This window comes from Syngnathoides biaculeatus, chromosome 15 (assembly GCF_019802595.1).
Source record: "Syngnathoides biaculeatus isolate LvHL_M chromosome 15, ASM1980259v1, whole genome shotgun sequence".
NCBI classification, from domain to species: domain Eukaryota; kingdom Metazoa; phylum Chordata; class Actinopteri; order Syngnathiformes; family Syngnathidae; genus Syngnathoides; species Syngnathoides biaculeatus.
In genome coordinates this window covers 22143347-22419897 of record NC_084654.1, presented here as the reverse complement: position 1 = coordinate 22419897, position 276551 = coordinate 22143347, and the positions used below count along the sequence as shown (strand labels likewise).

At 44.5% G+C, this 276551-nt stretch overlaps 22 protein-coding genes and 1 long non-coding RNA gene across 82 annotated transcripts in view; 15 read left to right on the top strand and 8 right to left on the bottom strand.

The window, feature by feature from the left end:
* Positions 1-21578, top strand: part of zgc:110158 (uncharacterized protein LOC553590 homolog) — a 44668-nt gene extending 23090 nt beyond the window's left edge. Inside the window, exons 5-18 of one of the 6 annotated variants that reach the window (XM_061843378.1) lie at positions 9101-9190; positions 11802-11885; positions 12652-12711; positions 12837-12903; positions 14267-14331; positions 15120-15181; positions 15267-15312; positions 15524-15559; positions 15690-15744; positions 15923-15993; positions 16227-16305; positions 16386-16414; positions 17242-17343; positions 19123-21578. In XM_061843378.1, coding sequence (XP_061699362.1) covers positions 9101-9190; positions 11802-11885; positions 12652-12711; positions 12837-12903; positions 14267-14331; positions 15120-15181; positions 15267-15312; positions 15524-15559; positions 15690-15744; positions 15923-15993; positions 16227-16305; positions 16386-16414; positions 17242-17343; positions 19123-19281 — 1005 coding nt within the window. In that variant the 3' untranslated portion in view covers positions 19282-21578. Of the gene's footprint in view, positions 1-9100; positions 9191-11801; positions 11886-12651; positions 12712-12836; positions 12904-14266; positions 14360-15114; positions 15182-15266; positions 15313-15523; positions 15560-15689; positions 15745-15922; positions 15994-16226; positions 16306-16385; positions 16415-17241; positions 18603-18895; positions 19012-19122 lie in introns of those variants that run through there. The other 5 variants (XM_061843381.1, XM_061843382.1, XM_061843383.1 and 2 more) reach the window with 5 other exon arrangements.
* An 866-nt stretch (positions 21579-22444) lies between these two features.
* Positions 22445-32526, top strand: LOC133513060 (RNA polymerase II elongation factor ELL-like). The gene is made up of 12 exons (XM_061843376.1): positions 22445-22734; positions 25508-25552; positions 25635-25756; positions 25964-26127; positions 26234-26535; positions 27217-27341; positions 27520-27865; positions 28335-28422; positions 28837-28903; positions 29944-30115; positions 31119-31163; positions 31269-32526. Exons 1-12 carry the CDS (start codon positions 22606-22608, stop codon positions 31392-31394), a joined length of 1731 nt encoding a protein of 576 aa, XP_061699360.1. The 5' UTR covers positions 22445-22605; the 3' UTR covers positions 31395-32526.
* Positions 32527-33626: 1100 nt separating this feature from the next.
* On the top strand, positions 33627-44521 carry d2hgdh (D-2-hydroxyglutarate dehydrogenase). 7 transcript variants are annotated; one of them, XM_061844970.1, is made up of 12 exons: positions 33811-34062; positions 34137-34202; positions 34845-35093; positions 35343-35400; positions 35472-35611; positions 36637-36830; positions 36942-37110; positions 37197-37340; positions 38308-38450; positions 38769-38934; positions 41364-41658; positions 44384-44521. In XM_061844970.1, the coding sequence occupies exons 2-11, from the start codon at positions 34139-34141 to the stop codon at positions 41624-41626; spliced, it is 1590 nt and encodes a 529-aa protein (XP_061700954.1). In that variant the 5' UTR covers positions 33811-34062; positions 34137-34138; the 3' UTR covers positions 41627-41658; positions 44384-44521. The 7 variants fall into 7 exon arrangements, with proteins under 7 accessions (XP_061700958.1, XP_061700954.1, XP_061700957.1 ...); XM_061844973.1 differs by having other exon boundaries at positions 44368-44459; XM_061844972.1 differs by lacking the exon at positions 44384-44521 and adding an exon at positions 41822-41972.
* acvr1l (activin A receptor, type 1 like) lies at positions 43076-50124 on the bottom strand. Of its 2 annotated transcripts, none has more exons than XM_061844966.1 (10): positions 50080-50124; positions 48067-48167; positions 47519-47770; positions 46867-47078; positions 46690-46789; positions 46390-46562; positions 45882-46257; positions 44611-44808; positions 44406-44536; positions 43076-43372 (listed from the first exon to the last, which is right to left on the bottom strand). In XM_061844966.1, the coding sequence occupies exons 2-10, from the start codon at positions 48149-48151 to the stop codon at positions 43241-43243; spliced, it is 1659 nt and encodes a 552-aa protein (XP_061700950.1). In that variant the 5' UTR covers positions 48152-48167; positions 50080-50124; the 3' UTR covers positions 43076-43240. The 2 variants fall into 2 exon arrangements, with proteins under 2 accessions (XP_061700950.1, XP_061700951.1); XM_061844967.1 differs by having other exon boundaries at positions 45882-46157; positions 46416-46562.
* LOC133513837 (uncharacterized) lies at positions 47696-50073 on the top strand. The gene is made up of 3 exons (XR_009798630.1): positions 47696-47822; positions 48017-48192; positions 49892-50073. It is a non-coding gene; the product is annotated as an uncharacterized LOC133513837 (long non-coding RNA).
* An 11-nt stretch (positions 50125-50135) lies between the features above and the next one.
* On the top strand, positions 50136-57419 carry otomp (otolith matrix protein). Of its 4 annotated transcripts, none has more exons than XM_061844977.1 (10): positions 50136-50274; positions 51821-52217; positions 52517-52653; positions 53333-53435; positions 54231-54416; positions 54493-54667; positions 54736-54803; positions 55586-55770; positions 56919-57090; positions 57174-57419. In XM_061844977.1, exons 2-10 carry the CDS (start codon positions 52136-52138, stop codon positions 57182-57184), a joined length of 1119 nt encoding a protein of 372 aa, XP_061700961.1. In that variant the 5' UTR covers positions 50136-50274; positions 51821-52135; the 3' UTR covers positions 57185-57419. The 4 variants fall into 4 exon arrangements, with proteins under 4 accessions (XP_061700961.1, XP_061700960.1, XP_061700963.1 ...); XM_061844976.1 differs by having other exon boundaries at positions 50205-50274; positions 52095-52217; XM_061844979.1 differs by lacking the exon at positions 50136-50274 and having other exon boundaries at positions 50715-51967; positions 52095-52217.
* si:dkeyp-110a12.4 (pancreatic secretory granule membrane major glycoprotein GP2) lies at positions 52506-67824 on the bottom strand. 6 transcript variants are annotated; one of them, XM_061844982.1, is made up of 10 exons: positions 67635-67824; positions 65639-65727; positions 65457-65561; positions 64412-64572; positions 63132-63267; positions 61759-61853; positions 59812-59980; positions 58406-58528; positions 58100-58294; positions 52506-52634 (listed from the first exon to the last, which is right to left on the bottom strand). In XM_061844982.1, the coding sequence occupies exons 1-9, from the start codon at positions 67693-67695 to the stop codon at positions 58106-58108; spliced, it is 1128 nt and encodes a 375-aa protein (XP_061700966.1). In that variant the 5' UTR covers positions 67696-67824; the 3' UTR covers positions 52506-52634; positions 58100-58105. The 6 variants fall into 6 exon arrangements, 4 of the variants coding, with proteins under 4 accessions (XP_061700966.1, XP_061700968.1, XP_061700964.1 ...); XM_061844984.1 differs by having other exon boundaries at positions 58406-58520; XR_009798629.1 differs by lacking the exon at positions 52506-52634 and adding an exon at positions 59338-59467 and having other exon boundaries at positions 58276-58294; positions 58406-58520.
* Positions 67825-67943: 119 nt separating this feature from the next.
* Positions 67944-90335, bottom strand: shprh (SNF2 histone linker PHD RING helicase). Of its 4 annotated transcripts, none has more exons than XM_061844960.1 (30): positions 90073-90335; positions 88916-89008; positions 88244-88778; positions 87161-87290; positions 86747-86968; positions 86139-86217; positions 84663-84813; positions 84469-84571; positions 83397-83656; positions 82179-82673; positions 80868-81198; positions 79853-80016; positions 79310-79566; positions 78187-78308; positions 77943-78031; positions 77191-77283; positions 77009-77116; positions 76099-76241; positions 75845-76018; positions 74952-75014; positions 74649-74874; positions 74444-74581; positions 73399-73500; positions 73266-73337; positions 73009-73197; positions 71981-72073; positions 71797-71883; positions 71336-71514; positions 71165-71245; positions 67944-69878 (listed from the first exon to the last, which is right to left on the bottom strand). In XM_061844960.1, exons 3-30 carry the CDS (start codon positions 88766-88768, stop codon positions 69779-69781), a joined length of 4776 nt encoding a protein of 1591 aa, XP_061700944.1. In that variant the 5' UTR covers positions 88769-88778; positions 88916-89008; positions 90073-90335; the 3' UTR covers positions 67944-69778. The 4 variants fall into 4 exon arrangements, with proteins under 4 accessions (XP_061700944.1, XP_061700945.1, XP_061700946.1 ...); XM_061844961.1 differs by having other exon boundaries at positions 86747-86965; XM_061844962.1 differs by lacking the exons at positions 87161-87290; positions 88916-89008; positions 90073-90335 and having other exon boundaries at positions 88244-88489.
* A 2228-nt stretch (positions 90336-92563) lies between these two features.
* On the top strand, positions 92564-106929 carry grm1b (glutamate receptor, metabotropic 1b). The gene is made up of 9 exons (XM_061844382.1): positions 92564-93260; positions 94225-94474; positions 98970-99230; positions 100223-100471; positions 101335-101503; positions 101632-101758; positions 103752-104235; positions 104628-105065; positions 106419-106929. Exons 1-9 carry the CDS (start codon positions 92564-92566, stop codon positions 106927-106929), a joined length of 3186 nt encoding a protein of 1061 aa, XP_061700366.1.
* A 5377-nt stretch (positions 106930-112306) lies between these two features.
* On the top strand, positions 112307-145577 carry stxbp5b (syntaxin binding protein 5b (tomosyn)). Of its 10 annotated transcripts, XM_061843143.1 has the most exons (28): positions 112307-112815; positions 114676-114773; positions 120563-120644; positions 121780-121880; positions 123101-123235; positions 125381-125444; positions 126758-126841; positions 128306-128429; positions 128523-128601; positions 129572-129726; positions 129816-130036; positions 130106-130173; positions 130245-130285; positions 131507-131727; positions 132887-133092; positions 133426-133551; positions 134021-134172; positions 136852-136914; positions 137032-137088; positions 137290-137337; positions 139705-139755; positions 139937-140053; positions 141310-141552; positions 141749-142112; positions 142936-143101; positions 144640-144751; positions 144841-145061; positions 145277-145577. In XM_061843143.1, exons 1-28 carry the CDS (start codon positions 112669-112671, stop codon positions 145316-145318), a joined length of 3588 nt encoding a protein of 1195 aa, XP_061699127.1. In that variant the 5' UTR covers positions 112307-112668; the 3' UTR covers positions 145319-145577. The 10 variants fall into 10 exon arrangements, with proteins under 10 accessions (XP_061699127.1, XP_061699129.1, XP_061699128.1 ...); XM_061843145.1 differs by lacking the exon at positions 137032-137088 and having other exon boundaries at positions 112308-112815; XM_061843144.1 differs by lacking the exon at positions 137290-137337 and having other exon boundaries at positions 112308-112815.
* Positions 145578-150559: 4982 nt separating this feature from the next.
* sash1b (SAM and SH3 domain containing 1b) lies at positions 150560-178295 on the top strand. Its single transcript, XM_061844487.1, has 17 exons — positions 150560-150653; positions 151451-152427; positions 166367-166498; positions 166672-166722; positions 167597-167646; positions 169349-169485; positions 170285-170397; positions 171378-171470; positions 172340-172469; positions 173380-173642; positions 174527-174589; positions 174678-174806; positions 175039-175150; positions 175225-175394; positions 176081-176290; positions 176375-176528; positions 177620-178295. Exons 2-17 carry the CDS (start codon positions 151966-151968, stop codon positions 177772-177774), a joined length of 2424 nt encoding a protein of 807 aa, XP_061700471.1. The 5' UTR covers positions 150560-150653; positions 151451-151965; the 3' UTR covers positions 177775-178295.
* A 267-nt stretch (positions 178296-178562) lies between these two features.
* ddo (D-aspartate oxidase) lies at positions 178563-181294 on the bottom strand. The gene is made up of 5 exons (XM_061844503.1): positions 181176-181294; positions 180781-180941; positions 180584-180692; positions 180313-180489; positions 178563-179319 (listed from the first exon to the last, which is right to left on the bottom strand). The coding sequence occupies exons 1-5, from the start codon at positions 181202-181204 to the stop codon at positions 178758-178760; spliced, it is 1038 nt and encodes a 345-aa protein (XP_061700487.1). The 5' UTR covers positions 181205-181294; the 3' UTR covers positions 178563-178757.
* On the top strand, positions 180372-192048 carry zbtb24 (zinc finger and BTB domain containing 24). Of its 10 annotated transcripts, XR_009798519.1 has the most exons (10): positions 181223-181353; positions 182774-183483; positions 183886-184053; positions 184138-184221; positions 185272-185355; positions 185581-185662; positions 186423-186660; positions 187599-188026; positions 191579-191803; positions 191911-192028. XR_009798519.1 is itself a non-coding variant. In XM_061844493.1 (9 exons), the coding sequence occupies exons 2-8, from the start codon at positions 182793-182795 to the stop codon at positions 187995-187997; spliced, it is 1746 nt and encodes a 581-aa protein (XP_061700477.1). In that variant the 5' UTR covers positions 181223-181353; positions 182774-182792; the 3' UTR covers positions 187998-188026; positions 191911-192048. The 10 variants fall into 10 exon arrangements, 9 of the variants coding, with proteins under 9 accessions (XP_061700481.1, XP_061700475.1, XP_061700477.1 ...); XM_061844493.1 differs by lacking the exon at positions 191579-191803 and having other exon boundaries at positions 191911-192048; XM_061844494.1 differs by lacking the exon at positions 191911-192028 and having other exon boundaries at positions 191579-191892.
* On the bottom strand, positions 191943-196076 carry foxo3a (forkhead box O3A). The gene is made up of 2 exons (XM_061844498.1): positions 194843-196076; positions 191943-193118 (listed from the first exon to the last, which is right to left on the bottom strand). Exons 1-2 carry the CDS (start codon positions 195347-195349, stop codon positions 191943-191945), a joined length of 1683 nt encoding a protein of 560 aa, XP_061700482.1. The 5' UTR covers positions 195350-196076.
* Positions 196077-196411: 335 nt separating this feature from the next.
* afg1la (AFG1 like ATPase a) lies at positions 196412-205666 on the bottom strand. Its single transcript, XM_061844499.1, has 13 exons — positions 204897-205666; positions 203117-203316; positions 202640-202691; positions 202464-202565; positions 200753-200883; positions 200592-200691; positions 199991-200049; positions 199830-199912; positions 199662-199732; positions 199489-199589; positions 198584-198724; positions 198253-198363; positions 196412-197414 (listed from the first exon to the last, which is right to left on the bottom strand). Exons 1-13 carry the CDS (start codon positions 205021-205023, stop codon positions 197277-197279), a joined length of 1416 nt encoding a protein of 471 aa, XP_061700483.1. The 5' UTR covers positions 205024-205666; the 3' UTR covers positions 196412-197276.
* LOC133513584 (sex comb on midleg-like protein 4) lies at positions 198602-212236 on the top strand. 3 transcript variants are annotated; one of them, XM_061844500.1, is made up of 9 exons: positions 198602-198740; positions 206471-206719; positions 207404-207533; positions 207636-207836; positions 209160-209315; positions 209504-209740; positions 210250-210389; positions 210789-210903; positions 211437-212236. In XM_061844500.1, exons 2-9 carry the CDS (start codon positions 206477-206479, stop codon positions 211475-211477), a joined length of 1263 nt encoding a protein of 420 aa, XP_061700484.1. In that variant the 5' UTR covers positions 198602-198740; positions 206471-206476; the 3' UTR covers positions 211478-212236. The 3 variants fall into 3 exon arrangements, with proteins under 3 accessions (XP_061700484.1, XP_061700486.1, XP_061700485.1); XM_061844501.1 differs by lacking the exon at positions 198602-198740 and adding an exon at positions 200638-200776; XM_061844502.1 differs by having other exon boundaries at positions 210789-212236.
* vsnl1b (visinin-like 1b) lies at positions 211382-222059 on the top strand. 2 transcript variants are annotated; one of them, XM_061844506.1, is made up of 5 exons: positions 211382-211521; positions 213898-214310; positions 217328-217494; positions 217622-217837; positions 221245-222059. In XM_061844506.1, exons 2-5 carry the CDS (start codon positions 213995-213997, stop codon positions 221440-221442), a joined length of 897 nt encoding a protein of 298 aa, XP_061700490.1. In that variant the 5' UTR covers positions 211382-211521; positions 213898-213994; the 3' UTR covers positions 221443-222059. The 2 variants fall into 2 exon arrangements, with proteins under 2 accessions (XP_061700490.1, XP_061700488.1); XM_061844504.1 differs by having other exon boundaries at positions 217325-217494.
* A 4054-nt stretch (positions 222060-226113) lies between these two features.
* LOC133513425 (tudor domain-containing 6-like) lies at positions 226114-236586 on the top strand. 10 transcript variants are annotated; one of them, XM_061844224.1, is made up of 10 exons: positions 226114-226250; positions 227658-227735; positions 231633-232120; positions 232213-232406; positions 232802-232880; positions 233474-233619; positions 233785-233929; positions 234122-234393; positions 234515-234674; positions 235708-236586. In XM_061844224.1, the coding sequence occupies exons 5-10, from the start codon at positions 232841-232843 to the stop codon at positions 235818-235820; spliced, it is 876 nt and encodes a 291-aa protein (XP_061700208.1). In that variant the 5' UTR covers positions 226114-226250; positions 227658-227735; positions 231633-232120; positions 232213-232406; positions 232802-232840; the 3' UTR covers positions 235821-236586. The 10 variants fall into 10 exon arrangements, 7 of the variants coding, with proteins under 7 accessions (XP_061700208.1, XP_061700211.1, XP_061700207.1 ...); XM_061844227.1 differs by having other exon boundaries at positions 232213-232880; XM_061844226.1 differs by lacking the exon at positions 227658-227735 and having other exon boundaries at positions 226148-226255.
* Positions 236587-237217: 631 nt separating this feature from the next.
* Positions 237218-245485, top strand: dnajc5gb (DnaJ (Hsp40) homolog, subfamily C, member 5 gamma b). Of its 2 annotated transcripts, XM_061842962.1 has the most exons (6): positions 237218-237429; positions 238745-238867; positions 239112-239325; positions 240908-241061; positions 242155-242226; positions 243641-245482. In XM_061842962.1, the coding sequence occupies exons 2-6, from the start codon at positions 238755-238757 to the stop codon at positions 243745-243747; spliced, it is 660 nt and encodes a 219-aa protein (XP_061698946.1). In that variant the 5' UTR covers positions 237218-237429; positions 238745-238754; the 3' UTR covers positions 243748-245482. The 2 variants fall into 2 exon arrangements, with proteins under 2 accessions (XP_061698946.1, XP_061698947.1); XM_061842963.1 differs by lacking the exon at positions 242155-242226 and having other exon boundaries at positions 243641-245485.
* Positions 245486-245524: 39 nt separating this feature from the next.
* LOC133512895 (probable proton-coupled zinc antiporter SLC30A3) lies at positions 245525-250050 on the top strand. The gene is made up of 8 exons (XM_061842957.1): positions 245525-246057; positions 246144-246298; positions 247639-247785; positions 247906-248059; positions 248135-248324; positions 248736-248841; positions 248941-249075; positions 249674-250050. Exons 1-8 carry the CDS (start codon positions 246011-246013, stop codon positions 249793-249795), a joined length of 1056 nt encoding a protein of 351 aa, XP_061698941.1. The 5' UTR covers positions 245525-246010; the 3' UTR covers positions 249796-250050.
* Positions 250051-250175: 125 nt separating this feature from the next.
* On the bottom strand, positions 250176-259604 carry coq8ab (coenzyme Q8A, genome duplicate b). Its single transcript, XM_061842952.1, has 15 exons — positions 259267-259604; positions 259023-259158; positions 257448-257663; positions 257283-257349; positions 256957-257031; positions 255726-255851; positions 255128-255213; positions 254895-255035; positions 254208-254289; positions 253607-253700; positions 252674-252815; positions 252320-252427; positions 252181-252246; positions 250701-250787; positions 250176-250632 (listed from the first exon to the last, which is right to left on the bottom strand). The coding sequence occupies exons 2-15, from the start codon at positions 259134-259136 to the stop codon at positions 250345-250347; spliced, it is 1692 nt and encodes a 563-aa protein (XP_061698936.1). The 5' UTR covers positions 259137-259158; positions 259267-259604; the 3' UTR covers positions 250176-250344.
* A 1283-nt stretch (positions 259605-260887) lies between these two features.
* LOC133512896 (putative deoxyribonuclease TATDN3) lies at positions 260888-266478 on the bottom strand. Of its 3 annotated transcripts, none has more exons than XM_061842959.1 (11): positions 266356-266478; positions 265698-265857; positions 265595-265627; positions 265438-265511; positions 265287-265371; positions 265131-265193; positions 263959-264068; positions 263834-263889; positions 262643-262755; positions 262063-262143; positions 260888-261087 (listed from the first exon to the last, which is right to left on the bottom strand). In XM_061842959.1, the coding sequence occupies exons 2-11, from the start codon at positions 265749-265751 to the stop codon at positions 260944-260946; spliced, it is 813 nt and encodes a 270-aa protein (XP_061698943.1). In that variant the 5' UTR covers positions 265752-265857; positions 266356-266478; the 3' UTR covers positions 260888-260943. The 3 variants fall into 3 exon arrangements, with proteins under 3 accessions (XP_061698943.1, XP_061698944.1, XP_061698945.1); XM_061842960.1 differs by having other exon boundaries at positions 262063-262140; XM_061842961.1 differs by having other exon boundaries at positions 262063-262137.
* Positions 265965-271787, top strand: fuca2 (alpha-L-fucosidase 2). 4 transcript variants are annotated; one of them, XM_061842954.1, is made up of 6 exons: positions 265965-266473; positions 266612-266799; positions 267052-267391; positions 268197-268441; positions 269297-269596; positions 270051-271321. In XM_061842954.1, exons 1-6 carry the CDS (start codon positions 266253-266255, stop codon positions 270266-270268), a joined length of 1512 nt encoding a protein of 503 aa, XP_061698938.1. In that variant the 5' UTR covers positions 265965-266252; the 3' UTR covers positions 270269-271321. The 4 variants fall into 4 exon arrangements, with proteins under 4 accessions (XP_061698938.1, XP_061698937.1, XP_061698940.1 ...); XM_061842953.1 differs by lacking the exon at positions 270051-271321 and adding an exon at positions 271338-271787 and having other exon boundaries at positions 265977-266473; XM_061842956.1 differs by having other exon boundaries at positions 266140-266473; positions 268197-268407; positions 270051-270196.
* Positions 271788-276551: the final 4764 nt, after the last annotated feature.

Genomic DNA, 276551 nt, shown 5'->3' with positions numbered 1-276551 from the left:
GCGTTAAACTTTTTCTGTGTACCATGTTTCTATGTAAATATCTCCTGCTTCAATGTGGGCACTTGCGGCTTTTACACAGCTGCGGCGCATTTATGTACCAAATGGTATTTCCTTTACAAATGTACTCTGTGAGGCTTATAACCAGGTGTGCTCTGTAGGCCGGAATTATGGTCATTTTTGCGTCCATTTTGCCTTAACGGGTCCACTGCATTTCACGAAGATTCCTACTTTTAGACAAATAACGTGTTCTCATCAGCACATCAACTTTAACTTGTTGAAATCTGATATTTCAAAATCTTTGTGAATTTGAATTTTGACTTTTTGCAATACGATTTAGAAATCAAAGCGTTGGCCTCACAGTTCTGAGGTCCCGTGTTCGATACCGGCCCTTGCCTGCGTGGAATTTGCATGTTCTCCCCGTGCCTGCGTGGGTGTTCTCCGGGTGGGCACTCCGGTTTCCTCCCACATCCCAAAAACATGCAACATTAATTGGACACTCTAAATTGCCCCAAGGTGTAATTGTGGGTGCGGCTGTTTGTCTCGATGTGGCCCGCGATTGGCTGGCGACCAGTTCAGGGTGTGCCCTGCCTCCTCCCCGTTCACACCTGGGATAGGCTCCAGCACTCCCGCGACCCTCGTGAGGATAAGCGGCGAAGAAAATGGATGAATGGATGGATTTAGAAATCAGGTGATGTGAAGTTTGATGTTTCAACATCTGACCTTTGGAACTTTGAATTCACAAGTCATTTTTGAAATTGTGAGTTTTGAATTAGCAACTTCAGAAAGTTAATGTTTTGAAATTCACCGTCTCCACGGTTACCGCAATGTCAGAGATTTTAGAGCCCACAACGGCCCGAAACATGAATGGGAATCGGTTTATTGCCATTGTCAGTGAACGTTACGTTCACGACTAGGAGGTTTTTCTTGGGCTGATGCTGCAATCCCGTACATAACTGGTACAAAACAAAAATCAAAAGATTGTATTTTGCTTCTTGCTTGGCAAAAACTGCAAAGGTGGGAGCTTCCTAATTTGATATCCAGGGAAATCCCTGATATGTAATATTTCAGCGTCACCAATTGGTGTTTTTCTGTGTTTACGCCGCAATCGCATCGGCGCATACGGTTTGTGAAAGATGTCGTATTTTTATCCACATTTGGAAATCGGCCCGAGCTGCCTTTCTCATGACGCCGTTGTGGCTCGTATCCAGCTGCAGAGCAAAAACCATGAAGTGTAAATCCAGCCCGAGCCCACACGGCGTCTCGACAGACATCGGTGTGTTAAAAAAAAAAAAAAGTTTTGAAGATGCTCTGGAAACAGTCCGGGTCACCCGCCCGCGGATGCTTCAAGCCCCGCTCGCAATGTTTACGGTCAACTTAAAAGGTTGTCCGCTTGACGTCACGTGTCTGCGGCTATTTGCCAGGGGCCGGATGATCAAAACCTGCTTCCCGCACAGATAAAAAAAAAAAAAAAAAAAAAAAGTGGGAGGGGGGGGAATCACCTCCTCCTAACCCAGCAGGCAGAACACATCCGAAAGTCACATTCACGGCCTTTATTCTGAGGCTCAATTCAATTGATTTTTTTTCCACCTATTAAATTAATGGTTGTTTTATTTCATTTTATTTTATTTTTACATCAATACCAATTACAAGCAATTACCTCATTTGAGCCCCCCCCCCCAAAAAAAAAAAAAAAAACCTTGCAGCTGTAATAAACCCAGAACCATTCTCCAGGGTTGGGGTGGGGTGGGGTGGGGGGGCATCAAGCAATTTCTCTGGATATTAAAAGTCATGTTTCACTTTGAGATAATGGAAATTGAAATAATTTTTTCCCAACCATTAGCAAGGTTTAAAGTCCATGTAAAGTTAATAATGTCTTTCAAATTCGACACAGCAGAGTCATTATCGAGCTCGAAGTTTTATCCGTCACACCTTTTATAGTTACCGTAATTCCCGGCCTACAGAGGGCACCTGGTCATAAGCCTCGGTACACAGAAAGAGTTTAACGCTAGCGTTAGCGCGACACTAGCGTTGGCGCGGCACCAGCTAGCGGTGCTAGCGCTAAACTCTTTCTGTGTACCGAGGCTTATAACCAGGTGCGCTAACGCTAGCGCCGCAGTAACGCTGGCGCCGCGCTAACGCTGGTGCCGCGCTAATGCTGGCGCCGCATCACTGCAAAAACCGCAGGGTTGAAAGCGTGTGAAAAAAGTTGCAGGTTGTAGGCCGGAAATTACAGTACCTTATTACTACTACTTTTTTCAGGCACTGTGAACCCTGCAGCATAGTAACGATGAGGGGAAAATATTGGTGTTTTTTTTTTTTTTTTTTTTTTTTTGGCACCAGCGGGAATGAGTTTAACAGTACAACAAAAACTTGTTTGAATTAAATGGTTCAAACGCGGCTGTTCCCTACAATGCACTCGGATTTTTGCATGCACAAATGCTTCCGACGTGTTGAAGAAGAAGACTACACTTTCAGCGTGTGTAGAAGAAGAAGAATTGCATGAAGAAGTAGAATAATCTACCTCAATTGCGCATAGAAGAAGATGAAGCTAATTCTAGCGTGTGTAGGAGAAGATGACGCCAATTTTTGGTGCTCTCAAAACAGGGCGTAACATGACACGCACGATCGGAAAATATATATTTTTAATTTAATTCAAAATCTTTCACGAAAATTGGCCGGTCTTCCTTTTACGAGGTCTGCCAGTGGATTTTCAATGAGCGCCAAAGAATCTACTTTTAGTCTACTATCACCAACGGACTAAAAGCCTGGACTACGACGTGAGGAGAACAGAACAACTTTAGGGGTAACTCGAGATCGAGTTTTTCAGAGTTTTCTTCAACTCGGATACTGAAGACGATGACTTTAGCGGTATCAGCGAACAGGTGGAGGATGAATAAAAACTCAGTTTTGTCTTATGTTTGAGCCGTTTTACTCCCGTGTTACTGTCACAGGTTGGAAACAAGTTATGGAAAATAAACATTTACAAAGTCTTTCTGCGTGAATCGGTCATTTCATAAACGTACCAGTATGCACGGTGTATATTTGCTGCTTATGGTCTGGCGTGGCCTCTGTATGAAGGGAAAAAACAAGCTACACAGAGCACACAGCTAATTACGTCGTTCGGAAAATCCGGTAGTTTGTTTTTATTTTATATTTTTTATAATTGAGCTGTTTGGATGTTAATCTATTGCTCGTGTGCAGCGATCACGTGGACCAGTTCTGACACGGCTTTATCAATTTTTAAGACGGCGGCAGGAATCGTCGTACGACGTGAAACCCTCTTTCATTTGCCCACTTTGTCAGCGGTCGCTGGTCCAGATATGAAATATACTCAATCATTTTACAGTGTAGCTCGACGGAAGCAGGCCATCAAAATATAGTTTACACTCGCAGTTGCGCAAATATTCCCAGGCGTTTTGTGTGTGTGTGTGTGTGTGTGTGTGTGTGTGTGTGTCCCTTGGGTTTTTGGTGAATTTTTCCACATGCTTCAACGAAAGAATTGCATCATCATCAAGCTTTTAAAAAGCTGCTTTCAAGTCAACGTTGCCATTTGCACTTTTTCTCTCAGTGTGGTAATTCCCTGCTACTGCAAATATGTAGTACCTTAGATCTGCTTATTAGCGTGCCCAGTGCTATTTTGTGATGTATGACACAAGTGCTGGTTTGACTTCCAAGTTGTTCTAATTTGAAACGAATTTTCCCCAAATTGGAAATACGGTGATACATTTAAGAGTTGTTTGTTGCTTTTTTTTGCGTTTTTGTTTTGTGTCGCAAGGCAAAATTTGAGGTACAAGCAAGTTCGGCTACACCGCGGCTTGAGTGAAGCGAAAAGGAAGTACTTTAATGCTAGCGCGTTCGCAAACGGATTAACTGGCCAACCAGACTCCGGCTCCGGGTGTCGCACGCTAGGCCACGCCCCTTTAAGGCACACATCCAACACACGGGAACAATTGGTTGGACATTTCCGACCTGTCACGATAATAGCCAATCAGATAGCCGCATTGTCTTGACACGCCCCTCCCGCCGTATCGTCCCACGAGCAATGCCGGTTGCCAGTAGCGTGCGCTCGGAAAAGTTAACGTTACGAAGGAAACGGTCCTCGGATGCGCTTGGGAAACGGGCAATTCTGATGAAAGATATGCCTCGTTGATTCATTTTCCAAATCCCGAAACACAGTTGACGCAGCGTCTACGATTGATTAAGGCTAGCGGAGGCGCGCGCGAACAACTAAATCTGGAGGATATCAACAAACACAAGCTTGTATGTTCGAAATTATTATCAGGGCTTTATACATTGCTGGAGAACGACTTTCACTTTGTTAGCGTATCACTGCAACTGCAATATTATCTGGAATACGCGATAGAGAATCGACTTCAAACATGTTCTGTTGCTTGTGGGACGTGGCTGAGGGGGCGGAGCTTAAGCTCGCCGTCGGAAAGGTCCGTTATAAAGTGGATATAGGGGACGCTGTGGATCTCGCTTGTGGGGATAGTTGCTTTTATTAAAGACTCTCGCGAAATCCACTTTGGAACAAGAACTACTTGATGTTATTTATAGTCTGTACTAGTATCGTGCATCGAGATTGATGGTGGCCAAATGTACCGCTCCTATTCCTCTTCTTCTCTTCTTCTTCTCCTTGCGTGTTTATCTGAACTCTCTCTCTCTCTCTCTCTCTCTCCTCTCTCTCTCTCTCTCGCTCTCTTCTTCTGCATCTTCTTGTTATTTCTCCTTCCTGGAGCGGGGGATGCCAGGGGGACAGAGTGCAGATAGGACCTGTCTCCATGGCAACAGCTTCTGCAAGCTTGTGATGCCCCTTACTCGGTGGTGGGTGTGTGTGTGTGTGTGTGTGTGTGGGGGGGGGGGATTGTGCGATAGGGACGTCAGGTTTTAGGGGCACACGCACACTTGGAAGAATATGCGCCGGACTGAGGGATGTGGGGGTGGGGGGGGGTGTTGGAGGGAAAGAGGCAGTCGACCCCTCCGCCTCCCCAGGGACTCTGTGGCCTGCTCAGAGAATTAGCATAAAGATGGGGGGAGGTGTGTTTTGGTGTGCGATTTTCATATTCCTTCCTTTTCTTTTTCCTTCCTCGTGGACGTCCGTCGGTGCGCCGGCAAATGATTGGAAGCGCGTCCGTCGTGGTGGATGATCAGCGTTTGTGTGTGCGTGTGTTAATACGTCACTGACCGGCCCGCTGTCCCCTCCCCAGGGTCTTGAACACACAACCCCCCCCCCCTTCCCCAGCCCCCCACTACTGAAAGGCAGCACTTTAGAAGCTTGTGATTCAACTCTTTTGTGTGCGTGTTTGCGCGCGTTTGTTCCGGCAAGCTTATGTAAGCGTTTCTCAACACGAGCGTACGCGCGGACAAGAATACGGTTATATCATATTTAACTCCCGGGCTGAATCGTTTGGCTCCCCCCCCCCCCCCCCCCCCCGCCCGCTTACCGCTCCACCCCCACCCCCGAGATCTCCACTTTATTTGGGGTCTGTATGGTTCACCCCGACGTAAAGGAAATGGAAAACAAGTTTGTCTGCGCGAATGTGATGAGCAAAAAAAAAAAAAAAAAAAAAAGTTGCGGCTGTGCCACGTTTTTGTATTTTTTTAAAAAGCGTTTGTCAAAAATCAAGTGGCAGGAAAAAGTGTTTGACGCGGAAATCCTGTAAAAGAGTCCAGATGATTTTTTTTCTTTGATCATATTTTTCATGATCGTGAGAAGCCAAAAATGAAAATCACATTTACAGTAATTCCCGGCCTACAGAGCGCAGCGCACCTGGTTATTAGCCTCATCCAGTACATTTGTAAAGGAAATACCATTTGGTACAGCGGATCAGCTGGTAAACCGTTGGTCTCACAGTTCTGAGGTCGCTGGTTCAATCCCGGACCCGCCTGTGTGGAGTTTGCATGTTCTCCCCATGCCTGTGTGGGTTTTCTCCGGGTGGGCACTCCGGTTTCCTCCCACATCCCAAAAACATGCAACATTAATTGGACACTCTAAATTGCCCGTAGGTGTGAATGTAAGTGCGGCTGTTTTTTGTCTCGATGTGCCCTGCGATTGGCTGGCAACCATTTCAGGCTGCCCATTGACAGCTTGGATAGGCTCCAGCACTCCCCGCAACCCTCGTGAGTATAAGCGGCAAAGAAAATGGATGGATGGACATACGTAGGCCGCAGTCGCGTAAAAGCCGCAATCCCCACATCGAAAATGACATTGAAACACAAGATATTAATTATATTATAGAAAGAGACAGAGAGTTTAATGGTAGCGCTGCCGTGCTAACGCTCATGCTAATGCTAGCGCTGCTGCGCTAACACTAATGCCGGCGCGGCCGCGCTAACAGGGCCAGTTAAAAAAGTCGAATGCCCCCTTCCGGCCATCAGAAAAAATGCACAAATTAGCCGGAAATTACGGTAGTTTCAATTCATGGTTGTACACCATTTGAACAATGTAAAACAATGTAAATGTAAAATATAATGTAAAAAAAAAAAAAAAAAGGGCCATGCTAATGCTAACAAGACCGTTAAAAAAAAAAACATACCGGTAAAATCACTGAAACACGGCAGTAACACGGTAGCGCAGGGCTAACAGGGCCGGACCGGTAAAAGTCACTTCCTCGGCATAGATATTCCACCGGTCTTACTTTTACCTTTTCCCTCGAGTGCCCCCTTGCGGCTGCTAGAAAAAAATGCACAAATTAGCCGCATCACCGCATAAACCGCAGAGTTGAAAGCGTGTGAAAAAAGTCACTGCTTATAGGCCGCAGATGCGTAAAAGCCGCAAGTGCCCACATTGAATCACGAGATATTTACAAAGAAAGACGGTACACAGAGAGTTTAACGCTAGCGCTAACAGGGGCGGTTAAAAAAAAAAATCAAAAAAACTTACCGATAAAAATCACTGAGACATGGCAGTGACACGCTAGCGCAGCGCTAACGTGGCCGGACCGGTAAAAGCCACTTCCTCGGCGCATATATTCCACCGTAATGGAAATTACAGTACATTTCAATTCATCCCTTAGCCCGATGCTAAAAGTTAAAAATACACTAAATAACAGACTGCATGAATGTTTTTTTGAATACATTTTTTCACCCCTCCCAACACACTTTAACCACATTACAACTTCATAAAACACTTACAAACGAGTAATAGCAAATATGCTTGCAATAGTAAAATTGCGAGTATGAACTGTAGAGAAAATAGTGTCGATATTGCGGCGTCTGCGTGACCCGGTCGGGCGGCATGTGACATTGGCGAGTGCGTGCGAGCGTCCGGAGCGCGAGTCGTAGCCAACAGCGGCGCCTTTGTGAGCATGTTGGGTTGTTGCCACTGCGGCTTCCCTTGCACGCATACAAGGACGTTAATATCGTATATAGATATATCGGCTTTAAAAAAAAAAAAAAAAAAAGCAATAGCTATAAAATGCATATTTCTGCAATATGGACGGGTGTCGCCCTTCAACGCATGTCCGACGTGTTTGCTTCGGGTGCTGCCGGCTGCAACTGAGATCATATTACTGTGTAACTAATGTAACGCGCGTAAACGGTTCGACTTGTTTAAATCCCGGTCGGCGCGTTTGCTTGCTTCAACGAGGCCAAAATAAACCGAACGCGTAATGAATAGACTGCGATTAAAACGAGTCGACGAGGGGTCGCGGCTGGGAAAATTGAGCTTTGCGATACGGTCGTGATATGATAAGTTGAGTTATGAGCGTTGTGTGCCGGCAGGTGACTCAACGCCACGACGAGCAGCCGTTTGGAAAGCGATTAATAAATATCATTCAAAAATAAAAAAAAATTGTGAGTAATAAGGGCTATGGCGGCTGGAGAGCGTTGGCCTCGCAGTTCTGAGGTCCTGGGTTCAATCCCGGACCCGTCTGTGTGGAGTTTGCGTGTTCTCCCCGTGCCTGTGTGGGTTTTCTCCGGGTGGGCACTCCAGTTTCCTCCCACATCCCAAAAACATGCAACATTAATTGCAGCCTCTCAATTGCCCATAGGTGTGATTGTGAGTGCAGCTGTTTGTCTCGATGTGCCCTGCGATTGGCTGGCGACCAGTTGAGGGTGTGCCCCGCCTCCTGCCCGTTGACAGCTGGGATAGGCTCAAGCGCTCCACGCGACCCTTGTGAGGATAAGCGGCTAAGAAAATGGATGGATGGATGGATAAGGGCTACACAAATGAAGTTTACTAGACTTGGCATAGACTCCCAATATACCACATAAAATACCACATTTTTTAAAGTATTCCTGATGCTCAGGTACACAATCACGCTTGCAATATCTCAACATGATCATTTATGATATGACAATGTGATATTTTGGTACAGATCTGAACAAAAATCATGGAAGTTAATACTCATAATTTGCCTCTGCGGGCCACATAAAATCATGCGGCGAGCCGAATCTGGCCCCCAAGACTTCGGTTTGACACCATTGCTGTATTGTGAATATCCATCCATCCATTTTCTTTACTGCTTATCCTCACGAGGTTCACGGGGAGTGCTGGCGATTATCCTAGCTGTCGACGGGCAGGAGGCGTGGCACCCTGTTTTTTTAAAGTATTGCTGATGCTCAGGTACACAATCATGCTTGCAATATCTCAACATGATCATTTATGATATGACAATGTGATATTTTGGTACAGATCTGAACAAAAATCATGGAAGTCAATACTCAGAATTTGCCTCTGCGGGCCACATAAAATCATGCGGCGGGCCGATTCTGGCCCCCAAGACTTCAGTTTGACACCGTTGCTGTATTGTGAATATCCCTCCATCCATTTTCTTTACTGCTTATCCTCACGAGGGTCGCGGGGAGTGCTGGAGCCTATCCCAGCTGTCAACGGGCAGGAGGCGGGGCACACCCTGAGCTGGTCGCCAGCCAATCGCAGGGCACATAGAGGCAATCACACCTTGGGGCAATTTAGAGTGTCTTCAGGTGAGGATTGTAGAGACACTTTGAATGAAGCATTAAACTTAATATGGCAGAAGAAGCTGGGACAGGGAGGGAGACGCTGCCCCCCACAGTCAATCGGCAGCCATCGCACCCTTGCCGTTTCTGATATTTAAAAAAAAAAATGTTTTGGCTGAGTTTTTGTTTGTTTTTCCAGAGCGCGGCAGCAGCGCCCAGCCCGGTGATGGGCAACATGCCCCCCAACGACGCCATGCCAGGCGGACCCATGCCTCCGGGCTTTTTCCAGGTACGACAACCCGCCACCAATTTATTGATCGGATCTCTCAATCAATCAATCACGTCTTTGTCATGTCCCGCCACTCATACCTCGAACGTAATCTCTATAATCTTAAAAATGATTTTAGCACTACACTGATGAGAAAGAATCACGTCAATGTGTTGCAAGAGAAAAGTTGTCAGTTTTGTTTATCGTTGTAATGTCATGACTGTTCTTTAAAAATATATATTTTTCCCATACAATGTCATTCTCAAAATATTGAAATATTTTATTCATAATATTCAGATTTCTCATAGCATTACAGCATTTTTATCATAAGAGTGCAATGGTTGTCGTACCTTTACAGATATTCTCGGAACATTGTGACTTTGTTCCCATCATACTAAAAGGTTGTCATAATGTTAAAAATGTATTTTTATTACACATTTTTCACCTGTAACGTTTACGCTGGTAAAATATGTTCTTATATTCATCCTTATTACAAGCTGGTTTTCAAACTTCTTTTCATTGTCAAACTTTTTTCCTTGCAACATTATGATGCGAGACATTTGTTTTCCCAAGAGGAAGAGACATTATCTGTAAAAAATAAAATAAAATAATAATAATAAAAAAATATTTTTCCTGTCGTGTAAGCAAGCTGTCACAGAAAATTACGTAATAGTTATGCAGGATATATAAAATACATACTAGATGGAGGGGAACGAAAAAAGTTATTTACTTCACGTTATTTTTCCTTAAACAAATTAAAATAAAACATTTCTTAAAATGTGTATTTTTTTTTAAAGGCCATATTACCCTCACATAGCATTCTGCACGAGGAAGCAAATAATATTCATTTTTGTGTCTGAACATTCTGACTTTATTTCTGAAACGATACAAACGTTTTCTCCAAACAGTTGAACTTTATTTTGAAAGGATTACAAAGTCATAATAACGCTTTTTTTGATGCAAGTAAAAAAAAAAAAAAGAAAAGAAAAACTTAAAAAAAAAATTCTTCAAAGGTATTTTTTGGTGTCATGAATCCCAAAAACGCAAAAAAAAACCAAAACAATGAGCATGTTCCATCTACAAAAGGGGGAATATTAAAATTAATATTTTAAATATTTTTTTTCGAGCTATGTAAAACTATCCGTGTTGGGCAACACATTCCGCCGTTCATTCCTTCCTTCACGCGCGTGTGTGTCCTCTCCCACTGCTCCATCCCCGCATCTCCGCCTCCGCTCGCATCGCCACGCCGCCGCCGCCGCCGCTACACGGCCGTAATCAGCTCGAACACCGCGCGCGGCGCCGTGATGGACGGCGTTGGCATTTGGCCGACGCGCGATAAGGTAGCGGGCGGGGGGGTCCGGTTGGGGACGGGGGGGCGGAGAGATGAGAAATGTGAAAGATCACCTCCACCTGGACTCGCGCTCGCCCGCCCCGCCCGCCGTTGTTTAGGGTGCTCGTAAGCAAGGCGGCGGGGGGGGGGGGGGGGGGTAACGGGAGTGCATAAGCAAAGAGTGAGAGAGTGAGGCATGACAGAGCTATTTATAACATCATTGGGGGTGTACGGAGGGTCCGCATGTGTGTGTATATATGTGTGTGTACTGTGTTGAAGGGACTTATTGTGACAGGGAGCTTTGCTTGTTTGCCGCAAACGCGTTTCCCGGTCACGGTCGGGAGGGGACTCGGTCCCGACGTCGCAGCCATTTTCCCCGCGATGAAGCCACGCGCCCGGCGAATAGCCCCCTCCGTCTACAACCCAACCCCCAACCCCGTATCTCGCGCGACGCCATTTTGGACTCGAGAAAGCAAAAAAAAAATTGGGCCGCGTTCGCCATAGCTACCATGCTTTCACATTGTGGTGGTGTGGGGGCTCCCTCTAGTGGTATGCAAGGAATGACCAAATTAAAACGCTGCAGAATTTGATATTAACATTTCAAGTTCAATTGTATTTAACTGAAATGCAATAGTTAGTTGAGTCATTAAGTATGTTTTTTTTTTTTCAAACATTGTCCAAATGGTGTATTACCATCCATTGAAACTACCGTAATTTCCCAGGAAGTGGTTTTTACCAGTCCGGTCCTGTTAGCGCTGCGCTAGCGTGTTACTGCCGCGTCGGCGTGATTTTTACAATGTTTTTTTTTTTTTTTTTTTTTTTAGCCGGCCCTGTTCGCGCTAGCATAGTCGCGGCTCATTTTTTTTTTTGACATTGTTGCCCTCTGCTAGCGTGTTACAGTCGCATCTCTGTGTTTTTTTTTTTTTAGCGATGCGGCTAATTTGTGCATTTTTTTCTGACGGCCACAAGGGGGCGCTCGAGTGGAAAAGGTACAAGTGAGACCGGTGGAATATATGTGCCGAGGAAGTGACTTTTAGCGGTCGGGCCCTGTTAGCGCCGCGTCTCAGTAATTTTTACCGGTATGTTGTTTTTTTTTTTTTTTTTCTTTTTAAACTTAACTTTTCTGTTAGCGTTAGCGCGGCGCTAGCATCAAACTCTCTGTGTACCTACCGCCCTTGATCAAGCCCATGCATCTCGAGAAGTAGCCGCGAATTTCACAAACTCTTCATCCTCCTCCCGTGATGACGAAGGAGCGCTTCCTTCAGGTGTAACCCCCGACTCCCACCCTCTTCTTTCTTAAAGGGACCGCCTGGCTCTCAGCAGTCCCCCCACGCACAGCCCCCCACACACAACCCAAGCAACCCCATGATGGGACCCCACGGCCAGGTAAGAGGCAAAATACTCACTCTCCAGCCACCCCTTCCTTCCTTTCATCTCCCTCTCAAAGCCCACCCAAACGCGAGCCCCCACCTCCCCCCGGTCAGGCTTCCTTTTAAAACCCGTTCTTCCTCAGCGCCCCTCCAGGCCAGTCAGTCCCGTTCCGGTTTGAGAACCGTAATCCCGGCCCGCTCCGGTCGGCGTCAGAACATCCGGGAAGCGGCCGGCCGTGCCCCTCGTCGTAGCCCGGCATCGGGTGTCCCTATGCGGGATGAATTATTCACTCCCTGCCCCTCCCCCGGAGCTGCTCGCGGGGGGGTTGTGCACTTCTCCGCCCCGCTGCTCTTACCGCATACACACACACACACACACATATGCGCCCCCCACCCCTCTGCTTGCTTTTTCTAGCAGCTTATGAATAAAACAAGGGCCCGAGCATGTGCTCACATCCTCACTTCAGTCGTGCTCCTAAATGGAACAATCAGAGTTCGGGTTTCGCCGGCGAGGTTGCCATCTCTTAGCGCGAATCCGGATCCTCGTTCTCGCGGTTTCTGGATTCCCCCGAGTGGAAACACGCCCGAACCCCCCAACCCCCGAAGTTCGCTCGTGTTGTTGTCGGCCCCGACCGTAGCGCGCGTCTAACCAGCGTGACCGCAGGCCGAGTCGGCTCCCGGGGGAAACGTGTGTCCCTGCGCGTCATCCGCCTCATGTGTGTGTCCTCGGCGCTGACGTTTAACCCGAGTCTGACGCTTTTTCTATTTATTTATTTTTTCAGCCTTTCATGTCGCCCCGGTACCCCGGTGGACCGCGTCCCACCCTCCGAATGCCAAATCAGGTACAAAGCAACCCCCCCCACCTCTTCTGATTCAACTGGTAGTTGATCGCACTTATCAATCATATTTTGTCTGTCTGTGTGTGTGTGTGTGTTTTTGTGGACGTGCGTATGCATGTTCCGCTCAGCCCCCAGGTGGAATCCCAGGATCGCAGCCTCTTTTGCCAAACAGTTTGGACCCAACACGGCCGCAAGGTATGGCGGTTTCCAAAAATATGATTGTCATGACATGTGAAAAAAAATATTATTGGATGATGATGGTGGATCAGCTGGTAAAGCGCCGGCCTCACAGTTTTGAGGACCCCGGGTTCGATCCCGGCCCCGCCTGTGTGGAGTTTGCACGTACTCCCCGTGCCTGGGTGGTTTTTTTCCGGGTAGTCCGGTTTCCTCCCACATCCCAAAAACATGCAACATGAACTGGACACTCTAAATTGCACTTAGGTGGGAATGTCTATGTCTGCTGCGATTGGCTGGAAACCAGTTCAGGGTGTGCCCCGCCTACTGCCCGTTGACAGCTCCAGCACGCCCCGCAACCCTCGTGAGGATAAGCAGCAAAGGAAAATGGATGGATCGGTTATTGGATCCCCATTGTTTTGTACTACATGTGCAAATTCTATGTTATAAAATATAGGAGGAAGCCTAATATAGGATATATTGGTGTCATCTACAACTTTGGAGTTCTATGTTACTTTTTATTTATTTTTTGAGCCAATTGTTAACTTTTCCTTATTGGAAAAATAAGATGTATGGAAAAAGCTGTTATATAAAGAATAGATTGGGTGAAAATATAACGAATAAACCATATTTGCATGCATACAAGAAATACAATTAGACAAAAATACTAATGTGAAAAATGAAACAAATAATAAAAAATATATAAAAATAAATATTTCTAATAAATAAATAAATACAAAAAATTAAACTGAAATGTATGAAGAATAAAATAAATTTCAAAAATGCCATCACATAAAATTATATGTTTAAAAAGTCAAATAATAAAGTGAAAGGAAAGAAAATACTATTATATATATAATTTAATATATGGGTTTTTAATGGAAATTTACCGTAAATATGAGAGGGAGCACAGTGAAGGGAATTACGACACACATTTTTGAAACTGTTTTGAAAAAGGACAAAATTATGAAAAGGCCTCATTAAAAAAAATCATGAACCCGTTCACATACAAGGAGAAGATTTTGTAAATCTTTTTTCCTCTAAAATGGGAGAAAAGACTAATGTTAATTGTAAAATCGAATTTTTTTAAACAGTAAAGTAGGAAAAAATAGATATAAAAAATATAGATCTTTATAATGAATAACAAATATTCAGTCATATGGACTAGTACACAACGTTGTGACTTTTGGCACCCGGTGCGGACTTGACGTGAGTCCGGCCCAGGACAGCAGAGCGCCGAGGAGATTCTATCTGGAGATTACGGCCACGGGGTTTGAACTAATGGGATTACGACGCGGCCTAGCTAGTCTGTCGCGTGCGTCGATAAGACTTTGGGACGAGCCATATGCGGAATTAACGCGAGCGTTTGCGTTTTTTGTTCCAGGGCATCCCAACATGGGCGGTCCGATGCGGATGAATCCTCCTCGAGGAATGGCCATGGGCCCACAGGTACCGATGACAAGCGCGCACGCCTCACCACACCCACGTAATATGACAAATAGCGAACAATTATAAATGCCATCGTCATACTAACAGTTTGCATTGCTGGTAGCGGTTCTCCAACTAATTAAGCACATGGTGGAAAAACATGTGCAGATTGATAATATAACAATATTCACAAGTACATATACTTCATCCTCGACATAAAATGATGACTATTACTGAGTCACTTAAAGTATTAGAAGTACAGTTCTTCTCTGTTTGTGTCTTCTTAACTGTGTTGCACTGCCTCCCAGTGGCCAAGGCAGGTACAGCAGAAGCAGAGTCCAATGCAATTTGTTCATAAAACACTTTTAAAAAACAATAGAATTGACCAAAGTGCTATCCATCAGTGGATAAAAAGTATTGAACATCATGAAAATGTAGCACGACATACAAATACTTTTTTTTTAAATAAAAATGCAATGAAATCACAAAATAAAACCACAAGATCCAGAGAGAATCGTTTTTTAAAGGGAATTTACCGTAAATATAAGGAGAGTGAAGCACAGTGAAGAGAATCACGACATTAATTTCAGATTGTATTTAATTTTATAAAAATTTGTTATAAACTAATAAAATAAAATAAAAATAGTTACAAACTATTTTGAAAAAGGACACAGTAATAAAAAGGCATTTTCCTCATTAATAAACACGAACTTGGTCACAAAAGGAATTCAATTCACATCTCAAGGAAGGTACCATTGTTAATAGTATCGTAACTGTGTCTTTTTTTTATTTCTTTTCCCATCTTTCAGAATTACGGCGGCATGAGACCACCACCCAACTCCATGGGCGGACCCATGCCAGGAATGAACATGTACGCTCGTCCGGCCCCCTTTGCACTCGTATCGATTGTAGCATTTTTTTTTTTTTTTTTTTGAAGTTCCGCTGTGTCACTGCAGGGGTCCGGGAGGCAGAGGGCCGTGGCCGGGACCCAACGCTAACTCAGTGAGTCACCCCCCACCTTCCCGCCCCCTTTTTTTGTTTTTTTTTTTTTTTTTTGCACATCACAACACTACCGACGTTAGCCCGGCCGCGTAGCAGCCGTTGGCAACCTGCGGCGCCGCCGTATTTCCCGTTCGGCGGCGTTCCGTGGCTCGGGATCGGCTTTTTCATGTTCGCCCGTGCTGAGTCGTAACGGTCCGGTTTCCCTCCGCAGATAGCCTACTCCTCCTCGTCTCCGGGCAACTACGTGGTGAGTGAGTCGAACGTTTGGATTTGAAAGAACTCTGAAGACGAAAAGCTTCATGCGGTTGATTTTGTTTCACTTTGAAAGTTGTTTTTTTATTTCTGTCCTCTGACGGGTGTGAACTTTGACCTCTCAGGGACCCCCAGGTGGCGGAGGTCCACCCGGAACTCCCATCATGCCCAGCCCAGGTGGTGCGTCACCTACCTACCCCCCACCCAGCCACAATCCTCCTCACCCCACTCTCCTCACCGTGCATGCCCCCCCCCCACTCCCCCCTCCCCCCACGCCTAACTTTTGCTGTTCGTCATCATTTGTTCAAAAGACATAAACGCAATCCGTTAACCGAGCCGATGTGTCTGCTTTGCTCAGATTCGACCAACTCGAGTGAAAACATTTACACGATGATGAATCCCATCGGACCTGGAGGCAACAGGCCCAACGTGAGTGCTGCGCACACGTGAAGAAAAATAAATAAAAATAATCGTGAAATATTTGCATAGGTTGAAGTTAGAACAGTGGGAAACGAGCCCGTAGCGTGTTTGTTTGGTTTCCATTTTTGGATGTTCAACCAGAATTCTGCTGGGTTCTATCAGTGGGAACCCAGATGACATTGACTCAATCGACGTTTCACTGCGATCTGACCTTGTTTGGGTTGTTCTGCCGTTTGCACCAGTTCCCAATGGGACCCGGGCCCGACGGGCCGATGGGTGCGATGGGAGCCATGGAGCCGCACCACATGAACGGATCGCTCGGTGCGTCTTCTGTCCTTATCCTTGTCGCGTACCAGTGAAATGTGCTTTCTGACTCAAGTGTGGTTGGTGTGATTCCGCAGGTTCTGGAGACATGGACGGCTTGCCAAAGGTGAGTAATCCAAACGCGATAATTCTAATGCACGTATCTTATCGTTCAGTAAATGAAATGGATGATAGTTTTTGCAGAATTGCTAAATTGTCATTGTTGTGGTGAGCGGAGAGGCTCATGGAACGCCAATGTTCCCTCGAAGCTGCGCAACTGCGCATTTGCGCACTTGTCGCGCACTCTCAGCGCAGAGCAAAACGGATCCAGCGCAGTGAACAAAAAGCTAATTCTGTATTTTAAAAATAGGAGACCTCATAACGTTAACCCTAAAACTGTTTGGGAGCATCATTCAGCGTTCAACATGCATTGCTCAAGATATTCTGCAAGCAATCATTCAGTTTTACACCAAGAAAAACAGACGGGGATATCATTATGGGTTAAAAATAGATAAAGGAAACAAAGTCAGAAGCGGCATTTCAAATTTATAGTTAATAGTTGGCTTAAAATATTTGTTTGTTTGTTGACATTTTCAGAGTAAGTTTGCAAAAACACAAAATTGTTCTTCAAAATGTTCTGATGAGCCATGTAACTCCAACGGATGACATTGATTTGACCGCAGTGCGTACGTCTGATGTTGCTCACGGTGGTCAAAGGGGGCGCTCACGGGCTGTTTGCTTAGACACGTCAAAAATTCGAGGGAACATTGCCGGCGGTGGCGGAGCAGAAATGCACGCAGCAGAGACGCTTTGGGGAATGTTAATTGTTTGTTGTGTTAGCCAGCCCGTGAGCTAACAAGCTAGCCTGCGAGCTAACAATATCCTCTTGCCACCACCACCACCCCCTCCCCCACTGACTCACTCCAAATCTCTTTTTTTTTTTTAATTATCCAGAGTTCCCCTAATAACATGGGGGGCATGAACAACCCCCCCGGAACGCCGCGGGACGACGGCGAAATGGGCGGCAACTTCTTGAACCCATTCCAAAGCGAAAGTGTAAGTCCCAGCCTCGCCGTGTCACCCCGAACGCTTCACCTTGACACCCCCGCCGACATAAAGGTCGGACCAATGCCAGCAGACGGGACCGTCCAGTCGAGTGAACACAAACTTTTGGGAGGATTCAGATTTGGACGACGTTTGACTTCACCACAGTGAAATTGCCTTATTGAAGGGTTGCTCGCTAGTTAAGCGTGACCACAGCGCGGTTAAACGGATCCAGTCAAAAAAGCCCTGCTTGTATACGTGAATTTGTTTTTTTTTTTTCAAATCACCGCAATTCACTGCCGACAGACCTCACCCAGGAAATTTGTAAAGGAAATACCATTTGGTACATATTTATAAGCCCCAGCTGTGTAAAAGCTGCAAGTTCCCACATTGAAACAAGAGAGATTTACAAAGAATGATTGTACACAGAGAGTTTAACGCTAGTGCCGCCGCGCTAACACTAGCGCCCCACGTGCGCTAACTCTAGCGGCGCCGTGCTAATGCTAAGACTAGCGCCGCCAGGCTAACAGAGCCGGTTAAAAAAAAAAAACATGCTGGTAAAAATCACTGAGACACAGCAGTAACACGCTAGCTCGGCGCTAACAGGGCCGTGCCGGTAAAAGTCACTTCGTCGGCACATATATTCCACCGGTCTCATTCTTACCTTTTTCGCTCGAGTGCCCCCTTGGGGCCGTTAGGAAAAATGCACCGCATAAACCGCATGGTTGAAAGAGTGTTGAAAAAAAGCTGCGGCTTGTCGGGCGGAAATGACGATAGATTTTTAACGGAGAGTGTCATCTGCTTGCATTGCGTCGGCTTACTAATCACCAGTAAATTCATGTTGTGCCCTTGTATCAGTGTTGTATTATGATCAACACCTCATCTCCATAAATCAATAAAAACTATTGGATGGTTCGTCACCTGAAAAGGGGAATCGCAAGTGTTCAGGCCTGGTCTTACTTTACCTAACTTACCTTTGTCTAAACAACTTCCTTACTTGATTTAAGCTTAGGCGGCACAGTGGAGAAGCTGGAAAGCGTTGGCCTCACAGTTCCGAGGTCCCGGGGTTCGATCCCTGCGTGGAGTTTGCATGGTCTCCCCGTGGCTGCGTGGGTTTTCCCCGGGCAGTCCGGTTTCCTCCCACGTCCCAGAAACATGCAACATTAATTGAACACTCTGAATTGACCGTAGGTGTGATTGTGAGTGTGGCTGTTTGTCTCGATGTCCCCTGCGATTGGCTGGCGACTAGTTCAGGGTGTGACCAGCCTTGTGCCCGTTGACAGCTGGGATAGGCTGCACCACTCCCTGCGAACCTTGTGAGGATAAGTGGTGACATAAAAATGACTTATTACACCCTTAGCATGCCTATACCTCCCTCCCTACTTAACTTAACTTAACTAAGGTACCTGAACTTATCTTAAGCGCAAAAGACCGTGTTGAGCTTTCAGGGTCATCTTGCAAATCTCAGTGCTGAGTGTGAGCGCCCCCTGGTGTTTAAATGTTGCATATCCACTCATCTGTGCCCTCCGCCCCCCTCCCCTTGCCCCCCTCTCTCTCTTTTCAGTATTCTCCCAACATGACGATGAGTGTGTGATTTTATTTTTTCCTTTTTTTTAATTTTGGTTATACCCCCCCCCTCCTGTTTTGTACCCCTACGCCCTGTTTTTGTTTTTTTTTTTTTTTTTTTTTTTTTTTTTTGTCCCCCGCCTCAAACCTTACCTCACCCTCGGACCGGGCCCGCTCCTCGCCCTCCACGCTCGACCGCGACCCTTCCCCGCGGGTGAACCGCAGCACTCCTCGTCGTCGTCGTCCTCCGGCGCGGTTCTGGAGCTCGCCAGGACGCTGGCGAAAAAGACGGGCCCTCCGGGAGCGTGCAAGATGGCCGCCGGGCCGGGCAGGAAGTTGCAGCAGGGCGGCAGGAAGGGCCTCTTCTCGGACTTTAGACAATGAGTGCGGGGGAGTGAGGACAAACGGAGAAAAAGGAGAGCGACACGTGCTCAAGGACGCTGGCTCTCTGGAATCTTCATCTGCATTCGGACTTGTTATTATTATTATTATTATTATGATTATTTTATTTTTTTAAGTAGTTTGTAATGTATTGTTCCTGACCTCTGCTTGTACATTTTTAACAGAGGTTTTGTGAGGATCCGTTTTTTTCTTTTTTTTTTTCCTACTGTGTGTATGTATTATATCATTGCTATTTTTATTATCGTATTGTTATTATTGATTATATTGCTGTGCTTATTTTCTTGTTCATTTATTATTTTGCGGGACAAGGCCCAATTACGTGTGCACAAACGATGTGACCACACTGCTGGTAAGATTTTATCCCTGGACTATTGACCTTTAAAAAAAAAAAAAAAAAAAAAGACACATTTATTCATTTGTCATTTTCTCTTTTTTAGCCACATTTTTTTTTTTACTGAAATGATTTGATTTTGAACCAATATTTTGTTTTTTGGAGTTTTCCCCCCAACGTTTTATTTTCAAACTTTTCAACCCAGTTATTTTTTTTGTCCATCTTAATTGTCTTGTAAATCTCACCTGATGTACCCAAAATATGTTTTTTTGTACCCAAAACGTTTTATATAGAAATGTTGAATGCCCCGCCCCCAAATTTGTCCAAGGCGTTTTTTGTTTTGCTGATAATTTGTCACCAATGAGTACAGTGGAGTTTGAATGCTGCCCCCCCCCACCCCGCCCCCCGCCCCTGAAGTTCGCTTAGGATGGGGCCCAGGCAGGGGTGTCATCCATTCTCATTTTTCCTTTCTTAATAATTTTGATGTGTCCCATAACTTTAGCAGAGGTGACATTCCCCTTGTTGTTGTTGTTTTTCAGTTGCCCCCCCACCCCCACCCCCCAAGAGCTTTGCCCCTCGTGGGGTGCTGCGCCCTTGTTACCTTTTTATTTATGTAAACCTCTCCCATCTTGTTTTTTTGTTTTTGTAAATACTGTACAATGCATTTTTTGATATCATTGACATGTTTTGATATTTCAAAATCACAGAAAACATGCGCGCTCGTGTGCGTGTGCACGCGCGCGTGTGTGTGTTTGCGAGTTGCGAGGCGAGATGTGCACAGTCTCTGACTTTTAAATGAAAACTCTGTAAATGTTTATTATAAAAATACAGAATGGAGGCTCTAAAGTTGAAACGCCACGCACAATTCTAACTGTGAATCGGACAGAAGGAGGCCATATATGTTGACGCGTATCCCTTCTTCGGAACTATGAAGGATTTTATTTTATTTTATTTTTTTTAGGAGGATTTTTCAATTACTCTTGTCCAAAAAAAAAAAAAAAAAAAGAAAATGCAGTTGTTCTATTTTTGTTGTTTCTGTCTACAGCAATGATCATTTCTGTATTTTTATTGTGCTGTTGTAAAATACTGTAACATTTAAAGAAATGGGCTTAATTTGAGGACTGTTTCTGTTCAATTTCCTCAATTTGTTTTATTTTATTTTAGCAGTATTGAATATGAGGCATTGTGTCGGGGAGGGGTGGGGGCTTTGCTTTGTATCATGTTAGGGTAGTTTTCCCCATCCTAAATGTCTTGTGTAGTTTAAAGAAAAAGAAGAAGAAAAAAAAACAAGAGGTTCCTTCTTATTTGTATGTTTCTTTATATTGTAAAGTTTCTTTAGATAAAAAAAAATGTTATTGAAAAGGGGGAAGGTGGGAAGACTGCATTGTGTATTTTTTTTTATTTTCAAGTTGTCAGTCGTTTTTACCTGTGTCCCCCCCTCTCCCCCCTTGTTGTAGATACATATTAAAAACAAATAAAATGACTTCACTCCTTTTGCCATGAGCAGCAGCTGCTTTCAATCCCAGCGTTTATATTTTACTCCCGACATAATTCTTTAAATTTTTTTTACCGTTTTCTTTATGGTATAAAGAATATTGTAGTTGTTTTATTGGTATCCCTTTGACATGAACTTTGAATTGAGTGGTCTACTAATGGATTGTTTTTATTATTTTAAATTATTTTTTTTTAATGAAAATGTTAAAAATTGGGTTTGGTATGCAGGCTTCCTCTCGTGGTCCGTGAAAAAAAAATCACTGCAGTCTTCCGTTCAGAATTTTGTGATTTAAACCTTTTTTTTTTTATCCAGTATAGTACAATTGTTGAGTACAGTTCAGTTTTTAACTTTAAAGTACAGTGTACTTAGTTCTTTCTTTCCCAATATTTATCTCTCCGTATTGTTATATTTAAATAAACTAATAATAGTTACACATTTTATTTTAAGCACCCTTCATCCGCGACCATAATAAGGAAAATGAATGGATGAACATCCATAACGTACATAAACAAACAATAAATGACTGCAATGTACACAACAATAAAATTGCAACTTCAGATACAGGATTAGGGAATCTTGAATAAGCGAGTTTTGAGTCTGGTTTCGAAGAGTCGATGTTAAGGATGGAAGGTGGCAGAGTTAGTAAATGAAATTATGTTTATTTTTTATTATTATTTATGACTTCGAAAATATTCAACTGACTGGCGTAGGGGGAAAAATTACCCCAGAACGAGTAACAACAACAAAAAACAATTAATCCCTAAAATAAGTTTAAAAAAATGCCAGTACAACAAGTATGAATTGACTTGATGACATTTTTTTTTGGTGGAAGTTTAAAAAAAAAAAAAAAGGCAAAACGGTCTTAAAACAAGTACAAGTAAATAATTTTTAAGTTTTTCCATTGAAAATTTGAGTCACATCTTTTTCTTTTTTTGTAAAGATCATTTTTGAGTTTTTCAATTGGAAATTTTAGTCACATTGTTTTCTTTTTTTTTTCTTTTAAATACAAGAATTTCAAAAACAAAACACTATTACGGCGTTGGTGCTCTATTTTGATTGTGTTTTTGCATTAAATGTTTAACACCCAAAAAAATGTGACATTTACTTTCAACTTGTAGTAATTTTGTGTGATTAAAAACACGTTAAAAACTAACAACTAACTGTGAACACGAATATCGTATATGAAATATTGCACAGTCGTGAGGAAATTTTGATTTGCGTAAGCGAGGAGCCACACAGGAAGTGAGGATGCTGACGTCACCTCGACGTCACCGTTTATTTACGCCTTTAGGCCAATCAAGCCCGCCCGAGTCCTCTGACGTCACACGGCGGACTCCAGAAGAGAGCGCGAGAAAAAGCGGAGGACAACAAGCGGCCTCGTTTTCTTCTTCCCCTTTTTCGGCCTCTTCCTCCGGCACCGGCCAATGTTCATTTGTCCGGACTCCCAGCTCGGAAGTCGCAGCCGGCCGAGCCAGCGGCCATGCTGGAGGAGAACCGCGGCTACGGGCTGTCCGCCGGCGGCTCGCTGGCGAACGTCTCCGTGTTTCACCTCAAACTAACTGACAGCGCGGCGTCAGCCATTAGCAGCCTCCGCCGCCAATACGACAAGGTAAGCTAGCTCCCTTAGCCGCCTTTAGCCTCCTAATGCTAGCTCTTCTTCAAAACAAACACAAAAAATGTGTTTTGTTTTAAGAAAAAATTCCGTGTTACATAAGAAAATGCGGAAAGCACGAGACGAAGAGAGAGAGAGACGCAGTAGTGGGAAGCACCTAAGTACTAATACTAACACTAGTACTAGTATTTCACTACTGAACTCAGAAACCTTTTATTTTTCCAGCTAGTTGTAATTTACTTGAGTCCAGTGTTCATATTTTGGGACTACTTTTATTACCTGCATTGAATACATACTTCCTTCCATGTTATTTACCTTCTTACTTCCAGTGGTTCTCAAACTTTAACATGGTACAACCTAAAAAAAAATCTCTATATATATATGTATTGTATGTAAGAGTACAACTGTCAAGACAGATATTAAAATACATTAGTGTAGTAGTGCTAAATGTTAATCCCCCAAAACATTTTATCCCCCCCACACACACACACACCCACTCATAAGAAATAAGTATTTGTAATAGTATTAGTCACTGCAACATTATATGCAATTTTTACATCAACACTTGGGGGAAATAACCGCTTGAAAAGTAGAATTCCTCTGTATTGCCGCTCACTTTTTATAGCATTTTAATTGAAATGCCAGTGAACCTCACATCACCGTGTTCTGCGGCAATATGGCCACAGAACCTGGCAAAAGAAAGATTGGACCCTCTTTACATTTTTTTTGGAACCAGCTGCAGAACATGGGTTGAGTTTGCCCCCAAAAAGTTTCTGACTAAAAAAAAAAACACAGGAAAAAAGTTTTTTCCAAATAAATAATATCCATTTTCTTAGCCGCTTATCCTCACGAGGGTGGCGGGGAGTGCTGGATCCCATCCCAGCTGTCAACGGGGAGGAGGCAGGGTACACCCTGAATATATAAATATTTAATGTATTCTTTATTTCATTTTTCACATGAGTATTTTTGTCTGATTGTATTTTTTGTACAGGCAAATACGGTTTATTCGTTATATTTTCACCCAATCTATTCTTTGTATAGCAACTTTTTCGACACATCTTATTTTTCCAATAAAGAAACGTTAACAATTGGGTTAAAAAAAGAAATAAAAAGTTACGTAGAACTCCAAAGTTGTAGATGACGCCAATATATCCCATATTAGGCATCCTCCTATAATTTATAACATAGAATTTGCACGTGTAGTACTAAACAATGAGGATCCAATATCCAGCCATCCATTTTCTTAGCCGCTTATCCTCACAAGGGTCGCGGGGAGTGCTGGAGCCTATCCCAGGTGTCAACGGGCAGGAGGCGCAGTAGACTCTGGACTGGTCGCCGGCCAATGACAGGGCACATCGAGACAAGCAGTCGCACTTACAATCACACCTCGGGACAATTTAGAGTGTCCAATTAATGTTGCGGGTTTTTGGAAAGTGGGAGGAAACCGGAGTGCCCGGAGAAAATCCACGCAGGCACGGGGAGAACATGCAAAGTCCACGCAGTGGGGCCAGAATTGAACCCGGGTCCTCAGAGCTGTGAGGTCAACGCTTTACCAGCTGAGCCACTGTGCCGCCCAATGAATAATATAAATACATAAATTGATTTAAAAACAAAAAAAAAAAGACAAAAGGAACAATTACTATTTTTCTAATATGTTTCAAATGAAACAAAAACAAGACTATTTTAATAGCAAAATGATATTTTTAGCCTGCTGGAACATTTTTTTAAGGACCCGCCAGTCTTTATGTGTCCTGTTCGGGAAGCCCTAAAGTGACAGAATAAAGGCCCAAGAAAGAAAACTTACAGCATTGGTTTATTACTTGCAGGAAGTCAACACACTTCCTCTATTGACGCACTTCTCCTCTTCTCATGCTTCCGCCTTCCAAAACATGGAAAGCACAGTTCTTCTCCTGCTGGAGTTTCCTGTGATGATAACGTTACCTCGGTTGACGGGAAGGGGGTTGAGGTATGACGGCCTTTTGCGCGCTTATCAACGCTTCGGTTCATCAATGGCGTTTTCCCAAAGCGACTGTAGGGAATGTCATGTCATGCGCCGGCTCAAAGCGCACCGCCAGAACGACAGAGGGGATCTTTGGGGCCAGAAGTGGAAAGTGCGACACTTGTCAAGTCATTCTCCAGACTTAAACCCTGCAGAGAATGTATTTTACCTGATAAACCTCACAAAACAATCCATCCATCCGTAGTCTTAAAAACTCATATCCTCATCAGGTCGGGAGGGGAGGTGGAATTTACATTTCTAAAAATAAGTTCATTCAAAAACGTCGTGGTAGAAATTCAGGAATAGTCGTCTGTTGTGAAATGGTGGTTCGCTTTTTGCGGATTTACTGCAAAGCAGATTTATTTCAATATTTTTAAATTGTACTTGTACTGTGCAGCACGGTGGATCAGTTTTGGGTCCTCACAGTTCCGCGGTCCCGGGTTCGATCCCGCCCCTGCCTGTGTGGAGTTTACATGTTCTCCCCGTGCCTGCGTGGCTTTTCTCCGGGTGGGCACTCCGGTTTCCTCCCACATTCCAAAAAACACGCAACATTAATTGGACACTCTAAATTGCCCCTAGGTGTGATTGTGAGTGCTGCTGTCTGTCACGATGTCCCCTGCGATTGGCTGGCGACCAGTGTGCCCCGCCTCCTGCCCGTCGACAGCTGGGATAGGCTCCAGCGCTCCACGCGACCCTTGTGAGGATAAGCGGCTAAGAAAATGGATAGATGGGTTTAATTGGACTTTTCTCATCCAGTGTTTTCTCTTTCAGACTTCATTGGCTCCTCCCACCATCTGTTTCAATGGAAACCAAGGGGTAAGCAGAATCTCTCAGCACAATTTCATAAGAAAAATGATATGGAGTCAACTTTCTGATCGTGTTTCCTCTCCCGACGCAGAAAATCACAATTCCCTGCTCCGAGAGCGGCGGCGACGCCAGGGTCTTCACGTTCGGCGTCACCAATGTCGCCCGCGACAATCCGCAGGGCAGCTTCGACTGCATCCAGCAACTCGGCTGCGGGTGAGACAAACGTGGCGTTATAATCATCCGTCTTATTTTTATACCGCCGCAGACCAGTTCTTGGAAGTACAACCATTCCAGTAAGGGCTTTTTTTTTTTTTTTTTAATTGATTTAAACTGCGTGGCCCAAAAACACAGCGGTTGGGGACCGGAGTCTGTTGGGCCGGATGCTCTGCTAACAAAATGCTATCGTATGCCGCGTTGCAGCTCGGCGCAAGAGTTGTCGTGTCTGGGCGTGATCCAGAAGAAGATGACGGTGAGGGCCACGGACGACTCGTACGACAAAGCCCTGCAGAGCATGGCGCAGGCCGAGGAGGAGAACCGCAGCCGCGGGGCCATCGTCATCAAGCAGGGCGGACGCTTCAAGCAAGGTACGACGCCGTCGCGGCCGCCCCTCTTGTCGGAGGATGTCGCGAGGCGTGAAGGTTTTTTTTTTTTTTGTCCAGTGACGAGATGTTTGCCGCCGCCCCCGTTTAGGAAAAAAGGTGACGGTGCGAGCCCCGGCCCCAGCGCTGGCCAGCCTGGGCAAACCCCGTCGGGCGGCCAAGACCACCACCCTTCCAGGCGGCTGCGGGAAAGCGCCCGCCGTCGCGTCCAAGGGCAGGAAAGGCGTCGGCGCGTCCAACGGGAGGTGCGACGTGCACCAGCGGTCCATCAGGGAGAGGGTGACGCACCTGCTGGCCCTCAGGCCCTACCGGAAGCCGGAACTCATGTTGAGGCTGCAGAAGGACGGACTGACACCGCCTGATAAAAACATGCTGGACTCCGTGCTCAGTGATGTAAGTACATCTGTTTGCCATAATCCTCACTCAGAATGTCACATCAGATCCGCGCACGTAAGTCAGGGGTGCTAAATGTGTCCATGTACCCATCGGCGCCGAGCACGACTACGGACGAGGTACGGCTCTGGCCGGGCCGGCTCATACATACTGTCTGGGAGTCTGTTGTTAGTTAGAAGTTATCGGCATATCATCTAAACATTGCTCGAAACGATCGGGTAATATTGCCCCGGTCGCTTCACTCGTTTGTGAGATGTTCTCTTCTTTGAAAAGAGCTTCCGTGTCCCAGAGTAGGCGGCACGGCGTGTTTTCAACGGCGAACGTCGCGGTGCAGGCAACATGGCCACCGCTTGGATGTCGAATGAGACTTCCGCAACTTTGCTCACAGATGACGCGCTCTTTGCTCATATTTATTTTTTCGTATAGACAGTAAAGTGAATAATGTTATGTATTTTTCATCACAGTATCTATTTTCGAATGTTTATAGGCATGATAGTGGAGCTTTAAAGCGCTATAAAAGTGCACTGTGAATGCTTTTAATGCTAAAAGCTGGATACAGGTTTTTAACAAATATGCTGCCATCCAAGGAACTTATTTAAACCCGAGCCATTAATACAACATGCTAATTAATGTTGTTGTTGTTGTTGTTTTTTTTTTTTCTGTCTCATTCTGTGCCAACAGGTGGGACATCTTAACAGCAGGGACAACACGTTGGTGTTGAAGGACGGCCTGTACAAGGACCTGCAGAAGGACTGGCCCGGATACACGTCGGGAGACCAGCAGCTCCTCAAAAGAATCCTCGTCAGGTAGCCCTCAAACTCTGCTGGATGTGTTTTAGCACGTCTGCGGTGTGTGCACGTCGTCCGTGCGCTCGAATGTGTTTTCTCCAGGCACTCTGGTTTCCTTCCACGTTCCGCAAGAAAAACAAAGCATAGTTAGTTTCAAAACGGACGGACGGGTAAATGTGTCGCTGTTCCCGTGCAGGAGATTGTTCCAGCCTCAACAAAACCTCCTCGCCGTTCCCGAGGCCCAGGTCAGCCCGCTGCGGGACACGCCCAACTCGTCGCCGGCGCACCGCCCCAAACCCGCCCTGGCCGAGGAGTATACGGACCCCCTGGTCAGCAAGAAGACCAGGATATCGCACTTGACCCGCAAAGCCGCGTCGACGCCGGGCAAAGACGGCCGTTCCGCGGGCTCGCTGGACCCGCGGAGGCTTCTGGACTCCTTGTCGACGGCCTGCGGACAGAAAGACGCTCAGGAGACGACCGCGCCGGCGGCTGACGGGGACAGAAACACCGTCAAAAGGAAAAAGACCAAACACAGAGAGCAGGTGAGCGACGGCAGACATTATCAATATTTCATTGGAGCATTGTTGTGTGAATATTAGCGATATGGCACAGTTCTTTTTGATCACGGTGTGATAGTTATTTGCAATATTGTGGGAAAACTCACAGTATTGGTGAGGCAAAGAAGTTTTAGCAGGAGGACTGGAAAAACCTTCACGTTAGCCAGTTACACAATCGGTGAGTTTTTATTTTTATGTATTTATTGACGTCCCCACATGGTCACATGGGTTATGCGTCCAATCGGGGGTGTTTATACTCATAATGAGGAAGTGGCGCGCTGGAATTTGGTTGTAATTTGCGGTGTGACTGCGTATAGCCAGCCAAAAACGACATTTTAACCACGACGACTCATTATTACATACCGTGACATCGAGGTACTTTTGAGTTCGTGATATCGTGCACATTACTTTGAATAATACTTTTATTCGTTCTTTTTAAATGTTGTACTTTCAGAAGGAGGAGAAGAAGAGAGGTGGCAAAGAAAGGAAAACGGAGACCAGTACTGCCGATCCAACCGCTCAAGTCGCTGCGGACCCGACAGGTGAGACAGAAATTAATTGATTTTTCTTCATCAATTCCAGTTTATGTGTCAGGACAAAAATTATTATTTTTGTTTTCTTTTTCTTTTCTTTTTGTTTTTTCAATGAGGGCAGAGCCGGCCCAGGAATCTGGATGTTGGACAGCGGAATAAAAAAATCTGTACATAAATGAACATTAAAAAAATATATAGAATTTTTTTTTTTTTTTTTTTTTTTTTTTTTTTTAAAAAACCAAAGAAATCTTGAATATGCAGTCACGATTTATGGCATTGGTTCTCTCCAAAAAAGTGAAAAAAATGTTGAAAACATTGGAAAAAATGCAAATAGGTGAAGCTGCAGGTGCCAAACTATATACGGGGGTCCACTGTATGAAAGTATTTCATGTAGTTTTTAATCTACGGAACTTTGTTTGACAGAAGCCGCTTTTGTGACGTTAGACGCCGATGAGCGACAAGCAGCCGAGCGGAGCTCTGATTATTTAACGTAAGTACAAGTTGAACTCCAAATGTTCTGCTTTACAACTAAAGATGATCTTGTTTAAGTTCACACTTAATTGGTGGGCCGGTGCTGCGGGCACCAAACAATTTATTTTTAAGCCATTCATATTTCAATTATATGTCGCCTTTAACCTTCATGAAAAAGTTTAGTACCCTTTTAACTTGTTTATAGCCACTTTTCTCCACACACAAAGATTTAAGTTTTGCTACTTTTATGACTTAGTGTTTATCTTTCATGAGCAAATCACTGTTTGCTTTCATTTTTTTCATCTAGTTAGTCATTATTGTTTGGTTAAAATTATTCTGCACTTTTGATAATAAAAAAAAAGGCGCTACAGATGCGGCAATGTACTCCCAGCCTACCCTGCTCTACGTCTAAAGCATACATTTTAAGCAAAAAATAAATATATTTCTTAAATGATTTTATAGTATGAAGTATTTGAACTATACACGTTTTTCTACTCCGTAATTTACTATCAGGAAATGCTAAAAAAAAAAAAAAAAAGTGATTTAGAAAGCATAATTTTTTAGGTTTGGAACGCATTATTTCTTTTTCCATTCATTGTAATAGGAAACATCGATTTGGTTTTCGAACAAATCACTTCTCGAACCGTTTTCTGGAACGGATCGTTGGTCGAGAACCGAGGCTTGACTGTATTCTCAGTACCCCCTTCTAATCCATTGGTGCCTCGAGTTAAGAGTTTAACTAATTCCATGACCACAGATTAACTGCTTCTGATTCAATTCCTGGTTTGGTCACTTTTAAGTTAAACAAGATCTCTATAAACGATTACTGTGAATTAATTACCAAAAAAAAAATAGTGATTGATTCAATTGATATCAATTAATTGTTGCGCCATTGGGAAGTTCCAATAAATTTGCACAAACACACCAAAGCTAGTTTAAAAAAATAAAAAAGGCTAGAGGTGGTTGTAGTGGCCAGAAACGGCCAGCCGACCTTCGAGCCCAGAGGGCTTACATATTTTTTTTGTTTTGTTTTTCTGATTGCTGCGGTTCTGCGCTCAGGGCGTACACGGAGATCAGCACTCCCGCCCAGCGCCAGCGCTACAAGGAGGAGTTCAACAAGGAGTACAGCGAGTACCGAGACCTCCACGCCCGCATCGATCGCGTCACGCAACAGTTCGTGGAGCTCGACACGCAGCTTAAGCAGCTACACCACGACTCGCCCAAGTACAAGGTGAGGCGGTTGGAGGGGGAGCGGCACAAATGGGAAACGCCCCCCCCCCCAAAAAAAAAAAAAAAAAACACATGAGTCACAAAAAGACGCTAACGTCAACAAGCACAGCTGGGGCAAAGTGCTGCACATAAACCGTAAAAAACATTGACGGGTAGGAGTCGGAGGCCTTCCAGAAACTAAGCGATTTCACTGGAGGTTCTTTACTGATGTCAACGCACCAACCTGCCCCGGAAAAATATAACTTGCAAAATATAAGACATGACAATAATTTGGTTTTTCTTTTCTCAAATTTTTCTGTGCGGCCCCGGACCAAATGGCCCGGTCTGGGCGCTCCCGGTGCTGAAAAGTCTTCTTGCATCTATCTATCTATCTATCTATCTATCTATCTATCTCTCTCTGTCTCTCTCTCTCTCTCTCTCTCTCTCTGTCTCTCTCTCTCTCTCTCTATCTCTCTCTCTCTCTCTGTCTCTCTCTCTCTCTCTCTCTGTCTCTCTCTCTCTCTATCTCTCTCTCTCTCTCCCCCTCCCTCTCCCTCTCCCTTTATGTAGAAAAACGGGAACTTTTAGACCAGGGGATTTCCCAGTATGGGTCAACAACGTACCCAGAGTTCCCCTGTGAGTAACGCATGCGCATTCATCACAAGGGGACTTTTCAGCACGGCGGAGCACTCAGACCGGCACCAGACCATGGCCCGGTGGTAGGGGACCACTGCATCACGGGACAGGACAGAAAATGCAGAAACCTTTATTGATTTATACCTCAGTTATTGTAATTTTGGGAAACCGGAGTAAAGCCACGCAGGCACTGGGGTAACATGCAAACTCCACACAAGTGGGGCCGGGATTGAACCCGGGTCCTCAGAACTGTGACGCCAACGCTTTACCAGCTGGGTTAGGGTTAGTGACACTAACCTGTGAGGCCTCGTGATTTGAATTCAGCGTTGATATTTATTATTTACATGATTTGACTCTCAGTAATTGTGTCGTCTTCGTCTTTCTTCCAGACTATTCACAATAAGATCGTCCAGGATTATCGGCAAATAAAAAAGGTTTGGCCACTTTGAAATTGTCACATGATTTTCTTACTTGCCTGCATTTTCATGTGGCATCCTAGTCATATTTTTTTTTATTATTATTATTATTTCTCCCTCCAGTCCAACCCGAACTGCAGCCAGGACCGCATCCGCTGTCAGTACCTGCACAATAAGCTGGCTCACATCAAGAAACTCATATCCACGTTCGACCAGCGGCAACTGGAGCAGCTTTCCGCCCCCAACTGAGGAGGGGGAAAATCTCAACACTCCAACCGTCGCGCTAACAAGAGCGCCGGAAAACTCTGGTCTTGCCGTCGGATCGGTCACGGGTCGGCGGCGACGGTGAAGCGCACCGACCGGTTTGCCGTGCGTCGATCGGTACCGTCGAGGTCGTACGGAGCAGCCGTCACAAGCTTTGAAGCGCGTTGAGTGACGGCACTACGATGACCAAAAAAAAAAAAAAGAAATCTAGATATCATTTTTGCGGCAGTATTTTTCTTGCCCATCTTCACACTGAGAAGAATCTTCTGCAGATTTTTTTTTTTTTTTTTTCCCGCTCCTTGGTGGGGAAAAAAAAGCCTATCAGTGTCCTTCGTATTTAAGGTACAGCCGTCCAGTTATGTTCATTTAAGTGTCGGAATCTGTATTCAGGGATTTTTTTTTTTTTTTTTTTTTAATTTTTCCAATGTGTTGCCGGAAGTTAAAAGACTATAGTGTTGAAAACATGTTGCATGCTACGTTTTACTCCAGGGGTCCCCAACCCCAGCCCCGCGGACCGGTACAAGTCCCTGCAGCATTTGATAGCGGTCTGCAAACCAAATATTTCATGGTTTATTTAATTTTTTTTTTTAATTCAAGCTTTTGATCTTATTTTGAAAAATATTCAACCCTCGCCTCACTGCTGCACTATTACATCTATTGACATATTAGCTAACTGCAATTACTGTATCGTCTTAAGCTAACTACAAGCTAGCACTTGAAAAAAAAAAAAAAACGAGTCAAAAACAAAACGCACTGGAGAGATTTTTCGGGGGGAATCGAGCAAATGAGGCCAAAAATGTGTCGCGGACTACTAGCAAAACAAAACTTTTGTTTAAAAGAAAATATCGAGATTCCTAAATAAATTACGGGTTCATCGCAACAGGTGAACACGAGCCACACCCACTATGTATTTGCGGTGCGGTCCGCGGAAACACTTTCATACTTTGGGGACCCCTGTTTTGCATAACTCGTGCTCGCCAATGAGTTTTATTTTTGTACATTTGTCATTTTCGTTCACTTTCATTGCATCAGTTATAATACAATGGTTGGATAGCAAACGAAAACAAAACAAAGACATACAAAATCAGTCTCGTGAATAAATTGCTATTTGACTGTACCTGAAATTGAAGCCCTGTTATTGCTACTTAGTTAGAAGATAAATATTTCACGCCCTTTTTTGCATTGCTTGTCAAGCTAGTGGGGGCAAAGTGGACGGCAAGAAAATTGGAAGAATAGAGCTCGTGCACCTGCGTCATAAAATCACGTGACTTTTGTTTACGTCGCCATATTGCCGGTCAAGCTACGCATTGCTCAATGCTAAGTCGGGTGGAGACGACACGGAAATATTTCTTGTAGCACGACGCCCAGAGTGTTGTCTGATACCGTCAGACATTTAGAAGGTGAAAATAAACGGTACGTGGAAAAATTAGATGAACTCGGCATAGAGGACCCGCATTTAATGGCGAAGTCGATGTTTTCATCGATAAAAAGCTGGACTTGTTAATTTGCTTCCGCCTGTCTTGGACAACTGCATCTACACATGGATCTGGTAGTAAGTTGTTGAGCTCTACACAGAAAAGTTTGAAAGCGTATAAAAGTCTGGACGCATACGAATACTTTGTTGCTGGATCTGTTCTCAGGAATAAATCCACCATCCATCGCATTTAATTGCTGAAACCCATCGCTATTTCCTGATCTTTTTAGACGGTTTTCCATAGAGTTATCTCTTTGAATATCTTTCTCATCTGTTGTGACAACCAATAGCGCAACAGGTCTGGGGTATTGTCAATATTTTCCTACGGTTCAATGTTTCCCCACAATGTCAAGCGGGTCTGTTTGACCGGCAATATGGCGCCGCGAAAATGTTGACGTCACGTGCACGAGCTCTATTAGGATGCCTGCATTTTGGGTTGCACACAACACGGTACAGGCACAACAACGGACAGGGAAGTTGTTTTTCTCTTCTGTTTTGGCAGCACACTGTTTGACGTTGATTTTAAAAAAACGTAAGCCTTAATTTTTTTTTTAAGAAAATCACTTGACAATTAGCGAGTTGCGACTTGTTTTCATTCTTTTGTTTCTGCGACTGCCATTGGCCGTACGCGAGCACGTAGGCAGCGCCCCTTTCTAAAGCGAACGCTGATTGGTCTATCGTCTCGTCACGAGGTCTGTCAACCTTCCAATCCCGGTTCCCCTCCAACCGTTTGGGAGGTAGTGAACTTCCCTTATCATTCTAAAATGTGCACATTTTGCCACATTTTTGTGGAGCTGCGGATCATAACACGAACCAAGTCGTGAGGTTAGTAGAATCAATTCCTTTGTATTATTTGCAAAATGTGTTTAACTTTATTTGTTGTTGTTCATCTAGCCCCGCCTCTTTCATATCGACACGACAGCTGATTGGTCCGTTGTCAACTTATCACTTTTTTAACTCCTCACGAACACTTGCTCGTCGCCCCTTAGCAACAAAACGACCTCATTTTTAACCTTTTTAATTGTTAATTTTCACTCGAATAATGTCCGCCGCTCGGTAATAGTTGGACGTGTGGTGTGACGTGGCTAATTGGCGAGCTTTTGCCGTAAGGTTAATCGTTGCCAGCTGAGGACTTTTGAAACAATGTGTCAAACTAGCTAGCAGGTTGTTGAGCTAAAGGTAGCAGAATTCATAACGACAATATTTGTATTGACTGGTCGTCATATTGTCATTCGTTCGGCTTGTCGTTGCAGTCATGCTCCGACTGAGGACGGCTCTCAAACGGCCTTTGAGCATCTTGGGCTTGTCCTCTCCCACAGGTGAGATTTTTGATTTAAGTTTTTTTTTTTTTAATGAATTGAAATCATGTACAATACAAATCAGTCATTCCTGTTCTTTCAGACAGTCGCGAGGATTATTAACTGCAGTAATATTTGATTTCAGCTCAAATCAATGGATAGGTTTCCAATTACACCATCTTGTGTGTCATAGAGTTCAGAGAACAGAGGTGATAGGTGAAGCTTTTCAATCGTTAATTTATCCGATTGGTCTAAGCACTGTGATGACGTCACGGGAAACCTATCCATTCAAAATGGCGGAGTTGGTTTTTGACATTTTCAGTAGTAAAATTTTCATATTTTCTTGTTTCTCAAACGGAATGTTCTTCAGTGTTACTTCTATTTTTTCCCCCCACACCTTTTGTGATTTTCGAGTTCTCTTTGAAAATTTATCCCAAAAATGACTATTAAATGACTTTTACTGATGTTCCGTAACATCCCGTTAGCATAAATAAGGTTAGCATTCCCCCAATAGATACCGCGCAGTGACATATTGTTTGTATTCTAGAAAACAATTATTAGTGTATGTATTTGATAGGATTTGAATGACATTAATTTAAAATTTGCAATCAGTTGTCTGTTGTAAATCTTCATCTCCCCCCCCCCCCTTGAATTCTTTAATAGCCACAGGGGGGCTTTTACTCCCCCCGGCCCCCGCCGGCTTGCATCATGGTGTGGCCCGTACCCGGGGGCTCCACGACGCCGCCGATGTCACCAAGAAGCCCCCGCCGACGGCAGTTCCGGACCGCCTGCCTTTTTCCACAGTGACCCGGGAGGACTTGGACTTCTTTCGGAGGATTCTGCCGGGCAGGACCATCACCGACCCTGACCTGTTGGAGTCGTGTAATGTGGACTGGCTCAAATCCGTCAGAGGTGATTTTTTTTTTTTTTGATTAACTGTAATTTCACACACCCGCAACTTTATATCTGCGGGCATGACTGACCACACCCGTACATTTTTCGAATGTGAGTGATTGGCTATGATGTTAGAAACTCCTCCCGACAAAGTTGAAATGAATCCATTAAAATTGCTGATTTTCCTCGATACCGATTTATCGTCCGGCCAGACCGCCGGCAAATATTCCGATATTTATATGAGCGATGTCGGCGCGTGTCCTGCAGGTTCCAGTGAGGTGTTGCTGAGACCTCGGACAACACAGGAAGTCTCTCAGATTCTCGGGTACGGAACCGATGGAGTGCACCGGTGAACGGCCGTTTTCCAATGACGTCATTTCCTCCCCTTTGGCGTAGCTACTGCAGCGGGCGCAACCTGGCGGTGAACACGCAAGGGGGCAACACGGGGCTGGTGGGCGGCAGCGTTCCCGTCTACGACGAGATCGTCCTCTCCACCGCGCTCATGAACCGGGTCCTGAGCTTTGACGCCGTTTCCGGTGAGTTTCCGTGCAGTCGAGAAATCCTGGCGCGCCCCCTTAAACTCCTCAAGTCACCGCCTTTGCTCGGCCGACAGAAAAATCAATATTTATTATTAATTTACTTAATAATATACTGTAACAGTGTGACCTGTAGATGTCATTGTAGAGCAGATGTGTGGCATCTGTATAGCTGCAAGTGATGAAATGCTGCTGTGCTGTACTTTTGTGTCTAATAATTATTTGATATACATATTTGTCTCATATCAATGTTTTTTTGCGTACATTTTTTTTTCTCAATACTGTACAGTAATTGTTGGTTCACTGGGGACTGCGCCTACCTTCAACGACCTGCAGGGGGCGTTACCATCCCTTATTAATTAGAATATTACGACTCCTGAGTTAAGTCCATCCATCCATTGTCTTTGCCGCTTATCCTCACGAGGGTCGCGGGGAGTGCTGGAGCCTATCCCTGCTGTCAACTGGCAGGAGGGGGGACGCACCCCGAACTGGTTGCCAGCCAATCGCAGGTCACATGGAGACAAACAGCCACACCCACAATCACACCTAGGGGCAATTTAGAGTGTCCAATTAAACCCATTCATTTTCTTTGCCGCTTGTCCTCATGAGGGTCTCGGAGAGCGCTGGAGCCTATCCTAGCTGTCAACTGGCAGGGGGCAGGACACACCCTGAACTGGTCACCAGCCAATCGCAGGGCACATGGAGACAAACGGCCACACCCACAATCACACCTACGGGCAATTTGGAGTGTCCAATTAAACCACAGCTGTCAACGGGCAGGCACCCTGAACTGGTCGCTAGCCAATCGATCAATCCAAGTTCGAGACAAACAGCCACCCCCACAATCACACCTAGGGGCAATTAATGTTGCATGTTTTGGGGATGTGGGAGGAAACCCACGCAGGCACGGGGAGAACGTGCAAAGTGCGCAGAGGCGGGGCCGGGATCGAACCCGGGTCCTCAGAACTGTGAGGCCAACACTTTCCAGCTTCTCCACCGCGCCGCCTGATTTCTTGACTTTGCAGGGGTCCTGACATGCCAGGCGGGTTGCGTCCTGGAGGACTTGTCCGCCTACCTGGAGCAGCAGGACCACATCATGCCCCTGGACCTGGGCGCCAAGGGGAGCTGCCACATCGGGGGCAACGTGGCCACCAACGCGGGGGGCCTGCGGCTGCTGCGGTACGGCTCCCTGCACGGCAACGTCCTGGGCGTGGAAGCGGTGAGTTGTTGTTTTTTTTTTTTTTTTTATATTCTTCCGTCGGGGAAAGGACGTGCGCCTGACTTTTGCCCGCTTTTATCAGCGATAAAAATGGTTTTGTCGTCGACGCAGGTGTTGGCCGACGGTCAAGTGCTGGACTGCTTGTCCGCCCTGCGGAAGGACAACACGGGCTACGACCTCAAGCAGCTCTTCATCGGCTCCGAAGGCACGCTGGGCGTCATCACCGCCGTGTCCGTCCTTTGCCCCCGCAGGCCAAAATCTATCCACGTCCTGTTCCTGGGTAGGCCCCGTCGCATTTGTGTTGAAATTAAAAAAAATATATAATAATAATAATAATAAAACAGCAATTATTGTTTGTCCTCGCAGGTTGCGAAACGTTTGAACACCTTCTGAAGACCTTTCAGCTGTGCCGAGGCATGCTGGGAGAAATCCTGTCAGCCTTTGAGTTCCTGGACAGCGAATGCATGCGGCTGCTCAACACCCACCTCAAGCTGGACAACCCCATCCGCGGTAGGCCCAGCAGCAGTCCGAAAATGAAAACCACGCCCTGATAGGCGTCGGCGGCGCGGCGTTGAGATAAGAGTGCGTTTTGCTCCGCGATCGCGCTCGTAACTCAAAACGGCCGCGTTTCAATTCGGCCGTCGTGTCTGAAATGAATACAAAGGCAATTAATCTGCAACCCCCCCCCCCAGAAAAAAAAGGAAGAAATAGTACTTTGTAATTTTGTTCTTAATATAAAAAAATATAGAGAGAGTAATAATTCAATAAAATGTAAAGAATTAAAGAGTTTGCTTCTGGGTGCCTGCCTTGGCCACCAGGGGGCAGCGTATTACAATCACGCAAACAAAAGGTACTTTTTTGTAGTTCTGCGAGTCAGTCATTTAGTCAGACGCATCCATCCATTTTCTTTGCCGCTTATCCTCACAAGGGTCACGGGAGCGCCAGAGCCTATCCCAGCTGTCGACGGGCAGGAGGCGGGGCACACCCTGAACCGGTCGCAGGGCACATCGAGACAAACAGTAGAACTCAGATGCTGGAGTGCATGGGTGTCGAACCCGTGGCCCGGGGGCCAGATCCGGCCCGCCGCATGATTTTTATGTGGCCTGTGTAGGCAAATCATGTGCATCAACTTCCGTGATTTTTTTTTTTTTTTTTTTTTAAATCTGTACCAAAATTTCCAATTGTCATATCATAAATGAAGCAACAGTTGAAAAACCCATTAGCCTTGATTTCTGCTTCTAAAACGAGTTCTTTAATATCATGTGTAAATATGATAAGCCAACTAAAGATTTTTACATAATTTTAATAATATCTTTTGCGGCAAAAATGAGTTTCACACCCCTGCTGTAATATTTTTTTCATGGAAAAGAACGAATATTTGTGTTATATTGTTTTAATGATTGTTTTTTTTAAACAACAGATTAATCCGTTGATTATATTTTTAAATCAGATTTTTTATTCCCCCCCCCCCCCCAAGCTTGTCCTTTCTACGTGGTGATCGAAACGTCGGGTTCGGACGAGCGGCACGACGAGGAGAAGCTGCACAACTTTTTGGAGGAGGCCACGACGTCGTCGCTGGTCACCGACGGGACGCTGGCGACGGGAGAGTCCAAAACCAAGGTACGGGGGGGGGGGGGGGGGCACTCGATGGCGCCGGCCAACTTCATAACATCCGGCTACCCTCAGTTCAAATATTTGTTTTGTTTGCATTTTCATCTTTTTTTTTTTTTTTTTTGTGTGCAGATAGTTTTTAATGTTTCTTTGGAGAAGCAGAAAATATTCATTCAAATGAAAACTTGAATTCAGAGAAAAATATGAGCAAAGTATGTCTGTAGTTCACTTGATAATACTTTTGCAATATGTACCGTACGGCATAGTGCAATCTAGTGTCATTTATTGGTATCGGTAAAATCATTTTTTTTTTTTTTTCTGGCGCAGGCCCTGTGGTCGCTGCGCGAGCGCGTCACCGAGGCGCTGACGTACGACGGCTTCACCTACAAGTACGACGTGTCGCTGCCCGTGGAGAGCATCTACCAGCTGGTGACCGACACGAGGGCCCACCTGGGGGGCCGCGCCAAGAGCGTGGTGGGATACGGACACGTGGGTGAGACTTTCAAATCGGGTCAAGTGGATGATTGCCAGCGAGAGGGAGAGGGAAAGTTTGAGAAGTGATTTGTTTGAAAACCAAATCAAAGTTTCCCATTACAATGAATCAAACAAGAAATAATCCGTTCCAAAGCTAATTTTTTTTTTTTTTTTTTTTGGTCGAAAACCGAATCAATGTTTCCCATTACAATGAATGGAACAAGAAGTAATCCGTTCCAAGCCCAAAAAATTTTTTTTTTTCCGAGAAGTAATTTTTTCGAAAACCGAATCAATGTATCCCATTACATTGAATGGAAAAAGAAATAATCCGTTCCAAGCCTAAAAAAAATTTCTAGAAGTAATTTGTTTGAAAACCGAATCAATGTTTCCCATTACAATGAATGGAACAAGAAATAATCCATTCCAAGACTAAATTTTTTTTTTTTTTGAGAATTTGTTCAAAAACCGAATCAATGTACCCCATTACAATGAATTGAACAAGAAATAATCCATTCCAAGCTTAATTTTTTTTTTCGAGAAGTAATTTGTTTGAAAACCGAATAAATGTTTCCCATTACAATTAATGGAAAAAGAAATAATCCGTTCCAAACCTTAAAAATTTTTTTCGAGAAGGGATTTGTTCGAAAACCAAATCAATGTTTCCCATTACAATGATTGGAACAAGAAATAATCGGTTCCAAGCCTAATTTTTTTTTTTTTTTTTGAGAACTTGTTCTAAAACTGAATCAATGTTTCCCATTACAATGAATGGAACAAGAAATAATCCGTTTCGAACCTAAAAAATGGTTTTTTTTTCGAGAAGTGATTTGGTCGAAAACCGAATCAATGTTTCCCATTACAATGCATGGAAGAAGAAATAATCCGTTCCAAGCCTAAAAAAATTGTGTTTTCAAGAGGTAATTTGTTCTAAAACCAATCAATGTTTCCCATTACAATGATTGGAACAAGAAATAATCCATTCCAAGCCTAATTTTTTTTTTTTTTTGAGAACTTGTTTGAAAACCAAATTAATGTTTCCCATTAGAATGAATGGAAAAAAAAATCTGTTCCAAGCCTAAAAAAATTTTTGCGAGAAGGGATTTGTTCAAAAATCAAATCCATGTTTCCCATTACAATGATTGGAACAAGAAATAATCTGTTCCAAGCCTTAAAAAAATGTTTTTTTTTCGAGAAGTAACTTGTTTGAAAACCGAATCAATGTTTCCCATTACAATGCATGGAAGAAGAAATAATCCGTTCCAAGCCTAAAAAAATTGTGTTTTCAAGAGGTAATTTGTTCTAAAACCAATCAATGTTTCCCATTACAATGATTGGAACAAGAAATAATCCATTCCAAGCCTATTTTTTTTTTTTTTTCGAGAACTTGTTTGAAAACCAAATTAATGTTTCCCATTAGAATGAATGGAAAAAAAAATCTGTTCCAAGCCTAAAAAAATTTTTGCGAGAAGGGATTTGTTCAAAAATCAAATCCATGTTTCCCATTACAATGATTGGAACAAGAAATAATCTGTTCCAAGCCTTAAAAAAGTTTTTTTTTTCGAGAAGTAACTTGTTTGAAAACCGAATCAATGTTTCCCATTACAATGCATGGAAGAAGAAATAATCCGTTCCAAGCCTAAAAAAATTGTGTTTTCAAGAGGTAATTTGTTCTAAAACCAATCAATGTTTCCATTACAATGATTGGAACAAGAAATAATCCATTCCAAGCCTATTTTTTTTTTTTTTCGAGAACTTGTTTGAAAACCAAATTAATGTTTCCCATTAGAATGAATGGAAAAAAAAATCTGTTCCAAGCCTAAAAAAATTTTTGCGAGAAGGGATTTGTTCAAAAATCAAATCCATGTTTCCCATTACAATGATTGGAACAAGAAATAATCTGTTCCAAGCCTTAAAAAAGTTTTTTTTTTCGAGAAGTAACTTGTTTGAAAACCGAATCAATGTTTCCCATTACAATGAATGGAAAAAGAAATAATCCGTTCCAAGCCTAAAAATAATTACTAAAAAGTTTTTTTTAAGTATTTGCTTTAGCTTTTCCTGATAATAAACTGCATAGTAGAAATACATGTATAGTTTAAATACTTTATATAATAAAACGATTTGAGAAATATATTTATTTTTTGCTTAAAATGTATGCTTTAGTAGTAGAGTAAGCTAGGCTGGGAGCGCATTGTCTTATTTTTTGCGACTTGGCCCCCAGTCATGTCAACTTTTTTTTTTTTTTTAAATTAAAAGTGTAGAATACCATTAAACAATAATGGGGGGGTGGGGAGCAAAAAAAAGTTTTTATTCTTACAAAAAGTAACATACAAAAACATTTGTAACTCGAGTTAAAAAACAAAACAAAAATACATCAACGCTTCAGCAACTGTATCAAATGTCTTCGGATCAGAGACGTCCGCAAACCTTCTCTCCTCCGCCGTCCCGCAGGAGACGGGAACCTCCACCTGAACGTGACCTCCCCCCGCAGAGACGCCGCCCTGCTGGCCGCCATCGAGCCCTTCGTGTACGAGTGGACGAGCGCCCGGCGGGGCAGCGTCAGCGCCGAACACGGGCTGGGACTCAAGAAGAGGAACTACATCTACTACAGCAAGCCCGCCCGCGCGGTGGCGGTCATGGCGGCCGTCAAGGCCATGCTGGACCCCCGCGGCATCCTCAACCCGTACAAGACTTTACCGGACAGGTCGCGGTGAAAGTCGCGCTTGAGCTTTGAGGAAACGCCAAGGTAACGTCAATCATTTTTTTTCCCCCACAAATATTTAAGATTACAATATCTATTAAAGACATTGAAACTAACAACGTATCAGATTGGTACTGTAACTTTAAAATCAAGATTTTCATCAGATATCACGTAAGGTTGTTTTTACCTGCAATTTTGAACGTTCCAGGTCGCTGACATTTTGGCCAGTCACGTGACCTACGTTTCGCGGATCTGACGTGTCATGTGATCAACCCGAGGGCTGGTTACGTTCCTTCACGGAGGAGAAATACGGCCATACAAACTCTGAATATCATATTTGTTTGTCACTTTTTTTTTTTTTTTTTAAATAAACGCCAGCTGCCCTTCCTGCCCCCAACCGGAGGCACCAGTGGGATGCGAACTCACAACCCCTGGTTTACCAAACCAATGCCCTAACCACCGAGCTACGGGGCCTCAACATCGACAGCCGCAGGTTCAAATCTGTCTGGACGTATTCCTCCGTCTTCCCGATCCGCCGACACTTAAATAAATCCGAGAAATCGTAGGAACGTAACAGAGCGCACGGCACGTCGCGTCCGCCCACGTGGGTCACGTGACTCGCCAAAACGTCGGCGACCGGGAACGTTCAAAATCGCCGATCATAAACAACCTTAAATGATATCTGAGGAAAATCTTTACTTTTAAAGTGACAGTACCTTCGTTATTTTCAATGAGTGCACTTCCCCTTTAAAATAACAAAATAGTCTCTCCCAGCTCTTTGCTAAATTTTTTAGCCCCCCCCCCCAGTTTCAAATGTGCCGCATCGGCGTGTAAAACAGACGTAAACCGCGTCATATTATGAAAAGGACGTGAAGAAGAAGAAAAAAAAAAAAAGGGCATTTACTTCAAGGCGAGTAGTTTATTGTACTCGAAAAGATGACTCACTCGGTGATTGCGGCACGGCGTCCCGTCGAGTCAAAAGGCGCCACGTGACCGTTTTTCCGCACGGGCCAAACAAACGAGTCAAATGTCACAAGTGCAGTAAATGTTTTATTACATATATATATATAAAAAAAAAAAAAAGACAGCTGCTTTTATTATTTCCAAAAGAAAACCGACTTGTGTGAACACAGCGAGGCAACTTGGCGGCACCAATAAAAAGATTACGATCGGTGACGTCGTGGTTTTGGTTTTTTTTTTTTTTTTGTTCTTCATAACATGCAGATGTGGCTCGCGGGACACAAACATGCCCCCCCCCCCCCCATTGGTGATATAATCCAAATATTAATTTCTAGTTTGCGAGCGGCAGGGATTAAGATGTGGATTTTCTCCTGAGTTCGGCGGCTATAATTGCGTCGGGTCCAATTTAAAGTAGTGACCTCGTACATTGATGACAGCAGAACATTTTTTAGGTCCATTTAGCCGCGTTCCTTTTGGGACTTTGTTTGTTTTTGTGCGGGTGGTAGCATTTAAGCGTTTCGCATCCGCTGCTATTTGCTCGTCGATCACCTCTCGCCACGATTGTCCACGGTCCTCCGTGCGGGTCAGAACCAAAAAGTCTCCAGAAGGCCACCAACGGGATTGAAAAGGAAGACAGACGACGTCACCAAGCCCCCCCCCCCACTTTTCAAGAGTCCTTCACCTTGTCCAGCGAGCTGTGAATCTTATCCAGCGTCTTCTTGATGCGCAGCGCCGTCAGCCGGGCCGACGGGTTCTGGTACCAGCACTCTTTCATCAGCTTCACCAAAGCGGACAGGGTCTAAATCCAAGAAGAAGAAAAGTTGAACTCCACCGGAAAGCGGTGGCCTCGCAGTTCTAAAGGACCCGGCGGGTTCGATCCCGGCCTTCCCTGTGTGGAGTTTGCATGTTCTCGCCGTTCCTGTGTGGGTTTTCTCCAGGCACATCCCAAAAACATGCAACATTAATTGGACACCCTAAATTGCCCCAAGGTGTGATTCTCTCTATGTGCCCCGCGATTGGCTGGCGACCAGTTCACAGGGTGTGCCCCGCCTCCTGCCCGTTGACGGCTGAGATAGGCTTCGGCCCTCCCCGTGACCCTTGTGAGGATAAGCGGCAAAGGAAATGGATGGATGGATGTACTTACTGTTTGTACGTTTTGAAAAAAATGGGGGAAACATGGCTGATCCGTTTGATTTTTTTTTTTTTGCAAACTGATTTACAAGATGTGTGGGATTCGTAATAACACATTGACGAAAAGTGTATCAGTCTGTTTATGCGATACTGCCATAATGTATTTTAAGATGAACATTGCCACCATTTTTGTTGTATTATGAGGAAGCCTGGAACAGATGAATGGAATTTCCATGCATTTCAATGGGATAAGATGATTTGAGATCCAAATCTGTAGCCGCCACTCTATTTTTAATGATTCTATACTTATTACTTATATAGATTTTATACCTACATACAATTGTAATTTGTGACCATAAATAGTTACATGTCCACGAATTAAAGAAAAAGATGTTGACCTCACAAATTATTATTTTCTGCGCGTAATACCGATTCCGTGTCCCGGTGTTCTCACTTTGTGCGCACGCAATACTACAATATTAACAAAAAGATTACGAATATTGGGATTTTTGTGACGAAATTTCATGATGAAGCCAAAGAAATGAAGAACTGCAAAACGAGTTGTGAGCCCTCATGGTTTTTTTTTTTTTTTTTATAAATAATCGGTTTTCGGACGTTTTGAGGCGCCAAAAATACTCTTGCGTAGTATTTTTTTTTTTTGAGCTGCCGTGTCACGCAGGAGGGGAAGGTCGGGAACGTACCGGATCGGAGAACCAGCGATTGGGAACGAAGGGCCGCTGCTGCTCGGCGCAGACCACCTTCCTCATGTCCTCGAAGCTCGGGTCGTTCGGCACCTGGTCGTAGAACGGAGGCTTGTACTCTTCTACGATACCTGCGGGGGAGACCCGAGCGCGAAGGTTATCCACGGCGGGGAAAACCGTTCCGGATCCGGTCCGGTTCTTTCACCGTTGCTGAACGTTCGTCTGGCGATCTCCCACAGGACCAGCCCGAAGGCCCAGATGTCCACCCGCTTGAAGGCGTCGAAGCAGCCCGCCTGGATGCTCTCGTCCAGCACCTCGGGGGCCATGTAGCGCTTGGTGCCCACTTTGGGGTTGTTGCCCACGTCCAGCAGGTTATCGGCCTGGGAGTGCGTCACCGCCAGACCTGAAACGTGCGCGGAAACTACAGAATCCGGACTGGACCGCTTGACGGACACCAGGGGAAAGGCTGACGGTCGTGACGCAAACGACCGTAATTCCGGGCCTGCAAAGCGGACCTGAGAGAGTTTAACGCTAGCGCAGCGCTAACGCCGCACTACCGCTAACAGGGCCGGTTAAATATCAAACGTCAAGGTAAATATCACTGAGACATGTCAATAACACAGCAGCAACACGCTAGCGAGGCGCTAACGCCGCACTAGTGCTAACAGGACCAGTTAAATATACAACTTACCGGTAAAAATCACTGAGACGCCCTAGTAACACAGCAGCGACACGCTAACGCTAGCGCTAACGCCATTGCGGCGTTAGAGCCGACCGGCTAAATATAAAACTTACGAGTAAAAATCACTGAGACGCACCAGTAACACAGCAGCAACACGCTAGCGAGGTGCTAACGCCGCACTAGTGCTAACAGGACCAGTTAAATATACAACTTACCGGTAAAAATCACTGAGACGCCCTAGTAACACAGCAGCGACACGCTAACGCTAGCGCTAACGCCAGTGCGGCGTTAGAGCCGACCGGCTAATTATAAAACTTACGAGTAAAAATCACTGAGACGCACCAGTAACACAGCAGCAACACGCTAGCACAGCGCTGACAGGGCCGGCACATAAATTCCGCGGGTCTCACTCTTGGCTTTTCCGCTCGAGTGCCCCGTTTGGGAAGAAACGCACAAATTAGCCGCATCGCCGCAGGATTGAAAGCACGTGGACAAAAAGCCGCTGCTTGTAGGCCGGAAATTAGGGTAGTTTTCCTTGCTCTGCGTTTCTGTAACTCGTAGATCAAAAGGTCTGATGGTATTTTCGACACGCAAAGGCAACCTTTGGAAATGTTCCCACCGAGCAGTACGCTTTGGTCCGGTTTTGTCCACGTACTTTTTGCGTTTCTCCTGAAATGTTTTTATTTTTGTCCCCCCCGCCCCCGGCCCAAAATAGCGGTTAGGGCAACGGCAATCCAGCGAACCGCATCACGCCAGCCCTGGATGGAAAAGCGACCCCGCCTGCGCTCGCTCACCCAGGTCGGCGATGCAGCAGCGCAGCTCTTTGGTCACCAGGATGTTCTTGCTCTTCAGGTCGCGGTGGGCGATGGCCGGCTTGCCCTCGGTGCCCAGGATCTCGGTGTGGAGGTGGACCAGGCCGCTGGCCGCCGACGCCGCCATGGCCAGCCCCTCGCACGTCTCCACCGCCACGCGCTGGAGGTAGTCGTAGAGCGAGCCGTTCTCGTGGTAGTGCGTGATCAGCCACAGCTGCGTGCTGGAGTTGCGCGACGTCATGTCGGACGCCGTGAAGCCTGCCCGCGGGGAAAGCGTCGGCGTCCTTTGGTCGAGCGGGTGACGACTTTCCACGTAACGGTTCGCGGTGCGGCCCCGGTTCTCGAACGTCCCCGTTCTCTTCAACGAAAATTTCCAGATTCGAACGCCCCCCAACAAAACCCGGAAACAACAGAAACGGCCGCGGCAAATCACTTCTCGGACCCCCCCCTCCCTCCCAGAACGGATCGCGGTCGAGAACCGAGGCTGTACCGTGTTTGATTTGCTGTCGCGCCTACCCAGGATATTTTCATGCCTCAGGAGAACCGTGTTGTAGATCTCGGTCTCTCGGAACCAGGACTTTTCGTCCCTGGAGGAGAAGATCTTGACGGCCACGTTCTCGCCCTGCCACTGGCCTCGCCACACCTCGCCGTAGCGTCCTTTGCCTTTGAGACGGACGCACGTCCGAGAAGAAGGTTTTAGCGGTCGGGAACGTGGTCAAGAGAGCGTAAAACCAAGTGGGCTCCGTCGGTTCTTGGCGTTTTGAGTCCACGTGGCGCTGTCCCGACTCACCGACGCACTCCATCAGACTAATCTGCCTGGCAACAGTCCTCTGAACCAGGAAAGGAAGGCCCGACCCACTTCCTGATGTGCAAGAATGGTCCAGCAGGTCCTTAAAAAAAACCAAGACGGACCCGTTCAGTCAGAGTTACGGCGCTCGAGTTTGCGGCAACGTCCGTTTGTCCTTACGGCTAAAGTGCTGTCCCCCGCGTTGGGGGTGATGAGCCCGTCCACGGCGCCCTGCTCGGTGTCGAACTCCTGCAGCCGGCGCAGGCGTCCGCGGTGGAGCCTCCTGTAGGCCAGCGCCGCCGCCGCCGACAGCAACGCCAGCGCCGCCACCGGGCCCAGCGCCAGGAGAGCCAGCGTGCCCACGCCGTAGCCCACCGGCTCGCCCTGCGGGGCTGCGCCGTCGGCGGGGCGAGAAACCACAGGAGACGGAATTAGCGCTGGCTTTGTGGCCCACTTACTTAAAATTGCCCACAGCGTTTACAAATGGTTTCAAACCTAAATATATGACCCCAAAACACTTCAATATGATTTTAACTCATCTTACATCACAGTTAATAACACGCGGCTACGAGAAGACGGAATTTAAGGAGCGAGTACCAAAAAAGTGTGGATTGCATTGGTTTTCATCAGTGTTTTCTTACACCCATGTATAATACACAAACCTATTTTTGTCAATGAAAGTTTCAGCAACAAGTGCGCATTATACACGAGACATTATGGCATTTTTATGATTTAATGCATGAATGCACTGTATGATTATGATTATTATTTTTTTTTTTTTTTTAAATCATTCATACAGTTAAATACAGAGAAAGTTGTTCGGCTTTGGTACCTGAAGGCAGCAGGGCCATGACGGCGCTCCTGGTGGTGTTGCCGTTGCACAGGTGGCCCGAGCAGCAGCGGATGGCCTGGTGGGAGGACGGCGCCGTGGCGCAGTGCAGCCGCGTCTTCTTGGGACCCTCCAGGCAGCCGCGCTCGAACACCACGCCGCCGGAGCCCACCCGCACCGACGAGAAGCAGCGCGTGCCGCGGCACTGCTCCTGCAGGCACTTGGGACTGTCGCAAAGGCACAGCTGCTGGCCCTCTGGCGGGGAAAAACACCGGGAAATTTTAATCATGATCTTTTCAGCGTGACGGTAAGAAAGTAGACTCCTTATTATACACGGGCTGCCTTGAGAGTTTATTGTAATGAATAACGTGCCTGTAATATTAGCTGTCTAGATGTGTTGCTCCACCATTTGTGTTCCAATATCTGTGGTTTGAAGTCGTGATTCTCAACCGGTGGGTCGCAGATAGCTTGTACGAATGTATGGATTGTTTTTTTTCCCAGGACATAGAATATTTTAGGTCGGCTATTAAATTCAAGGTGCCGGCCAGTACCTGAGCTCTCGGCGGATGTGGACCGGGCCCACAGGGAGAGCAGCACCAGCAGCAGCAGCGGGATGCCGACGCTCCTCGCGGCCATGCTTCGTCCAGTGCGGCTGGAGCAGGGAGGAAATAGAACCGGTAAAAACCCGAGGCAGATACTTCCAAAGAGGATAATTGCATTTGCGCCTCCTGACGTTTGCCGACGTCTCCTAATTGCGTTTAAAAAGTGGGCAGAACACGACGTGTAACACAGCGAGCGAGTGCGCGCTTTGTCCAACAGGCTGAGTTCTTTTGGACTCTGGTTACCGTAGCTAAATGGCTTACTACTTGTCACATTTTTTCTAGTATTTTGTAGTTTCTAACATGGCATAGTAGTGTTTTTTTTTTATTTTTTAATCTTTTCAAATGTACTCTTCACCTAATAGTCTTATTTTGTCAGTCACTCACATTTGACGAGCACGACTGTACTCGCAAGTCTGCAGTCGAACACGAAAAATCACGCGCATAAAATTTGTTACGGCTACAAAGAAATAGATATTGAAAGACGTCGGTTATTTTGCGCAGTCTCGACATTTAATTTAGGCGTTTATTTCATAAACGCTGTTAACAAAACAATCGGTATTCAACCGGAAACGGAAAATCCAAGCTAACCGTTCCGAGGACGTTCGGAAGTTAGGGCGAAATGTTCGGAGCTGCTTCACGTACTGCGAGCGCATTTACGTCGTGAGGAAATTCAGTTACACTGAAAGCATTTCTGGGATATAACGCAGGTAACGTTTCAGGATCTAACGAAAATATGTATGAGATTGTGATTTACTTTGACTTGACCTATGTTCTAACGTTCGACTCGTCGGTACATATATTTCATTTTCTCCCGCGGTATCGCGTTATCTTGAAGTTGGAAACTTTTCCCCTCGACATGCTTCAGGAAGATATAGATCATCGACTGCTAGCTTTCATCAATGGATTGACAATAGATAAATTACGCTAGATCATAACAGTACATCTTCTCGTTGCAATGCGTCGCTAGCTTGTTGCCACTAACGCCGATTATGTTGAAGTAAACGTTCAGCATTTTCAAAACGTTGCGTTTGTGTTTATTCCTTGACAGGCCAGCGCATTAAACTTTTCTCCGGATGAAGTTTGTGCGATCAAGAACTTTTATTGATGTAAAATTTGAAATACCGTTATACATCACATTCTACTAATATTAGCTGAAATTGGAAATGATCATTTCTGAGTTTGAACTTTTTGTTTTCTTTTTTAGTGACGTAATTGTTTTTTATTTTATTTTTAAGTGGCAGTTATGTTGAGTTATTTTAAGGTCTTGAGATTCCACCCCTAATCACACCCGTACATTTTTCAAACCCGAGCGACTGTTTTGTGTCACATTTTTGGCCTCGTTCATACCGACGGCAATGCCGACTTTACTAGTACACATTAGCGTAGAACTTTGCCGCCGCGATATGAACGGGACTCTGTTGTAAACAGACGAGTGGTCCCCTTCTTGTAACTTAGAATGCTGGAGGTCATTAGGAGCCAATCAATGAAATGTTTTATATTGTTCAAGTCCAGTCCCAGACTTAAACCCAATAGAGCGTGCATTTTTTTTTTTTTTAGCCGTGAGACCCAAACAATTTTGAACACTACTAATAACAATATCAAAAAAGGGGGACCCTCAAGTTCCGCTGATACTGAAATTTTTCCATTTATTTATGACCCTAATTAGCTTCACATGGAGTTGTTTTAGATGTGTTGGGTTTAATTTGTTTTCATTCAAATATTTATTAACGTTAATGTAACGTTAATGTGGTTTCTGCTTTTGTTGCGAGTAAAGGAGAGCGCGGCGCGGCGCGGCGCGGCTCGGCTCGCCTCCGAGGCGGCGGATCAGCCCGCCGCCCCTCGCCGCCAGAAAGGCGCCACACAAGGCGGAGAGATGCCCGAACGACGCCGCCGTTAGCCTAGCTAAGCTTTTCCTTCGGTGCGGAACAAAAGACCACAAAACTGGAGAGAGGTTTCACCCACCTAGCACACGCAAATGACGGCTTCTACCTCATCAGGTCCCGTCTCGGTGTCCTTCGAAAAGGTTGAAATCCTGTTGTTGTTCTTTTTATTCATTAGCTAATTTGGCTCCACCGCTTGTGCTCGTGCCAGCATCGAGTGACGTCACCACAACATTAGCAGCAAGGTGCATTATGGGCCTGGGGTTGCCAGTTTGCCGTGAGTAAAGATCCGCATTGTCATCTTCATTTTCCTTTATAAGTTTAAAAAAAAAAATACATTTAGCTATCAGAATCTTCTGGTATTTTCATACAAACTCCTCTAAATGCCCAATGGTGACGATTCCTCATTCATAATACATCATGTCTCGAATATTCGACTGAATTTGACCCAAACGGAACCAAGCGATCGAGTAAAGCGGCAAGAGCGTAACCTGGCAACACAGAGGAAGACGGGGCTTTCCGACTTTTGGATTATTTATCATAAATCAAATGTGAATAAATATGATTTAACCACAACTGAAAATTGTCTGTAATATACGATCATTTGTAAAATTAAACTCTCATCATTTTTTTTAATTTATAATTAGTCATTAGAATCATTCCGCCACTTCCTTAAAATTAATATTACGTGGTAAATGTGCAATCATCGAAACAAAAAAATAACACATTCTCCTTTTCCTCTTTTTAATTTTTAAATAATTCAATTACCACTAATTAAACTTAATACGATTGATTCCGTGTTGAATGCAAGAGTTAAATTTTCACAAAAGACAATGGTTTATTGAAACAAGAAAATAACTCATCCTCGTTTTCCTATTTTTTATTTTCATCATTAATTAATTCCAACATGTTGAATGTATACGTTAAATTTCAATAAGGTAATAATTGATTTATATTTTCAAACGTGGATGATAAATGTAATTCTATTGAATTAAACGTATTCATAAAATGGTGTCTGTGCATACTCTATGTAATTTGTAACATTTTACTGTATTTGTTTTATTAATTAATTAACCAATCACCTAAAATAAATTCAAAATGTTCTTTTGCTATTTTATTTAGAATAAATAAATTATTTGGCACATTTTATTGAATAAATAATCAAATTGAAAATGCATTGTGATATTTTATTGAACAGATTTTAATGGTGAGAAAAATTGTAAAATTGTAGATCATCGGGGCAGCACGGTGGATCAATTGGTAAAGCGTTGGCCTCACAATTCTGAGTACCGGGTTCGATCCCGGCCCCACCTGCGTGGAGTTTGCACTTTCTCCTCATGCAACATTAATTGGACACCCTAAATTGCCCCAAGGTGTGATTCTCTCCATGTGCCCCGCGATTGGCTGGCGACCAGTTCAGGGCGTGCCCCGCCTCCTGCCCGTTGACAGCGGAGGTCGGCTCCGGCTCTCCCCGCGACCCTCGTGAGGATAAGCGGCAAAGAAATTGGATGGATGGATTTCAGGGGTAAGAAAAAGTGCAAAATTGGCAGATCCTCGGTGGTCCCGCTGGAAGGTCCTGCATCTCGTCGTCAGGGTAACGTAACTCATCTCGTTGAAAAAGTACCTTTAGCGCTTCCTTGCTCACTCGTGCGCGTTGAGGATCAGGTCGCAAACCTCCCCAAAGTTGCACCGGAACAATGTTTTCCTTTCATCGCCCAAACAGGCTTCCATAGCTCAAATGACATTCATATATAAATTAAAAAATATATATATACACTGCGTGCGTGTGTGTATATGTGAACAAAAGGCAGCTCTGTCATCAGGGTTACTGTTGAGCGCGCAGCACAGCACAGCGGTACCTGTTCCTGTTCCCGTCAATGAGCCCCATTGTGCGCAGTGACCTTTTCTTCACGAACGACTCGGCCCACTCTCGGCCTCGCTGACCCGAAGGACTCCACGGCGCATGTGAAGTGAGGGGAAGGGGAAACGCGATCGTGCCTCGCTACGCCCGGAGACGGAGGAAGGGTTATTACACAGGAATAATGCGGCCTAAGATTCCCGCTTGAGTGACCCCCCTCCCTCCTCACTTGCATGCAGTCCAGACAGCGTTCACCCCGAGTGGGCTGAGCACAGCCGAGATGGAACTTTTGGGGACGTCAACATTGTTGCTGTTGCTGCACCTGCTTTGCGTCGCCGGCGTTGCCGATCCCAAAACGACAGGTAGGGACAAATCTCTTTAGTGTTGGGATTGGGGAAAAAAAACAAAACAAAACAACAACTCGGAATTCCACATTCTCCATTTCTCGATCGGATCAAAACATTCCATAATTCGACGCTGGAATTCCCACATTTTCCATCATCAGATAATTTCGAAGCGTCTCGGGAAGTGTTTAGCGACATTCCCGGAATTCCCAGAATAAAATTCCGAGAGACTTTTGACATTGACGTGCTTCCTTCCACATTTCTTCAGCGATTGAAAATCTGATATTAAATATTTTGTGTGTGTGTGTGTTCCCAAGTGTCCTGGTGCGTGGTGTCGGATGCGGAGGAACGCAAGTGCTCGGACCTGGCCGGCGACGCCGCGGCTCGGAACGTCCGGGGGGCTCTGGCCTGCGTGCGGGGCTCGAACGCCGGAGACTGCATGGAGAAAATTCGAGTACGTCTGTGAGCGCACGCGGAAAAGTGGACATTTCTTATTGGGGGAGAAAAAAAAAAAAAAAAGATTTGATTTGACACCATTATGGTTGGGATATTGCGATGTATTTTTGTACAGTATTTCATTCTATATCTATCTATCTATCTATCTATCTATCTATCTATATATCTATCTATCTATCTATCTATCTATCCATGCATCCATCCCTCCCTCCCTCCCTCCCTCCCTCCCTCCCTCTCTATCATTTTTTTTAAAGATGGACCCTAATACTTTTGCTAGTAAAAAAAAAATCTTTCCTCCATGATTAACGTTGCCATGTTACATTTTTCTCGTACAAGTAGTGCCTTGCCGCCATCATGAAGTATCGGTACATATGATAAATGTTCCGAGTGAATCGAGGGGTTTGGGGCTTTGCAGTCATCGTCTTGCATCAATAAGTCATTAATAAACATTTTACATAATTCATTTCTTAAAATGACATATATGTCAATCTTTTTTGAGGGTCCTCAATCACAGGCGTTCATATCGGTTATCACTTGATTACGTTTTGATAGGTTTCACGTTCGGTTGCCAAACTTGAACCTAAACAAGCAATGTGTGTGTGTGTGTTTTTTTTTAATGTTCTTCTTATTTTTTTTTTTTAAATGTTATTTATTGATTTATTTTTCACCCCCGTTAGAACGGGAGCGCAGACGCGGCTTCCATGTTTGCGGATGACATTTACGCCGCGGGCCTTTGTCACGGCTTGGACGTGGCGGCGGGGGAGTCCCTCAACGGAGTGGGTGAGTACATCACACGCTGCATCATGTATGACACAAATTATTACTATTATCATTTTTGCTCAACATTTTGTTAAAAATCGAGGCCGCGTATTATGAATAAATAGAAGGAAAGTGCCAAATTTTATCCAACAAAGTGTACTTTCATTGCAATGTGAAAAGTAATATTGTAATTTTATATCCATACATTTTGGCTGGCATATTAATATCGGTTATCATATCTGTTGCTGCCGGATCTCACTGAGGTCATCATATTTAGTGTCATTGCACCAGAATTTGCAATCCAGTAATCCCTCGTAAATCGTTGGGGTTAGGTTACGGACGACTTCCGCAATAGGTGAAATCGCCGAAGTAGCTAAAACACAAATCGGAATCATTCCTTTGAGGAGAAACGGTGGAGAAGCTGGTAAAGCATTGGCCTCACAGTTCTGAGGTCCCGGGTTCAATCCTAGCCCCGCCTGTGTGGAGTTTCCACGTTCTCCCCGTGACTGCGTGGCTTTTCTGCGGGCACTCCGGCTTCCCCCCACATCCCAAAAACAGGCGACGTTAATTGGCCACTCTCAAATTGCCCGTAGGTGTGTGTGTTTGTGAGTGGGACCGTTTGTCTCAAAGTGCCCTGCCATTGTTTGGCGACCAGTTCGGGGTGTACCCCGCCTCCTCTGCGTGACCCCGGTGAGGATAAGAAAATGGATGGCTATTCCCCCAGGCTCCCCAAAACTGAAAAGTCTTATGAGATAGTCGCGAGTTAGGCGTCCCCCCCGGGCCTGACCTCCCGCCCCGTCGCGTTTTCCCGGGCAGACGGCGTGAGCTACTACGTGGTGGCGCTGGCTCGCCGCTCGTCGTCCGACCTGTCCCTGCTGGAGATGCACGAACGCAGCTCGTGCCACCCGGGCATGCGCACCACGGTGGGCTGGACCGTGCCGGTCGGCTACCTGCTCAACACCTCGCAGATCAGCGCGGGCGACCACTGCAACTTCCCCCGCGGTGAGAATCTGCACGCCCGTGTGTCTTTAAAATATTAATACGTGAAATATGAACACGTCCCACCCCGCGACCCCAGCCGTGGGGAACTTGTTCGGCTACAGCTGCGTCCCCGGTGTCAAGGACCCCCAGCACGACCCCCGAGGCAGCAACCCCAAGAACCTGTGCGAGGCCTGCATCGGCGACGACAACGACCGCCACATCTGCGCCGGCAACCCCCGGGAGAGGCACTACGGCGAGGCGGGGGCCCTCAGGTGGGCCGCGACGCCGCCGCCGCTCGCACGCCATCGTGGGTAACTAACGCCCGCCTCTGGTTTCCAAGGTGCGTTGCGGAGAACCTCGGCGACGTGGCTTTTGTCAAGCACACCACCGTTTTTGACAATTTGGACGGTGAGTATTTGAAAGCTCCCTCCCATTAAAAATTCATATGTTTTATTACTACTACTGTTAGTGATGAATAACAAAGGTCAAAGTGCGCATGTGATATGTTGTTGGACGGTGAGTATTTGAAAGCTCCCTCCCATTAAAAATTCATATATTTTATTACTACTACTGTTAGTGATGAATAACAAAGGTCAAAGTGCGCATGTGATATGTTGTTGACATCCACGCGGTTTCTTGTTCATTTTCCTCATCATATGACATATTGTCCTCTACAGTGTGGCTCTAATACTCCTTTGCTATGAAATCATTTTTTTTCCGTGACATTTTTCTTTCTTTACACCTTATTGAATTTTTTTTTTCATAATTCCTAATAATCCCCCTCATTTTTTTTCTAAAAAACTGCAAACATAGCAAAACATGGCCTTGAACTACATCTAATATTTAGCAAGCTACAGTATTCAGTCTTCTAAAATTAATTTGCATGCATCTTAATACTCCATTACAAGAGTAATATTGTTTTTTTTAAGTGTAATATTTAAGAACTAAAAAAAAAAACATTTTTCTTGTGAACTATAATTTTTTGTTTTAAAAAAATCACCATACAATAATGATTTTATTTTCATAATTCTAGGACTTATATTTTTTTCTCTACTTTTTAATGAGTCATTTTGAATCGAAAAGTCGTCCTAATACATTTTTCTTGTTTAAATTATTATTATTATTTTTTTTTTTTTTAAACCCCAAATTGAACTTCTTTTCGGGCCAAATTCGAACCGGTCCACGTCCAGGCAGGAACCAGGAGTCGTGGGCTCTGGACTTGGAGGCGGAGGACCTGAAGCTGCTCTGCCCCGACGGCGGCGAGGCCGACCTGGACGACTTCCGGCTGTGCCACTTGGCGGCCGTGCCCGCCAACGGCGTGGTGGTGCGCCCGCAAGACAAGTGCCGCGTCTGGAAGTTCTTGGATCGACTTCAGGTCAACTTCCACTCATTACTTGGTTGTATCGCCGCTGGCACAGCTGTCTTGTGTGCGTCCGTCCGTCCGTCCGTCCATCCATCCATCCATCATTCCATCTATCCACCCGTGTGTCATCCATCCATCTGTCATTCATCCATCCACCCATCTGTCATCCATCTAACCATTCATCCATCCCCCCACCCATCATCCATCCACCCACCCATCCATCCATCTGTGATCCCTCCATCCACCCATTTGTCATCCATCTAACCATCCATCCACCCAACTGTCATCCATCCATCTGTCATTCATCTGTCATCCATCTGTCATCCATCCATACACTCACCCACCCGCCATCCATCCATCCATCCATCCATCCATCCATCCATCCATCCATCCAACTGTCATCCATCCATCCACTCAACTGTCATCCAGCCACCCACCCACCCGTCATCCATCCATCCATCCATCCAACTGTCATCCATCCATCCACCCACCCGTCATCCATCCATCCATCCATCCATCCATCCATCCATCCACCCAACTGTCATCCATCCACCCAACTGTCATCCATCCACGCACCCACCCGTCATCCATCCATCCATCCATCCATCCATCCATCCATCCATCCACCCAACTGTCATCCATCCACCCACCCATCTATCATCCATCCATCCACCCAACTGTCATCCATCCACCCACCCACCCGCCATCCATCCATCCAACTGTCATCCATCCACCCACCCAACTGTCATCCATCCATCCACCCAACTGTCATCCATCCATCCACCCACCCGTCATCCATCCATCCATCCACCCAACTGTCATCCATCCGTCATTCATCTGTCATCCATCCATACACCCACCCACCCGCCATCCATCCATCCATCCATCCATCCATCCATCCATCCATCCATCCACCCAACTGTCATCCATCCACCCACCCACCCGTCATCCATCCATCCATCTATCCATCCACCCACCCACCCGTCATCCATCCATCCATCCATCCACACAACTGTCATCCATCCACCCACCCATCTGTCATCCATCCATCCATCCATCCATCCATCTATCCATCCACCCACCCACCCGTCATCCATCCACCCACCCATCTGTCATCCATCCATCCATCCACCCGTCCTTCTCCCGCTTCCCTCCCCCAGAACGCGTTCGGCAACTCCACGGCCGGTTTTAGCCTGTTCAGCTCTTCGGGCTACTCCGACTCGGACGTTCTGTTCACCGACTCCACCCGCCGCCTGCTGAGGGTCGTGGGGGGCTTCGCGTCCTGGCTGGGCCCCTCCTACACCAGCGCCCTGCGAGCCTTCGAGTGTGAAGGTCGGCCTGAGACTCATTGATGCCGTGCTATTAATAATAATAATCGTCATAATGAGCTGAGTCGTTGCGTTTGTGTCCAACAGGATTCTGCTGATGAAAGGAGGCAGACATCTTCCCTCGTCTTCCTTCTCCTGACATCCATTTCGGCCTTCTGCTTCCTTGCGTTGTGTTATTTTCAAAGTTGTCCAAAAATGACAACTTCATGCATTTGATAAATCTGTCTTTTCTTAATAAGGAAAAAAAAAAAAGTATCTCCTGTGTAACTTTCTTTTGGTGTGTGTTTTCTTAAGATTTATTTTTCACTTGTAGAATTATTATTTTTTTCTATCACTGCTTATCCTTAATTGAAACGTATGATTTTCCAACATTTTGTCCGGTTCCGTGGCTGGTTCCAAAATTGCTCATCTAAAAAAATAATTTTGGGGGTTTGCCACACCCGCACAAATACACATGGCAACGCAAAACTTTAGTAAAGATTTGAGAAATGCTTCAGAAAACAATATTTTATCAAATAAAATTTTGAGATTTAAAAAAATATATATTTTGAATGGACAAAAAAATACATATATAATATTTCTATATTGGGATCAAAATTTGACAAAATATTTAGATGACTTTTCCACAATAAGACTCTGAATATAACTATAACTCTGAATGGAAAATGTTACCTTTTTTCATCAAATTGAACATTTTAAATGTTAAAAAAAATAATATAAATTAATAGTAATTAAAAAATACATTTTGCAAAGTTTAGGGACTTTTTTTTTAAACAAAATGTACAAAATATTTTACCTTATTTTCTGGGGGACATAAAAATAAAACCTTTTTCCTCAATGTTTAATCCGACATTTCACATACGCAAAACCAAAAACAATTTGGAATTTTTTTTTTTTTAATTCTATGTGAGGTACATTAGATGTCATTTCTAACACTCGATTCATAAAAAAAATGGCACAAAGTGCTCCAATGAGGTATTTCAGCGCTTCACAGAGGACATTTCATTGAATACCTTGAATTAAAAGCGGGCCGACTCACGAGGCAACTTCGGAGATGTGCTGCACGTTGGACAAAGTGAGCTGAGCCTCCCGCGCCGCCGGGTAGAAGCGTCGGGAACGAATCCACAGTCTCCCCAAGACCCCCGTGAGCAGCAGCAGGACCACCAGGAGCCCCCCGAGGATAAAAGTCTCCACCGGAGGGAGTCCACCTGTGCCCGCGAGGTGGGGGGGGGGGAATATTAATAATAATAATGATTGTTTGTTTGTTTGAGTACTGTACGTGGCCAAATGGAGCGAACGGGGACGCTTTAAGGGCGCACCGAAAGGGGGGCTCTCGCCGTCGTCGGGTCGTCGTCTGATCGGACCGTACGACACCGTGTGGGAAAGCGGGACGTCACGCCGCGTCCTCGTCGAGACGTCTTCGGCCGAGCAGTTCTGGAACGCTCAAAGGGAAGCGCAAAGTTGGGAAAAACGCTTTGGATGAAGATGCATTTGCAAAAGGTTATGTGTTGGAAAAATTACAATGTGAGCTTCAATGAGGAAATATTTATCGCACTCTACAAAAAGCATCTCGTGACGACATGAACAGAACGAAAATAGCAAACATTTCCATTTTTATTCGTTTCTGAAAAGAGGAATTTAAAAAATATTTGTACCGGCCTACAGCGCGCATCGGGTTATGTGCCTCGCCGAGTACATTGGTCAAGGAAATATCATTTGATACAAGCTGCAAGTGCCCACATTGAAATTTGCATTCAAACACGAGATTAACGTTAGCGCAGCCCGCGCTAATGCTAATTAGTGGTTAAAATAGAACTTACTGGTAAATATCACTGAGACACGCCAATAACACAGCAGCAACATGCTAGTACAGCGCTAACACTAGCGCAGGCCTAACGCTTGCGCCTCGCTAATGCTAGTGCCATGCGTTAGTGCTGCGCTAGCGTTAACGCTAAGAGGGCCAGTTAAAATAAAACTTACAGTAAATATCACTGAGACACGCCAGTAACACGCTAGCACAGCGCTAACGCTAGGGCAGCACTAATGCTAGCACCGCTCTAATGCTAGTGCCATGCTAAAGCTACCGCTAACATTAGTGCTGCGCTAGCGTAAACACTAAGAGGGCCAGTTAAAATAAAAGTTACAGTAAATATCACTGAGACACACCAGTAACACAGCAGCAAGACGCTCGGACACCGCTAACACTAGCGCTAACGTTATCACTAAAAGGGCCAGTGAAAATAAAACTTACAATAAATATCACTGACACGCCAGTAACACAGCAGCAACACGCTAGCACAGTGCTAACGCTAGTGCAGCGCTAACAGGGCCGGTAAAAGTCACTTCCTCTGCACATATATTCCACCGGTCTTGAGTGCCCCCTTGTGGCAGTTGGAAAAAAAATGCACAAATTAGCTACATCATCGCATGAACCGCAGGGCTGAAAGCGTGTGGAAAAAGTCGCAGCTTGTAGGCCGGAAATTATGGTATTTAACTTGGGGCTTAAAAAAATTAAAAAAGTAAAAAAAATGAAATAAATAACGGCTGAAATTATTTTATATTTTGAAAACATCTGAATAGAACTGAAAATTAAGAATGTTCAATATTATTATAGGGGGTGGAAATTAAAAGAAAAGCATGCACTAATTGGCTAGATCATAAAAAAAAACAAGATTGTGAATTTGGGGGTTGAAAATGTACATTTTGTACGAAAATATGAACTCACGGGCTGGCAGAGGCCGAGGGCGCCGTGGCAGATGCGGACGTTGCAGTGCAGAAAGACGTTCGTGTAGGAGCTGCCCACGAACTTGAACATTTGGATCCCGAACGCGGCCTCGGCGCCTCGGCCGTTCTTCAGCACGCTGAGGGTCCGCCGGTCCGTCAGCACGGGGCAGCTGAGCCACGGACAGAACAAAAAAAAACCTCCTTGATGGATCGCCCGCCACGTTAAAGACACGCGTGTGTTTTCTTTGCCAACAGTTGTCCGGGACGTGCACAGCTGGTCAAATGTCCGGGTCGGGCGACCGACGGGGGCTCTCGGGGCTCGGGCGGGCGAGCGCAGCAACCGACGCTCCCCGCTTGGCATTTACAGTCTGAGAGCCTCGCGGAGTCGGATTCTCACCTGCACAACTTTTATGGGATTTACAGTAGCTGAGGCGGCCCGACTCGTACGGGACTTTAATGGTGGCCATAATTTAAATCCGATGGGACCGATGGCTGCGTGAAACTTCTTTGGGATTCTTATTTCATCCTTCAAAGCTCCTTAGGGAAGTTACAGCAATATTAAATTCATCAGCGCAACTATTACGTGATTTATGGTAGTGCTTACTTTATCGGTGACGCTTCTGTAGGATTTCTATGATAGTCTGATTTGATCCCGCGCAATTAATCTGCGCAACTCTTATGAGATTCATGCTACTCTTATTTTAGCCGGCACAAGTCTCACAAGATTTTTGGATTTCGTTTTATTTATATTATTTTAGCAGATGTTATTCTTATGGGGTTTATGGCGGGCCCCGTTACAGCCAGTCCACCTCTTATGGCGCAGGTGTCAAACACGAGGGCCGGGGGCCCAGATGCGGCCCGCCACATGATTTTATGTGGCCCGCAGAGGCAAATCATGAGTATCAACTTCTATGATTTAAAAAGGAAAATCTGTACTAAAGTTTAAAATTGTCATAAAAATGATAAAATTGGGATCCATCCATCCATTTTCTTTGCTGCTTATCCTCACGAGGGTCGCGAGGAGTGCTGGAGCCTGTCCCAGCTGTCAACGGGCAGGAGGCGGGGCACACTCTGAACTGGTCGCCAGCCAATCGCAGGGCACATAGAGACAAACAGCTGCACTCACAATCACACCTAGGAGCGATTTTTCGAATGTCCAATTAATGTTGCATGTTTTGAATGATGTGGGAGGAAACCGGAGTGCCCGAGAAAACCCTTGGACTGGCCCGTTTTAGCCAGTCCACCTCTTATGGCGCAGGTGTCAAATGTAAGGCCCGGGGGCTTAGATGCAGCCCGCCGCATGACTTTATGCGGCCCGCGACGGCAAATCATGTGTATCGACTTCCACCATTTTTGTTCAAATTTCAAATTGTCATATCATAAATGATGACGCCGAGATACGGCAAGCATTTTTGTGTTACCAAACATCAACAATAGTCGAAAAATTTGATTTCTGATTTCAAAACGAGTTGATAAATTTAATGTGTAAATATGATGGGTCAATTAAAGGTTTTTATGGTTTCAAAGTCATAACACCGAAATAAAAATGAGTTTGACACCTCCGTCTTATGTGATATTTTTTTCAAGTCTCATTTTATTCCTGCACATTTTTGGGTAATTTTAGCAATTGTTACAGGATTTCCAGTACTCTTATTTTAGCTAGCGCAACTCTTAAGAATATTTATATGGTCGTCATATCTTAACGGATGACTTATGATTGTCTTATTTTAGCTAGCTCCACTCTTATAGAATTTGCAGTAGCCATACATTAGCATTTGCAACACTAGCATAAGTTTTACAGTAACCTTTGCCCCCAGACTCAACTCCATATGGATCCAGATCATTTTGAAAAGCGCCCAAAACCTGTGCGCACGATTTACAGTACAGTACTTGTTCAAATTGGAGCCCTAACATTATCATAATCCATATAATAAAACGTCGTACCCACCTGTCCCGAATGAAGGTGTACTGAATGTGGCTGTAGGGATCCCGGGTGGGTGTGGCCCAGCATCGCTCCATGCGCAACATCAGGTGGGTCGGAATCTGGCGGGAACGTCAAAACAAGCAAAAAAAAAAAAAGATTTACTGGGCGTGGATGCGGGCAAAAAGAAAACGTGAAAAGTTAAGTCGTGATTTGTTTGAACGGAAATTAAGCAAAAGAAAAATGTTTTTTTTTCCCTTTTCAAATGAAAATTTTAAAAATAATTCTATTTAATGTGGAATGAATATATAAATACTGAACTTTTTTTTTCTTCAAATGAAAATTTAAAAAAATTATTCAATTTAAAGTGGAATGAGAATAGAAATATTGAACATTTTATTTAATGAAAGTGAAATAGAAGAAAAACATTTCAGATTTTGCAACGACGAGAATTAGAATTAGTTTGAATGAAAACCAAAGCAAAACTATTTTTGCAATGTTTTGGATAAAAATATTTGAAAACAGGCGGCACGTTGGCTCAGCTGGAAAGCGTTGGCCTCACAGTTCTGAGGTCCCGGGTTGGATCCCGGCCCTGCCTGTGTGGAGTTTGCATGTTCTCCCCGTGCCTACGCGGGTTTTCTCCGGGTGCGCACTCTGGTTTCCTCCCACATCCCGAGAACATGCGACATTAATTGGACACTCCAAATTGCCACTAGGTGTGATTCCGAGTGCGGCTCTTTGTCTCGATGTGCCTAGCAATTGGCTGGCGACCAGTTCGGGGTGTACCCCGCCTCCTGCCCGTTGACAGCTGGGATCGACTCCATCACGCCTCGCAAACCTCGTGAGGATAAGCGGCAAAGAAAATGGATAGATGCATCTCAATGTTATCATTTATGATATGACAATTTGAAACTTAGTACAGAATTTTTGAAATAAATCATCGAAGTTGATACTCATAATTTGCTTGCGCGGGCCACAGAACTCATGTGGCGGGCCGCATCTGGGCCCCCGGGCCTCGAGATTGACACCTGCGCCATAAGAGGTGGACTGGTTAAAACGGGGCCCGCCATAAACCCCATAAGAATAACATCTGCCTCCTGCCCGTTGACAGCTGGGATCGGCTCCAGCACGCCTCGCAGCCCTCGTGAGGATAAGCGGCAAAGATAATGGACGGATGGATATTTAAAAATATATTAATTTGATTTTTTGGGGGGAAGGAAATAAAAATATAAATGTAAATTTTGAAAATGTTGCATTCCTGAAAATATATCTGAATTTTTTTTTTTTGAGGGGGCGGAAATAATCTTGCAAACTTTTGAAATATTAAATGCTGAAAATCTTCCCCCCCCCGGTTGAGCCACCCGTGCGCTCGTCTGCTAACAGTCCGGCGAGGGCGTCACCATGAAGACTTTGACGAAGACGTGATCGTCCAGGGTGAGCGAGGGCACGGCGGTCCACTGGTCCGCAAAGGCCTCGTCCTTGTACAGCAGCATGGACACGGAGAAGTTTCCGTCCTCCGTGTTGAGCATGATGGTCCTGGTCCCAAAAAAGTTGTGTTATTTTAACCTGGACACTACAGCACTAACATGAACCTTGTGAGGATAAGCAGCTTAGTAAATAGGTGGAGTGGGGGGAGGGGGGGGGGGCGACACAATACTCTTGTCTTATTTTACTCAGTGCAACTTTTGGGGAATTTACACCATGATCACAGTAGTCTGAGTGTGGTAATTTGTTTCTTAAAATCTATTTATTGATGTATTTTATGGTATTCTTTTATGGGATTTGTAGTCAAAAACTTGCTGTATTTGGATCTCAGCCCCCATATATACCCCCAAAAAGATTGATATTTTTCTCACGAATAAATAAAATAATCCATCTGAACCTGAGGTTGGGGAGTATTTTCTCAAGGGCTTAGCGTCATTTACCGTAATTTCCGGCCTGTGAGCCGCAACGTTTTCCACACGTTTTCAACCCTGCGGTTTATGCGGTGATGCGCATAATTTGTGCATTTTTTCTGACAGCCGCAAGGGGGCACTTGAGTGGAAAAGGAAAGTGTGAGACCGGTGGAAAATATGTGCCGAGGAAGTGACCTTTAGCGGTATGTTTATTTTTATTTTTTTTACCGGCCCTGTTAGTGCCGCGCTAGCACAACGCAAGTGTTAGCATCGCGCTGGCGTGTTGTTGCTGTGTTACTGCCATGTCTCAGTGATTTAGGTATGTTTTTTTTTTTTTTAACCAGCCCTGTTCGTGCTATAATATTGTTGCTATGTTAAGCTAAGCTAACGTGTTAAAATTTTGAGCGTTAGCGCTGCGGTAGTGTTAAACTCTTTCCGCGTACCGTCTTTCTTTGTAAATATCTCGTGTTTCAATGTGGGCACTTGCGGCTTTTACTGTGGCATATGCATGTACCAAATGGTATTTCCTTTACAAATGCACTGGGCGAGGCTTATAATCAGGTGCGCTCTGTAGGACGGAAATTACGGTACCTGCCGGCGTAAAAATTCCGCCCGGGTTCTGTCTCCCTCGGAAGCATTTTTTTGACCGATACTTCACATATTGCGGCTCCAGCACTAAAAAGAAGGCTAAAATCATCGGCGCCACTTCCCCTGTTTTCTAAACGGCTCGGTCTTGGTGCCGTCTGAGCTTCAACTACCTGAAGCGTCACGCGGCGGCGACTGACCTGACGTCCACGCGTATCATGTTTTCCCCGTTGGGCTGCTGCACCATGTAGCTGACGGGGTAGCGGCACACGAAGGTGATGTTGATGTAATTCCTGGTGATGACGTCGCTGTGGTTGCTGTGGATGGTGTTGATGAACAGGATGTGGGTGGCGTCCGACGTCTGCACGGGTCAACGGCAAACATACGTCAATGCACGGCGACGGGGATCAGTTGTACACATTCTGTAGCAGTATATCACAAGTGCCTTGCTCTGAACCGCAACCCTGGCCCAAAACCCTTGTTTAAAATTCACTTATTTTGCCACTAATCTAAACCCAATCGAGGTTTGAATCCCGAACTCTTGCTTGAAAGCTTAGCTGAACACCCTAACGCCCACGTCCCCTCCTCTGAGGGCAACCCCTCCAAAACCTGACAAATTCTGCTCTGCGGTGATCCAAAAGCGAGGTTTGGCCGCCACAGATTGCGAGAAAGCCATAAAAATGCCAAGGACCAATCAGCAAGAAGCTACATTGAGAAGATTAGTGATTCAATTAGAGTAAATAGTAGTCCTGGTTCAAATCCACACGATCTACGAGCGCAAATGTTCCATCATTTCCATGTAAATCCCGATCACTTAGAAGCACGGGGGGCCCGCCAAGGGGGGCTTCCGGGGAGCCTCAAAGTTGTTTTCGACGTCCGTCACCCTTGACATAAATACAACCTACGCCACTTTCCCGCTGCCGCTCTTCTTTTCTTTCCGTCTGGCTTTTTTTCCTAGCGTGTGAGATTTACGCCAGTACTTGTAAATCTCGCTCAGTAATTTTGTTGTTCCTCAAGTGGGGGGAAAAAAAGCCGCAGCCTCTTGATTTATTGACATCGCAAAAAATATAGATTTTATCCGTTAATAATGAGGAAAGAAAGCACGCTTCGTCTTCATCTCAAAACGTCAAGCGTTTGTTTGAAACCTGAACACTTTACACCCTAACCCTAATTTGAAACCTGAATTTCAAACCATCATTTAAAAATCTGGACTTTAGATGAGAGGTGATTGGATTGACACGTTACCATGACGCTCCCGCAGCGGGACAGATTGCTCTTAATGCTGAAGACGTAGTCGTCGCCCACTTCCACGCCCCGACAGTCGGGATCGTTTAGATGCAAGTCCCAGACCTGTACGCGTGCACATTAGTAATAATCATAAACTGCGTAACATGGAGGTGGAATTTGTAGGGGTGGGGTTGTCTTACGTAGACGGGGGGGACTTTGTGCAGGAAGAAGGCGCTGGGGATGACCACTTCCATGTGGTCGGTGGTGCAAATGACAGTTTCGTTCATCTCTGATGAAAAGAAAAAGAAAGAATGCAAACACGTGCTTGTTACGTACATATTTGCAGCCGTAAAATGATTTCAAATGTCTGTCTTCGTCAATCATACTCGGCTCATTTTTCCAAAAAGACGTTTAGTGGTGGTAGTGGGGGGGGGGGGGGGGGGGGGGGACGACTTCAGAACAAGTACAGTGGCACTTTGAAATACAAATTTGTGTTCTAAAATCAAGCTCATAAAATATTTTTCCCCTTTCGAAGGAATGTAAATGCTTTTTTTGAATTGGGAAAAATACTACTCTTCATACAAAAAGAAAAACAAAAAATTGCAGTGAGGCCCTGCATAATTGCAGATAAAAGCCCCCCGGCATGTGTCAATTATTCATATTTTTTCCACAATCCCTTGCTTATTTTTGTTGTTTTTTTCTCCGGGAAAATAAAATCTATTTTCATAACTATGAGCATCTATTATTCACCGATATGTCCATTTCCCTATCCACTGTTACATGTTTTAAAAAAATAAATTTAAAAAAAGCAGGGCGGCACGGTGGAACAGCTGATAACGCGCTGGCCTCACAGTTCCGAGGACCCGGGTTCGATCACGTCCCCGCCTGTGTGGAGTTTGCGTGTTCTCCCCGTGCCTGCGTGGCTTTTTTCCGGGTGGGCACTCCGGTTTCCTCCCACATCCCCAAAACATGCAACATTAATTGGACACTCTAAATTGCCCCAAGGTGTGAGTGCGGCCGTTTGTCTCCATGTGCCCTGCGATTGGCCGGCGACCAGTTCAGGGTGTATCCCGCCTCCTGCTCGTTGACAGCTTGGATAGGCTTCAGCACTCCCTGCGACCCTCGTGAGGATAAGCGGCAAAGAAAATGAATGAACTCAAGTATTTAGAAAGGGTTAAAAAAAGGTCCTATTTTGTAATTTTTTCCAGAAACAACAAGAAAATTGTAATAGCAAGAAAATATTATTTCCATTTTTCTGACTTTAAATACAATTCAGTCATGCTTTTTTTTTTTCCAGAAAAGGCTGCCCTGTTTTAATAATGAATTTCTATTTTTTTTTCAAAAGTAAAGTTATAATTTTATGAAGTCATTTTTTGGAGAATGTGTGTGTGTGTATATTATATTTTATATATAAGTACAGTATAAAGCATGTAAATATACACACACATAATTGCCCCTAGGTGTGATTGTGAGCACGGCTGTTTGTCTCTATGTGCCCTGCGATCGGCCGGCGACCAGTTCAGGGTGTACCCTGCCTCCTCCCAGTGACAGCTGGGATAGGTTCCAGCACTCCCTGCGACCTTCGTGAGGATAAGCGGCAAAGAAAATGGATGGATGGAAATTGTAAAAAAAAGCAGTATGTGTACTGTGATTTAATGCTGCAATCCAATTCAGTGTGCTGCCCATTCAGACGTTCCCGCCTTGGCTAAGTCATGCAGAAACAAAGAAGAAGAATAGTATGGGGACTAGAATGGAACTCTGGACGATGCCGTCGTATTTATTACTTTTGGTTAAATCGTGAATGAATAAAAATATGCACATATTATATGTCTGGTGCAAAGTGCATTCAGTATTAGTTATTGCATTACATCAACAAAATCAGAAATACTCGTTTTTATTCACTTTACGTTTTTCATCTGGCAATAAAAGCTTTCCTGCGATGTATTTTGTAAGATTTTGAGGTCTACGGAGTGATTTTAAGCCCTTAAGGAGGAAGAGGACTTGAAAACAAGTCTCGAGTTTTGGATGGGAAGCGGCTGTCAAAAACAGAGCTGATACAGCTCAACTTGAGTTAGGAAAAAAGAAACATGTTCAAGCGTGTCGAGTTGTCGCGGCACATGGGAATTATCCAGAACCGTATTCAATCTGCGTGATATGAGGTTTTAAAAAACAGATACATAATTTGCGTGGTCTCACCTTCCTGGAAGGAGACGACAGTCAAGGTGAGCAGCAACCAGGCGTGAAGCAAACTGGCCATCTTGTCTCCTCTGGGAACGATTCGCCGCCGCCGTTTGCCCAATGGCGCTGTCACGGCCACAAGACGTAGAACCCCCCCCCCCGGCGCCCTCGCTCGCAGCCCCAGGGACGGCTCTAATGAAGTGGGAGCCTCCCTCCGGCCCTAAAACACCAAGCTTTGAATGATGTCCTCGGGGAGGGGGGGGGGGGGGCCAACAATGAGATTCCGCGCGTGAATAGGGGGAGCCCGGGGGAGTCCGAGGTAACTCCTCTTTTTGTAAACGTGCGACTGCAACAACAAGTGCGGCGGTAACCATGTACGCCACCGCTCTTTGTCGTTCGCAGACACCCAAAAAAAAAAAAAAAATCTTTGGGAGTTTGCGGGAACCCCCCCCGCGTGGCCAGTCGGGGGGGGGGGGGGGGGGGCAAAGAAACGCGCGACGAGTGCGTGTGCGCAAGAGGTCCAAATCATAAAACACGCTCATCGCTTCCAGGTAGAAGCGTCACATGTGGAAATGGAGGACAATGACGTAGAAAATAGCACAAAAACAACGATGAAATTAAGCATACAAAATGGCGCTAAATCACTTCTTTTCCTTTCGGCTTGTCCTGTATGGGGTCGCCACAGCGTGTCATCTTTTTTCCATCTAAGCCCATCTCGTGCATCTTCCTCACTGTTCTCCCTGACAACATCCATCAACCTTTTCTTTGGTCTTCCTCTCGCTCTCTCTTCCTTGACAGCTCCATCCTCAGCACCCTTCTACCAATTTCCTCACTCTCTCGCCTCTGGACATGTCCAAACCATCGAAGTCTGCTCTCTCGAATCTTGTCTCCAAAACATTCAACTTTGGCTGCCCCCTCTAATGAGCTCATTTCTAATCCTATACAACCCGTTCACACCAAGCGAGAACCTCAACATTTTCATTCCTGCCACCTTCAGTTCTGCTTCCTGTTGTCTCCTCAGTGCCGCCGTCTCTAATCCGTCTAATCCGTACGTCATGGCCGGCCTCACCGCTGTTTTATCAACTTTACCCTTCATCCTGTCAGAGACACTTCTGTGCTAAAAATGGAAAAAAAAAATGGTGCTAAATAACTAGAGGACGCAAAACACTATGAAAAGAAGCGTAGAAAAAAGGCAAAAAATAACTAATTCTGAAGTATACTAAAACGGCAGGATAAATAGTGAAAAAACTATAAGGGCATAAAATGGCAGAAGGGTGCAAAATTGAGCTAAAAAAAAAAATAAAAATCAGGACCAAAAGCTTGCAAGATGTCGCCGAACGACTACAAGAAGCAAAAAGGACGTATGTGAAATGCTGCAAAATGGCACAAATCAACTAAAGGATGCAAAAAAAATTAAATGTGCAAAATCAGGGAATGCCACTGGAACAAAGCATGCAAAATGGCGCATGAGAATAGTACAAAAAAATAAAAAATAAAAAAAGCATACAAAAGGGGCACAATGCATGCACAAAACAGGGAAAATAAATTACTGGAAGCGTAAAAATGAGCAAAACAACAATGAGAAGCATGTGAAATGTCAAAAACATACAAAATGGAACAGAAGCGCATGCAAAATTGTGCAGAACGACAATAGAAAGCATTCAAAGTGACGCACGCAAAATGACACAAAACGAATACAGGAAACATGCTGAATCTTTTTTTTTTTTTTACGAGTCGGAATTTACAAGATTGGTCTCCAAGAGACGGAATCTTGACATTGCACTCTCCCGCCTGCGCACACAACAACATGCCAACTTCAACAGAGAAAAATCCCAGAAGAAGAAGACAAAACCTTGTAAAGGATGTCATTTTTTTGTAACGACACAAGTGCCCCCTTCCTGTCTGTGACGTGACGAGTCCGCCCAAGTAACTGCCTTTTATTTCCTGAAACTTGTGACAACGGCACAGTGACAAATAACTGTAAATCAACAAAAGCATACTGTACAACAATAATAATAATGTAATAAACAGTCCAAATGTTCCCCTTTGATTTAAAGTCAATGCATTTGTAGAAAAAAATGGAAATGTGCAAAAATCAAGGAGTGTCCATCACCGCCGCGCGTCATTATAGGATAGAGAGAGCAGTGCATCGTGGGTAGTCTTCACTGCAGATGTTGGGCGTCGTCTTGGGTGAACAAGTCCGCCAGGTCGGCCACGGTGAGCACGGCCGCCTCCGAGTGCTTCATGGCCGCCCTGCCGTGACTGCCAGACCACACAACAATTCTCCGTTATACGGCGCTACCTCGAAAACTGAGCACCGTGCGATAAAAGAGAATGTAAAGAAATTAAAAAAAAGTCACCAATGTCAACAGCGGGTGTGTTACACGATTCTTACGTATTGAGGCTGTCTACCGTAATTTCCGACCAATAAACCGCGGCTTTTTTCACACGCTTATAATCCTGCGGTTTATGCGATGAGTCGGATAATTTGTACAATTGTGCCGCATGGGAGCACTTGAGGGGAAAAGGTAAGAGTGAGACCAGTGGAATATATGTGCCAAGGAAGTGACTTTTACCGGTATGTTTTTTTTTTTTACCGGCCCTTTCAGCACTGTGCTAGCGTTTGCGCTGCGCTAGCGTGTTGCTGCTGTGTTACTGCCGCATCTCAGTGATTTTTTTTTTCTTCCTGTGCTACTGTGTTGCCGTAGGTGTTTTTTTTTTTTTTTTTAACCGCTATGGTTTTTTTTTTTTTTTTTTACCAGCCCTGTTCGTGCTGTTGCTATGTTAAGATAAGCTAAGGTATTAAAAACTTTGAAAACTCTTTCTGTGTACCACCTTTCTTTGTAAATATCTCACGTTTCAATTTGGGTATCAATGTGGGCACTTGCGGCTTTTACACAGGTGCGAGTTATGCAAGTACCAAATAGTATTTCCTTTAAAAAATGTACTGGGTGAGACTTGTAATCAGATGCCCTCTGTAGGCCGGAAATTACGGTACTTCTGGTCATTTATGAATTACTTTCCACCGTAACACACCCCCATCCTCATGTCTCACACAAAGTCACAGATACAACCGCGTAGAACAGGGAAACGTAGAAAACTCATTTTTTGCCGCGGGCCACATTGTAGTTACGATTGTGAAACAATAAAAAAAACTAATTAATTGCCTCATTATATTTACACTGATGTGGAATAATAAATCAAAGTAAATACGGTTTTTTGTTTTAGTTCATGTTTGGTAACACGAAAATGTTTGCAATATCTCCAAGTTGTCATTAATGGCATGGAAATTTGCAATTTTAACAAAAATCCTGGAAGATGACACACACGATTTGCCTTCCCGGGCACATAAAACCATATGGCGGGCCAGATCTGGCCCGCGGGCCTTGGTTTGACACCTGTGACGCAGAACGTGAGTAGGCAAAATGAATACCTGCACTTTGTCATTGTATCGTGTGTGGGTATTTTTTTTTTTTTTAAATAATGCAAAATAAATGTGAATTGCTCGATTAAGTGACGGGATGGCAACAAACCATTCTCTCACCCACCTCTTCTCTGCCGTTTTGAGCATGGCCTGCATCCTCTCCTCAATGGTGGACTTGATGAGGAAGCGGTGCACGAACGTCGGCCTAGTGGGAGGGAGACAGAAGGTTCTGTTGAGCGATGCGCACTATTTTTGAAGACACCTCATTGTTGTACAGAACTTCGGGACGGCTAACTTGGTTTGTCCGATTCGGTGCACTCGTCCGATGGCCTGCAGCTCATGGGCGGGGTTTAGGATGGGCTCCACCAGTAGCACGTGCGTGGCCTCGATGATGTTCAGCCCGTTGGAGCCCGTGTGCAGGGGAAGCAGCAGGATATTGATCTGCTTCTCGTATTTGAAGGAGCTCAGGTTCTCCTGGGCCGGCGCGGAAATCAACACAACCGTGAGAAATCCTCAATGGAGTTAAAATAAAATAAAAAAAAAAGGTTCACAGCAAGTTCAGTCATGTTGAGGTAGAGATTATATTAATGCCAAACAATATTTAAAAATAAATCTGAAACAGAAGAGGTTTGTTCTGATTTGACATCAGAGAGTGAGAAGGAAAATATGAAACGTGTTTTTTGCACAGTGCACGTAAACTGTAAACAGAGGGACTGAAAAGAATCCAAGGTCGACCCGCGTGACAAAAAGACGCACCTGGAATTTTTGGATTCCGTTGATCTGCGAAAACTCCATGTTGTTGTTCAACAGAGCTTTGGCGATGATATCGAGGACGCTTTGCCACTGTGATGGAGAAGGCGGGACGGCGCAGACGCTCGTGTCACACGTGGCAACTCGGCAGAAACGTGACGATCCAAAGCGTACGCGGGTGTGGCGTTACCGTAGAGAAGACCAGACACTTGGCACCCGGGTCGCTCACTTGGATCTTTTTCAGGGTTCTCACCACCGCCTCCACCTTGGTCGAGTGGCTCCCCTGGGAGAGGGGAGACGCAGGAGTTACGTTCAGTCTACGTCTGAACAAAAGTGCCTTTGACTGAGATATGTCCGGCTACTCGCTGCATGTGTCCGTCCGAGGGAAGCCTTCATTTTTATTTGGCACCCCGGCAACTAACTGGGGCATTAAAGGATTTGTTGGACAGAGAATAAAATGATTTAGGTTTTATTACGACCAAAAGGAATATCGTGATACATTGAAATGTAGTATTTTATAAACATCTGTTTTTTTGTGTATTTTTAGTCAATTCTTTTAAGCATTTTATTGTAATTTTTATTTTTGTGGTTTTCTATAATGATTTCCTGCCATTGTAACCGTATCTAACTCAAAACCACTTTATTTGTATTTATTTTTCCATCCATCTGATTTCTCTGCCGCTTATCCTCATGATGGTCACGGGGAGTGCTGGAACCTATCCCAGCTGTCAGCGGGCAGGAGGCGGGGTACACACCTAAACTGGTCGCCAGCCAATCGCAGGGCACATCGAGATAAACCCAGGTCCTCAGAACTGTGAGGCCAGCGCTTCACCAGCTGATCCACCATACCGCCTGTATTTATTATTTAATGATTTAAATTTACTTTCTTGAACCATAAATTTTTCTTGCATTAGACTTTTTTTTTTACATTTTATCTGTAATGAAAATATTTTTGTCTTTCATATTTTTTTAAACATTATTTTCTTTTTTTAAACAAAAGGACATTTTGTCAGACAACAAAATATGTTTTAAAACTTGATGTTTTTTTAAGATCATTTTTAATTCTATTTAGAAAATATATACTTTAAGTGCAATATTTTTCAAATTTTTATATTGCATTTACCACATGCGGTAAGGCTCCGAGGCTTGTTTAAGCGGCTCGGCAGGTGCTGCTGTTTTGGATAGCAACAAGGCCATCGCAAACGAGCTAAGCCCGACCTTAACTGGAATGTCCTGGTCCTGGCTGGACGCCTGCGCGGTGAACACGTAGGAGATTTCGGCGTGAGACGTAGTCTGCCTGCAAATGGCGCAGTTGATGGCGCGGCGCCGCGAGCCCACGCTGTACTGCTCGAGGATGATGGCGATGCACTGGTTGCAGAAGCAGTGGCCGCACGTCAGCACCGCCCACTGTCAAATAAAAGGAAAAACATCTCCATGAAAGTAAAACAAAGCGGCATCGCAACAAGGACGCTCACCTCCTTTCCGAGGAGCCGACCGCAAATGGGACACGGTTCCGGGTTCAGACCACCAGTGGACTTGTCCTGGGACTAAAATAGAGAACGTTGATATGGTACGCGAGGGAGGAGGCAGGTACTAAAATTGAAGTACCTTTTCCAGGTTTGTCAGGTATAAAAACTGTCCGAGCTTCTTTTGCAGCTGAGACTTGGCCACCGCTTGGTCGTTGAGAAGCTTCACCCGGTTTTGCTCCACCTGCGAGGAGACGGTCAGGAATGCAATAAAAATACTTTACGTTATGACACTCCTGGAAACAAAATGGGGCGAGACACTGGGTCAAAGTTGAGGCGCTATTGCAATCTGGACTGGCTGTGGATGAAACTGGGTTCCCTGTTACAAATCGTGATTGTACACATCATAAAGGATTTTTTTTCCCCTAATCAAACAAACGTTTTTCGTTTTTTTTTTTTCAGATTTGAAGTCATTTAACAATGCAAAACTTTTTGGGACATTTGACTTTTCGTGACATTTCTGTAAACAAGTATTCGTGTTTTTGTAATATGAATATTTTGTTTAATTTTGTCCAAATAATTTGTTTTATTTAATTTCCATCGCCTACTACATTTTTTAAACATTACGTTTCGTGTAGTTTTGAAAACATGTTACAAATGATCACATTTAATTTATATTTTTTAAAATATTTTAAAAAAATTTTCATTCAACTTCATTTTTTATACACTATCAAATAATGTATTCTACTGTATCTTTTTTAACATTATGAATGAATTTTTGGAACAATTGAAAAAAAAAATTGCTTTTAATGTAATTTTTTTCTATCTGTTATGAAATATTTACCGCAATTCCCGGCCTACAGAGCGCACCTGGTGATAAGCCTCGGTACACAGAAAGAGTTGCGCAAAGGCTAATGCTGGGCGGTTAACGCGAACTTGGCAGTGCTAATGCTATCACGGTGGCGCTAACGCGGTGGTGCTAACGCTGACGCGGCGGCTGTGAAAAATGTCGCAGCTTGTAGGCCGGGAATTACGGTATGTACTTTTTTTAAAATTCTTTATTTTTTAATTGCAATATAATAAATATTTTTAAATGTATTTTTTCCAATTTTTCTTTTCAATCCAATTTTGGAAACATTTCTAAAAGTGTTCTACATGAATTTGATCACGAAAAATAACACTCGTACCTCGTGGGGCTCAATTATGTGGCGCAGTTTGGGCTTCGGTTCGTCGGGGAGACGCAAGCGGAGCCTCTCGGTAGCCATTCCCAGCTCATCAATGGCGGACACGTGATTCCGCAGAACCATCCAGTACTCGTGCAGCACCTGATTGAGGAAGAGCGGGGAGTCGTCTTAACCCATAATTTGAAAGGAACCGCCTCGGGGTTCAAACCTTGTACTCCTTCTTCCAGGTCTCAAAGAGTTCCATGAAGGCGTTGCCCTCCTCCACCAGCTCGGGGTCCACACGTTTGGCCTTGGCGAAGGCCAGGATGGCCTTGAGCGTGCGCTCCATCTCGCTGGCCGCCCACAAGCCTCGGCTGGTGGTGGGCAGGCGGTCGTCAACCAGGCCCTCTTCGTCCTCGATCATCTCCTCAAAGATGGCCGTCTGGCCTTTCACGCTGTCGGACACGGGGGGGCCGTTTCGCCGTGAATAGTTCCAAGTGCGCAACGGGCGTACGAAAGTGTGTCGACTTACGTGTGCGAGAAGAGTTTGGATTCGTAGTTGGTGAAAAGCTCGTCGGCTTTGCAAAAGACACAACTGGGACATAAAAAGAAAATATGTTACAGTAGTAGAAACTGAAAAAAAGCAATGGAACATGTCAAATGGGATTTTACAACTTTGATTGAAATTTCTTTCATTGGTGCACAATCTGGACTCTAAGCCACAAGAAATGATGACATTTGTTGATTATGTAAACAAACCAGATTAAAGAAGGATTTTCAAGTCTAATTTAATTTCAAATAACATTTACTTACACTTACTTACATTGATTATTTTTTTCCAAACTTGACACTAAATTAACCTGTAACTAAATTTTACATTTAATAAAAATATAGATTTAACAGTGTGTAATTACAATTAGCCTAACTTAATTTTAAATGTTTATAATTGTTCGTTTGGCTTGTAAAACTATAACTATTCATTTTCAATTTCATTGTAAATTGTTTCATAAAAAAATGGTACAATTTACTTATGAGATTTGATTGTGGAAATTCTAATAAATGATTTACATTTTGATACTATTTGATCTTAAAACTAATCTAATAACGGACAAAATTTTACATGCATTAAAAATGGAAAATTTTAAAAATACATGAACTATAGAACTGAATTCAGCAATTTGAATTTTTTTTTATTTCAAATGTATTTAAAATGCTATATTTGAACTCTGACTGAATTTAATAAAATCCAACACTTCAAATGCATTTTAAAAAGAAGACTACTTCTATATTTTATATGAAATTATGTTAAATTAATGACTCCAACTATAATTCTCTACATAATAGCAGTACGAAGATTCTATCGAAAAATAAATAAAATCCAGCTAGAATATAAAAACAAAATGTGTTCAAGTAGCAAAGTCGCACTTATTGAGCGGGAGTCGCGTGGGCCTGAGGTGACAGATGGTGGCCTCATCAATCACTTTCTTAGACGCCGGACCTTCCAGGCTCTTCACCGCCTCCCGGACGATCTTCTGGGATTCCATCAGGTCTTCCATCTGCGTGGTGAGCAGGAAAAGCAGACCGTGGCCGTCACGGAACCTGCGAGTGGGGTGGAGGAGTCACGTTTAGTAAAAATGCGCTCCCCACGGTACGGGTTGCACCCATTCGAAGAGTTCTACTTGTCGGCCATGGAGAGCTTGTGAGTTTGCTGTTTGTAGCTGGACGTCAGCTCGTTCTTTACACGGCCCACCAGGTCGTCGTCGGTGGAGCAACGGACCGCTCGCTGGATTACCTCCAGCCACCAGGGGGCGCTCAGGTTGATCTTGGGAAACACAGCAGAGAAGCAAAAAGTGACAGTTCAGTTTCTTCGCTCCATCTTGTCCCGCTCATTTGGAGTCAGTGGCTTATTAAAGGACGCGTGGCCTCTTCCTTGCCCATATTTCACGAGCATGTTGAGTTTGTACGTTTTGCTCGAGAAAAATGAAATGCAAATGGTAAATAACTAATTGCCTTGGAAACGCCTCTTCTTTTTAATCGCAAACATGACAGGAGCAGAGGTGGCAACATTTACTAGTTGTTTGAGTTAGAAATAAAAATAATAGCTTTCAAAACAAATTTTTGCATTATTCAATATTTTATTTGAAATTCCACACATTCATTTTTTTAAATTCAAAATTATTTTTGTTTCGCAAAAAAACTCTTTATTTCAAGGGAATATTTTTTAATTTTAATTTTTTAAATTTGATGTCAAAGGCATTATTTTGTAATAAATACATTTTACATTTTGGTTAGCCTGTCTACTGGCTTTGGCATTTTATGTTAGCACTAATCTATTGGACTTTTGACAAAATCATGAGATTTGTTTGAACATTTTGGGTTTTTAAGTGTGCAGCAACTTATGTCAGTTTTATAGTAAACCTCATCTGGGAGTGAATAATAAACAGCTTGACACAAGCATGAATTGCCTCTTATTTGGAGAACTGCGCAAGCGAGAGAGTATAAAATGTGCGTCGGAGGGGTAAAAATTAATAATCTAAAGTAATATTCGGGATCTGTAACATATCCCTCAAAATAATTGTAGCAGTTCACTTTGCGTTTGAGCTCTCTGATGTTCTGCAAGACCGGCTGCAGGGCTTGGTGGGCGTCGGCCACCTCTGAGTCGTACTTGGTCATGTAGTGCTGACGCAGCTGCTCAGCCTAAGGGCGAAAAATGAAAAAAAATTAACAAAATATTTGCAAAATGTGGTTTCAAGGGAAGAGCTGAGCGTTACCTCCTCGCTGAGGTGGTCGTCTCGCAACGTGGGAGGAATCCCAGGATGCTTTGCGTTCAGCAGCTCCATCAGATTGTGAGTGGCGTGAAGTCTCTGTTTGAACAAAATAACCAATTAAGTATTCGCCATATTAGACATGACACTAAATTTTCTGGGTTTACGATGATGGATTCCGTAGAGTTTGCAACAGCCAATTGTTCTTTGCTAAATCCCTCCACAAAGTAAAAAAAAAAATATATATATATATATATATATATATATAAGGAAAAATTTTAACGGTAGAATTCAAACAAAACAATTTTTATAGCGAATTTTATCATTAATTTTTTTTAAATTATCTGCATTGACTGAATTTTTAAATGTTATTTGATATTAAAATTCTAAATTTTTTTACAAAAATTCAAATTATAATTTAATACAAAATGTCATTTTAAATATTTTTTTAAAATTCGAAATTATACTTGTATTTTTGTTTAACTTAATACATTATGAATAATGTAATTACATGTAAAAAAAAAAGGTGTGTAATCAACACCAACATTTTAACTAAAATAAGAGAAATCCAATTATAATTTAAATATACATTTGATTTAAAAAAGTCAAAATTAAAATGATAATGTATTACATTTTTTTAACAAATTTTCAGACATCTATTTTGGGCTTGCATTGTGTACGGTTGTTTTGCAACGTGACGCTTCATATGTAAATTGAAGATGCACATAAGAAGACCCAGCTGGCGTTTGGCTCTCTACCTGCAAAGAATCCGTCTTCAATCTGCTTTTGTGCTCCTCAGACGAGCGCAGCACTTCTCTATACATCTCGGCCGCCTGCTCAAACTCATCTGCAATTTGGAGGGGGGAGGGGGGGGGCCTTAGTGATGCTCAATGCACGGGTAATGAGATGTTGCCGTACAAAGGCGGTCGCACGACGCCGCGGAGCAATCGGGCTCCAAAAGGCGAGCTCTTAAGTGCTTCCCATGGGCGTTTCGTGTCCTACCTCGGATGATGTGGATCCCAGCCAGGCCGTTGAGCGCGCACACCAATTGTCTGTGGGCCTCCTCGCACTCCACTCGACATTTCTTCTGCAAGGACTTAAGGAGCTCCTCCATCGTCATGGTGCTGTCGAGAAGCGATAATGTGACACTCCTGGTCAATTTACAACACGATACAAAAGAATACAATAATCCCCACGAGACCGAACCCCAAGAATAGCGAGAAAAAAAATGTGAGGGACTAACTGACACCCCTAAAAATGTTTCTCATTGCCTACATTAATAATATAAAATATAAACATACTACAAACTGTGATCCTCAAACATCACAATATAATTTCAAAAGCATCTTACATTACAATTTAAAATAAAACACTTTAATTGGGGTGGCACGGTGTATCAGCTGCAGCTGGTACAGCATTGGCCTCACGGTTCTGAGGACCCGGGTTCGATCTCGGCCCCGCCTGTGTGGAGTTTGCATGTTCTCCCCGTGCCTGCGTGGGTTTTCTCCGGGCACTCCAGTTTCCTCCCACATCCCAAAAACATGCGACATTCATTGGACGCTCTAAATTGTTGCCCCTAGGTGTGATTGTGAGTCCGGCTGTTTGTGCCCTGCGATTGGCTGGCGACCAGTTCAGGGTGTACCCCGCCTCCTGCCCGTTCACAGCTGGGATAGGCTCCAGCACTCTCCGCGACCCTCGTGAGGATAAGGGGCTAAGAAAATGGATGGAGGGGTTTCAAACGATTGATGTGGGCTTTAAAAAAATGAACCCCAAGTACTTGTGGGAAAGAAAATTCCTAGTTTCGCAGTCGAGTGTACTGCATGGCTTCCACATACTTCCTTGACACCAATTGAAGTGAAACGAATGAATGAATTTTTCACTATTATACTGCGTATACAGGAAGTCCCCAAAACACACATACTCTATCTTTGACTGGTCATTCCTCATATTTGCATCCTAATTAATTTGCATGGTGTTTACTAACTAAGAAACAATGTCTAATGACTTTTAATTGAAGAAAGCATAACATTCTGAGTACATTTTTTGGCGGGCTCCATACATAATAGCCAGGGTTCACTGTAAATGGGAGGGATTGAAACTAAATTGGATTTAGTTTCCGACGTACCTCTTCTGCAGGGGCAGGAACTCGCCACGCACCGCCTGTGGGTGGCAACAGGCCTGGCGCAGCCGCAGCAGCGGGCAGAGGATGGTGGACACCGTGCGGCGGTCCAGGCTGCTCAGTTTCAAACTCCAGTCGGACAGCTTGCGCAGCTTGAGCAGGGCGTCCTGGGAGCACTCCTCGTGCTGCCGGTGGTAGAAGTGGCCCTCCACCGGGGAGAAGCGCAGCCAGTGCACTTCTTCCGTCTGAGCTGGGATCTGGATCTGGAATAACACAAAGGCGCACCATGGGGGGGGGGGGGGGGGGGCACACTCTTTCGACTTGGTGAAGCAGCATGTGGCTGGCAAACAAAGAAGTTTTTCTCGCATGCCCTGTAAAAAGCTAGTGCAAATATTTATTTGCCTGCGTAATACACAAAATATTACAGCGCCAACTGCGCAGTATACTGCGTGGAAGCTCCTAAAGTTAGAGCAAGGTAACTTGCAGACTGCGACAAAATTGGCACACCTTGGAGTGTAACTATAATATTATTATATAATATAATACTACCTGATCGATGACATCCTTCTTTGCTGAGCGCCACAGCAGCTGAGCCACGACGCTATAGAGCGGCTCCGGGTTGCCGCGGCGATACGGCCGATAGAGCAACTGGTCCCACCAATGCTTCACCCAGTACGGGTCCACGCCCAGGAAGAGCACCAGGCCGTAAAGGTCTACAGAGACAGTCTTTCGGTTGAGATCAATCACTTCAACATATGCAACAGCGGTACAAATCGGTTTTCCAACGAAAAGTTTGAGATTTTTTTTTTTTTTTTTGCTGTGGTTTTCGAACGAAAATCGCTATTCGAACGCCCGGACCAGCTAACCCACGACGATTTGTTATTGTGCTCGTGCGAAGACATTTGAAACAGTTGTTTTGCATTGCTTTTTTCTTTTGTTCCATTAATCCTCCCTCTTGTTGCAAGTTAAATTTTTTGTACGTTACGTACTTTCTGTGCAAATAAAAAACAATTTATCTGCTTTTATCCCCCCCTCATTATTGCTTGTTTAAAGTTATTCTGCACTTTTGTTAATAAAAAAAAAAAAAAAAAAAGGTTTACAAGGCTGGAGGCCGAGTCGCTACAGATACGGCAATGCACTCGCAGCCTTGCATACTCTACTACTAAAGCATAGATTTTAAGCAAAAAATAAATATATTTCTTAAATGATTTAATTATATGAAGCATTTAAACTATACATGTATTTCTACTATGCAGTTTATTATCAGGCAAAGTTTAAAAACAATGCTTTAAAAAATATATAATTTTTAGGCTTGGAACGCATTATTTTATTTTCCATTCATTGTAATGGGAAAACATGCTTCAGTTTCCGAACGTTTCACTTTTCAACCGGCCTTCTGGAACGGATTGTGGTCGAGAACCGAGGCACCACTGTACTATTTTCCTGTGAACCAGGGCTTCGGCACCATAGCGTGACATAGAAAGAGGCTAAAAATGGCAAACGGGAGTTTTTCTGCAAAACAAAAAGCAAAAAAAAAAAAAAAACTTCAACCCAATTTTCTTACCTTCTAAGCCTCTTTGCACCGGCGTACCGCTGACGCACCATCGGTTAACCGAGGCGAGGCGCAGCGCCATCTCGGCCGCTTTGGCGGTGGGACACTCCACCATCTGCGCCTCGTCCAGACACACGCGCCACCACTCGACGGCCACCAGTGGGCTGGGCACGGCCATGTAGCGCTTCTGGTTGCGGAAGCGACGCCCATCGCGGCTGTTGCTGTGCGGGATGTCCACGTAGTTGAGCTCCGAGCGCAACACGTCGTAGGTGGTGATGACCACGTCGTGCTCGGCGAGCACGCGCGGCTGGATGAAGCCGTGCTTCTTCACGCCCTGGTATACCTGCGGCAAAGAAAATGAACTGGCACTCGTTCTCTCATTTTTCGACGCCATCCTCTGCTCACATTACATGGCCTTGCAATTTAGCGTGTCTCGGATACCAGCGTCAGATTGGGGCTCATTTGGTGAAGATTTGTGATTTGTGCCACAGCAAATCATCCAATTTCATTCAATTAGTTAAAAAATTATATATGTACAGCTAAAAATTAATCTATTTATGCCGGTGACATATAGTGTCAGGCAGTACAACAGTCACTCACATTCGAAAAATGTACGGGTGTGGTCAGTCATGCCCGCAGATATAAAGTTATGACTGTGGTCCACCAGTCATGCTCGCAGATATAAATTTGCTGGTGTGTGTTCTGTTTGTAATGATGAGTCTTCCCCTTTAAGAGCGGAGAGGGACGGTGTCAGGTAAACTAAGAAATAGCTGGAGGCTGAGCAGCAGCTCGTTGTTGGAGAACGAGTGCTTCCGTATTTAAAAAAAAAAAAAAGATGTCAGGCTGTGGTTCACTGCGCTGGATCGGTTTTCGTGTTTGACAAGTGCGCAATTGCGCAGTGGCGCAGCTTAGAGGGAACATTGGTCAAGACTACACAAAATCTTTCAACATCTATGTATTTCTACTCATAACAATTTTTACGCGTGTGATTTTTCGTGCTCGACTGTGCAGATTTGGGAGTGCGATGGGACGCGGGTGCGTACAGAAAGCAAAGAGCTAACCTGTATGGCCACCTGTTACCATTCATATAACAGAATTGCGGCATAATTCATAGCATGCAAAGGTACATTTCTGAGTAAATTGTCATCATTCATCCCTCCATTTTCCGAACCACTTATCCTCACCAGGGTCACTGGCACACTGGAGCCTATGTGTATTGTATTTAGAAAAAAAGTCCCTGAATTCACATTACAAGGGCACTTTAAAGGAAAATATTAAAACTAGTGGGTCAGTTTTTCAAATGCGACAATAAAACTCTCTCACCAGGACGCGCAATGAGGCGGATCTGATGTGGCGGTTGATCTCATCCACCCACTGATGGCAGATGGAGCTGGGCGAAATAATGAGGGTTGCTCCGGTGGAGACGGGCGTCATGGCCACCAGGCAGTGCGGGCAGTAGAACGGCGTGGTATCCAAACTCTCCTCCTTGTAGTTGACGCAGCAGGCGTGCTGCCACAGCTGGCACTTCATGCACTGCACGCGGGCCTTGTAGTCCACCACGCCCAGCTCGCCGCAGATGCACTCGAAGCGGTAGTCGGCCGCGTTGAAGGGCACCACCGACGCCCGGACGGGGGGTTCCGGCTCCTCCTGGGAGATCGACGGTTGATCCGATAGTCCGGGCGCGGCGTCACGTTGAGCATTCGCGTCCCGGGACGCCGTCGGGAAATTGACGTCACAGACATCTTCACTGATGGCGTTTTGCAGCGCCACCTCTGCTTTGTCTTTCGCCCGTCTCTGGAACGTCTTCCTGGGCGAGCTCTCGGAGTATTTCACAAAAGATGAGCGGACAGTGTTAAATTTAGCAAACGAAAAGTTTTTCACATCATTAAAAAAAAAAATTCATTTTTTGGTCTCAATTATGTCTGTGCATATTCTCAATCATCCACGTCACGGTGATCCACAAACGTTGAATTTATGTAACTCATCTTTCTTGTTTACAAAAACATTTAAAAATGACTTAACACTAGGGTATTACACCCGATTACACACGGCTAATGCATAAAATCTCACAAAAAGTAACAAGAATTTCTCAAACCTGTCAGCTTTTTGGAGTGCTAACCTGTATAAACCACCCCAAAAAATTCTTATAACATAACCAAGCGAATTATATGTTAAAATAACAGAGGAAAAAAAAAACTAAATTTTTCAAAGATTTTTTATTGTAGATCACCATCATGATATTATCTGAAGTTAATGTCTAATTATCAAAGTCTATTTTAGTGGTATTACTGTGTTCAGAATTGTATTCATGTGTAACTTTCTTCACCAGCTCTAAATGCTGAATTTTCAGAATCCGTATGATTTGTGATATACGGCCGTATACGTAATATTCGCCACAAAATCCATATGAACTATGGCTAAACGAGTTGATGTTTCAAACTACCTACTAATACTAAAAAACGTGTTTCGTAAGATGTAAAAATTAAATTAATAAATGACCCCCACAAAACAGAATGATAATACTAAAAACATTTTTCTTACGGATTTGGGCGCCGCTGCAAGAGTCTTCTTGACCTCCTTGTATTTCTTGCCCAGCCGGAAGGACCCGGCCAGGCCACGGCCCTTGACCCGCTCCACCAGGCCCTCGTCCGACAGCTTGGCCAACGTCTTCTTAATGTGGCCGCGGTTCTTCAGCAGGTCGTAGCCGTAGGTGGCGCGGATGTACGTGAACACGGCGTTGACCGAGGCCCCTTTGCCCGAGCGCATCTCCCGGATGGCGGTGAGCAGCATCACGCGGATGGCTGCAAGAGAAAAAAATAAATAAAATAGAAATATAAAATACATATCAATAATTAATACAATTTCAAACCTAATTTATATCTGATTGTTGAGCTTTTTTTTTTTAAATCCTCATCTCAGCTGTTTTTTTATGCAATCCTGCAGACAAAACAACATTGTAAAAATGAATAAATAATATCAAATAGAAAGCATTCTGTTAGATAACTTTGCATTGCGCAATCCTCTTCACAACTGACAATTACAAAACAAATTGAAATTAAAAAAAAAAATCATGCAGTGAAATGATTTTTTAAAGCAACCCTACAGAAATGAAAATGAGTTACATCAAGCAAAATGAAATAAAAAATAACTCATTCTGGAAAGAATCTTTGCCGCAATGCAGCACACTTTGAAATCAGGATCAGTCAGGATCACCAAAATGATTTAATTTTGTTTGGGAAGATCTCAAAAGGCGCCTGCGAGCAACGCAGCCGACAAACCTGATTCAATGGTCCAGGAATCCACCAGAGTACCGTCAGAACCTTGTGGAATGTTATCCAAAATTTTGAAGTTTTCAAGTCATGCTGTTCAAAGGACATGCATGTCAACTTTTAACCTTGAAGAAAATAATATAACATTTTCTTAGAAATCATTTTCCTCGTTATTGTGGCATTTAGCAAAATCCTGACGGACTTGAAACAGGTTTTGTCTCATTTAACGTCAGACAGTGAAATAAAAAAAAAAAATGCAAACTTCTTATTTAATAAATAAAGAAGCTGGAAAACATTAGTTGAAGCACTTTATGGTTCTGACGTCCTGACAACAAATTATATACCTGGGTGTGATGTTTTCATTTTTGGCTGCACAGCAGGCTTGCCGTGGCTAACTTTCTCGCTCTCCAGCGGAGGTGGCGGAACGAAATAATTCACAGACGTTCCCTGAAAAAAAAAAAAAAAAAGAACAACAAGATTTCAGCGTACGATATTCCCATCGAATCCATAATATTCATCTGTAAGGGGCGGTCCTCACCACAGGCATGGTGAGGGCCTCCTGCTCCAGGTCCTGTCGACCGTGAGACAGAATCAGAGCGAGAACCTCCACCGTCTTGCCGAGGCCCATCTCGTCGGCCAAGATGCCGCCGGGACGTTCCACCCCGGCGAGTGGAAACTCACGGATTAAACTGTCAAACATAAATAATGCAGTGATCAAAATGAACAGTTGCAACTTTATGAGTTTTTATTGACATTGCATATCATCATCATGCTTTATGATAAAAAAAAAAAAAAAAATGGTGATTTGTTTCCCACAAAAATCACATTTCTGATTTTAATCAATCTTATTTCTTCTTACTTTCTATCTGGAGACAATCACATTATTCAAAATTCTGGTATTTGCATGAGTTCACTTAATAAAATCCCATATTTATTTTTCTGTCACATAACATGCAAGAAATTTGGTCTCCGATTTTAAGTGATTTTCATCCCTTTTTTTGACAGAAAAAGCTCAGGACAAATCAAGAACAAAGTCTAAAAAATTCCAGACAAATAATAGAAAATAATTATTTCCTCTTGAAAAATAAAACTTTTTTTAATGCATTCAAGTAAAAAATGAGTAGATTTACTATCGAATTTTCACTGCCAAATTAAGTACGAGGTGATATGGCCTTAAAATAACATTTGTGAGCTTTTTCCCACAAAAATTCAAGTTTATATCTTAGTTGTTTTGTCTCCATTGCTTATAGAAAAAGAAAATGAGAATGACTTAAAACAAAATGTCATTATTGTTTTCTGCTTATTTTTTAATGTAAAAATAATGTGAAAATAAGTACTTTGTTTTGGTCAACACGTTATCACCAGTCACTGTGATTTGACGGGCGCGCAGACGCCCGCGCGCCACGGCACTCGCAAATCAGTCAAGCACGAAAAATCATGCGTGTAAAATTTGTTGCGAGTAGAAAAACATGGATATTGAAAGATGTCGCTTATTTTGTCTCGTCTTGACCAATCTTCCCTCTAAGCTGTGCCACTGCCCAATTTTTTTTTTTTTTTTTATACGGAAGTACAAGGTATTCGAGCTGCTGCTCAGCCTACTTCTACTTCCTAGTTCACCTGACACCGCCCCCCTCCGCTCTTAAAGGGGTACACTCATAATTACAAACAGAACACACACCCGCAACTTTATATCTGCGGGCATGACTGACCACACCCGTACATTTTTCCAAATGTGAGTGACTGTTATCATGATCCTTAAGATGTTTTGAAAAAGGCCAAAAATGTTCTCGTTGGAACATTTTAGTTGAACGGCCCAAAAATGGTGGTACAACTGAGAGTTCAACCAAAAAAATGTTTGCTGTGTTTAGGCAAATACTTATTTAAAGACCAGTTCTCTTACTTGGCTAACAGTTTCGGGTGAAGCTTTAGCTGTCACCGCTTTTTGGTGTAACTAAAACCGTTATGTTGCGGTCCTATCACGAGAACAACAAGTGCGCGCGGTCGAGTTCCTCACCAGCCGGTAAAAGGGTTGTAGAACAATTTCTTGCCACACAACGTCACCAACTCCCGCCACAGGAAATGCAGTGATTGTTCTGCAAAGATGGGACACACACACACACACTCATTAGTAACCACACACCCCAAATATTTGCACACAAAAGCACCAATATGGCGCCTTCAGAGAAAAAAAATTATAAAAGCAAAAACAGTAGCTATAAAAAGTCTGTGTTCAAGTACCAGGTGTCTGATAAATCATTTCAACAAATATTTCACCCATGAATGTGACCTATAACCTGTACGACTCAATGGTTTTAATCTTTTTGAGAGACGATTAAATACCTCAACGTGGTTGCGTAAGTGTGCACACCCACTTGTAACTGGGATGAGGCTGTTTTCAGAATGAATCACAAACGAATGAAGACTTTTCCTGACATTTCTTTTTCAGACAATTCGTACATAAGCAAACACAACTAAATAATAATTATACTTTAATTTATATTTCTCTTCCTTTGCTTGGCATCGGTAGATGAGTTGTTTTCCCATTCATTCTAAATTGTTTTGTCTGTAATTCATGTTTGAGATGTATTTAACATTCTTTCGAATACCTAATTTTCGAGCTACCTTTGAGGGACGGATTCCTGAATTTCTCACGCATCAGCATCCAGTTGACGGCCTGGCTCTGATAGGGCCGAAGCACCGGCAGCAGCGCCGGATGCTGGACATCGGCGATCCCTTCCCGTCGGCCGTCGGTCTGATGCACGCACCTGACGTAGTCGTAGAGCTCCTCCACGTTCTGCCTCTCCAGGTCTGTGTCGCATTCCTCATCCTCGTTGTCCACCACTTCTGGAAGAAAAACACGGAAGAAAACGTCAAGACGGGAGATGACGGCATTGTTGCAGAAAGCTGGGCCATGGATAGATTTTATCCATTAATTGAAAAAATGTTTTCAAGACGATTATCCATTTTACGTTAAAACCTGGGAAAAGATCTCGTTTGGTATGACAACTAATAGATTAATTTTATGAATTCACAAACCTGGAATGATGAAGTCGTAATAATACTCCATCATCTTCTGCATGAGCTGATTGGCTTTCTTCATCCGAGCGTTTCCCTCGCTGAGGAACTCTGGCTTGCCGAGGCCACTTTCCAGCAGGTAAATTCCCACCTGATTTTTTTTATTAAAATTTAAAAAGTAACCCGCACTGGTTGTGGACGGAATTATTACTAAAATGTATTTAAGTAATACTTTGGCGCCATCTTTTGGTATCAAGGTTCCAACCAGGGAAATATCCAACCATCCATCCAACCATCCGTCCATCTTCTTAGTCGCTTATCCTCACGAGGGTCGCGGGAGTGCTGGAGCCTATCCCAGCTGTCAAGGGGCAGGAGGCGGGGTACACCCTGAACTGGTCGCCAGCCAATCGCAGGGCACATGGAGACAAACAGTCGCACTCACAATCACACCTAGGGGCAATTTAGAGTGGCCAATTAATGTTGCATGTTTTTGGGATGTGGGAGGAAACCGGAGTGCCCACCCGGAGAAAACCCACGCAGGCACGGGGGGAACATGCAAACAGCACACAGGCGCGTGCAGGATTGAACCTAGGATTCAGAACTGTGAGGCCAACACTTTCCAGCTGATCCACCATGCTGCCTCTTATCCTAACAAGGGTCACGGGAGACGGGGAGCCTAACCCACTTAGCTTCAGGTAAAAGGCGGACTACACGCTGAACTGGTCGCCAGCCTGTCGCAGGGCAGATATCGAAACTGAGCGGGAATCAACCCCACGCTGCCTGCACCAAAGCAGTCGTGTGTACCACTACACCATCAGTGGCTCTCCAGGGAAATATGTTAAAATGAAATGAGAAGTTTCATTTTGACAAGTTGTGCTTTAGTGCCATTTAGTGGCATCTTGGTGCCGATGAACTATGTTGAAGTGGATTGAGGGGTTTCGTTTTGACAACATTAGATCTCATCTATATCCAATTAAAAATTAAACTAAAAAAGTCGAAAAAAGTGGACTGGTAGCACGTGCTCGAGGAACTGAAAAAATGTTCTTGCGCTGGTACAGATTTTAGGGGCAATACATAATTTTTTCATCAGAACACCGCTCATACCTTGAAGGAGTCGTCTTCTTCCTCGTGGCAGAGCTGTACCACCTGTCTCTTCTGGAGCCAGTCCAGGTCCTCCAGCTGGATGCGAGCGAGGCTGCATTCGGCGGCAGAGGCGTCCCCGTCCGCGTCGGGCTCCTCGGGGCTCCCGAAACGGACGCAGAGCCGGTCAGCCATCTTGCAAATCGAGAACGCCCCGCGCCGACGCTCCGACGGCAACCGGCCCGGCCGGACGCGGAACTCCCCGATCAGGGCCTTCCAGGCGTGGCCGAGCTGGGAGGCGGGCACCGTGCTGAGCGCCTGGAAGGCGGGTGCCGAGTCCGACGACGTGCCGGGGGTTTCCTGAGGGGTGGCCGGCGGTGGCGCGACATCCGAGGAGATGCCCGAAGGCGCGGGGGCAGGAAGGGAAGAGCAAGAAGGCATTCCCTGGATATCCTCATTCCTCCGATCCTCCAGCATGTTCCAGTTCAACCTCTGTTTCGCCACCTCGTCCACCCTCACAGGGGGGGCCTTCTTCCTGCGACTACTCATGGTTACAACTCTAAAAAGAAATGCAAAATATACTTTATTTCTCATAAAGACCTAAAAAATAACTACTCATTTCCAAAGTGGTTATTGTGGCTTCCGTAGCTCATCACATATGCAAATTTATTTTAATTTAATCAGCATAATGTTTACCTTCACGTCCTGCGATTGGTTGGCGACCAGTTCAGGGTGTATGATGCCTCTCACCCAGAGTTAGCCGAGATAGGCACAACTGTGCCCATGACACTAGTGAGGATAAGTGGTATGGAAAATGGATGGATGGTTTATTAACATGTTGTACAAAAAGGCATTTTTTAGAAAATCTGTAGAGGAAAAAATATGGAATCTTAATATTTTTTTGTGGAAGTTGATCCAAGTTAATGCACAGAAAAATTTATACAGGAATTTAAAAAAAAAAAAAAAGTACTACTCTTGAATTTTGTCAGTTTTTTTGTTTTTTCTTGCTTTTTCTACATAGGGGGAAAAATGTATTAAAATTGGAAAATATTTTGTGTTTACATCGCCCAGCCTGAGGTACCATCTGGTAGCCAATGTTGTCAGTCAGACAACATAAAACAACGAGGCACCTGAAATTGGAACGTTTGCGAAACTTCAACGTGACATAATTCTGTGAATTATGAAACCTCGTTTTCATGGCTTTTTTCCTGTAGTAGGCAAGTTTGGGCCTGCTAATGTCAAGCAAAGCTTCTGTATAACCGCAGCAAACACAATTTGCCTTAAATATGAAGTTTAGCACAAATGTGTCTCAAATCCGTCCACCTGGCCTGACCAAGGGGATAAATTTGGTTGACAATTTTAATTTTGCCTACACGAAAGATTTAATTAAAGTCTACACGTCTCTTGACACAAAAAAGCCTGTACGAGGCATATATTTCCATATTACAAGACTCATATCTGTTTATTTATTCGTATAGCATACTAGACCAACATATATGAAATCCCAACAAAAGTAAGGGAAGGATCGAGTATTTAGGAGTGAGACGCAAATTACCTAAGGTGACACTTGTGCCAAATATTATTCCATATGAACAGCATGTGTAACATTCGAATATTATACTGCAAAACAAGTTATGAGAAAGTTAAGTCTCGGATATAAAGTGCCGAAAGCAAACATGGTCCGTCAGTGTTGATCCACTTGTGTAAAGTGGCTGCGCGTTTTATGTGTCGATGGGTTTTATGTGTCTGGGATGTTGTAAAAGCTTGAAGAATTCTTCGCCGTGTAACTCCATGTACTGTACAGCCAGGACGACACAACCATTTATTAATTAACACAAATAATCTTGACTAACCCGATAATTCCTGGTCGGCTAGTGACGTCCACGGGCTTTCTGCCAACCGAAACACCACGGGACCATCTGGAGACGACACGGCGAACTCTCCCATGGACACTTGCTTAGTCTAATTACGCATTGGCGTGTTCTTGATGGGGAAAAAAATAAGTATATTAACAGTTTTAGAAGAGGCTACGGGCTCTGTTATTTATCGCCGCACGGAAAATAACATTAAGGCCCATATTAGGTCGCCATTTTTACCCCGGATGTGACGACAATCAAACGCGCCACCTTCGACGTCTTTAAATAATTACGACTTTATATATATTTTCGTTATGATTACGATATAATATTATTGTATTTTATCATTCAAATGTAATGTTTAATTACGCGTCAAATGATTTTTTAAATATAAGCGTGAAAGATGTTTTTTTGTGTCTGTTTTCGTTTTAGCTGTCGCATGTTTTTTGCATCGCCTGTGCGTTCGGTTCTAAAAAGAATCAAAAGTAAATGCGATTTCTCTTTGATAACTTTCAATATATAACAAAAAAAAAAACACGCTAATGCAAAATCAAGCGTCACTTAACTTTGTCTTTCACTTCGCACAATGTCTCACGTTATTACTTATTAATATCAATATGCTGTATGCCACCGAATGTGCAAATCCAATGTTTTTTTAACAAAATAAAAGCAAGGTGAAGTGATTTATTGTCTAATAAGCTAGGCTTAAATTTAAAACAGCTCCGGTGTCAGCTTGTGTGTGCCATGCTTCCGTCAAAATATCCATCCATCCTCCATTCTCTTTGCCGCTTATCCTCACGAGGGTCGCGGTGAGTGCTGGAGCCTTCCATCAAAATATCCCAAAGTAAAAATAATCGTGGACATATTCCCACAGGACGTCTGAAGTAATTGTGCCCTGCGATTGGCTCGCAACCAATTCAGGGTGTACCCCGCCTCCTGTCCAACGATACACCCCAGCACTCCCATTACCCTTGTGAGGATAAGCCACTCAGAAAATGGATGAACGCATGCCTTGTAAAATTGGCTCGTTGTTGGAACATATTACACTATTATTATCAGAAGCTAAGACAGCTTTGTCTTCACAAACATTTTCAGACACATTGACTTGGTGGTTTAATTTCATAACTGATGAGTGGGCAGACACACCATAGATGTTTAATGTATACATACATTTTAAAAAAAAATCAATTTTCCATTTTGTGTGTCCTTTAATATCGTAAATGTACAATTGCAGTAGCAAAAACCGACCACACAATGGCAGTGAAACCCATCATGTCTATTTTAGGGTGACATTATTTTATGCAATATGCAAATCACATCAAGTTTGACCATTTCATCTTCAGAGAAGCTCACCCAAGATGAATATAAATGTGCTTTTTTTTTTTAATTTAACCATTTCCCAGTTTGCAATCTCCATTTAAACTTTTTAAACGTGACTTCATATGAGGGGTACAGCAGCGAAATGTTGACCTGCTTTCAAGATGTGGCGATGAGGAGGCGCAGAAGAAGAAGAAGAAGAAGAGGAAGAGAGAGAGCGGGGGGGGGGGGTGAAAGCCAGTCCCCGCCGTCTCGTGTTAGACTTTCCAGTCTGGTTTTGAGCTGCCGTACATCCTCGGCTGCAGGTAGGTTTTGGAAATGTTTGTATTGTGCAGGTGTACTTAACAAAGTGTCCAATAAGGCAGTCACAAGGTAACTCGCTGTACAATGTTGCATTTTGTCGATGATATGGAAACTGATCGGATCTTTGGACTAGCTAAACCCTCAAGTAGCTCGCATCCCGAGGTTCCGACGATTGTATATTTTGCGATATCTGCATTGTTGCGCTGTTTTTTTCTCTTCCTCCTTGCTGAAGCAGCATGTGGCTCGCTGGGCGCCAGCATGACGGACCTCCCCCAGGGCGCGGCGGTCATCGTTCTGCGTTCTGCACCTCTGATCTTGCATCCTGCACCTGTGATTCTGCACCTCAGACTATGGTTCTTGATTCTGTAACTATAACTGCCTTATGCACCTGCGATGCTTCACCTATAACCCTGCATCCTGCACCATTGATTCTGCGCCCCTGATTCTGCATCCTGCGCCTGTGATTCTTCACCCCTGATTCTGCATCCTGCGCCTGTGATTCTTCACCTTTAACACTGCATCCTGCATCTATAACCCTGCATCCTGCACCATTGATTCTGCACCCCTGATTCTGCATCCTGCGCCTGTGATTCTTCCCCCCTGATTCTGCATCCTGCACCTGTGATTCTTCACCTTTAACACTGCCTCCTCCACAATGACTACATCCTACAGCTATGATTCTACACCATTGATTCTGCATCCTGCACCGGTTAAATCTTCACCTATAACACTGCATCCTGCCCTGATGAATCTGCAGCCCGCACCTATGATTCCGCACCACTGATTCCGCATCCTGCACCTGTTATTCCGCACCGCTGATTCTGCATCCTGCACCTACAACTCTGCATTCCGCACCGCGGCATCCAGTATGAGTCTCTTGACATCCCTGCGTGTGTTGTGCCTGCCCGTCTTCTTTTTGGAGGCCTTGGTCCTGTCCAACCAAGAGAGATCCGCTGTGCCAAACTCGGCCTCCCGCCTGGTGGCGCGGACAGATGGCGACGTGATCATCGGCGCCCTTTTCTCGGTGCACCACCAGCCGTCGGCCGACAAGGTGGCGGACAGGCAATGCGGTGAGGTGCGAGAGCAGTACGGCGTACAGCGGGTGGAGGCTATGTTTCACACCCTAGACCGGATAAACGCAGACCCGAACCTGCTGCCCAACATCACGCTGGGCTGCGAAATCCGAGACTCGTGCTGGCACTCGTCGGTGGCGCTGGAGCAGAGCATCGAGTTCATCCGCGATTCGCTCATCTCCATCCGGGAGGATGACGGCGGCCGGTGGTGCGCGGAGGAGGCGACCGCGGCTGAACCGCCGCCGGTCAAGAAGCCCATCGCGGGCGTGGTTGGGCCCGGCTCCAGCTCGGTGGCCATCCAAGTGCAGAACCTGTTGCAGCTCTTCAACATCCCTCAAATCGCATACTCGGCCACCAGCATTGACCTGAGTGACAAGAACTTATTCCAGTACTTCCTCAGGGTGGTGCCCTCCGATACCCTCCAGGCCAGGGCGCTCCTGGACATTGTCAAGCGGTACAATTGGACCTACGTGTCTGCCATCCACACCGAGGGTAAGGCGCCATTAACTGTGTGTTATATATTCCACACTCACTTTGTTGTCCCAGAAATAAAACTGGCAACAGACACATGCTGAGGATTAGCTCCTGGAGTAGCTCCAGGAGGGCTCTCCAGCACTTCCTCTGAGGACTTGAAAACTGGGGGGAGGTGGGGTGCTCTGAACTCCAGCCAGGACCCGTCCCCCCACCTGAAGGCGGAGGGTGGCTACCCTCTCATCCAATGGCGTGAACCCCAATGTTCAGGCGCTAAACTTCGACCACCATCTCCAGGCCTGGTTCCAGAGGGGGTCCTCGTTGACCAAGGTCTGGGCAAGGGAAACCGCGACTTCATTTGTGTATACCGCCATAAGGAAGGTCCCTCACCTAGAACTTGTTTGCCATAGAAAACCCTACCAGGGGCGTTAAGCCCCAGGCAATTTAGCTCCTAAGATCGTAGTAGTCCTAGGACGCATCATTAGGGCACACAAACCCCCCCCCAAAGAAACCCCTCCACCATGATAATGTGACGGTTTTCGGGAGGAGAAATTGAATTGGAATTTTAGCTAGCTAGTAGGCTCACGACATGGATCAAAGAGAATTGCTCAGAATCGGTTTCTTGGTCCTTATTGGCAGACTGAAGAAAAATGTTTTAATTCTGTTTCTCGGTTCTTGTTGTTAGGCAGAAACCTGAAGATTAAATACATTAAAATGTTGGCTAGCTAGACTGCACATCGCCGCGGCTCGATAATTGCTTAAATTCTGTTGACAGGTTCTTGTTACTTGGCAGGAAGATGAAGATGAAGTGATTTTTTTTTTGTTAGATAGCGGGCACAGTAGCGTAGAACAACAGAATTTCTGACATTTTCATTGATGGTACTTGACGCTAAGCAGAAACGTCAAAATGTAACGAAACTGTTTTAGCTAGCTAGCAGGCTAGAGGCTCAACTTCCCAAGAGTTGACATTTTTGTTGCGGCGTAGGTAATTACGGCGAAAGTGGCATGGAGGTGTTCAAGGAGCTGGCCTCGCAGGAAGGACTGTGCCTGTCGCTCTCGGACAAAATCTACAGCAACGCCGGCGAGAAACACTTTGACAGGCTGCTGCGCAAGCTACGCCAACGGCTGCCCAAAGCCCGAGTGGTGGTCTGCTTCTGCGAGGGCATGACGGTGCGAGGCCTGCTCATGGCCATGAGGCGCAGAGGAGTCGCCCGAGAGTTCCTTCTCATCGGCAGGTTAGTTCTCCCCTCGAAGATGTGCTTCAATATGGCAGCAATGTAGTCTATAGCCAATGATTCGTACTTCTGGTCCTCGTTGCGGGGCAAAAATTGGAAAATTATATTAAAAAAAAAAAAAATGAGGCAGCACGGTGGCTCAGCTGGTAAAGCTTTGGCCTCACAGCTCTGAGGTCCCGGGTTCAATCCCGGACCCGCCTGTGTGGAGTTTGCATGTTCTCCCCGTGCCTGTGTGGGTTTTCTCCGGACACTCTTCCCACATCCCAAAAACATGCAAGATTAATTGGACACTCTAAATTGCCCCTCGGTGTGATTGTGAGTGCGGCTGTTTGTCTGTCTCTATGTGCCCTGCGATTGGCTGGCGACCAGTTCAGGGTGTACCCCACCTCCTGCCCCTTGACAGCTGGGATAGGCTCCAGCACTCCTTGCGACCCTTGTGAGGATAAGTGGTGAAGAAAATGGATGGATGGATTAAAAAATGACTATAACAGCCATTGCAGACAGAAATGAATAAAAGACAAGTAAACAAAATGTTTTGGTCGAAGAATGTATGCTAAAATGTAAGAAAAAAAAGACAACATAATAATTATCTGGGATAACCTACAGCACTCGCCCAAACCTTATAAGGATAAGCAGCTTGGAAAATGGATGGATGGATATTGTGGATATTGCGACAACTATTATTATAATAGATTCATCATTTACACCGATTGTTTAAGCTAAAATTGACAAAATGTCCGATTTCAGCCTCTCAACAGTAAATACTCCGATTTCTGGAGTCCTTCGTGAGTCTGTAAGTATCTTTTGTCCATCCAGCCATTTTCTGAGCCGCTTATCCTCACAAGGGTCGCAGGGAGTGCTGGAGCCAATCGCAGCTGCCAACGGGCAGGAGGCGGGGTACACCCTGAACTGGTTGCCAGCCAATCACAGGGAACACGGAGACAAACAATCGCACTCACAATCACACCTTGGGGCAATTTAGGGTGTCCAATTAATGTTGCGTGTTTTTGGGGATGTGTCAGGAAACCGGTTAGAAAACCCACCCAGGCACGGGGTGAACATGCCAACTCCACACAGGCGGGTCCGGGACCGAACACGGCACCTCAGAAGTGTGAGGCCAACATTTTTCCAGCGGATCCACCGCGCCGCCTGATTATCTTTTGTATTACATCAAACTAAGAAATTTGCAAAAATTAGCTCTACCTTCGGAAAAGCATGATCAGCATTTTTGCCTCGTTTCTGACATATTCCAAATCAGTAACTGAATAACTGATATCACCCTTCGTTTCCTGGTTTGAGACTGTGCGTGTGTGTAAAATGGAAAAAAAAAAAAAATCAAACAAACAGTTAATATTTTGCATAAAACATTTATCTCTTAACACACGATCCTCCTTCCTGCATAAGATTTTGATCCGTGAGTCTGGCTCGGTGTTAAATAATGCACCGCTCGCCTCCTCCTCCTTCTTGCGCACATCGCAGGGACGACGGCCTAATGTGGGGCAGCACCCCGCAGCACGAGCCGCTTAATTCCGAGCCCACGAATGCCGTCGACGCCACGCACGCGCGCGCGCACATTTAGGAGTCAAGAAAAACACGATACGCGCCATCCATTAACTCGTAAGCGCTGTTGCGGCTTTTAAATGCCCCCGTTATTAACAATGCCAACATGCAGATGAATTGCAAAAACGCGTTACAGTAGTTCTTAGTTTTGTTCGGAGTTTTTTTTTGAGTTACGAGCATGGCCACGGTGCGGATTCAACTCGTAAGTCAAGTCGCCGTCGCGCACAAGAAATATACTGTACTGTATCGCAAAGCCACCTCCGAACTCACCTCCAGTACTTCCTTCACTTTTTGACTAATTTCTCAAACCTCTACGGAGGTGAGTTTGTTCGGCATAGCGGGTGCGTTTGTGGGTCAAGGTGACGTCGTGCGGAAAATGTTTTGTAGAGCAACAAAACCGAGAAAGTAAGAAATAGAAAAATAAAAAATAAAAACCCGCACGAGGTGCGCCGGTGCCGATTGTCGCACACGGCCAACTCATTATTCGAGACTACGTCCGCAACGGGAGACCTGGTCTTGGTCCAACGAAAACTGCAAGAATGACAGCGTCTACAAGCGTGGAGCAAGTGTGAAAAAAAGGGTAATGGCAAAACATTACCTTGAGTACTGTAATATTTCTTGCATTATGCTCTTTTTAAATTGATGAATTTAAATGCCGTTATCCATTTATGGTTAAATAATAGCTTTATTTATCATAAATAAAAAAATATGAGTAAAATAACATTTAGAAGTACTGTATGTTTAACAGAATTTTTTCAAATCAGTGTTTCGTTAATCATAACTAAATTAATCATCCATCCATCCATTTTCTGAACTGCTTATCATCACTCGGGTCGCGGGTTAAATGCCTTAGAAATATGATCAAACATGAAAATTACCCACCATATTATTCATTTAAAATCTAAAATAATGTAAATATTCTGTAAAATATTTACAGAAACTCTTCACTTTTAAAGTGTATTTGATCAAAATTAATAGTTAATCCCTTCTAATTGAATAAAAAAATACATTAATTAAATTGTTATAAATTACAAATAAAAACATGTGAGGCATTTGATAAGATAATTTAGATATTCATTTGAAGTATTTTCAAAAATAATATGATAATATAACAGTAAAAAAAATAACCCAATTGAAACATGAGGAGCCATTATTTTGTACGGTTAAAATAACTTCACACGCATTTGAAGTTTTAAATATTTCCTTAAATATGTAAGATAATTTAGATATTCATTTGAACTCTTTAAAAAATATATGATAATATAACAGTAGAAAAATAACCCAATTGAAACATGAGGACCCACTATTTTGTACGGTTAAAATAACTTCACATGCATTTGAACTTTTAAATATTTTTATTAAATATGTGGTCAATTAATGAGAAACTGTTTGTGTTCAAAGCACAACATACAATTCATGCTATTTAATGTTAGCATTAAGCTAGTGCACTGAAAGGCTAATCAATTTGGTTGCTTTAAACACCGAAGGTGCTATTTCCTTTTTGATTATTTTGACAATAAATGTGTGTTAATAAATAGCATAAAGCTTGTTTTTGAAGATTTTTTCAAGTTTTTTTTTTGTACTGTTTGTCAAAGTGCCGCTAATTGTGAAGCTAGTTGAGTTCAATGCAACCACGAATAACTCGTATGTCAAGTCTGTGCTCACGAGTCAAAGCAAAACATGAAAAAAAAAATTGGTATTATCCTAAAAACTCTTAAGTCGAGGCACTCGTCTATCGAGGCGCTAAAATGAATATAAATGATTTCATTATTTCAATCATGTGCCATATTCAACGTTCACAGAGATGCTGCGAAATTGGCACATCGGATATCAACATTTAGCTTCCTTTGCATTTCACGCGGATCCCGGCGAAGCGAGATAAGTCATTGAAGCGTTTTATTTTATTATTATTTTTTTTTAATAGCAGGCTGCTGGCTCGCAGCTTTTTTGGCACACCGCGCGCGCGACAAGCAGATGGTCAGCTCCGCTGGATCCAGTCGCTTTGTAGCTTTGCCCGGCCAACGCAACAAAACAAAGTGTTGGCTTTGTTTTCAAGCCAGTAAAAGGCGCCCGCTTATCCTTTTTATTATTAGTTTTTCGTGTTGCCTTGCGAATGAACTCGGCACTTTTGCGCAGAACTGAACTTTTTTCGATCCCGCTTTTTCCATTCCGCACTGTTATATAATTATGCCTTTTATATTTACTTTACGCTTACTTTCGAGAGCAAAATAGTTACTCAATACTCCCTTTAAAAAAACAAAACAAAAAAACAATATCATGAGATGTCATTTTATTATGGTATGATGTTATCTTTACATCATACTCCCGCAATTAATGGCATCATGGTACAGATGTCCATCTTGCCGCACGTCTGTCATCCATCCATCCATCCATTTCCTTAGCCGCTTATCCTCACGAGGGTCGCGGGGTGTACTGGAGCCTATCCTGGCTGTCAACGGGCAGGAGGCGGGGTACGCCCTGAACTGGTTGCCAGCCAATCCCAAGGCACATAGTCAGACTCACAATCACACCTACGGGCAATTTAGAGTGTTCAATTATCCAGTACACATCGTTAGCTGTAATTTTCTAGCCTAGCACCGCTAGTTACAATTTTAACCCATCCGCCCATGAGAGAGACTCATCCACCGGTGCACTTTCAGTCGCTTTATTGAGCAAAGGTCAAATTGATTCACAGACTCCCACTTCACACAACAGCCCAAGGCCCCATTTTTCACTCACACGCATTCAGTCACAGATACGTAACGGCGTGCTATTGTGTATCATTCATTCATCGTGATATGTTGGCTACTCGCACATTGAATGATTGAATCAATTGGGCATATTTCTCCTTCTTTATCATCCCTATTGAGCATTTGTAACGTATTTCCGTATTTCACACGATCAGTATTACGACCACACGGGATGTCGCCAACAGCGACGGCTGGGCGGACCGCGTGGAGGTGGTGGAGGGCTACGAGGAGGAGGCGCTCGGCGGCATCACGGTCAAGCTGCAGTCGGAGGAGGTGGCCTCCTTCGACGACTACTTCCTCGGGCTCAAGTTGAGCACCAACGTGCGCGACCCCTGGTTCCCGGAGTTTTGGCAGCACCGCTTCCAGTGCCGTCTGCCCGGCCACCCGCACGAGAACCGGAACTACGTCAAGAACTGCTCAGGTAACCGCACGGTTGCTCTGTGTTCATTGTACTGTAAATATTAAAACTTGAAAAAAAACATTAAAAAATCCCCAAAACATGCATGTTAGGTTGATTGAAGACTCTATATTGCCCATAGGTGTGAATGCTTATTTTTGTCCGAAGGACTGGCTTCATCACTCCGCAACCCTTGTGAGGATAAGCGGGTCAGAAAAGGGATGGTTACTTAATATAATCTACCCATCCCTTTTCTGAGCCGCTTATCCTCACGTGGGTCGCTGGGAGTGCTGGAGCCTATCCCAGCTGTCAACGAGCACCCTGAACTGGTCGCCAGCCAATCGCAGGGCACATAGAGACAAACAGCTGCAGTCACAATCACACCGAGGGGCAATTTAGAGTGTCCAATTTATCTTGGGTGTTTTTGGGGTGTGGGAGGAAATCGGAGTGCCCACCCGGAGAAAACCCACTCAGGCACGGGGAGAACATGCAAACTCCACACATGCGAAAGCCGGGATCGAACCCTGGACCCCAGAACTGTGAGCCCAACGCTTTCTATCGGATCCACTTTTCCGCTAGATGATATTAATTAATCATTTAAAAATATTACATGAGAAATACACAAATATCACCGCATCTCCACAATTTTGAATAGTGTCAAAAGCTAAATTTACTAGTTAGGTAGTTCAAAAAATGAAACTCATATTAAAAAAAAAGAATTACACTCATCAAAAGTATTTTAAAAATGCATAAACAGGTTGTGGAACATAGAAACGTACTGCTGAGAATGAATGAATGAATGAAATAATGATTTTCCCCCAAAAAGTGTGACATACATGAAAAATCTAAATTAATAGGTAAAAACTTACATTTTAAAAAATGCAAAAGAGTCCAATATAGAACTAGTATTATATTTGAAATATAGAAATACTGTGTAAGAAAAAAAAATTGAAAAATATTAAACCTTAAAAGAATTCAGATGAAAACTATCAACAAATTAGACAAAATTACAATAAAAAAAAATACATATTTTTGTAAAACAGGCTCGGAACGGCTGGAGGAAAACTACGTGCAGGACAGCAAGATGGGCTTCGTGGTGAACGCCATCTACGCCATGGCGCACGGCCTCCATGACATGCACGCCAGCTTGTGCCCGGGAGTCGCGGGGCTGTGCGACGCCATGAGGCCCGTGGACGGAAGCCGCCTGCTGGACTTCCTGCTCAGGACCTCCTTCGCCGGCGTCTCGGGCGAAGACGTCCGATTTGACCAGAACGGGGACTCGCCTGGCAGGTGAAACGCCGCTCAGCAGTATTTTGCTTTATAAAAACATACAATGGAAAGAATTAAAGTGTTTGTACATCATGATTTCATGCATTATATCAATGGTCAATGCATGTCTTGGCCGCCACGGACTAATATAACACGTACTGACATAAATTATTAATTATATACTTATATTATCCATATATAAAATTATAAATTGACTTATAATATCTCAACATCATCATTTATGATATGAAGATTTGAAATTTTGGTACAGATGAAAAAAAAAATCATGAAAGTTGATACGTATGGTCTGCCTTCGCGGGCCACGTAAAATCATGCGGCAGGCCGGATCTGGCCCCCGGGCCCTGAGTTTGACACCTGTGATATACACGGTAACTCACTGCGAGTTACGTGATTAAAAGGATTCAAATACATACGTAAAAACATTTTAAATAAAAACAATTAAAGCAGCTTTTAGTCCAAGAAATATCACCGAAAAATAGAAGTAAAAAAATAAATATAAGTAGATAGTAATAAATAGAAGTAAAAATAGAAGTACACCAAGCAGCAGACAGATTTTAAAAATAAAATCATGAAAGTTGATTCATATGATCTGCCTTCGCGGGTCACATAAAATCATGCGGTTTCCCCCGGGCCTTGAGTTTGACACCAGTGATATACGGGGTAACTCTGCAAGTTACGTGATTAAAAGCATTCAAATGCATACATGAAAACATTTTAAAAAGTAAAATTAAAACAGCTTTTAGTGCAAGAAATATCAGCGAAAAATGGAAGTACTCCAAGCGGCAGACAGATTTTATTTCTGAATGAGTGAGTGGGTATATATATATATATATATTTTTTTTTTTTTTAATTCTACCGTCCAGGTACGAGATCATGAACTTCCAGAGCGTGGGCCCCGGCGCGTACGACTACATCAACATCGGCTTGTGGCACGAAGGCGTCCTCACCATCGACGACGACGTCGTGGCGACCAACCGCAGTGGGGCGGTGCGCTCGGTGTGCAGCGAGCCCTGCTCCAAGGGCGAGATCAAGGTGAGGTTGATTTCCACCGGCTTATTTTGGATCATCGATGATCCCCCCCCAAAAAAAAAAAAAAAAAACAGAAAGAAAAATTAAAAAAGGAACTTTCTGCAACTTTTATTGTTGTTTTTGTGCTGCAGGTGATCAGGAAGGGCGAGGTGAGCTGCTGCTGGATCTGCACCGCCTGCAAGGACAACGAGTTCGTCCAGGATGAGTTCACCTGCAGGGCTTGCGAGCTGGGATGGTGGCCCGACCAAGAACTGGAAGGTCGTTTTAAAAAGGGCGACATTTTACAAATGGATCACATGCAGGCTGTTTAATTAACCAAGTTCTGATCTTGAGTAGTCAATTCATAAAAATGTTCACAATTGCGACACGTCCAATGATGCCTTGAGGTGAATAATGAACAATTAATTTAAAAAAAAGCAACTTCAATCTATTTATTGCCGCATCTAGTTAATGTTTTCTGTCAAACTATACATAAACCAAAGAAAATTATGCTAAGCATATTTAACCTTTCAGTCAACTAGTTTTATGCTAATGCAAAAAAAAAAAATGTGGTGCTGCTCTGCTGTAGTGCTGCGATCATCTGCTGTGTTGAAAGCAACCAACCAATATTTAAAGCTCCACTGTCACGAAATGCATGATTTTTAGTATGTTATTAATGAGAAAAAAAATGGAAGCCGTAATGGACCCATCGGTTTTTTTCACCACACAACATGATTTTGGACGTATATGGCTTTTTGTCACTCTCGAGGGATTTGTTTTCGAGAAGAAACAGGAAGTGACGTCAGTACCAGACGCCCACTCAGGAGGTCTCGTCTGTTTCTACTAGTTTTACCTGCTGGAAGGTAGCTCGTTGTTCCTTCGTGATAGCCAAAATGCCGGCTCGGCGTATTGCTGGATATTGTTTGAACACTCGGGAGGATGGATTAAATTGTTCATACTTTTCAGAGAGACCCGGTTCGTTGTGAAAAATGGATTGCACGGGTGCAAAGGACGAGAGCTTTGTGGGTTCCAAATGACAGGTAGGCGTGTTTACAGCTACTAAAAAAAAAAACAATAGTTTGGGGGCGGAGGGACGTAATCCTCTCAGAATGTAGCAACAGATTTTAGTATGTAAGTCAGAAGTGCTAAATGTGTCGATGATCATCGTGGCGCCACCCGTGTGCCTCATGCATACTGTCTGGGAGTCTGTTGTTAGTTACAAGTGATCCGCATATCATCGAAATATGGCTCAAAACGAAACGATAGGATAATATTGCCCCGGTCACTTCACTCGATTCTGTCCGCGGCGGACGGCTTCGGCCGGGCTGGCTCATACATACTGTCCGGTAGTCTGTCCTTAGTTAGAAGTGATCCCCATATCATCTAAATATGGCTCGAAACGATAGGGTCCGATGCTCTTTTGTCGGACACGGGGCAAGGGGACTAAAATTCGGGTCTGGTGGGAAACTAAAACGTGTCCTCTTCCAGCTCTATTTATTCTTTTTTTTTTTTTTTTTTAAACGTCCTCTTTGTGCCTGCTATTTCCAAAGCTTTCCCACGACGCCAGAGGGGCCATTCATCATGTTGAGCCCTACTTTTACACGCCCCCTCCCTGTTCCTCTGGCCCAATTTCGAGGCTCCTCTGCGCGCACTTGAAAGACAACACACTGATTCTCCATATGGATCGTCCCGAGTCCTGACCTGGACGCCATTGTTTGTCCTATTCTTGGAAAATGTCAAGTGTACACATTTGTTATCATCCGTCTATCCGTTTTTCCAACTGAGCACAACACACGTATGGACACAAACAGTGGAGCAACACAGACAGACAGACAATTCTCACAGGCAGATATTATTTATCTTTTATGACAAATGACTAATATTAGAGCATCTTACTGAATTATTTGCACTAGTAGTAGAAGAAGAAGTAATATTCTTTGTGTGTCTACTGCTTTCCGGTAATCAAGGCAGGCACACCGGAAAGAGCAGCACATGAATTGGATTGTGGCATTTCATTCTATTCTTTTAGATTATTTTATTATTCTCTCTACTCTTTTTATAAAGTGCAATATTGAGTGATCCATCCATCCATTTTCTTTGCCGCTTATCCTCACGAGAGTCGCGGGGAATGCCGGAGCCTATCCCTGCTGTCAACGGGCAGCAGACGGGGTACACCCTGAACTGATTGCCAGACAATCGCAGGGCACAAAGACACAAATGAATTACATTTTTGTCATAAAGCAACACCGAATAAGCAATTCTCTTCCTCCAGGCTGTCAGGCGGTCCCCTTGCGTTACCTGGAGTGGAGCAGTCCCGAATCCGTCATCCAGGTGGTCTTCTCCTGCTTGGGCATCCTGGCGACGTCCTTCGTGGCCTTCACCTTCGTGCTGTACCGCGACACGCCCGTGGTCAAGTCCTCCAGCCGGGAGCTGTGCTACATAATCCTAGCGGGCATCTTCCTGGGCTACCTGTGCCCGTTCACGCTCATGGCCCGGCCCACCGTGGTCTCCTGCTACCTGCAGAGGCTCCTGGTCGGGCTCTCGCCGGCCATTTGCTACTCGGCGCTGGTCACGAAGACCAATCGCATCGCCCGCATCTTGGCGGGGAGCAAGAAGAAGATCTGCACCCGGAAGCCACGCTTCATGGGCGCGTGGGCGCAAGTAGCCATTGCCTCGGCGCTGGTCGGGGTGCAGCTGGCTGTGGAAGTGGCGCTGGTGGTGGCAGAGCCGCCCGAGCCTGTACGGTCCTACCCGAGGTTGGAATTCTTTGGTTTGGTTTTTACCGTCAAAGTATACAAAAAACGAGAACTTCACTTTGTGCATTAAAAACAACAGCATACAGTAGGATTTTGATTTGCTCGCTTAGTTTCTCCAATATTTTGAACATTAGCACTTATTCCATAGTTGTAGACTTAAAATTATGTCTTTGGGGGAATAAAAATCCCCCTCAAAATAGAGTCACTAGTCATTTTGGACTTGTTTTCTGGTGAAAAATTTGATTTCCTGTGAAGTGGGAGCCTGCTGACGTCGGTTGACTTTAACCTGACGAATAGCAAATAGATACGCTCATAATATCGACAGGAACAAATGCAAGTAAAGAGCAACGCTTAGCTTGATTTTCTATTACTTTTTTTTTGTGCCACCCCAGCTCCCGCGAGGTCTTACTGATCTGCAATACCAGCAACCTCGGCGTGGTGGCGCCGCTGGGCTACAACAGCCTGCTCATCCTCAGCTGCACCTACTACGCCTTCAAGACGCGCAACGTGCCCGCCAACTTCAACGAGGCCAAGTACGTGGCCTTCACCATGTACACCACTTGCATCATCTGGCTGGCCTTCGTGCCCATCTACTTCGGCTCCGACTACAAGACCATCACCACGTCCTTCTCCGTCAGCCTGAGCGTCACCGTGGCGCTGGGCTGCATGTTCGCGCCCAAGATGTACGTCATCATCGCCAAGCCCGAGCGCAACGTGCGCAGCGCCTTCACCACCTCCGACACCGTGCGCATGCACGTCGGCGACGGCAAAGCGGCGCGCCGTGCCGGCGGGAGCCTGCTGGACGTCTTCAAGCGGAAGAAGAGCGGCAGGTGAGTAGTGAGGTTTTGAACATTTCAAAAACAAAAATTGGAATGAGAACGATGACTCAAGTTAAAAATAAATGTAGCGATTCAGGTACATGATAGCTTCTTATTAAATGCCGTGAGAACAATACAACACGAACGCCAGGAGCGCTCTTATGCGTTAGCTAAAGTCAGCCGGCGCTAAAGCTCAGACGCTTCCTGCTCTTGCAGGTTGGGTGTCGAAATTGCGTCTCTTGAGATGACATCTGACAGACTGTAGTCACACTACAGTCGCCTTACCTGTGACCTCCACGCTCAATTAACAACGAGCGTGCTGAGGGAGCCGCTAGCTAACGTGAGAATTGGCAGACTACTCGAGTTCTGTTAAACATCACACATAGCGCTACACTTGCTTCCATATTTAGTTGTTGTTTCCCACTCGGAAAAAAATGTCGTCCAGTTTAACCACTTTTTCTAAGTAAACATGAGCAGCGTGTCTAGCTCGTCTTTGCTCTACGTTGCCCGGACTGTGTTGCTAACTAAAGCGGCGGTGGTGGATGCTGTCATGCATTGATGTGCTGCGGAAGTACTGTAACATTTGTAATTATGAGTGTACGTCTTTAAGAGTGGGGGATGGGGGGGGGAGGTAAAGTAGGAAAAAGAGAGTTCCGTGTGCTGCCTAAAAGAAACCAGTGGCTTCTTCTTTTCATTTTTTTACAGTACGTATGTGAATTGTGAATCAGGATGTAACAACCAGTCATCCATCACTCGTTGAATAACATTGCAAAATGCCAAAAACTGAATAGCTGTATGTTATACTGTCAATTCACATTGGATTTTTTTTGCGTGCAACGCAGAGTTACTGCGAACAGACTGCGCCAGCGGTGCGCAATTGCGCAGGCGCGCAGTTTAAAGGGAACATTGGCTGACATTTTTTTTTATTTGGCATGCCATCCCGCGATCGACCAAGACCGTATCGCGATCGACGCATTAAGCACCCCTGCGCTAATGATAGTGTCGTGCTTATGCTAACGCTAGCACTAGCGTCACGCTAACAGGGTTGGTTAAAAAAAACCATACTGGTAAAAATCACTGAGACACAGTAGTAACACGCTAACGCAGCGCTAACAGGGCCGGACCGGTAAAAGTCACTTCCTCGGCTCATATATTCCACTGGTCTCACTCTTACCTTTTCCGGTCGAGTGCCCCCCTTGCGGCCGTTAGAAACAACCCACAAATTAGCCGCATCACTGCATAAACCGCAGGGTTGAAAGCGTGTGAAAAAAGTCGAAAATATTTTTTGTTTCATTGCGTCATTTTGTGGTGATGCGTGTAGTACGTCAACCCTGGCATAAATCCGCCGTTTCTTTTCTGTTCCAGTTCTGACAGCAAGTCTGTGTCCTGGTCTGGATCAGGTGTGCCGCAACCCCCCAAGGGCGAGCACATTTGGCACCGACTGTCGGTGCACGTCCGGACGCAGGAGGCGCCGACCAGCCAGACGGCGGCGTCCAATCAGACGGCCGTCATCAAGCCGCTAGCTAGCAGCTACCGCGCCTCGCCCCTGTACAACGTGGCCGAGGAGGACGAGGGCGACCAGCTCGGCGGCGTCGTTGCAGCGCGGGAGGTGACGGCTAAATTCCCCGATGACCTCATTGACATGATCGTGGAGGAGGAACCTGGAATCCTTCAGGGGTACCTGTACAACAACGGCCCCCTTCCAGATGACGACGACGAAGAAGTCAAAGTGGCAGCGGAGGACTGCCTGGCGCTCATGCCGCCCTCGCCCTTTCGGGATTTCTCAGCCCCTTTCCCCAATTCGCCCGCCTCTGAGTCCATTTTGTGCGCGCCGCTCATCCTCAAAGACTTCAAGCAAAGCTCGTCCACTCTGTGACGGGAGAATCGTTACGGGTCACGGGCGTGACGAGGTCATTTTTCGTGACGTAACTTGAAGGTTTTGAGTGATAAGAGTGGACCAAAATGTCAATAATCATGCAAACTTTTGCGTACCACTGGTGGTACCAGTACCACATTTTGAGAACCACTGCGTCGAAGGATTAGCTCCGCAGACTTTGACAAATTCCACCAGACTTCGGTCTAAAGGATTAACTCCTCAAGCGTGTTAGCATTATTATTTGCCTTTTATTTTGGATTTTATGAGGACCACAGAACCGGAAATGGAACTTCCTGGAGGTCAACCAAAACTGACAAACTATCACAGTAGATGTTAGCAAATCTTGCTTCCAAACATTAAAGAGTCACCTTTTAATCATAAAAGTCACATTTAAATATTATGGAGGACGTGTTTTATCTTTGTCGATCTAGCTTCTCACTACTTTTCTCGAAGCTACGCTAGGTTAGCTAGCTAGCAGCTAATTTTGTTGTACTTGACAGGAGTCTTGCCTCCATTTTTTGCTAACATAATCACAAGAAGCCAAATTTATGCATACATCAAGGACATATTTAGCTCATAGCGTTAGCATTTTGCCAACGATCATCACGTATGAGCTTCCAAGGCAAAACTATATTGGATTATTAGATGTCGTTTCATAGCGGTTGTATTTGTAATATGTGCTTGTTATCAACTAGATATTTCCATTGTGGGAATATGGTACTTGTGTCTGCTATTTTGCAATTTTGTTTTACTATGAATAATAATATATAATGTGTATCTGGAAAATATTCACAGGCAGCATTTCACTTTTTCCACATTTAGTTATGTTACAGCCTCATTCCAAAAATGAAATAAAATCTTAATCCCCCCCTTCAAAATTAAAAAAGATGACATTTTGGGGAAATTGATCAAAAATGAAGTAAAAATGAAGTAAAACAACTGAAATAATGTAGTTGTAGAAGTGTGCACACCCTCGAAGACTCAGGCTGAACCAAACACCTATTGTGAAAACCCGATGAGGCTCAGTAAGGTTAACTGCATCTTTTGAAGAAGTAATTTACACAAAATTTCATTTTATTAGTACTTTTGTGGGTGGCATGGTGGTCAGCTGGTAAAGCATTGGCCTCACAGTTCTGAGGTCACGGGTTCGATCCCGGCCCCGCCTGTGTGAAGTTTGCATCGTTCTCCCCGTGGCTGTGTGGGTTTTCTCCAGGAACTCCGGTTTCCTCCCACATCCCAAAAACATGCAAGATGAATTGGACACTCTAAATTGCCCCTAGGTGTGATTGCGAGTGCGATTGGTTGTTTGTCTCTATGTGCCCTGCGATTGGCTGGCGACCAGTTCAGGGTCTCCCCCGCCTCCTGCCCGTTGACAGCTGGGATAGGCTGCAGCACTCCCCGCGACCGTCGTGAGGATAAGAGGCTCAGAAAATGGATGGATGGATGGATGGAGGAAAATAGCAAAGCACTGTAAGTGCAAACGGAAAGTATTTACAACGCTCCTCCTCACAAGACAGGGGCCTCTATAAACAAAATATTTTTTTCATTTTTTTAAATTAGATGTCATCGTGGAATCCATACGTGTTAAGAAAAAGAAAATGAGAGTGACTTCAAACATATTTTCTTATTGTTTTCTGCTTATTTTTTAAGGTAAAAATAATGCGAAAAGGCGGCAACGTGGATCAGCTGGTAAAGCGTTGGCCTCACAGTTCTGAGGTCCCGGGTTCAATCCCAGCCCTCTCTGTGTGGAGTTTGCATGTTCTCCGAGCACTCCCGTTTCCTCCCACATCCCAAAAAAATGGAACATGAATTTGACATTCTAAATTGCCCCTAGGTGTGATTGTGAGTGCGGCTGTTTGTCTCCATGTGCCCTGCCATTGGCTGGCAACCAGTTCAGGGTGCGCCCCGCCTGCTGCCCGATGACAGCTGGGATAGGCTCCAGCACTCCCTGTGACCCTTGTGAGGATAAGCAGCTAATAAAAATGGATGAATGGATGGATTTATCAGTACGACAGTGCGTTTTCAGAGAGCGCAGTGAAGTTTTGGCCGCACCAGCTACTTGGCACCCAGATCCCAAAGATAAAATTACTCGCCAGTTAAAGGCACAGGCAGCTAAATGCTGTACTCTATTTTACAACATTGATTTGGCGACCTCTTGACGGGACAAGCCGAAAGGAAAAGAAGATGGAGCAATTTTGCAGGACCTGCGTGTGAAAGACTTTTACGCCCACTTTCATGCCCAACCGCAAAAACGCCAGCTTCGTCGTTACGCTGGCAATTTTTGCAGTATCTCTGCGTGAAATTTCTGTCCGACCAACTCACAGAGGATTATTGTTCCCGTCACGTCCGAGCTCTGCCGAAGCCAGTGAAGAATAATGTCTAAATATGTCCCGATGTCCCAGATAGACGAGACCTCAATTTCAACGCTCCCGCCGTCACGCTAGCGCAGATCCGCGACGCTTGTGGATTATGAATGTGGGCCCTCATTTCAACTTGCGCCTTCCTTGCCTTTCCCCGCATCTATCGTCCAAAGACACTCACATTCTATCAAATGGACTAAAATGAACAGGTAAAGGTGAAAGAAATGAGCCCTTCAGGAATAGAACTCATTCTGCTGTCCATGGTGCTCGATAGTCCTGGATAGAACCTTGCCAGTCTCTGGATGCATGGACTGCGACTCGATTGCGACATCTAGCGGACAAAGCGTGTACTTACAGCCTAATAAATTACATTCGACCTCTCCAGTGAGGACCAACAACACTCACTGAAATGATGTGAAATTTACAAAAGTACTATCCATCCATCTATTTTCTTCGCCGCTTATCCTCATGAGGGTCGCGGGGAGTGCTGGAGCGTATCCCAGCTGTCAACAGGCAGGAGGCGGGGTACACCCTGAACCGGTCGCCAGACAATCGCAGGGCACATCGACACAAATTAATCACATTTTTATCATAAAGCAACAGCGAATACCCAATTCTCGCTGAAATCGGACATTTTGTCAATTTTATCTTAAACAATCGGTGTAAATGATGACTCTATTATAATAATAGTTGTCAGAATAGTCCCAATATCCACAATATCCATCCATCCATTTTCCAAGCTGCTTATCCTCACAAGGTTTGTGCGAGTGCTGGAGGTTATCCCAGATAATTATTATGTTATCTTTTTTTTTCTTACATTTTAGCATACATTCTTCAACCAAAACATTTTGTTCACTTGTGTTTTACTCATTTATGTCTGCAATGGCTGGTATAGTCATTTTTTAATCCATCCATCCATCCATTTTCTTCACCACTTATCCTCACAAAGGTCTCAGGGAGTGCTGGAGCCTATCCCAGCTGTCAAGGGGCAGGAGGTGGGGTACACCCTGAACTGGTTGCCAGCCAATCGCAGGGCACATGGAGACAAACAGCCGCACTCACAATCACACCTAGGGGCAATTTAGATTGTCCAATTAATCTTGCATGTTTTTGGGATGTGGGAGGAAACCGGAGTCCCCGGAGGAAACCCACGCAGGCACGGGGCGAACAATGCAAACCCCACACAGGCGGGGCCGGGATCGAACCCGGGACCTCGGAACTGCGAGGCGAACGCTTTACCAGCGCAGCCACCGTGCCGCCCACCAAAGTACTAATAAAATGAAATTTTGTGTAAATTAGTTCTTCGAAAAGATGCAGTTCACTTTTCTGAGCCTCATCGGGTGTTCACAGTGGGTGTTTGCTTCAGCCTGAACACAACCACATCCCCGGTCTTCGAGGGTGTGCATACTTGTGCAACTACATTATTTCAGTTGTTTTACTTCCCCTCCTGCCCTCATTTTTTGGTTTAATCGCAAAAACCGGCATTTGAGGAGGGGTGTGTACTTTTTATATACACTGTAGCTAATTAGAAAGCAAGCTAGATATGGCGATAGGTAAATAAATATACTGTAAGGCTAGATATGAAAACATATTTAGCCTTAGATATGTAGATAAGTAACTGTAGTTAGATAGGGTGTTGCCATCTAATTATGGCAGGAAGTGACGATGTCGGTTATCAAAAAAAAAAAAAAAAAAAGTATTTAACAGACATTCATCTGACCAGATTTTCCTGTTTTGGAAGTAAATCATCTCGCTTTGGGTTCAACGAGGAAATGCGGGCAATTTTCACACGGCGCGTTTTGAAAGACGGGCCCCACGCGTCACATTTCAACCTGAAAAGCGCTTGTGCAATGATCCGCTCGAGCTGAAGTAACATTACGCGTATCTTCGTCATGTGAGGGAGGAAGTGGCTGTCTATACAAAGTCATTGTTATGATCCTTACAGGAAGTTCTACAATTGCCACCAAATTCCAACTTCCTCCTCTCATGCCGCTGAGCTTTTCCTCATAACTTGTTCTTTAGAGACACATATGAGTTGCAAAAAAAAAAAAAAAAAAAAATATTCAGGGTGTCCCCCGCCTCCTGCCCGTGGACAGCTGGGATAGGCGCCAGCGCTCCCCGTGACCCTATTGAGGATAAGCGGCAAAGAAAATATGAATGGATGGAAGGATGGATTAGTTGCAGTTTCACTACTGTTATCAATGTTTGTATTATTACTACTGTAATAATAATAATACAAATAATCACGAAACTGTTATTATTATTACTATGAATATCACCACTATCAATATTTTTTTTAATTATTATACAGATAGAGGTATTATATTATTGGTACATTAGCAGTAACTACTAGAAGTGCAAAACAATATAAGAAGTTGAGAAACTATATTTCACAAAACCAAAAACATCATTACTATCGCTACAATTTTTTTATCATTATTGCCACAATTAATATTCCATCATTTATATTAGTTTTAAAATCATCACACATTATTATTACAATTTTCATTATTTTAGTACTATTTATTATTATGACTATTATTACAATTGTGACTGTTAGTAGTAGTGTCAACACTATTATTATGGTTTTTTTAAAGGACTTATTAGCAATATTATTCTTATCACTATTAGTAGTATCAACACATTAATCCTTTCTGGATCAAATAAAATTTTGCAGAGAGAAAAATCTGATACTTTCAGAAAATGATACTCTGGACTTAAAATTTTCGATTATATACATATATATTTATATATTACCTGTTGCAAATTTGCAACCCCTGCCCGGAAATGATACATTATTATAACTACTTTTTTCATTATGCCCACAGTTATTATTCTATTATTATTATTATGTGCTTTAAAAATACTAAGACCACTATTATTACTGTTTCAATATTATTTTTTATTGTTATTATTATTATTATTGAATTGGTTCGCAAGACGGCTCTTCCACATCCGGGCCCTCGGCGTAGTCCGCCGCGGTTCCGTAGCCCGTTAGCATCTATCGGCTAGCAGCTAGCTTCCTTCTTCGGCGCGAGAGGGAGGGTGAGAGGTGGAGGGGGGGGGGGGGGGAGAGAAACGGGCTGACGGAAGGGGGAACGGCAGCTCGGCCAGTCGACTCTCGCTCGAAAGCCGCGTAAATGCCGGATTGACGCTGGGCAACTTCTATTCGATGACGTTGCGCGACACCCTCTGCGGCCCGCGAGATGGACGCGGAACGCCGTTAAAAAGTGTGCGTTCGTCGAGCTAACCAGCGAGCGGCTAAGCACCAACCTTCTTGTCGAGGTTAACCCTTCGCGCCCACGGCTAGCCCCAGTTGACGGAAGCTCGGTTCGCCGCGGGGTGGCTGACCCATCACCTCATCCTCCGCCCAAAGAAAATGAAGAAATTCAACATTCGCAAGGTGCTGGACGGCTTGACGGCGGTCTCCTCCTCCTCGTCGTCGTCGGCCGCGCAGACGGGGGCCGCCAAGGAGAACGACGCCGTCCCGGAGAGCCTGCAGTCGGAGCATTTCCAGCTTTGCAAGGTGCCGTATTTCTCGCTCCTTCTTCTGGACTGACAGTAGCCTCCGAGTCTTTTAAAAGAACTTATTTCTCGCTCGTTTGCGGTTTTTGTGTCGTGGCTGGCTGCCAAAAGAGTGTGTTTGCGCCGCACTGACTTGTCCGCCCCCGGGTCACTTTTTTCAGCTCCGGCTAGCCCGCTGGGCTGGCGCGTCGGCCGGATAAGCCCAGTTGCGGTGCTTCATTTTTCCCTGGGTGAAAGTCGACACGACGCGGACGTGGTTGGTCATGTGAGGTCTTGGGACAGGAAGAATAGTGGAGGTTCTTTGCACTTTGGCTCATGACAGCACATGCCTTTCTATTTATTAATGGTGGTAATATTATTATTTTGCAGTCAATGTTATTATGAAACGGTTTTTCCAGTTGTGCAGTGGACTTGTGTTTACCACCTCTGCCTCATAGTTCCAAATCTCAGGAGTTAATCGCTTGTTCTCCTCGTGTTTGCATGAAGTTTTCTCCAAGTACGCCATCTCTAAATTGTTCATAGTCTTGAATTTAAGTGAGAACGAGTGTTCAAGTTCATTTTCTGTCGGGTTTAAGTCTGGATCATGACTTGGCAAGTCTAAAACCTTCCGCTTCTTGCCCCCTTCCTCTCAGTTCACAACAGTTCCTACAGCGGCTAACAGTGCTCCACTCTCACAGTTTTGAGGTTCCGGTTTGGAGTTTTGCATGTTCTCCCCGTGCTTTAATGGGGTTTCACCAAGTACTCTGGGTTCCTCCCAAATTTCAAAGACATGTGTGACATTTACAGCCGAAGCCAGAGGTTTTTCCATTTCATTTTTTGTCTTGCTGTCTGATCTCAAATGAGACTAAACCTCTCTTTTTTCAGGTCAGTCAAGATCACCAAAAATATTTAAGCTAAACAGCCCCACAACACGATGCTGCCACCTTCATGCTACGTGTTCTCAGGTCTACAAGGTGTCCCCTTTTCCCTCCAGTTGTAATGTTGGACATTATGGCCTAACAGCTCCACTTTAGTTTCATCGGATCACAGGACATGTCTGGAGAAGTTAAGGTCTTTGTCTTGGTGTCTTTTTGCTCGCTGTCATCGACCTTTTCTGTGTTCTATGCTTCAGTCTCGGTGAGTGGTCGTCCAGCCCTTGTCGGTGCAGGACTCGTTTCTCTGTGAATAATGACAGTTTCTTACCAGCTTCATCCAGCATCTTCACAAGGTCTTAGCTTTTGTTCCGGGGTTGAGTCGCAGATTTCAGCCCAAAACACGTTCATCTCTGGGATACAGAGCCAGTCTCCTTCCCGAGTGGTGTGTTGCTCGGACATTCCCATGATTTTTATACCCGGGTATAATTGTTTGAACAGATGAAGGTATGGCACCTTCAAGCATCTGGAAATTTGACCCAAGGATGAGCCAGGCTTGTGGAGCTTCACCATTCTTTCTCTGTTTTCCTGGCTGATTTCTTTTGATTTTTCCAATGATTTCAAACAACGAAATAGTCTGAGGTGTGCCCTCAATTAACCCACATGTTGTCAGTTAATGCATCAGGAGGTTCCAAAGCCATTAAGTACTTTTTGTGCTTACCTTTGACCTCGAAGGAAATAATATCAATATTTTCTCTCTCGTTATTGTGGCATTTAACAAGCTTAACTAATTTTGGTGATCCTGACTGACCTGAACCAGGAGAGGTTTAGTCTGATTTGACTTCAAGACCCCCCAAAAAAAAAAATAATAATAATTTTGTGCACACAGTATGTAAACATCTGGCTTCACTTGTATACGTGTTATGTCATCCTTAGAAATGAATGTGAGCGTGCATGATCGTTTGTCTGCTGACTCTGATTAGACTCGTGCTTTGTCTGTCCTCTCCCAGACTGTGCGTCATGGTTTCCCACATCAGCCGTCCTCCATGGCCTTCGACCCCGTGCAGAAGATATTGGCTGTCGGCACGCTGAACGGAGCTTTGAGGCTGTATCCTTTTTTTTTTTTTTGGGGGGTGGGGGGTGGGAGGGTGCTCCTGCATGGTGACGACAGGACTCAATCAAGGAAAGTGTTTTTTTTTTTTTTGTGTGTTCTTGGATACTGTCATCATCCTAAAACTATTATCCGAAAAGACAGCATTTTAGGTTTTAACCTCTGTCTAATAGCATTAAACTAAATTAAAACTACTCACCCTTTGACTGAAGCCTTTCACAAAGTGAGGGATCCTGACAGTTTTGTGGTACAAGTAGCATAAAAAAGGGCTCAATCCTCAGATGTAGAACTTTTATGCAGGAAAGCCACAAAATGGCCAGAACAGAAAACACTGATTTGCCTTTGACCTTTGCATCCTCAAATTGCTCGTGGAACCGCGTGAGACTTCAGGCTATGTCCCAGTAGAATTTTCTAGCGAATAAAGCACATTTGTATTAATCAGCATGCTTTTAGTCGACAAAATATTTCAGTATGTCAAGAGGGGGTTGCGTCAGGAAGGGCATCCGGCGTAAAAACTGTGCCAAAGAAAGATGAGCGTTCATCTGAGATGTTACACTGTGATGACCCCTAACGGGACGAGCAGAAAGGAACGTACTATATCAATAAATTGGCGGCACGGTGCTGTCGATATCTGCCCTGCGACTGACTGGCGACCAGTTTAGGGTGTAGTCCGCCTTTCACCTGAAGCTAGGTGGGATAGGCTCTGGCTCTCCCGTGACCCTTGTGAGGATAAGCGGGTTGATGAGGCGGCACGGTGGATCAGCGAGAAAGCGTTGGCCTCACAGTTCTGAGGTCCCGGGTTCGATCCCAGACCCGCCTGTGTGGAGTTTGCATTGTTCTCCCTGTGCCTGCGTGGGTTTTCTTCGGGTGGGCACTCCGCTTTCCTCCCACATCCCCAAAACATGCAACATTTAATTGGACACTCTAAATTGCCCTTAGGTGTGACCCCGCCTCCTGCCCGTTGACAGCTGGGATAGGCTCCAGCACTCCCGCGACCCTCGTGAGGATAAGCGGCTAAGAAAATGGATGTAATTAAATTACAATGCCGATCGTAATTGAGACCTGTGTGCATGTTTTTGCAATGCGTGAGGAAGCTGGAATACCCGGAGAAAACCCACGTAAACACAGGGATAACGTAAAAAATAAACACAGGAAGGCTGGATCTGGGATTCGAACCCTGAGCATCAGAACTTTGTACTGGATGTGCTGACCACTCGTGTCTGACGTACCGCACAGGATAAGTTGCGATCCTTTTGGGTATTTTGCTAAAGACGTGAGAACTCGTGTTAAATCCTCTTTGGAAACCGACTGGGTCCTCCAGGAAAGGTCGGAAAGGCGAAGGAACTGATTCTTTTGGTTTGGAGGTGCTGTGTTGGTGTCATTTAGATGAATTGTGAAGAGATGAAGAGACCGTTGTCTTCATAACCAGGACTCAAGCTTCTCTGTGGGCCTCTTGTGCGAGGTGGAGCCGACGGGCTTACTGTCACTCAGGCGTTCGGCGCATTTATCAAAAGATAAGCCTCATCGATTGCTCCCCCCAGGGGCGCCCGTCGCCTTCGGAGTTCGGAAAGGCCGTCGCAGCTCAGCGGGCGTCGAGCTCAATGAGGTGTCGACAAGCGGTAAATGTCGACTTTTACGAGACGTCCTCTGTGACGCCGTTTTAATTTGCCTGTTAGCGCGGAAGCGCCGCTGACTGCTCAGGTGGACGCTGCCTTAAATGTTGACATTTTACGACATGTGGGAAACGGTTTCAATATGATTTGAGCAACGGGAGAGCTCGGTGAACTCCAATATATCCTCCCGCAGTAGGTAAAATAGGAGCGTTGCCCGTTGACAGCTGGGATAGACTACAGCACTCCCCGCGACCCTTGTGAGGATAAGCGGCAAAGAAAATGGATGGATGTATTTGAAGACATAAAAATGCTAACAAATGGTATAGAAATTACTGTACTTATTAGTGTCTGTGAACACACGTCTTTAAGCTTCTAGCTTTTTGTCACTGCCAGCTGAATTTTACAGCAAAACCGGCGTAAAAGCCTAAAGGCAATTAAATAATGTATAGTGTGTGTGTGTATATGTATATATATATATATATATATATATATATTAAGTGAGAGAATGTTGACCCAAACTTTTGAAATTAACATAGGTGCTGGGCTGATTTTAAACCTTCAAACAACTGCTTCTTAAACACACACCACATCCTCACATAAATGCAAAAGAGTGCCGAACGTTGTATAGTAAAATGTTGAATGAAAAACATAGTCCAACATTAATCACAGGCTTACGCTGTTTTCATTTTGCTTTTGTCCTTCTTTTCTTTCTTTTTTCTTCTCTTAATTGTGCCGTATTTACTGTACAGTCAGTAGACCTCAGTGCTGGCGGACAAGTTAGCAACACTAACACTGTGGACAGTAAAATCTAAATTCAGACTTACCGGTACTGTATGTAAATGTAAAAAAAAATGTAATGTAATCGCTTAAAATGGTGAACCGGGGTCTAGTCTGGTTTCATTTTATGCGTGGCTTGTTCTTATTACAAAACTCTGTTAATGTTAGCGGCTCTAAAAGGAGAGCATTCTTTTAGCATGCTTGAGCTTCATATTCCATCTTTCTCCCTCATAAAAAAAAAAAAGAAAAAAAAAATAGCCAGTTATTGACATTTGCGTCGCAGAGGCTTCCCCGTCTGCAAATGTAACGTCGCATCGGCACGGAAACGGATTCCCAAAGCGTTTCCCTCTTCGCAAATCACAGCAATGAGTCAAACTGTACACACACACACAGACTATCAAACATTTCCTCCCCCTCGAGAGTTTCGCCAAAGAATTTCAACGTCAGCAGCTTTGCTCGTGACAAACATCTCTGCAGGAAGTCAACGACGCTAACCAGAAAAAAAAAAAAAAAACTTGTTGAAGCAACAAAAGATAAAAGAAGACCAACCACACAGGCTCATCCTGTAGTGTTTAGCGAACTGCAGTGTGTCTTTTAGGGACGTTTGCCTGAATCTTGGGAGTAATCGTACGTACACAAAATATACAAACACATCATTTTGTTTACAGTCAATTACAATTTAGGTTGAGTCAAACTGAAGTTCAAAAATTTCCAAAATAAACCTCGTTCATGTTTTCAAAATGTAATACATAATTTTAAAAGTAATAAATGCGTAAAGTTTGTTTCACAAAAATTCAATGTGGAAATGCAGGCTCAGCGGGCCAAAAGCGTAATGCCGACTAATTGGGGGCATGGCGTTTATTTTTAGGTACGTTTGAAGAAAGCAAATCAATGGAAGCCGTTGCAAACAATTATTCATTATTATATGCGCAAGCAGGAGCAGAGTTCATGGCATTTAATATGAAACGTAAACTGTCAGCATGGCTCTATAATAAATGAAACAGTATCAGTTAATCAATGTGTAAGAAAATCTCAAGATTTTAATATGCTTATCTGGATTTTTGGGGTATGTTGAGACATCAGAGCCAATAATAATAATAATAATAAAAAATCAGGAAGTAGCGCTGCACATGCTTGTAGCCATTTTTACACCCTTCCTTCGGTTTGCTGTCCTGTATAAATTGCATATTTGTGTGAAATAAGCTCCCGCCGAGTCCTCCGACTACCCCTCCTCAGTTTGTTTAACCTGTCTTCGTCGGGGAGCTCGTCGCTATGGGGAGGTGCGCACAATTGCAGAAAATGTCTGTGAAAAAGGTAGCTAAATGCCGCCGCCTCTTCTGTTAGGGCAGTTTTGTGGCGTCGCAGTCGAGTCCTTTGGGAGCCCCGCCTCAGTTTGTTTTAGTCTTTGATTGCAGGTTGTCTTGTCACTTTGTGGAAGTGTCCACAGTTAAGGTAATATCCCGCCTTTGGTTTGCACAAATGGACACAAATGTGGCAATATGCCACCTTGACTGTATTTTTGTGTAAAAGTCAGGTACGTAAATGCCTCTTCTGGCAGTTTGTCATTATCTCTGCTAGACAGGCCACTGTGGAGTCCTTAATGGGCTACGCCTCAATTTGTTTAAACGTGTTTGATCGTGGCTCACCAAGTCCCATCGAGACTTTTCAAAGGCAGGATGGCGTCGCGGATGTGTTGTCAGGGTCCTTCAGGAGAGGCAGCTTGTTTGTCTGGAGCATCTCCTCCTGTGCTGTTTGCAGAAGGAGTTTTTTTTTTTTTTTTTTCCATTTTTTCTTCTTTGCCAGGATCGAATTAGTCCAGGTGTCCAAGGTCCCTCCCCTTCTTTCTGCTTCTTCTTTTCCTCATCCAAAGTAGTCAGACAGCACATTAACGGTTGCAGGAACGAACGGTACAAGCAGATTGGCATCGTCGAGACCGAGCTGAGCAAGAGTTTTAGTGTAAATCACGGCGGTAAACAAGGCCCGTCGCCCCCTTTCCCCGCTTGTTTTATTTATAGAGCAATCGGTCAATTTGTTTGCACAGCGGACAATTCTCTGGCTACCACTCCTTTAGTGATTAAAGTGAGATGATATTCCGCAGTAAAACAGAAATTCTGCCGTTGCACATAAAAATTCAGACGTTTTGATTGAAATTGTGTATATTTTGCCAGATTGATATGAAAAAAATGCCAAATTTACATAACACAGCCCCAACAGATGGCATGGTAGCGAAAGCTGTAATCGGGATTGGCTCCAAGCGGTAGAGGGGAGGCGCGGTGGGCAGTGGCTCATTAGCATGAGACCGGACCACCCCCTCGCAGTCACTCTGATTTGACGGGCGCGTCATCGCATTCGCAAATCTGCACAGTTGAGCATGAAAAATCCCGCGTGTAAAATTTGTTACGAGGAGAAATACATAGATATTGAAAGACATTTTTTTTGTGTAGTCTTCACCAATGTTCCCTCTAAGCTGCGCCACTGCGCAATTGCGCATTTGTCGCACACTCTCAGCGCAGATGAAAACCGATCCAGCGCAGTAAACCACAGCCTGACGTCTTTTTGTTTTGTTTTAACGCGGTCTTTAAAAATGAGCTGCTGCTCAGCCTACTTCTACTTCCTAGTTTACCTGACACCACCCCCTCCGATCATAAAGGGGTACACTCATAATTACAAACAGAAGACACACCCGCAACTTTATATTTGCGGGCATGACTGACCACACCTGTACATTTTTCAAATGCGAGTGACTAGTAACTTACTAACCGTGGGTATCCAAAGTGGGCTTTTGTCAAATAGGGCAAGAGGAGAGCCACTCCACCCGAGCCTGACGACAGAAAACGGGAGGTGGAATGTGGTGGTGCTCTATGTGGTTGGAAACACTGGATTTCACACTCCACAGATACATTTCCAATACATTTGAAAACCGACTAACGACACCTCAGACAAGAGATGCTTCACCATATTTTATGCTCCTTCCTGGCGGTGGCATCACCCAAGGACAAAATCCCGAAAAGCAAAATCAGTTCTGTATGTTGTGCAGTGAGGGTAATTCATTCTTTTGAGGACAAGAATGTCCACATTCTGGATAGTGAGGACCGGTTCTATTGGGTTGAAAGAAATGTAAGAGAAGCCATTTTTGTAAAACAAGAAAAGCAGTTGTACCACAGAGGAGGTGGTTTGAGGCGTCACTCATTGTCTGCCTCTAACAAGGGTTTGCCATGTCTCCCCTCAATGCCGCCATCACCTCTTTAGACAAGAACAGTGGCTCTAAGGAGCTCTTTAAATTTACGACTGAATAAACCTTTCGGATTCAAGATGAAATTTCAGCAAAGTCAGTGCTCGTGTGTGTTCATGCTGTCTGTCCGTGGTTGTTTTTCGCTTAACTGAGTCGACCCGCAGCTTCGGCCGTGCAGGTGTGGAGTGCTACTGTCAACACGAGAGTGGCGCCGCCGTCATCCAGCTCCAGTTCCTCATCAACGAGGTTTGAATGTTTCTCCCCCCCCCCCCCCCAGAGTGCCACCGCAGAGGCATGGGATCAGCGGTTTGGCAGATACGATTGATCCAAAAAGAGGGTTCAGGCTATTTGCCATGTCTCCGAGTTAAAGCTTACTCTCACACTAAAAAATAAAACAAACAAAATTACAACTTGTGGATTAAAAAAAAAACCCCACATAGTTTTACTTCAGGAATGTTCAATTATCCCCATTGATATGCTAACAGTTAGCATCGACGGCGGAGGTTTTAGAAGCAACTGATATTTGAACAGAACCGGTGCAGCAACACGGACAAACTTGCAAATTGTAAAACAATAATCGCAAGCATATATTCTCTATCCACTTGCAAATAGTGGCTAATATACGTAAACGAAGAGAATGACACCTGTGTATTCAAAACAACTACCGTAATTCCCGGCCAACAAAGTGCACCTGGTTACTCAAAGTACATTTGTAAAGGAGATACCATTTGGTACATACATATGCCGCAGCTGTGTAAAAGCCTCAAGTGCCTACATTGAAAGACAAGATATTTACAAAGACAGTACAAAAGAGTTTACGCTAGCGCTAATGCTAGCGTGGCGCTGACAGGGACGGTTAAAAAAAAAAAAAAAATCTTACCGGTAAAAATCACTGAGACGCCAGTAACACGCTAGCAGAGTGCTAACGCTAGCGCAGCACTAAGATGTCCGGTAAAAATCACTTCCTCGGCACACATATTCCGGTCTCACTCTTACCTTTTCCGCTCGAGTTCCCCGTGGCGGCCGTTAGAAAAAAAAATGCACAAATTAGCCGCATCACCGCATAAACCGCAGGGTTGAAAGCGTGTGGGGGAAAAAATCGCGGCTTGTCGGCTGGAAATTACGGTAGATAGCTTAGAATTTGGGTCCGCTAGCTTGATGCTACTACAAAATATATGTGTTGTGGCGCTTTAATATTTTAACACACAAGCAGCGTAGCATTGATTGTCAATTCTTAGAATGACATACAGGCCTTCCAAGCCTAACAATGAAGAAGTCGCATTTATTATTCTAAAAATTTGTGAAGCAATCACATTGTTTTTGCTAACCTCTTACAGTAGCACCGTCGTGAGATTGCAATGACGCGCGCTCTCTTTTTCAGGGCGCGGTAGTGAGTGCCTTAGCTGATGACAGCATCCACCTGTGGAACTTGAGGCAAAAGATCCCCGCCGTCCTGCATTCGCTCAAGTTCAACAGGGAGAGGTACCGTCACACTTGGATGTCAAGACAAAAGTATTGACGGCCGTGCATCCTGTCCATCACTAGCCTATTTATCAGGCCTCAGCAACCTTTTTGAGGCTGGGGGCTACTTTGTGAGCACCGATCGTTCGAAGGGCTACGTGACCCGTTTGCGGCAAATTTCAGACGCCGTTCATTACACCTACATAAAATATTTTCGTTTTAATTTATTGTAGTAAGTGGCATTACAGGTATTTTAAAATTTTAATTCACCTAAGCAAGTCAGATTCTGAATTTAAAGCACAAATAATAGTAACAATTTGTGGGCTGTTGTATTTTTAGAACATACCTCGCGAGCTCCTTATATGGTCCTCGCGAGTTACCGTTCGCCCGCGGGCACCGCGTTGGTGACCCCTGCTGTATATAGTCCACTTCATTAGTGCGAACTGGAGCGAGGCCTTTGTAATTAAATCTTAGCCGGTCGCTCTTCCTAATAATCCGATATCGGGCAACAATATTGTCCCTTTTGTCCGTGCTTTGGTAACAATGGGAAAACCCTTAATTACCTATACCTGATGCCAAGAAATTCTTACTCTTATGACAAGATTTGCCAAAGATGACAGTCTGTCAAAAGCCACATCTGGTTGGAACGACCATTTCAACCTATCCATCCATCCATTTTCATTGCCGCTTATCCTCATAAGGATCCCAGCTGTCAACGCGCAGGAGGCGGGGTACACCCTGAACCGGTCGCCAGCCAATCGCAGGGCACATCGAGACAAACGGCCGCCCTCGCAATCACACCTAGGGGCAATTTAGAGCGTCCAATTAATGTTGCATGTTTTTGGGACGTGGGAGGAAACCCACGCAGGCACGGGTAGAACATGCAAACTCCAGACAGGCGGGGGCCGGGATGGAATGATCCACCGCGCCGCCCATTTCAACCTACATACATGGTGGAAATTTCAGTAGAATTGTTGTTTCACTTTGTTTGAATGTAAAACAAAAGATGAAGCGGCTTCGTGCAGTACAGCTTATAAAGTTAACTGCAAATTACCCATTTTAGAATTAACAGTAAATAAGGGGAGAGGCTCATCTCTCGTCAGCACGTCTTTTTTTTTCTGACAGGTTCACGGTTTTCGGTTTCCCGCGGTATTTCTCGGAACTGAAGAGCCGACTGCTACTGTGCAGCGGCAAGTCACTAGTGAGATTTCCTGCAACGTCTTCATTTTGCCGTCCTGCAGAATCACATACTGCCACCTGCCCTTCCAAAGCAAATGGCTTTACATCGGCACGGAAAGGGGCAACATCCACATCGTCAACGTGGAGTCCTTCACCCTCTCAGGCTACGTCATCATGTGGAACAAAGCCATCGAACTGTGAGTCCCCCCCGCCCTTCTCCCATTTTGCTCCACCTCCAGTCGGTGACATTTGAGCGTAAATTGTGACTGAAAAATGGAGTTACATCAGTGACCGCAAAAATGTGACATATTCGAGCTGCCACAGATGAGTACCGCTCTGAACTTCCTCCTCCTTTTCATTACGATTTCCGCTTAAGCGCCTCACCGCTTGTTCTGCGTTATGCGCTCAATGACCCCGTTCGACTTCCAAGTTGTTCTAATTTCAAAATAGCAAATAAAGTGCATGCATTGGTGCCAGGATCAAACTGTCGCCGTTGTAAAACCTTTAACATAACTTTACAGACCGTGTTTTCAGTACAAGTATGAAATTAGGTGAGCCACTGTATTATCAAACTAAAATAGGGTAAAACTACTCACCCTCTTGAGGACATGCCACAGGTTGTAAAGGATAGAGGGAAATCATATGCTGCTCATTTCTATAACAGCCATAATAGTTTTGGCTAAATGCCGCTTATGTTAGCATCTGCATGATGGGATTAATTTATGTGTTCAATTGCAATTTTGTGAGATTTATTACAGTTCTTTACTGACTGGCTCTTAGCTATGGTGAGATACGACTTGAGGCCTGTCTTAAACTTGGGGGGAACCCCCCCCCAGCTCTGTATGTTGTGATGTACTGCAGCGAACCCCTGGTTTGCATCCCTTGCACCTGTACTATATCGAAGATGATGATTTATAAAAGATTCCTTTTTTTTTTTTAAATCTTAGATCAGGGGTGTCAAACTCATTTTTCTTGCGGCCCACATTGTAGTTCCAGTTTCCCTCCAAGGGCTGTTATAACTGTTTAATTGTCTCATCATAGATACATCATCAATTTATGAGCTAGTTTTGGAATCTGAAATCAAGCGTAATGTGTTTTTCAACTATTCATGTTCGGGAACAAAATCGCTTGTAATATCTCAACTTAGTCATTTATGATATGTGACAATTTGAAATTTTTGGTGCAGATTTTTACAAGAATCGTGGAAATTGACACTCAGGATTTGGCTTCGCGGGCCACATAAAATCATGTAGCGGGCCGGCTCTGGCCCCCGGGCCTCGAGTATGACACCTGTGTCTTAGATGATTACAATACTGTCTACGTTACGGGCAAATCTTAATTTATAGTTGCGCACTTTGGTGTAGTTGCACGTTGTGGAGCAACATGTAGAGGACGACTGAGATGCGGTGGTAGACATTCAGCAGTGTAGAAGAAGAAAAGGCAGAGAAGGTCGCCAAATAACTCCAGTAATACTTGTCATTTCCGCAGAGCTGGGAAAATATATGCCTGTTGGTAATATTGTGACTAAATGTCCCTAAATATTTTGCATTTAATCATTTTGTCTTTTGTGTGAGTTGTATGTACACTCCAGTTGAACTTGGAGTGACAAACGGGTTGAAGCAAGCATGCTTTGCTTCTTATTTGGAGAATTGTGAGCGACAGTGAGAACAAAAGAATATTGTCCTTAAAAAAAAGTACAACCAAAGTTATTAGTGATACTACTAATGAATTTGGATTTCTTAAAAACAAAACAAAAAGGCTATGTGCACATCTGGAATTTATCCCTGCGGCCAACGTGGGTTTGCTGTATTTCTATTTCCTCCAAATGTATGGTGTGCCACATTGTGACGATAAATGACTCCAATTACTGTTGGACAACCTCCCCCCTCTCCTCCCCTCCTCACTGCTGCTGTCGCTGCTGTATCGACTCATCAGCAACAATGAGATCACGAGCCGACCAAGCCAGACCACCTCACTAGCAGTCGGCGACACTTTTCTTTTAGGCCAAACACACACTTCTTTCCTCTCTCTGTTGCCACGGTGATACAGTCTCTGCACTCTATAATCTCTCCCGGACCCTCATGTGACCCTGTCTTCCCCCTCTCACTTTTTTTTTCCTCCCCCTTCTCTGAAACAGCCGTCCTTCCCAAATGAGACTAAAGATTTTATTTTCTTTTTTCCTCCCAAAGGGTAACAATACTAACAACCGCATGTACAATACTAGGGTTTCTTGTCCAAACACAGTTACGGTACTTGTGTTAATCGCATGCTAATGGGGAGAATGCCACGACAGCTAACCTTAGATGCCTGTTTTTCTTTCCTCCCTTTTAACCCCTGCACAGATCCACCAAGACACACCCAGGGCCAGTAGTTCACATCAGTGATAACCCCATGGACGAAGGAAAGGTAACACCTGCAGTTCACCTGACACGTAGCTAAGACCACAAAACCTCCATAGAGTGGCCCAAGGGAATTTGGATTTTTGGGAATTGGTATGACTGAGAAGAGAAAATGACAGAAGAGTTGTTAATTAATGTTTGGGTTTTTTTTTTTTTTTTTTTTTGCATTTGAGAGCCTTTAATATCTATGGTAATTTTGAATAAAATGACGTTGGTGTTTGTTTTTTTTGCATCATTTGCATGACATTTGTTCACTTTTAACATGATCTGGAGCAATCGTTGCTAAAGTTTTTAAGCCACACACCACTTTTATGTCCCTACAGCAGAGCTCGCTAATATTGTGGAATTTTGTTACAAAATTGTTCTGCATGTAACTGGGAATATTTTAGTGTTGGAGTAGCACTAGCAAACTTTTTTCATCACTTACTCAGGTTTTGGGATACATTATATTTTACTCGGTTGAATAGCAGTTGTGAATAAAAACTAAGCAATTTAAATTTAAAAACAATTTACAACAACTTCGAGATAACTGTTTTATTTCATAAATTCACATTGAGCGGTAAACTGTATTTTCGTCAGAAATATTTTCAGTGAGGCCATATCAAACAAATACAAAAAAGTAAAATGCATTTAAATTTCAGTTTGAACTTGGCATTTTTTTCCTTCTTAGCATTTCATGTTGGCATAAAAAAAGTTGCTTGTTGTCCAACTCCACTTGAGCAGGTAATGTTTTATGTTATGTGTTATGTTTACATAATACAGTAGGTTTGTGGCCCAGCATTTAAGAGCTCAGACAATACTAACCATGCTAAAATGAAGACATGTCAATAAGAATCGCAAATTTTAGCTCATTATTTTTCACATACAGTACTTGACCTAAAAAAAGAAAAAATATCCATCATTGCTGCTGTGTTAGGCTACCAAGACGCTTCAATTACCAGACAGTACAAATTTCCTTTATGAATTATATTAAATAAACACGGTTTGGACAATAAAAAATAAAACCTGCATTCAAAAAAAACATCTTAAGCTTTCTTGTCTTAGCAGAGTGTAGCATCATTGTTTGATCAATTTAACAATTTGCTATAAAAAATGGGGATGCAAGGGCCCATTCATCTGCCTTTGTTAATGCCTCATATCATTCTCAGCACACAGATTAATTAATAGTAAGTAAAGTAATTGTAGCAAAGTTTATCCCACACTATGTGACTTTAAACCCCCCCCTTACAATCCCAAACTGCATCATATTAAGGTTCAAATTAGCAACTGACTGAGCCGAGCTGAATGATATGACGCAAGTTGTCTTCCTTCTCACCGCAGCTCCTCATTGGATTTGAGTGCGGCGTGGTGGTGTTGTGGGACCTGAAGTCCAAAAAAGCTGACTATCGCTACAATTATGATGAGGTAAGACGCTGTTGTTGTTGTCCACACTCGCTTCTTAATATTCCGCCTCAGCGTTGTTGCATATCGCCACATCGAAACCGTAAATACAAGACAGCGCTTGTGATTAAGATTGTGAGACTCACTTTTGGTGACACTCTGTAAGTGGATTAGCCAGGCAAGAGCATCTTTGATTAATCTCGGCTAGCGTAAGTACCGAAAACATTCCAGTTAATTTAGAGACAAATTACATTCGTACACATGCCCATAAATTCCTTATAATGTGTATTACTATTTAAGATACATTTTCCAACTAAATAGTACCTTTGTACCCATAATGTGGGTGGTCTCCTTTTTTTTTGCTCTTGTGGAACTAAAATGTTTCAAAAATACGGTGGTACCTCTACTTACGAAATTAATCCGTTACGGAAGTTGTTTCATAGCGTGAATTTTTTCGTAAGTAGAAGTCCATTTTACATGTAAATAGTGTAATCCGTTCCAAGCCCTCCTTCATAGCTAGACAATATTTTTCCGAGATGTTTAGTAACCTGAATTTTTTTGTTACTCGAGAAGTTTGTAAGTAGAGGTACCGCTGTATAACATTTTATGTGCTCAGTTATAGTAATCTACAATACATACAGTATGTAGTGGAATCACGTAAGTCAAATACAATTTATACTCCCAAAAGTATAGTTAGCCCCCAATTTTCTCCATTGCAAGTCAAGTCCAATTTATCTGTATAGGCCTGAATCACAAAAGGGGCCATACAGGCCCACAGTTCGAAATGATCAACATTGAATGACATGACGTAGGTTTTCAATATGAGCTGTCGTTTGGCCAATTTTAATTATATATTTTGCTTTGACTTTTAAACACAAACCTAAGATACAAGCGTTTTATAGTGTCAGGTGACCCAACTCACTTTATAACAAACTGTTATAGTGTTTATGTATAACGTCACAAAAGCTGTGATTTTATTGAATTATATGTGTTTGTCACTTTTGACGCAAGGTATGTGGTTCCATGCTGCAATTTTTGCCGAGGTTTCCTTGCCAAGTACAATACTTTCATAATTATTTGGCAGAACAACATCCCCAACGTTAGTTATGCTTTCATTAGCTTGATTGCAGCCAGGGCGTGGGGACCGACTGCAAGGGAGAGGCAGTGCACAAAGAGTATCGGAATCGCACCTGTGCGCAAACACCACATGAGGTGGATGGAGAGGAATTTTACATGTTAATGTTAAGTGTTATATAACTCTCGTACTGTCGCACACGTAAACAGTCGCAGCTACTTTTGACGAAAAGTGACAAGGATATGGCAGCTATCATAACACAAAGGCAGCAGTCTCCATTGACTCAAATGAATGACGGGTCACAAGCGATCCAGATGACATGCCTTTGTTCACAAAAATAGCTTTGTTCACAATAAAAGTTTCAATATCGAGGAAGAGCCCCCTTGTGCTATTTATACTTTGGTGGCTTGCAGGCCATCCACTCGGTAGCGTGGCACCACGAGGGCAAACAGTTTGTCTGCAGCCACTCAGACGGCACTCTGACCACATGGAACATACGAACCCCGGCCAAGCCGGCGCAGATCACCACACCGCACGGTAGGAATTGTTATACCCGTTCCTTTACTACACGTATATAAACACACTGATGCCTAACACGGAATCAATTCTCACAACTCACTTTGACACCAGGAAAGCAGCCCAAAGATGGCAAGAAGCCAGAGCCGTGCAAGCCCATCCTGAAGGTGGAATACAAAACCACACGGGCAGGGTAAGTGCCACGTTCACGCCCATCCTGTCTTAACGCACGACCGGAGTCCCACATCCTGTCCTGAAAAAAGAAATTCCTGTTATTCTTTCACAAGAACTTGGCAAGACTCACGAGTCCGTTAAAAGAACATCCCCCCCCCAAAAAAAAAGAAAATGCCACTCTAAAGCAATTGTCCATTTACAGCAACCATCAACTTAGGACAAAGGCTCCCTTATATTTAGTCAGTGGAAGACAAATGAGTCCATCCTGAAAGCATCCGTCAATTTTGACAAATAAAATGCCTTACTTGGGGATTCATTCGTCGAGACAAAAAAAAAAAAAAAAGCTTTCTTCAAACAACCATCATTTCAAGACAAAAAAAAAAATTCACAACAAATACAACCCCCAGCTGGACGGTGACTCAGCTGGAAAGCGTTGGCCTCGCAGTTCTGAGGTCCCGGCTTCGATCCCGGACCAGCCTGTGTGGAGTTTGCATGTTCTCTCCAGTTTCCTCCCGGATCCCAAAAACATACAACATTAATTGGACACGCTAAATTGCCCCTCGGTGTGATTGTAACTGCGGCTGTTTGTCTCGATGTCCCCTCCGATTGGCTGGCGACCAGTTCCGGGCGTACCCCGCCTCCTGCCCGTTGACAGCTGGGATTGGCTCCAGCGCTCCCCAAGACCCTCGTGAGGATAAGCAGCTAAGAAAATGCATGGATGGAAACACCACCCTCAAGCAGTTCACAAACTTAAGAGGAAAAAAAACACATCCTTCCATCAACCATGAACTTCAGACTGATAAACACCTTCCTCAAGCTATCAACCCCCCCCCCAAAAAAAAACAAATTAACAAATAAATACTGCTTCAAAAATAATCCTCAACTTAAGATGAATTAATGCCTCCTTTAAGCAACCGACCTACCTCAAAATAGGAAATGCTCTAAAATAAAAAACATTCCCCCCCCCCCCCACCACCACCACCACCCAGGGACCCATTTATGGTTCTGTCCGGCGGTCTGTCCTACGACACGGTGGGTCGGAGAGCCTGTCTGACAGTGATGCACGGGAAGAGCACCGCCGTCCTGGAGATGGACTTCCCCATCGTGGATTTCCTCACCCTGTGCGAGACGCCGTATCCCAACGGTGAGTCTCAAGTCACTCACCACGCAAAAGTATTGCTCAAACGGCCTACCGAGCGGAAAGTTCCATTTCTGGTTTCTTTTGGTTTTTAGATTTTCAGGAGCCATATGCCGTGGTGGTTCTCCTGGAGAGGGATTTAATCGTCATTGACCTAGGACAGATTGGGTACCCGATATTCGAGACCCCCTACCCCCTAAGCATCCACGAGTCCCCCGTGACCTGCTGCGAGTACTTTGCCGACTGCCCGGCCGAACTCATTCCCGCACTTTACTCGGTGGGGACCCGACAGAAAAGGCAAGGCTACAGCAAGAAGGTGGGCCCTCAGTCTTGACTTATACTCGCATAATAGAGCGTAAAATAATGATTTATTTAATATTTCTAGGACTGGCCCGTCAGTGGGGGAAACTGGGGCCAAGGGACGCAAAGTTACCCAGAGATCATCATTACTGGGTGAGTGATGACTGATAAGCCGTTACATAAAAATCAGCTCTTATTCATCGTTTGCGCTTCATTTCCATTAGGCACGCCGACGGCTCCATCAAGTTTTGGGATGCTTCTGCACGTAAGTAGACACACCACCTCCCTTAACCCGCCATTACTTTCAGACAGATACAGTAAATGCGGTCTTTAGGTAACCGTAAACTCTCTCTTAAACAATCATTAACTTGAGGCAAAACCCTGGACTCAAGGAATCAAATTAAGAAAAATAAATACCTCTTTTAAATAATCATCAGTTTGAGAGTAACGCCTTTATCAAGCAACCTTAAACTTTTAAACACTTTGCCCAAACTACCATTTGCTCCCTACCTGAAGCAATCAACTTGAAAAGTAAACGCCAGCTTCAAACAACTGTCAAGATAAAACAAAGCGGCTCGCTTAAGCAATCATCCCCTCAAGACAAATAATCACCTCCACTAAGAATCATTAATGTAATACTTGTTTTATTTTATTTATTTTATTTTAAACAACCATCAGCTGTGTCCAGAGAACAAGGTGTCCAATTCTCGCCTGTCTCAAGTAACCGTCAGTTAAATAGACAAATACCGTAATTTCCGACCTACAGAGCGCACCTGATTATAAGTTAACGAAGTTTTAATACCTTAGCTGAACATAGCAACAACACGGTAGCACGAAAAGGTCTGGTTAAAAAAAAAAAAAAAAAAAAAAAACATACCGGTAAAAGAAAAAAACAGCCGCGGCAGCAACATGGAGGCACACTCACAGGGCGGGTTAAAAAAAAAAAAAACATACCTAAATCACTGAGACGCAGCAGTAACACAGCACCAACACGGTACTGCGACGCCAATGATAGCACAGCGCTAACAGAGCCAGTTAAAAAAATATATACAGGTAAAAATCACAGACACGGCAGCAACACGCTAGCGCAGCTCTGACGGGGTCGGTTTAAAAAAAAAAACATACTGGTAAAAGTCACTTCCTCAGCACATCTATTCCACCGGTCTCACGCTTATCTTTTCAGCTTGAGTGGCCCCCTTGCGGCCGTTAGAAAAAAATGCACAAATTAGCCATATCACCGCATAAGCCGCAGGGTTGAAAGCGTGTGAAAAAGTTGCGGCTTATAGGCCGGAAATTACGGTAAATGCCTTTTTCCAGTATTTATAAACTTCAAAGAAATAAACGCCTCCCTCAAGCAGTCATTGGCTTATAATGAAGACCTCCCTCAAGTGGTCATCAACCAAAGAGCACCTCCATTTGTTGCACACTCCATTGCTTTTTGACCGTTCCCATGGCAACTCATCAGCGTACTTTTCGCCCACCACAGTGATGCTTCAAGTGTTGTATAAGTTGAAGACGGCCAAGGTGTTCGAGAGGGCCCGCGGCAAGGACGAGAAGGCCAACACGGACATCGTGGACGAGGATCCCTTTGCCATCCAGACGCTGTGCTGGTGCCCCGAGAGCAGGATGTTGTGCGTGGCCGGCGTGTCGGCGCACGTCATCGTCTACCGCTTCAGCAAGCAGGAAATCACCACCGCCGACGTGCAGGTGTGCAAAAAAAAAAAAAGTTGTCTAACATGTTACAAGTCACGTGTCAGAAGAAAAAAAACAAAGCGATTCCATCACATTATCTTTGTAGTGTTGCCAAAGTGTGGAAAATATCTGGTATAGGAATTTTAACAGGAATATCGGCAATACAGATCACCTCAGATTATGACCGATTTACAGTTTACCAAAAAAAATAGCGTGATGCATCAAATTTTCCATACAGAAAATATTTCATGTACCGTTTTCGATTTGCAAACACGCCAAAACATAGGTTGTGGCTTTCCTTGCGCTGGGCGGTTATTAGCTGGCTGTGTACAATCGAGTACTGTATTTTCCGCACTATAAGGCGCACCCCATTATAAGGCGCATAGAATAGACGCTTTAGTCTAGGCTGCGGTTATGTTATGCATCCATTAGATGGAGCTGCATTAAATGCTCAATATTGATCCGTATGTCTTTTGAGAAAATTAAAGGCTTTTAGGTGCGCCTTATAGTGCGGAAAATACGGTACTAGAATCGCTCTTAAGAAACAGAAAACTGCTGGAAATTGTGTTATTAACAAAGTAATTAAGAATGGAGGAAGTCATCACGGAACACAAAGATGGAAATCTTTTGTGATCTCTGTGCACATGCGAAGGCTGTTTGAATAGCGCTTTTCTCAACACCAAAAAATGCTGAAAGGGGAAGTAAATGCAAAAACTAACCTCGCAAACGTTACAAGACCAAATCTCTGCAACAGGTTAGCAGATTCTCTGTGTATGCTGCCAGTTGACGGCATGATACATCGAACCTGAAGTTGCAAAAATTTTCTTTCGCACCCAGGGATGTTTTTCCCCATAAGAAAAGTTGTGTATGAATGCACAGGAAGAAAAGTTGTACACATGCATACCCTGCAGTTCTTTGCTGTAAACCTCCAGATTCCACTACTGTGAATGACTCTTGTCCATAGCTTAAAATTGTTTTAAACGCTCTTGGCTGATGTTATTTTTCATTTTTGTTTTCTTGTCAGTCCATTTGGCCGTCGTGTTTTCCATTGTGTGCTTGATGACGTCTTTTACACGCTGACACAGACGTTTTTACTCAGGAAATCACATTTGCAGTCATTCCACAAATTAGCACTTCTACCATCTCTGTTGTATATTTTGTTCTTATCTCGTAGCTCTTGGAAGTACGCATGCAGTGCGACCCGAGCAATTTGGACTCGCCTGATGCCGCCGGGGACCAAACCCCCACACAGTCTTCCCCGGTGCTCCCCAGCCCCCAGGAGACCGAGCCCCCGGCCACCGCCTCCGGTCAGCCCTCCGCCGTCGGAAACACCAGCAGCTCTTCGGCGGACGGGCTGCGAGACAACATGCCGTGTCTGAAGTAGGGAGAGTTTTATTGCCGACCATGAAGGTTTATTTTCAGCGGTCCACCTTGTCCAACCGCACACAAAATCTAAATCAATTGTTTGTTGCCAAAATGTTCCTTTATCAGCAATTTTACAGATGCTAACCATTAGCGTTGCTGATGCACCTCACAAATGCCGTTCTTTATTATTAACTGCAACACAAATATAAGATGTTAGAAATCATTGCATATATTTTTAGCACTAATCTTTAAATATATTTAATGTATTTAGAAGCACAACACTGATTTCTGCTTAAAGCCCATTCAAACGCTTTCACGTGTTGCTTACTGTGTTGCGTTTGCATTCAGGGTCCGCGTCTCCCCACTGAAGCAGTCTCCGGGGTACCAGGTGGAGCTGGTGGTCCAGCTGGTGTGGGTGAGCGGGGAGCCACCTCAGCAGATCACTAGCTTGGCCATAAACTCCTCTTATGGACTGTGAGTATCTACAATGTATCAACCACACGCTACCGTATTTTCCGCACTACAAGGCGCACCTAAAAGCCTTTAATTTTCGCAAAAGCCGACGGTGCGCCTTATATATGAATAAATTTTGAGCCTTGAGTGCAGCTCCATCTAATGGATGCATAACGTGACCCCAGTCTCTACTGTAGCGGGTATTCTATGCGCCTTATAATGCGGTGCGCCTTATACATGGAAAATTTTTAGAATATGCCGTTCATTGGAGGTGCGCCTTATAGTGCGGAAAATCCGGTACTCATTTTTTCAAGCACACTGTTTAGGAATATGTAGCAATATTTGGTTAGGGGATGAAATGAAATTTCAGGGTGACCTTTAAGTGCAGTATAACCTTAACAGGTGAACTGACTAATTTGACCTTAACTTTTGAATGCATGTTTATTATTTCAGTGAGTTTTTGCAGAGTATGTGTGTGTGGTGTTTTTAGGGTGGTGTTCGGCAACACCAATGGCCTGGCGGTGGTGGACTACCTCCAGAAAACGCTGCTGCTCAACCTGGGCACGTCAGAGCTGCACAGCCCATCCGAGCCCATCCAGAGGCAGCCTTGCTCCCCGCGCAAAGCCCGCCACCCGTCTGGAGGTCAGTAAAAAAAACGTTACCTCCTACTGCTTTGTTAGTGGACCAGTTTTTTACATGTATCTGTCTATCGGCAATGTTTGTATTGGTGTTATAAATTTCAAGATTTTCTTTTCAAAATCTCTTTAACCTTTACACTGCTGCTGACGTTTGTGTTGCTTGTTTGTGAATTTGAAACTAAACAACTGTAATAATCAATAGACGACAGTAGAGGGCAGCATTGCGGCATCTGAAAATGTAGATCAAGCCAAAATTTTACATTTTGATTTGAATCATTTAAAAATGCCACAAGACTGTTTTCAGTCGTGTACAGCTGCGGTTCTCCAACTTTTTATGCCAGGTACTAAAAACATAATAATAACTAATTTCTGGCCTATAAGCCGTGACTTTTTTTCACACGCTTTCAATCCTGCGGTTTATGCAGTGATGCTGCCGTGTCTCAGTGATTTTTACCGGTATGATTTTTTTTTTTTTTTTTTTTTAACCGGCCCTGTTAGCGTGGCGCTAGCGTTAGCGTTAATCTCTCTGTGTATCGTAGTTCTTTGTAAATATCTCGCGTTTCAATGTTGGCACTTACGGCTTTTACCCAGCTGCGGCGTATGTATGTACCAAATGGTATTTCCTTTACAAATGTACTGGGTGAGGCTTATAACCAGATGCACGCTGTAGGCCGGGAATTACGGTACTTCCAAATCACCAACATCAAAATTCCGTAGGCTAGCCTCGAGTATTCATCTGAAATGAGGCCAATGTTTTGTTCCTAGACAGTGTATCTAACATTATTATAAACCACTGTCTTATTATGCAGTTTCAACATTAATTACATTGTGTAAAAATGTATTTAATGATTCACTGAAAATCTACTGCACATCAAAATAGAAATGACTATATATGTACCACAAATGCTTTAAAAAGAACAGGTTCTAAAAGATTAAAGTATCGTACTTAAAAGGTAAATACAACTACAACTGTACTTAACAAATATATTGTACTGGATTAACAAAAATGCATAAAAAAATGCACACTACTATAGTAGTACTTAGAGCACGATATTGCAATTTAACACGATGAATGTCGCCAGTGTGTTTGTTTTGTTGTCATGTAGTTTGTAGAAGGGCGCCTGTCTTTACGTGTATGTCTGCTTGGTCTTTTTCTGTATGATTGTGTTAAGACGTCCCCACGGCGACGGCGTCTTTCGTGTCCAAGGTTTCTCTCGTGTATTGTAAGTCTGTGAAAAAGCTGCGCTTCCCTCACTTCAGTAAGTCAAGACGTCTTTTGGGGATTTCTGCTCCCGTTCATGTCGATGCACAGTAGCTGTAGCAGCCTCAAAGTCCTCTTCTAGTTCCACACTCGTCACTCTGTAGCTGGTCAACGTGAACGGGAAGAGAGCAGATAAAATGTGTGAATGTATTGTAAAAATTAGCGATTGCCTTTTATCAATAAGCTTATCTTTAAATAGAACCTTAGCCAAGACTAAAGTTGGTCTCTTGTCTGTGATTCCCTACCCCACCCCGCCAAAACACAGCAGTATTTCACCTTTCCAGAACGACTGATTACAGCGAAGCCCTGCATATTCGCAAATTCGCCTATTCAGTTATCCTTCACTATTGTTTGATTAATTGCTGATTGGTATTTTTGTGCTCAAGCCAAAGTAGTAACATTATTGCTTTTGGCCATCATCGAGTGGCATCTCGTTGCCAAGGCACGATGTTGGAGTGAGTTGAGGATTGCCATTTCGACATAGACGCAAGGGTGCTTTTTTTGCTATTTTTATGCAATAACCAACCTTTTATGAGGGATGCAAATTACTTGCTGATTTTTCCTGTGCTCAGTCCATATCTCCACGAATGGACCTTTCCGATGGCGACCTTAAGAGCCCCCCCCCCCCCCCCCCTTAGCCAAGTCCCACAAGTTTTCAAAATGGCGATTGAATAGAACATGTTTGAAGTTGATTCTCAATCGCGTGTTCCAGATGATATTGGGGTACGTTTTTTGCCAAATGCGTCAGACTTGTCCAAGAGAGTTCTACAGAGAGGTCTCAACTATTTCACGCAAGGATATGCACACGGAATTAAGATTTCGGACGGAGCACGACGCAATGTCAGAGTTACAGCGAAATGTTGGCGATCGATGTAACCTAGCAGGATATCTTTCACCAGAATTGCACGTTCCCCAAGCGCATCTGAGGAGCACTTTCTTCGTAACATTAACTTTTCCAAGCGCACGCTACTGACAACCAGCATTGCTTGTGGGACAATACAGCTAGAGGGGCGTGTCAAGCCAGGGGTTAAGACGATGCGGCCATCTGATTGGCTATCATTGTACGAGTGATTGACAGGTCGGAAAGGTCCATTGCGGGACTTCCCTGTATTTCGCGGTAGGTTCCACATCCTGTCCTATTTTTATGATCACACATTGCCATCACCAGTATCCTTTTGTGATAACAACATGGGGAAAACACCCCAAAAAATAGCCCCTAGACAAATTCACTTTTAAAAAAAAAAAAATTCAAATATTGGGAAAGTTCGAACGAAGAGATTCCAGTCTCACATTGAAACCCACCTGCTGAATTACTAGCAAACGGAAAGTAGCTCAACAACACACGACGCCCTGATCTTGGCGCAGGTGATAGAAGTCAACATTGGTCCTCCTGACTTTTTTTTTTTGCTTCCTCTTTCACAGCGCTGTGCGATTCCAGTGATGGGCCCAACACTGCAGAGGAGCGCTGCAAGTCGCCCAACTCAGGTGAGCTTCTGATAACTTCTGGAGGTGGGCGTTGAGCGTGTGCGGGCGGGCGGGCGGGCGGGCGTGCATGCATCCGTGCGCGCCTGTGTGTGTTTTACACTGCCGTCCGTCACGTAGGATCCAACTCGCCCTGCAATTCTGATGACGAGCGCAAGGCCAAGTTCATAGAAAAGGGTACTGTATAGAAAAGCGTGTGTGCGTATCGTGCTGCCTCCCCGTGTGTGCGTCTCTGTCCGCGTGTGTCCTTAATTGTACGTGCGTGTCCTCTTCTTTGTGTTTACCCGTCGGTGTTTGTATGTCTGCTCGTGTGTCGGCGTGCGTGCGCGCGACGGTCCGCAGCCATGTGACATGTCTCTTCCTGTGAACTGTTTCCAGTGAAGTACAAAAGCAGACGCTTTTCCAAGACGGTTGCCAATGACTTTGGTACTGTATCATCCACGCGTGCGTGTGTGTGTTTTGCCTGTCTCTCTCCCCCTTTATAACAAGCACTGTGCCTCTGTGACCACGAGGGCAAAGGTGTGAAATCAAAATTGTGTTTTTTTCAGTACTAATCGTGCTTTCAGGGTGTTTGATTTCATGACCACAATGACTTATAATTGCATGATCTATTTGCATTGAAGGCTTCAGATTTTCTGTGCACTTTAGCCCGCTTTAATTCCTTACAAAGAAACAGAAACAAAGCCAATTTGTGCTGCTTTTTTTTTTTAACAGCAAAAACATAGAAAATCTGCTTAAAGCCTTTCAGTCTATGTTCACTTCTGAATGAGCAGTAGTTAGCGATTCCAGGGCTGCTGTAGTGCCGACGCACTAACTGTTTGGCTTCTTCTAATCCTTCTTCCTGTCCGGTGTGTTTCTTGAAGTGTAAACAGCGTGTTTTCTGGCTGATTTTCATATTCCACGGTCTTCGATTGTTTGTGAAAGGGTGGTGATAACACCGGAGCTGGCAACTGTTTTTTTGACAAGTTAACAATGTAGCCAAGAGCTAATCTGAACCCAGCAGAACTGCTAAAGTCCAAGATAAAACTGGCGGGGTATGCTGGCCAAATTCATGAATTGACTGCCGTAAGGCTGGACGATGTTGGGGGGAAAAAATGACATTTCAATTCTTTATTCTCAACCTACAATTTGTATTGCGCTGTGAAAAAATATAGCATAATATGAAAACCAGCATATATTTTCTCTTTCAGTCTATTGTTGTTTGGACAGTGTATGCTATTAAAAACAATCAATAATATGGAGTATACAGTCTTGTGTGTGAAGTCTCCATCTAACTAAACGTATTTTATTGTTGCGCAGATTAGTGTTAAAATCACATTCTTTTCATGCGCAGTTACTGTTTATTGTATAGTCGTTCGCACTTTCCTAACACGATTAGTTTTTAATCAATCTACTACAGATTTTTAATATATCCATAAGTATTTCGATGTTCTAGGGCGCTAGTTTAAATGAGATCCATTGCTGTGTGCTAAGTCTGTCACGTCAGTGGAGCTGTAGCTCTCCGGCCGTCGCCCCAAACGTAATCTGTTGCATTTGTTCGTAGTGTTCGTAGCACTCTGACGAGCTATTCTGTGCATTAAATGTAGGTGTGAAATTGTTTCATGTCCTCAGTAATAGAAGATAAGTATATAACACTCAAGGCCGCTCTGTATGTTATTTAAAGGCTGATAAATTACTGTAACATTGGATCTAATCTTATTAGCATGTCAACGTTTCCTTATCGCTGTATGCTCGCACCTAGCTAGCGCGCATTCATTGTGCAATCATTTGTTTTACGTGACACCCTTACAGTAAACTAGTGGTCAGAGTGACAAACAAGTTGACGCAAGGATCTCTTACCTTTTATTTGAAGAACATTTTGCTCTCTGTCAAAGTAAACAGAGTGCGATTGTGACGAGTGGTATGATGCGCGCAGTTCATGTCGAGTAGCAGAGTTCTTTTGTCGGCGACATTGCAGGACCTCGCGGTGGCTTTTGCGCATGCGCACATCGAAATGATGATGCTCAAACAATACATCCTCCTGTTTAGAACGCTTTCCTCCATTAGAAATCATGTACATTGTAATCGCCAGGATGAAACTGTCACCATCAATAAACACTCCAGACAACTTTGTGTAATATTTAAAAATTCTTATTTTAAAACAAGTGTAAAAAAAAATAAAAATATTCTTCTGCACACCCAAGCCCTAAAAACACCCCAACAAAGCACAGCTGAACCCCGAAAAAAAACACCCAAGTGCACCTGAGCCCCAACAACAATGGCGCCTGCTTTGTCTCACGCTCCAAAACGACTCTCCTTTTTAGAATTTATATTTAAAGAATACTTTTTAGGTTAATTTTTAATCCATTATGTTATGGACTTGCAGTTCTGCTAGTAATCACAGCGTACACGAGGAGCTCGCTGTCCTAATTTTTGCGTTTTGTCACGTGACATTTGTAACGCGAGCAGGAGGGCATTGCCGAGGTAAATTTCAGCAGACAGCAGAGGGCGATATTGCCCAAGATGGCGGCCCCCTGAGGTCGGTGAAAATTGACAAATTGATCTGTTCATTTCCTTTTCCACAAACACAAGATGAATCAGAGTAACTTGATTTAGTCCAAGCTTTTTTCATGTTTCCTTCACTTTTAACAGTTGCCATCCAGTATTAGTCACCACCTTTAAAAAAAAAAAAAACAAACGTCTGGATTCTGGATAATTATGAACTAAAATCAACTTTTAAAAAAAAGGCATTGTACTTCCCTACCGCCAGTGTTGTTTCCTCACAAATGAGGCGTTGTTGTGTTTGTGTTGCAGCTAGGATGTCGCGGAAAATTAGCTCGTCTAGTGAGCAAAAGCCCAACTCCGGTAAGCCTGAGATGATAATGAACTCCTAGTTTTTCTTGACCTTTTTCCCTTTTCATTGTTTTTTTTTTTTTTTTTAAATTCAAGCAAAAAGCAATGTAAGGTGTGCGTGTATGTATGTGCATATACATAGATATATATATATGTGTGTGTGTGTGTGTGTGTGTGTTTGTGCCGCGGGCAGACTGGGGCACCATCTCATCCCGAAAGCACTTTTATCACACCCACAATGGCACGTCCAAGACCACCCGCAAGAGCGTGAAGTTGGCTTTCCCCCCAAGAAACTCTGACCACAACATGAGTGAGTGCACCAAGCGGCCTGGCTTCCGGGGCACTCGCTTCAAAAGCCCCCATTGTCACAGCCGGGTTGGGGGGGGGGGGGGGGGGCTTCTCTTCTCACGCGGTGCTGCTAAACAGACTTGGGCTCGGAGGATGTTCAACCGCACCTGAGGGACACCGCTGTCACCCCGCTTTGGGTCGCTGGCGCTCTTAATGCAACTGGTCCTTCAGGTTCCTGATGGTGTCGGTTCTCGTTGCAAGTGCCATTTCTTGTCGACTGTCCAATGGAAAAGCTCAAAAAAGTGTCTGTGAATTATGCTACTTCCAACTTAAATCTCTTAAAGTGATGGGTTTTTTTTTCTTTTAATATTAAAGTTTTTTTAAAAGTACTTTCACAAAAAATACATTTAATTTACAAAAAAATACATGCATCCATTTTCTTTGGCGTTTATCCTCAAAAGCGTGGCGGCTGTCAACAGACAGGAGGCGGGATATACCCTGAACTGGTCCCCAGACAATCGCAGGGCACATGGAGACAATCACACTTTGGGGCAATTTAGAGTGTCCAATAATTTTGCGTCTTTTGGGGATGTGGGAGGAAACCGGAGTGCCTGGAGTAAAGCCACGCAGGAACGGGGAAAACATGCAAACTCCACACAGGCGGGGCCGGGATTGAACCTGTGTCCGCAGAACTGTGAAGCCAACGCCCACAAGAAATATTTTTTTTAATAAAATGAGTATATTCTCGTAGTATTACAGCTCCCTCGAAAATAATTTGACTTTTATAAAACAAAATTAAAAATTGAGATTTTCAATTCAAAGCTGAAAAAAATACTTTATTTTGTCATGTCATAACTTTTGTCTTGGAAAAAAAATACATTACTCTTAATAATGACCTTCAAAAATAATACTATATACTCACACCTGATGTGAGTATATATTAAACATTTTATTCTCAAAATAACCTATAACAACTTTTCGAAGAATATGACTGTATTTAATGTGTATTTTTCCCCCCTGTCTTTTCATTGTTTTCTTAATACAGCTTGGCAAAATGGAAATGGGTTTATTTTGTCCTCTCTGGCAACTTTACGGATGTCCTATGCAGACTTTTGTCTCTGTTGTATAAACGTGAAAATGACATAAATTGAAGGAAAAAAAAAAAAGTTGAACATCTGCCTAACTCTCTATTCTCACGTCCGAAAAATGACCTTATCGCCTCACACCGGAGCCTGTTCTTGAATCGATCCCTTCTCTTTGTCTCCGGCTTGACTCCAGATTCCAAGGACAACTTGTTCAGCCGCTCGCGCAGTTCCAGCGTGACCAGCATCGACAGGGAGTCCCGCGAGGCCATCTGCGCCTTCTGCTTCTGCGAGACTTTCCCCAGGAAGTTGGCGGACGCCTCGCCCGGCCCATGCCTGCTGGTGGGCACCACCCACGGCGCCGTCATGTTGCTGTCCCTCAGCGTGCCCTCCGGTGACCAGCAGAGGCTCCTGCAGTCGGTCGAGATCTCCTCCTCTGGTAATTGTAATGGAAATATACCCACGTTGAAAGTGTGTGTGGTCATTAAATATGACATACATGATGCGTGATGCACAGTAAATATTTTATTGAATATCTAAATGTGGTACATTAGAGGTGTTTAGACATTAAATATGTGAACGTGATTGCCACATCATTCAGTGTGACGATAAATTTCATACGTTGGTATCTGAAGGCATGGTGACCAAACTCAAAGGAGGCATCTTGACGTTGGGCCTGTTGGACGCGGCCGGAGCCGCGCTGCCCGCCCCCTACGAGGCCTGGTACGATCCCAACGCCTCCGACGAGGAGAAAGAGAAGGAGAAGAGCCGGTGGCGCAGGCCGGCGTCGCCGCCCTCGTCGCACGACGGCCACGACTCGCAGTTCGCCGTCCTGTGCTCGGAGAAGCAGGCCAAGGTGCTGGCCATGCCGTCGCAGACGCGCGTCTACAAACACAGCATCACCGAGTCGTCCTTCGTGCTGAGGGCCGACGTCGTGGAGATGGCGGGGGTCAACTGCATCGCCTGCTTCTGCGCCAACGGACACATCATGATGCTCAGGTAAAAAACACGTATGGGTTGTTGTAGCTCGTTACATACGGTAGTGATGTGTATATGATGTAGGTTTGGTATATGAAGTGTAAGAATATCACGTTCCATGAATATGGTGCAGCAGTCACTCACATTTGGAAAAATGCACGGGTGTGGTCAGTCATGCCCGCAGATATAAAGTTGCGGGTGTGTGTTCCGTTTGTAATTGTGAGTGTACCCATTTAAGAGCGGAGGGAGGCGGTGTCAGGTAAACTAGGAAGTAGGCTGAGTAGCAGCTCGTTTTTAGACACTGTGTGCTTCCATGTTAAAAAAAAAAAAAACATCAGGCTGTGGTTCACTGCGGTGGATCGGTTTTCATGTGCGCTGAGAGTGTGCGACAAGTGCGCAATTGCGCAGTGGCGCAGCTTAGAGGGAACGTTGGTCAAGACTACACGAAATAAGCGACGACTTTCAATATCTATGTATTTCTACTTATAACAAATTTTTCATGCTCGACAGTCCAGATTTGCGAGTGGAGAACGTACGTAAATCACAGTAATCAGCGTGGTACATCACAGGTGTACAGTTTAGACATTTAGCATCTGTTTTGGCTATTTTATCTGCGTGTGAGTGTCTGGGTGTGAGTTGTGGCTGACAGTAGCTGCTTCCATATGTTAAAAATAGTCTGAATGTGCATCAGTGGCTACGGTTCCAATATTTGAGGGGAATCCAGTACCTAAGTTGCTCCATTTAATTTCCTTTGTCAATCAAAATCAGGTGTAATGTAACATAAAACCTTTGTTGCCCTTTTAAAGTTCCGCCCGTATCATAACAATTTCCGCGGCGTCCGCAGCTTGCCGAGCCTGCGGCCCCTCCTGGACGTCAACTACCTGCCGCTGACGGACATGCGGATAGCGCGGACGTTCTGCTTCTCCAATCTGGGCCAGGCTCTGTATCTCACCTCCCCCACGGAGGTGCAGAGGATCACTTACAGCCAGGATACCTGCGACAACCTCCAGGTAGCATCCATTGCTGTCGTTAAAATGCCTTCTACTGAGTCATTAAGATAAACTATACGGTATACCTCCATAAGTTAGCAGACGTGATTTTTCCGTTTATAGGCGGAATTTTGTCTTTTTAAATTGCATTGATAAAAAAAAATATATATATATATATATATATATATATATATATATATATATATATATATATTCTCCGACTGTAACCCGTGCTACAATCCACATTCGTTCATATTCCAGTCCGACTTTTGCAAGCGAGGTGGAAGATGAGATACACCTCTGTTGATTGGTCGAATGTCTTCCTCCTGACCAATGAAAACGCTTGTTGTATACGAGGCAGATCACGGGGCCATTTGCAAGTGAACACAACGGCGGTGCTCGAGAGGATGTACGCCTCTCGAGTGAAAGAAATTGATAAATATGTCAAAAATAAGTTCTGATGGGATTGGACGGAATGAAAAATCGTCGATACAGTGGGAAAGAAGGAAGTTGCCACTCTGTTAAGCGACTTCATTCGCAAAATCGATAGACCACCACAAAAACGAGGTGAGAGTTCAGAAGCAATGACTTGTCAAAATGTCTATTTACTGATAACGACACATGACGTTAATAATTGTTGTCAAATTCATGCGTTTCAATGATTTACTAAAACAAGAAATTCAAATATTTTTGGATGGATACGATATACACGCTATGAAAGCACGCTTGCATGCCATGATGCAAATCTGAATTCAATTTAGTTGAATTTGTAATTTTTGGTGGTAAAGGTATGCGCCTAACTAATGAGTGATCATATTGTGTATATTTTGAAAACAGAATAGCATTTATTTATAGATGTAAAAGATGTATTTCATTCATTATACAATTTATAAAACGTGTACGTTAAAAATTGGTGATCATCCTTTGATCATGCTTGCACCCCCCAGGCCCCCTCGTTATTTTTCTTTTTTCATTCACTCAAATCGCATGTCTGAGTTAGAATTTGCTCAAAGGCTTAATTTAGTTAGGTAGTTAAATTAAAAAAAAAAAAAAAAGGCAAACTCATGTAGAGATGCGCTACCGCAACCCTTACGTACGGCTATATACAGTTGAATCCATGCACTGTGCAAAAACACATTTAAATTTTTTTTTTTTTTGTCTCACCGTCGAAAGTCAAACCAGACTTGGACTAAAATGTTTGAGGCGTGGCCTTCAGTACGTACATCCGCAGGTGTGCCGTCGATTAACTCGCACTACTAATTAACTTCCGAAGTCACAACCTCGTCATTTGGGCTTCCCTTTGTTCTTTGAAGAAATTATTTAATAATTATTTTGACGTTTAACAAAATGAAATCATTTTCGTGGTTCTGACAGAGGTTAAGGCAAAAAAAAAAAATGTTTAATGTTTCACAGTGTATGTGAACTTCTGGTTTCAACTGTACCTGAAAATATGTAATTGTCTTTATACCTATGTATAATGTGCACAAAACTGCGTATTATACACGGGAAGTTACAGTATAGGAAAAAGTGTGAAACTAGCATGTTGCTTGTCTTTTTAGGAGATGCTGAGTGAGTTGTTCACACCAGTTGAGACCCCCGAGGCCCCCAACAGAGGTTTCTTCAAAGGCCTCTTTGGTGGGGGAGCTCAGTCCCTGGATCGGGAAGATCTCTGTAAGTCCTCAAAACGATCCTTATCACTTGAATGACAATCTGTACTCTTATTTACGGATTTGCGCGGCTTGTTTTTCTTCCGGCGGCAGTCGGCGAAACGGGGTCCGGGAAGGCCTCCCGCACCCTGGCCCAGCACATCCCCGGCCCGGGCAACATGGAGGGCATGAAGGGCGCGGCGTCGGGCGTGGTGGGCGACCTGGCCCGCGCGCGGATCGCGCTGGACGAGCGAGGGCAGAAGCTCGGCGAGCTGGAGGAGAGGACGGCCGCCATGATGGCCAGCGCCGACTCCTTCTCGAAGCACGCTCACGACGTACGCTCTCCACTTTTTTTTTTTTTTATTATTAATGTTCATCCTGTTTCAGTCTGAAAATACATTTTTGGTTTCCGTGTGAGCCCATAAGGATGAAATAATTTGAAAATATCTGGTAAGCCCTCATCGTGGCCTTTAAATTGAAGTATGATGATGTTTTGTTTTGATTTTTGGAATGTTTCCCCCCATCTGTTTTGTTTTGTCACATCCCTCAGATGATGCTGAAGTACAAAGACAAGAAGTGGTACCAACTCTGATGATGGCCGGCACCGCCTGGACGAGCGATGTGGACTCTGTAGTCACGTACACACACACACTTACACACACAGAAATCCGGCCGAGGACCTGCGGTTCCTCCGTCATCCTCGCGGTCTCTAATTCTCTCCGTCGGCGGAGTTTTCCTGGGCTTTTTGGACTTGTTTTTTTTTTTTTGTTTGTTTGTTTTGGGTCACTTCGCTCTGCATGGCCTCGCCGGCCGAAAGGACTTAAATGAGGAGTAAAAGTCTGACTATCCCGCCCCGAGACCCCTTTTTCCTTCGTCCTTTTAAGTCCAACCGTTGACGTCTGTCGGAAGGATACGATTTGTCTTTTTGCGCGAGGAGGCGGGCATTGAAGCACTTCGGATTATGAAGTTGGAGCTGATGAATATCCTACCAAATAAGGGCTGGTAGAAGACTAGTTCATCATCTTTTATAAACAAAAAAAAAAAACCAAGTCGTCGTCGTCACTTTCCATCCATTTTAATTTTATTTATCACGGCACGCAAGAGCATAAGAAGTTTATTTATCAGGATGCGGGATGTTCTGTAGTTGCTGAGATTAGCAGGGCACACGAGCGCTTTCTTAGATTATCAAAATGCGAAAATATTGGATTTATTCTATTTATCAGTACACAAGAAGTATGTTAAAAATCATTTGCAGGACACATTTTTTTGCAGGACATTTGTGGGATTATTGATCAGGACACACAAGAAGTTTGTCAGGTCGTTTAACGGGGCTTTCGAATTGTTAAATAATCGCACGCGTTAACAAAAAAATGTTTCTGGGGATGTTTACGACCACAGCTGTTGCATTTACAGTGAAGCCTCTTTCACACGGGGGGGTCCTGCAAAATGGCCGCAACGGAACTGAAGTACATTTTTGGGGTCTTCTCTGTCTCCCCCCAACTTAATCAGTCATGGAAAGTAATGACAAAATAAATTAATATATCATATATTTGTTGTAGGAAGTCGTGGTGAACAGGTATGAAGGCACAAAGCAAATTTTCTTCTCCAGTAAAACGAAATTAGGGGGGGGGGGGGGATTTCCATTTTATTCCACATATTTGGTGGAGGAAGTTGGGCAAAAGTTTTTATTTATTTTTTTTATTTTTTATTTTTTTTTTAAGTTTTTCCCCCCACCTTGTCTTTATGCCAAAGAAACAAAATATGCATTTTATCCCACGTAATTGGTGTAGGAAATTTGGGATTATTTAATAATTTATAAGAAACACATCCCCCCCAGCCCCCACTTTTTTGTGGCTAATAATATAATACAGAAACTTCATTTCTCTCCAAATATTTCATGTAGTAAATTGTCTAATCGGTATCAAAAAAGAAAAAATATGGATGAAATGATAAATCAAGCTAATTTTATTCCATATATAATTATTCCACATTTTATTTTTAGAGATATATTTTTTACTCTTAACCTAATCAATTAATCAAATGTTAGTCCACATATTTGGTGGAGGAAGTTGGGCAAAATATATATAATTTTTTTAACTTCTTCTCCCCACCTTGTCTTCATGCCAAAGAAACAAAATATGCATTTTATCCCACATAATTGGTGTAGGAAATTTTGGATTATTTATATATAAGAAACACCCCCCCCCACCCCACCCCCACACCACTGTTTTGTGCCTAATAACATAATACAGAAAGTTCATTTCTGTCCGAATATTTGATGTAGAAAGTTGTCTAATCAGTCACAACAAAAAAGAAAAAAAATATGGATGACATGATAAATCAAGTAAATTTTATTCCCTATATTATTATTCCACATTTTATTTTTATAGATATATTTTTTACCCTTAACCAAATCAATTAATCAAATTTTAGTCCACATATGGTGTAGAAAGTTGGGTAAAAATCAAAAAATTCTAAATACTGTGATATTGGGGGTATTTCGAGTTCTGTGGAAAAGGCACAGGCGAGATAAATATTTTTTTTGAGGGGGGGGGTCTATGTGTATGTATGAAAGAGGCTACTATCGCTAGTAGGGCAGCATTCTTCTGAAAAAACAAAACGTAAAAACACTACGTGCAGTGTGAAAGGAGCAATGAAGTACACTGCAAAGAGCCTGACGATGTATATTTTAATAATCATTCTCACTCTACTCTGATGACTGTTGGCAAGTTTTTTTTGTTTTTCTTTCCCCCCTCCTCCTCTTGTCTGGATCGTTTTTGGAACGACCAAAACACTCCACAGTAGTTGGTCGCTCCCAGTCGACGTTTGTTCACTTTTTAGGCGTCGATCACGCGTCTATGCTAAGCTAGCTGTTTAGCTGTACGCGCGTGTGAGCATACATATATTCAGGGTTGTGTGTATGTATGCCCCCCCCCACCACCACCACCACATTTACATTTTTTTCGTGACTCCTGTTTTGCAAGCTGCTATTTGCGTTTTTGTTTTTTTGTCCTTGCGTGTTTGACGGTGCCAAATATATGTAAATAACAAAACAGCTCAAGTTTAACGGGATATTGCGGCCATCTTCTTTTTGTGCAACACCAAAGAAATTAATTTCACAATCGCATTATTTCTCACCCCCTTTGTCCATATATTTGATGAAAGAAATTAGCCGAAACACGACAACACTGCTTGTGTTTTTTTTTTTTCCCGTACACTCAAGTCGTTGTAGGAAGTTGGGGGAAATTCAGGAAGTAAATTGGGAAATTTTAGATGTCACGGTTTGTATTTTTCCTGCCTAATCAGCCACACGCCCACAAACAGGCAACTTTGATTTATTACCATAATTCCCGGCCTACAAGACCGCACCTGGTTATAAGCCTCGGCACACAGAATGAGTTTAACACTCGCGCAGCGCTAGCGTTAGCGCAAGGCTAGCAGTAGCACAGTTCGCAGGGTTGAAAATGTGTGAAAAAAGTCACGCCCTATAATTATGGTAAAAGCCGGGGAAAATTCTCTGAAACATGACAAATTTTGTTTTCATTTTTTTTTTCCCCGTGCCTAATCAGCCACACCCCCACAAAAAAGGCAACTTTAATTTGTTACCGTAATTCCCGGTTTACAGAGCGCAACTGGTTATAAGCCTCGGTACACAGAAAGAGTTTGCGCGGGGCTAGCGTTAGCACTGGAAATTATGGTAAAAGCTGGGGAAAATTCTCTGAAACATGACAAATCTGTTTTGATTTTTTGTTATTTTCTACCTAATCAGCCACACACGCAAAAAAAAAGTATTTTATTCAACAAATTTGGTGAACAAAGTTTGCAACTTAAGTGCGTATTTTTTTTTTTCACGGAAGAAATTGAGGGAAATTCTCATAAATACGATAGTTTGGATTTTCTCTTTTTTTTTCTCCGTCAAATAAATCACGGCAGATAAAAAGCATGTTTTTGGGGTGATTTTTTTTTTTCGTTTTTTTTTTTTTTTTTTTTGTGAGAGGATCTATGATAATCCAGATCGGTCATTTGCCAATCCTGTTTATTACAATGATCAGAAGTGTTTTCCTCCATAGCTATAATATATACTTGAAGAAAACTACACGATCATATTCCAAAGGAGAACCTTTAAATGTCATTATTTTGGATGGGAAGACTCGCTTTTAATATATATATATATTTTCCCTGGTCCCGTTTCTCTTCCTTGCGTGGCCTCGCCTTTTCAAACGCTTCGGGGGTTCCGCAGAGCAAGGGGCGGGCAAACCCGCGGGGCCGGAACGGAAGCAGTTGCCCGTAATCTCGTCGCGCACTGACGGCTGCATGATGTTAAGTGTTTACAAACTCGTATTATGCCGACATTTGTATTTACCCACAAAAAAAAAAACAACAACAACGAGACGCTGTTTACATTTGATGGTGTGTACGCAGGCGTGAGCGGTTTTGCGGCTTTTGCGGACGCGCTGCCGCAGGAAAGGCTTTTGCTCGGCTTCACAAGCACTGTGCAAATACGGGGGGGGGGGGTCTGATGCTGAGCCCATCCGTCAATCATCCATGCATCATCCGTCTGTATGTCGTCTTTCTCCATTTTCTGGGATGGATATCTGTGGAGTTTCAGTATTTTCTGATTTTTGTACAGTTTTATTAAAGACAAATTTCCCATGGATGTCCTGACTTGATCTGCTGCCACAATTAGACTGTAGATACCATATATATATATATATATATATATATATATATATATATATATATAAAATGCAATTGAAAAGAAATGTAAAAAATAAAATAAAAATAAAAACCTGATGTGCTTGTGGGTTTTCTTGAGGAAAGCTGCAATTAAAAAAAAAAAATTGTAAAATATCGATAAAAATTTTTTTTTAAAGTTTTTTTTTTGGGTGGATGTGTAAGGTGGCAAATTTGTGATTTAATTTTTTTAAAAAGGGGGTTTGAGTGGAAGATGAATTTTGCAATCTGATGAAGAAAAGGATCTATTCAAGAATTTGTCCAATTAATTTCCATCCATCCATTTTCTTTGCCGCTTATCCTCACAAGGGTACAGGGCGTGCTGGAGCTTATCCCAGCTGTCAAGGGGCAGGAGGCGGGGTACACCCTGAAATGGTTGCCAGCCAATCGGCCTATGGAATTTTTGAATTTTAGAGTGTCGAATTAATGTTGCACGTTTTTGGGACGTGGGAGGAAAACGGAGTGCCCGGAGAAAAGCCACGCAGGCACGGGGAGAACGTGCACACTCCACACAGGCGGGTCTGGGATCGAACCCGGAACCTCAGAACTGTGAGGCCAACGCTTTACCAGCTGCTCACCGTGCCGCCTCCAATGAATTTTTGCCCCAAAAATAATTCCAGGAGGAAAAAGTTCAACTTTGAGAGTCAAGTTATTCTTGTGTGGGGGGGTTAAACATAGACTATTTCCAATGTCAATTTGAAGAAAGTGTTGTTTGGAAACATGAACCGTCGCTGACATCACCGCAGGACATGAAAGGGCTGGGGGGTCGTTTTTGTTGATGTTCTCAGTGCAATTCATTATTTAACAGATTGCTCTAAAAATGGATATTATTGGAAATGACTGCCTGTTTCATATTGAGCTAAAAATCCATATTGAGAACTCGTGAACTAAAAGCCATCTGGACGTTGTAGCCCCAATTCATTTTATCATTTCGTTCTACAATATTGCATATCACATTATTTCATTGCATTTACGTATTCATCCCATTCCATTTCATATATGATTTCATTTACTAAAGTGTTTGCCTCTCACACGGGATTTGATCACTGATGTTTAAAAAAAAAAGAAAAAAAGACTGGATGGCTCATTGGCCAGCAAAACTGAAGGCGCAATCCACCATCTTGGTACTCCCAAAACAAGCATGCTGACCTGTACAGCGATAAGTTTCGTGGCTGTGAGAAAACATTCCACAGGTAAGTTAAAAAGATTTATTTTGACACTCTTAAAGTTTGTTTGTAAATGTTTTTTTTTTCATTTTTATTTTCTGATGAGCTTAATTCACTTTTCAAAGTTTTGTTTACAGTTGTTGTTCATCGCTCACTCTGCTTCACCTTTATAGGCCAACAGTTTTTCGCGAAAAAGCGATGTCAATATTTAACCAAATTTCATCAATAGATGAGGATGAAAACACATTTTCTGTTAAATTTTTTGATGGATTTCATAATACATAACTGCAACTTGAATTAGATTTTCAAATGCGATGAAACAAGTTTAAATTTGTCTGAAATAGGACGTTGGAGAGATAACAAATGAACAATGCATTTAGCATGTATTTTCCCTTATTTCCAAAAATGTGTGATTGATTGTCTTAAAATGTAATGTTTTATGACAACAAATGTTTAGTTTTTTGCTATGTTGTGACGATAATGCTTCACAGTATATTTTGGAAAACGTGAGCATGTCACGGAAATCGGGCCCGAGCTAATACGCAAGGTTTCTTGCTAGTCACTGTGTTCTATGTCTTTCCTTTGCATTTAGCCTTTTTTGGCTTACTAAATCGAATTAAAAATCCTTCCTGTTACCAGAACTGAAAAAAATGTCAAGCTCACACAACCATTTTTAATCCTACATGCCGAATTTTGAGGAAAACCCCCGCCATAAGCCAACCTGCAAACCGTGTCCTCCACACGTTTTGGGAGTATCAAGATGGCGGCCAAATGGCTCTAACCAAATTTTTTTATGTTTTTTTTTATTATTTATTTTTTTTTAGATCAGTGGATTTGATTGATTGCTCCGGGAAGGACTTGCATTTCCCAGAATGCTCTGCGGATGTCGCCAAAGGCACTCTCGGCCGGCTCAAGAAAAGTCCCCTCACAAAAGCGGCACCGGCATCATTCCGGTCGTCCTCGCGGTGAGTGAACGCGGCGACGGGGGACGAGGAAAGTTCATTTCGGAGACTAAACAGGACGCGTTGGAAAGATGAAGATACATTTGGAAAATCGGTTTGGTGATATTTTGCCGTGGGGGTAACCAGCGGCCATGGTTAGGATTTTTTTTTCCCACCCCAAACGTCTCCCGCCGACTGAGAAAAAAAAACAAAAAAAAAAGTTCATGCCAATGGACGCCGCTTAACTTCCGGAGCTCGAAGGCGACGCTTCTGGTTTGAGACGTCGCTGGAGTTCTCGTCGACTCCGTTTTAGATGTTTTTCAGCTGGATCTAAAGGACTTGAGTACACTTTCAAGTCTAATGGTGGCCTAGGCGCACGTGCACCTGACACAGCCAGGATGAGTCAAGGCCCCGACCTGGTGCTGGGCTGGCTCTCCCGGCTCCACCTGGCCCGGTACGTGGAAGCCTTCCTGGACAACGGCTACGACGACCTGGAGGTGTGCAAGCAGATCGGCGGGGCCGACTTGGACGCCATCGGGGTCCGCGTGGAGAACCACCGCCGACGGCTGCTGGCCGCCGTCCGACAGCTGAGGGACTCCGACTGCAGGAAGGCGCCGGGGTACTACTTCACCCTGGAACCGCAGCGGGAGGCGGAGAACCAGTGCGGGACCACCGAGGACCGGCTGGGGGCGGCGGCGGCGGCGGCGGCACCGCGGACCGGGGGAGGGACGCGCCGGCCGTCGTGTCCCGGAAACCACGACAACTTTGTCGCCTATCCCAAACTCAAGCTCAAGGTTCTCATACGGGGGAAACTGGCCAAAGACGACATCGACCTCGGAGATGCGCCGTACAGCCGCGAGGTAAGAGGATCTCATGACGGGGAAACTGGGGGTGGGGGGTGGGGCAAGTCTCGCAATAATTAAATCGCATTTTGATTTCATTTCACTGACAATGATAAGCGATGTTTGCCCTGCAACTGACGGGCGAGCAGTTCGGTCTGCCTGTCGATGGGAGAGGGTCCGGCTCTCCCGCGACACTTGTGAGGATGAGCGGCTTGGAAAATGGATGGGTGGATCATAATCTCACGAGAGTCAGATCTTGGGGAGAATCAATTCACGTCATATTACTAGTATTTTATTATTAGTATTTTTTTAGGCTTAAGTATTTAAAAAGATACAATAATTCAAAAAAGAGTCATTTTTTTTTTCAGAAAAATCTTTTTTACCAGAATAAAATCGTAATATTAAGAAAAGACATTTATTTTTTTCTGACTTTAAATACAATTAAGTCGTACTTTTTCCAATAAAGGTTGGTCTTTTTTTAAAATAACGAATGTATATATTTTTTTGAAAGGTAAATTTGTAATTTTATGATGAAGTCATTTTTTGAGTGTGTGTGAGCGCCTTTTCTAATAATGAATTTGTATTCTTTTCGAAAGTAAAGATGTAATTTTATGATGAAGTCATTTTTTAAGAATGTGTGTGTGTGTATCTATCTAAGTATATAAATATGTCCATATTTATATATACACACACATACACATTGTCTGCAATATGGCAGCTCACACTGAGTGTATTTTGTTTTTTTTTTTTCGTCCTCATTCCGGTAAGTGCATCTCGTGGCTTTGCAAGTAAATCAATGGCGACTGATCATTTACTGTTTGATGGGCGCCGCTCCCCCCCCCCGCTGACCTCAGGGGGCGACTGCGTTTCCCCTCACAGGCGACCCCCAACGCCCGCAGGGGTCACTTCTCTTTTCACGTTTTTGGCGTTGACGTGGCGATACGTGCTCGTCTTTAGAGAGCCGATTTTCATGGGTGGACCAGTTCTCCGTGCTTTCATCCCGACTAAAAAGGTTCCGATCGCACAAGAGCAGCCCGGCAGCGCTTCCGTCTCGTCGGCGTCCGTTGGGCCCGCTCGCCTATGCGTGGCACCCTGCCGGCTTGAGCTCGCCCCGCTTGTCCTTTGCTACACGATGAATGTTCTCGTTTTTTTGTCCCCCCCCCCCCCCCTTCGTCCCCCTCACGCTTTTCATGGGGCCGAGCTGAGAGGAAAGCAGGTTGAAAAGTGCAAAAGAAAACCTTTGCAAGCGTAGCACGATGAGGACCAATTGCAGTGATGCTTACAGATCTGTTTTTTTGTTGTTGTTGTTGTTTTGTACCATTTAAAACAGTTCCCAGTATTCCCATTATTGATACTGGTACCACACTTTGAAAGTCCCTGGTCTGTAGAGCTAAACCAAATCGATTGTTTTGGTTATGAACAGCAACAAATTAAAAAAAAAAAAAAATAAAATAGCCCGTCTATGGCAATTTGCATAGTGTAAAATTTTTTGCTCACAAATCAAAACAAAAAAAAAATGTCTGAGCGACTGCTTCTTTCGTGGGGAAAAAAAAACAATACAAAAACCAAAAAAAAAAAGGTCAATTGGGTCACTCTTAAGTTGCAGTACCACTGTACGTATTTTAAGGCGTGTAAAAGGGTTTAACCTCTTTCATCTAGAGCAGGGGTGTCAAACTCATTTTTCTCACGGGCCACGTTGTTGTTGTTCCGGTTTCCCTCAGAGGGCCATTATGACTGTGGAAGAAAAATATTTCACCATCTTATCATATTTACATCATCAATTTACGAACTAGTTTTGCAATCAGGGAATCAAGGGTAATGTGTTTTTCGACTATTCATGTTTGGTAAAAACGCTTGTAATATCTCAACTTTATCGTTGATGATATACGACAATTTGAAATCTTGGTACAGATTTTTTTTTTACAAGAATCATGGAAATTCACACCGTAGATTTGGCTTTGCGGGCCACATACAATCATGTGGCGGACCAGATCTGGCCCCCGGGCCTCGCGTTTGACACCGCCTGTGATCTCGAGGCTCGTTTTTAGGCGACGATCCCGCCGAACGGCCGTCGCAGAATATTTGACGTGAAAATTGCTCACATTGCGTCGTTCTTGTTCACGTCCCCCCGCCCCCCTAAAGACGATCTTTGCCTGGAAAAGTACAAGCAACGTATTACGTCACCGCTAAGTGATTGCATGCATATGTTCAAGCACGCGGGGGAATACTGGATCATCCGTGTACAGTAAATTATAAATCCTAATCCCTAATACCCTGAGCGATATTTGCCGCTAGTATTATTGTCAACTGTGATGTATTCCTTTTGGTTCCATTTGTTCGGAGTCTTCCCCTTTTCCCGGATTTCACGATGGGAACTCCGGTTTCCTCCCACATCCCCAAAACATGCAACATTAATTGGACACTCTAAATTGCCCCAAGGTGTGATTGTGAATTCGGCTGTTTGTCTCTATGTGCCCCGCGATTGGCTGGCAACCAATTCAGGGCGTACCCCCCCCCCCCCCTCCTGCTCGTTGACAGCTGGGATAGGCTCCGGCACTCACCGTGACATTCGTGAGGATAAGCGGCTAAGAAAATGGATGGATGAATCCCAAAAAACGAAATGCGCGTGGCTGAGAAACGTGCGGAGATAAGTAGGTCAAAAGGTTGAGTGTATCGGCGCCAGGCACAGTAGCGTAACCCGGGGCTGATGCCAGAACTCACTCGAACAGACACAAGTCGTCACCCGGGCCCGAGGAACGCCACACCGCTGGCGGCGCCCCGTGCGATTGTCGTACGCGACGGCAGCCGGGGCCGCGGAAAGGTCAAGCCTGTCCCGCGGGGTGGGATTCACGTCATGGCACATTTACTTTACGAGATGGAACTGCCTTTAGTGTAATACTTTTGGCCCTTCGCTGACCCAGAGTCACTTATGCGCTAAAATATATATATATATATAAATACACACATTTGGAGAGGTTTTTTTTTTTTTTCAAGAAATGGCACCAAAATGGCTCGATGCAGTTAATAAAATTAAAAAAAATTACATCAGGATTTTCAGGAAATTTGGTGTAGAGCTTTCCACTTTCACACTCAAGCTGCTGCAGCCTCTCGCAAAACCGGTTTTTGGGTTGATGTTTTAGCTCCAATTAGCAAGAAACGTCGAAAGGAAGGAATAGGACACCTCTCGAGAGGGTCTAAACAAATATATTTCTCGGTCGTGTTCTACGGGGACGCATTTGCGGTCCAGCTGCCCGCCGTCATCATCCTCATCGCGTCGACTTTTTAAGTGTACCACCTCGATTGTATTTCTAATGCATTGTAGTTGTTCACCCATCCATTTTCTAGCGGTTTTCCAGGTCTGGTCGCGGGGGAAGTAACCTTCAGCAGGGAAACCCAGACTTTCCTTTCCCCAGCCGCTTCTTCCAGCAGGCGGAGGGAGGCTAACCTCTCATCCGCCGGGGGAAACCCCAACGTACAGGGGGGGGGGGGGGGCAATGAGTGTACCCACACCTGCTCGGCGTCTCTCCCCGTGAGGAACTCCAGAGCGGAACAGAGTCCAACCCCTCTCAAAAGGAGTTTTTGCCAGAGCCCGAGCGGGGCGTAGAGGCGAGTCCGACGAGATCGAGTCGGAACTTCTCGACCTCAAGCACCAACTTGGGCTCCTTCCCTGCCACAGAGGTGACATTCTACGTCCCTAGAACTAGTTTCTGTAGCCGGGGATCGGCTCACCAAGGTCCCCGCCGTTGGTCACCCGACCCCTATGGCCCAAGCCCATTGGAGGGGGGACCCATGTTACCCTTTCGGGCTGTGCCCGGCCGAGCCCCAAGGGTGCAGGCCCGGTCAGCGGGCGCTCGCCTTCGAGAGCGGGACCGGCGTGTCCGATTTGAGACAAAAGCCGCCACGCGTGTTCATCGTGACAAGACGCGTGGAAACCGAAATAGAACCTATGCCGTCAAAGTCACAGGTTGGCTGCCATTTTGTCTTGATCGAATAATACCACACTGCGATTTTCGGATTTCCAAATCTCTTTGCGATGAGCAGTGACGGTTCCACGTCATCCGCACCTTGACGTAGACCTGCATCCGTGCGCTTCTTTCTTCACCGCCGTGTTGCGCTAATGAATCCCCGGAGGCCATTTTAAGTGCTGTTTTCAACTTCACCGACCATCCGCGTTCCCTTCACGTACGGCGTGCTCTGATGTGAAAGGAGTTGTGTGCATTTATCTTGAAGCTGCTAATTGGGAATTATTCATGAACAACCGACTGGCTAGCCATAAAGATGTAAATAAAAATGGCTCGCGGGCATTAATATTTAAGTGTATTATAAATGACTTCCGTTCGCATATGGTTCTCGTACTCAGGGATGTTATAGGAGGAGTTTGAAATGTTATTAATTGGGATCTTAATTTGTGGTATATCTACAATTATAACTATTAATATAGGCGGTTGGAAATATTTTAGGGGTATCAAGTACAAGCCGATTTTTTTTAGTCTTGGAACACATTATTTCTTTTTCCATTCATTGTAATGGGAAATATCGATTCGGTTTTCGAACAAATCACTTCTCGAACCGCCTTCTGGAACGGATTGTGGTTGAGAACCGAGGCTGTACTGTAGTCATGTGTTGTTGTTTTTAATTTTTTTTTTTTTTTTTTTTTTTTACAACGGATATGCATGGTGCTTGTCATCGTCATCTGTGGGTTTTTCGGCTTTTCTTCACCACGTCGATGGCCATGAGCTGTTTTTTTTTTTGTGTGTGTGTGTGTTGAAGCCCCAATATATATATATATATAATTTTTTTTCTTTCTTCAATGTTATTTTTTTTTTTTGAAGAAATGATTGTATCTTTTTAAATACTTGAGTCCAGCCATCCATTTTCTTTACCGCTAATCCTCATGAGGGTCGCAGGGAGTGCCGGAGCCTATCCCAGCTGTCAACGGGCAGGAAGCGGGGTACACCCTGAACTGGTCGCCAGCCAATCACAGGGTACATCGAGACAAACAGCCGCGCTCACAATCACACCTAGGGGCAGTTACGTGTGTGTGTGTGTTGTGTGTGTGTGTGTGTGTGTGTGTGTGTATATATATATATATATATACTTCATCATAAAATTACAACTTTACTTTTGAAAAAAAATAGAAATTCATTATTTAAACAGGGCAGCCTTTTCTGAAAAAAAAAAAAGCATGACTGAATTTTGTTTAAAGTCAGAAAAATGGAAATATTTTCTTTCTATTACAATGTTATTGTTGTTTCTGTAAAAAAATTACAAAATGGGACCTTTTTTTTTTTTAACCCTTTCTCAATACTCGAGTTCATTCATCCATTTTCTTTGCCGCTTATCCTCACGAGGGTCGCAGGGAATGCCGGAGCCTATCCCAGCTGTCAACGGGCAGGAGGCGGGATGCACCCTGAACTGGTCGCCAGCCAATCGCAGGGCACATAAAGACAAACAGCCGCGCTCAAACTCACACCTTGGGGCAATTTAGAGTGTCCAATTAATGTTGCATGTTTTGGGGATGTGGGAGGAAACCGGAGTGCCACGCAGGGACGGGGAGAACACGCAGACTCCACACAGGGGGGTCCGGGATTGAACCTGGGACCTCAGAACTGTGAGGCCAACGCTTTACCGGCTGAGCCTCCACCGTGCCGCCCCCTGGTTCTGCCATTCTGGGCCAATTCTGGGGCTGGTACTTTGACAAACTCCCCCCGAGGGAATTAGCCCAACGTGGTCACATTCTCTCTTGTTTCCAACTTGAATTTGCTTTTTCCCTAATTAGTGACACCCCCCCCCCACGAGCTGGGAACGTTTTGCACCGAGCATCCATTCAGTCCATTTTTGGCACGGGTGGTATTTCCATGCTCGTAATTTAAGTGACATTACACAAAAAAAACAAAAAAAAAAGACCGCGTCTCCGAAGTGCGCTTCAACGGGTCGGGACAATCCAGATGTTGCGGGGCCGCCACCGCCGCCGCAGTAAATCTCACGACTGAATCGTGGCCGCTTTTATTGTCTGAAAAGTGGCCTCGAAATGAGATTCCTTGCTTCAACCCCCCCCCGATCAGATTTGCAAGACTTAATGGGCCAGACAAAAAGGTTTGGTCCGTTCCTCCCGTCCGCTGGCTTCATCTCTTTAAGAGTGTCCCTTTCCTTTTTCGTTCCCTTTAATCTGCTCCCCCTGGCTGGTTTCCATCCCCCCCCCCTTTTTTTTTCAGTGGTGTTGCTAGGCCTATTTTATGGGGGCTGACGCTCCCCTAAAAAATATTTGAAATTACCCAAGATGATCTCTAAGATTGGTCTGAAGCGCCCCCATGTTGCCCAAGTGTCATCCCTATATCCATCCATCCATTTTCTTTGCCGCTTATCCTCACGAGAGTCGCACGGTGTCATCCCTATTAACATTCTAGAATAGATATTGTAATGAAAAGTGCATGTAACATTATTCACTTCATTGTCGATACGAAAAAATTAATATGAGCGGAGAGCGCGTCATACGTGCGCAAAGTTGCGGAAGTCTCGTTCGACATCCAAGTGGTAGCCATATTGGCTGTGGCTTCTGCCCGTGATGTCATACCGAGACATCCGGCATTGAAAACGCGCTGTGCCGCCTACTATGGGAGACGAACACGCGTCTTCTGACAAGGAAGCTCTTTTCGAAGAAGAGAGCATTTCACAAATGGGGCAATATTACCCTATCGTTTCCAGCCATACTGTATTTAGATGATATGCGGATCACAGCCAAACCGCCTCCCTCTCCAACCCACCAAGCTCTCGTCCTTTGCACCCGTGCAATCCATTTTTCACCACGAAGCGGGTCTTTTGGAAAAGCATGAAGAGCGAATCCATCCTCCCGAGTGTTCGAGCAATGCAACGAGCCGGCATTTTGGCTAACACGAAGGAACGGCGAGCTACCTTCCAGCAGGTAGAACTAGTATGAACAGACGTGACGGCTTGAGTGCGCTACTGCCCCGTGCGTCACTTCCTGCTTCTTCTCGAAAACAAATCCCTCGAGAGGATTTTCACGGCGGGAGTTACAAAAAGCCATACATGTCAAAATCATGTTTTGTCGGTTAAAAAAACGGATGGGTCCATACCAGCTGCCGTTTTTTTCATTCATATCGTCATGACAGTGGACCTTTAATGGTTGGCAGAGTACCATCCCTCCTCCCCAAGCGCCTGTCGACCTATATTTTCTTTAAATCGGGTTGGAAAACGTCTATGTCCACCCCCACCCCCTCCCACCACCCCTTTAAACCTAGTGCCGGCCCTGCACGTAGTGAAAGTCTAAAGTCCGACTTTTACAGTACCTCAAGTTCTTGGCCATGTTTGACATTTTCCGCTGTCAACTCCGCCGCGATCAAAAAGCTCAGTGGACACCCCCGGCGCGAGATCCGAACATTTCCACAGCGATCAGACGAAATACGTCCGGGGGGGGGGGGGGGGGGGGCGGTGGTCCGCTAAGCCCCACCAAGGGCAGCGAGCTGTTGGCCGCTGTGTCACCAGATGGAGGGTGGGGGGGGGCCTTTGGCAGGAAGTGCGCCATAAGGTCTTTGCCACCGCCGACCTCCCCCGAGGCGTCCGCAGATCAACTTGAAGCTATTCTCCGTTCCCCGACGTATCCGCGTTCAATTTCCGAGGTCGAGATTAGTGGCCCCCGGGGGTCGAGGGCTCGAACGGAACGCTTGATGACGCTCTCGGATCATTCAGGTCAAATCGTAATATGCCCGCCTGTAGATCCACCACGTCTTAACTTAATTGTGTCCCGTCCACTGATCTTAAAAAAAAAAAAAAAAAAAGACTGCACAGTGCATACACATCGAGCGGTATGGCGATTGGTTGAAGCCAGTCGGCCGCCATCTTGGTACTCCCAAAACGTGTGGAGGGCACGGTTTACAGGTTGGATTATGGTGGGGGAATTTCCTCAAAATTCGGCATGTTGAATTAAAACTGGTCACGTGAGCTTGACATTTTTTCAGTTCTGGTAACATGAAGGATTTTTAATTCGATTTGGTAAGCCAAAAAAGGCTAACTGCAAAGAAAATACACCAAGAAACTTTGCATATTACCTAGAGCCCGATTTCCGTGACATGTTAACTTTTCCCAAAATACGCTGGGAAGCACGATCATCATAACATGGCAAAAAAGTAAGCATTTTTTTGTCATAGAAACATTCCATTTTAAGTCTATCAGTGAGATATATTTTTGGAAATGTGGGAAAATACACGGTAAACGCATTGTTTAACTTGTTTCCTCGCATTTGGAAAAACAATTTACAGAGTTCTGTATTATGAAATTCATCAAAAATTTCACAGGAAATGTGTGTTCTTGCTTATCCACTGATGAAGTTTGAAGTTTTTGTGTGTGAAAAACCCTCTGCTTTTTTTTTTATTGTGGATCAGTGAGAAGGACGGGATGATGTTCAGATGCTGTCTGCTGCCCCCTGCTGGTAACACTCTGCAGGTGGCGCTCCGGTTCAAACATTTCAAAACAAACATTATCTTATATATATGTATGATACACGCAAGTTTTTTTATTTCACATTTTTTATATTTTTTAAAATGACATGTTTTGTAAGATATCATTTATAGATGTGTTGTATAGTAAAACAAATTTTTTTAAGATGATTGATACCTAGCCGCCATTTTTACGTGACGACGGTAAAGTGAAACATTTTCAAAACTGTCATCATATTTAGAAGGAAAAATAATAAAATGACCTGATCGCTAATAACACGTTGGAGCGGATGACACTAACGACAAGATGTGCGGCGTACGTCAGTTTTATTTCACGTGTATATTAGGACTTTTTTCTTAAATATGAAAAAACATTGACTGGATGTATTTTATAAAAATTGTTTCTCGCTCAAATTTATTCCAACCCCCTCTAAAAACAGGCCCCGTGGCGTTACTTTGAAAAATGGCCGAGGCGACCGCACACAAAAAGTAAAAGCACCCCGAGGAGGGTTAGCTCGCTAGCGCGCCCCACGTGTTTTTACAGGTTCGGCCATTTCTAGACCTGTTTCATCTACAGAAAGTGTCCAGTCCTTCTGCAAAATATGAACAAGATCTGATAATCGCCGAAATCTAATCAATGGCAGATGTTTTTGGAGCACACACGCGCACGTCTTTCACGCCGTATGTCACAGGTGTCAAACTCGAGGCCCGGGGGGCCAGATCCGGTCCGCTGCAAAGCTAAATCTTGCATGTAAATCTCCGTGATTTTTGTTCAAATGTGTTCCGAAATTACAAATTGTCAGATCATAAATGATAACACTGTGGTATTGTAGGCATTTTTGTGTTCCCAAACAACAATAGTTGAAAAACACATTCCCCTTGATGTCCGATAGTTTTAGAAATTCCATGTGGAAATATATGACGCAATCAAAGATTTTTTACGGTTTCACAGTCATAACGGCCCAATGAGGGGAAACCAGAACCCCAACGTGGCCCGCGACAAAAAACAATTTGACACCCCTGCTGTATATCGTCGACCGCTTACTTTAGCGGAGGATCCGAGCAGTTTTACATAAAATGTTTCATCCATCCATCCGTTTTCTTAGCCGCTTATCCTCACGAGGGTCGCGAGGAGTGCCAGAGCCTATCCCAACGGGCAGGAGGTGAGGTACACCCTGAACTGGTCGCCAGCCAATCGCAGGGCACAACGAGACAAACAGCCGCACTCGCAATCACACCGAGGGGCAATTTAGGGTCAAATGAACGTTGCATGTTTTTGGGACGTGGGAGGAAAACGGAGAAAAACCCATACAAACTCCACATAGGCAGTTCCGGGATCGAACCCGGGACCTCAGAACTGTGAGGCCGTCGCTTTACCAGCTGAGCGTTTCACAATTGACATCGTTTTGCGCTCCCTAGGCCACCGTACGCTTCCCATCTCTGCGACTTTTTTGAAACGAGGTGAGGTGCCAAAATCGTCAAACGTTTTACGCCGGCCGAGGGAGCCGTAAGTGGATGACGCGCGCCCGAGCTCTCGCCAAGCGCGCAAACGCACACCGGGGCCCACTATACTACACACACGCGTAGTATATAGAAACACAAGTACAGTGTAGATGTAGTGGCGAAGCAGTGGTTTATTTGCAGATGTGAGTCAGGGCCGTCTCTGCGGGGCTGCAGCTGGAAAGAGGGCAGCCCCACCCAAAAGCGCCTTCCCACCCACAGCTATGTCACCCCCCCCCCCCCCCACCCCCACCCCCACTCGCACACACACTCCCCCTTTCAGCTCATGTCCTCGTCTCGCTGAGGTTTCAATGCAGGAGCGGCAGGGAAGTGAAGACAAGAGCCGCTAACTAGTGGACGTCTGTCTGTGGTGAGTTTAAAGTTGCTTTTTTTTTTTTTTTTTGTTTGTTGTTGTTGTTGTTTGTTTTTTTTTTTTGTGGAGGGGTGTATGTGCCGGAATGTAATTCCAGAGGTTTGAACTCCGAAACTTGTTCGTAACATTTTCGGCTGAGCTTTAGGAGGCGAATGAATGAATGAACAGAGCGGTTTAGGGTTTAAAGGGTTCGGAACAGTTAGGGTTACTCGGTGCAGGGGGGGGGGGGGGGGGGGGGGGGGGGGGGGATCGGGGGTTGGGTTTTGAGCGTTGGGATTTTGAAAGGTTAGAAAAGCTGATAGCGTCATGGACGAGGTTTCGGGAGTATCGAGGGTTCGGTTTCGGAAATGATTTCGAAGACGTGATTTCTCCACCACGACAACGCGGCTCTCAAACGTGTCCGTGACGAGGCAAAACCGGACGCAAATGTTAGCTAGCGGCCGGGCCGCCGGTCGCAAACGTGACAGCGTTTCCCAAAAATGCCGCCGCGGCCGCTTTGACGACTCTACCGAGGATTTTAAAAATTGAATGATAACTTCAAGAGTTTTTTTTTTTTTTTTTTTTTTTTTTTACAACTGTCAACACAAAAAAAAGGCTTTAATATCACCTGTAGAAAATCTGGCTAAAAAAAACCAAAAAAAAACTCTCTTAAATTCAAGTAAAACAATATACCATGATTATTTATTTTATTTATTATTATTATTATATTATGATTTATTTTTACCTGCTACCTGGGGAATTCCTTCTCCGATTGGCTGACAAATTTCAGTTAAAAATATCCACCAATAACCTTGCACGGGGTGAACTTTCAAGCTGTCGACGCGTCAAAATTATCTTCACATTTCAAATTTGGTTGTGGAGGATTATGGAAGCGTTTAAAGAGCTCGCTCTTTTTTTTTTTTTTTTTTTTTTTTTTTTGTTTATTTTCCTTTATCGGAAAATTCCACTTGTCACTTTGCTACTGTCAGACGTTAAAAAAAATGCTCACCACGGCGATACTCATTTGAAGGTACTTTACAACAAGTCCTTTTAACGGATCTAAAATATTTAATGTTACCCAAAACTCGACTTGTGGCTAATTTCATAGTAAGCTTAAATTTTCCTCAAAACTCCTGCAAGGAAACGGGCCGCTAGCTAGCTAGCGCTACGCTAACGTTAGCTTTATTGTGCTAACGTCATTGCGTGTTTATTACGTGTTGAACTTTCAGGGGTTTGTGATGTTTGAGTCATTTTCTGAAACAGAAGAAAATGGCACATTTTACACACGCGTGTGTTCCACCGTGTATGTATCTAAATGAACAGAAAAGTACATGAACTCAACCGATTATTATTATATTATGATTCTGGCCTTTGCTCGGAAAGAACGACGGCCAACATCCGTGTTGAAAATTCTTTATTTACTTGTTTTCCTTGTTTGGTTGTCAGGGATTTTTTTTTTTTCACTACATGGCGGCATCCATCCATTTTCTTTGCCGCTTATCCCCACAAGGGTCACGGGCAGTGGTGGAGCCTATCCCAGGTGTCACAGGGCAGGAGCCAGGGGTACACCCTGAACTGGTCGCCAGCCAATCGCAGGGCACATTGAGATGGTATTCTGTCAAAAATGTGTGCATTTGTTCAGAGACAAAAAAAAAAAAAAAAAAAAAAATTAAAACTAAAACCGGACTCAAACTATCACATATAGAAATGACAAAAATGTGACTATTACTCATGAAGATTTCGACTTAAAAAATATATATATATTACTAAAACTGAGAGGGTCGCTAAAAACAACACGGGCCTGGTGTTGAACTTCGGAATCTGGTCCCAGCATCCGGCCTACGCCTACCGTGCCGTCCCCCCTCGGCATTCCGTGTGTAATTCTGGACTGTAATTATGATATGCAAATTAGTAGGCTAAATGAAGGTCCCCTCTGCCGGTCTCGTGACGGTCCTGGAAAAACGGGGCCCATTCATCGACCGCCTCCCGCCCACCCCCCAACCACAACCGCCCCACCACAAACCCCAGACCACAAGACGGCCTTGAAAATCGAAAGCATGCAGAAAAAAAATCCTTTGTCACACAGCCCACATGACGGCGCTGATAAACCCAAACACGGATCCGGTGACCTAGATTGGGCCGAGGGAGACTACACCCCCCGCAAATGAATGGTGTGCACGGCAAAAAAAAATAAATAAATAAATAAGAATGTGGCGTGCAAAAAGCTAGAAAAGAAGAGCGCGGTGTCGCATTTCTCGGCATCGAACGGGCGCACAAAAAGCTTCACGTGGCCCCTGAGGGCCGGTGACGTTTCTCACGAGACTCAGGGGAAAAAAAAGTGCTCCCGTGTGTTTTGATATCATGCCTGCGGCACGCTTACGTCCGCAAGCACGGCGACGCCTTGAGGTGCGAGGGTCTGAATAGACGAGAAATTGTAGCAGTTTTGTCGCACTTTATCAGATGAATGGCCATTGTGCTGCCCGACTCGACCACATTGGGGCAGTGTAAGACAGACGGGTATGCCGTTCATTGAGACTTTTCTACTGTTCATCAGTGCGGCACTAATATTAGACGTTTCCCTGAGAAGCTAATACATATATGAGTACTGTTATATGGTCTGTCTACGTGTGTTGCCGCACCTTTTGTGTTCATTGCGTTTCTTGAAGGATTATAGCACTGGAGCATAGATTCTATTTAGCGTTAGCATTTCACTTGCCAACCGAATGGCTACGCTAATATGGTTGTTTTAAATTACAGCGATGCCTCGGTTCTCGACCGCAATCCGTTCCGGAAAACGGTTCAAGAAGTGATTTGTTCGAAAACCAAGTCGATGTTTCCCATTACAATGAATGGAAAAAGAAATAATGCGTTCCTAGCTTGAAAAAATTTGGCTTTTTGAAGCCTTTTTTTTTGCGTTTCCTGATAATAAACTGCATAGTAAAAATACATGTATACTTTACTTTATATAATAATAATTTTAGAAATATGTATATATGTTTTTAAATATATGCTTTAGTAGTAGAGTACGCTAGGCTGGGAGTGCATTGCCGTACGTGTAGCGCGCATTATGTTATGTTTTTTTCGGTGGCGTGGGAATTCCCAACAAAGCGCGTCGTGGGTCAGCTAGTTTGGCCGCGCGCAATATGTTATTCCGGGTTTTGTCGAGTACCGATTTTCGTTTGAAAACAGAAGCAAAAAAAAAAATCGCAAAATTTTGGTTCGAAATCCGATTTGTGCGAAAACGGGGACGTTCGAGAACCGAGGCTTGACTACATTTCGTTTTGTTTGATGTTTCATCGGTCAGTAAACTACTTCAACTGTTGCCGTTTGTACACCAGAATAAAAGCTTTGTGTTCAAGCAAATTGAGATGCGGTGGTTGTTCTATCGGTTTTCTGCGACGCACTCATGCTCACTCTTGCTTGGGGAATACTGGGACGCGGTCCTTGAATGGGAATTCGTGAGGTCGCGCAACGGAACGAAACCTCCACGGGACGGTGCTTTCAAGCGTCGGCCCGCTGAGCAGCGACGAGTGAGCGTCGTCGCTGCGTCGGGCGGGCGGTCGGGACGCCCGCCGGCTCTTATCTCTCCTTCAAAACAAAAGACTTTGCAACACAGAGCTCATTGTTTGCAATGTCTGTCTTGTTCTCTCAGGATGGCTCGGTGGGGAGCCTTCACGATCTGGCCCGGGAGTATTCGCGCTATTACGTCGCCTCCCTCAGCGACGTGTGCGAAAGGATGGAAGAGCTGCGGCGCCGTCGACTGGCGCAGGAAGCGAGTGTGATGGTAAATAAATAGCTTGTCTCTCGGGCATTAGGGTATCAAACGTGCGTGACAAAGTCCCCGTGCGAATAGTGAAAATGCGCCACCCCCGCCGATTTAAAAAAAAAAAAAAAATACTTGCAAGTACTAGATAAGATAAAGTGACTGGTCCGCTTCCACTTGCTGCTCCGTTTCAGGGAACGCCGGACTCAGCGGCCGCATCGCTGCAAGTGCGCTCTCAGATTCAGGTGAGCGCGCGCGGTAAACGCTGCGTCTGGAAAATTCACTTTGCATTCCGATATAGGTTACAGGTTACATATTACGAAATGGGTTGAATTTGTTTAAAAAAAATTTTAATATATATATATAATAATGAAGAACTGTGAATACTAAAAAACTGCGCTTATACAGTGAAGCCTCGGTTCTCGAACGTCCCCGTTTTCGAATGAAAATTTTGAGATTTTTCCTTTTTTTTTTTTTTTTTGCTTCAATTTTCAGGCGAAAATCAATATTCAAACGCCCCCGACAAAACCCGCAAATAACACAACGCGTGCGGCGCAAACAGTTGACCCACCCACGACGCGTTTTGTTATTGTCAATTTGGACACCACCCCCTGAAAAAAAAAAAAAAAAAAAACCCTGGAAATGACATAACGCGCGCGGCGCAACCAACGGACTTTTGTTAATCTATAGAACCGTATTAACCCCCAGTCATGGGTGCGAAGATGTTGCTTGTTTAAAGTTATTCGGCACTTTTGTGAATTAAAAAAAAAAAAAAAATACGGGAATGCACTCCCAGCCTAGCGTACTCTGACTATAGCATACATTTTAACCAAAAAATAAATAAATGTATCAAATTATTTTATTATATAAAGTATTTAAACTATACATTTATTTATACTATGCAGTTTATTATCGGGAAAAGCTAAAAAAGCCCAATTTTTTTAGCCTTGGAACGCATTATTTCTTTTTCCATTCATCGTAATGGGAAACATCGATTCGGTTTTCGAACAAATCACTCCCCGAACCGTTTTCTGGAACAGATTGTGCTCGAGAACCGAGGCGTCACCGTACTGCGTTTATTAAAGATGCAAGATTTGACACTTTGCTCCACTTTTGAAGGAATCTCTGGGAATGTGCAGCGCCACGTCCACGCCGGAGACCGACAGGAAGTAAGGAACTCATCTTACGGCAAATGATGATGATGAGTGTGTGTGTGTGTGTGTGTGTGTGTGTGTGTGTGTGTGTTATTTTCCCCACCTTTGTTTCCTGTGGTCCCAAATCTGTTGATGAGTCACAGGAAAAGATTATAAAGATGTGAAAGGATGCTGACCAATCTGTGTCGCTATTTCGAAACATCGGCTGACTCTTAAAGAAAAAGGCGGAGGCTCGCACAGAAAGAATGATTCATTGAGTCATCAATGCCGGATTTTTGAAAAATGCTGTTTTAATTATGGATAGGGTGACGTCATTGTAATATTAAAAAAAATTGAATTTAAATATTTCCAATTTTGTTTGGAATTAAAAAATATGGGAAAAAAATATCAAATGAAAATCCAAAGGGAGAACAACTTGATTTGCTTTTAATTCATGACTGAAAATCAAATTAAAAATTCATACTGTATGTATTGATACATTTTTGTTTAATGCAAATAAAATCTAAATGTTTGTAATTATTTTTAAGATAAGCAAACACTTTAAAATACTAATTTAATAAACAATGGTGATGTAAATATTTCTTAAATTTTAATTTGGGTAAATTAAAGAAGTTCAAAGCGCGAGCTTTCTAATGCCAAAATTCGACTTTTTCTACGAAATAAAATGTTAAATTGGTCTGCACTTAAATGTTTAAAGTAATCTGGTTAATAAAATAGTGGAAATATTTTTAAATCAATAAAATTAATCTGCCCTCATCTTAAAAAAAAAGAAATTATATAATACAATGGGTTTCCTATGTACAGTAATCTGTTTCAACAAATATAGTATACATTCTATTTAAAAAAAAAAAAAAAAAATCATACTCATTTTCAAACCAGGCAGGCACCTGGTGAAGCGTCAGCCTCACAGTTCTGAGGTCCCGGGTTCAATCCCGGCCCCGCCTGTGTGGAGTTTGCGTGTTCTCCCCGTGCCTGGGGGGGATTTTCTCCAGGTGGGCACTCCGATTTTCTTCCACATCCCAAAAAATATGCAACATTAATTAGACACTCTAAATTGCCCATAGGTGTGATTGTGAGTGCGGCTGTTTGTCTCCATGTGCCCTGTGAGTGGCTGGCGACCAGTTCGGGGTGTACCCCGCCTCCTGTCACTTGACAGCTGGGATAGGCTCCAGCACTCCCCGCGACTCTCGTGAGGATAAGCGGCTGAGAAAATGGATGGATGGATTTTCCGACCATTTCAAAAACCTCGTACTTCATGAAGTGCATTCTGCTGTCGAGATCTGGGATGAGTTCGCCCGTTGGTGGCATTTTTGTTTTTCCATTCCGCCGCAGTTATTTCCAGTCAACAGAATGCGTGGTGGTGGGGGGGGGGGGGGGGGGGACTTGTGAGGGGAATGCAGTCACCACACGAAAACTGTCACTGCTGCAAAAACGTCCAGTCCAAAGCGTGGACGGGGGGGGGCTGTTTTGTTTCCCGACCGAGCTCACGTGTTCATCCACGTAGAGCGGCCGCACTTTCTAATTTTGCTCTCTTATTGTCATCGCGAGGTCACCGTTTTGTTCTCTGATGGCCCACAAAGCGAACTGAAGGGATGAAGAGGGAAAATGTGCAAAAGAGGTGTCTTTGATTCGGACTGGATGTGTTGTTGTTTTTTTTTTTTTTTTTTTTTCTTTTTAAACAAAAACATATTTTAACGGGGTTTTTGCGTGTGTGCAGGTTTCCCACGTACGAGTCCGGCCCTTCGGACGACGGGTCGGGAGCAGGGAAATGGGACGGCAAGAGGAAGGGCAAATCTTTCTGGAACAATTTCAGAAAGACGCCCAAAGGAGTTGCCACGCGCCACCTTGCGAAAGGTAACAAATGTGTGCGTGTGATCCGTCCTTTCATTCGGCCCCCACCGGGCAGCCGAATGAGTCCCGAAACATTTGTTGCAATATTTTGACATCTTTTTCCAATTTTGGTGTGTTTTTAAATTTTTATATATGTATTTATATTGTGTTATATATAATTTTATTTTATTTAATTTATCTTAGTTTATTGTAAGAGTTCATTACAAATGGTTAAAATGAGAAATACACACAGTTAACATTACAAATAATCACATAAATTTTTTAGAATTCAAATTTTGCTGATTAAAATGTAAGACATGGAACTAAATTATGATTTTTATTAAGACACTGAAATATTTTACATAAAATGCAATGCAAATGTTAACATATACATGGGCAAATATTAACATTTTGGATTTGAAGTACGTTATTAACAAATTGGCAAAATAATTACAAATATTACATAATTCAAATGTAAATAATGACCTTTATAAAAAAAAATAATAATTGACAAATGTATATAGCTAAACAAATTATAAATGATTAGTTTCAAGATGAGAATTTCATTTTATTATTAAGATAAACAATTTCACATAATATAAAAAAGAGTAAATCCACAACAGTCCTTTGGTTTAAAAGATTGATGCTAAAGTACTGTATAAAATGCTATGATTATTGTTTTGCTATTCACAAAAACAATTTTCATATCAAAACAAAATAAATGAGTTCCACATGACCTTTAATTGTTTTTTGGAATATGAAGGGACCACTGGACCTCAAAAGGTTTGAGAGCCTTGTGTTTTGCGTGCCCCCCCCCCCCCAGGTGACTTGGTGGGCTTCGTGGCCAGTGAGATCACCATGAGCGATGAAGAGCGAATCCAACTGATGATGATGGTCAAGGAAAACATGATCTCCATCGAGGAAGCCTTGGCCCGGGTACGTACTGACACATTTTTTTTTTTTTTAACCCATTTAAAATAAAAAAATGGTGCTTTGACACCATCTTACGGCATCCACACAGTAATATTCCTGTAATTTCTCGTCAAAAAATCAATAGTGCGCGTTATACATAGGTATAGGGGGAAATGGAAAAACTTTTGAATTTTATCAATGCATCCCGCCACCTGGTGAAAAAGCTGCACTTTCATCCCAATCTGCCACCTAGAGGTTATGAAAGAGGATTACAGGGCTACTGTACATGTGATTGTATATACTGTATGTATAATTGTGCTCATAAGTATACTTACACAGGCAAAATTTGTGAAAAATGTTTTTTGATTTAAAAAAAAAAAAAAACGCCTAAACTACAACCATCATTCAATTGTTTACAGTTATGTTTTTGTTTAATGATAATGCTTTTTTGAAGTGCTCGACAGTTTAGTTAGCATGCAAATCAAATTAAATGTATATCACCTGGTCCTTCATGTTTTCATAAAAAAAGTGTATACATCTTATAAATTCTGCCTTGGTATGAGCCCGACTGTGTGTTTTTTCATTTACTAATGACAGCTGCAGGAATTTCAAAATAAGAGCAAATAAAGTAAATTAAAAAAGTATCATGTGCTCAAATAAAACGATGAACTTCAGAAAAATTCTTTGAAAACAAACCTAAGAAAATATGAATAAAACTTTGTGTTTTGATCATACGGGTAAGAGCAAAAAATGCATGATGCATAGGTCGGAGGGTTTTCCAGAACTTGGGTGGGACGCGTTATACATGACCAATTTTTGCTAATAATATAATAGTGTTGTGAGACATATTTAAAATTTTGAGAAGCTGTACCCAAAAAAAAAAAAAAGATGTAAGCATGATATATTGTTACTTTGACTTATGAGTGAGCCGAAAAGAAAAATGTGAAGTATTTCACCCGTGTGTGTGCATTTCTAATATAAAATAATAATGTGTGTGTGTCTAGTTGAAGGAGTTTGAGATGCAGAAGAAGTCCAAATCGGAACCGTCCGAGCGCACGGACGTTTTTCCTTCCCCCGACGAGTCTTTGAACGACAGCGTAAGTCTTTCGAGCACCTTTGCTGGGGGGAATTTAGCAAATTTTACTTAACTGCTCCAAAACTTTGGCACGAGAAATAATGTATCTTTATTCATACATTTCTGACAGACAGAACAATGAAATACTCTTCTATGAGATGGTAGGAAGTACCAAGAGTACTTAATGAATCCACTTTTTTGCAACGTTTTTTGTTTGTTGGTGTGCCGAATATGTCGTCACATGTATTGCTGTTTGCGTGTACGACATCATATTTCTATAAATAAACGATATACTAACTTTTGTCCAAAGGCACTGGCCACGCGGAAAACATATTTGCAACAAGTTTAGCTTGAAAAAAAAAAAAAGAAAAAAAAGTCAACCTGTCGTTATGCTCGTTAGCATAACGCACGCGTGACGTTTCATATTTTTTGCCGGCTAAAATTGATTTTAAAAAATGTCGTGGTGGTATCGCAGCACTGGCGCATTAATTGACTTTGCCCTAGCCCGGATTTCTATCCCGGCTGTAGCCCCCCCCCCACCCCCACCCCGTGAAGCCGACCCCCCTCGAGAGCCCCCTGGCCTGGGGTGCGCTTGTATTCTGCGCCGTCACCTTCTTGTTGTGCTGCACATTCGCGCAAAGTCCAGAATTTTTTTTGCACGTGTGCAAATTGTTGCTTAGTTTATTTTGTTAGTAAGGTAGTTCATCGGTTGGTTAGTTGGTTGGTTTGTTTGGTAGCTGGATAACATGCGCGTGTTTTTCTTCACTAGTTATTAGCTAGTTGATAATAGTCTACGTTAGTTTGTCAACCCCCTGGAGTAACTTGTGACTTTGTTTATTGACTCGTGAGATGGTGAACACCCCCCCCCCCCCCCTTTCTGCTTTGTTCCAGCTGTGCGAGTTGTCCGAAACGGAACAAGAAGATTGGCTGACGTTCAGGAGACTTCACAAGCTGGTAAACTCCACGCGCAAGGCCAAGAACAAACTCATCAGGATCGACCAGACCAGGACCAGCGCGGAAGGTACTGTACTACACATGGTGTGCAAAAACATATTTGATATACAGTGGAACCTCAATTTAATGGAATGGGGGCAGGGGTTGCCCATTATAGCCATCCATCCATTTTCTTTGCCGCTTATCCCTACGAGGGTCGCGGGGACTGCTGGAGCCTATCCCGGGTGTCAACGGGCAGGAGGGGGGGCACACCCTGAACCGGTTGCCACCCAATCGCGGGGCACATCGAGACACGCACACCTTGGGGCAATTTAGAGTGTCCAATTCATGTCGCATGTTTTTGGGATGGGGGAGGAAATCGGACGACCCGGAGAAAACCCACGCGGGCACCGGGGGGAACATGCAAACTTCATACAGGCGGGTGCGGGATTGAACCCGGGACCTCAGAAAGGCAACGCTTTCCATCTGAGCCAGTCTGGCGCCCCCATTATAGCCATTTGTCTGTTTATTTTTTATGGCCTATAAGACACCCAGTAGCATGTGAAATGATTTTAAATAAATGAGCAACATTTTTACAATTGACTTCAAAATCTCTTTAGACTTTCCTGTGATTTTCTGATACTGCCGTGAAAATAGCGTCATCGTAATCTGCTGCCTCGGAGAGGTGATAAGTTTCATGGGCCGTGCTTAGTGCGCTCCCTTTTCCCACGTCTATTATGATTTACAACACGGCCGCCAGGCGGCCACATCACTTCGCCGAATGTCGTCCTCACGTCTGCGACAACAACGGCACGACCTGGAAATACAAAAATCCACTTGCTGGTTGTTGATTCCACCAGTAAGGCTGATTATGAATGTCACAAAATTATTATATATTATCATATATATTATAGGAGCATTTTTCTTTCCTTTAAATTGACTACTTTACGGTATTTTTGTCTACTTCTGATGATGATGATGATGATGATAATCCACAGAGCACAACGTTTGTCCCGTGGACTCGCTGGCGTCGGCCCAGGACGAGGACACAGTCGCCACGTCCCGCTCCTCCGGCAATCTGGAGACCGCCGAGGCCCCCGCGGGATCCCACTGCGACGCCTCCCCGGACGGGGGCGCGGCCAACGCGGGACGGGCGACCAACGCTCCCACTGATCATCGGTGCCGCCGGGGCGACGAGGCTACGATGGCTCGATCCGTGACGGACGGCGGACTACGACGTCGCCTCCTCAGCCAGCATGCGGTTAGTTACCGTAATTTCCAATTATCCTGATACCCCTCGCGGAGTACATTTGTAAAGGAAATACCATTTGGTACATAAATAAGCCGCAGCTGTGTAAAATCCCACATTGTAACATGCTAACGCTAGTGTGGCGCTAACGCTAACAGGGCCGGTTAAAATAAAACTTACCGCTAAATATCACTGAGACACGCCAGTAACACACCAGCAAAATGCTAGCACAGCGCTAACAGGGCCGGTAAAAGTCACTCCCTCGGCACATATATTCCACAGGTCTCATTCTTAGCTTTTCCGCTCGAGTGCCCCCCTTGCAGCCGTTAGGTAAAAATGCACAAATTAGTCGCATCGCCGCATAAACCGCAACGTTGAAAGCGTGTGGGGGGGAAAAAGTCGGGGGTTGTAGGCCGGAAATTACGGTAGTTGGTAGTTTGTAGAACTATTCAAATTTGTTTTTTAGTTTTTTGGTTAGTAGGGTGACACACAAAGTTAGCTAGTCATAAATTAGTCAAGTTAGTTCTCAGAATTATTCAAATTGTGTTCATTTTTAGTTACTAAGAGGTTGAGACAAAGTGAGTGAGTGAGTGAGTGAGTGAGTTAGTAGAAATGTTCAAATTTGTGTAGATTGTATTGTTTTTTTTTTCTAATAATTTGTTAGCTAATTGGCAGGATGCCGCAGAGTTACTTAGGGAGTTACGTAGCGGGAATGAAGTTTTTTTTCCGGCTAGTTAGCAGAAAACAAAAGAGAAACTGGAAAAGAATTTATCGAGTTAGTTTGCAAGATGACTTTCTGTTCTGAGCCAGCTTTCGAGTTATTCAGACATTTTTAGTTTCACTTCAATTTATACGTTCATGACTTTATTTTTTGTTTTTAAATGCTTGAATCACAGAGAGCCTGCAGTTTTGGAGGATTTGACCTCACCGACCGCTCGGTGCCTGCAGCCCAGCACACTGTAAGTCGTACAATACGGCATACGTAGTCGAAATGTACAAGAATAGAGCCAAAGGGACATGAGGCCTGCTTCCGTTTGCACAAACCAGGCCGAAGACGAAGGCGGTGCCAGGTCCCCTCAGATCTCTCGCATCTCCCTCAGCAAGAAAGTCAAGTCCGTGAGGGAGACCATGAGGAAGCACATCGCCAAGAGATACCAACCGTCTCCATCCGATCAGGTAAACAACATCGCGGAGCGAAAGCACGTCTGCGTTAAAACTGGAGCGCGGTCTGTTGATGAGTGGGCTACGTAGCATGGCGTTAGCATTAGCGCACCTGGTTATAAGCCTCGGCACACAGAGTTTAATGCTAGCCTAGTGCTAACGCTAGCCCCACGCTAATGCTAGCGCCGCGCTATTACGAAAGCTCCAAGTTGACTCGGCACGTTGTTGTTTTTGTCCGCACGCAAAGTCAAGTCCGGAGCGCTTTTCCAGCTGCCCTCAGTCCCCGGAGAAAGCCCCGCTGAAACCCGGAGGGTCCGTGGAGAGCCTCAGGAGTTCCCTCAGCGGACAGAGTTCCATGAGTACGTGCGCTCGTGTCGAATACGTGTAGAGAGACGTTAGCGATGGTCCCTCACGGACGCGCGTCTGCGAGCAGGCGGCCACACGGTGGGCACCACCGACTCGTCCAACAGCAACCGAGAGAGCGTGAAGTCGGAGGACGGCGAGGAGGACGAGCCGCCGTACCGCGGACCCTTCTGCGGACGCGCCCTCGTCCACACGGACTTCACACCCAGCCCCTACGACACGGACTCCCTCAAACTTAAGGTGACCCTTGGGGGGGAAAAAAAATTCACCTGAAGCACGTGTGTTAAAATAAAGTTTGTCGCGAGCAGTTGTTTAGTTAGCTAGCAAGTAAGGTAGTGACGCAAAATTGGCCATTTATTGTGTGCTTAGTGAGCGAGCTCAATTCCCGAAAACAGGGGTGTCAAACTCATTTTTCTCGCGGGCCACATTGTTGTTCCGGTTTCCCTCAGAGGGCTGTTTCGACTGAAACAAAAATATTTAGTCATCTCATCATATTTACATCAATTTATGAACGAGTTTTGGAATCAGAAATCAAGGGTAATGGGGTTTTCCAACAATGCATGTTTGGTAACACAAAAATGCTTGCAATATCTCTCCACTTTATCATTTATTTCATTTGTATGACAATTCGAAATTTTGGTATAGATTTTTACAAGAATCATGGAAATTGACACTCTAGATTTGGCTTCGTGGGCCACATAAAATCACGATGCGGGCCTAACCCTCACCCTTGAGTTTGACACCCGTGCCCTAAAAGATTAAAAAGTTCCTTTTTTTAACAAAAAAAATGAAATAGTTGATTTATTGCTAAGTAATGATGGGATTTTGTTTGTCTAGTCCTTAACTCAGTAGGTTAGTTAGTATGTTAGTTAGTTACTAACACGTCAGAATCATAATAATTGTGCACCGGGGTTGCGGCGTTGCAGAGCGGCGACGTGATCGACGTGATCAGCAAGCCCCCGATGGGCACGTGGATGGGCATGCTGAGGGGCAAAGTGGGCACCTTCAAATTCGTCTACGTGGACGTCCTCAACCCGGAGCGGGCCGAGCCCAAGAAGAGCGAGCGCCGGCGCGGGAAGGCCCCGCGGCCCAAACCGCGGTCGGTGGACGAGCTTCTGGAGCGCGTCGACCTCAAGGTGAGAAGAAATCCCGACGCGGTCCTTCCTCGCCGGAATTTCCTGATCGGGGAGCGGGGGGCGGTGGGGTCCTTATGGGGGCAGGAGCACCTCCCGGCCTTCCTGTTCAACGGCTACGACGACCTGGACACCTTCCGGCTGCTGGAGGAGGAGGACCTGGACCAGCTCCGCATCACGGACGCCCGGCACAGAGCCGTGCTGCTCGCCGCCGTCCAGCTGCTGCACGACTACGACGGAGGTGAGCAAGCGGGCGACCCGGCGCTCAGTAAAAATGGATCCTGCACAAAATTCGGATTTGTTTCATTACCCTATTTAATTGTTGTTTTTTTTTTTTTTTATGTGCAGATTTTTGTTTTACTGGTAATTAGTTGGTTGTTTCATTAAGTCAGCTACTTGACTACTGTGATTTCCGGCCTATAAGCCGCGACTTTTTTCACACGCTTTCAACCCTGCGGCTTATGCGGTGATGCCGCAAATTTGTGCAATTTTTTTTTTTTTTTTTTTTCCTAACGGCCGCAAGAGGCCGCTCGAGCGGAAAAGGTAAGAGCGAGACCAGTGAAATATATGTGCCGAGGAAGTGACTTTTACCAGTAGTTTTTTTTTTTTTTTTTTTTTCCTACCCGCCCTGTTAGCGTTGCACAAACTTTGGCGCCGTGCTAGCGGTAGCACCACGCTTGTGTTAGCGCCACGCTAGCGTGTTGCTGCTGTGTTACAAACTTATCTCAATGATTTTCACCGGGATGTTTTTGCTTTTACCGGCCCTGTTAGCGCCGTGCTAGCATTAGCACCATGCTATCGGTAGTGTTAGCGTCGCGCTAGCGTGTTGCTGCTGCGTCACTGCCGTATCTCAGTGATTTTCACCGGTATATTTTTGCTTTTACCGGCCCTGTTAGCGCCATGCTATCTGTAGTATTAGCGCCGCGCTAGCACCATGCCTGTTAGTGTCGTGCTAGCGTGTTGCTGCTGTGTCACTGCCGTATCTCAGTGATTTTCACCGGTATGTTTTTGCTTTTACCGGCCCTGTTAGCGCCGCACTAGTGTTAGCGCCGCGCTAGTGTTAAACTCTTTCTGTGTACCGTATTTCTTTGGAAATATCTTGTTTCAATGTGCGCACTTGTGGCTTTTACACAGCTGCGGCTTATGTATGTACCAAATGGTATTTCCTTTCCAAATGTCCTGGGTGAGGCGCTCTGTAGGCCAGAAATTACGGTAGTTGTTTGGGTAGTCAGTTGGTCAGTTATGTAGGAGACAATATGCGTAGTATTTTTCAATTAACAAGGAATCTTACAGGCGCGTTGCAACGTAACCGTAAGCCCCCCCCCCCCCCAGGCAGCGGCGATCCGGACCCCAGCAGCTTCCCCGAGGAGAACGCCGCCGTGACGGGCCCCCTCGTCCCGGCGGGAGACTCCCCGAGAGACTCCGGCTGCTACGAGGGCAGCGAGCCCCCGGACAACGGCGGCGACCGCACCTTGACCCCGCTATGAACTTTTGCCCGTTCCTCCTTCACGTGGACTTGTCGTTCGTTCACAGCAGGTCAGCTCACACATACAAAAATGGGCGGCCTGGGGGGGGAATGACGTGAATGTAAAAAAGAAAAAAAAAAAAAAACAATGTACAGTTTGGTGGTCATATTTTTCAGGCTGTAGTGTAACCTTGCTCACCGTTTTTATCATGTGCCTCCAACTGAAAGTATGACTTGATCTGATTTTTTTTTTTTTAGGGACCGTGCGTGCGTGCGTGTGTGTGTGTGTGTGAGGAATATAAAAATAATAACACACTGAACTGCTTTGCTTCTTTCTTCACTACAAGGCAAGTGATATATGTAAACTTTGTTATTGCCGTTACCCGTGAAATTTAAAATGTATTATTTAACAAAAAAAAAACTACAAGGATAGTCAAGCTTATGATTTATCCTCACAAGGGTCACGGGGAGTGCTGGAGCCTATCCCAGCTGGCAGGAGGCGGGGCACGTAGAGACAAACAGCCGCACTGGCAATCACACCTACGGGCAATTTGGAGTGTCCAAATTTATGTTGCGTGTTTTTGCGATGTGGGAGGAAGCCGGCGTACCCGGAGAAAACCCACGGTAGCACGGGGAGAACATGCAAACTCCACACAGGCGGGGCCGGGATCGAACCCAAGTCCTCAGAACTGTGAGGCCAAAGCTGGATTCACTGTGGAGTTTGCATGTTCTCCCCGTGCCTGCGTGGGTTTCCCCCGGGTACTCCGGTTTCCTCCCACCTCCCAAAAACACGCAACATGAATTGGACACTCTAAATTGCCGCTTGGGGTGATTGTGAATGCGGTTGTTGTCTGTCTCGATATGCCCTGCGATTGGCTGGCGACCGGTTCAGGGTGTACCTCGCCCCGCTCGTGGACAGCTGGGATTGGGCCGCGACCCTTTTGAGGTTAAGCGGCTAAAAAAATGGATGGATGGATGGATGGTTTAAAGGCAGTGGAAGGAAGATCACAGTTTGGCGTGCGGGTGCGTTTCCTGAAGGCAGCGCCTGACCAGCCCGGCGGCGTCCGCCGCCGTCCCCCAGGCTAGGGAGACGCCCCAGCCTCCGTGACCGTAGTTGTGCACCACATGCGCCCCGCGGCCGTCGCCCAATCGGGTCGCCTCCCTCTCCACTCTGGGGTTCCTCCTGCCGGGCCTGAGCCCGACCCACTCCCCCAGCAGCCTCCCCCGACGCAGGGACGGCTCCAGCCGGAAGCAGCGCTCCAGGATGCCCTCCGTGTCGGCGGGGTCCGGCCCCAGGCGCCAGTCTCCGTCTTGCCGGGTGCCGCCCAGAGTGACGGAGCGGGAGCCGGGATAGACGTACGTCTTCCCGTCCCCGTCGCGGATGAAGTGCTGCAGCCAGGGGGCGTCCGCTTTCAGGACCTGGCCCCGGATCGGGTACACCCCGTCGTCCCTCGCGAGCTCCTTGGATCCCAGGCTTGAGCAGTTGACGATGACGTCGTAGTCCGGGCTCAACTCCTCGAGACCCGACACTTTCCTCTGCTCCACTTTACCGCCGGCTTTCGTGAATCTGGACATGAAACGATTCCGAGAGGAGTTCCGAAAAGAAAAAAAGTCAATCAAAATATTGTGAGGGGGAAAAAAATGAATGGAAAAAAAAAGAAAAAATACCAGAAAATAATGAAAACATTTTGAAAAAAAAAAAAATTTTTTTTAATTTAATTGATCTGTTTTCCATAGCTAAGATAAGGGGGGCAAAAATGAATAAAAAAAATGGGAAAAAAATACAACAAAACAGGATGGGTATAGAAATATTTAAAAAGGGTCAGAAAATTTTGGAAAAAATAATATTAAGTTTCCTCTCCTCCACTTTACCACCGGCTTTCGTGAATCTGGACATAAAACAATTCCGAGAGGAGTTCTGAAGAGAAAAGTGAATCAAAATATTAGGAGGGAAAAAAATGTACAACCAATTAAAAAAAGGAAAAAATACTAGAAAATCATGAAAACATTTGGGAAAAAAAAACATTTAAAAATTTAATTGATCTGTTTTCCATAGCTAAGATAAGGGGGGGAAAAAAGTCCCAACAAAACGGGATGGGTATAGAAATATTTAAAGAGGGTCAGAAAATTTTGGAAAAAATAATATTAACTTTCCTCTGCTCCACCTTACCACCGACTTTTATGAATCTGGACATAAAACAATTCCGAAAAGAGTTCAGAAGAAAAAAAGTGAATCAAAATATTAGGAGGGAAAAAAAATGTACAACCAATTAAAAAAAAAAATAATAATGAAAAATACCAGAAAATAGTAAAAACATTTGAAAAAAAACCCACTTTAAAAATTGATTTATCCAGAGCATGTCATCATTAAGATAAGAAAAAAAGTAAAAATTGGGGAAAAAATCCAACAAAACATGATGGGGATAGAAATATTTAAAAAATGTCAGAAAATGTGGAAAAAAATAGCAATTTCGCTTTAAATCCATCCATTTTTCTCTCGTACTTTTCCCGTTTCTGAAAACAATTGTGAGCGTTGTGGGGCGGGGTGAAGACGGCGGACCTGTTGCGGAGCCACGGCAGGTAGCCGGAGCACTCGCACTTGATGGTGGTGAAGGCCTGGCCGAACGCGTACTCGGGAAAGCGGCGCAGCTCGCGTTCGCTCAGGAAGCGGAAGCCGAACACCAAATCCCACCAGTAGGGCCTCTTGTCGCCGGGGGGCTCCTTAAAGATTTGGCAGCTGGAAGGGATCCACGAGGAAAGGTGACGTCAGCGTCTAAAAGCGTAAATCGATCCGATCCGGTCGTTATTAAAAAAATGAACGAACGTATTACCCGGAGGTGAGCAACACTCCCGCCTCGGGTCCGTCTTGGGACTGCGCAATCGCCAGGAGGTGGTCGAAGCTGTCCCGGAACCAGCGTCGTTGGCGTTCCAAGGGAATATCTAGTACAAAAAGAAGGTATACAGGTGGTGAATTATGTAAACACCACATATTCCTCATTATTGAAAATGGCACCGCTTCGTTGCCCACCTGGAAACTGGCCCACGAGCAGGATCCCGGCGGCCCCGTCGCTGGTGGTGTCCGGGCTGAACTTGTCGGCCAGCAGGGTGACGGAGCACCGGGGAAGACCCTCGGCCACCTGCACGGCCGTGGAGAAGCCCACCACGCCCGCGCCCACCACCGCCACCTTCCTGGACAGGAATGTATCATGTTATAATTAAGTGACCATTTTCAACGTTTTTTTTTTTTTTTATTTGACAGGTTTATGATAAGTGTCCTGGTTGCGCGTCGCTCGCACGTCGCGCCCTTGACTTTTGTTCCTATGATAATTATTACGCACGGTCCTCCGTGCAGGTGCGAGCAACGGACCAATTTTTAACAACAAAAACGAAATGTTTGTAAACACTTGTGCAAATATAACGAACCAGCTTTTCTGTTGCGTCTTGACGTCCATCGTCGACGTCAAATTTAATCGAAATATAATTTGTTCTCATACGCGTTTCGATCCGCTCTGCGTGTAAATCGGGTCATTCGGAGATCTCGTCAGAGCCTAGGTCTCGCGATAGTTCTTTCGACCGACTTGTTCCGGTTAGCACGAACACGGTAAGGTCCTAACAGCTCACTATCGCTTTATTATGCGACGGGGCTTTTTTAAACAAATGTGCTGCAAATCTTTGGTCAGTTTTTCTTCATTTACTTAAGTCACCGTTTCGTTTCAATTTTGTTGCGCCGATACAGAGCAAACAGACGTTTTCTTAAAGGCATACACATACAGCATGTGTTTATGGGAGGGCTAACCGGAAAAGTTGCACGTTGGTGTTTGAGCTGCAAACACCTTTTGAGAACGTTATCAACGTTCATAACTGCTAAAAATTATTTTGATATAATTCCCCCCAGTTGTTCTTAGTCGAATCCTCATCAAAATAGTTGTAAGTAATTCAAACGACTACTGTAAAGCTACGTAGAACTAAATATACTCTTATTAAAAGTTTAATTTTGTCGGACAGCGATTATTTAAATGAGGAAAATGCTATTTGCGACCAATTACCGTGTTTTGTGCAAAATAATATTTTATTAAACTATATCTTGACGTGACGTGAAAGAGAAAATCGTGATGCTAGTTTAACTTTTCTTTTTTTAATTTGTAAAATATTTATCATATATTTTTATCGTATTTATTTTGCAAAAATCAGATTAGGGGCAAAATGTATATATGTTAAGCGATTTCATCTTTTTATAATTGTGGTTTCACTGAAACGCGCCGGAAAGTAGCAATGTGGTGCTAACTGGGTAGCTACCTGAGTGGCTAGCCGCTAGCCTAAAATTGTAGCTCACCCGTTGAGCTGCAAATCACGCCCAAAACTCACGATGACATTGTTTATTCATTTCATGAATTAGAAAGTCCAGTACTCAAATGAAATCCACAACTTGAGGTGCACTTTCCACCTCCATTTTCCAAGCCGCTTATCCTTACAAGGGTTCACAGGAGTGATGCGGCCTATCCCAGCTAACTTTCATGATTGGAAACTAGCAGCAGTCAGAAGATTACACCGTAATACTTTTGCCAACACATGTAAGGTATTTTTTTCAAATCGTAAGATGTTCTTTGTATGTTCCATGTTCATAAAATCAGGCATTTAACAGTTTTGTGGTAAATTTCCTTCGCTTGTATCGAGCCTTTCTACCATCAAAGCGCTTTAACGCTGTTTCTTCCGTCACGTAGTGATGATCCAACTCGGGCCCAAGTCGTTTTTAACTCAATTATTGGGGTGAATCTAGTCGTTACATACCTTAAATAAAGCATAATCTTATTGAACATGACATAGTCTGACTTGTCTCGAAGGGGCAAAATCAGGACAAAAATTATCTTTATGTGTGTACCAATTCACTTGGCCACACCCCTTAAAGGCATTATCCCACAAAACGTCTTCAAAGCCACAACTTTTGCAGTCATAGCAATTTTTTTTTGTATTTAATAGTCACCGCAGGCGTGCCCCACTAATGTGTTTTGAATTCTTTTTAGCATCGCTCCGTTGAGGAAGATGACGCTGACGGCCTCGTCTTCCTCGCACAAGACGAGCATCCTGACAAAATTGGCGCGCCTCAGGAAGTGCGACGTGCTGTGTGACGTCACCCTGCTGGCGGAGGGCGAGCGCTTCCGGGCGCACAAGGCCCTGCTGGCGGCGAGCAGCGACTACTTCTCGCAGCTCTTCACCGCCGACGGCGCGGACACCTACCGGCTGGACGGCGTGGCGGCGGCCGTGTGCGGGAAGGCGCTGGAGTTCATCTACAGCGCCCGGGTGTGCGTCGAGGAGGGCGCCGGCGAGGAGCTCCTGGCCGCGGCTCGGCTGCTGCAGGTGGACGACCTCGTCGGGGCGCTGCAGGACACCGCGCGACGCAAGAGAGGGCGGGGCAAGAAGCGCCTGCTGGTCAGGAAGCGGAGGAAGAAGAGTCCCTCGCGTGACGACCGCGCCGACGAGCGGCGGGACGTAGCTGACGGCAGTCGAGGGGGAGAACAGCCCGGTCGCCCGGAGAGACGCAAGATCACGCCGCCTGCCAAGTACGACGCCTATAAGGTGGGCGGGGACGCGCCAGGGGGTGGAGGGGAAGGGGCGGAGCCGGCAACGAGGGGCAGGAAGAGAAAGTACCCCAACGCCGAGGCCAGGTGCCACGACTGTGGCAAGGGCTTCAAAAACCACCTCTTCCTGAAGATCCACCGGCGCACGCACACAGGTGACCTCCAGCCTCGCTAAAAACATTTTCATAAGAAAAAAAAAAAAAAAAAAACACTCGAAAATATTTTATGTACTTTATAAAATTATGAGGGAACCACGTCATTCAATGTTATGTAAAGATTTGCCTGAGTTTTTGTTTCGATTCAATGGAGATTGTGCTACTCCTTCTGCTGTGCCCAACATGGCCACCGGGGGACCGAAAAAACTCATAGGTTGGGTCGCTCGTATCTCAAGGCAGTGAGCAAGGCAGCAATTTGGCAGACGGAAAAATTCAATTCGTTTTTGTTTTTTTGTAAGCCACTGTCAAACTAAACATCAAACAAAGAGAATCACACGTGTTTAAATCCCCCACATGACTTTGCCTGCGGAAATCTCCCCCTCAACCTCCCGCCCAATGCAGGAGAGAAGCCGTTTTCCTGCCAGGAGTGCGGCGCGGCGTTCACGCAGAAGCACACGCTGGTGGTGCACCGGCGCAAGCACACCGGCGAGACGCCGTTTGTGTGCAGCGTTTGCTCCAAAGCCCTCGCCACCAAGCACAGCCTGCTGGAACACATGAACCTCCACCAAGGTGATCCGGTGTCGTTTACATCCGTTTACCCCCCCCCCCCCCAGGTGCGGATGTGGCTCATGGTACGGCCGTTTTGTCCCGTAGAAAACAAGTCGTTCGGCTGCGACAAATGTGAGAAGAGTTTCAGTCAGAGGAGGCAGCTGAAAAGTCATTACAGAGTCCACACAGGTCAGATGGAACCAAGTGTGTGTGTCCGTGTGTACTTTCATTTTATTATACAAAGTATTTAAACTATACACACATTTCTTCTATGCAGTTTATTATCAGGAAAAGCTAAAAAAAAATGCTTTAAAAAGCCAAATTTTGTTAGGCTTGGAACGCATTATTTCTTTTTCCATTGATTGTAATGGGAAATGTCGATTCGGTTTTTGAACAAATCACCTTCTGGAACGGATCGTGGTCGAGAACCGAGCTTGTACTGTACCACCTAAAAAAAGACTTCCCAGTGTTCCAAGTACATCCGTCACAGCCAACTTAAATATACTGAAGCGTAGTAGGCCAAAGTGTTCATCAAAAATAATCATCTTTAATCCTCAAAAGTATATTTGATAATATTGTAAGGCAGTGTAACATAACATCAACATTGCGCTGTAATAAAGGAAAAATACCGACATACCTAAGTGATTTACGTTATGATTCAATTCATATGTATTGCACATATATTTTAAAAATATATGTACCCTAAAAAAAGTTTGAATGCCAATAGAAAAAAGGTAAAAGGCAATTATTTTGCAATTAAGGGTTAAATACAACTGAACTGTACTTAAGTGCACTTACCAAATATCCCATACCGTCAACTCTGACTGTCAACATGTCATTATCCGAGCCGCTTATCCTCACAAGGGTTGCGGGAAAGCCGGAGACTACCCCAGCTAACTTCGGGTGAAAGGCGGACTACGCCCTGAACTGGTCGCCAGTCATATCACACTTTTGAGACTCGCTGTTCTAGGTCTTACCAATTAGTCACTTTTATTAATCAACAATTAAAATTGTTTGTTTTTTTTTTTGGGGGGGGGGACGAAGATTTTATTTCATTGATTTTTTTTTTTTTTTTTAATTTATTTATTGTGATGGGCTGGCAACCAGTTCAGGGTGTACCCCGCCTCCTTCCCGTTGACAGCTCGGATATGCTCCAGCACGCCCCGCGACCCTTGTGAGGATAAGCGGCTAAGAAGATGGATTTTTTTTCTCTCATTGTTACGTGTGCATTCATCATAGGAAAATCACTTCCAGAGTGCGCTCAGTGTCAGCGCAAGTTTTTGGATACGGCCCAGTTGAAGAAGCACCTGCGCACTCACACAGGTAAAATTCCCGACCAATCGCCACCGCGCGTGACGTCACATGATATCACAAAGATATTGTTACCGGGAGTATGTATTTAGTCGGTGGCTGTTGGGAGTGCTGGAACGGATTAATGGCGTTTCCATTCACTTCAATGGGTGAAGATGATTTGAGATGAGATGAGGGGGGGGGGTGCACTTGATTGTGGGTCCACTTTCCTCCTGAATGTTCCGGTTGCCGTGGCAGGTGAAAAGCCGTTCACGTGCGAGATCTGCGGGAAGTGTTTTTCCGTCAAGAGCACCTTGCAGACGCACATCCGCATACACAGGTGAGAAGACAACCGACCCGGCAAAAGTTTGGTAGCGTCCGTGTCCAACTCGCTAACGATAGCTCAAGTTCTGTTTACCGTCCCATTTGCGGTCTTTTAGTCCGCAGTTGGCTGCAGCGCTCCATTTTCCTGCCGCCCAGCGATAAAATAAGTCTACTTGTTTTCCTCTAGGGGGCGTCGTTCCGCGTGGTGCGTTCGCTGCAGCAGGTTTTTACAGTTTCCTATGGGAGGGTCTCTGTGGGACGACCTCATATTTTTAAAATAGGGGAAAAAAACGTAATCATTCTTTTTTTTTTTTTTAATTAAATAATTGGTAAATTATAAGTATCATTACAATGAAGCGTGTGTTTTCTTGTCATGTCATTATCCAAGCTGCCTATCCTCACAAGGGTTGTGGGAAAGCTGGAGCTTATCCAAGCTAGCTTCGGATGAAAGGCAGACTACATTCTGCACTGGTCGCCAGTTTTTTTTTTTTTTACAAATGAACATGCACTTTTGTCCCCTTTTAAAAAAACAAAACAAAAACGGGTGCCGACCCCTCATTCAGATCTGGATCTTCCAGTTTTGTACTCCGCAGTCTCTGCTTGGCCCCGTCTGGCCTCAGTCTCCCTTCGGATAAAACGGGCCCCTCGTCCTCCTCCGTTGTTGATGTTTGTACTCGAGTCTCCAGACTCTCGTGATGCGTTCAGTGCTGCGCTGTTTTCTTAGTTTTACACCCGCAGTACCGAGTAATGAGAAAATGTCCCGCGCGGTCCCTCAGAGGCGAGAAGCCGTACGGCTGCAGCGTGTGCGACAAGTCCTTTTCGGACAGCAGCGCCCGCCGCCGCCACGTGGCCTCGCACTCGGGCAGGAGGCCCTACAACTGCTCGGCCTGCGGCCTCTCCTTCACGCGCCTCGACAACCTGAAGACGCACATCAACAGCCACGACAAGGAGAAGGTGTCGCCGCCGCCGCAGCCGGAGGACCAACGCGGCGGCGGCGCCGGCGGCGGCCTGCAGGTTTTTGCTACATTGCATAAAATAGTAGTTCGCAAATGTTTTATTTTCAAAGTACCACCTCAGAAAAGAGTGTGGCAAGCCGAAGAATGAGATATTTAATATTACTGTAAATCCCGGCCTACAGAGACGCACCTGATTATAAGCCTCACCCAGGAAATACCATTTGGTACAGACATACGCCGCAGCTGTGTAAAAGCCGCAAGTGCCCACATTGAAACCCACGTTCAAACATGAGATATTTACAAAAAAAGACGGTACACAGAGTTTAACGCTAGCGCGGCACTAACGCTGGCGCTAACGCTAACAGGGCCGGTTAAAATAAAACTTGTCAGTAAATATCACTGAGAAACACCAGTAACACAGCAGCAACATGCTAGCACAGCGCTCACTGGGCCGGTAAAAGTCACTTCCTCGGCACATATATTCCACATGTCTCACTCGTACGAGTGCCCCCTTGCGGCCGTTAGAAAAAAAATGCGCAAATTAGCCGCATCACCCCATAGACCGCGGGGTTGATAAGCGTGTGAAAAAAGTTGCAGCTTGTAGGTGGAAAATTACTGGAGTGTAAGCCTCTGTAACATGCACAATTTGAATGGTAACAGAAAATAGAAAAAAAAATCAATTAAAATTAAAAGTATCTATCTGTTAAGCTAGCTAAATTATATGATAAATTATGTTTTTCATAAAGAACAATATTTGCGAGAGCCATTAAAATTTACATCACAAAAATATTGTACATAGGAGGGCTGGAACGGATTAATGCCATTTCCACTCGTTTCAATGAGAAAAGATAATTTGAGATTGTACTGTATTGAATGAGCTGAAGTTGGAAATGAACAAAACTCGTGAAAAAAGACAAAAGCAATCATTACATAAATGTAAAATAATGGAGCCCGCTTTGTGAAGTAAACGTTGTGCGCTACTAAAACTCCGACCAGGTCCAGAAGTATCAGCTGGCTGCGGGCCCGGAGCAGGAGATCCAGCTTCTGGTGACCGGGGACAACATCAGCCTAGCCGCGGGTCAGGCGCAGGAGATCGGCTTGGTCATGCCTCAGATCGCGACGTTCGGTACGCCGGAGGAGGCTCAGGCCGCGCCGCGGGCCGAGCCCGCGCACGTCATCGCCCTCAGCAAGGAGGCCGCGGAGAACCTGCACGCGGCGAACGGGCCGGGCCAGGGGCCGGCGAAGCCGCACGGCCGGGACGGCCACGCGGACCAGCCCGTCTCCGTCGTCGACCGGATCTCCGGCCGCCGCTTCCACGGACACACCTTCCAGATCCAGGCCGGGACCGTCTCCTGCCTCTACACCGCCGCCGGACCGCCACCGTTGCAGGGCTGAGCTCGGCTCGGCCCGGCAGCACAGAACCGGTAAACAACACTCCTGCCGTTCATTTAAAAAAAAAAAAAAAAAACAAATGCGGCAGACAAAAATAGTTTAAATAAAGTTCATTCAAAGGGCGACACCGAGCTGTTGTAATTTTTATTTTTTTTAAACAACATTTCAGCTTCCTCGTTTGCAGTGCGTCGCGTCGGGGGCAGTTGACGGGATCAGAGGTTTGGGGGTGCTGGGATTCATTTTATTGGGGGGGGTGGTTGATATTTCGATATGTAAAAACAAGATGCCAAAGAAATGTGCAAATTCGGCAGTTTACAACTCACTAAAATGGCGGACTTTTGCCGACATCTGACAAGAAAAAAAACACACACGGGTGAGCTAACGTTAAGCTAATTTTGTCTTTCCGAGATGATTATTTCAGCACATAGGCTTTAAACTCTACTTAATTTTTTATTGAACATATAGAAACAAGTAATTTGACAATAATTTATGCCAAATCAACTTTTTTTTTTGGCTACTTTTTCCACTCTGTAGCATTAGCAGCGCTCGTAAACTAGCTTCATGCTCTCCAACTCGCATGAAAACGTTTGGCAAATGTAGTTAAAAAAAAAATGAACACCATAGACGACGCAGTAACAGCAGACATTTTTCAAATCGATGATAATATATTCACTTCTTACTTAAAAGAAAAACAGAATGCTTGTTTTTATTTCAATGGTCTCTGGGAAGTCTTAATTTCGGTTTGTTTGCTCTTGAACACAACAATATCATTTAAAATATTCAAATATTGAACTGCCCCGGTCTTGCCGTGCCCTTAAGCGCTACCATGGCAACGGCAAACTAAGCTACATTTTATAAATGCGTAAAAAAAAAAAAAAAAAAGATCAGCGGCAGTCCCCTTAGATACAGAGGACCTATTGGCTGGGACCTCAGAGCCGAGGAGCCAATAGGAGACAGCCAAAGCCGGGCCTACCCGGAAGCATGCGATTCCTTTTTTCAGCGGAATTTCATTTTCATTTTTTACACACACCCGAAAGACATTCGCTAGAGTGAAGGCTTTATTTACATTTCTTTTCTTTTTTTTGTTTTGTTCTTGCGCCAGAAAGAGAAGCGGGCTGACGTCATCGCACACAAATGATTTCACACTTCAAATACTATCATTAGAAAATGGCGCTAAACTTTAAAAAGGGATTTAAAAACAAGGTGTCACATGACTGGTGCAAAAAAAGAACAAAATTTAAAATGCACAAAAAACTCAAGTGCCCTTATTGTAGCCTGGCTCCTTCCACTCTGTACACTTTTTAGGTGTGCGCGCAGAAACATTTGGCAATATTTTCAAATTGTGTGATCTTAAAAGGGGTTAGAATGGCTCTGAAGATACCGGCCCCCGTCACAAGGTGGCAGCACCTACTGTGGTGTTGATTTAAAAGGCGGGAGGTGCCTTTGCTAATACCCCACCCTCCTATTTTCATATTTATAGCACCAAAAGTCACCAAAACAGACAGTGGAAATATTGCAAAGTGTCCTCTGTAGGCTGCCGTTACACTGCAACTTTTCATCGCGTTGTTTGGCGAGTTTCTCTACAAGAGAGAGGAAAAAAATAACGAGCAATATCACAGAATTAAAGAATAGCTTATACGTCTCCTGTTGTTTAGTTTGGTCTGGACTGCACATCTCGTCAAGTTATTGATCGACGTACAGCGATTAACAAACATAATAGATCAGTACCCAATGTAAAGTTCAATATTGCAGGAACAGTCAGATGAAGTTCAAGTGACAACACTGTAATAATATTGCAAGAATAAAACTGGAAATCCATGCAGGGGGGGAAGAAAAAAAATCCTAATTTTACAATGTCAGTCATTAAATTACGGGAATAAAGGAGCAATATTATTTTAAAAAAAAAAAGCAGACTTGAAAAAAAAAAACTTTTACGAGACGAGTCTTAAGTGATCGTGAAAGTCAAATTAACTCGTATGAAGGTTTAAAATTATTACAACAAAGGGATGTGAAAAAAAAATGCCATATTTACAAGAGTAAAATTGTAAAATAATGTGGAAAAAGCCAAAATTGTGGGGAAAAAAGTTGCGTGAAAAACTTTCAATTTTCTGTGAAAAAACTCATGAGAATAAAGCCAATACGATGAATGAAATTTGTATATTAAAATTGGGGTAATAATATTTGGATTTAGCGGGGGGGGGGGGGAATCACCATGAGGAATAAAGGTGCGATACAACAAGAAAAAAAATTATTGTGAGAATAAAGCAAAGTTGTTGAATCACAATATTAGTGAAATAAAAATTGGGATAATACCCAAATTGTTATAAATCCTAATTTTATGAAAATATTTTTGCAATATTACGGTAGTAAAGGTGCAATATAAATGGAAAAAAAATCTTAAGATGAGAAAAATATAAATTTAAGGTGGGGGGTAAGCAAAATTTTCCGGGAAAGGTCTTAACGATGTGATGGGAATAAAAGTGCAATACCGCAATAAAAAAAAAAAAAAAAAAAGTCAGAAAATGAATGTTTACAATATGTGAACGTGAGTCGTTGCTGTAGTTCCGATAAAGTACAACGTGGCTTCGGTACGGAAATGCGAATTAATCCCGACCCGTCGTCGTGGTGACCGTGGCAGATGAACCGCATTTTACTTGGAGTGATTAGATCGCATCGTGACTAAATTATTATATTTTTCGCGTGTAAAGCAGGCGCAGTCCCGAAGAACTCTCGTCGTGTTGCATCTTAGTGGTACGCGAATGCTAATTGCGTCGTAATCGAGAGTTTCAGTTTTGACGTACCTTCAAAGGGGACAGAGTTTGTTTTGTTTACCCCCCCCACCCCCTCCCCACATTGATGGTCCGGCCAAAGTTCCAGTGGCTCATTTTGGCTGAAAAGGGCCAAAGGTAAGCAGAGCTGCAGTGTTAGCACACATTAGCCTTATCTAACAGTGTTAGCAGGATTAGCTTCTGATAGCGTCCTTATGATGTTTGGCAAAATTGTCGACGCGAGTGTGACTGCGGGGTTATTTGGGTTTGGCCACGTCGTCCGCCACAACTGCTAACGTTACGTACGCGACGCTAATGGTTTGGTGGGTTCACTAGCGCTGAATGCGATCTCCACGTGGGCACGTGGTTGGCAAGGCGACGGAAATCCCAGTTGTGATGTAAACGCAGTCTACAGCGCGCTAACCGCGTCATTGACGCTAAACGTCGCACACCGGCGAGCGCGTCAATGTTATCCTGTTTCTAATGACCAAAAATACGCGCAGAAATAAAGCACACAATGTAGCTGTACACGTTGATATTTGGTATGCATCAACTTTTCGTTCTAGCCTCTCATCAAAGACAAAACATAAATAAAGATGTCAAGTATCATTTTTTTTAATTTGTTTTTTGTGGTGTAAACGGGGTCTCGGTCCCGGTTTGGCAAAAAAAAAAATGTCGACGCGAGAGAACGTAATAATCTTCCCTGAGACAAACGCAACTTTTTTTTTTCTTTTGTTCCTGTCCCGGTATGAAACTGATGTACACATCGCTCAGGTTCAATTATGTTTTTTTTTTTTTTTGTATGTGTGACTTCAGAGAACAAGACCCAAAACCTTTAAGTGCGGCGGCGGACCAAGCAAAAGAAAAACCGAAGCGATCGGCGTTACGGCGATCATTTCGTCGTTTAAAAAAAAAAAAAAAAAAGAGTCAGGGTCTCGTTTCTCTGTCGGACTTCAAAGTCCTCAGGAGCCAGATCAGACAAATTAGTCCATTTGATCCGGAGTCAACATCCGCACATCTGATCCGGTTTAACGCATTGAGGTCTGTGGCCAGCTGGTCTTGTTTCTTTACTGTCACACCTCAAATTAACCAGGATGGCAAAAATAATAATACGACGCCAACACTTGAACACTTTCTTCTCCCGCTAGCGGAGTCTCGTTCCCGCCGCGTCCCGAGCGCCTCAGCTCTGGACCCAGCTCTGCGCCGACGTCCGCTTGAACCCCCCCGGGGGGACGTTGGCGTTGTGGGCGGCGTCAAAGCTCAGGTCCAGGCAGTCGGCGTCCATCAGCTCGTTGCGGATGATGGAGTCCATGTCGCATTCCAGGCCGCCATTGAACACCTCCAGGTCCAGGTCGGCGGCGGGGAAGCGGTCCTGGCCGGGCAAGGCCGGGGATCCCTTGGCGGGAGACTTGAGGCCGTTTCCGCCGGGGACGGTCGGGACCTGCGCCTGCACGTTGGCGGGGGGGGGGACGTGGTCTTTGCGCAGAAGCAGCGCGTTGCGGCGGGAGTTCTGCAGCGCCACGGCGGTGCTGGCCTGCGACATGAGCGGGTCGGACTGGGTGAGCAGGACGTTGCCGGAGTCCAGGCTGAGGAGGTCCTGCAGGGTCAGGTGTGCGGCGCAGGAGAAGGTGGTCTGCTTGTTCTCCTGGATGGTCTGCATGGGCGGCTGGCGCAGGCTGGCGATGGACGGCGGGCTGAAAAGCGGGTTGGGGACGTAGCTGCCGACGGGGCTGCCGAAGGTGAAGACGGCCCCCCCCTGGCCTTTGTCGTCGTCGTCCTCGGCGGGAGGAGGCTGCTGCGACGCCATCACGCCCATGTTGTCGAGCAGGTCGTCCATCAGGTCGTCTGCCAGCCCGTCGTTGAGGTTCATGGTGCCGGCCAGGTCGGAGAGGCCGGCGGGCCCCGCCGACGGCGACACACTGCTGGGGCTGGAGTACAGCATGGGGGACAGCGGCGAGTCGTCCACGGGCACCTCGTCCAGTTCCAGGTTGGCCAGGATGGGCGACAGCCGCCCGCTCAGCGTGCTGGCGTTGGAGTTGGTGCGCGAGCGGAAGTCGGTCCAGGCGTCCAGCTCGTCGCTGCTGCGCGACGTGGGGCTGCCCGTCCACTTGGAGAGGCTGGACGAGCTCTCGGAGCTGCCGTCCTGGGCGGCCTGCAGCGAGGCTTTCTTCTTGGTGGCGCGACCCCGGGCGCCCTTCATGTACTTGCTGTTGTCCATGGAGACGGCGCGCCGGCGCGGCGCCTTGCCGCCTTTGCCGCCGTCCGGGTTGACCATCCACCACGAGCTCTTCCCCGTGCCTTCGTTCTGGACCTTCACGAAGCGGCTGTGCAGGGACAGGTTGTGCCGGATGGAGTTCTGCGGAGGAAAGGCGAGTTTATTTCCATTCCTATATTTACAAAGCAAAAAGTGAAATAACAGGAAGCACGTACCTCGGGTCAAAAGTTTCCAACATGCGGCAAAATCACTCTTTTTGAAATATGTATGTCTTAAATCAGGTTCAGCGTCAATAATGCCGCGATTCCCGACCAGGTTCTTCGGAAGAACAAAACAAAACCTCGAGAGGAACCGGAAAAGTCGCAAAATAGAGCGAGCAGATGATTCCGTTCGTCACGTTTTTCGCGTAACTCCACCTGGAATCCGTGCTTCGAAAATTGCGGAACCCGGGGGGAAAAAAACGAGACCGCGCAGTCGTTCCTCCAAGAAAAGTTCCCAGGAGTCGACCCTGGTGCCCCCGCGTGCGCACTGCAGGATTACAAAAATCTATCCCCGTCACAAATACACAAATCTCGCAAAGCTCTCATCAGACTTGATTTCGCGACAGATGAATTGGTTTTCCCAAGCAGGGCCGTAATCCTTCAACGTCATACGTGAAGCGTTTGGGTGGGGGGGTCGGGGGGGGGGGTATACGTTCAATCTGGATATGTCCGCAAAACAAACGTAGCCGAAATGTTAGCCGGAAGCACTCACACACGCTAAAATTTCAATTAAAAAAAAGAAATGATGTTACACAGTCTGCACTAACAAAAAGCACAGTAGCTAAAAAAAAAATATGTTAAGAATGGCAAAACAAAAAAACAAAACCCAACAAACTACACAAATGATATGACATAATTTCTCATCTTCCCATAAAGCAGATGTATCTTTGTCATGGCTGCTTTTCGTTTATACTCTCACAATTTCTGTTAAACGGAGGTGAAATTGTCATCCACAAAACTTGTGATATATTTAGCCAAATATGTAAATAAGAGGCACGGTGGGTCAGCATTGGCCTCACAGTTCTGAAGTCCCGGTCTGAACCCGGACCCGCCTGTGTGGAGTTTGCACGTTCTCCGGGCACTCCGGTTTCCTCCCACTTCCCAAATTGCCCCTAGGTGTGATTGTGAGTGTGGTTGTTTGCCTCTACGTGCCCTGCGATTGGCTGGCGAGCAGTTCAGGGTGTGCCCCGCCTCCTGCCCGTGGACAACTGTGATCGGCTCCAGCACTCCCCGCGACCCTTGTGAGGATAAGCGGGTAAGAAAATGGACGGATGGATGTTTATTAAAGATATTTTTGGAGGTGGAACAGATTAATCCTATTTCCATTGATTTCAATGGGGAAAGTTGATTTGAGTTGGATGTATTTTTGTATTCATTTTTATGAGCGTTTTGTTGAAAATGGATGGATGTATTGTATTCAACTGAATATTGGGATTGCAGTTCTAACATGTAGTGAGAGTGACGTGCTTCACTTCTTTTGTGTTTGACCAACGCTCGTGAGGATAAGCGGTAAGGAAAATGGATGGCTGGAGAGTGTTCCGCAGAACTTTGAGAGAAAAATGCATCAAATAACTTTTTGTAATGCAGCTAAAACACAAATTGCAGAAAAAATGATAAAGCTTCACATTTGTTAACTTACATAAAAGTGTAGCTTTTTAAAATATAAATTTGTAAATAAAATAATAAAAAATGCCGAAAGCCCCCAGTGAATAATTTTTGACTATAATTGACTCCCCCTCTCCCCAATTTTAGTTTTGCCTATCAATGTGGCGGCGTTGCAGGTGCGCGCCGCGGTGACGTCCGGAACGTCCGGAGCTCGCTGACCTTCCACCCGGCCGAGCTGTTGCTGTCTCCCTTGTCCTTGAAGTAGGGCACCGAGCGGACCATCCAGTCGTAGATCTGCGACAAGGTGAGCCTCTTCTCGGGGGACGACTCGATGGCCTGCGTGATGAGGTCCGCGTACGAGTAGTTGCCCCAGGCGTTCCGGCGGGCCGACGACTTCCGCAGCTGTTGCGAAGCCGGGGCGGCCGCCGCCGTCGCCAGTTGCGCCGGCGACGGCGAGCCGTCCGCGGCCTCCGAAGCTACCCGGAGGCCGGAGGGAGCGCGCGCGCTCAGCGCGAGAGTCCCGGCGCTCTCCCGGGGCGCACCTCCGCCTCCTCCCTCCTCGTCGTCGTCGTCATCTTCTTCGGGGATGACATCAGCGTCGCTGGCCCCCGGTTTGCCCGCAGCGCCGAGCTCCGGACGGGGCAGCGGCCAAGTGCAAGAGCGCGGCCGCTTCTGGGGCTCGAAGTCCGGGTCGATCTCCACGTTCGGCTCTCTGGCCTCGGCCATGTCGCGGTGGGCGATGAGCGGGTCGGGAAGTCACTCGGGTCGCATTCCATCAATGTGTGGGGTGGTGCAGTGGAGGGTGGGGGTGGCTCGGGTGCCGTCTATTTGCTGGAATGCGGGTTAAGCGGACATCCTCGCGGCGGCTTTTCCTCGTCGACCCGGGAGAGGAAGGGGGTGATCTCCGCCTGGCGTTCCTCCGCGAGCCCCTCGAAGCATTTAACACGTCACTCCGCTGCCATTTTGACCATTTCCTCGTGCATCTTCACCGCTGCACCTCCTCCTTCCCGCGGAAATACACGGCCCCCGACTCAGGCGCACTTCGCCTCCACGACGACGTTTGCACATGCAAAACGTTCGCGAAGCGACACAATCTTCTTCTTCTTCTTCCTCCTCCTGCTGCTGCTGCTGCGTCTCCTCTTCTTCCTCGTCCTCCTCTTCTGCGCTGCTCCGACAAAAAAAAAAAAGAGCACAGTATGGAGCAGTGACGTCACTCACTAGCTCCCCATGGGGATGCCCAGCAGGGTGCACATCATATTTAAAAAAAATAAATAAAAAAAAGAGAGGAAAAATGGCAGCTATCACTATTAAACGGATTGGGCTTTTTTTACTATTATTTTTTTTTTTTACACAAAGTAACACCTAAAAGTACTCTATTGTAAATGTTTTTAATATTCCGAATGAATGGAGTACATCACGTAGATTTCAATACAGAATACCTGAAACCAAGATTCCACCAGATGTCGCCAAAGTGTCATCGGTTAGCAAAAAGTACGGCAAATTAAAATGTTTTTCTGGGTATAACAGTCCCCCCCCCCCAAAAAAAAAAATACAAATGTTTTTACTCTGTAGATTTTTTTAAATAAAATAAGACGTCATACTGTCAAACAACAACGCTAGCGTTAGCTGCTAACTTTCACACAGCAGTACGTTGAGCATTAGCTTAGTAACTAATAGCATGTTGTTTTGTTTCTAGGGCTTACCGAGGACGTTTTAGGTGTTTTTAGGGTAAAATATCAACACTAATAGTTTATAATAAAAATATTGTCGTTATATTGGAAGCAACCACGCTAAAATTCACCGCGAACCAGCACACAGCCATATTCTGAAAGCTAGCCATTAGCGGCTAATAGCCTGCCCACCCGTTTTATTTGGTGAAATATTGACATAATTTCTGAAAATTAAAAACCACACGTACAATGTCAAGGAATATCGTGTACATTTAATTTGAGGACATTTTGAGTTGCATTTTACAAAATTCTTGACTTAGAACATTTTCGCATGTATTGCTTGATGTCACGACAGCTTGAAATCCTTCCCCACGTCGTCTTCACGCAGTTGGACCGCTTGTGTTAAAAGCTTTACCGTAAAATCACGTCTTAAAGTGCAAAAAGATTGCAATAAATAATTTCTGTACATCTCCCACCAAGATCATTCGGAGTGAGTACTTTGAGTAGGAGTAGTGTTCTTCTGTTTCAAAACTCGGCGTATTGGAGCTACACTGAAAAGAAGGGGGGAGGAAAAAGTTGCATATTTTTATATTGTGAGAATTTTTTTTATTTACAAAGTTATAGTTTATTTTTGGAAAAATTAGTATGTCTATTTTTGAGTGAGTTATAGTTGTATTTTTCTTAAAAACTTTAGTTGTATATCTTCAAGATTAAGTCATTATTTTTAATAGCAAAATCAAGAGAATAAAGCATATTTTTGAAGATTTGGAATACTAAAAAATAGACTTAATATTTTAATTTTGTGTACATCTTTTTTTTTTCTTTTCAGTGTAGCCTTAAACCCCAATTTTAAAAACACATTGTTTTCCCCTTTCATTTACATTTTTAGCCCACAAACAATGGTTTTATTTTTTTTTTTAACGGTACATTTGGGATGTTGAAAACCAAAATAATGAAATTAAAAAAAAAAAAACGGAACTGGATTAACGTTTGGTCTTGGTGCTGCGGTCCCCCTCCAGCCAGTATTCTTCGCTCTGCATCTCGCTGAGCCTGGAGACGGTCCTCTGGAAGGCAAACATCTCCTCTTCACCGCTGAAAATGGACAGACCGCTGGCCTCCTCCTGTCAACACAGTGAGTCGTCAATTCATCTAAACAACAGGAAAATCCATATATATATTTTTTTTGCCTTTCAGATGAAAAGTAAAAACTCCAAAAGTGTTGGAAATCTTCAGCTGAATGCGACAATCATAATTTAAGGGGGTGGGAGAAAATGATTATCGCATGGTTATCTCTCAATCGTGCACGGCTGCTTCGTTGCGGTGATGGCTACATCGAACAATGTGAATATTTGTTTCATCTGTTGATTTTTTTTTTTTTTTTTTTTTCAATTAATAGATGAATCAGATTAAAAAGAGTAGCGGTGTCTTGTCTTCCTGCAGGTCGAGTAGCTGGGGCAGTCCAAAATGGTGCGTGCCAACGTGATGTAGTTTTGCTACATGTTGGTTAGCGTTGCGATTGTGAAAATGCTTCTCGGACTAATATTTTCCATTTTATTGCAAGTTTGAAATGAGATCAGAGGGCTAAAAGGTCCAAAGTAACATTCGTATACCGTAATTTCCGGCCTACAAACCGCGACTTTTTTCCACACGCTTTCAACCCTGCGGTTTATGCGGTGGTGCCGAGCTAGCGTTAGCACAATGCTACCGTGGAGCTAGCTTTAGCACGGGACTAGCATTAGCGCGGTGTTAGCGTTAGCACGGGGCTAGCGTTAAACTCTTTCTGTGTACCGAATCTTATAACCAGGTGCACCTTACGGTAGCCTAAATAGATCAAAAAATAATCTTGAGTAGTTTCTCCAAGACCCTGAATAAGAAGTTTGAAAGGTGAATCTTATTGATACTGGTCTGGTCCTGGGATCAGTTTGACACCCATCCCTAATCTTAGTGACGAGCTCCTACTCTTTTGAGTCCCAGGTCATCCATGAGGATGTGGCTCTCGTCGTGGCCGTGGTCGCCCTCGAGCACGAAGATTTCCTCCAGCGGGTGATCGGCCAGGATCACGACGCGCACCTGAAAACGGCACGCGGGTAAAACGTTCAAAACTTTTTCAGAATTGTATCTAAACGTGTTCGCTGAGGAAATAAATGGAAATGATGCGGTCATAGTTTGTAGTAACCAAAAACAGATTTGCATGAGCCAGTATCACGGCGGGGAGAAATATGTCGTAGTCCCATCATCATAATATCTCTCCGTTTAAGTTCCACATGAAAGGAGAGCAGTAAAACGCAACCTTGTGGTCGTAGAGCGCGTCCACCAGCGTGATGAGCCGGCGAGCTTGCGTTTTCTTGTTGATCGTCAGCAACGGGACGTGGCGGATGAAGACGGTGTCGAACAGGCGGGAGATCTCCAGGTAGTCGCTGGCCCCCAGGGGCTGAAACCAGCAACAGGTCAGTCACTTTGGATGAAATGGATTAGAAAAGATGGCATGAAATCTTGCATGAGTAGAACTACGGCTTGAACACGTGCGACTGTGAACCCGAACTAGGTTAAAATTTGTATTTCCGGTTTCTTCCCACATCCCGAAGACATGCAACACCCTAAAATTGCCCATAGGTGTGATTGTGAATGCGCCTGTTTGTCTCTATGCGCCCTGCGATTGGCTGGCGACCAGTTCAGGGTGTGCCCCGCCTCCTGCCCGTTGACAGCTGGGATAGGCTCTGGCACGCGACGTGACCCTCGTGAGGATAAGCGGCAAAGAAAATGGATGGATGGATGGATGGACAATCCTATCTTCCCATTGGTCGGCTTGTCGTCTATGCACGCAACACTGTAAAAGTGCCATCCATATAAAACTCGAGGGCTGCACTACCATTATAATTTCATATTAAGGTGGGGCCCACAAAATATCGTGTCGCGGGCCGCAAATGGCCCACGGGCCGCCAGTTTGAGACCGCTTGTTTAGCGCATGTATGAGTGGTAAAACCATTTAAAAATGGTCTGTAGTCTTTTTACACTTTTTTTTTTTTATATACACAATTGTTGTTCTTTATGTCGGAATTTCCTGCCCCCACCCTCCACCACCGTTGGGATTTGTGGGGGGAAAAAAAAAAAAAAACTTATTAATAATCTCCTCTGTGGTATTCAGTGCGGTTTTCCGTAATCCATTTCTGCGTATTGATTACTCTGCAGCTTTACCCTGTCACACAGCTCCTCAAACGTGCAGTCCAAGATGGTTCCGCACGCTTTGTTCAGACGTACTTTCCTGTTGTGCACGTTGAGCACCCTCGGCCGCGTTACTGTGGAGTACATATTAAAATTACTACTCTGTTATGAAAATATGACCGATCGAATTATGCAAAAGGCCTTACTGTCGTTCTGCTTGAAGGCCAGCTCGTCAAAAAGCTTGTCAAGACTTTCTTCTGCTTCGGGCTCACCGGAACTGATGTGAGCATAACAATAATTGGAAGGAATTATAATAATAGTAATATATATATATATATTTTTTTTTTAAAATACATGATCCATGGACGTCTTACAGGAAGTAAAGTTTCCCGGCGGCGGGTCTGTTCCTCTTGCGGTAGTCAATCCCTGAATCCAGACGAAGAGTTTGGCAATATTTCTGTGCAATATTTAGATGGACTGAGCGCTATCATATTTCATTATTTGCGTTATCATTATTATTTTTTGAAAGTCTTACCTGCAACACGGCAATAAAAGGCACAAAGTTGACCCTTTGCAGCCCATTCTTGTACAAGTCTGAAAGAGAAGAAAATTCATTTCAATTTTTAGTTTTTTTTAAATATTTATTTGAATTCAATGGCGTTAGAATCCTTTTTATTTATCATTCCATATTTAATTGAATCCAGTTTCTAACTGAACAAAATTATTTTTATTTGTATCACAATATAATTACATTCCTAATTTAAAATAATTAATATACAATTTAATTAAATGTATCAAATTTAATTCCAATTGAATTTAATCCGTATGATGTGAGTTAATTCCTGCTTTAATGGTAAGTCAAAAGTAATAATTGATTTATAATATCAATTTACACCTGATATAATTTGATTATGAATTGTCTGCATGGTAGTCTAATATTTTTATTTGTAAAAGAGTAAAATTTAAAATCTTACTTAATTCCGAAATGTATTTGATCTAATATCCAACTAAATTTAATGAATCCCGCCATGTACCAACGCAATAATAATCATATTATTACGACAATTACAGCTGGTGTAGTGGATTTGCGCCCAACGTCCGGTTCAGAACTTTCCCCACGTGGCCTCACTTCTCACCTTCAGGGATGCGATTGGACGTGGCCACGACGACCACGCCGTGGAGAAACAAGTTCTCAAACAGCTGCTTGAGAATCATGGCGTCGGCGATGTCCGTCACCTGCAAGGACGTCGCGCGATAGTCCTCATCGCCGTCACGTGCATCGGCGTTTAGTCGTTACCTGGAACTCGTCGAAGCACAGCAGGCAAGCTTCCTCGCTGATCTCCTCGGCCACCGGGGCGATGGGGTCGTAGGATTTGGCCATCTTGCCCACTTTTCTCTTTGGCAAACTCTGCTTAAGGCGATGGATGCCTGCACGGTCACGCGAGATTCGACTCAAGGCCGCGATAATCCATACACGCGAGCTGCAACATTGCTAGAAAACCATCTAGAACTTGTTCTTCTTTTTCTTTCGGCTTGTCCCGTTCGGGGTCGCCACAGCGTGTCATCTTTTTCCACCTCGGCTTATTTCGTGCATCTTCCTTTCTAAGACCAGCTGTCCTCATGTCCTCCCTCACCACATCCATCAACCTTCTCTCCTCCTTGACAGCTCCATCCTTACCATCCTTCGACCAATATACTCCCTCTCTCGCCTCTGGACATGTCCAAACCATCCAAGTCTGCTCTCTAACCTTGTCTCCAAAACATCCAACCTTGGCTGTCCCTCTAATGAGCTCATTTCTAATCCTATCCAACCTGAACCTCAACATCTTCATTTCTGCCACCTCCAGTTCTGCTTCCTGTTGTCTCTTCAGCGCCACCGTCTCTAATCCGTACATCATGGCCGGACTCGCCACCGTTTTATAGACTTTTCCTCCATCCCGGCGGAGACTCTTCTGTCGCATAGAACACCAGACACCTTCCGCCAGCTGTTCCACCCCGCTTGGACCCGTTTCTTCACTTCCTTACCACACTCTCTATTGCTCTGTATTTGAAGTCATCCACCCTCGCTATCGCTTCGCTCTTCCTCCTCCGCCCCTCTCATTCACGCACATATATTCCGTTTTACTTCAGCTAATCTTCATTCCTCTGTTTTCCAGTGAGTGCCTCCATCTTTCTAATTGTTCCTCCGCCTGCCCTCTGCTCTCACTGCAGATCACAATATCATCTGCGAACATCATGGTCCAAAAGCCCCTTCCAGTCTAACCTCGGCTGTCAGCCTATCCATAACTACCGCAAACAGGAAGGGGCTCAGCGCGGATCCCTGATGCAGTCCCACCTCCAATTTAAATTCTTCTGACACACCTACGACACATCTCACTGCTGTTCTGATGCCCTCGTACATGTCCTGTACTATTCTAACATAATTCACCGCCACAATAGACTTGCGCATGCAGTACTACAGTTCCTCTCTTGGTACTCTGTCATCGGCTTTCTCTCGATCCACAAAGACGCAATGTAGCTCCTTCTGGCCTCCTCTGTATTTTTCCACGAGCATCCTCGAGGCAAATAATGCATCTGTGGTACTCTTTCTCGGCATGAAACCATACTGTTACTCACAGATACTTCGGTCCCGAGTCTAGCCTCCACTACTCTTTCCCGTAACTTCATTGTGCGGCTCATCATCTTTATTCCTCCGCAGTTTCCACAGTTCTGAACATCGCCAAATGGGGACTAGCACACTTATTTTCCTCCATTCTTTTGGCATCTTCTCTCCCGCTAGTATTCTATTGAATAAGTCGGTCAAAAACTCCACAGCCACCTCTCCAAATTGCTTCCATTCCTCCGCCGGTATGTCATCAGGACCAACTGTCTTTCCATTTTTCATTCTAACTTCCCCCCTTACTAATCATTGCCACTTCCTGGTCATTCACGTTTTCCTCTTCTACTCTACCTTCTCTCCCATTTTCTATTCTGTCCCACCTCTGATATAATAATAAAAGCGCACTCACGTTTGTGTACGTCCAACATGAAGCCGTGGAAGTGGACCCTCTTTTTCTTTTCCGTCTCCACGTGCGAGTAGAACATGTCCATGACCATGGTTTTACCCGTGCCTGAAATATCGTCAATCATCTTAGTATTAAAAAAATAATAATAATTCGGAGGGTCATGTGGATGGATCCCTTACCAACGTCGCCGTAAATGTAGTAACCCTTCGGAGGCTTCGGCTTGGCGAATAACTGCAAAAAGGGGAAAATGTCACCAAATCTACTGCGTTATATTCATTCATCTGGATATCGTCAATATTGATTCAGAATGGTCAAATATCAATATTAGGACTGTCCAATATCATGATGACAAATTTGACATTTTAATCTGAATTTTAGTACCGGTAAGTAGGCTTGGAAATCACAATGTGTTAAGATGCAATATCTCAATATTCTTACACTGAAAATGATTCCACTCTACAAAGATATTTTTCAAACGAATGCTATATAATCATTTATTATGATGGCCAACCTTAAGTATGACAATATCATCAGTATTGCGACGTGTCTCAAACAACAGCTCTTATTCCTTCCTGTTAATTTGTATTTTACATCCATTTGGCTTTTGAAACTTTTAAAAATAGGCATATATCAATTCCAATCATATATTTGTGCACCTTTTGGAATATGGACGCGGGCGTGTTGCTGTACCCGCGGAGCGTTTTGTGCAGCTGGTCCAGTCTGAGCATCACAGCCCTCTGATGCTCGTCCTCGCGCAAGGTCCCGTCCCGGATCAGCCTGCCGTAGTGGTCCAGGGGGCCGCCCGAGCCGGCGCTGGTCTCGGCCTGCGCCTCAAGCCGGGCTTCCGCCGCGTAGCCTTCTCGTACGGCGACAACAACAAAAACGTGGCGATATTAAGACATTTTGCCGACTTTGTATACAACCGAGAGCAAAAAAAATTGACGCGACAGAACGGACTAACACTCAAGTACAAATCTCTCTTTTTCAAATGTAGGGACCTTTGACCTTTATAGCCCATTTTTGGGGGTGCTGAAGCAAAAAAATAAGACCATGGTTCATTTTTGATACTATATACGATAGGTACGCGTTCATTGTACATTGTGCGTCATTATTTTGCGTGTACAAGGCTTGTTTATTATTGCACCAAAACACACACAAGCTGATGTCGTCCACGTTTCCGTCTACAACCTCAATTTTGTTTTTTTTTTTTGTATTTAGAGAAGCGGTTTTGGTCCTTTTTATTAGAAATTTTTCTCCGTTCAGAACCTGTCGGTACGTATATATTTTTTCTAAAGTACGGTACAACCTCGGTTCTCGACCACAATCTGTTCCAGAAGGAGGTTCGAGAACCGATTTGTTAAAAAACCAAATCGATATTTCCCACGATTTGTTCGAGAACGGCGACGTTCGAGAACCGGGGCTGTACTGTACTTCATTTCTGTATTATATGTACTTATCGATGCATAAGTGAAATATGAAGGTGATATGATCGCTCACGCTGTTTTTTTTTTTTTTTTTTTTTTTTTAAACGGTCGCAAAAATGTTGGTCGGATTGCAAAATCGGTAAAATTGCCGGATTTGTTGCTTTTAATGGGATTATATGCAATTACAATGAAAATAAGTGCAAATGGTAATTCTTTCGTCAAGCGGTCACTGAAATTTCATGAAAATCCGTTGAGAAACAATAAAGTTATGACATTTTGAAGATCCTAATTAACTGGGAAGGTCACAACTTTTTTGCGCTTATCTATAATTTATACAGTACCATAATTAGCCCATAATCCCAATCTTTAAATGGTCATAACTTTTGTTATTTGAGCGATTGAAATCATTTAAGTAATATTTTGAATGCTTTTCAAAGCTCTTTCCAATGATAGCGGAGTTTTTTCAGTTCCATGAGATTAGAATTTTTTTTTTTTTAAACGTACGTTTCTAAGAAATGATTTACTCCCACATTTTTTTTCTTAAACATTTAAATAACCCCTCTAAGATTTGACGGTTGAATCACAAGTCCCCGAACGTGAGCTGCACCCCTAAAAAGTGACCGTCCAATCGCCCCTGGTAGGCCTGCAGTAAAAGTCGAAATTTGTGAGGAAAAACAAACACCCCAAAAATGTCCAAAAATAAAACAAAAACTGCAAAGAAACGGTTCGAGTACCATCTTTTACTTGGCTTCACTGTTACCAATGCCAGCGGCGTACTCAGGTGGAATTACGTGTATGATTTGACCGAACAGCAAAAGTTAAAAAAAAAAAAAAGGAAGCACGCTATCATCACGCGCAAACTATAATCTTTATTTTGACTCCATGTGTGATTTATCTCAAATTCGATCACTTTACTTTGATATGGTCAGTTTGGCTAATTTGTCGGGTGCAGGCAACAGAGGCACAAAATCGCTCCAAAAACAGAACTAAACTCACCAATAACACGTCTCACCTCGTCTGCGACACGGTATGAAGGTTTTGAGCAGTTTGCTGGAGGAATGTTGTCCTCTCCGGAGCAAAGAGCAGCCCAGAGAGGCTGGAGGTGACATCTTGGAAGACAGCGGCATCCACACCGCCATCTTGTTTTGAAACAACTTTATGGACAAAGTGACCGTAACAAAACACTCGTTTATTATTTTTTGGGGACCGACAGAGGGAGACAATTCTGCCGTAAAAACCTCAAATAAATGAATTGAAAATGTAGAGAATCATAATTGGAATAATTCAGAGTAATATTGAATTGTATTTGAATAAAACCACAAGTAACCATTTTCATATTATGTACACACTACCAGTCAAAGGTTTTGTACTTTCAAGAGTTATGGAATTAGAAACTCTGTACAAACGTTTGACTAGTAGTGTACTTTTTTTTTTTTTAAACTCAGTAATAAGAATTAGTATTAATATTGAGGTTTGTTGTAAACCTGCAGATTGATGCTGAAAGGTGTGCTGCCATCCAAGCAGCGTCTTTTTCAAGCACGTCCCTGCCAGCTTCAGGAAGACAATACCATGCCTTGCGCATGTTACAATGGCGTATCTTTATAGTCCAAGAGTTGAAAATGTGTGACACATTATGAAGCACTACATACGAAAAGAGACCTCGGACTGTTGAGCAACTGAAGTTGTACATTAAGCAAGAATGGGAAAGAATCCCCTCTAAAAAGCTTCGACAATTACTGTCCTCAGTTCCCAAACGCTGGAGTGTTGTTAAAAGGAACATGTAACAAAAAATCCCGGTGTCGCAGTTTTTTTTTTTTTTTTTAATGTTACAACCCGAAAATTCAAAATGAGCGAATCGTCTTCTTCTCCTAATAATAAGTACAGAGCAGTTTTCTGTATTTAAGCAGCATACACGGCTGCGCATCCTCCTGTCGTGAAACATCAGCGCGGAAACGAGTGCAATTTCCCCTCCACGTCAATGAGCAGCAGACAAACATGGGAGGCTACAGGCTTGTTGCCATGACGACAGAGGAACCCCATCACCGCCACCGCGAGCAGAGGCACATTCTCTCTCTCTCTCTCTCTCTCTCCTCTCTCTCTCTCTCTCTCTCTCCGTCTGTCGGTACACACGCATCAGCATCCGCTTTCCATCCGCCGCCAAACGGGAGGTACGAGCGAGGCGCGTCGGGAACCCCTCCTGCCGGTCCGCATCGGGGGCGGTGAGCGTTTACATCCCTTTATCAACGGGTAACCTCTCCTACGCCGGTTAAAAAGATGGACGCCGTCGTGGGCGGTAGTCGTACTACATAGCTGCGTAGGCATGGTGAGCCACCCCCCCCCCCCCTCTTAAAAAAAAAAAAAAAAAAAAAACAACCTCCCATCCTTTTTACTGCTGAATGCATTAATCAAATGAGAGCCTGCGGCAATATTAAACGGGAGGCGATTATGCCTACAAGGAGGGTGAATTTGTTATGTTAGTCATACAGGAAGAAACCATGTAACAGCCATCCAGCTTGTTCCTCTTCTTCGTTGGTTTGCGTTCTAATCAGATGGATTATTATTATTATTATTTATTTTTTTTACCAGCTCCAAATGAGTGTACCCTCAGGGACGGCGCAGCTGCGAGCAGACGGCGACGACAGCGGCGGCGAAATGCAATCGGCCGCGGTGGCGCCGTCCTCCTTCATGCCGGCCCAGTCCGTCAAGATCCCGGGCAGGAAGCGGGGCAGGCCCCCCCTCCGCAGCGTGGCCAAGATGGATTTCGCCACCCGCTACGCCGACTCGCTGCCGCCGCTCAAGGTGCCGAAGAAGAGGGGGAGGAAGCCGGGATTCAAGGTCAGGACGGGGGAGGCGGGGGGTTTGCCGGGGGGGGGGGGTACCTTGAAGTTCTAATTTGTTCCCCGACCACGCTCATTGAAATGAATGGAATTGCCGTTAATCCGTTCTTGACCCCCGCCCCAGAAATCCCACTATAATTTGTCGTGAAGTTTTAAATGAAAAGCACGGGATTGTAAACGAGGATGTGTAATTTACTCCTGCACTACCACGGTCGTTTATTTTTGCAAATTCCAATACAGGCGTTAACTGCCATCGACGGACATAATCGTCAAATACGGTTTTCGACAAGTAGGCGTGGGTAACTGTCTGCTTGGGTTTCACAATGTAAACAACCTGAGCCATGGCAGGTATCATGTCCCAAAAAGCTCATTTTGTCTGCTTTTTGTTTGCTAACCGGTGTTTTTGTCGCGGGTTTGGCGCTTGTACAGTCATCGGTCGCATTCTGAACGGTCTTGAACGTAGCTCGACGTTCAGAAACTCAGTTTTGTCTCGCGCTAACAAAGCCCTCGACATGCTTGAATGGTTAGCGTGGATACTTGTGGTTTTGCCTGAATAGAAATGGTGGGGCAACGCACGTAGACAGGTTATATAACAATATGCGGATGATGTTATTACATGAGTAGTTATTACAATATCATAAAGTGCGGTTTACCGGAATGCCTGCTTCTTGTTCTCCTGCAGCTGAAAGCCAGGATGGTGATGACGCCGTTGGCCATCTCGCCGCCTAGCAGCACCCCCGAACCCGACATGAGCTCCATCCCCCAGGACGCCGCCACAGTCCCCCACTCGGCCACCCCGCAGGTGCTCACAGGTAAAACTCGTCAAATGCGGCTGTCAACCGGCACGATTAAAAATTTTAAAAACGCCTTGCTGGGAATTTTTGATTGTTGCCGCTCGCCGTGCTGCTTTTCAGTGTGCATCTACATCAACAAGCAGGCCAACACGGGCCCCAACCTGGACCGGAAGAAGATCCAGCAGCTGCCCGACCACTTCGGACCCGACCGGCCGTCGGTGGTGCTGCAGCAGGCCGTGCAGGGCTGCATCGACAGCGCCTTCCAGCAGAAGACCGTCTTCGCGCTGCTCACGCAGGGATACGGCGGAGAGAAGATATCTGGTAGCTTTTCGCTCATTCCGGTCTTCGCGTAGCTTTCGTCCGCAGCCGTCAGAAATCTGAGTGGATTTCGGTTCCACTCACAACACGACGTGGACTACCCACTGATCTTAATAATAATAATAAAAAAAAAAAAAAAAAAGACTTGCTAGCGCATACGTGCCAGTTGGCCGCCATCTTGGTACTCCCAAAACGTGTGGAGGACACGGTTTATAGGTTGGATTATGGTGGGGTTTTTCCTCAAAGTTTGGCATGTAGAATTAAAATTAGTTATGTGAGCTTGACATTTTTTTTCAGTTCTGGTAACATGAAGGATTTTTTATTCCATTTAGTAAGCCAGAAAAGGACAGACATAGAACACCGTGACTAGCAAGAAACCTTGCATATTACCAAGGGCCCGATTTCCGTGACATGCTAACTTTTCCCAAAATATGCTCTGAAGCATTATCATCATTTTTTGTCATAAAAACATTCAATTTTCAGTTAATCAATTAGATATATTTTTGGAAATATGGGAAAACGCATTGTTCATTTGCTGTCTCTGCGACGTCCTGTTTCAGACAGAAAATGTAAACTTGTTTCCTCGCATTTGAAAATCAAATTCAATTTGCAGAGTTCTGTATTATGAAATTCATCAAAAATTTCACAGAAAATGTGTTTTCTTGCTTATCCACTGATGAAGTTTGGGGAAAATATTGACATCGCTTTTTCACGACGAAAAACCGTCGGCCTATAAATGTGAAGCAAAGACTGAACGGTAAACAGCAACAACTGAAAACAAAACTTTGTTTGAGTGAATTAAGCTTATCAGAAAATTTAGAAAAATTTACAAACAAACTTTAACTGTGTCAAAGTAAATCTTTATATTTAATTTAATTAAATTTATTTGTATTAATCCAAACCCAGTGAAATGTTTTCTCACAGCCACAAAATTGACGACTATCAGGTCGGCATGGTTGTTTTGGGAGTATCAAGATGGCGGATGGCGACTTCAGCTTTGCTGGCCAATGAGCCATCCATCCATTTTTTTTTTTTCATTATTATTTTTTTTAGATCAGTGGGACGACCAGTAGCTTTATTTATTATCTACATTGGAGACCAGTTGTACAAGTGCGCCCTCTAGTGGTTTGAAAAACAATTACTCAAGAATTGGTCTACGGTCGTTTGTGCCGCTGTAGTACGAAAGGAAACAAGACATTATGACAAAATGTGCATTTAGGACTTAAAAACAAGTAGGAAAGTGCAAAGACTCGCCGAGTCAATAAGGCCCATAATGCTGATACAATTACACTGCCGAATTCATATTTTTCTGCATTTGACCGGCAGCCACGTTTGACGGCAAGCAGCACCTGCTGAGCCTGCCGGTGGTGAACAGCATCGACTACGTGCTGCGCTTCCTCAAGAAGCTTTGCCGCAGCCTGCACTGCGAGAACCTGTTCAGCGACCAGCCCGTCGGCCGCCGGGCCTCCTACCACTCCGACGGTAAAACGGCAGTCGCTCTCTCCGTCGCGGTTTCGCCGCGTTATTCAATTACAGACGTCGTTAACGTGTATCAGGAAAAAAAAGAAGGGGTCGCTACTTTGCGGATTTCGCCTATTGCGAGGGTGAGCCCGATAATGGAGGAATTCATATATTTCTCAAAACAAACGCGGTTTCCATCTCGCCACCAGGGGAGACGTCTCCGGCCGAGGAGTACCGCCACGGGCAGGCGGAGGGGAAGCGCCACCCCGCGGCGGACCACAGGGAGTCTGCGTTCGGCTCCATCAGCTCCACGTCGTACTCGTCTTCCCCAAAGTCCTCCTACGGTTTCCGCGCGTCGCAGCAGCTGCAGCAGCCGCCGAACGCGTCGGCCGCCGCCAGGCAGTCGCCGGGCAGCCCCAACGCCTTCACGGAAAGCAACAGGACAAGTGAGGCCATTGGGGGGGGGGGCACACTGTGGACTGTTCCCCAGTAAAATCATTTTTTAAAAGCATTTTTTTTTTTCAAGCACAGAAGGCAAATATATCGAAATGCAGCTGAACTGGTCGAGAAGTGATTCTTTCGCAAAGCACTAGAGGGAGCTGTAGCACATGTTGGGCATCGCTGATCTCATGAGCGCAATCCAAAATCAGGCCCCCTGCTGGCGCTAAACATTCCTGCATCGGTCGGACCTTCCTCAACCTGTTGTTGCCTGGCAGTCCTGCAAAATGACAAATGAATTTTGACAAAATCGCAAGCTATAGCACCATCTAGTGGAGCAGCTTGGTCACTGCATCTCACTTCTTCACCAGCGAGAACAATATTTCAAAATTAGGAAAAAAAAAAATCGAATCTCATTCTGCACCTGTTTCCGGACCTGCACCGTATAAATTATGAGCTCACTCACAGCAAAGTGTCGAGCGCGTGATCTCATAATTCCGAGCGTCTGTCCCGACAGGAGTCTACGCGGCACAGGAGTCCAAGGCCCCGTCTCCCGGCAAGGATCCGTCCACGTGGAGCGTGGACGACGTGGTGTGGTTCGTCAGGGACGCCGACGCCAACGCCCTCGGACCTCACGCCGACGTCTTCAGGAAACACGTGAGCCCCCCCCGGACCCTTGCGGGTTGTGTTCTTTATCCTCTGCGACGAGTTGAGACGCGTTTACCGTACAGATATCCGTGTACAGCAGCGTTGTTTTTCCTGATTAAAATACACATTATCATCATTTTGTTTTTTTTATTACGGCAACGCTGGAACGGATTAACGGCATTTCTATTTGTTTCAATGGTAAAAGATGATTTGATTTACTAAGGGAATTTGTTCAACGTGTATCTCAAGGCACCTCAGTATTTTTGGGGCTGTCAACTGTTAAAACGGGTCGAATTTGACCCAGATAGTACGTAAAGGTCGTATGTAGCCCCCGGGCTGTACTCGGCCCGCCCCTGAGCCACCTGATGTTACCCCCGCCCTCCCTCCTCACTTCCACCCCCCCTGCAGGAGATCGACGGTAACGCCCTGCTGCTGCTGAAAAGCGACATGATCATGAAGTACCTCGGGCTGAAGCTGGGGCCCGCCCTCAAACTCTGCTACCACATCGACAAGCTCAAGCAAAGCAAGTTCTAGGACGCTCGCCCCCGATTGGTCCGCTCACAGGAAGTAACTTTACGAAAAAGATCGGTCGATCGGTCGACTCGAGGCCGGAACAACGACTGGCCGTTGTTTTCTTTCTGAATACGGTAAAAGTCCCGGAAATTTATGCAACGACTGAGAACCATCCAGTCCGGAATTGCCGAGATTGAACTCGCGTTCAATTCTTTTTCACCATCTCGGATTTTTTTGGGTTCATAACTAGCCCGAAGACTCATTTGGGGCTTTCTGACATTTTGTTAGCCCTCCCTGACTAGAAAGTCACAAAAAAAAAATAATAATAATAACTACTTTTTGTTTTGTTTCTTTTTCATCTGAATGCCTTGCACAACGAATACAAGAAAATATGAATTTTCCTGAACAATTTGTCCAATTTGAAAACGCCTAAGCTTAATTGATTTGCTTTATAAAAAAAAAAAAAAAAACAACTGTGAGATCTCGGCTCTGGAATGAAACCAATATGATTCATTTTTTTGGTCTTTATTACATTTGTCCAAGTTCATAGGATACGGGGACACACACGATCGTCCGGCTCGTAGCTACCGGAAGGAGCAGCACAATCTCCATTGAATCGAAGCAAAAAGTACGACAATTTTTTACAGTTGAATTTTTTTACATTTTCGTTAGTTATGCCATTGTTATATGTATTTATTACTATTATTATTATTTTTTTTTTAGAAAGAGCAATACTAAACACTGCCATCATGTTAAAAAGCATCTTTCTTTTGGGAAAGATTTGAGATACAAGCGCAGGTCACAAAAAGAATATAAGTCGTTTGTCAAGGCAGCACTATTGTTATTTTCTTATTAAAATTAATTGTTTTTGTACAGATTTGAAGCCTTTTTGGCTCATCGTTCTGTTGCCCTTGAGCACAAACTTTTGTTTTTTCTGATGCTGCGCTCCATTTATTATAAATCCCTGCATTGAAAATCATTTTTAAGATTTTGTGATGCGAAGATTTTTTTTTTTCTTCCTGGGCAACATTTCCACTGAATTACTCCCTTGATGAAAACTTGATGTGAAAGTATTCTATAATCCCAAGGAATCATATTAATCTATATACTTGCAAATACATGTGAACAGTGTTTGAAAATGCACAAAGTGTCGGAAATGTTTTAAATATGTACTTGGATCAGTGTTGACGCATACGCGACGGACGCTTTGCGATTTGCGGGACAGCAAAGAACTATAAATAATGTGTAATAATCCTGTATGTGAGTATTAAATGGAGACGTGTCGGCTCCTCATTTTGTGTGCGTGTTTAAATGGAAAAAAAATAAAAAATTTCATGATTTTATTTTCAAGCGTATTTTCACATTTTTTTCATATTTTTTTGTTTTAGTCTAGTGTTTTATTTTTATTTTTTTTATTTTATTTTTCTATTGGATGTTGGGGAGGGGGTGTGGCCCCACCGCAGAAGGGCACCCGTGACGATAACCATAGAATAGAAATTGACGGCTTGGTACAGTGTGAGAACTGACTGAAATATATTAAATATATATGAATGTGTGATCTACTGTATATCAAATATGTATATCCTTGATGAAATATCACGCTACACATACAAAGTACGCTAACGTTTCTAGCGTAAAGTGACGAATGACAAACGGCTTGTCTTCCCAAAGGTGAGTACTTTAACTTCATATTTACTTCATGTTAGTGGTTACTCTGTATTTATTCTTAGGAGTAAATAGTTATAATTACAGCTCATAATTTTTCTTAAAATAAGATATATATACCTGGTAACTTTGATGATAACCATAGAATAGGAAGTGGAACCTACAAGAGTTTGTTTGTTCCAAATATTTGTATATTTCATCCCATATATCTAATATTTTTGCAGTTCTTTTTCCATTATTTGTTTTAAATCTGTTTTAGACTCGTGTTTTGTATTTTTTTATATCAATGTTCCATTTTCTTTATATATATATATTTTTTAAATCATCTACGTGTAAGTTTTATTCCAAAACCGTCTAATATTTAGTATTTTTATGCATATAAAAGGATTTTTCATATTTATCTCTGTATTTTCAAGTTGTCATAAAAACACTTCACATTTGCAAATATTTTTCGTCTTCATTTATTTTCATCCGACACAAAATATTTGTATTTTATGTGCCATTTGCATGTCCTCCCTGTGCCTGCGTGGGTTTTCTGCGGGCACCCCGCTTTCCTCACACATCTCAAAAATTGAAGACTGCAAATTGCCCGTAGGTGCCACTGGTTTGTCTCTATGTGCCCTGCGATTGGCTGGCAACCAGCTCAGGGTAAACCCCGCCTCCTGCCCGAAGATAGCTGGGATCGGCTCCAGCGCTCTCGCGACCCTTATGAGGATAAGCGGCTCAGAAAATGAATGAATGGATATTTGTATTTGACCTAATCTGGTAAAGCATTGGCCTCACAGTTCTAAGGACCCGGCCGGGTTCGATCCCAGCCCCGCGTGTCTGAAGTTTGCATGTTCTCCGGGCACTCCGGTTTCCTCCCACATCCCCAAAACACAAACACGCAACATTAACTGGCCACCCTAAATTGCCCGTAGGTGTGATTGTGGGTGCGGCTGTTTGCCTCCTTGTGACCTGCAATTGGCGAGCGATCAGTTCAGGGTGTACCCCACCTCCTGCCCGTTGACAGCTGGGATAGGCTTCAGCGCTCCCCCCGCGACCCTCATGAGGATAAGCGGCTAAGAAAATGGATGGATGGATGGATGGCTTTTTCGGACATTTTTGCCCCCCCCCCTCCAAAAAAAAAAAATCCAGTTTTACTTTTGTTACCCATTATTTGTATTTCCCATCGGTTTTAGACTCATATTTTGAAATATCCTTTTGAAACTGTAATTGCAATATTGTTACTTGTTTTTATAAAATCTTTTCCCATTTATTTTTTTTTAATTTACATTCAATCATTTTTTTATTTTTCGTTTCACATTCTGTATTTTAAAGTGAATTTTTTTCCCTCTAGATGTCTTGATGCCGGACAACGTGACGGTGCGTTCGCGTGCAGGCGGAGGCGCACGCTCGCGAGGCTTCGCGCTCCGATCCGAGCGCACGACGCTGTGATGCGTTCAGGCTCCTGCGGCGCATCCGACAAAACCACAGCCCTCGCGCGCCTCCCGATCGGGACTGGAACATCCAGGAGAAGAGCGTCGCGCCGTCGTCATCGGCAGCCGGCTCCTTGCGAGAGAAGCGTTGCGCACCTCCTTGGCGCCGCCGCCGCCACCTCCTCACTCCCTCCTCCTCCTCCTCCTCCTCCTCCTCCTCCTTCCTCCTCCTCCTCCTCTTCCTCCGTCTCCTCAGCCTCGCCGCCACCGGAGGGGAGTTTTTCCCTGTGTACTTTGCAGCGGGAGAAGAACAACACGATAGCAGTGCTACAAGGTAAGCCGCCCCGCTTTATTTTATTGCATTATGTTAGGAACAGACAACCCCCCCACCCCCCCCCATTTACAATTGCGCATTTTTGCTTCCTGCAGCCTCGTGATGATGTATGACAAATATGCGCAACCGCCCCCCCCCCACCACCACCACCACCTCCGCGCCCCCTCCCTTTATCACTGCGTCGTTTCCATCGGAATGCGGCAGCGTCTCGCTCGTCGTCGTCAATCACGAGCGAGTCCTGTTATTTTCGCGTTCCCTTGGGCCTGCGTGCATAGCGTGCACATCATCCTCACCAGCACCACCACCACCATCATCATCATCATCATCATCATCCTCCTCCACCATCCACGACCCCCCCCCCACCCCCAACGTCAAAACAGCCGCACAGTTGCGTGATGCGTTCGCTGCATCTTCTTGTCAAGTGTTTTGTCCTTCAAGGTCATCCATTGGTTGCCTCGTTGCGGTTTGCCGCGGGTTCCAAACAGCGGATTTACGGTCACCCGTTGTTTTGCGTTTTGGAAATATTTGCGGCGGGCGGGCCCCGTCGTCACGGCGCAGAGAAGCGGATTTCGTGCGTTCGTCGGTGTGGTTCCGGGGCTCCTGCCGGTCGGACCCACGCAATGTGGCCGTTTATGCTAATCCGAGGAAGGGGGTGGGGGTGGGACGGGGTAAATAAAAAGTTGCTGGACGCTTGCGGCTTGGCACGTTCGGGATCTGTGAATGGATCAGTGACGGCTCGTTGGCCGATCTAAAATCACATCCAGACCGGCCCATGTGTGAACATTCGGCCCACGAAGACAACCGGGCTAGTTTTGTCCAGATTCCGCCCCCATCCAGATTATTTTACGTTTTGTAGCTTTATCCGATAAGCTTTGACGTGTGCTAATTTCTCCCGATTTTCGGGTTCCGAACTCGCAACCAACCGATTTGAAATAACGAAGACGCTCAGTCAGTCTTTACAACCGAAACTCTGTGTAGTGGTGGAAGTTGATCTCTCCCGAGTCACGACTCTGAGGACTCTCTGACGTGAAACGTGACGTAGCCAATCCAAGACCGAGGAACAAGTTAGCGTTCGTAAATAAAAAAAAAAAACTAGCATGTCATTTTTTTTGCGGGGTATAAAAGTGACTTCCTCAGACGGCAAAAGTATTTTTTGGGGACATTGTGCCGGCGGACTTCTGGAACGCTCGGTAAAGCTCGCTGTGTACCCGATTTCGAAATCGGAAGAGAATGTTTTTTTGTGAAGAGGGAGCTAAGTCAATTTACCAGTCGATCTAGGTTCCTACCCTTACCTACGGGGACGAGATGTGACCGAAAGACCGAGATCCCGGACACAAGCGGCCAAAATGAGTTTCCTCCGCAGGGTGTCCGGGCTCTCCCTTAGTAATAGAGCGAGAAGCTCGGTCATCAGGGAGGGGCTCAGTGTCCAGCCGCTGCTCCTCCACATTGAGAGGAGCCAGATGAGGTGGCTGGGGGAATCTGATCCGGACACCTTCCCGGTGAGATGTTCCGGTCACGTCCCACCGGAAAGAGACCCCGGGGATGACCCAAGACTTAGGAACGCCTCGGGATCCCTCCGGAAGAGCTGAAAGAAGTGGCTGGGGAAAGGGAAGTCTGGGTATCCCTCCTGAAGTTACTTCCCCTGTGACCTGACCCGGAGAAGCGGTAGAAAATGGATTGATGGATTTGGAAATCCTTAAGCGTGTACTAGTATTATATTAACGTAGTATTGTAGTAAAGTCTGAGACTGGATATTCATATTTTCCGGATTCTGACTCTCTGGATATCAAATTCAAGTAAAGTCGGATGCTAACACCCGGCACATTCTTCCGCCGCGTATCGATGACGTGTCGTCGGCCGTTCTACCTCACATAGACGGAACCGTGTTTGATCCAACGACCTTCGATAGTGCGACGCCATAACTTAGCCTAGCATAACTTATCTGGTCCTCGCTGCCGCGCTCGGTAACATCCATCGATGAAGCGGCTGAGTGACAGCGAGGATCCGGGTCAGTGCCACAGCCTGGCACAAACAAGCTTGAGGCCCGAAATAGAAACATGAGCACCGGGGGGGGGGGGACAATTCCACACTTTCACCCTCCCACCGCCCCGAACATAAAAACAAAAAACAGGATGCTGCTTGAATTCTCATTCACCTTCTACTAAACATGTTTGGGTGCACAATATAGCTCTTAACAAAGTGCTAAATGAAATATGATTTCACGCTGGTGTCGTTTTGTCGGATCTCAGTGTGGTGTTTAGCTCACAACATCCTGCTGAACAGGTTGGGAACGTGTGTAGAACTAAATGGAACAGTCCTAAAATGGTTTACTTCCGACCTGTCCTGAAGGGAAGAAGTTATTTCCTCACAATTGGAACTTTTCAATCTGATCGAACGGCGCCGACATGTGGGATCCCTCAAGGGTCCGTTCTTGGTCCACTTCTATTCAGACTGATCCCGTGGAATCAATCACATTGTTTAGAACTTTAATGTTGATCATCACACACACACAGTTACAGATAATCCATTCATCAATTTGATTTGCTGCTTATCCTCACAAGGGTCACGGGGCGTGCCGGAACCTATCTCAGCTGTCAACGGGCAGGAGGTGGGGTACACCCTGAACTGGTCGCCAGCCAATCGCAGGGCACATGGAGACAAACAGCCGCACTCGCAATCACACCTTGGGGCAATTTAGAGTGTCCAATTAATGTTGGGTGTTTTTTGGGATGTGGGAGGAAACCGGAGTCTTCTTTTTCTTTCGGCTTGTCCCGTTAGGGGTCGCCACAGCGTGTCATCTTTATCAATCTAAGCTTATCTCGTGCTAAAAATAGGATTAAAACTGCAAAGCATTATTTTGGAATCAACTTCGTTTAGATAATTGCTAGCTCGATTTTTTTTTTTTTTTTTTTTTTTTTTTCTCCGCAAAAAGCCGGTCCCACAGGAGTTCGTACGACATCCGAGGCTTCACCGAACGCAACGTGGCACCGAATTTGATTTTCGTTCCCACGCAGCAGCAGCCATGGGAAAGCAGAACAGCAAGCTGACACCCGAGGTGATGGAGGACCTGGTGAAGAACACGGAGTTCAACGAGCACGAGCTGAAGCAGTGGTACAAGGGCTTCCTCAAAGACTGCCCCACGGGAAGACTCAACCTGGAGGAGTTCCAGCAGCTCTACGTCAAGGTGGGTCCGTCGGCACGTCCGCGTTCCTCCGGATCGCGGTGGTTCTCGAATCCGGGGGTCTCGCTCTCTCAAAGATGACAACGTCGTCCTTTACAAAAACCTGAATCCGTCCCATTTGTCGCCGCAGTTCTTCCCGTACGGCGACGCCTCCAAGTTTGCGCAGCACGCCTTCCGCACCTTCGACAAGAACGGCGACGGCACCATCGACTTCCGAGAGTTCATCTGCGCGCTGTCCATCACGTCGCGCGGCAGCTTCGAGCAGAAGCTCAACTGGGCCTTCAACATGTACGACCTGGACGGCGACGGCAAGATCACCAGGGTGGAGATGCTGGAGATCATCGAGGTCGGTGGTGCTCTCATTTGCTCTTAGTAGTCCCGCGAAATGCTTCCTGTCAAATTAAATGAAAAACCAAACCCGACAGCGCTCGACGTAAAATCCGCGCAACGTATTGGCATGCTAACGGTTAGCAACGAAAGTTACAGTTGTAGAAGCAATGCGTATTTAAACACAAATGGTGTACAGTGATGCCTCGGTTCTGGACCACAATCCGTTCGAGAAGTGATTCGTTCGAAAACCGAATCGATGATTCCCATTGCAACGAATGGAAAAACAAATAATGCGTTCCAAGCCTAAAAAAGTTGGCTTTTAAAAGCTTTTTTTTTTTAGCTTTTCCTGATAATAAACTGCATAGTAGGAATACATGTATAGTTTAAATACTTTATATAATAAAGTAATTTAAGAAATATATTTACTTTTTGCTTAAAATGTATGCTTTAGTGGTAGAGTAGGGTGGCCTGGGAGCGCATTGCCGTATCCGTAGCGACTCGGCTCCCAGCCTTGTAAACTTTTTTTATTAACAAAAGTGCAGAATAACTTTAAACGAGCAATTTGAATTCTTTGGAGCCGTGATTGGGGGTTAATGCGGTAGTTCTCGATAAGAAGAAAAACAAATGTCACTACCGGGACACGTCTGTGTACAGAGGGTGCGTTGTACACAATAACAAAAGTGCGCTAGGCTAGTTGCGCCAGCGCACTCACTTCACAACAAAGCCCGTCGTGGGTCGGCTGGTCTGGCCGCGCGCAATGTCATTTCCTGGGTTTTGTCGGGGGCGTCCGAGTACCGATTTTCGTTTGAAAACAGAAGCAAAAAAAGAAAAAATCTCAAAATTTTCATTCGAAATACCGATTTGTTTGAAAACGGGGACGTTCGAAAACCGAGGCTTTACTGTAATTGGTGCAGCAATCACAGGCATATTTTCTTTATCCTCTGTGAAAAACGATTCCCATTATAGCAATTTAGTACGTAGTACAGTAGAAGAACTCTATTCTTCTTCTTTTGAATGCATGACCAACTGTATTACGCACCACCGCCCCCTTGTGGCCAAGGCAGGCACACCACAAGTAGGCAGCATTAGATCATGACGTACAAACCGTTTACTCTATTTCACGATGTTATTACGCTGGGTTTTGATCAAGTAAAATGTTAAGCGCGAGCCACAAAATTGGGGTTTTATTTTGGGGGGGGGGGGATTGCAACGGATTAACTCCATTTTCATTAATTTCAGTGAGGAAAAAATGGTTTGCGATGAGTCTTTTGAGTTCACAGCGTGGCCACGGAACAAATGAAACTCGTACGTGGAGCCACTAAAGCACAAAGAAAAATGGACCAGGATCAAATCTAAGATTCAGGTTCGGTTCTTGTCTGTTTGCTGTGTCTCAAGAAGCTCTCTAACTTCCCCTTCCTTCAAAGTGTATGTAGTTTAAAAACGGTGTGACATGGAAGACGCGTCATTTGCAAAATATAAACAAGAACAGAAAAACTGCAGCGAGGGGTGTGGCGCATCCTGCGGTCCCCCCCGGATTGAGGTGGGGGATCGTCAAGCGAGAGTCCGACTGGGTGGGCGTCGGACGGCGGGACTGCAGTTGTATTGAATTACGGCATAACGGCGCGGCCATCTTGTCGCAAGCACAGGGGAGTCGCACGGCACGCTCGAGCGTTTGTCCCTTTCGAGCGGGCTTCTTGCGGCCCTTTTCGGAAAACGTCTTGGAGGTAGTGGAAGCATTTTTTTTTTTTTTTTCCGCTGCTTTTGTCGAAATACTCCAAGGATCAATAATTATACAACAGTCGGCACGCTCTCCTTTTAAAGGCTCCTTAACGGGGCTTTTTGCTCTCCGGGGCTGTCACGATTGAATCTTTTTTAGAATTGATTATCCGATAGATATTTTATCGAGTAATTTGTTTCTGAGGACCGGATTTCTATCTTTCAACTGCAGATGTTTGTAGTGAGTGTGTGGAATCAACTGTACAGAATTTGAGACAAGAAACTTAGCCTTTGCTAAACGGTTAGCATCCGTGATTAGCATTTTAAGATTCTTTAAGATTCGGCTAACTTATCAATCATGTTATATGTGCAATACACATATAATATTGTCTTAAAATCAGTTGCAGGCGGTCTTCTTTCATTTTTGGCAAAGTTTGTCAGTGGGACGACATTTTGTCCGTCTCCTATTAATGTCCGCGTGAAACACTGGCGCAAACATAGTTCCAGATGGAAGTGGTTTTCGTGTTTTTTTTTCTTTCTTTGTGTTAATGAACAGCTTGAATATTCTTTAAAAAAAAAAAAAAAGACATCCGGCACTATGGGCAGAGTATGTTAAAGGTCCACTGTCATGAAAAAATGGCAGCCAGTATCGACCCATCTGTTTTTTTCACCACAAAACATAATTTTGACGTATATGGCTTTTTGTCACTCCTGCCATGAAAATCCTCTCGAGGGATTTGTTTTCAAGAAGAAGCAGGAAGTGACATACAGGGCAGTAGCGCACTCAAGCGGTCTCGTCTGTTTATACTAGTTCTACCTGCTGGAAGGTAGCTCGTTGTTCCTTCGTGTTAGCCAAACTGGCGGCTCGTTGTACCGCTGGATAATGCTCGAACGCTCGGGAGGATGGATTCGCTCTTCATACTTTTCCAAAAGAACCGGTTCGTCGCGAAAAATGGATCGCATGGGTGAAAAGAACGAGACCTTCGTGGGTTCCCAATGAAAGGTAAGTGTGTATACAGCTACTAAAAAAAAAAAAAAAAAAAAAAATAGCCGGGGTGGGGGACGTAATCCTTTCAGAACGTAACAAAAGTTATGCGCACGTAAGTCAGGGGTGCTAAATGCGTCGATGTGCCCGTCGGCGCCGTGTCCACCGACCAGGGTGGCTCATTTACGCCGTGCGGAGGTGGATCGGACGGGGAGGTGCTTTGGCCGTGATCCGCATATCATCTAAATATGTCTCGAGACGATTGGCTAATATCGGCGCGGTCACTTCACTCGGTTGTGAGATGTTCTCTTCTTCGAAAAGAGCTTTCGTGTCAGAAGGGGCGTGTTCGTCTCCAATAGTAGGTGTGTGACATCACGGACAGAAGATGCAGCCAATATGGCGACCACTTTAATGCCGAATGAGACTTCTGCAACTTTGCGCATGGATGACGCGCTCGTCGCTCAAATTTATTTTTTTCGTACAGAGATTGAAGTGAATAATGTTATATGTATTTTTCATTTCAATATCTATATATTTAGAATGTTTACAGGCATGACATTTGGGCTTTAAATTAGCGCTTTCCAGCTAAAAAAAAAAAAAGAGGCCAATATTTAGTTAATGGTCTCTCGAGGCACCGCTGCATTCGCATCCAAAAATTCTATTTCTGAATGGGGAAGGCTTGCGTTATGACGTCGAATTCCCCGACTCGCCCTTTCCCGCAGGCCATCTACAAAATGGTGGGCACGGTGATCATGATGAAGATGAACGAGGACGGCCTGACACCGGCGCAGCGAGTGGACAAAATCTTCAGCAAAATGGATAAGAACAACGACGACCAGATCTCGCTGGAGGAGTTCAAGGAGGCGGCCAAGAGCGACCCGTCCATCGTGCTGCTTTTGCAGTGTGACATGCAGAAGTGAAGCCCCCCCCCCCCCATCCCCACAAATGCCACCTCTGCTCGCTCCCCACCCCCACCCTGCCTGCATCCACACACACACACACACACACACACACATTGGACTCCTGTTTAAATGTCTCATTCCACAGGGGTAGAAAAAAAAAACAAACAAACAAAAAAAGCTTGGACTCTTTTTCAATGGACTCGCTTCTTGTGGTCGTATGCATGAGAAATATGTCAAATACGCGGAATCATTTTTGAACATAGCGACAAGTTAATGCTTACATTTCTATTTCCCGACGTGTCGTCAGTGCGCCGTCAACCCCCGCGCAACGACACGCTCAGCGAAGTCCAAACTTTTGCGACACGTCCGACGGGGCCGCCGCCATATTCTTATTTGGGGAGCGCGTCGGCGGCACGCGGCCCGGGTTGGAGCGTTTTGACGTCGGTGTCGACTTCGCCGTTTTTAGGTCGACTCGTGCGACACGTGACGGTGCAAATTGTAAATTCCCACGATTTAAAGGGGAAATCCAATGGTTTGCATTAACAATGTATCCAATAGGTCATGTAATATGTACACTATCGTGACAATGTGATGTTAAATCTTCTCTCATTTAATCGTATTTTGAGAAGATTTTTATCGAGATTTGTGAATTTTCAGGGCCGCCGCCATTTTCACGAGTCACATGACCTACGTGCGCGGATGTGACGTGTTGCGTGCCGCAACAAAGGCTCGATTACGTGGGACACCATTATGCCCAGCGCTGATTTCTCGGATTTATCCTCATCTGGTGGAGAAATAGCAGTAACGGTTGATCGGGAAGACGGAGGAATACTTCTGTACAGAGCGGCGGAGCCGTGAGCTCGCGACTCCGCCACACGGCGGAGCGAGCTCGTCAGACTCCGTGTCATTCCGCCCGAATAACCATCTGAATATTCAACATTGTTTACAGCCAAGCGTTTGGCGGCATTATTTACAGCCACAGGTTCAAATCTGTATGGAAGTATTCCTCCGTCTTCCCGAACAACCCAGCCGCTCATGGCTGTGTATGGAAGTGTTCCTCCGTCTTCCCCATCAACCGAATGGCGGAGAGCCACTCACGGCCGTGCCGCTCACGGCTGTGTATGGAAGTATTCCTCCGTCTTCCTGAGCGGCGGAGAGCCGCTCACGGATGTATTTGGAAGTATTCCTCCGTCTTCCCGGTCAACCGATACTACTATTTTTTCATCAGTTGAGGATAAATCCGAGAACTCAGAGCTGGGCATAAACAGTGTCCTATGAAATCGAGGCTTTGTTGCGGCACGTAACACGGCGCATCCGCGCACGTCGGTCACGTGACTCGCGAAAATGGCAGCGCCCCTGAAAGTTCGTAATTGTCGATTAAAAATCTTCTCAAAACACTGTTAAACGAGAGAGGATGTCAAAATAGAGTACATATTGCATGATCTGTTGGATACATCGCTCATGCAAGCCAGTAGATTTCCGCTTTAACTTCGGGCATCCGTCCGGTCGACCCGTGAACATCAGGACCCCTGCAAATGGGCAAATTGACCGAGTTGAAAGTTTTGAATGCCGCCAAGTGAAGGTAGCTTCGGGGGGGGGGGTTGGATATTTCACGAGCGAGTCATCCTAATTTTCCAGCACGCTTCACCCACACACGATGCGGAAAACTAAAAATAGTTTAGCCATCAGTCTCACATGTGTGGTTATAATTTGTTATCCATGAGACAAAACCTTCAAAGTGCCCCCGGAAATGGTTGACATGAGCTGAAAATAGTGGCTTGGCGCCAAAATGCCAGACATCCCGTTATCATTTTGGAGATTTTATTTTATTTTTTGTTGTTGCGTGGGTCAACTCAGGACCGACAGGTTGCAAAGTGAAACTTTTATTCCGGGTGTCGAGTATTCAACAAAACGCCGTTTGGCCCCCCTCCTCCCCCGCGTACCAATATGGCGGCCCATACGTGACGTCGCGCCGGCTTCCTCCCATAAGTGAAGCGCCGCCGCCGCCGCGCCGCTTCCAGTAACCGTAAAGAAAACAATAACTCGATGATCGTTGTGACGACGCTGTAAGCGCCAGCCTCGTAGAGCTCGCCGATGATTTAGAGAGAGACGTTCGCACACGACAGAAAAAGTATTGCATGCATATATTACGTGTCAGAAAAAGAATATATATATATATATATATACAGTAATCTATTACCTTTTTATTCATTTGCTTATTTTGCATCTTAAGTGTTTATAAAAGAGGATATCATTTAGTATTGTTGCATGGGATGTACAGTGTAAGCTCACCTGAGATGGGAGCATGCTTCCCTCCGCATTGAGTCACGTGATCATATTTCTGTTGGATTAAAAAAAAAAAAAATCATTGATTTCAATATTTGTGCATTAGGGCCACACTTGAGAAAAACAAATATCTAATAAGCATGACGTCATGGATATATTTTGAATTTTACCACACTAAAGCCGTATTTCTTAGACGAGACTGCTTCATTTCTCTGATGAAAATGCAACATTATTCTGGAAAAATATGATAATTATTTTTGTCTGAAAGCATGATGCTTTTTCTTGGATAAAATTTGATCATATTCGTCGGCCGAAGAATTTAAACTTCAGAAAAAAAATCTGTATTTTCTTAGATAAAATCTGAATTTATTTTCATAACACGACAAGTTTTCCTGAAAAAGTACAGCTTTTTTCTCTCTAAAAAATACATATTTTGCTTTCATTTTTTCCTCTTTTTTTAAAGAAAAAGATTTACTCTTCTTGAAAACATACACATTAACTGTGATAAGATTACTTTTCTCCTGCTGACATAATTTCAGTAACATCAAATGTTTTTCCTCCAAACTAAATGTTTTTCTGTGAAAAATATTCCTCATTTTTCCTTTTAAAATTTATTTTTTTTCCCTTGAAAACAATGAGCTTGTACTTGAAAATATACGGAGTATTTTCTAGAAAATAGTATGGTTGAGTCCAGAAAAAAATGATATAATATAATATAAATGATAGCATCCTTCTCATTGTATAATGATGTGATTTTATTTTCAGTGTGGCCCTAATCGATATTTCTTCATCACACACAATAACGACACACGTTTGGCTGATTTGTTTACACACCACACAATCGACGTGTTTACAAATAGCACTGATGTAATAATCCAACAATCTCCATGCTGAGAGGGACTCATATTAAAAAAAAAAAAAAAAAATGTTGTTTACCGAACACTCTGCATTCCAACATTGAAATGATTTTTAAACGGTGAGGTTTTCATTTTTGCTTTGTGAATTTGTCTTTCCGGCGCATTCCGCTTCCCTGTTCCCAGGCTATGCAAGTGTGGACTTAAGCGTCTGCTTTTGTGAGTCCACGTCCAATGGCGGACGCAGCAGAAGAGCCCCCACCCCCTTTCATCATCTCGATTATTATTATTATTTATTTTACTGTCTGTACACAATTCAGTCTAGCCCGACACCACGTGGAGATCTTTAATGTCAAGTAAATGTTTCTATCAAATATAAAAACTCATGATTACAAGTGACTGTATAATTTCTTTTATACATGTGGCATGTGTTGCACCCTTTAAACAAAACAAACAAACAAAAAAATTACTTGCGTTATGTTGTGATTAAAATCAATAAACCACAAGCGGGATTTTTTTTCAGCAGAGCTTGTTGACGACTTTACTGAGTGCCAAATTAGATGCGTGAACAAAATTATTTTATGAATGCGATGATTTGTTCAGTTCTGTTAATAAGGGACAGAAAAAAAAGTCCAAATTGTCATAACATGACTTTCTATCAAGAAAAAAAAAAACTTTTTCCATCCTCTAAAACTCTGCATCTTCTCACAATACTGTATTTTTTTAAAATAGTATATTAATATTAGTGTTGTCGCTAAAGAAAACTGAAAAATATGACATATTTCTTGTGTTGATCTTAATTTCCATCATTTCTTTATTAATTTTTTAAAAACATTTTGTATTTAATATATTTGTATATCGATACATATTCTGCTGTTGTATTACATTATTTAGTTAACCTTTAATCCTATTAATTCTACTCTATTAACTTTAACCCTTTACGGGCAGGGGGTTGCAAATTTGCAACAGGTTTAATATCATTGAAAATTTTAAGTATCATTTTCTGAAAGTATCAGATTTTTCTCTCTGCCAAATTTTATTTTATTTTTTTTAGTTTAGTTTAGTTTTTTTATTATTAGTGATTATGCATGTATTTTTTCAATGTAACCTTTTTAAATAATTGTGTTTTTTTTTTTACTGTCCTCAACCAGTTCGATAGTCCTATTCTCCTTCTTATTATATTATTATTGTCAACCATGAGATTTTCGCAATATGGGGAAGAAATATTAATTTACCTGGTTAGCTCAGTTGAACTGCTTTTTGGAACAAAATGTTTTTTTTTTATCGCATTAAAACTGAGTGTATTGTAAAGGAACATAATAACTGAAAATAAATTCCACCATTTAAAATAAGTTGAATAATAATTTTTAAAAAGAAACAAAATGACGAGACAGGAATGTGAAGTTTGCAAGACTTCACCAAAATTTATAAATAAATAAAAAAGTCGATAAGGAAAGTTCCGCGTTGGGCACTTCCGGGTCAGAACGGCAATCACCTGCAGGACTTGTACGTGATTGGCTACGCATACGGTCCCGCCTACCATACGTCAGTGCCTTGCTCACTGATTGGTTGTCATGTCTTCCAATCAGAGCAATTAAAACGCAACCTGTGCGAGGCGAACGATGGCGTTCAGACGGTTCCCGTTTTGTTCATTTTCTTTAGTTACAGTTTCAAAAGGCCCATCAGGTAACGTGAGTACACTTTCTGTGTTTCAAAGTTATGAAAAAAATGTAGCTAGCAGGCAAACGAAGTCGCAATTTTTAGCCCAGGGAAATATTCTCTTGTTGTCTTTGTGTCGAATCTGGTGCAAGGTTCCTTATATGAGCAATGAATGGCACCAAAATGCCACCAGGTCTGATTTGTTTTTTTTAATATTCATTTATTTATTTGACCAGGTAATGCGATTGAAAAGAGATTCTCATTTACAATTCCGATTGGGATGTTTAATTTAAAAAAAAAAATCTATATATATTCTTGATATGAAGTAATTTCAGTCAAATAAGCAGATTTCCAAAAAGTTAGCCAGTAACTAATCACAAATTCACTTTTTTTGTTTTGTTTTGTTTTATGGAAGCTACACCCAGACATTCACAAAAGAACTTGGCTATTTTGTTGTTATTGTTGTGCTCTTTCTGAAACATCTTAAGATGGTAAAAGTGGCCGCCAAAGCCCTGTCTAAATTGGAATTGGTGTCACGGAAGTATGTTGTAATGCTACATCTCGACAGACATGTTGAGGAGAAGCTGGAGTTACCAAACTGCGAGTCTTCTGTTGCATTTATTTAAAAAAACTAAATAAAAATAAATGTCCTATTTGCAAGCCAGGGTAGTGTTATAATAATTTTAATATTTAGGGTATAAAATTATTCGGAAAGTATAAACATTTAGAAGGGTAGAAGGCTGACATTCTTAACTCAAAGTACCACAAGACTCTTCAATTATGTCACATATTTACATTTTTTTTTTATTATTTCCTGTCTGATGCCCCTTCTACTGCGGGGCCAAATTACAGTATGGCTTCGCTACCAAGACAGTAGATGGACAGAGGATGCTAGTGTCGACTAATGCTACTACTACCACCCAGAGCAGGGGTGCTCAATACTTTCTCTAACAACGACGGCTGCTCCGCCACACTCTCTTTTTCCTAGCTTACCTTACACCCCCCCCCCCAAAAAAAAAGATGTACACTCATAATTACAAATGTTACAGTACTTATGCAGCAACTTAGTTAGCAACACAGTCTGGGCAACGTAGAGCAAAGACGAGCTAGACATGCTGCTTAGGTTTACTTTCGATATTAATGGAGAAAGTTAAAAAAGAAATGCTGTTGTTTAAAGATGCAATGATTGTATGTGAATAAAGCCTTTAACAAAAACATTTTGAAGTCTTAAAGATGCTTGTTTGTTTGAAGCTCACTTTCAAGTAAAACCTCTATTTGAGTCGTCCTCCTATTCCTGAAATTAAAGCCAAACCTAAGTTACCCACTTGTGGTGAACTGAAAATATGAAAATCATGCAGTTTGGGTCTGTTTGTTTTTTTTTTTTTTTGTCATTTGTGGAATATTGTCAGCTGTCAACATTGTGTTGCTTTCCAGGTCCTTTCCAGCCCCAGGATGTGTTCCATTCACGGGCTCCCCACACCAGGATCCGAAGTAATGGTAGACATCAGGAGGGTAAATCCGAACCCAAACTGCGGTCTCGTGGAGCTTTGGGTTAACATTGTCGGCACTAAGCACACTTATGAGCCGTCGAAGGAGCGCGCACCACTTCCGAAAAATAAGTTTTGCGGCTCTGGGGGAAAGACGGGGGATCTGTGTCTGGTCTGCATTGCCGACATGTGGCACAGGGCTCGCATCGTGTCCATCAAAAGTGACACATGTGAAGTCTTCCTTATCGACCAAGGACAGCCTCATGTCAGCACATGGGATGCTCTGGCATGGGGTGAGTCTGACAGCTTCTTCCTTCCTCCTGAAATTGAGTCCTGTATCCTCGCCAACGTCCTTTCTCTCAAGGAGAAGTGGTCCAAAAAAGCTTCCGAGTTCTTGACGTTCCTGGCTGGAAAGACTCTGAAAGGTGTGGTCCAGCACGTCTTGATGCCAAACAGGACTATTCTCCTTGACATACCCTTAGTCTCTAAGCAAATGTGCACCATTGGCGCTATGAGGAAGATCCCGGCGGATGACTTCAAAGGAGTTGTAATTGAATGCCTGACTTCGCCCAAAGAAGATTTACAAGAGGAAGACTTGTCGAATACAGAGAATGGAGTGCATACTGGCAACGCTGACACTCTTCCCTCCTCTGATCCTGGGGATTTTAACGCCATAGATTGCCAACGTCTTTCTCAAAGCTTTCATCGAGAACACGTGTTGTCTGTTGGAACTACTGTTGATGTGACTGTATCCTGTGTCAAAGGTCCTCAGAAATTCTGGTGTCAGAACACTAAAAACGGAGAGTCTCTGCGGCAGCTGATGGAAGGCCTCCAAAGCCACTACAACTCCGACCGCCCTCTGCCAATCGTCGAGCTCGCCTGTGTCACTCGAAACCCGGATGACGGTATGTGGTACCGGGCGAAGATCGTTACGAGCCGCCATCCCCCTGAAGTAGACGTGCAGTTTTTGGATTACGGCGGTACACGAAGGGTGCCCCTTGGAGATGTCTTTCCAATTGACCCTGCATTCCTGGAGCTGGAAGCGCAGGCCTTTCAGTGTTGCCTAGTCAACTCAAAGGCGAATTCTTCTTTGACTGCTTCTGCGTCAGCCGAGTTTCAAAGGTTCTTGACGGCAGGTGATTCTCAACACACTGGATTCAAATGCGTTGTGAAAGACAGAACTTGTGATGAAGAGGGCAGGCCGTTGCATGTGGTAGATCTTGAAACTGCATCCCAAAGTCCTTGTAATGTGCTCTCTCTTCTTCCTATGGATACTTATAATTATTCCACATATGATATGGAATTGGGCACAAAAGAGAAGGCGTGGGTAACTTCTTCAGAGACTGTACATAATTTCTTCTGCCAGCTGAACAAAAATTCTTATTTGTTTAACAGAGTCATGGCAGATATTCACCAGCTAGTCAGGAAGTCACAGTGCTCAAGTAACCTCGTCGGATGTCATGCCCTTTGCCTTGCACGGTATTCTGACAATGAATGGTACAGAGGAAAAGTGGTGCAGACATCCCCAGAACTCAAGGTCCTCTTTGTGGACTATGGCGACACCCTCGCAGTGAATGCCTCTGATGTTCGACTTTGGCCTGCCAGTGTAAGCGTGGCAAAGTCCATCCCTGTACTGGCTGTTGCGCTCGGACTTTTTGGTGTTCCGGCTGAGGTGCCGCAAGAGGTCAACCAGTGGTTTGCAGACCTTTCCATCGGTTTAAGTGTGACTGTTTCTGTGGTGGACAAAGATGACGGGGGGAAGCTAATGGTGGAACTATTTGAAGGGCTGCTCAACGTCAATGTAATTGTCCGAGAGAAGGTAGCGCACGCGAAACGAGCAAAGACCAGCCAGGATCCACAGGCCAACAAGGACGTCTGCTCAAAACAGGTCACCACACAAGATGAGGACTTTTTAACTGAAGAACTCTCATATGTGTCAAAATTAAATCAAGATAAAGATCAAAACGGCAAGGCAGTATGTGCTCCAGACGGGCCATGGTTGGAGAGGCCTCCGTACCAAACTCTTACAGCTATACCGGAGTCTGAACATGAAAAGATACTCAACGAGGAAAGCACACAACCTTTGATTGTCAGTCCAAAAGTTTTGGCAGAGACCCCAGAAGACATCCGTCCGAATGATGCTGAAAGGTTAGGACCTGAGAGGAACTTTGCATATCACACGCCATTCATATCTCGCCACAAGTCTGAGGAGGTGTACGCTTCCTGCATTGTCGGACCCAGTTACTTCTGGTGTCAGTTTGCCCACACTGAAAACCTGAATGCTGTGTTCACACATTCCCAGAGCATTGGAAAGGCTCTACAGGACACTGAGATTCCCGAGAGTTTGAATCCCGGCACGCCGTGCCTTGCCCTCTTTCCTACTGACTCACAGTGGTATCGCGCTCAAGTGGTTCGGAGGAACGACAGCACGGTCTGCGTCCTGTTTGTGGACTATGGAAATGAGTCTGAGGTGGACATGAAAGATTTGAGATACCTCCCGTGTTCTCTGATTGAATATCCACCTCAGGCCTTTTTGTGCTCTCTGGATGGATTTGATGAGTCTAAGGGATCCTGGGATGATCAGGTTTACGACAATTTCTACAATCTCCTGGTGGATAAGCCCCTTGCTGTTACTGTGGTGAGCGCTAAAAGAAATTCAGAGATTCTGGTTCAGGAACACTCTGTCAAAATCAATTGTGAAGGAAGAGATGTAAACAAGGCCTTGCAAAAATACTGGAAACCCGTTTAAACTCAGACTGAAAAAAAGTACAAGCCTGTCCACCACATCCTTCCACCATGCGAATGTTTCCATGCACAAGAAGCCAAATACAGTATCTCCAAAAGGAAGTTTGAAATGGTGTACGCTTCACCTATTGTAGACCCAAATTTCTTCTGGTACCAGTTTGCTGAGACTGATGCTCTGGAGCGGGTGTCCATTCCAAACCGAGCCGCACTTGAATTCCCTCGAGACCCTGATACCCGCTAGTCCGTGTCCCGCTCTGTACTCTGTTGACCGGCAGTGTTATTGAGCACAGAATCAAATGTGGTGTTCGATTCAGCGGCTGACGTCCAAGATGTCTGACAGCTGCCTTTGAGCCCGCAAACCCCCCCCCCCCCCCCCCGTAGGCCTTCCTGTGCACTTTGACGGGCTTTGCTGCGGCCAAATGGAATGTTGGAGCCTGTGAAGAATTCTTCAGTCTTATTATTGACAAACTGCTCCAAGTGACCCTTTTGGAGGTTGCGGTTCCTCAGCACGTCGTGCAAATAAAGTGTGAAGGGGTTAACGTCAATCAAATGATGGTGAAATACCGCAATAGAATATAGTTTTAAATTATTCCAGCTGTCTTGTTGGTCCTGTCAATGTTGTAATAAAGCTTTTCTGGTGACCTTGATAGATTGGTGGTTCAATTCCCGTTCATAGGATAATCTATTCGGAAAAGATTCCGTGACATTGGTTGTCACTCGAAAGGAGTTAGCCAATGAGCATTCATTCACCATACAGCCCACCCACCTGAGAGGGTTGTGCCAAAAGTCAATTTTAATAAGACACACAGGGGTACGCAAAAATCCGGGCGATGCAAATGCGGCACCAGAAATAGGCGAAAACCTAGGGAGTGTCTTTTCCGCTGAAGCCCTTGGTGCAGGTGTCTTTTTCTGAGCGAAGAACGTATTTGTTGGTGCTCTTGCGTTCCTCTGACCAAGAACATTCCATGAAAGAGACATGCCACCTTCGATTAACTTTGATTTTTTCCGTTTATTTTACAGTTTTCAAAGTGTCCCATTTCTTGTGCAGCTCTCTAAAGTTCAATGGCCGTTGTTGTCAAGCGATCGAGTGTTAGTTCATGTTCTCAACAAGTTTTTCTTAACCCTAGTGTCCTCCTTCTCCCTCACCCTCCCTTGCTGGCTTTGTCATCTCTTTCAGGTCTTCATCAGTCAGCGACATCCTGAGATTGTCTGGAAGAAAACTTTTGAACATACAGCACTAAAGCGCTAGCTGCTGGCATAGAACAATTATGTAAATTCGGCAAGCTGAATGGATTCTGTACATTACAGGACACATGGCATGGAGGAGATTGATTGACTACAGTCCCTTAGCCAATCGGGGTGCAGAAAACTGTGGGTTTACCCTTACAGAATCAATGCGCATTCATTCACTCTTACAGCAGATGGCAGCGTTGCTGTTAGGATTTGTTTTTTGTGTGTGTGTATGCCTGCACTTGTACATGCATTCGGTGTTGACCACAGTTGCTATGCAACCAGCCGCGAAAGCATGTCAGAGTTGGATCAGGCGGCTACAGCAGAGGACTTCGATCGGATCCAGGAGATTCTCAGGTACAAGAATTGCGACCCCAAGGAAGCGAGACGTGGAGTGAGGTAACAAGACTCCTCTGCCCTGGGCTGCAATTGAAGGTAACACTTTTTGGGCATAGGCCCAACTGTACTCATGTGGCGTGCTTTACATGTTTATGGTCCTTGCTCCAAAGTCTCCCGTTGTACAACAGGAGATGCGGAAACTGCAAGGATTCTCATCGAGCACGGAGCCCGGCCCTGGCTGACGACAGAGATCGGCCCAGTATGCGGCAGAGGCAGGTTCCTTGGCTGTCTTGAGGCTCCTTTAACGCCCCCGTGGACAAGGAGGACCGGCACGACTTGGCCAAATCTGTGGACACCATGAGTGTGTGGCTTTCCTCAAGAAGTAAGATGGGGACTGACTTTTCCACCAAACTAAATCCGGTCGTCGGGTCTCAGTCCATGTTGTTAGGTTCTTGTAGTGCATCGGTTCCACAATCTGTTTTATAAGATAAATGCAATGACAGTTGGTTTGTTTGGAATTTTATACTTGTGACTGGATCATTTTGTTTCAAGTGTGCCTTCTTGTTCCATCAAAAATCAGTTTTTAAACATTTTCTTTAATTTTTTTCCAAGGTTTCCCCCACAAGATCATGAAACAAATGTAAATATCAGACAAAGATAACCCAAGTAAACAGTTTTTAAATTGGGATTTTTGTCTATGAAAGAAAAATATTAAAATGTTAGTTGGCCCTGTGTTGAAAAAGTAATGGCACCATTCTGACTTTGTCACTGTTTTAGTTGGAGGGGCAGCGGTGGAAGGGCAGGCGTACCTCCAAAATGGTGGCCGAGAAAGGACTCGATGTGGATGACACTAACGGTGGGAAGAACGTGTGAAATGATAAAACTGTACTGGACTTGATTTGTAAAAACAAAATGTTTGCAAGAATTATTGCAGCTTTGATCAAGAAAAGTGACAGAACAAATAAAGGTTTTTCAATTAGATGACAGATAATCATAGATGATAGATAATCAATGTGTATCTACTTTTTGTGACATTTTTGTTGGTGTGGCGTGAGATTTTCCAAATGTCATCGTAACTGGTTCCGAAACGGTTGGAAATCACTTGTCAAAATTGAAACTGTTTAAATAAAGTTTATTTAAAATAAAAACATGGATGACGTTTCGGTGGGCCGGACTTCCGTTGACGACGAGCCGCCAAAATCAAACTGCTAAAAAGCCAGCCAGTTCACAAAAAGTTAACATTTCTAAAATAAAATAAAATATAAAATACGGAGACCCCGCAGTCCCTTGGCATGGAGGCAGCGAAAGGTAACACTCACCCGTGCGGGGTTTGGTTTAATCGTGAATGTTTCATGCTTTATGCTAATGCTAACGCTATGAATGCTATGCTATTCGTGCTACGTCCGATCACTATGCCGGAGTAACACTGACGATAACCGCGGTCCGCAGGAGTTTTAAGTCAGCTGAGCGCGCTGGAGGTTCGTGCGAAGCGCCGCCGAGTCACAAGTCCGAGTCACGCGGACGCGCTGCGGACTCGCCTCGACGCGCTGACCGCTCAGAGGGAGCGACTCAAGGCGGAGATCCACACCCTCAGGGTAAACGGGAGTGGTGGGATGCACGCTACAGGGTTAGCGGCATTTCTTTTGGCACTTATGCTAGTTCATCTATTCTAAGTGAACCAAATGTTAGGTGTGGCAAAAGAGGTTCAAGCTACGAGTAGAATGTCTACCATATTTCATTTATGAAGATGTTGTGCTCAGGATGTTGAAAAACGCAAGATGGAACTGAACAATCGGTGTCCAGAAGAAGAAGAAGAGGCTGAAGACACCATGACTGGAAAACTTCTCCATCTGATGGCCAAACAAACGCAGCTGAAAGAGCTTCTGCGTGTTCATAACATCACTGGTATGTTTCCGTTTATGATCGCTTTGGTTGGGCAATATGTTCTTTAAAAAAAATTCCCAATAATTTTGGTTAAAAGTTTCCATCATGCGTGCTTTTGCAATGTGACGCATGATTTACTTTTTGGTCGCCTTCCACTGTTACAGGGAAATATTCACATTATGAGATTGATAACGCTTTTCTTTCGTCGAGCAGGTGGCTACAACGTCGCCAAAACACGCGAGGGGGAAGGCGTGTGCTTGACTCTGGCGACGGGCTACGAGGGCGCCTACCTGGACACGTACGACCTGGAGCTGGACACGAGGCCCGCGCTGAAGATCGGTCGCCACAACGTGCCGCCGTTCATCCCGCTGGGCGACCTCGGCGAGCGGGCCGGCCTGCAGGACGACGTCAGGGGCTTCCTGGACGCGCTCGGCGCACACCTCAACGCCTTTGTGGGCCGCAGGGAGCAGCTGAGACTTGTTAAGGTGACTTTTCTGGAACTTTTTTTTTTGTTGTCACAGAGAACCTTGGCCTTTGCTGCGGGCATCGTGAGGATGAGCGGCTCGGATAATGACACGACATAACAGAAGTGCGGCCTTCATTCAGGAGCTGCATCCGTCCGTGACGGTGATGGAGAGCAACGCGCCGTGCACCATCCTGGTGCTCATGCTGAGCGTGCCCGGAGAGAACAAGACAGTGCTCTGCACCCTGAACTACACAGACCGCACCAGATATCTGCCCACGGAGGTCCGCTTTGACTGCGAAGGTGGGTTCCGTATAAAGATTTCTGACGCCTTTCTGTACCCCGTCATTTCAAACATTTCCTTTCCCAGGTATTTTATCTTGGAGGTAGCATGTTTTTTTGTCCAAATAGCCAACAATTACCGTAATTCCCGGCCTTCAGAACGCACCTGGTTACAAGGCTCACTGAGTACATTTGTAAAGGAAATACCATTTGGTACATACATACGCCGCAGCTGTGTAAAAGCCGCAAGTGCCCACATTGAAACCTGCATTGAAACACGAGATATTTACAAAGAATGACTGAACACAAAAAGAGTTTAACGCTAGTGGGGCGCTAACAGGGCCGGTTAAAATAAAACTTTCCAGTAATTATCACTGAGACACGCCATTAACACAGCAGCAACATGCTAGGACAGTGCTAACGCTAGGGCCGCGATAAAGCTACCGCTAACAATAGCGCTAACACTAACAGGGCCGGTTAAAACAAATCTTACGAGTAAATATCACTGAGACACGCTATTAACACAGCAGCAACACGCTAGCACAGCGCTAACTCTAGTGCTAACCCTCGCGCCGCGTTAAAGCTAGTGCTAACAATAGCGGTAACGCTAACAAGGCCGGTTAAAGTAAAACTTCCCGGTAAATATCACTGAGAAACGCCATTAACACAGCAGCAACACGCTAGCGCAGCGCTAACAGGGCTGGTAAAATTCATTTCCTCGGCACTGGTCTCATTCTTACCTTTTCAGCCGAGTGCCCCCTTGCGGCCGTTAGGAAAAAAATGGACAATTTAGCCGCATCAAAGCATAAACCGCAGGGTTGAAAGCGTGTGGGGAAAAAAATTGCGGCTTGTCGGCCGGAAATTGCAATACAAGCAAGATATGACACTTGATTCTTGCGTCTTATGTTAAAAGTTTTTACTGTTTCCACAAACTGATCAAAATGGCAAAAAGCGTCTTAAATCTGTGGCTCGTGGATAAACTGAATTAATTAATAAAGAAGTGATTACACAGACTGTTATTTAAAAGCTATGAATCCATATTGTCTTCTTCTAGATGAGAAGCTTCCAGAGTCTCCAGAGTGGAAAAACAACCGGAAGCTTTTCATGGAGATGCCGGTCGACCGAGCTTTGCGCGCCATGAAGGACACGACGGACCAAATCGGTTAAGGCCTCATCGGTCCCGTTTGTGGTTTTTGTCCCGGAGCCCCCGGATGAATTCCATCACCTTCTCTTGCAAGCGTTCCCTCTGGAGACGCCTGCTCTTCTCCGACTCCTCCCGAGCCTCCCGCCGCAGCCTCGCCGCCTCCCTTTCCGATATGGCGTCAATGCCGGCGATGCTTTTCACCAGCACGAAAGACAAGCTCCTCCTCAGGCGGGCCCCTCCGCTCCTCGGCGGGGGGGCCGACGCGGAACGCGGGACTTCGGCGTCCGCGCGGCGGACTATTTCCTCCATGGCCACGCCGACCGTGGCTTTGGGCTCGCAGGCCTTTACCATTCCCACTCGCCGGCGCTCACTTAGCAGCCAGCGTCGCCGCCGTCGCAGCGTTTGCTGCGTGTACCTGAACTCTTTCTCCAGCAAGTCCAGCTTGATGTGAAGATCTCGTTCGTCTTTCTGCTTCAACACCCTCAGTTGTACCACTGTTTGCGCCATTTGCGCCGAAAGGAATATTTCTGTCGACACGCACTTTTTTATTTTTTCCTACCCCGTTTCCTAACACAAGCTGTTTGCTGCTATGGCTCTCTCCCTGCGTGTAATATAATATATCCAACCTATTGTGTTTGAGGTTGTCTGTAATCACACCCTGTCATGCCGTGTATTTTGTCCTAGATTGTGTTTTAAGAGTCCTGCAGGGTCCAGTGTCGCTGTGTGGACAAATTGTTGTGATTCACTGTTTTTGGAGAAAAAAAATAATAATAAAAATGCAAAAAAATACCCCAAACTGTATGACTTTTACAAAATTATTAGGCAAGAAAGTAAATATATGACAAGTAATGTTTCTTTAAATCACAAAATAAAATTAAGAATACAATGTAGAATATTTTATAAATTCCTACAAAAAAATGAAAGAAAAGAAATAGCTTTTATTAATACCTTTTTGAACATACTACCAATACCATCCATTTCAGAAAAAAGGTATTGGTCAGCTCAATTGTATTTATAGCTTATATCTCCAGGCACTTCACACATTGAGCAGGAATCACGTTTTCTCATATTTATGAGTATGAAGGTTTCCTTTTCGGCTTGTTATTAGGGGTTGCTACTGCATCCTCATGGTCCCTTTGAGCTTCCGTAGTTTTTTTTCTGAATATTCCAGCATCACATTTATATAATTAATTTTAGAAATATGACATTTGTCAGAAAACAACCCACCACAAACAAAGTCATTATATTAGAACTTTATAAATGATAAAGTAAATATTTGTGTCACGAAATGGAATATATATATATATATATATAAATTTTTGGTTGTTTTTCAGTTTGTTTTTTTTTGTTTTTTGAGTCAGGCAAGCCCTTTACCGCCAATGTTGCTGCTGTCGCAACTTCCGGTATACATTTCCTTATTCCGGCATTGTCTTTGCTAACTTAGCTTTCTCGCTAACTGCTCCTCCAGTTTCCCATTCACTAACTCACGATGAGGAGGACGCCGGTGTGACAAGTGACAACAGCCTGCGTGTCAACACCAACCGTGGAGTAAAGTTGATCCGATACTCGGCGTACAGCGGTTGGACTCCATGGTTTGACGCCCAGAACACCGATTTTTAATTCGTCCAGAGCGTAAGAAGCAACTTTTAAGAAGCAACTTTTAATGAGTGCTGTTTCGCTAAAGTTAGCTTAGCACGGTGTCAAAAGTTCACCCGGACAGGGGCGTTTTTTTTGTGTGTATTTTATACAGTATAAATAATTCATAGTCGGCTTGAAGCTCCCTTTTAACTACGAAATACCTTTGACCTTTTTACTAAAAGTGAAACTTAGGTGGGGTAGAAAGCCGTCGAAATAGGAAGTAAAATGCCGTAATGTAACATTTTGTTTAAATTGGCAGTTGGAAAGATGTGATTTTTTTTTTCAAGCAATTTCACACAAATATATCACACGAGGACACATTTTACATATTAAATATGAAGGCACACCACCAAACGAGGATGTCACGGAAAAGTTGTACATATACTGAAATAAACAGGTTAAATTATGCACATTTTTGTTTGCCTGTCACTGTATTTCGGTGGCATAAATTTTTTAACAAATCATACATTTGTAGTGAATTAATCATTTTATGGGAAATTGCGACAGTCCTGGGTCTCATGACAATGGGTGTGAATTGCTGATTAAGGTACGTTGTCTATCCATAACGTTTTTTTTTTTTTTACAGTGAAAACATTGATTTAAATATTTAAAAAAAGAGAGCTTAAGTAGTTAGGATTTAAGGAGTAGCTATTGGCGCTTTTAATGTCACATTTAATAAACCTCCAAAAATCATTTGTTGCACAAGACACAGCCAGAAATGAATTCTTGCCATGTTCATCTCATCAATGGTGAAAATGCCATTCATTAGTGATTTTAGAATAATAAATTCTGAGCTGCTTATCCTCACGAGGGTCGCGGGAGGGCCGGAGACAATCCCAGCTGTCATATGCCAGGAGGCGGGGTACATCCTGAATTGGTTGGCAGCCAATTGCAGGGCACGTGGAGACAGACAGCAGTCGGACTCACAATCACACCTACGGGCAATTAAGAGTCTCGAATTAATGTTGCGTGGTTTTGGGATGTGGGAGGAAACCGGAGTGCCCGGAGAAAACCTACCTAGGCACGGGGAGAACATGGAAACTCCACACGTGCATGGCCGGGATTTGAACCCCGGTCATCATAACTGTGAGGGCAACACTCGACAGCTGATCCACCGTGCCGCCTCCTTATTTACATTTGTCATTAATTAATAACAAGACATGAGACACTGAGCACAATGTACTTGATTTACTTCTTTGGTCTTTAACTTCCTCTTGTGACTTGAATAAAGAAAAAAAACAACTAACTCGTCATGGGTTTCGTTTTAAATTTTTTTTTTTTTTTGAAATTGCAACTTTCATTTCACCAGAAATTCCAACATGGACGACCCCAACAGACCTCAGCGCAAAATGTCCACGGCGGGGGACAGCCTGTATAAAGTCCTGGGCTTGCAGAAGGGAGCGTCGCCCGAGGATATAAAGAAGGCCTACAGGTGGCTTTCACAATTTAAAACTGGTTGTTCTAGTTTTTTTTACCCCCCCACCTAAAAAAAAAAAGGTTCCAACAGGAAAAAAATGTAAGAAAAATGTAAATATGTCAAGTTAAAATTGTCACCGTCATGAAAACATTAACAGTACAAGCAGTGTTTGAATGTGACGTGAAACACACTAAATCTCGCGTGATGTCACACACGAAGGATTTGAGGCCTGACTTTTACGACGGCGTGCTCCTCACAGGAAGCTGGCGCTGCGGCACCACCCGGACAAGAACCCCGACAACCCTGAAGCGGCGGAGAAGTTCAAGGAGATCAACAACGCCAACTCCATCCTGAGCGATGAGAACAAGCGCAAAATCTATGACGAGTACGGCTCCATGGGCCTCTACGTGGCCGAGCAGTTTGGCGACGAGAGCGTCAAGTACTACTTCCTCATGTCCAAATGCTGGTTCAAGGTGAGTCCCTTGCCTCTTCCCACTGTTCATGAATTCAATTTTTCATATTCATGTATTTCTATTCACATTTTATTTACCGTAATTTCCGGCCTACAGAGCCCACCTGATTATAAGCCTCACCCAGCACATTTGTAAAGGAAATACCATTTGGTACATGCATGAGCCGCACCCGTGTAAAAGGCGCAAGTGGCCACATTGAAATCCACGTAGAAACACGAGATATTTACAAAGATGGTACACAGAAAGAGTTTTCAAAGTTTTAACACCTTAGCTTAGCTTAAAATAGCAGCAACACGGTAGCACGAACAGGGCTGGTAAGTAAACCCAAAAAAAAAAAAAAGTAATAAAAAAAACAGCTGCGGCAGCTACATTGTAGCGCAGTACTAACAGGGCCAGTTAAAAAAAAAAAACATATCTAAATCACTGAGACGCGGCAGCAACACGCTAGCACTGCACTAACGCTGGCGCAGCGCTGAGACACGGCAGTAACAGAGCAGCAACACACTATGACAGTGCTAATGCTAGTGCAGTGCTAACAGGGCCAGTTTAAAAAAAAAAAACATATCTAAATCACTGAGACGCGGCAGCAACACGCTAGCACTGCACTAACGCTGGCGCAGCGCTGAGACACGGCAGTAACAGAGCAGCAACACACTATGACAGTGCTAATGCTAGTGCAGTGCTAACAGGGCCAGTTTAAAAAAAAAAAACATACCGGTAAAAGTCACTGAGACACAGCAGCAACACGCTATTACAGCGCTAATGCTATCGCAGCACTAACAGGGCCAGTTTGAAAAAAAATAAAACATACCGGTAAAAGTCACTTCCTCGCCACATATATTCCACCCACCGGTCTCGCTCTTAACTTTTCGGCTCGAGTGCCCCTTTGCGGCCGTTAGAAAAAAATCCACAAATGAACCGCATCACCGCATAAACCGAAGGGTTGAAACCATGTGTGAGGGGGGGGGGGGAAGTCGTTGCTTATAGGCCGGAAATTACGGAACTTGTATTTACCTTTATATTTTTATGTATGTACCGGTAGGTCTTTTTTTTTTTTTTTCCCTACTATGAAGTCTTTCCTCAGCTTCTTCTTTTCCTTTCGGCTTGTCCCGTCAGGGGTCGCCACAGCTTGTCATCTTTTTCCATCTTAGCCTATCTCGTGCATCTTCCTCAGCATTTTGCCCAAACCCCATTTTAGGCCCACTCGATAAAACCCTAATTGTCATAGCCAAAAGCCCTTGCTAACAAGAATTTATAATAAGTATCATGGAAGTACATGGAAGTGATGCATCTCGATAGCACAACACAGTCAACTTATCTTGTTGTTTGGTTTCTAGTAGTTTTTTTTTTTTTTTTTTCCTGGTAGGTATTTGCATGGTACAGATTCAAAGGAGTTAACAACAAATGCCATAACGTCTGCTAACCAGAAGCCGAGGTGCTCTGTTTGTTTCATAAACACGGGGTAATACCCTGAGACAGTTGCACTTCCTGTCCCTTGCCGATTTGAGTAGCGTGGGAACTACAGTAATCAATGTACAAATAAAAGTACTGTTCCACTCTTGATGGCGCTTCCTTTTTTCAGGCCCTGCTGGTGTGTTGCGGCATCTTCACCTGCTGCTGCTGCTTCTGCTGCTGCTGCTTCTGCTGCGGCAAGTGCAAATCCCCCGAGGAGGACGAGAGAGACTTCTACGTGGACCCGGAGGACCTGGAGGCGGAGATCAGAGAGCAGGAGGAAGGTGAGCGGCGGTTTTCCATCGGCCTGCGCGCTTACAGGAAGATATCCCGCGTGCTGTATTCAATCAAAAATAGGAAATTTCCGACCTCTGACTGAATTTTTAACCTCTGTACGACATTCAAGAAAAACTAGGACATTTTACACCCTGACCAGGTTTTTCACCCCGTCCACTTAAAAGGTCTTCGTCATGTTGCATTCACGAAAAATGGGGATATTTCAAACGTTTGATTTGTTCTTATCCCTGCACTTTCATGCTGGTCCATTCAAGACAAAGTAGTACATTTCGAAACTTTGACTATGTTTTTTTTTTTAAACTGTCCAATACAAAATGGTCTCTTGCATGCTACATTCAATAAAATTTAGGAAATTTCAAACCTCAGTCGTTCCTGGGTCTGTGCACATTTAAGGTATCCTGCGACGACGTTCAAGAAAATTTGGACATTTCAGAAGTCTTGAAAAGTTTTTAAACTTGTGCACCTACGTCAACGGAGTCACGTGACTGGCCATACTGACGGTCTAGCAAAGCATTCCTCAATGCTAAGTCCGTTGGAGACGGCGCGAAAATACGTCTTATAGCACGACGCCCAGAGTTTTGCCGTTAAACATTTACAAGGTGATAATAAACGAAGGTACATGGAAAAATGAGAGACTCTTGCGGCCACACGTTAAACTGCAGTAAGCCTCTCCGTGACAGAGGTTTTTTTTTTTAAATATGCATTGTTCTCAAATGAGTCCAGTCACCGTACACAGAAGCGTGTTGCGGCTACAGGTTAACCTACGTAAACCTCTGTGACGAAGGTTTATTTTCTTTCTTTAAATACGCGTTGGGCTCATTTGAGAACAATGCATATTAAAAAAAAAAAAAAGGGACAGGTTTATCAAAGTTTAACGTGTGGCCGCAACGCGCTTCCATGTACGTTGGAGACGACTCTTTTTGACCGGCAATATGGCGCCGTGAAAATAGTGACGAACTTGCACGAACTCTACAGAAGGTCCCCTGAATGCTGCATTCAAGACAAACTCGGACATCACATATCTCTGACGGCGTAAAGAGACGAGGGGCTTTCTGAATTGTTTTGCATTTTGTTTCACAGCACGAGACGCTGTAATCGTTATTCAGCCGAGCTCGTCCGCCGACGCTCCCGGGGAAGCCGACGTCGCGTCAGGTAAAGTGCAGCGCCGCCGTCGCGCGTTGTCACGAGATTGATTTAGTTGTGGTGGGCCAAGCGTGTCAAGAGTTTCTTTACGAGAAATGAGAAAGCAGACTTGACTTGAGTCAGACTTAAATCGGCAATTTTGGGACTCTGGACTCGCTTTGATAAAACCTTTTACCTACTCCACTTGACGTTAGCTCGCTATTCATGAGAATCAACGGAGACTTGAATTACATGACTTGAAGAGTTTAAGACTTTTACATCTGGAAATCTGGATCGCAACCTGAAATGTCGTTCATCACATTCTTTTATTTTTGAAATGAGCGTTTTTTCCGGTAGCGCGTGAAAACCTAGCATGCGGCATGCAGAGGCCACCTCTTGTATGGAGTGCTAATGATCGATAGCATTTTGATTTAAGGAATGAGTGATTCATAAAATTGGAAAGAATATAGTATCACACAAAGTTGACAACTCTGACATTTATTCGTTATAAATGATGAATCCCACATTGGTAATGTACGCCAGCTTCACAGAAGAATTAGCAAGAATCGTGGAAGTTGACACGGATGATTCGCTTTCGCGGGCCACACGAAATCATGCGGCCCGGTGCCTTGAGTTTGACACCGGCGCAGTAGGCGGAGTGAACAACTTTGAAGTTCCGTCTTTGCCTCGTTGAAATTCATTGCCGCTTCTTTGTTTTCACCACACGCATCGCAGATTTACTTTGTGTACACCGCGAGGACGAAAGAGGTGAGGGCGCGCGGCGGGAAGAATGTTCAAAAACGGCGACAACAACTGTCCCGCAGTGTGTGCGTCGAGTTCCAAGAATTCCGTACACCGTTTTTCGTAGATAAGGAAGCTTAATTCCGGGACGTTTTGTTTTCCCCCGATAGCTCGGTGTCGTCGGAAGCCCCGAAGCATTACGACGCCATCGGGGATGCGTTCACGAATCCACGGCGGCGGGACGTCCAAATTCTTTGCTTTACTTGTGACAAGGTGACGTTTGATCGCGGAGATCCGCGAAGTGAATCGATGGGAGCGGCGTCGGGAATCCTGTTTTCCGGAGCTTGATCTCCACTCCGACTCCGACTGCGGCGTCGCCTCCGTGTGGCTCCACCCGCCGTGATCGTGCACCTGTCAAGAATGTTGCCATTCAGGTCCTTGTTCAGAAACAGAAAGTTGCGCAGGACCTGCTCAAATGCTGAACAGTTCGACGTCTGCATTTGAAAAGTTCAAAAGAGGACAAATTAGGTTCACCCGGAAAGGTTATCGTACGTTTCGGCGGTTGGAGAGCGAGCAGCCCTCCCGAAAGCAAAAATAGGCTGATGACTGACGCTCATTCTAATTATATCAAGGGAATATTTTGCAATTATTTATTTCGAACCATCCCGAAGTCAAATCCAATTGTTGTCGTTTCCCACCGCAGGCGAGGACACGCCCATCGTGATTCAGCCGCACGCCAGCAACGGCTCTGCCTCCCCCTCCTCCTCCTCCGCCGCCGCAGCCGCCGTGCACCTGACAGTCGACGAGTGAATCCCTGCCCCCCCCCCCCCACCCCCCACCCCCCATTTCAGAAATTTGTTGGATCAGTTTTTTTTCACGAGGGTATTACCCGGCATCTCTGAGGGTTTGTTTACATCAGCAGTTATTTGGGCTTGTTTTTTTAGGTGCCTCAGGGTTTGCTTTCGGATCCCCTCTTTTTTTCTTTTTTTTTTTATTCTTTTTGTGTATAAAGTATTGAGCAAAAAGTCTCAGGCCGCCATTAGATTTTTTTTTTTTCTTTTAACCGGTGTCATAATGAGCATATCCAGAGGTGGGCCAAAAGTAAGTCTACACTTTTATCGTATTATGTTTTGTGTTGTTATAATTTAGTGTCAACTTACTTTTGCTGTTTTTTTTTTTTTGTGTTCTCTGCATCCTTCCTGACCTTCTTTACTTCCCAATCCTCAAAGTTACTTTTCTCTTTCCTCATCGCCACTTCCATCCTTCCTTTGCTTAAAACATTTCTGCCTTCCTTCCTGCCCCCTTCCTTCCTTCCTTCCTTCCTTATTTCCTTCCTACTTCTGGTCCACCTTGTTTTACCAGAAAGCCAATAAGTTGAGTGCAGACCTAGTGTCAACTATTGATAAAACTCAAAATAATTCATAGAACTTTTTATATTTGTCAGTCGAATTATTATTATTATTTTTTTTTTTAAATCTAGCAGGCTATTTTCTAGTTCTCGGAGGATGAACCATAGACAAGACGTGTCGTGATGGTATGGGGGTGTTGGATACTTCCTGGGGTACCATTTAGAGTCACGTGGTTCCAAGAAAAACGACACAGTACAATTTGATTGAAATATAATTCTGCACCATTCCTCCACTAAGTTTTGCGTGTCACTGGTTTTGTATTAATTTTTTTTTTTTTTTGTAAACCTGCTGTGACCTTTTCTGAGTAACTTTTCTACAAGTCATATTGACTCCTGTATTAAAAAAAAAAAAAAAGCTATCAGTGACCTAAAACATTTGCACAGTTTGCAAAGCAAAGCCAAATTTATTTATGCAGCGCATTTCATACACAATGTGCTTGACATGATGAAAAGGACATGAATCCATTTTTTTTTTTTTTTTTTTGCAATTTTTGATGACACGCTGGGTTTATTTTGGGAGAGGATCATCGAAGCCTCGTTTTGAAAGCTCAAACTTGTGTTCATCGTGCCGACGTGCCAAAATAAGGCGGCTTACTGACGCTAACAATGACGTGTCACAATTGTCCATAATTAAACATTAATTTTGCTGGATGCCATTTATACATCATAAAAAAAGAGGAAGGGGGGCTTTCGGGTAAAGCTAAAAGGCACTTTCAGCTTTCCAGGCGGGCTCGATTTCACCTTCTGTAAAGTTTTGAATGCAGCATTTCGGCACTTTTTCCACGATCGAGGAGCTGATTGGCAAAATTCGCATCAGGTGTTTGAGCCCACGAATCATCGGGGGCGTTCCCAAAAGCGTCCACTTCCTTTGCTCTCTGTGACGTTTGCGGACTTGCTGTAGCTCCGTTGCAACCCGCTGAAAACGCACGCCATCATATTTTTGTTTCAATTTGTTGTTTTGATTTTTTTTTTTTTTTTTTTTTGCCGTTCAGCCCTTTGCCGTGGAAAAAGTGCAGAAGAGCCGTCGAAGGTCACGTTAAGGTCAAAGGTTGGAGTGCATTTTCGCTTCACCCTAAAATGATTCTCCAAAGCTGAATATCGCAAAGTTTTTAGTGAGCAGCGGATACAGAATGCTGTGTGTGTGTGTGTTGTGTGTGTGTGTGTGTGTGTGTGTATATATATATATATATAATATACACGTGTGTGTGTAAATAACCACTTTTGCTGCTTTCGGCTCATTTTTGAGTGCCAAAATTGCTTCATTGTGAGTTAATTTTTTTTTTAAATTTCGCTTTTATCCAACATGCATAAGCCCACAATTGTGATTTATTATTATTTTTTTTTAATTCTTTTTTTTTTTTCAAATGTTCTTACTTGATGTTCATTAATTGTCAGCGTGCCAAGCGGACCGACATGAGAAATGTATTTCAATCACTTTTGTCTAAAATAACTTGAATGTGTTTACTTTTGTTTTTTTTTTTTCTCCACATTCCCACGTGTATCCGCTCGCCCGATGCTGTAAGATAATAAAAATAAAGTGTTTTCCTTTCTGACCTAATAAAATCAGGTGTCAGTGCTCCATTGGAGCGGCGTCCGCGGCTAGCGTTCTCTCCACCTCCCGACAGATAACGCGAGAGGGGAACAGGTTGCACTTTTCCCACTTCCATGGCTGCCGAGTCGGAGAAGCAACTCTTGCTGGAGTCTCTTTCCTGGTCAGTACGTTCCCCCTTTTTTTTTTTTTTGTTCCTCTTTTGCTCAACTTTTTTTTCCACGTTTTCACCAATTTTTCTCGTGGCAGTTCGGAGTCGGACGGCGACGAGGACGCGGGCTGGAACTGCGGCGATGACGGCGAGCTGGCCGACTCGAGGGGGAGCGGCGAGAGACGCCGGGCCGGAAAGAGGCTCCTGGTGGCCTTGGTCATCAGCTTCGTCTTCATGGTGGCGGAGGTACTCGGTGAGACGACCGTTGCGCTTTCAACTTTTAGGATGTTTGCTGTATGTACGTCGAACGACGTCACAGCCATAACATTTGACAGTTTTACGACACTTTGTCCTTTCGTATTGTCCATATAAGCAACGTCGTAAAAGAAGCTACTGGGAAAACAAATCATGTTTCTTTTTTTGACACGAGGTAAAGACAAGAAATAAACAAGAAAAATCAAACACTGATATGCCTTACACCAGGGGTGCCCAGACTTTTTTTTTTAACCCCAAGATCTACTTTTGAAGCAGCTCGCTTCTCGCGAGCAGCTGACGGGGGGGACGATGCTCCTAAACCGTTTTAAGTTTAATGTTATGTTTCCTTCCTATATTTAAAATACAGAATTAGCTTACCGTGCACTGTATTGTCTGTGCTTTCATCCTGGATCAGGCTGTGCCAAGGCGGAATTTTAACATTACACACCATCTCATCCTGCACTTTTTACTTTGGCTTCAGAGCAGACCTTTTTTACTCAAAAAAGAGAAAATCTCATCCAGTTTAAGCACTTTTTCTACTATTATTCACATAGTTCGACAGGCATTGCATCTTAAAACAACAGCATTTCTTTTTTTAACTTTCTCCTTTAATAAGGAAAGTAAACATAAGCAGCACATCTATCTCGTCTTTGCTGTACGTTGCCCAGACTTTGTTGCTAACTCAAGCAGCGATGGTGGACGCTGTGATTATAAAACACATTGATGGGCAAAGGAAGTACTGTAACATTTGTAATTACGAGTGTACGTCTGTCTTTTGGGGGGGGGGGTGGGGGTGAAAAGTAAACTAGGAAAAAGTGTGCGGCGGAGCAGCGGTCGCTGTTCGAGAACGTTCTGTGTGGTGCCTAAAAGAAACCAGTGGCTTCTTCTAATCATTTTTTTACAGTACGTTTATGAATTGTGCCATTGGATGTAACAACCAGTCATCCCTCACTCATTGAATCACATCGCAAAATGCCACAAACTGAATAGCTCTGTTATACTTCCAATTTGCATTGGATTATTATTATTTTTTTATCGGCACGCAACGCAGAACATCTGCTTAGAGACTGCATCAGGGGTGCACAATTTAGAGGGAACATTAGCTGACGTCTTTTTTTTTTTTTTTTTTTTCGATCGACGCATTGAGCAGCAGCTTTGCCTCACACAGATGTCAAAATGTTCTTGCTGACAGAAATGCATTTTACATATTTATGCTAATTCAAGCCATTGTTTTTGGGTTGCCCCCCCCCCCGTCCTGTATTATTGTTTGCATGTCTTTTTCTTTAGATTTGAAAAGGGGTAATATGTATCTGTGCCCCCCCCCCCCCCGGCAAACAGGAGGCTACGCCGCACACAGTCTGGCCATCATGACGGACGCGGCACATCTGCTGAGCGACGTTGGCAGCATCTCGCTGAGCGTCTTCTCCCTTTGGATCTCGGGACGCGCGCCCACTCTCAGCCTGACCTTTGGTTGGCATCGAGCAGGTCGGTGGCCACGGCGGCCTCTTTGTGTGTTTGGAAAATATTTTTTCTGATCCAGATATTTGCAAATGCCCCCCCCAAAAAAAATAAAAATTCCTGATCCTGATCTTTCGTGCCCAACAGAGATTGTGGGCACGCTGATGTCTCTGTCGTCCATCTGGGCGGTGACGGCCGCGTTGGTGTGGTCGGCCGCCCGGAGGCTCGCCGACAGCGACTACGACGTCGACGCCGACGTCATGCTGCTGACGTCGGCCTGCGGCGCGGTGGTCAACATCCTGTGAGTCCGCCGCTGCGCTCGTCACGCCCGCGCTCTCCACCTCGTCTTTCCTCACAACCCCTCCCTCGTCTTTAGGATGGTGCTCATCCTCCATCAGTCCGGCGTCTCTCACGCCCACAACCTTCAGGGAAAGGACGAAGAGCGGCGGCGGGGTCACGGCCATCGCCACGGTAACACCAGCGTGAAGGCGGCTTGCGTCCACGCGGTGGGAGACCTGGTCCAGAGCGTCGGCGTCCTGGTGGCGGCCGTCGTCATCCGCTTCTGTGTCAGTGGCAGTTTATATAATTTTGATTTTTGGGAAAAGAAAAGATATATTCTGGACAAATAGCCGTTATTTGTAAGAATTTGTACATCTTTGGGACAACGGTGTCTGTAAAATAAAATCTTTAACAAAATATAAAAAATAAAACTGTAACATTAAAAATAAAAAAAGTTAAACTAATTAAATCTAATTAATTTAAAAATACAACTGTAAAATCTTTTTTCACATTTTTGAGTGTTATATATTGGAAGCTTTTATTTACTATTTTTTTTTTCATAATTTTTTCAGGAAGTCATCCTCAGGAATAAAAAAACAGCATTTATTTTTGGCAAAAGTCAAAAAACCCCAAACTCCTTTTTAAGAAAAAAAAAAAAAAAAAATCATTTTGTTGTTGATTTTTATCTTTGCCGGCAGCCTGAGTGGAAGGCAGCCGACCCGATCTGCACGCTGCTCTTCTCGGTGGTGGTCATGTGGACCACATTCCCCACCGCCAGGGACGTCTTCAGAGTTCTGATGGAGGGTAAGCGCAACACCCCGACGAATGAAATTGTCACTTTTACGGTAAAACCACACGTTCACCTTTTTTGTTGGGGGGGGGGGGGGGTGGGGGGTCGTGCAGGCGCACCTCCTGGCATCAGCGTCGCCTCCGTGCGGGACGCCCTGCTGTCCGTGCGAGGCGTGTCGTCGCTCCACCGCCTTCACGTGTGGACCCTGGACATGACCTGCGCTTCGCTTTGTGTGCACATCACCGCTGGTAACGAAAATAGAAAAAGTTTTTTTTTTTTTTTTTTTTTTTTTAACTGTCAAGCATCTTTTTTGATGAATTTATTTTTAAAACCAATGAATTGATGTTGCATGTTTTTGGGATGTGGGAGGAAACCCTCGTAGGCACGGGGAGAACATGCAAACTCCGCACAGGCGGGGCCGGGATCGAACCCGGGTCCTCAGAAGTGTGAGGCCAAGGCTTTACCAGCTGCTCCGCCGTAGACGCTCTAAATTGCCCCTAGGTGTGATTGTCGGTGCGGCTGTTTGTCTCTATGTCCCCTCCAATTGGCTGGCAACCAGTTCACCTCCTGCCCCTTGACAGCTGGGATAGGCTCCGGCGCTCCCCGCGACCCTTGTGAGGATAAGTGGTAAAGAAAATGGATGGATGGATAAATTGCCCCTTAGTATGATTGTGTGTGTGACTGATTGTCACACATGAAATCCTCATGAAAAAAATGAATTGGTTTACTCAAGTTATGTCTATTAACCTTTGTTTGTTTGGAAATTTAAAAAGGGGGGGGGGGGCAATACTTTTATTTTTTTCCACAGTGAACCTGAATGTTGATGACGCTCCTTTTCTTATGCAGAGGAAGGTGCAGATCCACACGTCATCCTCAAGAGGGCGACAAAGCTCCTGCGCTCCCATTTTGGCTTCACCGCTGTCACCATCCAAGTGGAACCTTCCGGAACCTCGCAAAACGACGCCTGATGAACTTGAGCAGGTGGACGTTTTTACTATTATTATTATCATCATTGTAAAATTGCTCTGCCCGTTCGGAGAAAGAGGTGGGAAATTAATACTGTACACTCAAAATGATAATTGAATTAATTAAAAAGCAATGTGGCTACGTAGCAATATTTCTCATCATAGTTGGTGCGTATACTTTTTGGGGGGAAAAAAAAAATCACAACTTGTTCATTGAGATGAATATCAGATTTTACAAATGAAACAATGTATTTGAAAAATGTAATTTTTTTTTTTTTTTGATAGGCTTCAGATGAAAATAGTATCCAGAAAGTTCATTGTAATGCTAATATATATATATATATTTTTTTTTTTTTCACGGTGAATGAAAAGGAATCCGTCAATCATTTTTGTACAAATAAACTGACACTTTATTAATTTAAAGCATTCATGCACCTTTGTCATCCCATAATAAGGCAGAAGTATGTGAAATAATCCACATCAAGGCCACGTTTGGCGGCAATCAATCAATCAATTGTGCGTGTGAAAATTGTGGCGGGGGGGAAAATGGCTTCAAGCGGCGGGCCGTCCGTCCCGCCAGTATCGCGCGTAGGCGTCTCGGAACATGTCCCCGCAGGCCACCCGGGCCTTGAGCTTGGAACAGACCAGAAAGGAGCCGCCCATCTTGCGGTGCAGCGAGTACGTCTCCTCGGGCGGCGGCGTGAGCCGTTCGCGGAGCATCACCGGGATGAGGCGGTGGATGCGCTCCGTGGTGCTCTGGGCGCCGAAGTCGAACGGCACCGTCGACGAGAAGGCCTCGCCCAGGATCATCACGGCGTCCACGTGGGCGCTCTCCATCGCCTTGCAGACCAAGAAGAAAACATTTTTCACTCTTTTATTGCCCCCTCCCCCCCCTCCCCTCGACCTACCTTCGATTCAAATCCGGTGAGGAATTTCATGTCTCGGGATCGCCGCAGGACTTCGTCTCGGTTTTGGTTTGCGGCTGCGTTGATAACCTGCAGTCAGCAAAATTAACAATTCAGTTTACCAAAAAAAAAAAAAAAAAAAAAAAGTACCATAATTTCCTGCCTACAAGCCGTGACTTTTTTTCCCCCCCCACACGCTTTCAACCCTGCGGTTTATGCGATGTGGCTAATTTGTGTATTTTTTTTTTAAACGACCACATGGGGGCGCTCGAGCGGAAAAGGTAAGAATGACGCCTGTGGAATATATGTGCCGAGGAAGCGACTTTTACCGGCCCTGTTAGCGCTGTGCTGACGCGTTGCCGCTGTGTTACTGGCGTGTCTCAGTGATATTTATCGGTAAGATTTATTTGTTAGTGCTAGCTTTAGCTTTAAACTCTTTCTATCTTACGTCTTTCTTCGTAAATATCTCGTGTTTCAATGTGGGCGCTTGCGGCTTTTACACACGGCGTATGTACGTACCAAATGGTATTTCCTTTACAAATGTACTTGGTGAGGCTTGTAACCAGGTGCGCTCTGTAGGTCGGGAATTATGCTACATTTTAATTTCCATTTAGCGAGGTAGGTACGTAGGTAAGTGCGGGTATCCTCAAGGCTTACGGCCACGCTACGCTGAGAGCGCCCGATCTCGTCAGATCTCGGAAGCTAAGCGGGTTTGGCCCTGGTTAGTACTTGGATGGCGGACAAATATGCGTTCATTTTAAGATGACACACTGTGGCAACCCCTAACGGGACAAGTCGAAAGGAAAAGATGATTTGGTATCCTCACAAATTTGAGGATTTTTCTCACTATTTTTCTATACTTTCCAAACAAAAGTTTTTAACTTCAAAATTTCAATTTAGTACGTTTTGCATGTTCATATACTTTTTTTGTTTTGTTTTACTGTTAGTCTGGAAAAATGGAATTTTGCGGGGCCTTTTGTGTCAAAAATCTGTTTTTCAGATTTTTTGTTTATAACAAAACCTTTAAGTTTCCAATTTTTTTTTTATGGTAATGAATTTCTGTTCATCATACATTTTTAAAAAGTAAATTTAAAAACGAGAACATTTTTCTTTTAGATTCACATTTCAAAAAAAATCTGAAACAAGAAATATTTGTTTTTGCAGGGGTTTAAAAATGTACAACATTTTTTAGGGTTTTTTTATTCTAACATTTATTTTAATTATTTAGTATTTTATTAAATAAATTTTTATTTATTTATTCTAACATTTAACTTTTTATATTTTTTTATCCCCCCCAATGCAAATGGTTATTTTTAAAATAAAAATATAAACATTTGAGAGAGAATATTTCTCATTTTTTTACATTAAATAAAAAATTATGGGTGATTGTTCTGAGTATTTTTTTTCAATGATGCAAATTCTGAAAACTTGCTGAAAATGAACCCGCTCGCCTCATCGCGGACGCGTCAAGACGTCTCCTCACCTCGATGTAGATGTCAGTGAAGCTTTTGTCAAAATCCCTGGTGGCGCCAAAATCCAACAGCGCCACCTGTTGACACAATTTCGTCATTGTAAATCACACGACCCAAACCGACGGGGGATCGAGTGAGAGCCACGTGGACCTTGTGCTTGTCCGGGTCGTAGAAGAAGTTGGACCAGTTGGGATCGGTCTGCATGAAGCGAAACTCGAAAAGTTCCCTCAGGCACAAGATCAGGATTTGCTCGCAAATCTGCCAGGGCGGCAAAAAAAAAAAAAAAAAAAAAAAAGACCGTTATTGTTATTTCCACGATTTTACAGGTGAGAATTTGTGGGGAAAATAACCCTGAGCAGGTTTGTCTTGGAGGCCACCAGATGGCGACAAAGCACTACTTTTTGCCTAAATGAAGTTCCTCAACTGACTGACACGCTTGTGGCCCCCCCCCCCAAAAAAATAAATGTAAATGGTGACTATGAATTGGGACGCGAGTGTGTCGACCTCGTTCCTGAGTTCCTGGGGGAGGTCGACGGCCCGGTCCAGCGGGAAGCCGGACACCAACGTGGTGGTGAGCACGCGGCGGCCGCTCAGCTCCTCGATGACGTCGGGCACGTAGAAGAACGGGTGGTCCTTAAGCAGCTCTCTGACAGGAAGCAGAAATATAAAAACTAATTCAAGCATCTGCCACCAGGTGACCCTAGCGAGACTTAATCATTTGTGGGGTGGGGGGCGGGGGGGTCGTGTGACGTTTCGCCATTTAAAATTTCACATAAAAGTATTTCCTATGCGAGTCCTCGTTACACGTGTTTGTTTCTGTATTGGGACTAACAATTTATGGTAGTCTATGTAGCAAAAATAATAAATTACACATACTGTGTTGAATTTTTTTGGGGGAGGGAGTAAATATTTTTAATTAGTTTTTTTGAGTGACAAAATATTTAAAACATTATTATTTGTCATTTATTTAAGTATTTGTAACAATATATTTTTGGAAAATGTAAAGGACCCACAAAAAATATTTTTGTTCTTCCAGATTTTTTCCCCATACAGCCTTAAAATATCTAAAGTTGTATTTTAAATAAATAGTGATACCAAATATTTCATTTTTCCCCCTGATAAAAATGTATAATAATAATGGTAATTTGAATAAGTAAATGCCACTGAGCATCCTCAACTTGTTTATCACAGTGCACTTTTTAAGCACACAAAATATAATTTGGTAATCATTTTGTGTTTTTTTTCCCCCTTTAAATAAAAAGTAAAAACGTACAGTTAAGCAGCATTGTGTCGTTCCATAGAAGCGGAACAAATGGAGTTAGATATGAAGCAATAACGTAAATAATATAGAAAGAGATATGATGCAGTGGCATAGAAGCAGAACAAATAGCATCGTTGATATGATGTCAAAAAAAAAAAAAAATATGAATGACTCACTGGAACTTTGTGCAAGATTTGGCCTCTTTGACATAATCGCATTCCAGCGCCAGCTCTCTGCTCATGACCTGAATCAGATGCTCGGGGAACAGACCTGAAAAAACGATACACACAAAAAAATGGTTGGTTTAAAAAATTAAAAAAAATTAAAAAATGGATTGTTCTGGGGTGGAGAAAAACAGGATTTTTACTCTTTTTGGATCAAAAAAAAAAAAAAAAAAAAAAAAAAAGAGTCTGGACAGAAATGTAAACAACTAATATAGATTTTTTTTGTATCCTTATGTAGTTTCTCTCCATCTCATATATATATATATATATATATATATATATATATATATATTATATATATATATATACACACACACACACACACACACACACACAATTATATATACATACAAACACACACAAAATTGTTCCCAAGATCAAAACATTAACTAAAAAAAAATGATCAGAAAAGCAAAAACAAGAAGAAAAAAAAACCTAAAACCAACATAACATTTTTGTTTTTTCAGATTCTTGTTTGTTCATGGAAAAAAAAACAAACAAAGAAAAATGAAAATATTCTTGCAGCCGCGTCGCTTGTCAACCAAGTTTTTACCTTCAGGCAACGCGTTGCTTAAGCTGAGCGCCGCCATGATGTTGTTCACGTCGCTGTCGATACTCTTGGACACGCCAGGATACTGCAGAAAAAAAGAAATTATTTCATTTGAAAAATTGCTAACTTTTGTGTAGATTGTTAAGCACACGAACCACTTGTGTGTGTGTGTTGTGTGTGTGTGTGTGGGGGGGGGGGGGGGGTCACTGACAGCAAATCCATTTTTCCCCCCAATAAAACTAAATATACAACATGAATAGGAAAACAATGTTATTTAAATTTTTTTTACATTTTTTAAAAATTTTGGCGCAAAGTTAAAATATTTGTTCATCAGACAAATAAAAATAAGCCCCGTGCACAAAACATTTTTAAACTATTTTTTTTTAAATACAAAGAAAAAAAATCCTTTGTTTTTAGTTAAAAATGTATTTTAAAAAATCTCTTGTAAGAAATAATAAAATTAAAAAATAAATAAAATGTATAAAAAAAGTTGTTATAATCTATCATTCATTTTTTAAATAAAAATAATACTCCAGATGTTTCTTGTTTATGTGATGCAACTACAACAAATGAAAACGCATTTTGATGTACTTTTTCAGTTTCCTGGTGTTACGTTTGTGCTCTGAATCCAGAACCTTCTCCGAAAACATATTTTATGTATTTCAGCAGAAGCGCGCACGCGTCTCCCACCTGAATTTTCATGGCGACGTCTCTTCCGTCTTTCAGCCTGGCCAGATGCACTTGACCGATGGAGGCGGCGGCAAACGGCTTCTCCTCGAAGTACTCCAGCCGCTGGCGCCAGTCCGGGCCCAGGTCGGCGCCGATCGCCTTCTGCGGACCACGACGACGACGACGAGGCAGTCGGGGTCACGCGCGTCCCCCCGCAAACTACGCGCCCGCCGATTACCGGATCGTCGCTTTACCGTCATCTGTTTGGTGGGCATGAAGTCGGCGCTCTGGCGGACCCGCTCGAAGATTTTGGCCAGCTGAGGGTTGATGAAGGCGTCGTCTGCGGCGGGGGGGGGGGGAGGAGAAGAAAGTTCACGTTTGCGTTGCGACACGGGACCACCGGCGCCTTCCGGGGATTCGAAATGATTCAGCCGCAGAAAGTCTGCCATTTTGATTTCGAGCGGCCATTTTAGGCCTCAAACTAGAAAATTGGTCAAATTGCTACCGAATGAAAACAAAAAAATAATCTGCGTGATTACCTCAGGGGGTTTTCCTTTAGCCGTACAGTTTTTGTTTTTCCCGGATTTGCGACAGGCGACGACGGAACCAACAGAGCGGGCGGGCTCTTTGACTTTGACGACCAACAAAAAAAAAATTAAAAGCGCCGCTGATTGTGCGCGGCCTATTTTAAGCAGATGACATCACGAGATCTTTTTCAGTCCGTCTGACTTGACGCCAGAACCTTTGGCGCCTCATCAGAGTTTAGTCACACATGCGCATTGAACCAAGTTTTGAACCGGTTTACGGTCCCAAAGAATTGGGAGAAATCGGGGCCCGACTCGTGACCCCCACCTTGGATGCTGAGCATCTGTCCCAGTTTCAGCGCAGCCCCCCGAACTTTGCACAGCGTCCGCACGATCCTCTCGGCGTTGGCTTCGGACAGGAAGGCGTTGGAGTCCAGGACCGACTTTTTAATGCCTGAAATTCCAAAAAAAACAAAAATTTTTTTTAATTTATTATTTTTTATCCAACCCCTTAAAATAGTTTGACAGAGCAACATGAAATTTGGTATTACATCATAAATTATATACATAATATATTATAAATTTGGTATCAATAGTCTATCATTTTTGCTTTGAAGCTAAAGGTGCTAATAACTTTTATCACGCCAAGTTTGGTGGCCTCATTACATTTTATAAAAAAAAAACAATGCACGGATTATTAAATCAATCTACATAAACAAAGGAAGTTAAAGGTCCACTGTCATGAAATGCATAATTTTTAGTATGTCATAAAGGCAGCTGGTATGGACCCATCCGTTTTTTTCCCCACCACAAATTATGATTTTGAGGTATATACGTATATATTTTGTAACTTTCGCCATGGAAATCCTCTCGAGGGATTTGTTTTCGAGAAGAAGCAGGAAGTGACATCAGTAGCAGACGCCCACTCAGGTGGTCTCGTCTGTCTCTACCCGGTGGAAGGTAGCTCTTTGTTCCATCGTGCCAGCTCGTTGTTTTGCTGGATATTGTTCGAACGCTCGGGAAGATGGATTCATTCTTCATACTTTTCAAAAAGAGCCGCTTCGTCGTGAAAAATGGATTGCACGGGTGCAAAGGATGAGAGCGCCGTGGGTTCCACACGACAGTCGGGTGCGTACACAGCACTGTTTCCGCCGATCACGGCTTCGGGAGGTGGTTTGGCTGCATGCGGTTTGGCCGTGATCCGCATATCATCTAAATATGGTTCGAAAGGGTTATATCGCCCCTGTCACTTCACTCGATTGTGAGATGTTCTCTTCTTTGAAAAGAGCTTCCGTGTCCCAGAGTCGGGGCCACAACGTGTTTTCAATGGCGAATGTCGCGGTGTGATGTCACGGACAGAAGATGCAGCCAACATGGCGACCATTTACTTTGCGCATGGATGACGCGCTCTATGCTCATATTTATTTGTTCGTATAGACATTGAAGCGAAGAATGTTATATGTATTTTTCATTTCAATATCTATTTTAGAGAGTTTATAGGGATGACACTTGACCTTTAAACTCTTTATCAGCCAATAAAAACGGCTCCTTTCCACTACCTTGTTTGTGTTGAGGGTTGAACGTCTTCTTGGCCACTTCCGCGATGGCGCCGAGGCCAAGCCCAACCGCCAAGCCTGTCAAAAGACCGGAGAACGACATAAACGGCAGCGGCTGGAGGTGCTGGTTGAATTCCCTACGTGAGCACAAGCTCAAAACACTTTGCATCGCAAAGCTTTTCCCATTGCAATGAATGGAAAATTGTTGTAATTTCTGTTTAAAAAAAGCAAAAACATATTTCCTGTGGTATACTCATCGCCAATGTAAAGCAAATAAACGCCTCCCTTGAGCAATCAAGACACATGAACGATAGTTCGAGCGGACGCACCTCCGAAACTCATCAGGCGTCCGATCCGGGTGACCGGCACTTTCCTCTCTCGTGCGTTCTCACTCAGCTGAAACGCAAAAGAAAAAAAAATTATAATAATCTCAACGTGGAGGAAGACGAACAACGTACGAAGTCGTCAAACGAGTAAAAGTGGACGGCGCGTACCGCTTGCTTGTAGGGCTTGGGCTGAGCTTTCTTGGCGCTTCTCGCTTTGTCCAGGTCCTCCGCCGTCAGCTTGCCCTGCGTCAGCGCCCGGCGGGGGCCGCGCGCCGGGCGCCAGCCGGGCCGCTCGGCGCCGGTTCCGCGGGCCTCGCCTCCGTCGTCGGGCCTGCCGGCGAGGGAGGAATAGCCGCGGAAATCCTGCCGTTTGCGCAACGTCTCCTGAAAGATGAAAATTTGGTTCATAAAAAAAAAAAAATTAAAAATTTGACCAAAAAACTAAAATACTTTTCATATCGTCTCTATGTTATTTCACACAACCCGACCTGAAACATAATCAAAGGTAATATACTGAATTTGTTCATAACAGTCTCCAATAGCGACTCGCAGTTCCCAATTCTGTCGTGAGATGAACTCCAGTACAAGCTCGGTTCTCGACCACAATCTGTTCCGGAAAACAATCCGAGAAGTAATTTGTTCGAAAACCAAATCGACATTTCCCATTGCAATCAATAGAAAAAGAAATAATGCGTTCCAAGCCGAAAAATTTGGCTTTTTAAAGCTTTTTTTTTTTTTTTTTTTAAGGTTTTCCTGATCATAAACTGCATAGTAGAAATACATGTATAGTTTAAATACTTTCTATAATAAAATAATTTCAGAAATGTATTTATTTTTTTGCTTAAAATGCATGCTTTAGTAGTAGAGTAGGGTAGGAGCGCATTGCCGTATCTGTAGCGACTCTGTTTCTTTTCCCAAAGAACTTGAACCATGATTGGGGGGGTAAAGTCCTCAGTAGGAAGAAAAAACAGTCAGTAAATGTCGATACCGGGACAGGTTTGAATACAGAGGCTGCGTGATACACAATAACAAAGTGCGTCATGGGTCAGCTGGTCAGGCGGCGTGCGTTATGTTATTTACGGGTTTTTTTTCACGTGCGTTCGAGTATCGATTTTTGTTAGAAAACAGAAGCAAAAAAAAAAAAAAAAAAATTTTCGTTTGAAAACCGATTTGTTCGAGAATTGAGTATTCACTGTACACTGCTGCATGCTTTGAATAAGTAAAACGAGCGCCATCTGGTGGACAAATCCCAAATTCATGTGCAGCAGTCCCAGTTCGAATGTGAACAAAAGTGTCGTTTTATTTCTGTGTAGCTTTGTTATTTACGGCTACGTTAGACAAAAGATACATATGTTTATTATTTTTTTTTTAATCAGTCTCATCTGAGCAAAATTCAACGAAGCTTAGTCAGTCTTTTCCCGACTCAGCCTTGTTGCACAAAGTGATGGCGCCCGCTCAGATGAGAAGTGGAAAACATCTTGAAGACAACCAGAAGAGTCCAGTTGGGTTCAAGCAATGTGCCGACATTCATATTCGCAGGCCCCATTTTCAACCGCCCCCCCCCCAAAACAAAATGGCTATCAAAAAATCTGAATACATGAAAACCTCTGAAAAGTCACAAAACTTTCCCTAGGATCTGTTTACAAATATAAATTGAGACATTATATCAATTTCGTTTATCATCATTTGCAGCAGCTGGCCACAGTTGTCTATTGTTGTTGTGGAGGAAGCGGCAGGACTCACCCTCGCCGACCCGGCATGGAAGCTCCCTCCGCCGGCCACGCTTCCCGCCGTGACCCGGCCCACCGCCTGCTTGATCCACGCCAGCCCAGTGCGCACCACCGCGTCTCCTGTCATGGTGCCCGCCCGCCGCTCGCACCTGGAACGCGCAGCCAAACCTCGTCAACGACTTTTAATCTCTTTAAAAGACAAACAATGAATGAATGAGGCCAATTTAAAAAAAAAAAAAAATGGTCGTAAAACTCACCGCAGATGTTTGGAACACGCGCCCGGGAGCGCTTCACCTTCATCTGACTCGACGTCGTCGCCCCCTCCGCCTCAAGGACGACACTTTTCTAGCCGAGAAAGCCGCCGGAACCCCCCCGGGGGTGGACGGTCAAGCGGCGGGCGGGGTGGGCCGCTCGCGACTGAGGTAAAGTTCACCTAAAACGAGGCGGAGGCCGCGCGGGAGCGTTTTTTTTTTGTCACTCGACGCCTCAAGGAAGACAAACGGCTGCTCGCCGTGGGCTGCGCGACTGGTGACGTGTCCGAGGAAGAGGCGGTCCCTAAAGTGGACACGCGTGATGTGTTCAAGACGTGCGGAAAAGGGGCATCCGCATTTCCACAGCACAAACTTAGCAAGAAACGGCCCGGGGGGCTTCTTTTGTGTGTGAAATTGGGAAATAAACGCCAATATTCGATAAAAAAAAAAAAACATTCGCTATTTACTTTTAGGGAATTCTGTGGTGATTAAAGCAGAGATAAACATCCAACACTGACTTCACCAATTAAAAACAACAAAACAGTGACGTAATTGGTGGAACACTATACAGTAATATGATTGAAAATGTTTGTTTTGCATTTTGAAATGAGTGCTTTTCAAGTTAGGTTTCCCAACAAAACGCTCATAAAATGAATAAAAAAAAAATACATCCAACTCAAATCAACTTTTCCTATTGAAATAAATGGAAATGGCATTAATCTGTTCCAGCGTCAAAACTCTATTGAACAAACATCAATCCATCCATGCATTTTCTTTGCCACCTATCCTCACGAGGGTCGCGGGGAGTGCTGGAGCCTATCCCAGTTGTCAACGGGCAGGAGACGGGGTTACACTCTGAATTGGTCGCCAGCCAATCGCAGGGCACATCGAGACAAACAGCCACACCCACTATCACATCTCGGGCCAATTTAGAGTCTCCAATTAATGTTGGCTACTTTTGGGATGTGGGAGGAAACCGGAGTGCCCACCCGGACGAAAACCCACGCAGCCACGGGGAGAACATGCAATCTCCACACTGAAGGCCGGGCTCGAACCTGGAACCTTGGAACTGTGAGGCCAACACCGTGCCACCTAAAAAATATATGCATAGAAAATTATATTAGGTTGACAAACGTACTTTTTACCTGTACTATCTTTTTTGTACTGCAGTTAAAGTTGAAGTCTTTCTCAAAACCTTCATAACAAGACATAAGATCATAATTAAATTAATTATATTATATATATTAATTATATTTAAAGTAAATTTTATGTTCAAAAAAAAGAAAACTACCTCATTTTGTTTTAAAAGTGTTTTTTTTTTTTGAGTAAGCTCAAAGTTAAAGTCAATATTTTTGCATATAAGGTAAATTGGATATAGTTAGTTCCAAAATTTTCACTGTAAAATGTAACATTTCCTCTTGGTACAAATATAAAAAAAAAATAAAAATTGATGAACTAAAGTGATCTCCAAAATGTCTTTTAGTATTGTGTATATATATCATAACAAGGAACGATTGAGTCGGAGGTTACAACACTACTACATAGCTAAAGACTTTAAAAATGAATGTTGGAAATGAATTTGAAATTATGGCATCTGGTACAAAAATAAATCATTCAACAAATGACACAAAGTTTGCCCTCCAGTGGCCGTTTAATGGACTGCGCGACTCCAAACGCCGCCGGTCACAATTTGACGGCCGACTTCAACTTGGGGAAGAGTCGGAGTGCGTTGCGCGAGGTCACCCGCATCACCTCCTCCACCGACACCCCTTTCGCCACGCTGATGTACTCGGCCGACACCGCCGCGTTCTTGGGCTCGTTCCTCACCTGCGTGACCCAAAAAAATGCAGCGAAAAACTGTCAGCAAATATGCGAGAGATGATTTTATATAAACTAACATAACTATTATGATGGGCACACGACAAGGAGCGCCACAATGAAGTGAATTGCAGCATTAAATCGCGATGTTCAAACGATTGAACACTTTTTCATTCTATATAATTATTACCATTGTTTTGATAAAAGTATATAAGTATACACTGCTTTTATGCTGATTAATTGATTTTTTGGGGGCGGGGTGGAACAGATTAATGCCATTTCCATTCAATTCAATGGGGAAAGCTGATTTGAGTTGTCAAAATCATCCAAAAATTCACATTTTTGGGATGTTTCCTGACATTAGCATTACAAATGTCTCAAAATTAAAATAAAATTAAAAAAAAAAAAAAAGGACATGAGGCGGACACAAATGGCCAGCACAAAGTACAGAAGGGTCACCGATGGTGTAGTGGTACAAACGCCTCGCCTGCCTTTGGTGCAGGCAGCGTGGGATCGATTCCCGCTCAGCGATGGTGTCGATATTTGCCCTGCGACTGACTGGCGACCAGTTCAGGGTGTAGTCCACCATTCGCACGAAGCTAGCTGGGATAGGCTCCAGCTTTCCGCAACTCTTTGTGAGGATAAGCGACTTGGACAATGACATGACATGAAATTGGAGGTTGCATGTTCTCCCCATGCTTGCGTGCTCCCACATCCCAAAAACATGCATTAATTGGACACGTCAAATTGCCCCTAGGTGTGATTGTGAGTGTGGCTGTTTGTTTTGGAACGGATTAATGCCATTTCCATTCATTTCAATGGGGAAAGTTGATTTGAGTTGTCAAAATCATTCAAAAATTCACGTTTTTGGGATATTTCCTGACATTTGCGTTAAAAATGGCACAAAATTGAAATAAAATTTTAAAAAAAGGACACGAGGCGGAAACAAATGACCAGCACATAGTCAAGTGCTGAAAACTGGACCTGCTTCTGTGGGCCGAGCGCAGGCGAGTCGGTTTCCAAGCAGATGTTCTCCAGGGGCAACAGTTTCACCAGTTTCTGCTTCTTGGCGGACACAAGGACAGAGCAGATTAGTCCTAAGGAGCAGCACTACTTAATGGAGCATCAAAATTTAAAAATTAAAAACAAAACAAAAACAACCATAAGAATCAATGAAAGTGAACGTGGACAACAGCAAGAACAAGCGTCGACGTGTGGCAATCGGATCACGGCGCGTTGCTCATTTTGCTCACGTCATAATCTGAGCCTTGATTAGATTATCAAAAAGCACACACACACACCGTCAACAGTGCACAGATTACAGCTGAGGCGGAAAAAATGTCGACAGGAAGTTTCCGTGAGTGAGCCCGACGGCCTGAAAGTGACACGAAACCTGCCTGAAATCATCAATCGGCTTCCTTTATCTGACGGGAGATTGACTTTGTCAACGCGGACCCGTCAGCGTTCGGCGCCGGCACACCCCCCCCCGCCGGTCACTTCATTAGGGACCCGAGATGAGGCGGGCGTAGCTAACGACGCGTCCGTCGGGCGTACGGGCACGCACCTGCTCGCTGCGCACGACGGACGGCGGGATGGAGAAGAAGTAGCCCGCCTTGACGCCCTCCATGGCCACGGACGGCCTCCCGTCAAAGGCGTGCAGGAGGACCTTTTCCACACCTGGGGGGAGCGAAAAAAAAAAAAAAAAACCACAGCACGTTTTCATTGCTATTACTACAGAGAAGCTGCATCTGTACTTATTTCATTCACACCGTTTGCCATATTTCATATAAATATGCACCAATAGGCGGCACAGTGGATCAGCTGGCAAAGTGTTGGCCTCACAGTTCTGAGGACCCCGGGTTTGATCCCAGTCCTTCCTATGTGGAGTTTGCATGTTCTCCCCGTGCCTGTGTGGGTTTTTTCCGGGGACTCCGGTTTTCCTCCCACATCCCAAAAACATGTAATATTAATTTGGACACTCTAAATTGCCCATAGGTGTGATTGCGAGTGCGGCTGTTTGTCTCGATGTGCCCTGCGATTGGCTGGCGACCTCTTCAGGGTGTGCCCGCCTCCTGCCCGTTGACTGCTGGGATAGGCTCCAGCACTCCCCGCGACCTTTGTGAGGATAAGCAGCAAAGAAAATAGATGGATGGATAGCTGGACACTCTAAATTGCCCACAGGTGTGATTGTGAGTGGAGCTGTTGTCTGTCTCCGTGTGCCCTGCGATTGGCTGGCAACCACTTCAGGGTGTCCCCCATCTCCTGCCCGTTGACAGCTGGGGTAGAATCCAGCATTCCCCGCGACCCTCGTGAGGATAAGCAGTGAAGAAAATGGATGGATAATTGGATACTCTAAATTGCCTATAGGTGTGATAGTGAGCGCGGCTGTTGTTTATCTCAATGTGCCCTGCGATTGGCTGGCAGCAGTTCAGGGTGTAACCCGCCTCCTGCTCGTTGAATGCTGGGGTAAGCTCCAGCACTTTCCACGACACTCGTGAGGATAAGCGGCAAAGAAAATAGATGGATAGAAGGATATGCACCAACATGCTTTTTTAATTTCACAAAACTCGTCAGGTCGTCCAAGATGTGAGGGTGATGCATTACATTTATTAGTTAGTAATTACAATCAATATTTTAAATTTACTTAATACATTTTCCTTTTCATTTGCCGCTCAATTGCGTGTGAAGTGAAGTTGGAACATGACGTAAAAAAAACGAAATTATGTCCGTGACAAAAGTGACGCAGAGATGTCACCTTGGTCTTTCAGGAGCTGGATGGTGGGCCGACCCGCCGAACGTGAGTGAACATTTCTAATAAAAGAAAAAAAACAATATTAGTTTTTAATGCGCTTGAACGTGTCTTTCGGGACTCGGACTCACAGAGGGAGGTCCAGCTCTTTGGCCAGACGCGCCTGGCGGATCAGAACCTGCCTCTGGGCCTCTTTGTCCGACTCGCAGCTCACGTACCTGGGTGTGAAATCCAAACCCACCTGCGACGACACACGGGAACGCGAAACACGTCACAAATAGAGCCAACCCCTCGCGGGATTATAAATATTCATAAATCACAACACGTTCTGTAAAAGATCGAAATTATTCACTGAAAAAACGCGCCTGCCCGTGCCTACGTCGGAATTTTTGTACCGTTTCTGTAACAAAAACTTCCTGCTCTTTCTGCCACGTTACCGCTTCCATTTACTTCCGTGACACCGATCGCTACTTTCCCATTCGCCAGAGCTTTAGCGCCATCGTGTGACATTTTAGGAGAAATACGTGAGTTGTTCAGCGAATAGCTGATGAGAAGTCGCGTGGAAAAACGCGTACATATTCGTTTGTGAATAGCCAACTGTAAATAGGTGAGGGTTCGCTATATATGTATTTTAAAAATGGAAATATCCATATAGCATTTAAACAAAATTAAATAGCGACTAAAAAAAAATAGTAAATGTTTTTTTATGGGCTCCAAGCAGCATCCTGTGCATTTTTCTAAATAAAATCATCTGCCATTATTTTGAAAGGTAACATTATAACAAGTTTTAAGTAATATGAAAGTATTTCAGGATTGTAGCTGAGGATAAATTTGAGGTTTACATGATCAACATTGGCAGCACGGTGGTGCAACTGGTAAAGCCTTGGCCTCACAGTTCTGAGGACCCGGGTTCGATCCCAGCTCCCCCTGTGTGGAGTTTGCATGTTCATCCCGTGCCTGCGTGGGTTTCCTCCCACAGCCCAAAAAAACACACAACATTAGTTGGACACTCTAAATTGCCCATAGGTGTGATTGTGAGTGAGATTGCTGTTTGTCTCCAGCTGCTCTGTGATTGGCTGGCGACCAGTTCAGGGTGTACCCTGCCTCCTACATGTTGACAGCTCGGATAGGCTCCAGCACTCCCTGCGACCCTCGTGAGGATAAGTGGCAAAGATAACGGCTGGACGGATAGCAATTCTGTACATTTTTAAGGAGGGCCTGTCCACAATTTACACATTTTTGTGGAGCGCTTTGTCCCTCACCCGTAGACACGGTCAGGGCTCACTGTATTCATATTTACTACCTCTCCGATGGCCACGAGCTGGTCTTTATATTTGTCGATGAGGGGAAGCGCGGCATCCAGATCCTGCGTGCAAGACAAGAGGTGGAAATTGTTGTTCGGAGGTCGACGCAACAGCGACAACTCGAATTACGCTAGCGTTGATCTCGGCTCGGCAACCTGGAGAGAAGCACTTCGGTGTTGGTCTGGGGACACTTCCTGGACGGGGTGGACTCCCAGGCAGGGGAACACGAACCCTGCAAATCTAAATATGAAGAAATTAGTAGACTATAAAAGGGAAATGGACAGATTATTTTTTTTTTAAAGTTACCTCTGCGACAACGCAATGATCTTGTCAAATTCCCCGGCATGCTCAGCCACGGCTAACAAGGCTAACAGTCCGGCCTGAGAATTCAAAACAACACAATGAATCATGCAACCATGGACACAATAACGAGCCAAGAGACGTGAAGAAGCGGTTAACTTACCCGTTTGGAGTCTTCAATAACTACATCTATGTCCTAAAAACACACAAACGTGACATTTTAAAATGGATAAATGACTAAAAGGCTCAATAAATGTGATTTATACCTTGTCAAAATCTCCCGCGGAGATATGACAGTGGCAGTCGATGAAGCCGCGCATGGTGCGACCAAAACATCCGGGTAGGTCGGGACACTGGGCATGCGTCGTACATCTCGAACACCGTGCGTGTATAAAGAGTCTCCCACGAAGGCGGTGCCGTTAGTGTCTGCGAAGAAAAAAGTATCCACAAGCGTGCTTGCCTTAAATCAAACTCACCCAAGCACAAAACGTCATCATCCAACGCCGCGTTCACTTTGTGTTCACGGCTAAACGTTTTATGGCTCAAATTTAACTTCTAATCCTTTTGACATTAGATTGATAGTTGGAAAAATAACTAAATTAAATGAACGGATAAGAAAAAGTTTCAATAAATGTTGTATAAACTGCTCAGCTCTCCAATGGAAGTTTGACTTGTTAGTTGATACCGGAAGCTAATTCAAACATAATCGCCAGCCTACGTCATCATATAAGGCCGATTTTACTTCCTTGTTTACAAATAGTAAAGAAAGAAATACAGGAAGTGGGGCGCTTTGATGCATCTCCTCCACTTTGCTACTTTTAATGAAGCCATCAAGTGATTTGGACAGAAAATGGCAATACTTGACCGCCATGGTTTTCCTCGTTTGCCTGCTGTCCACCCGCCTCACCGAAGCGAAATACGAACCCAACTGGGAGTCCATCGACTCCAGGCCACTGCCTGACTGGTACGACCAGGCCAAGTTCGGCATCTTCATCCACTGGGGCGTCTTCTCCGTGCCCAGCTTCGGCAGCGAGTGGTTCTGGTGAGGCACAGTGAACTCGAAATTCAAGTCAAATGAATTAAAACAACAGTGCAGTACCGTAGTCATCTTTTTGACGATGGAAGGGTGACAAGACGCGGAGAAATACTGACACCTAGCGGCGGTTGTCTTGTCCTGCAGGTGGTACTGGAGGGGGCAAAAGCTGCAGCCGTACGTGGACTTCATGCGGAGGAATTACCCGCCGGACTTCAAGTATCAAGACTTCGCCCCTCGCTTCACCGCAGAGTTCTTTGACGCCAAAGAATGGACGGACATCTTCGCCGCGTCGGGCGCCAAGTACATCGTGCTGACCACCAAACACCACGAAGGTGCCGCGTCGTCGTCTCGTCCGTCGAAAAGCCCAACGCTGATAAACGCACGATGTGGGTCGAGCCTGGCTAGAATCCACACAGTCGGTTGAATGATTAGAATCCGTCAAAACTCATAACGAACACAGATCAAGTCGGGCTCATGAGCGCATAGTCAGTTGATTCTAAAATCCCGACTTAATGTAAATACTACAAATTTTGGATAACCGACGCGGTCTACGTGGCAATTTTAAGCCGTCAGTCATCCGCCAGGATTCACGCTGTGGGGCTCGGAGACCTCCTGGAACTGGAACGCGGTGGACGTGGGCCCCAAGCGGGACCTGGTGGCGGAGGTGGCGAGCGCCCTCCGCGCCCGCGGCGACCTGCGCCTGGGCCTGTACCACTCGCTCTTCGAGTGGTTCCACCCGCTGTTCTTGGAGGACGCCGCCAACCGCTTCGCCACTGACCGCTTCGCCGTCGGCAAGAGTTTGCCGGAACTTTACGAGCTGGTGCGGACGTACAAGCCCGACGTGCTGTGGTCGGACGGCGACGGGAACGCGCCGGACAAGTACTGGAACAGCACCGGATTCCTGGCCTGGCTCTACAATGACAGGTAAATATTTAATTCCCAAAACAAAAGGGACATTGGACATTAATATCATGTACGGTTATTAACATTATTATTTTTGGCCCACCCACTACACAACACAACATTTTTTGACTGGACTGGACGACATATTTGCTCCACTTAAGCGTGTTCGTTCTTGTAGTAACAGCAATCGGCCAGCAGGGGGCGATGCGTCGCAGCCGCCGGCCGGCGCTTCCCAGCTCTTTCGTAGAAGAAGAAGAAACTCGTTTTTGTAGCTACGTTTTCCCTCCGAGGGCCGTCATGGTGAAACCACAGAAAACCCGAATCACGTCATATTTACACGTGAAATTTATGAACTCGTTTTGGAATCAGAAATCAAGCATAATGTGCTTTTCAACAACTGCAATAAATGCTGATATCGTCTCAACATTATCATTTATGATATATGACAATTTCAAACGTCGGGACGTATTTTCCACAAGAATCACGGATTTTGACACCGATGATTTGCCTTCGCGGGCCACGTGAAATCGCGTGGCGGGCCAGATCTGGCCCCCCGGGCCTCGAGTTTGACACCTGCGTGTTAGCGGATGCTTATTTTTTGTGCTGTGAGCTCAACGTGTATTCTGTGCTGTTTACATTAATGAAAAATAAATACAACTTTAATATGCTGCACAAAGAACTGGACGACTCCATTTTTTTAAAAAGTGTAATAAATACAGTATTAACTCAATACTCGAATGGGGGGAAAAAAAAAAATCCCACCATGCAAATATTGACGTTGTTCAGAACATTTGGGGAAAATTATTATTATTTTTTTTACTCACAGTCCAGTCCGGGACACCGTGGTGACGAACGACCGGTGGGGCTCGGGCTCCATGTGCCGACACGGCGGCTACTACACGTGCGCCGACCGTTACCAGCCAGGTCACCTTTTGCCGCACAAGTGGGAAAACTGCATGACCATCGACAGGAAGTCGTGGGGCTACAGGCGCGACGCCCCCCTCGCCGACTACCTCACCATCGAGGAGCTCGTGGCGGTGAATATCCCTCCGTCCGTCCGTTTTCAAGCAGGTCCAGTTTTATCACTTGACTATTTGTCCTTTTTTTTAAAAAATGTTATTTAAACTTTGCGCCATTTTTAATGCAAATGTCAGGAAACATCCCAAAAATGTGAATTTTTGGATGATTTTGACAACTCAAATCAACTTTCCCCATCGAAATGAATGGAAATGCCCTTTATCTGTTCTACCACCGCCCCAAAAAATGTATTTAATAAGCATCCATCCATTTTCTCAGCCGCTTAGCCTCACAAGGGTCGCAGGGAGTGCTGTAGTTTATCCCAGTTGTCAACGGGCATGAGGCGGGGTACACCCTGAACCGGTTGCCAGCCAATCGCGGCGCACATTGAGACAAACAGCCGGACTCACAATCACACCTAGGGGCAATTTAGAGTGTCCAATTAATGTTGCGTGTTTTTGGGGTGTGGGAGGGAACCAGAGTGCCCGGAGGGGAGAACATGCAAACTCCAAAGTCGTGTCTTTATCCAAGCCGCTTGTCCTCACAAAGGTTGCGTAAGGCTGGAGCCTATCCCAGCGAGCTTCAAAAGGCAGACTACACCCTGAACTGGTCGCCAGTCAATCGCAGGGCAGATATCGGCACCATCACTGAGCAGGACTCGATCCCACGCTTCCCGCACCAAAGGCGGGGGTGTGTACCACTACACCATCGAACCCGGGTCCCCGGCACTGTGAAGAAATCGCTCAGATGCTAACTGGCGTCAAAGGGCTGACTTTTCAAATCACGTGAAAGCGGCGCAGGGGACCGAATTTGTCGGGCAGTTAGAAATGTCCCGCACGCCCCCTAAAACGGCCGACAGCGGGCGACCCGCCCTGCCGAGACTTCACCTCGACGCCCGTCTCTCCCCAGACGCTGGTGGAGACCGTGTCGTGCGGCGGCAACCTGCTGATGAACGTCGGCCCCACGGCGGACGGGAGGATCGCGCCCATCTTCGAGGAGCGCCTGCGGCAGGTCGGCCGCTGGCTGCGGGTGAACGGCGAGGCGGTGTACAACAGCAGCGCCTGGCGGGCGCAGAAGGACGCCGCCGCGCCCGCCGTCTGGTACACGTCCAGGCCGCGGGAGAACGCCGTCTTCGCCGTGTTCCTCGTGTGGCCCGACGACGGGTCTTTACTCCTCAGCGAACCGGAGCTCACTCTAGGACACAACAAGGTAAGATGTGTAAAGGTACACGCACGCGCCCGTCACACGACGCTTGAATGTGACGTTTTAGCACCGACAACCCGCATGGAAATGACGCCAGTAGGCAATTTCCTTGGTTAACCACAATCACTCATCCAAAAATTATTGTACTGTTGGATATCTTTGTCGTTACCGTTATGAGTGCATGCTTTAGCTCACGGGTGCCAAACTCAAGGCCCGGGGGGGCAGATCCGGACCGCCACATGATTTTATGTGGCCCGCGAAGCCAATTTCCGCGATTCTTGTTCAAATCCGTAAAATGGTAATATATCATAAATGATCGAGTTGAGATATTAACAAGAATTTTTGTGCTACCAAACATGAATAGTCGACAAACACGTTAGCCTTGATTTCTGATCCGGAATCTGGTTCTTAAATTATGAAACACGACGAGACGACTGAACATTTTTTTATTGTTTCACAGGCAAAAACGGCCCTCTGAGGGGGAAACCCGAACTACGACGTGGCCCCCGCGAGAGAAATGAGTTTGACGCCCCTGCTTTAGCTATTCGTTGCCCTACCCTGCTAAAAATTTTCTATAGAAATTCTATCGAAAGAGACAATTCTATAGAATTTGTACAGAAGAACTTGTTCTGTAGAAGCTTTGCTGTGATTTTTGACAGAACAAAAATGTTGTTATAGAAATTCGATACAACTTGGGTCCCAAAGTTCTATAGAAAATTTTTAGCAGGTTTAGTAAGTTTGGAATTTATTTTATGAAACTTGTCACTGCTAAGAATGTTAGCTCGATTTACGTGTGAGTCAAAAATTAAATACATTTAAAAATGTTTTGAAAACAGTACCATAGTAGGCCCAAATGTTCAGTCAAAATGAGGCAATTTTTTATTCATAGCGGGTATATTTTATATTTTTGTTTGCTGTTGTAACACCTCCAAATCCGAGACCATGGCCCTCAGCCGGAAAAGGGTCGGTCGGGGTTGAGATCCTGCCCAAGTATCTCGGGGTCTAGTTCACAAGTGAGGGAAGAACGGAGCGAGAGATCGACGGACAGACCGGTGCAGCGTCTGCAGTGATGCGGACTGTATCGGTCCGTTGTGGTGAAGAGGGAGCTAAGCCGAAATGCGAAGCTCTCAATTTACTAGTTGAGCTACGTTCCAACCCTCACTGACGGGCATGAGCTGCGGGTCGTGACCGAAAGAACAAGATCCCGGATACATACGGCCGAAATGAGTTTCCTCCCCAGGGTGTCCGGGCTCTCCCTTAGAGATAGGGCAAGAAGCTCGGTCATCAGGGAGGGGCTCAGTGTCGAGCCGCTGCTCCTCCGCATTGAGAGGAGCCAGACGAGGCGGCTGGGGGCTTCTGATCCGGACGCCTCCCCGGTGAGGTGTTCCGGGCGCGTCCCACCGGAAAGAGACCCCGGGGACGACCCGGGACACGCCGGAGAGACCTACGTCTCTTGGCTGAAGGCTGAGGTTCTCACTTCTTGATGGCTCTGGAGGAAGCTCACTCACCTCACGCGGTCTTCGTGTCACGCTTAGACGTACTCCCAAGGTCGGTGATCGAAAGCAGGAGTGCGCAGAAAGCGATGGAGTAGCCATCTTTTGCTCGCTGACTCATTAAGACGTCGTTTTCTGGGAAGCGAGGCCGCCCGCATTGATTCTTGTCGTCGGACGGTCGCTGATTGCATTTTAAAACGTGGTTTCTGTTTCTGTCCTGTGTGTGGAAAAAAAAAAAAAAACAAAAAAACAAGGTGGCGCTGTTGGGTCACGGGGCCGTGCAGTGGGAGCCCGCGACGCCCCGCGGTCTCCGGGTCTTCCTGCCTCGGTTGTGCCCCGGCCAGATGCCCTGCCAGTGGGCTTGGACCCTCAGGCTGACGGGGGCCAAGTGAACGAGAGGAACGCGACCACGTCGACGCCCGGCTCGGGATGCGCTCGACCCGACTCGAGCCGCTGCCGCAAAGGAGACGAAAACTCGGTTCTGCCGAATGCCGCGTGACATTGGAAAAAAAAAACACAACAATTTAGTTCGCACAAAGTAAAAAAAAGATAAATAAATACAAAGACGACCAGAAAGTTTCGGCATACTCGTAATTACATTATTTAAATTGATGTACAAAAAATTGTAGTTTTTGTTTTTCAATTTCATGTCAGGCTCTGTAGAATGTTTTTTTTTTTTACCTCTTTAAATGAAAATAAAAGATGGGAATCTGTGATGTTTTTGCTCTTTTTAAATTCATTTAAAAACATTTTTATTGAGAGCCACAACACACGCAAAATGTATAAAATATGTTCCATCTGCAAAAATAGTTTTCTTGCAATATTCCACTCCAAATCACTAGTAATTGTCCCCAAAAGCAGTATTTTTATGAAAAATTACACAACTTCCTACTCTTGACGTGACTAAATTTTGTGAATATATAAAAAAAAAAGACCAAATCCTGACAATATATTTTGTCATCCGAAAAATGGAGACGAAGACGTTTTTTGAAAACATAAATTCTCAAAGAACTCTTTAATTTTTCCACGAAATTCATTATTTGCTCTTTTCGAGGTGGCCCTAATTTTTACATAAGGAAGGAGGGGGGGGATATTAATAGGTGTTATTGATGTTTTCACTTTTAGAGGAGGGGCTATGAATAATCCAGAGCTGCTGTTAAAATTTTTGGAATCCAATCCCTGTGAACTGCCTTTGCCGCCCTCTGGCGGGCTCCTCCTACACTACACGCAGGAGGAGGCGTTGAGGACACGTTCCGAGCTCATCTCGCGCCGACTCGGGAAAGAAAGCGACCCCCCCCAGATTCCCCCCCCCCCTTCCCCTCCTCTCAACCCGGACAGTACCCCCCACCCCCCTCCCCGTCTCGTGCATCCATCCTCCCGGGGGTCCAATGAAGATATCTGGCTGCCGTCTAACACCTGGTAAGCATCCGACACCTCTTTTTCCATGTTTTTTTTATTTAGTTTTTTTTTTTTTGGGGGGGGGGGGCGCATCGTTTCTTCCGAGCCGAAATTAGTCGTGCCAGCGGTGGGGAGGTCTTAAAGGGGGAGGGGGATGAGAGGTTGTTTATCACCTGAGAGAGGGTGACTCCAGTGGACGGGGGGGTTGGGGGGGGGGGGCGTTGTGTCTGCTCCCTCCTCGCTGCCGCACGCTTTTTTTTTTTTTTTTTTTTTTTTTAACGGGGGGAGGTCCCCGTTCTGCAAATTTTCCGTGACATGCGGATGGGGAGGAGGGGGACCAAGGGGGGGTTCTCGGGTCCATGCATGCCCCCCCCCCTTTGCTCCCCCTCCACAACAAGAGGCCGGAAATCCCCATATATAGCCAGGCACGTGACAGCCGATCCGGCAACAGACAAAGCCGCACGAGGAATATTTACAGTACGACTTAATCGCATCATTTTGAACGCGAATAATCCTTTGCAGAGGTCCAGATGTGATCATACGTATGAAACTGCTGCGAAATAATATACAGATATGGCTATCTGTACTGTACATTTTTACATTCAATATTCATATATAATTTCACGAAAATAAATGTTGAAAAAAGTCACCATTTTATATTGAATGATTTTTCAAAGCAACATGTGACTATTTTAATGTATACATACATGCACATTTTGTGTATGAATTATGAATAAATACAAAAATCTAAAATATATATAAGTGACAAGAATATGATTATTGTATGTTGTTAAAATAATTTTAGTATATAGTATACCTTTTAAATTTATATACTATGTATATTTCTTTCCTATTTGGCAAATCACATAAAATAAGTGCTGCAGCATTTATTTTAAGTCAGTCTATACTGTACATTTTTATATTCAATATTAATATATAATCTCATATCTAACAAAATCAAATGTTGAAAAATGTCACAATTTTATATGAATGATTTTTCACAAGAACATTTTTAATGTTCACATTTGACTATTCTAATATATAAATACATGTACATTTGTGTATGTATTATAAATAAATACAAAAATAAAATATATATATATAAGTGACAAAAATATGATTTTTGTATGTTAAAAGAATTGTAGTATGCAGTATAATTTTTACATTTTATTTCCTATTTTGCAAATTACATAAAATAAGTGCTGCAGGATTTATTCATTCTATCTTTTAAATAATGTCACAAAATATCTTTATATGTCTTTACTGATTAAAATATAAATATGATCATAATCCTTTGATAATTCTCATCCTGTATAAACATTTCACCCCAGTCTATTCATAGTTTTGTATTCTATTTCAAATTAATTTATCTTTCGACTATCTTATTGTCGTAGTGCATTCATAGCATTTTATATATATATATATATATATATATATATATATATATATATATTTTTGTATATTTTGAACGGCGTTTTCTGGTTTTATTGCAATCGTGACGTGCGCTGTTCAAAGTGGGATTTGAATATCTTGGGCTTGGCGTGACGCTGCCACATCCTCACACTTAATTCCTACATTTGCTGGTAATTATATACGCCGACAGGAAACGGGGCCATTGTGCCAGTCTCTGTTGCCGTGGCAACGCAGCGCTCGGCATCAAGCTTATTTTTACCGATTTGCAAGAGACGGCGGCGGAAGGCAGGATGAAGGGAAAAAGGTGGACGTCGCCCTTGATGGAACTTGCCAGGGAGAAACCCTCAAACATTCCATTCATAAAGCCCCCCCCCCCGAACATCCACCATGTTGTCATGTACACTTTTGTTTGGGGAGGGGGGCAGCATGGAATCCCGCTTAGCTGTTCCCAGCGAGTGCGCACCCTCGACGTATTTATAGACGGCGGGTGGCTCGACCTTGACTGTATGAACCGTTTTAGCCCCCCCCCACCCCCCCATTCCTCGACCCCACCTCGAGCGTCCAGCGCTGCAAGCGAGCTCCGACTTGTTCCACGCTCGATGACTAAGAATAGTGCCCTGAGGTGCTCCTCTTTCAATACACGCGCTCGGCATTCTCAGCTCGTTAGGCCACTTAGCTGTGTAGTGCGGTGGCTATCCCATAATAATTGGCTCACCGACTCCCCCCACCCCGCAAAAAAAAAAAAAACAAAACATGGCGTCTCACTGGTGGGAATGTCGGATGAGGTTTCAAGGCCAAAATCCTTCGCCCGCATTACAAAACAAATTGTTATTCATTTACGTGTTGTGGACAGTGCGATGGCCTAAAGATGATGGATTGTATATGTGACAGGTTATTTGATATTTCTTCCATTTGACTATTTAATATCTTAAGTTCCCTGCTCGAGTCCTGGTGGCAGTTTTTGGGGGTTGTAGATTTTAACACCAAAGAAGACTGCTGATGCATTTTGGCTGGCGTGTTTTAGCGACCGCTTTTCGCCCAGGAAAAAGCAGGTTCTTGTATTTTGTTTAAAATGGCTTACGTAGACCAGAATCCTCGCAGCATCGTGCCTATGGTGTGTTTCGCGCCGGTCTCGGTGGCATCAAACGTGTAAATCTAGGCTGACTGGCGACATTCTACTTATCCATCGAGTTACCTTAACTGCTAGTTAGCACTAGCAGGTTAGCGCTTGTCAACCATCCGCCACAATCTTTTGTCCGATTGTCACCAAATGTGCATCATGGATACGAGATGGGCGGATGACTCAACTGGGAGCAACTTGAGCTTTTGCCATCGGGGGTGGTCGGGGATGAGATCCTTCCACAAGTGGAGGAGTTCGAGTATCTAAAGGTCTTGTTCATGAGTGAGGGAAGACCGGGGCGGGAGATCGATGGACGGATCGGTGGAGCGTCTGCAGTGACGCGGACTTTGTATCGGTCCGTTGTGGTAAAGACGTTAGCTAAGTTGAAAGGCGGAGCTCTCAATTTATCAGTCGATCTCCATTCCTAACCTCACTTATGGGCATGAGCTGTGGGTCATGACCGAAAGAACAAGATCCCGAAATGAGTTTCCTCCGCAGGGTGTCCGGGCTCTACCTTAGAGATAGGACGAGAAGCTCGGTCATCCGGGAGGGGCTCAGTGTCGAGCCGCTGTTCCTCCACATTGAGAGAAGCCAGACGAGGTGGTTGGGGCATCTGATCCGGATGCCTCCTGGACGCCTCCCTGTTCCGTCCCACCGGAAAGAGACCCCGAGGACGACCCAGGACACGTTGGAGAGACTATGTCTCTCGGCTAGCTCGGGAACGCCTCGGGATCCCTCCGGAAGAGCTGGAAGAAGTGGCTGGGGAAAGGGAAGTCTGGGTGTCCCTGCTGAAGCTACTTCCCCCGTGACCTGACCCGGAAAAGCGATCGATGATGGATGGATGGAGTGGGCAAACTTTGATGATTCACTTGTCACGATCATTCTCCCGCTCTGACGACGCCGTGACGGGAAGCTGCGAGGGTCTCGCAAAAGAGCCCCGATGCCCGCCCCCCTCCACTCCGATTCTCCTCCTTCCTCCTCGCCTTACGCCATCTGAATAGCATCTTTTGAAGGGAGGTTCTCACTTCTTGATGAATGAAGAGCGGCTTTTGACAACGATCATGACATCCGACTCCCTCCCTTCTCGCGCCTCCTCCTCCTCCTCCGCCACAGCCGGAGAGGAAAAGCGCCCTGAAACGTGGGCCGTTGTGTAATCCCTCCCAGGGCCCCTTTGCTATTTTTGTGTCCGGGTCTGCACGTCATGCTTGGGTATTTTCTCCGGTGACTGGCTCGCATCAATAGCGCGCTCCGAACGTGCGCCGCTACCGCCGCCGCCGCTTCGGACCGATGGGACGTTTACCCCCGCTCTTTTTCCCCCAATCCCGGCGGAGGTGCGACGGACGCTGCGGGATGAGGAATGAGGATGCGGGACGTGGAAGGAGAGGAGGGGGTTGAAATGTCAGGTTTGTATGAGGATCATGGGGGCGGGGGGGGGGGGGGGGAACGTTGCATGCGTGTGAATGTCATTGTGATATTTATGGATGCTAGCGTTTAAAGGGACGGAGTGGGTTTTTTTTTTTTTTTTTTGCCTTCCCCC

What these genes read in the sequence shown, in the direction of transcription:
- LOC133513060 (XM_061843376.1), top strand. Translation starts at nt 22,606, where the DNA reads ATGCTGGAGGAGAACCGCGGCTACGGGCTGTCCGCCGGCGGCTCGCTG. An exon ending in TCCGCCGCCAATACGACAAG is followed by an intron (nt 22,735 to 25,507) that starts GTAAGCTAGCTC and finishes TTTCTCTTTCAG; the next exon opens with ACTTCATTGGCTCCTCCCAC. An exon ending in AGACCAAACACAGAGAGCAG is followed by an intron (nt 27,866 to 28,334) that starts GTGAGCGACGGC and finishes TTGTACTTTCAG; the next exon opens with AAGGAGGAGAAGAAGAGAGG.
- d2hgdh (XM_061844970.1), top strand. Translation starts at nt 34,139, where the DNA reads ATGCTCCGACTGAGGACGGCTCTCAAACGGCCTTTGAGCATCTTGGGC. An exon ending in TATCCACGTCCTGTTCCTGG is followed by an intron (nt 37,111 to 37,196) that starts GTAGGCCCCGTC and finishes TTGTCCTCGCAG; the next exon opens with GTTGCGAAACGTTTGAACAC. An exon ending in GGTGGGATACGGACACGTGG is followed by an intron (nt 38,935 to 41,363) that starts GTGAGACTTTCA and finishes GCCGTCCCGCAG; the next exon opens with GAGACGGGAACCTCCACCTG.
- acvr1l (XM_061844966.1), bottom strand. Translation starts at nt 48,151, where the DNA reads ATGGCCGCGAGGAGCGTCGGCATCCCGCTGCTGCTGCTGGTGCTGCTC. An exon ending in TAGTCTGATGGAGTGCGTCG is followed by an intron (nt 46,563 to 46,689) that starts GTGAGTCGGGAC and finishes TCCGTCTCAAAG; the next exon opens with GCAAAGGACGCTACGGCGAG. An exon ending in CTGCTGCATCGCCGACCTGG is followed by an intron (nt 44,809 to 45,881) that starts GTGAGCGAGCGC and finishes CGCACGTTTCAG; the next exon opens with GTCTGGCGGTGACGCACTCC.
- otomp (XM_061844976.1), top strand. Translation starts at nt 50,250, where the DNA reads ATGGGCCTGGGGTTGCCAGTTTGCC. An exon ending in GGAGTCCCTCAACGGAGTGG is followed by an intron (nt 53,436 to 54,230) that starts GTGAGTACATCA and finishes TTTCCCGGGCAG; the next exon opens with ACGGCGTGAGCTACTACGTG. An exon ending in AGTTCTTGGATCGACTTCAG is followed by an intron (nt 55,771 to 56,918) that starts GTCAACTTCCAC and finishes TCCCTCCCCCAG; the next exon opens with AACGCGTTCGGCAACTCCAC.
- si:dkeyp-110a12.4 (XM_061844982.1), bottom strand. Translation starts at nt 67,695, where the DNA reads ATGGCCAGTTTGCTTCACGCCTGGTTGCTGCTCACCTTGACTGTCGTC. An exon ending in TCTTCGTCAAAGTCTTCATG is followed by an intron (nt 61,854 to 63,131) that starts GTGACGCCCTCG and finishes CGTTCCCGCCAG; the next exon opens with ATTCCGACCCACCTGATGTT. An exon ending in TACACCTTCATTCGGGACAG is followed by an intron (nt 59,981 to 61,758) that starts GTGGGTACGACG and finishes TCCGTGGCTCAG; the next exon opens with CTGCCCCGTGCTGACGGACC.
- shprh (XM_061844960.1), bottom strand. Translation starts at nt 88,768, where the DNA reads ATGAGTAGTCGCAGGAAGAAGGCCCCCCCTGTGAGGGTGGACGAGGTG. An exon ending in TACAACCCTTTTACCGGCTG is followed by an intron (nt 84,814 to 86,138) that starts GTGAGGAACTCG and finishes TATGTTTGACAG; the next exon opens with TTTAATCCGTGAGTTTCCAC. An exon ending in CCTGGAAGAAGGAGTACAAG is followed by an intron (nt 74,582 to 74,648) that starts GTTTGAACCCCG and finishes TTCCTCAATCAG; the next exon opens with GTGCTGCACGAGTACTGGAT.
- grm1b (XM_061844382.1), top strand. Translation starts at nt 92,564, where the DNA reads ATGAGTCTCTTGACATCCCTGCGTGTGTTGTGCCTGCCCGTCTTCTTT. An exon ending in GTCTGCCATCCACACCGAGG is followed by an intron (nt 93,261 to 94,224) that starts GTAAGGCGCCAT and finishes GTTGCGGCGTAG; the next exon opens with GTAATTACGGCGAAAGTGGC. An exon ending in CGCACGGTTGCTCTGTGTTC is followed by an intron (nt 99,231 to 100,222) that starts ATTGTACTGTAA and finishes TTTTTGTAAAAC; the next exon opens with AGGCTCGGAACGGCTGGAGG.
- stxbp5b (XM_061843143.1), top strand. Translation starts at nt 112,669, where the DNA reads ATGAAGAAATTCAACATTCGCAAGGTGCTGGACGGCTTGACGGCGGTC. An exon ending in GTTTTGGGATGCTTCTGCAC is followed by an intron (nt 130,286 to 131,506) that starts GTAAGTAGACAC and finishes CGCCCACCACAG; the next exon opens with TGATGCTTCAAGTGTTGTAT. An exon ending in TCACCACCGCCGACGTGCAG is followed by an intron (nt 131,728 to 132,886) that starts GTGTGCAAAAAA and finishes CTTATCTCGTAG; the next exon opens with CTCTTGGAAGTACGCATGCA.
- sash1b (XM_061844487.1), top strand. Translation starts at nt 151,966, where the DNA reads ATGAGTCAAGGCCCCGACCTGGTGCTGGGCTGGCTCTCCCGGCTCCAC. An exon ending in CAGCGGACAGAGTTCCATGA is followed by an intron (nt 175,151 to 175,224) that starts GTACGTGCGCTC and finishes GTCTGCGAGCAG; the next exon opens with GCGGCCACACGGTGGGCACC. An exon ending in GCTGCACGACTACGACGGAG is followed by an intron (nt 176,529 to 177,619) that starts GTGAGCAAGCGG and finishes CCCCCCCCCCAG; the next exon opens with GCAGCGGCGATCCGGACCCC.
- ddo (XM_061844503.1), bottom strand. Translation starts at nt 181,204, where the DNA reads ATGGACGTCAAGACGCAACAGAAAAGCTG. An exon ending in GGAGTGTTGCTCACCTCCGG is followed by an intron (nt 180,490 to 180,583) that starts GTAATACGTTCG and finishes GATCCCTTCCAG; the next exon opens with CTGCCAAATCTTTAAGGAGC. An exon ending in CTGCCGTGGCTCCGCAACAG is followed by an intron (nt 179,320 to 180,312) that starts GTCCGCCGTCTT and finishes TTTCATGTCCAG; the next exon opens with ATTCACGAAAGCCGGCGGTA.
- zbtb24 (XM_061844493.1), top strand. Translation starts at nt 182,793, where the DNA reads ATGACGCTGACGGCCTCGTCTTCCTCGCACAAGACGAGCATCCTGACA. An exon ending in ACACATGAACCTCCACCAAG is followed by an intron (nt 184,054 to 184,137) that starts GTGATCCGGTGT and finishes TTTGTCCCGTAG; the next exon opens with AAAACAAGTCGTTCGGCTGC. An exon ending in GCACCTGCGCACTCACACAG is followed by an intron (nt 185,356 to 185,580) that starts GTAAAATTCCCG and finishes TTGCCGTGGCAG; the next exon opens with GTGAAAAGCCGTTCACGTGC.
- foxo3a (XM_061844498.1), bottom strand. Translation starts at nt 195,349, where the DNA reads ATGGCCGAGGCCAGAGAGCCGAACGTGGAGATCGACCCGGACTTCGAG. An exon ending in ACAGCTCGGCCGGGTGGAAG is followed by an intron (nt 193,119 to 194,842) that starts GTCAGCGAGCTC and finishes TTTCCTCCGCAG; the next exon opens with AACTCCATCCGGCACAACCT.
- afg1la (XM_061844499.1), bottom strand. Translation starts at nt 205,023, where the DNA reads ATGGCGGTGTGGATGCCGCTGTCTTCCAAGATGTCACCTCCAGCCTCT. An exon ending in CTACATTTACGGCGACGTTG is followed by an intron (nt 202,566 to 202,639) that starts GTAAGGGATCCA and finishes ACGATATTTCAG; the next exon opens with GCACGGGTAAAACCATGGTC. An exon ending in ATGACCTGGGACTCAAAAGA is followed by an intron (nt 197,415 to 198,252) that starts GTAGGAGCTCGT and finishes CTGTGTTGACAG; the next exon opens with GAGGAGGCCAGCGGTCTGTC.
- LOC133513584 (XM_061844500.1), top strand. Translation starts at nt 206,477, where the DNA reads ATGAGTGTACCCTCAGGGACGGCGCAGCTGCGAGCAGACGGCGACGAC. An exon ending in GGAGGAAGCCGGGATTCAAG is followed by an intron (nt 206,720 to 207,403) that starts GTCAGGACGGGG and finishes GTTCTCCTGCAG; the next exon opens with CTGAAAGCCAGGATGGTGAT. An exon ending in CACCCCGCAGGTGCTCACAG is followed by an intron (nt 207,534 to 207,635) that starts GTAAAACTCGTC and finishes GCTGCTTTTCAG; the next exon opens with TGTGCATCTACATCAACAAG.
- vsnl1b (XM_061844504.1), top strand. Translation starts at nt 213,995, where the DNA reads ATGCGTTCAGGCTCCTGCGGCGCATCCGACAAAACCACAGCCCTCGCG. An exon ending in CACGATAGCAGTGCTACAAG is followed by an intron (nt 214,311 to 217,324) that starts GTAAGCCGCCCC and finishes GTTCCCACGCAG; the next exon opens with CAGCAGCCATGGGAAAGCAG. An exon ending in AGATGCTGGAGATCATCGAG is followed by an intron (nt 217,838 to 221,244) that starts GTCGGTGGTGCT and finishes CCTTTCCCGCAG; the next exon opens with GCCATCTACAAAATGGTGGG.
- LOC133513425 (XM_061844220.1), top strand. Translation starts at nt 226,187, where the DNA reads ATGGCGTTCAGACGGTTCCCGTTTTGTTCATTTTCTTTAGTTACAGTT. An exon ending in CAAAAGGCCCATCAGGTAAC is followed by an intron (nt 226,256 to 227,657) that starts GTGAGTACACTT and finishes GTTGCTTTCCAG; the next exon opens with GTCCTTTCCAGCCCCAGGAT.
- dnajc5gb (XM_061842962.1), top strand. Translation starts at nt 238,755, where the DNA reads ATGGACGACCCCAACAGACCTCAGCGCAAAATGTCCACGGCGGGGGAC. An exon ending in GATATAAAGAAGGCCTACAG is followed by an intron (nt 238,868 to 239,111) that starts GTGGCTTTCACA and finishes TGCTCCTCACAG; the next exon opens with GAAGCTGGCGCTGCGGCACC. An exon ending in GGAAGCCGACGTCGCGTCAG is followed by an intron (nt 242,227 to 243,640) that starts GTAAAGTGCAGC and finishes TTCCCACCGCAG; the next exon opens with GCGAGGACACGCCCATCGTG.
- LOC133512895 (XM_061842957.1), top strand. Translation starts at nt 246,011, where the DNA reads ATGGCTGCCGAGTCGGAGAAGCAACTCTTGCTGGAGTCTCTTTCCTG. An exon ending in CTTTGGTTGGCATCGAGCAG is followed by an intron (nt 247,786 to 247,905) that starts GTCGGTGGCCAC and finishes CGTGCCCAACAG; the next exon opens with AGATTGTGGGCACGCTGATG. An exon ending in CCGTCGTCATCCGCTTCTGT is followed by an intron (nt 248,325 to 248,735) that starts GTCAGTGGCAGT and finishes CTTTGCCGGCAG; the next exon opens with CCTGAGTGGAAGGCAGCCGA.
- coq8ab (XM_061842952.1), bottom strand. Translation starts at nt 259,136, where the DNA reads ATGACAGGAGACGCGGTGGTGCGCACTGGGCTGGCGTGGATCAAGCAG. An exon ending in ACGCCTGATGAGTTTCGGAG is followed by an intron (nt 257,032 to 257,282) that starts GTGCGTCCGCTC and finishes GTCTTTTGACAG; the next exon opens with GCTTGGCGGTTGGGCTTGGC. An exon ending in CAACCCTCAACACAAACAAG is followed by an intron (nt 255,852 to 256,956) that starts GTAGTGGAAAGG and finishes TTGGAATTTCAG; the next exon opens with GCATTAAAAAGTCGGTCCTG.
- LOC133512896 (XM_061842959.1), bottom strand. Translation starts at nt 265,751, where the DNA reads ATGCGCGGCTTCATCGACTGCCACTGTCATATCTCCGCGGGAGATTTT. An exon ending in ATCATTGCGTTGTCGCAGAG is followed by an intron (nt 265,372 to 265,437) that starts GTAACTTTAAAA and finishes CTTCATATTTAG; the next exon opens with ATTTGCAGGGTTCGTGTTCC. An exon ending in CCGTCGTGCGCAGCGAGCAG is followed by an intron (nt 262,144 to 262,642) that starts GTGCGTGCCCGT and finishes GTGTCCGCCAAG; the next exon opens with AAGCAGAAACTGGTGAAACT.
- fuca2 (XM_061842953.1), top strand. Translation starts at nt 266,253, where the DNA reads ATGAAGCCATCAAGTGATTTGGACAGAAAATGGCAATACTTGACCGCC. An exon ending in TTCGGCAGCGAGTGGTTCTG is followed by an intron (nt 266,474 to 266,611) that starts GTGAGGCACAGT and finishes CTTGTCCTGCAG; the next exon opens with GTGGTACTGGAGGGGGCAAA. An exon ending in GCCTGGCTCTACAATGACAG is followed by an intron (nt 267,392 to 268,196) that starts GTAAATATTTAA and finishes TTTTACTCACAG; the next exon opens with TCCAGTCCGGGACACCGTGG.